The 255,916-nt window shown below is 44.6% G+C and overlaps 4 protein-coding genes and 3 non-coding genes across 8 annotated transcripts; 6 read left to right on the plus strand and 1 right to left on the minus strand.

Moving 5' to 3' along the window:
• The first annotated feature begins 7,116 nt into the window (after positions 1 to 7,116).
• FZD7 (frizzled class receptor 7) lies at positions 7,117 to 9,026 on the plus strand. The gene has a single exon (XM_084829977.1). The coding sequence runs from the start codon at positions 7,287 to 7,289 to the stop codon at positions 9,024 to 9,026; it is 1,740 nt and encodes a 579-aa protein (XP_084686103.1). The 5' UTR covers positions 7,117 to 7,286.
• A 48,450-nt stretch (positions 9,027 to 57,476) lies between these two features.
• KIAA2012 (KIAA2012 ortholog) lies at positions 57,477 to 163,872 on the plus strand. The gene is made up of 22 exons (XM_084818035.1): positions 57,477 to 57,563; positions 66,124 to 66,408; positions 76,381 to 76,549; positions 77,535 to 77,696; positions 81,139 to 81,335; positions 93,895 to 94,087; positions 95,909 to 96,039; positions 97,165 to 97,321; positions 98,487 to 98,633; positions 100,759 to 100,890; positions 117,495 to 117,583; positions 119,729 to 119,797; positions 128,049 to 128,112; positions 131,300 to 131,452; positions 140,952 to 141,045; positions 142,835 to 143,012; positions 145,230 to 145,365; positions 147,495 to 147,919; positions 153,665 to 153,867; positions 155,632 to 155,804; positions 159,205 to 159,424; positions 162,515 to 163,872. Exons 1-22 carry the CDS (start codon positions 57,477 to 57,479, stop codon positions 162,660 to 162,662), a joined length of 3,612 nt encoding a protein of 1,203 aa, XP_084674161.1. The 3' UTR covers positions 162,663 to 163,872.
• Positions 163,873 to 165,901: 2,029 nt separating this feature from the next.
• Positions 165,902 to 182,832, minus strand: SUMO1 (small ubiquitin like modifier 1). Its single transcript, XM_084818048.1, has 5 exons — positions 182,613 to 182,832; positions 177,182 to 177,256; positions 174,263 to 174,340; positions 171,887 to 171,958; positions 165,902 to 168,135 (listed from the first exon to the last, which is right to left on the minus strand). The coding sequence occupies exons 1-5, from the start codon at positions 182,622 to 182,624 to the stop codon at positions 168,067 to 168,069; spliced, it is 306 nt and encodes a 101-aa protein (XP_084674174.1). The 5' UTR covers positions 182,625 to 182,832; the 3' UTR covers positions 165,902 to 168,066.
• A 7,173-nt stretch (positions 182,833 to 190,005) lies between these two features.
• Positions 190,006 to 220,753, plus strand: NOP58 (NOP58 ribonucleoprotein). 2 transcript variants are annotated; one of them, XM_084818062.1, is made up of 15 exons: positions 190,006 to 190,154; positions 190,980 to 191,056; positions 192,455 to 192,507; positions 196,254 to 196,378; positions 197,802 to 197,938; positions 199,506 to 199,570; positions 204,270 to 204,404; positions 205,363 to 205,508; positions 208,305 to 208,431; positions 209,269 to 209,432; positions 210,885 to 211,019; positions 213,259 to 213,320; positions 215,342 to 215,472; positions 219,168 to 219,313; positions 220,367 to 220,753. In XM_084818062.1, the coding sequence occupies exons 1-15, from the start codon at positions 190,110 to 190,112 to the stop codon at positions 220,430 to 220,432; spliced, it is 1,614 nt and encodes a 537-aa protein (XP_084674188.1). In that variant the 5' UTR covers positions 190,006 to 190,109; the 3' UTR covers positions 220,433 to 220,753. The 2 variants fall into 2 exon arrangements, with proteins under 2 accessions (XP_084674188.1, XP_084674198.1); XM_084818072.1 differs by having other exon boundaries at positions 219,171 to 219,313.
• LOC146358702 (small nucleolar RNA SNORD70) lies at positions 196,050 to 196,136 on the plus strand. The gene has a single exon (XR_014787076.1). It is a non-coding gene; the product is annotated as a small nucleolar RNA SNORD70 (small nucleolar RNA).
• LOC146358703 (small nucleolar RNA SNORD11B) lies at positions 206,422 to 206,508 on the plus strand. Its single transcript, XR_014787079.1, has one exon. It is a non-coding gene; the product is annotated as a small nucleolar RNA SNORD11B (small nucleolar RNA).
• On the plus strand, positions 208,753 to 208,839 carry LOC146358704 (small nucleolar RNA SNORD11). The gene has a single exon (XR_014787091.1). It is a non-coding gene; the product is annotated as a small nucleolar RNA SNORD11 (small nucleolar RNA).
• Positions 220,754 to 255,916: the final 35,163 nt, after the last annotated feature.

The raw sequence follows: 255,916 nt of genomic DNA on the forward strand, positions 1-255,916 counted from the left end.
AAAGTTTTGTTGTTCTTTAACACTGTTTGAGAGAGAGAGAGAGAGAGAGATGTACCACTTTGTGTAATCTGGCTTGAGGGGTGCTTCAGGGACCACAACCCACGAATTATTTCTTGATGCCCCAAACACTCAGCTGGGACTTATAAATCTGTTGCTGAGTGGGGTATGTCCATGTAGCTGCTGTTTTCCCTCTTGATCATGTCAGTCACAGACACAGGTAAGGAAAACAAATTAGTTGGATGGAGCAGGAATGGTTCTCCCATCTCACACCCTCTCCAATTAATGAAGGATTTGCCATTGCCAAGGATATCAGTCGTGTTTATTAAAAGGTACCAAACTGGAAGGAAGGCTAAGTGCCGAAGAACTGATGCTTTTGAACTGTGGTGCTGGAGAAGACTCTTACGAGTCCCCTGGACTGCAAGGAGGTCAAATCAGTCCATCCTAAAGGAAATCAACCCTGAGTGCTCATTGGAAGGACAGATACTGAAGCTGAAGCTCAAATATTTTGGCCACCTAATGCGAAGAGAAAACTCTCTGGAAAAGACCCTGTTGCTGGGAAAGACTGAAGGCAAAAGGAGAAGGGGACGGCAGAGGATGAGATGGCTAGATAGCATCACTGATGCAATGAATATGGACTTGAGCACGCTCCGGGAGAGAGTGCAGGACAGGAAGGCCTGGTGTGCTATGGTCCATGGGGTCACGAAGAGTCGGACATGACTGAACGACTGAACAACAAAAACCAAACTGGAAGAGGAGGCCATTCAAAAACATGAAGATTTAACTGGAGGCCAAGGAAAGCCTACCCAAGATAGCTCAAACTGTGCCACAAACAAGTTATGTGACAAAGTAACTGGAAGGAAAGATAGAAGGTGAAAACTCTCCAGAATCAACAGCCTGTCTGACACAGGACATTCTTTTCTGACCAGTACCTAATATGATGGCCAACTGGAGCATCCAGAATACAAACCAGCTCTGTCTTTCAAGCAGAAGTCCCTAGTGAGAAAAAAAAGTGAGCTTTCCTGGGGAGAAAAACATCCTGTGTTCCCCATCAATGGTGAACTTTTACAACTTTTCTTGAACTCATCAAGATTCGCAATTTCTTCTTTTCTTCTCGGAGTTTCAAAGTAACCTTATTCTCTCAGCCTCACATCAAACACGTGGGTAATGCATCAGTTAATGCCAGGAATTATAATGCCCTGCTTAACAAGATTGTTGCAACAATTGCTGAGAACATTATATGAAGCACTTTGAACACTTAGGACAAGCATTGTATAAATACACAAACAGCAATCTTATGCACACTTACATGAATACCACTAATCCATTGGGACTTACTTCCAAGAATACATGCTAAAGATCGTGCTATAAAACTGAAGTCCTATGCACACTATCTCAGAGGTAAAGCCAAAACATCACAAGGTTTACTTCTGTGTAAATATGTATAGGATAATACATACAAGACTTGTATATATTAGACTTATATTTTTCTTGTTGCAGCCAACATAAACAGCATCAGAACAATGATAAAATATAAAAATAAAGCACACAATACAAAATTAATCAGCGGTAAAACAGTATAGTCTCCTGTGTGCAGTTCAGTGAAGCTTACACCTAGATAAGTGTGTATAAGACTGCAGCCTACATAAAGTTGTAAGAATGTTCTAATCAAACCATCTGTTTTCTCTTACTTGTCAAGCTAGCTGAAAATCTTTTAAGAATTCTGCTAAAACTCATTTAAAAGCCAGTGTGGTGTAGTGGCTAAAGTGTTGGACTGGGAGTCAGGAGATCCGGGTTCTAGTCCCCACTCAGCCGTGAAGCTCACTGGGTGACTTTGGACCAGTCACAGACTCTCAGCCCAACCTACCTCACAGGGTTGTTGTTGTGAGGATAGAGAAGAGGAGGATTATGTACTCTGCCTTGGGTTCCTTCAAGAGGAAAAAAGGTGGGATATAAATGTAGTAAATAAAATAAATAAAATTAAAATTAAAAGGAGTGTAATTGCTGAAGCCCTGAAAAAACAAAGGGATCTGACCCTCAGGGCGTTGTTTAAAAATCATCCCTTTCCAAACAAATATTACAGCATTAAGAAAGCATTTGAATATTTTAAGAGAAATGCAAAGCTGCAGTAAAGATAAGGAGTCTATGCAGGCATGGATGACAAACATTCTGTGTTAAACCCAACCCTTCTTAAGCTGAAGCAAACACTAACATGGATTTAATGAAGTTAAACACAATGGTTCCCGTTCAAGACCTCACCACTGATATGTCACTGGCGGTAACACTTGTAAAATATCTGCACATGACTAAGCTCTACGTGGCTACAAGAAAAAAAATGTTTTGAGAAAGGAAAATAACCCTGCTCAACCACAGACAAAGGTTCAGTCTCAGAGTTTTGCAATTCCAAATGAAGGACAAGACTGATTTCTCTCCAAAATCAACCCAGAAACAAGTCAAATCCTGCCATATTAAAAAATACATTGCGACATGTCAGCTGGGCACATGCAAAAATAGAACTGTGTGGGTGGTAAGACTGCAACACTTTTGTAACTCTTTTGTTACTCTTTCCATGAAAATCTCCTGCATTGATGCTACCCCTTACCCCAGACTTAAAAATAATAATATTGAAGCATATGTTCTCAGCTAGTGCAACATACTGATTTATGTATTTATTCCATCGACTTACAGTATATGCTGCCTTTTAGAAAGTGTGAAAGGTAGTATGTGTGCAAAAACAGCATCGTGAAAATGATTTCTAAATGCCAATCAATATTTTCAGATTAGAATAGTAACCATAAAAAGCATTCCTGAATCAAAATGTTTTCATAGCACACTTAAGAGATGGAGGTTGCAGAATTACTCTAGGGAGGGAATTCCACAGTCTGGGTGGTGCTGCAAAAAGGCCCTGTCTCTGGTAATCATCAAACAAGTCTGATGTAAAGGGAGACCAGAAATTAGAATCTGAGATGTCCATCTTAAACATTAGGTAGGTTCATATGCACATATAATGACAGAATTTCTCAAAGCCTTATGAACACTGATACAGGTGTAAGGTGTGGTATCCAGATGGTTGAGTTTGTTTCTGCTATGAAGTTTGCTGAGCACCCACAGGCGAGTCACAATTTTTTAGCCTAGCTTACTTCACAGCGTTGTTGTGAAGCTAAAAAACATTGCTTTGGGGTTCTTGGACAAAGAACCATCAAACTGAAAACATGGCAGAGTGTCTGAGACCACTTCTTAACAATACCATGCCGTTAAGATATCCTGGACCGCTTGGTACCTAGCACAGAGGTATCCTGAGACATAACGTCCTTTTCCAGAAGGCTTATGAAAGCCCAAGACTGATCATTTCATAGAAACCCTTTCTGTTGCTATTGCGGAGGGTAGTTTTAGTGGCCCAGGTTAAGCTGGTATCTATTTGAATATACAGCATATTGTCTTCTGGTTGTATATGTTACTTTAAATCAGCATTCCCCAAGCTGGAGCTCTACAGATGTTTTGGACTTCAACTCCCATCAGCCCCAGCCAGCACAGTCAATGGTCAGGAATGCTGGCAGTTGTGATCCAAAACATCTGGAGAAAGAAGGCTGTTCTAAATGCTGATTCTTTCCCTGCTCTTTTGACCAAGAAACTACACTGTGACTGAAGCCACTTTGCTGGGTACAAAGTGGTGGTGGTGAGGATGTGAGCACATAAAAATGAAGTTCCCAAAGCACACTCACGTTGGCACCAACAAGCATATTTTGCTTACATCCACACTCCATAACCAGAGTGCCTCTAGCCAGAGTGGCAGTGTGGTGTAGTGGTTAGACAGTTCGACTGGGACTTGGGAGACCAGGGTACTAGTCCCCACTCAGCCATGAAGCTCACTAGGTGACTTTGGACCAGTCCCTGACTCTCAGCCTAACCTACCTCACAGGGTTGTTGTGTGGATAAAATGGAGAAGAGGAGGAACTATGTAAGCCACCTTGGGTCCCTTGGATGAGGGGATAAAGGTGGGATATAAATGTGATAAAAAAAATAACAACAGAGTTGTTGAGAGGATAAAATGGAGAGGAGGAGGATCATATTTGCACTGGGATAAATAAAGTAGCCATGTGCAGACTGTAAAAGGGCAAACCTATGAAGATCTTTAGATCTCCAAAATTACCCTGTCTTAAACATGCCGGCTCATAAGCTCTACTGAATTCAAGGGGAGTTGTTCCTTAACTCTGCCTCAGGAAATATAGTTAGGGCTGCAGCTTTAAAACCAAACCCAACCCAACCCATGTACACTTTTCAAGGGCTGTTGCTATTTTGCTTCCTGGGTGATTTGTTCCCTGCATTTTGTTATATATGATAGACATATTCCAACCCTTGGAAACCCTCCAAGGGTTTTCCTGATGGCAGTCCTTTCCAATAGAAGTGAATGCAGTATAGGGAATGTCCCACTTGTATGGGACAAGGGAAAAGATGCTGCATTGCTCTGGAGTCCTTAAAATTCTGTCATCCTAGTCCACTGCCTGTTTGGCTGCGCTGGGCCAGACAGGCCTATTTGAGATTAACAAAATAATCCCTATCTACTCAAAAGTAAGTCCCATTGAGTTCAATGGGGCTTACTCCCAGGTAAGTGAGTAAAGGATTGCAGCCTAAATTTATTCCTGTTGTGGAATAAATCCCTGGGATTTATTTCTGAGTAAATGTGCTTAGGTTTATGGTTTGTTGTTGTTTATTCGGTCAGTTGCTTTCGACTCTTCGTGACTTCATGGATCAGCCCACGCCAGAGCTTCCTGTCGGTTGTCGCCACCCCCAGCTCCCCCAAGGTCGAGTCCATCACCTCCAGAATATCATCCATCCACCTTGCCCTTGGTTGGCCCCTCTTCCTTTTGCCTTCCACTTTCCCTAGCATCAGCATCTTCTCCAGGGTATCCTGTCTTCTCATTATATGGCCAAAGTACTTCAGTTTTGCCTTTAATATCCTTCCCTCAAGTGAGCAGTCTGGCTTTATTTCCTGGAGGATGGACTGGTTTGATCTTCTTGCAGTCCAAGGCACTCTCAGAATTTTCCTCCAGCACCACAGTTCAAAGGCATCTATCTTCCTTCACTCAGCCTTCCTTATGGTCCAGCTCTCGCAGCCATAGGTACTTGTTCTAATTCCGTCTGCTTCAACCTTAAGTGGGCTCTACTCCCCCCTCCCCCAAGGCTTAGATGTCAGGAGAAAGTTTCCCCACAGTTCTTTACTCCCTGTTTAAGGTGAAATTAAGAGGAGAAATGGCCTCAGCACAAAATGTATTAAAAACAACAACAAAACTACCCCCTTCCAAATAATTCTGGCTACATTCTGCAAATCATGTATTCCTACTGAAAACTATGAGCCCAGGCCAGAAACCAGAGCATTTTGATTTAAACCTTCTGTACTATTCTGAAGCTACTAAATCAAATTCCCATATACAGAGAGAGTGGCTTGGGCTTTAGTGGTTTGTATAGTCCACAGTCTGTAAAATATTTATTTATTTCTATACCACCCAATAGCTGAAGATCTCTGGGCAGGTCACAAAAATTAAAACTATAAATAACATTTCTAGTATGTAAAACATCTAACAAAAGAATGAGACTTTTCACATCAGTATTTTCACAACTGTTTTTCCACTTATTTGAATGGGGCTACTCGAAAATAGGTGGTTATGAGATTGGAGCACAGGTCTATACCACACATTAATTTATTTTCAAAGAATAATCGCTCTCCAGGCAGTTATGAAAGGATTAAAATCCAATTTGTAAAAATAAAACAACTTCAAGCCTTAATCTATTTACTCTGCAGTGTACTCCTTTTTATTGACATGCTCAAAGTGTATACTATTATTTTTAACACCCCAGTCTTAAACATATTTACTTGGGGGAGGGGATCTCATTCATTTAACCGGGAGGAGTTAAATAGGAATCACAGAATGCTGTTTTAGACCACCCTGAATGTATCCCTCCGATCTTACAAGGCGTTATGCCAGGGGAATGTGGCACTGGTTGGTGTTTGTGGAAAATTCATTTCGGGAAGAAAGAGGATAACTTCGAGCATGGGTAAATCCGATCTGATCCAACCTTGTCCTGGGTGCTCGCTCGCTCTCGGCCTGCCCTCCCCTCCGTTCAACAGTCGGAGAGAAAGTTTCTTTCAACTTTTCAGCAGAAGGAATCCCACCATTTACAGACCCCGCCCACATTCCTCCCTTCCCCTTAGAGTCTTTTATCATTCCATCCAATCCCACACAGAGTTGTGGAGACAACAGACCGTGCAATTGGCAGGAGCTGGGATTCTAGGGCCCGCCCACTGTTTGGTTTGTGAATGAGGAAGGGGCAAAGGGGCGGAGCCCAGTGGAATACTCAAGACATATATGTGTCCTTTTTCGCCTTGGTCTTTTCGCTTTCCCCCCTTGATAGCGCGCGTTCTTTCGGGTCCCTTGCATAGCCGCCGGAAAGGAGACGGGCTGTACCTGCCAAGTGTAGGGGCGCCAGCGGGATATTTTGGCTGCCTTTTAAATCGGGTCTGGAGCGTAAAGGACGGGTGGAATCAGCGCGGACGAAGGAGAGGAGAATACGCAGTGAACTGGATGGGGGGAATACATTTAAAGCCCCTCGATTAAAACACACAGGATCCAGTGGGAGAATTCCTAACAGTCCCTGTAACTCTTCGCCTCAATCCCAGGCTGCAAGGAGCTGAGCAGCCAGGCGGGGAAGTGGAGCCGGTGAAGTTACCACGAAGGGACTCGGCGAAGGATTTCGTTTGGCTGCTGATTCTCCGCCCCCAGGAAACTTTTTTTCCCACCCCCAACCTCCTCCGATCCCGCGGCCGCCAGAAGAGAGGCTCGCCCGGCTGCGATTGGACGGACTCCGGATCAAGCAGGGTGCGTGTGTGTGTGTGAGAGAGAGAGAGAGGGAAGAAGCGGGTCACGCTCGGGGGAGCCCTGCGGTCGCAGTTGGGCTCGCCACTCGGGAGGAGGATTATTCCCCAGCCCTCGGAGAGCGACCAACGCGCGAGAGAGAGCCGGCTGAGCGAGCGATCCGCCCCCTTTCGCCTCCCCCACCCGAGAGCAGGCGGCCGGGAGAGCAGAGGCAGCCGTGCCGCTGCCGTGTGTGACCCCTTCCGCGGCTCGCCCTTCAGCGCCCCTCCGCCCCCGTCGCTCCCGCCTTCCTCGCTCCCGATGCCTTTGGAGGAACGCGCCTCCGGGCTGTGAAGACCTCCCTCGCCCGCCGTCCCCTCGGCCGTCGTCGTGTGTGCGCGCCCGTTTCGTTTCCCTAGCCGCCTGCTGCGCCGGATCATGGGCCGGGGAGCGGCGGCGGCGAGGAGGAGGAGGCGGCGCGCCCCGGCTTGCTCGGGCCTGCTGGCGGTCTTGCTGGGCGTGCTGTGGGGGCTGCCGTCGGGCGGCGCGGCCCAGCCCTACCACGGCGAGAAGGGCATCTCGGTGCCGGACCACGGCTTCTGCCAGCCCATCTCCATCCCGCTGTGCACGGACATCGCCTACAACCAGACCATCCTGCCCAACCTGCTGGGCCACACCAACCAGGAGGACGCCGGGCTGGAGGTGCACCAGTTCTACCCGCTGGTGAAGGTGCAGTGCTCGCCCGAGCTGCGCTTCTTCCTGTGCTCCATGTACGCGCCCGTCTGCACGGTCCTGGAGCAGGCCATCCCGCCCTGCCGCTCCCTGTGCGAGCGCGCGCGCCAGGGCTGCGAGGCCCTCATGAACAAGTTCGGCTTCCAGTGGCCCGAGCGCCTCCGCTGCGAGAACTTCCCCGTGCACGGCGCGGGCGAGATCTGCGTGGGCCAGAACACCTCGGACACCTCCGGGGGAGGGGCGGCGGGGGCAGGGGGCACCGGGCGGCCCGGCGGTGCCACGGCCTACCCCACCGCCCGCCTGCCCGAGCCCCCCTCGCACCCGCTGCCTCCCGCCAGCTATGCTTTCTCTTGCCCCCGCCAGCTCAAAGTGCCCCCCTACCTGGGCTACCGCTTCCTGGGCGAGCGGGACTGTGGGGCCCCGTGCGAGCCGGACTTGCCCAACGGGCTGATGTACTTCAAGGAGGCCGAGGTCCGCTTTGCCCGCCTCCTGGTGGGCATCTGGTCGGTGCTCTGCTGCGCCTCCACTCTCTTCACTGTCCTGACCTACCTGGTGGACATGAGGCGCTTCAGCTACCCGGAGCGGCCCATCATCTTCCTCTCAGGCTGCTACTTCATGGTGGCCGTGGCCTATGTGGCGGGCTTCTTGCTGGAGGACAAGGTGGTGTGCGTGGAGCGCTTCTCTGAGGACGGCTACCGCACCGTGGTGCAGGGCACCAAGAAAGAAGGCTGCACCATCCTCTTCATGATCCTCTACTTCTTTGGCATGGCCAGCTCCATATGGTGGGTCATCCTCTCGCTCACCTGGTTCCTGGCAGCCGGCATGAAGTGGGGCCATGAGGCCATTGAGGCCAACTCCCAGTACTTCCACCTGGCTGCCTGGGCTGTGCCCGCCATCAAGACCATCACCATCCTGGCCATGGGGCAGGTGGACGGCGACGTCCTCAGCGGCGTCTGCTATGTAGGCATCTACAATGTGGATGCCCTGCGTGGCTTTGTCCTGGCCCCACTCTTCGTCTACCTCTTCATTGGCACCTCCTTCCTCCTGGCCGGCTTCGTGTCGCTCTTCCGCATTCGGACCATCATGAAACACGACGGCACCAAGACCGAGAAGCTGGAGAAGCTCATGGTGCGGATCGGGGTCTTCAGCGTCCTCTACACGGTGCCAGCCACCATTGTCCTGGCATGCTACTTCTACGAGCAGGCCTTCCGGGACACGTGGGAGAAAACCTGGCTCCTGCAGAGCTGCAAGAGCTACGCCATCGCTTGCCCCACCAACTTTGCCCCCATGAGCCCTGACTTCACCGTATTCCTGATCAAGTACCTCATGACCATGATTGTGGGCATCACCACCGGCTTCTGGATCTGGACTGGCAAAACCCTCCAGTCCTGGCGGCGCTTTTACCACAGACTTAGCACAGGGAGCAAAGGGGAGACTGCAGTATGAGGGTCATCCCCCCAAGGGCGCCCTTGGCTTTTTGTGGGGAAGACTATCTCTGACAGAAAGTGTATGTGGGGAAGGAAGATGGCTGTTCCTTCAAGCTCTGCCTTTTCTTCTTACCAAGAGAGAACCATTGACACGCAGTGAACCTTCTGAACATGGTTCTCCTTGCTAGCCAAGTTGAAGAGCGTAGAATAAGTGCCCTTCTTAAGATTGCTCTTCAGGACAGTAAATGTCTTCCCCTTGTGAGAATTTATTTACTTTTCTCCCCACCCCCCTTTTAATAAGTGCTGCAGTATCTGTTCAAAGGGAAATGCTAGAATTGTGCCAAGGATGGAAGTTCGGGGGGGGGGGGGAGAAAGGGGAGAAAAGCAAATGTATCATTTTTTAACAAAATGGTGGTCACATTCATGTAGTTCAGTGGTGTCAAATTGAAACTCTATTAGGTCTCACACACACACACTCTCTCACTCTCTCTCTCACACACACACACACACACACACACACGCACGGAAATATCCAGACTCCTAATTCATTGTTTTTCTAATCACAGCCAGGCAGGTACTAAGTATGTGTGTGTGGGGGGGTCTTTCCCCCCCTAAGACGATGATGCCATGTAAATTCTTCCTATAAGTTTTGATACTCTGTCAGTGCAATCCTATTCATGTCTGCTCAGAGGTAAGCTCTATTGAGTTCAGTGGGACATAATGCCTAGGGAAGTCTGTATAGGATCACAGCCTATGCATGCTTATCTTGGGGAGTAAGACACGTTGAACGCGATGGGGCTTAAACCTCTCAGTATACATGGACAGGCTCTGGCTGTAGTGGAGGGAAAAAGTTTCCTCCACTTTGGTTTTTATTTCCGGCTAAATCCTGTTTTGGCAAAAGTGTCTTGCTGGGGGTTCGGGGTGGGGAGGGGAGTGGAGTGGATCAGAGGAGCTGCTGTATGGGACCCTGAAGCGACATGTTGATTTTCAGTAGAATGCTTTTTACTCTCTTCCCTTTTGTTGCAGGAGACAAAAGAGAAACAAAAGTGTGTTTCTCTGCAGCCAAGCATAAGCATGGGATCAGTTTTTATGGGGAAAGTTAACAAAGAATTTGTCGAGGTTGCTAGCTCATGCAGCTCCACATTCCTTTTATGAAAAAGGAGGGAAAGGAAGTCTCAGTAAGGTCTCCTGTTTAACTCAGGAAATCTGAGACTCCCACTCACCCCCCCCTTAGCCTGTCTCTCTCTCTCTCTCTTTAAATGGAGTTTTAATTCAGAACACCTGACAAAACAGCCAGCAATGAAATATGTAAAACAGGCATATATAATATCTCCTTTCTTTCCACAAGGTTGTAGTTTCCCCTGCTGATGATTTATATATAGCCATGCTGGCTAGGGATGATAGGGGTTGTAGTCCAACATAACTGGAGGGTATCAGGTCGGGGAAAGCTGATTTATGTTTTGATACTGTAAAAAGGGGGAAATAAATATTTCTGACAACCCAAAAATAATACATTTTAGCTATCCAGCCCTACATTGGTGATAATCCAATGCTGTTTTCCTGCTTTTAAATCCCATTGAAATCAATGGCTTTCTGAAGTGCATTTGTGCTGGACTGTGGTCATCATTCTAGTGGAAACAACCAGGTTTGCAGCATAATCCTGTCCATATTTACTCAGATGTAAGTGCTGTTGTGTTCAGTGGGGGCTTATTCCGTAGTAAGTGGTTTAAGTTTGGCACACCTAACTGCAGACTTAATTTTACATACTTGACACAATCCACTGAAAGGTTATCATGACTGAGGCTGCAATTCTGTGCAGATGTACTGGGAAGTAAGACCCGCTTGGTGGTACTTCCGAATGCATATCAGGCTACATGTCTCAGTCCGTGGGATGGCATTATTCAGTGGAAATCTACACTGACTTTTTTCTGGATTGTGCCAAAGGTCTATTTGGGGGTGAGCCTCATTGAGTTCATTGGAACTTAACTCCCAGATGAGTATACAGTGGCAGCCTGCAGCAGCAGGTTTGCTTTGTTCTTAAGCTGTGCACGCCTTTAAAAACAACAACAGTGTTCTGCATCTCTTTCTTGAACAGTCACCTTATTAAATATAAGTCTTGTACTTCTAAAATAAAAGTGCAAACGTGTTCTGCATCATCATATATGAGCACAAAGAGGGCTACTGATTAAAGGAAATTAAGTTTCACTTCAGAAGCATTTCATATTAATTTCTGAAATGTTAAAAGAGATTCCATTTCCCTCAGTCTCTTAAAATCGTGTTAAAATTTCTTTTTACTTTGGGGAGGAAAATGTTAGCTTTCTGTAAACCTTAAGGGGGTTGACATTGTTTTTGCCTAAAAGACTAAATGGAGAGCTGTGGCCTTTAACAAGCCTCACTTCTATTTTCCCTTCCTGAGACTGTAATCATTTCCCTTTTTTAATGGACATCAAGTTCTTTTTTTCTTTTTTTTTTAAACCTACCACCTCTTCACAGAGGAGCATTGGTGAGGAGAAGGAATGCCATGAAAGGGGCATGCCAGGTGTTGTGTTTAGGGATGAAGCAGTGAGAGAAACATCCCACCAGTTCTGCAGTATATTTGATCTCTCTAGTTCTGAGATTTGGGAGTTTTTAAAATGTGCCCAAGACAAACTGAAAGTGCAGTATGTATATTTTGTAAATCTGACATTTTGTAAGAATATATATATATATATATATATGTATTTATGTTTTTACTTACTTTTTTGTTTGATTTTCAAAAGGTCTGTGTAAGACTCATTTCTTATGTACAGAACACAAAAATAAATGGATTTTTAATACAATACATGATGTTAACGCTATAATAACTTTTTAACCTCATTTTGTTCAATCTTCGGATTTCTTAAACATTTCATAAATCTAAGTAGCCTCAAGCAAAGCATCATTGTGAAGGCTGTACTGTTGAACTATGTGGAACTTTGGAATAAATATGCATCGGATTGGGCTGTGCAATGCAGCGTGTTCAGGCCTGATCCCCAGTATCTACTCAGAAGGAAGTCTGATTGATTTCCAGGATGGCCTGGTTCCATGAGGGCATGGTTAGAGCAGCCTTCCCCTCTGGCTGAAGGTAACTGGACTTGTAATCCAGTCACATTTGGAAGGCTGGATTAGAGCACAGCAGTCCTAGGCTGCTTCCTGGAATTAGGTTGTGCTGAAATTAGTAAGGACTTCCTTCACGCTTGGATTTCATGGCTGCCTTTCTATTTATGTTTGTATTTATTTAGTACATTTATATCCCGCCTTTCCTCCAGAAGAACAACCATGCTGGATCAGTCTTTCTAAGGCCTTCCTAGTCCAGCATTCTGGGCAGCGTCCAATACTGCTGCTGTGTGCCCACCGTTTCTGTTGCATTAGCGGGACCCACCATTTGTGCAACAGGAACTAGCGCTTGCGACAGTAATCCCAGAAACAGGTGGCAATGTTCATTTTCGGAATGGGACAGGTCAGTGAAGCTCCCTTCTGAAAGCTCCACTGCCCTTCCCCGTTGCAGAAACGAGTGTTTCACCTGTTTCCGATCACTATAGGATCCCCGTTGTGCTAATGGTGGGTCCTGCTAGTGTGCAAGCAGCATCAGATATTGCTCTCCATTCCCACAGTGGCCAGCCACCTGTGGGAAGCCCACAAGTGGGACATGAGCACAGCAGCACCCACTCACGTTCCCCAGCAACTGGTGTACATAGGCATGCTGCCTCCGCTACTGGAGGTAATCTATAACAATCATGACAACTAGCCATTGATAGCCTTATCCTCCATGAATTTGTCTTCTCCTTTTCCATGGAGCTCAAGGAAGTGTCTCCCCTTCCTTTATCCTCAAAACAATTCTGTGAGGCTGGTTGGGCTGAGAGAGCAACTGGCCCAAAGTGAGCTTCACGGCTCCATGGAAATTTCTGTCTTGGCGGAGGGTGCAAAACACGGCACACTTTTGTAGCAACAAATGTCATTCATTTTAATCATTGGCTTCTGAATGGTCTCCCTTCAGTGAATCCTTTCTGCACCAACTTGTTTGCTGAAGAACCCAATTCTGTCTGCTGCTAGAATCTTGCAAGTTGCAGAGGATTCTGGGACACACGCTAGTTTCATGCAAGGTCTGGTCTGTTGGGCCTTATGTCACCCTGCCTGAACTGAGAGTGTGGCCTAAACACTTCCAACACAATTGTGCAATTCAGGCTAAATTGTGGGCTAGTCACCTTTTGGAGAAGCTTGTCTGCCATTACAGAGGTCTTTATAAAGGAAGCAATTCTCCATAAACAATTTCAGGATACTGTGGTCTGTCTTTCATCACTTGTTCCTTGCTTTATTCTCTTGTCTTTACGGAAGTTGCTGAATGCACAGTTCCTTCCCACCACTTTCTCTGTGAAATGCAGAGATGAAGTTATTACATCCTGGCTGAGCGTGGAAGTAACAGCGCATAGGATTAAAATGTGGCTATTTGCAGGAGCTTCTCAGTAAAAGCTGAAGAACGAGCAATTGTGATCACCTCTGTAACTGCTTGTATCTATTTCACTCTGGATTTGCTTTCGCAAAGGCTGCATTTATGAATGCCGCGCAATCTGAAGCGTGTTTACCCTGAATTAATTCCCACTGAGTTCAATGGGACATTCCCCATTAAGAGTGAAATCCTATACCTGCTTCCCTGGGAGAAGGGCCCCATTACAAACAATGGAACATACCTTGGCATAGATCTACATATATGATTGCACTGTTAATCCTACTGAACTCGATAAGCCTAGTTTCTCAGCAAGCAGGCATTGGTTTAGGCTGCATACCTAATTAAAGCTGACATTTCGAATAATTATTTTTTGTGATAATAGAGGTCCTGTGACAGTGGCCCTTCCTGTAAAGTGCCACACACAGAATCCTTGTCATCTAATGCTATCTTGATGTAATAAAATCCTGTTTTATTGGAACTCCACTCAGTTTTATACACTAGCCTAATTTTATCAAAGAAGTGATAAAACTATTCTTGCTCAGTAACAGACAACATGGAAACATGATATTTCTGCTCCTGTTACTGACTGGTTGTTCAGTGCAGGTCTTTACAAGCAAGGCAGAAATATTGGCAAGAGTTGTACCTTTATCTAATTCAGCCTTCCCCAACCTGATGTCCTCCACATGTATTGGGCTACAACTCCCATGCTGGCTGGGGATGATGAAGTTGTCCATCTTATCTGAAGGGCCCAAGGTTGGGGAAGGCCAATCTAATTGTACCTACCAGCAATCTCCTTCCCTCTGGTATCCATGTATATTACATTTGCATGCTTCCGTTCCTCCTGTGAGCTCAGGGTAGTGCAGGGCGTTCTTAGGTGTGTGTTACATTTGTTAGATTTATACCCTCCACTTCAAATGCATTATCAGGATAGCCTACCATAAAATATTGAAAAGGCCATAAAATAAGGATTATGTTCAAGTAAGCCAAAAACAGCCATTCTGTAAAAGCAACATCCAAATATTTTTTTTAAAGCCTGAAGAAGGCCTTTGCCTGGTGCTGGAAAGACATCAGAGTGAGCACCGGGCACCGGCATGCCTCTCTGGGGAGAGCATTTTTGCTTGAGGGCACAGCTGTTTGAAGTAAAATATCCCACAGGGCTCGCTTCTCTTGCTTCAATCTAAGTAGCTTGTGGGGCACAGCCCACGTCATCACACATGTGTCTATGTGTTCTGGATTATGGACTGCCTTGCACCACCAGGAATTCCTGCCTCACAGGAATCCTTGGTGGTGCAAAACAGTCTCCTGACAAATTTTATTTATTTATTACATTTATATCCCGCCTCTTTTCCTCTTTAAGGAACCCAAGGCGGCATATATACTCTTCTTCCTCTCCATTTTATCCCCACAACAACCCCGTGAGGTAGGTTGGGCTGAGAGTCTGTGACTGGCCCAAAGTCACCCAGTGAGCTTCACGGCTGAGCAGGGACTAGAACCCGGATCTCCCAACTCCCAGTCCAACACTCTCACCGCTACACCATACTGGCTGTCAAATAGAAGATGCTGCATTTGTAGTAGACTCGATGGACTGTACAGATTCTTTCGGCCTGCGGTGAGGGCCAAATTCAATTTCAGAGGCACTCTCGGCAGCCAGTTTCCGGTGGTGGGCAGGGCCAAAACATCAAAAATACAAGTATATTTTATCTTAAAGCTCTTATTGGAGACGCTAAGGACAGGCATCTCAACTTTTCAGAATGGGGAAAAAACTATGTAAATTTTGGGAAACCTCCAAATAATAGGCATTTGGGAAAAAGGGATTAGGCCAGGGAAAGGGAGCGTGGCCCTCTGTTGTTGGGACCTCAGGTGGGCCTGAGGTGACCCAGAGGCCTGAGGTTCGACACCCCTGCTAAAAAATCAGGCGACAGACTGGCTTTTAATCCCTGAAGCCCACTGTCTGCATAACAGCTCCTAATTCATCCTGCACAAGCCAAATCTGCTGCAGAAATCCAGCTTGTTTCCCTTCCTCCAGTTCAAATCCTATCAGATAAGTGATTCTATTAATTTACACAGAGAGAAACCTGAAGTAGGAAGAGATGAGAGCTTGACTTTGGACAAGCATAAACCAAGTCCTCTTGATATTAGGAAACTTCTGACTTGCAACAACTTGTCCATGCAGAGTGCCTAAGCCATGTCACAACTTGGTTTGATTACAAGTAAGTTTTTATTGGTATAAGTATTGCTTTAAAAAGAAAATCTGAGAATGCAATAAAGAACGTAGAATGTAACAGTATGGCTTGCCAAAATAAATGTCAGTTTAGCTTATTTGTGTGTCAACAATGGGCTTCACACCTCATTCTGTGGAATTTGCTGGATTTGCTGAACCTAAACAAGAAACTTAGAGATAGGTAAGATGATCTCTCTTTTTTCTTGGACCAGTTTCTGGTGGTCTAAAAGTGTACAAATGTCTGAGTGACACAGGATTCTTCATCAGGCAGATATGAATGGTCACTTCTGTCCTACAAAGTGCAAGGTGCCCTATATAAAAGGAAACATTTTTCAAATAGACAGTGGCACAATTACATTTTTTCCATTTTTCAAATTTCCATTTTCCATTTTAAAATTGTCATGGCTCCGGATTTCTGTTATACCCATTGGACCCAAAGTAGTGGAAATCTTCTCTGTGCAGACTGTGTTGAACTCAATGAGGACTGTGCATAGAGCAGCACCAGGCCCTTTCAGAAGCCCTACTAGTTTCCATAAAGCATGTACAGGAGACAGTCCAAGAACCCTGGGCCCAGTGTCATTCAGATGGTAATAAAAGGAATCATGTCAGCATGCCGTATGTAGCCTCAGATACAAGAGTGATACAACTCCACCCCACTCAAGTAGCCATGTTGACTTTAAGTAAAATTCCAATATCCACATCATGTAAGACTTTTATTAGGTCAACCAAAAGATCGCCAAAGAACGTGCAAGCTTTTGAGATTTCGAGATTTCTTCATCAGGCAATATGTTACAAAAAAAGGAAGGAATAGGGAAGAAAAAAATCTGATGGTGGTAAGATAAAGCAGAATAATTCACAAAAATACACTAAACGGTATCACATGGTGGCAGAGGTGGGGAATGCCAAACCCAAAATTGACAATGGTAATAGATTATACTTTGGTGAAATACTGTATGTGGTATGTTAACATTATACACAGATTCGTATACTGAAATATATTTACCGTATACAGGGCATTGATCATAGGCCATGTTAGTCCATTTTGTAGTAAAACACAACAGGGAGTTTTGTAGAACCTTGAAGATTAACCACTTTATTATAGCATAAATTTGCATCAAATGAAGTGGACTCTATGAAAGAACCTGCCACCATCAACATCATCGTCATCATCATCATGTGTTAATCTTTTAGGATCATAATGCCATGCTAGTTCCTCTGAAAAGTGTGAAATGAAGCAAACCGAGCAATTCACCCATTGTCCTTATGATTTAGATTGGGTTTGTAGCAGGCCTTCTCACAGCGCTGCATCTCTTATAAAGCATTAAGCATAGTCATGCTTTGTCCACAGTGCCATGCTAGAGATCCACACCTACCAATATGAATCTTTAGGCTGATTCTCATGACATGATTTATGGCTCCTCCTAGAAGCGATACAGATGACTGGATGATATGCACATGCGTTGTGGGCAGGGCTCACAGCCACAAATCGCTCCCTTCAGAAAGCCAGAGAGCAAGTGGTGAGCCACATAAAATATTTGCCCATTTATTGAGTTACAAAACCATCTCTTGACACCATGACTGCAATCCAGAATCACATGAGTGGACTCCTGCTCAAGCAACAGGACTTCTCCTCTTCTCCTTCCTACTGCAGCCCCCCAATTCTCTCCAGAATGTCCTCCCAACACTCCAGAGCAGGTTTTGAGGGCACACAGCCCGCTGCGAGGCAAGCTTCCTTCCCAAGAAGGCAGGATGAGATCTTCCTTTGCCCTTGCACTGGATTCCTCCTTCAAGGCATTTAAAGTAGTGCCTTGCCAAGCACATCAAAAGGTGAAAAAAGTTACAACTGTGAGTCATGGCAATGGGAGCAAAAAGACCATCAGCAGTGAAACCCGATTGCCTTATTAAAGTACTCTTTATATTGCACCCAGGTTGCCATAAGAAGATATGGTAACATAAAGTCAGTGTATGTTTTATGTATATTTAAGGGCAGCCCCCCCCCTTCATGGATCACTGCCTTGTTGTGGCGAAGGAGCTTGCATAACTCAGTGAAGCCATAAACTATGCCATGCAGGGCCACCCTAGATGTACAGGTCATGGCAGAGAGTTCTGACAAAATGTGGTCCACTGGAGAAGGAAATGGCAACCCACTCCAGGATTCTTGCCAAGAAAACCCCATGGAACGTATCACAAGGCTAAAAGATATGACGCCAGAAGATGAGCCCCTCAGGTCGGAAGGTGTCGAGAAGAGAAAATTCCCTGGAAAAGACCCTGATGCTGGGAAAGATTGAAGGCAAAAGGAGAAGGGGTCGGCAGAGGATGAGATGGCTAGATAGCATCACCGATGCAATGAACATGAACTTGAGTACACTCCGGGAGAGAGCGGAGGACAGGAAGGCCTGGCGTGCTATGGTCCATGGGGTCATGAAGAGTCGGACACGACTGAACGACTGAAGAACAGCAACGAGGGCAGCCCCCAGCAAGAGAGCTGTCTGTGGAGAGGTGAGCCTAGAAAGCCAGGGGGAGTGTTCTGGAAGATGGTGTGTGTGTGTGTGTGTGTCTGTGTGTGTGTGTAATTTTCTTGAGAGAAGAATTAGGGAGTGGGAGAGAGAGAGAAAGAGAAGCCTAGTTTGTGTATCTAGTAGAAGCACAAATAGTGTCTGTTGTGTTCCCAAACTCGAGCACTGTCTTCTCTGAAAAAAAACTGGAGTAGGTCAAACAGCTACATAACAATGCATTTAAAATCAAAACAAACACATTCAGAGCAAACTCCAGCTCTCTGGGTTGGTTCTGAACTCAGTCATGCTTAGAATAAATCTATTGAAATCAATGGGACTTTAGTTGTGACTACATTTGGTGTCATTAATTTCAATGGGTCTACTCTAAACATGACTGACTTCAATTCTTGGTCTCCAACTGTTTGATAACCATCAGATTTTCTACATCAGATTTCTACATCATCTAGTATAACAGATTAAGTGGGTCCACTTAGGACCCACTTAAAGTGTACCACAAAGTTGCAGGGCCATGATTCCTTCCCCACTTGTTTTTGTTTTTTTTAATCTACAAATGTGCATGCGACGATCTAGGCCACGAGTCTTCATATTGCCTCTTTGGGGGTTCAAAGAATTATCTTCTTTATTTAGGAAGGCCTACCATGAGAATGCCTGCTTAACACATTTTTTAACTCTGAGGTTATTCTCTGCCTATATTCAACTCTGTTAGAATGAGGCCAAGAAACTTGAAGCGTGCGACATCTCATAATAAAACAAATATGACTAGGCTGTCCGTGGTAGAAATGTGCACATTCTTTTTGAAGTTTATGCCACCCACATTTCTCTAGACTTCTAACTGTCAATAGTTCCCCCCCCCCCGTTTTCTTTTTCCATACACATCAAAGCATGTTCCTGGCCCCAAATCATCTTCTTGTTTTTAATAGAGTCTGTACTGGAGACAGTCAAATTGAACGGCTTCCCAAATGTTTATCTAAACTTTGAACCAGATCGAGTGTCTTCCATGGGCCCCTTTCCAAGAATTTCTTGCACACCCTATTTTTCCCCCTGCAAACATAGCAGTTGCCAAGGTTCCAGCACAGGTAAAAAAAAAAAAAAAAATTAATAATCAAGAACTCAGCAAAAGGATGGAATTAAAATGCCCCCTTAGTGAAGGTGATTGCTAATTAAGCATTGATGCTAATTGCCAGAGTTTTCTGCATCTTGCTCTGTTTTGAGACCCTGATGAGCACATTGCTTTCCTCAGAACTTTTCACATTCTCACAAAAAAAGAAACTCTCTGAAAGGAATGAAAGGCAGTGATATATGTATGTGTGTGTGTGTGTGTGTGTGTGTATAGGGCTATTTTTAAAAAGAAAAAGTGTGTGTGTGCACGCATACAAGTTCAAAGCTCACTTTGATTATCTGAAGCAAAAGTCAGACTCTAGAAAGGCAAACGCTCCTAAATGTAAAGTAAGAAGTGTGTGTGTGTGTGTGTGTGTGTGTAAACCATGAAAAAGGATTTCTTAATTTTAATGTTTTTAAAAGGTCTGGTTATGCTATACTTGATTATTTCCTTTTTTAAAATGTAGAAGTTTCAACCAGCATTTCCTGTCCTTGTTTTATGAGCTGTGCATAGCAGTGTTCCATCGGGGCTGGCAGCTAGTAAAGTGCATGTCATTTGACACCCTTCAGCATATCCACAGAGCAGTCTGGAACTGAGCAACATTATGTGGGTGGGTGGATGGGGAAACAAAACCCTTTGGAGTGCTCATTTTTTCTTCGTGGTGCTTCTCATTTTACCATACAGCCAGAATTCTCCCTAAGGTTAGTAAATAAAATATATTCCTCCATTTTCATATGGGGACATAGCCAGAACACAAGTACAGAACAAGTAGAGAACATTGGTTATTGGGTGGATTTAAAATATAATGAAGATAGAAATAAAGAGTATAATAATATAATATAATATAATTAATATAATATAATATAATTTATAATATAATACTGAGACCTACTTAGCACTGGGATGGGGCAAGGCATCTCTAGATTCCACACAATTACTTTACATCTTTGTTAGGATAATTCCTGGTTGTATTTCAAGAGGACTAACATTCAGATGAGCACATACCATTTCCTTCTCAAAGCCTTGCTGCATTTGGAGGGCCATGTGTTTGAAAGGATGGATTTTACTAGCCTTTGAAAACTGTATCTTGTCTCAGGTCCCAGGGCTGATCCATGGGACTGAAACAAACAAATGAGTTTACATATTTGTTTATGTCACCTTCATCCAAGGAGCACAGACCAACACACTACAATAAGTCTCTTTTATCGTCACAGCAACCCTGTGAAGTAGGTTAGGCTGAGAGTGTGTGTGTATAGTTGCGTCATAAAACTCAGTCCAGACGAGACTGAGATGCTGCAAGTGGGTGGTTCTTCTGACTGGATGGAGGGTGTTCAGCCTGTTCTGGGTGGGGTTGCACCCAGAGCCATCATTGTCACTTGAGCCTCAGGTGGCCTCCGTGGCATGGAGTGCCTTCTACCAGTTTTGGCTGGTGGCCCAGATATAATCCCTATCTAGACAGGAAGAACCTGGCTTCAGTACAGTAGTCTATGCTCTGGTAGCCTCCAAGTTAGATTACCGCAGTGCACTGTATATGGTGCTGCCCTTGAAGACGGTTGCACAAGCTGTAGCATGTGCAAAATGCAGTGGCCAGATTGATAGCGGGGACCAGAATTTGGAGAAGTGGAAGTTGGAGTCCAACAACGTCTAGAGAGCCACAGGACCCCCACTCCTGCCATTCTGGGTATGACTTCACTGATACATAAGTCTCTTGTCAAACAGCTTGCAGACGCAGAGCCGCCCACTGGAACAACAACGTTGGCAACCTCACAGAAGAACAGCTGGGCTCACCCTGTCACTACTGCTGCTGGTCTTGCCGTAGGCCTCACTTGTGGCCTGCAAAGCACTGGGAGTACTGAACATCCTCGCCTCCACACCTGCTGCTGCCTGTGGAGAACTAGCTGAGACCCTGGGATGGTGATGAGTCACAGTCAGTAGCCGCAACACAGTCTCTGGACAAATGATAGCTGGCAACACCCTTTTCCTTTCCTTAAAAAACCCAACCCTTTTCAGAGCTGGCACAGTGAAGAGTGAACCTCCAGTCGCGCCTGCCATCTTCATCGGCCCAGACTAACTGTGGGCCAATAAAGATGGCAGGGGCAACCAGGGCATCACTCCCCAGCATGACTGCTGTGAAAAGTTTTCTTTTTTAAAAAAGGACAGGAAAGAGGTGTCACTGTTGTGGTTGTTGCTGCCCAGCTGTAGATGGAAAAGCAAGCGGAGGGCGTGAGCAAGCAGATGGTGGGAAAGAAATGGGTCAGTTTAATTTTCTTTCATATCATCATCATCTTCATCATCACTTCTATACTGCCGAAAAGCCAAGGCTCTCTGGTTGGTTCACAAAAAGCCAGACAGAGGTCACTGGGATGCTCAGCATGCCAGATAACCTCCATAAAAAGTGTTTTTTAAAGAAAGAAAAGGGGGTTGGCCCATTTGTTCCCTCCTTGCTGCCTGCCACGGGGAAGAGAGTGAGCAAGCAGGCCGGGGGTGGTGGTAGGGAGGGGGCAGAAAGTGGGATAGCAGAGCACTCCGGACAGCGCAGCGGGGGCCTGGGGAGCATCCAGCCCAGGGCTCCCTCAACCCCAGCAGTGCCACTGCTTCCCCCCGTCTCACATTTGCTTACCTGTGTGGGGTGAACTGTCTGTGCATCCCCAATTGGAGGAGCAGAGTAAAAGTTCCTGTTGGGCATTTGTGTGTGTGGAGTCCGGAGTAAGGGTATCTGTCGGGGTTCTGAGAAGAGAAATGTTAGCCATGTGCTCTTCCTATATGTATTCTGGAAAAGGAAAAGGAAAGATTCCCCTGTGCAAGCACAGGGTCATTACTGACCCCTAGAGGGATGCTGCTTGCGCTGGTGTTTTCATGGCAGACTATAGCGGGGTGGTTTGGCATTGCCTTCCACAGTTGTGACTACCTTTCCCCCAGCAAGCTGGGTACTCATTTTACCGACCTCGGAAGGATGGAAGGCTGAGTTGACCTGAGACGGCTACCTGGCTGGGATTGAACTTGGGTCATGGGGAGAGTTTCAGTTGCAATACTGCCGCCTACCACTCTGCGCCACACGAGGCTCATATGTATTCTGAGGTCAGGCTTTTTGTGTCAAGTGCACTTTCCCCCCATCACCAAGGTTTCCTCTTTGCCTGCCCTAAGTGTGGAAAGCCAGCATGATATAGCCCCATGCTACGTGCCCCATGATCTGAGATATCAGCTCCCCGGAAGGGGTTTGCATATGGGGGTGCTGTGATGGGGTGCAGACCTAATCTGAATTCTATGTGTCATGGTGGCTGTGTGGACAAGGTGGAAAGGGGCTGGGGGCTGGGGGCAGGCAGTGTTTTCTTTGTTTTAATCCCCATTGAGTTTAATTACAATATTTTAACTTACACCACCTCCTTCAGTGGTGGTGTAAGGGGATGCTGGCTCCTCTGCTGGTACGGGAGACATGCTGGCGGAATGTTCTGCTGTCATATCCCTGATGATGTGCTGGCAGCTGGTCTGGAGTCTCCGGTGGCAGCATAATTCCAAGATGCACCAGCGCAGGGGATCCAGCCCAAATCCTCAAGCACTCCAGCCAGGGCAATTGGAGCCTAACATTGTGATAATAAGGCCTGGTTCACATGGCCATGTTTGCTGCTGTTTTTTCTCCACATTTTATTATTTAATATTTCTAAATAATAATAAATATTGATATACTGCCCGTCATTTTTTAAAAAAAACCTGATTCCAAGGCGGCTGCAAGAACGAAAAATAAACACAAAGTTAAAATTCAGCACACTAAAACAAACCAACAACATGAGAACACCTTTGTCAGCCGTCCCCCAGGCTGGTACCCTCCAGATGTGTTGGACTTCAATTCCCATCATCCCCAGGCAGCATGGTCAGGAATGCTGAGAGTTCTCGCCCATAACATCTGGAAGGCACCAGGTTGGGGACAGCTGCCTTAGAGCCATGCTACTTTCCCCAGTATGACTGCACACGTCAGAGCTCATGCAGAAAGGTCTAAATATGAGCACTTGTGGAACTCAGCTGATCAGCTTCTGGGATTTCCCACCTTGGTCACAAAACCAACAAAGCGTCGTGTTGCATTGTGGCACCTTAAAGACTAACACATTTGGGGTGCAATACTATGCATGTTTAGCCAGAAAAAAGTCCATGCTGGCAGAGGCATGCTGGGAGTTGTAGGGCTTTTTTCTGCCTAATGCATAGGATTGCGCCCTTATTCTGACATAAGCTTTCGTGGACACTGTCCATGCCTTCATCACATGATGGAAGTGAACAGTGTCCATGAAAGCGGATGCCAGAATAAATGTCTTTAAGGTGCCACAAGAAGATTCTTTGCTGTTTTTGCTGCAGCAGACTAACGTGGCCACCCCTTCTGGCCTTTGCTCACAGAAGTGGATCTGTTTATTTCATTCCATTCATTTATACATCCATTCATTTTATCTCATTTCAGTCCTTCTATCCTGCCTATTTTAATAAAATGCCCACTACAGCCTTTCCCCCACTGTTTTGTGGGTGGAACAGGGCAGCTACCCTTGACTGCCCCATCAGTCAGATGCTCATCAGCAGACAGATTCTGGACTAGGAACTCTTGAACTTTATCCTATTGAGCCTCCTCAGTAAGGAAATAAAGGTCTGTGCCTTCCCGAATACAGCTGAGAGATGTTTCACGAAACGTGTCTGTCTGTTTGCTTGTTTGTTTGTTCAGTGTGGTGAAGCAACTACAAAGTGGTCCATTTTCCTCCCTTTCGGGGGCATGGGAATCAGCCTATTAGACGTTTCGCCATTTATCAAGGTAATGACTCGTCCTTCCCCGGCTCACAGCAGACATTTCCAAGATACGGTGAGCCACAATTGCATCATGGATTGGAGCAATCACTACTCCAGTCCCTGGAAGCAGCTTCTCACAGTGTGAGCAAGGACATGCAATGTAAAAACCAAGCAAGCAGCTAGATGCCAGAGTTCCAGACTGGACCCAGGTCCTTGGAAGGGCTCCTGCTTGTTTTAAGTGTTGCATAGAAGGGGTGGGTGGGAGATCTCCCAGTTGTGGCTTTTCTCATCGCTGTGCTGTAATAATGGGGAAATTGTGGGCTTTCCGAAATGTTCCCTTCCATGCAACCTTTAAAGAAGCCTGCAGCCTTCCCCAACTGGGTGCGTTCCAGATGTTTTGGATTTGCGAATCCCATCAGCGCCAGTCAACATGGCAATGGGCAGGAATGCTGGGAGCTGTTGTCCAAAACATCTGGAAGGCACCAGGTTGGGGAAGGCTGCCTTCAATCCATGTTACTTTCCCCAACATGGCTGCACATTTAACAGCTCATGCAGAATGGTGGAACTCAGCGATCAGCCTCTTGGATTTCCCACCCTGGAATACACTTCGTTCACAGGAGCTGATCTGACTTAGGTTTTATGTTGCAGATGCTTGCTGAAGCTAGCAGGCCAGCTTACAACACCCATCAGCCCCTCTCAGTGTGGCCAATTGTCAGCATGATGTGAATTGTAGTCTAAGACATCAGGAGGGCACCAGATTGGGGTATCATAGAATCATAGAATAGTAGGGTTGGAAGGGGCCTACAAGACCACTGAGTCCAGCCCCAGGGTAGGCTGTCGGGGGCGTTTTATTAAACCAGGCAGAATAGAAGGAGCGCAATAATGGTGACTAAGATAAGGCAGCTAACAAACATATTGTAAACATAATCAGATTTAGGGGGAAAACAGTTTTAAGAACGTGCAGAAAAGAAAATTAAAACAACAGTGAGATAGCCAGGCACAGCCAAACTTCAGTCAGGTTCCTGCTGGAACAAAAATGCCTTCAGACATTCCAGAGTCTCTCAGTCTGGAATCTCTCTCTGAGCCTCGGCATTCTCCATTTTTGCTCAGAACTCTGGTGGGGGCAGAAGAAACTCCAATCTTAGCCTCTTGTTTCAGCTCGTTCTCCTTCGTCTCACAGCCCCAGGAAGGGGCTGAGAGCAGAACATCCTCCTCCGCAATTTCCCCTCCTTACCTCAGGCCCCAGTGACCCCCAGACACACCCAACCGAGTTTAAAGAGGGGGTAAGTATTGTTTTTAATGTTTTACTATGTTTTAATTTGACCAAGTTTTTTTTAATGTTCTGAACTTTTTGTAAACCACCTTGGTTGGTCCCAGAAAGGCAGTATAGAAATTCATTCCTTCACTCAGCCCATCACACAGTTCCTCCCTTGTCTGTTCTCTTGTTCTTCTGTCTACTCTCTTGCACCAAAACCCTTACCCTTTTCCTCTCCACTTCCCCACAACCAAACTTAGGGCATAATCCTATGCATGTTTAGACCAAAAAAAGGTCCTACAATTCCCAGCATTCCCCAGCCATAGCTGGCTGGGGAATGCTGGGAGTTGTAGAACTTCTTTCGGTCTAAACATGTATAGGATTGCACCCTTAGAGGTGAAAGGATAGGAACCTCCTCCCCCTCCCAACTCTGCTGCTCTAAGGCTTTCTTCACACAGAGCTTTTATCCTGTGATTGAGATGGCCCCTTCACGGACGTTTGCAGGCTCTTTACATGACACCGTGACCCTCCGAGGTGTCTCCTGCACTAAATGCCCTTTGTTCCATTTTTAAATAGATCGCAGATAATGAGCTATCAAATTACCCCCCTGTGTTCCGCTTGAGTTTCCTCAGTGAAAAGAGGAAAAGCGGCAAGAAGAGGAGTGAGATCAAAGAAAGATAATGGAAGACTCAGGGCTCCATCACATGGGCAGAAAATTCCACATGCCGGTTCTTTCCACATCTGGTATCATTTCAGGACTGGGTTTTTCTTCTTAGAAGCTGTGCCCTGTCGCGTTATTTTTTGTTTCTTTCCTCCTTCCTGGGGTAGTGATGCCGCTTGGGGTGTAGTGACAGCTCCTCCCTGGTTCCTGCCCCTTTCCCTCCCCTTGCACATTACTGGTGGATGGGGACTGACACGCCGTTTAAGTCTGCATCCCTCAACACACTTACTTGGGCATAAGCCCCATTGAACTTAATGGGGTGCTCTGAATCAACAGAGGACGTTGATTCTGAGCTTGGTGGGTTGGGGGATCAGATCTTCGTTGCAGGGAGGCATTTTACCCTCTTCTCCCTTCAATTGAGAAATGTGCTCAAGCATTTACATGGCAGACACGAGTTTGAGAGCAATGCACTTCTTTGGCGCCATCTGGTGCTGCTGTTGCCAAGCGGGCAGCGTGCTGCGCTGCGGCCAGGATTGGGGAGTTTGGCAGGGGGGTCACCTTGAAGCAAAGGGGAAAACCGTAGGCGGGGGGGAAGGGTCAGGCGCAGATCTTTCTTTCCTCAGCAAGACTTGAGCGGAGGCAGGAGTTGTCCTCAAACTGTGCGCCCTTCCCTCCTTGCAAGGAAGGGAGAGAGCGCAACCCCTTGTGCCTGTCAAATCTGCTTGGTCTCCTGAGTGCGACAGGCCCTGCAGCCCCACAGCCCATTCTCAATGCCTTGAGAATCCTGACCGCGCCCCCAACAACTGAATACAAACACCCACAGCTGGTTTCTCCTGCTATTGGAGAATTTCACCGGGAGGTCATGACGCTCCTGTTCCATGGGCTAGAAAAAATACCACATTTTTTGTATTTGGGGAAAACATGGGATAGGCTGGGGGAAATGGCAGGAGACACCCTGGAGGGAGCGGCATCATCTAAAGAACCTGCAAAGTTCCGTGACAGAGCCATCTCAATAGCAGGATAAAAGCTCCGTGTGATGAAGCCCTCAGATACGGGGAGAAGGAGGGGGAGGGGGGAAAGGAAGCATGGGGGGAAAAGGGAGTTGTGATCCTGCATTTAAAACGGAAGCAGAAAGCCCCATTTTAAATGCAGGATTTTAGGCTGGTGTAGAGATGCACAAAGTGATGCTCTTTGGCACTGGGGTGGGTGGGGAATGGATATGCAACCCCAACTCTCCTTTGTATTGTGGAAATGATCAGCATTAGCAGCAGGGCCCTGTCTCCAGGTATTTTGGCGCCCTAGGCAAAGTGCAATCACACCCCCCCCCCCCGCATGCTATTCATTCCTGGACAGCATGAAATGGGTTCACAGGGCTTCTTACTCCTCCAATGGCCTCATTGGCAGCACTCCCCCTCAGAGTTAAAAACCTGGCTGTTCAGGAGGGCATTTGGGGTGGGTTAGGGTTTTTTTAGTGTAGTGTTGTTTTGTTATGTTGTTTTGTTCAGGTGATTATGTAAATTTGTAATTAGTATTGTACACCGCCTAGAGTGGCCAGCCAGCCGGCCAGATAGGCGGCTAATAAATCAAATAAATAAATAAATAAAGTTAGCAAGCTGATTGGTTCAGCTTGCTGCCTCTCACACTAGGGAAAATACTGTGATTTAAAATGGCAGACAGCTGCAGCCTGGACTAGCTGGTCTTCTGGACACCCTAGGAGACTGCCCACTTTGCCTCCCCCTAGAAACGGCCCTGATTAGCAGCAGTAAAGTGGAGAAAAGCCGCCCTCTCTCCAGCCATTCGGCCCTTTCTTCCACTCATGAGTTTACTAGCCACAATAGGAATTGCTACCATGTGAGTTAGTGCTGAATTCCCATATGTTTGGGTATGAGAGTGCAAAAGGACTCAGTGTCACACGGAGGCCCCTATTGGCCCCATTCAGTAGTTCATTCTAGTCAGAAATGAGTGTGAAGAGCAAGAGGGCTGGGATCACACTCCCCTCTGTCCACAAGATGTCCTTAGCACAGAAATCTGTGTGTGCACGCTGTACACCAGATATGCTGGACTTCAGCTCATGGGCCAAAACCAGCCTGCTTGGGATCGTAATCTGACCTTCTGGGCTTCCCCAGATGGCCATGCCCCTTCCCCTGGCTCCACCTCTTCTCCACCCACGGATCTTTTGGTGGTTTCCCAGCTTTCGTGCAGTTCCCCCACCCCCCATCCCGCATTCAAGGAGCTTGAGGAGCTTGAAACGCCTCTCCTTAAGTCTTAGTTAATGGCAGGATGAGGTCTAAGTGACAATATGCTGGTATGCTCTGCATTTTGGTCCTGCCCCTTTTTCCTCTGGCCCCACCCACCCCTAGAATGCACCCCCCCCATGAGCTTTTCTGAAATGGAATTCAGCCCTCGGGGTGAAAGAGGTTCCACACCCCTGCTGAACACACACACACATAGAGGGTCCCTCCCTACATACAAACCACAGCCTGGAAAAATTGAGGGTATGGATCATCCTTATACAAAAGACAGCTTTCATGCATGGAGATGCGGAATGGGACTCCAACTCCTCCACACATCCATTTCTGCCCAGAATCCATAACTAAACAGGGTTGCTGTTTTTCCTAGATATCTAGAACAGCTTCTTGCAAATGCTGGCCTTTTTTTAATCAACTCAAGAAAAATTGAATTTCTAGCGATTATTAACAGATTTATACTTGAAAACATGGCTTTATTGCCCTTGCAGTGGAAAACGTACTCAAAAGATCACCCCTTAATTATTCTAAACATACCTACTAGGTTGGAAGCTCCAATGAACACAGTCTGGGACTTAGTTCTGAGTAAACATGTATACGATTGCGCTGTAAAGGTGCAATCTTATGCACAAGCCCCTTGCTTCCAAGTGAACATGCAAAGGATCGTACTGCACACGTATATATTTTGTATCCTGCTTATCGAATCATGTTTCTCAACATGTCCTGTGATTCTGTAATTACTTTTTCAGATTTTATTTTGCTTTGGTACGGTAGGTTTCTTATGGCTTATGACCAAACGAACGAAACTTATTTTCTGACTTGTTATCTCATATAAATGTGAATTCTTCCACAACCGGCAACAGTGAGCTGTCCTGCAAGGTTCTACCGCATAATTTTAGGGCTGCCAATAGGCTGAGGACCACACAAAATTTGTACTCAAAGCCTCCTCCATTTTTTCAAGAGATGTGGGAGTTTCTAGGTGGGCCCCCTACAAACTGTGGGCTCACCACTGAGTTCCTTTTGTATACAACTGCAGGCCTGCATATACGGCTGGTTGTTTCCATACGCCGCCCTGAACTATCCACACATTAAACAAATAATGATCAGGGCACGCTGTGCACAAGGCTTATGGCGGCCACTTCCGCATCATCCAAAACGATGAAATACATCATCAAAATGAGGACAAGATTTGCAGAAAACGTTCTGATGCTAATTCATGTGTATAGATACAAATTTGAGAATAATAACTAAATTATTATTCCATTAGACGAGAGCCTCTGAACCCGGAGGCTTCCGAGTCTCCAATGCCCTGCCAGGCTGCTCCCAGCAGGGCGGGAGGAGCAATGGAGACCATTTCCGCCTTTCCTCCTGCTGTTTCTCTTTCCTCTAGGCAGGACACTGAGCTTGTCTAGAGGAGGCATGCTGGCGGTGGTGGGGCGGGAGCTGGAAAGACCATAGGATTCTTCATACTCTGGCCTCTCCCCACCCCACCCGCCAGAATTCCCCCTTTCAGAACTCTACGAGGTCTTCTGAAGCCACTTTTGTAACCCTGAAAAGCAGGCGTTACCATTCTTTCCACGGCTGTGAGGGAGGGATCAGATTTTGGAGTCCCCCTCCTGAAGTCGTAGCGGTATCTATGGCTCCAGGAGGGGGACTCCAAAACATCCTACAATCCCTGGGATGCTCTCCAGAGTCCCTGGGATTGTTCTCTTAAATAGAAATACAGTCCATTTCCCCATAGTGGGAACAACTGTGTCCAGGTGACCTGTGTGGTGCTCTGTCTGCTGTCCAGGTTGTCACTGTTGATGGGCACCTTCAAGGCCAGTGTGGTATAGTGATTAGAGTGTTAAACTGGGGCTGGGGAGACTTGGGTCCATGAAGCTCACTAGGTAATTTTGGGCCAGCCAGGGCTGTTGTGAGGATAAAATGGAAAGGAGGGGGATCATGTACACTGCCTTGGGCTCCTTGGAGGAAGAGCAGGATATAACAAACGAACAAGGCCCCTGCTCTCCCTTCTGATGGTTCCCTATCTTTAAATCTGTCTTGGTGCTTCCCTTCAAATATGATGTCCTCTGTCCTCTGACAACCCTTTAAATAAAGGAATTTCCTCTGTAAAATAGGACACTTGACCACTCCAGCACAGGTGCTGATGGGCTTGTAAATCTGGAGTTTGCTGAATGAGCACACATAAGCCCAAATAAAATCTCTATATGCAAAACCCTGAAACCACATGCTATATCTTTCCAGAACAAAAAGAAACCAACAAAAAAGGAAATCCAGCAGCCTGAAAGAAATCATGCTCAGTCTACCAGGAGTTCTCCAAAGCAGGGCCCCATTAAAATGAACCGAACCATCATAAGAGCACTGGAACTTGTGTGTCTACCTTGGAAAGACAGGAAGTCCCTTTTGGCTGTGGGGACTTCTTTAAAAGGTAGTTCTGTCAAATGGCCTCTCCCGGGTGTTTGTTTTCCTTGCTACACAAGTTCTATCACCCACTGGGGGGGGTTAAGCAAATTACTTCCAAGCTCCCAGAACACCTAAGTGGTGACTCTCCCTCAAGACTTCTGGTTATCTCGCCATATCTCGCCATACCCTAACTAATCTTGGGGAGGGGAACAATAAGTCAGTCAAGATATCCACAGAAGCATATGACAGGCAAGTCATGCGCAGTAGGAAACATTATACAATGAAATGGCCAGTTGAGTTATAAAAACACAATAAATTACATTTAGCATGTAATGTTTCCTTAACTGTTGCAAGACAGTAACTCTGCACTACGCTATTCCAAGCTGTTGCTTGGAACATCATGTCATTCATAGCACATACTATTTTTGTGAGGTTTCTACCATTATATTTTCAGGGTGCAACCCTATTCCTACAATAGTAAACCCTACATTGATTGCAGTCTCAGTAGTTTTCTTTCCTCTTTTGTTACTGAGCATCTGCCAGCCATTTCAGACCTCTCTTGAACATGGAAATATGAGTTTTTTTCATTTAAAAAACAAAAAGGTTAGTGCTGCAACCTTTGGAACGTCTTCAACACCAAAAAAGGAAGAAGAACAACATAAGGGCCAGAGGTTCCCCATGTGTGTTGTAAAGACTCTTACATCTGCTGAGAGAACAAAAGAAAGAGAGACTGAAGGATTTTAAAAATAAATAAAATCAGTTGGCATTTACTAAAAGTAGCTATGATTTCAGGAGAGAATTAAGTCTGATAAAAAAAACATTCTTAATAGGATTTACACTATCAGATCACTTAATTAGTTCTGGCTTTTAGTTACTAGTAATGAGCTTCTGTGAGGGGAGGCAAAGAAATTATTGTTTATTCAAATGGTAATAATTTGGGTTTCTTTAATTGACAAGGGGGAGAGAAAAATTATTACTGCTGTTTTCTAAAAAGCAGGATGGAAAAGTTCCAACATCCATTCAGATAACAGGGCCAAAGTCCATCTCCCACTGTGGCCAGCCTGCCTTTGGGGTGGGAAGAAGGTTTCACTTCTGTGTCAGTTTTCAAGGCCCAGCTGTGTATGGGGGGGGGGTGTCATGTGCATGTGTGTAATGTGTGTGGATGTGCAACAATGCCACATGTGCTCAGCCAGAGGTTTATTAAGTATTCCATTGCAGTGTTGATTATATTCTCATAATCTGGCTGGGTTTTGAGATATATATGTTGTTCCACAGTACAGGGAGACCGAACTAATTGGACCTGGGGACTGGAGCTATTTTTAAACAAGATAAACAGAGGCAGCTGAATGATCTCTGGGGATGGTGGATCTGCAACACACAGAATGTTTGGAGGAGTGGGGAAAAGCCAACTTTTAAAGTACCAGAAATTACTTCTCAGTTTTATTTTGCCCAGGGTGAGCTATGGAAATTAAATTCCTTTCTCCACAAGGGCCATGCAAAAGCTGAGAAGTAGAACTCGCTCTCCTACGGATTGCTGATTGGTGCAGTACATGAAGCCCAAGCAAACTAATTCAGCAAAAACACGATGCAGTATCTAGAAAGGGGAAGTTAATGAGCACTTAAAAAAAGAAAAGAACAGGGAATCTTACCTCTGAATTTTCTATCTCATGGAAACAAGTTATAGTGCCTGTTCATATCGGAGTACCACCAGAGTTTCTGTGGCATGGAGGTCAAACAACATCCATGAGAAGGTATGTAAGTAGAACTATCATGGGTTCTGCTTAACAGTTTTGTGGCTAGCATGTGCGGTGGGACCTCTTACCTCCCTCTGAAGCAAACCCCAGTCATAAAGAGAGGGGCAAATGTCTAGGGCCCCACTCACCAGAATGGGCAGGAGGGCCCCAAACATGACAGAGCTGACTTACCACATTTTTTAAGTAAGTGAAATAATACCCATTACCCTCTAAAGAGACCCCTCCTCCTGCTAAGACCATTAAATCCAGAGTCTAAAGGTACCTAATTGCAGCACTGTCTAAAGTAAAGGATGAGTGGGAGAGGTTTGAACCCTGATTTGGGATTGCAGCAGCTAGAGAGAGGACTGGACCACACAGCAGAAGCAAGGGAAAACCAGTGGATGCAAAACTGGTTTAATATTTTCCGACAGTTCCCCACATAAATGTTGTTCCTCAGAGGAAACTGAAAAGTAGTAAAAAACAACAACAACAACAACAACACATCAAAAAACATGCAGCATCTATTCATCTGAAATTAGAACCCTTACATTATTTTCATTTCAATATATTGCCAACATTTAATGTCATAACATAAAAAACAAAAGTTACAGTTAAGAAATGTTTTACACACACAAAAATGGAAAAGCAATGGCAGTGCAACACAGGACGTTTAAACAGTCTAAATTATTATCAAAGTATCATTGATACTGAATGTGCATGAATCTCCTCAAAAGTGAAAAAAAAGGTTAAAAGGTACAAATCCTGCTCCCAATCCTCATGTTCATGCTTTCACTTATGGGGGGGGGGGATGTGTATTTTTGGTCTCTCGTTCCCCCGTCCCCCAACTAAATGTGCATACAATTCTGGAAAAGAAAACTAAACAAAAAAGTTGCCTAGCAATCTGTGGAACACAAATGGAATGGATTTAACAAAGTTTTACTTTGTGCCACAAAGCACCCTGGGATATGTGCCAGAAGTGGACCAGAGGACCACGAGGTAAAGAAACAATGGCAAACTGAGGAGCCCCTGATCATCTTTTTCACATGTCAGTGTGGGTTAGAGATGGATTAAACAAGGTTTGTTTTCAGGTTTGTTAACTCACCCATTGTGTGTGGGTATACTGTATATGTGTGCACGCACACTTTGTACATGGTCCTACTCTACAGTATCCCAACAGATTTCACTTTTGTAAACGAGGGGATAACAAGCAATGGCTCTCCTGCTAACAGAAGAGAGAGGGTGGGGAGGTATACATGGCTTTGCACACTGCAGTGAAGAGAAGCCATGGTGTGACTTATGCATTAGCTGTGTAATGTCTGAAGAGGTCAGTTGCACATCATAAGAACATAAGAAGAACCATGTTGGCTCAAACCAAGGTTCCGTCTAGTCCAGCAGTCCGTTCACACAGTAGACAATCAGCTCTTGACCAGGAACCCACAAGCAGGGCATGAGCGCAACAGCACCCTGCCACCCATGTTCCCCAGCAACTGGTGTACATAGGCTAACTGCCTCTGATACTGGAGGTAGCACATAGCCAACAGGACTAGTAGCCATGGGTAGCCATCTCCTCCAGGAATTTGCCTAGTCCCCTTTTAAAGCCATCCAAATTGGTGGCCATCACGACATCTTATGGTAGCGAATTCCACAGTTTAACTATGTGCTGTGTGAAGAAGTACTTCCTTTTATCTGTCCTGAATCTCCCACCAATCAGCTTCATGGGATGACCCCATTGGGTTCCAGTATTATAAGAGAGGGAGAAAAATGTCTCCCTATCCACTTTCTCCACACCATGCTTAATTTTGTACACCTCTGTCATGTCTCCCCTTACCCGCCTTTTTTCCAAGCCAAACAATCCCAGCTGTTGTAACCTTCCCTCAAAGGGGAGATGCTGCTGCCCCTTGATCATTTTAGTTGCCCTTTTCTGCACCTTTTCCAACTCCACAATATCCTTTTTTAGGTGTGGTGACCAGAACTGTACACAGGATTCTAAGTGTGGTCACACCGTAGATTTGTATAAAGGCAGTATGATATTGGCAGTTTTATTCTCAGTTCCTTTTCTAATTATCTCTAACATGGAGTTTGCCTTTTTTTTTCAGCAGCTGCACACTGGCTCAACTTTTTCATCAAGTTGTACACCACAACCCCAAGATCTCTTTCTTGGGTGGCCACAGCTAGCTCAGATCCCATCAGGTTATACTTGAAGTCTGGACTTTTTTCCCCAATGTGCATCACTTTACACTTCCTTACATTGAACTGTATTCACCATTTGGATGCCTGTTCTCACAGTTTGGAGAGATCCTTTTGGAGCTCCTCACAATCCCTTTTTGTTTTAACCACCCTAAATAATTTGGTGTCATCAGCATCTTCCCTGCAGTGGTGCAAAACCTTGATGGGTGTCACTCATTCACCCTCTGCTCACAGCTAAACCCATTGAAATATATGAAGCTGCTCTAAAATAAGCTATATAGCTGCTTTCGCCAACCTGGTGCCCTCCAGATTTGGAGCGCAACTCGCTTCAGCCCCAGTCAGCATGGCCAATGGTCAGGGATGATGGGAGTTGTGTTTTTTAATTTTTATTTATTTAAAAAAATTCTAGGCCACCTTTCAGGGCAGAAGCCCTCTCAAGGTGGCTCACAGCAATAAAATGCATAAAAACAGTTGTAGGCCAAAACATCTGGAGGGCAACAAGTTGCCCACCTCTGAGGTAGGGGAGGTGCTCCAAAAGAAGTTCCAGTGTCCAGATTTTCTTTAATGCTTGCCAAATAAGTAAAATATGATGGAATTTCCATGAAAGAACATGAAGTTGCCATTATTCTTATGCAGATGATTCTGAAGACTCTCCAGCTACTTTACATGGAGTCTAAATGGGGTACCCATATAGCAGCAAGGTTCTTGGGGTGTTGTCACTGGTAGAAAAGGAAGGGTTCCCAGAGCACATTTGCCCCCAAAGTGCACTGTCTGATCATGGCAGAGTTTCTGATAGTGTTTGAAAGGGGTGAGCAACCTTTTTAGCCCCAAGGGTTTATTCCGTCAGGGATCATCTCTCGAGGGTTACATTGGCGGGTCCAATGGTGGACAAAGCTGGGATCCCCCTGTCTGTCCTCCCACTCACACACACTCAGAGACCTGGTCCACACTATCAACATGGCCCACTGTGGCTTATTAGCCGTGGTGGATTGCAGTGCCTCTGGGTGCCAGGTTGGCAACCCAAGCCCCCACTACCGCAGCTTCTTGTTACGTGTGACCCTGGCAAGGGTGGGTGGTTGGGGTGCTTGACAAGCCACCCAGACCCCATGGGCTGTTTTAGGGTTGCAGGTGGCTTGTCAACCACCCTAACCACCCACCATCATCGGGTTCACATGTAACAAGCTAAGGTGTGTCCCCATCGTGCCCCGAATATTCAAAAATGGTGGCCACTGCTGCAACAAGAAGCCCCACGGGAACATTCTCCCAAGGTGGCTTCCTGAACTGGGCCAGAGATTTAATACTCACTCCACCTTGCACTGCTATTAAGCTTTTTTTCAGCATTCCTCTCTTATTGCTTAGGTGAGGTTGGGGATACCTCTGCCCCACCCAGACAGGGATGCCCTTTGAAACAGTGAATCTGCAGGAAATTTGCACTTTAAAAGCACTCTGTCTTCTAGGCCTGCTCAGACAGGGAGGGGAGCTCTGCCCCACCAGGCAGGGAAAGTGAGGGCATGCATAGCCTTAGGGCAGAGCCTACCAAAGGCACAGTGGACTGCAGGTTGCAGTTGAAAGACCAAACCTTGGAGCTTTAGGGGCTTCTTTTTCCTTAAGTGAAATCTGAAAAACAAAATTTATTTCACACAGGTTCTACACTTTTTGTGCCTCCCTTTTCCACGACACTCCTACAAAATATTTCTGCACCTTTTGCAGATCTCTTCCAGTCATTGTGAACCTTCTGAGGCCCAAATTGCCCAAAAAGTGAAAAGGGTATAGCCACAAACTCTTACACCAACCAGGTACAACATTTGATTTTAGGGCTGTTCCTTTATATGTGTCCTAACCAAAAACTACAGGAAATTTTTGCAGAGAGCTTTAACTCAAGGATTGGAGGTTATTGCCTACAGAGTTTACATAGTCCAGGGGTGGAGGCCTTGCCAGGAAATGACACAATAATGCCCCTCAACTCACAGCCTGTAAGTGGTAGCTTTCTTTTTATTAAACTGTAAATGATCTTACAGTTCCTTTGATATCTATATTTTGGGTTTTGTAACAGATGTGTTTAACGAAGTACAGTGGAATACTATCCATGTTTACTGAGAAGTAAGTCCCATTACGTTTGAAGAGTCTTATTCCTTAGCGAGTGTGTTTAGGATCACAGCCAGACAGTGCAATCCTATTGAATGTCTACTCGGAAGTAATTTCTGCCACATAACTGAGCATAGGATTACAGCCTTAGGATGCAATCCTATGCATGTTTAGACAGAAAAAAATCCTACAACTCCCAGCATCCCCCAGCCAGCATGGGAATTGTAGACTTTTTTCTGTCTAAACATGCATAGGTTTGCGCCCCTAACCACTTCAAAGGCAGATGAAAATTCTTTCATCAGTTGACAGAGAATAATAATTACAAATGGCCAAAGCATATACAAACAGCACGTGAAGTTTCTATGGCTTTAGCCATAATTCCCTTTATCGCAAATCCAATCTGTCAATAATACTGTACACACGGAGAGGCAAAAGCTACTTTTCACAGTTTTAGTGGAAAGTTTTGGGTTTCTCCTCCCCACACAGCCTGGTTGTGAAAGACTGTAAGGTGCCCCCTTGCTAAATGGGATCAAACTAGGCCTAAGGTTGGGGAGTCACATCCTGTGCAGTTTCTTTCCTCACCCTCCTAGGCCCCCTAAGCCCACCCTTCCCCCAGGCCGGCTGCTTGCCCCTCAAACGGTTTCACCTCCCCAGTTCCCTCATGCTTCTGGAATGCACACACTTTCAAATGTCACGTAGGAAGCAGGGACAATCTCTCTCTTGGTCTGCTCCCCTCTCAGTGGAAAAATAAAACATGAAATCAGAAGGGCCTCTAACACTTTGGAAGTCAGGCAGACGGATGGAATAAGTCTACCAAGGGCAGTGCACCGGGAGGTCTCGATTACCATGTTTATTATTAATCGGGGCTCTCTACTGGACACAATGCAGGAAGGAGGGATTTATCTTTTTTGGAGACCTGAGGCAGATCTTTCTTTCTTTCTTTCTTTCTTTCTCTCTCTCTCTCTCCCCCCCCCTCCCTCCGCAGCTTTGCAACCTGCAAAGGCCCAACATTCCTTTTGTAAGGATGCCCTTGAAGTGGTTTCCCGGGACCCCTTTGCTCCTGTTCTTTTCCAATTCAGATGTTGTTGGGAGAGATTTCCCTCTCACCCCGCCCCCTTCTCCCCTCTTGTCAGGGGACAAGCCTTCGGCAATATGGATTTCGTTGTACAGCCCCCCCCGCCCCCCCCGCCCCCGGCCCTTGTCAAAACGAGAGAGGCCCTCCTCCTCGCCACCCCGGCTCGAAACAGGAAATTACCATTCATGAAAACACAAAGGCGCATGGATTTGAGCCCCACAAAAGATCATTTCTGAAGGGAGTCATTTTTCTCCCCTCTCCCCTTTCTCGGCCGGCTCCAAACATCTGTACCACTAAACAAACAGCAGCAGCAGCATTTCCCAACATGTTCACTGTGAACCATTACCAGGTCAGTTTTTTCTCTCTCTCTCTCCACCCCCCCCCTTTTATTGTAACATCTTGCCTGATGAAAAGATCTGGAGATCCTGGAAGCTTGTGCATTTGGGGGCGATCTTTTGGTTGGCCTAATCAAAGGTACTTACACCAGCCTTCCTCGACCTGGTGCCCTCCAAATGTGTTGGACTGCGTGGCCATGGTGGCTGGGGATGATGGGAATTGCAGCCCAACACATCTGGAGGCACCAGGCTGGGGAAGGCTGTATTGCACTCACATGGATTTTGGAATTCTCCTGCCGATCGACACGGCCACCTCCCTCCCCGCTCCCTTTCGCCGGCGGGCTTGAGTAGCCTAGGGCAGGTGGAGGTCCTACAGTAGCCGCGGCCGCCCCCACCCTTCGCTGGCATTACTTTTCATACCAGCTGCATCTTAAACACCCCGTTAAGATGGTGATTAGTGGTGGTGGCGGGGCGGCGCCGCAGGGGCCTCGTGAAGAAGAAAGGCTCCGAACGAGCCAATGAAAGCTGTTGCCAGGACACCAGATGCTATGAGCGCGCTGCTCCGGGAGCGTAAGAATGCAAACCATGGGAGCGCGGCTGGGCGGAGGGGCGTTATGTGCGGGGGGCGGGCAAGGCCAGCCTCGAAACATTAACTCCTTCAGCGCCCGAGAGAATTCCAAAACGCCGCCTCGCATTTCATCAGGACAAAGGGGCTCTCATTTCCCGGAGGAGAAGGCTATCGCTGGCTACTAGTCCTGATGGCTGTGCGCTGCCTCCATCAGAGGCAGTGAGCCTAGGTACACCAGTTGCTGGGGAACATGGGCAGCAGGGTGCTGTGGCACTCGTGTCCTGCTTGAGGGCTTCCCGTGGGCAGCTGCTTGGCCACTGTGAACAGAATGCTGGACTGGATGGACCCTTGGTCTGATCCAGCAGGGCTCTACTTATGTTCTGATGTTCATTCATTTTCTTATGCTATTTCTTGAAGCTGCTTCTATACCGCTTGGCATCCCAGGATTTCCAAGCACTTTATATGAAAAACACATACAATATAAAAACCAGCGTTAAAACAAGAACGTGAAAGCAAGCAGAGAGGTGAAGGCTGCAATCCTGTGCTCATTTACCTGAGAGTAAGTTCTCCACCGAACGCAGTGGATTGGACTGTAAAGCAAACAGCACTTCACCATGTTCGACACCAGCCTCCCCCAACTCGGCGCCCTCCCAATGTGGTCGACTACAAGTCCCATCATCCACAGCTAGCATTGCCATGCTGGCTGGGGGTTGTGGGAGTTGTAGTCTGATGCATTGGGAGGGCAGCAGGTTAAGGAAGACTGCTCTATGCCTTGCTAGGAAGGCCAGATGCAAAAGGAGAATGGGGCCCCTGCACCTTTAATAGCTGTCTAGAAGAGGACATTTCTACAGCTTGGATGACAAGCTACATACCTGCTGAAATTACTTCTGTGCAACTGTTAAAGGTGCAGGAGCTCTGAACTCTTTTACATCTGGCCACTCTACACCTTCTTGCAGGGGTGGGCAACTTGTGCCTTTCCAGATGTTTTGGCCTACAGCTCCTATCATCCCTCACCATTGGCTATGCAGCTAGCTAGGGCTGATGGGAGTTGGTCAAAACATCTGGACAGCCACAAGTTGCCCACCCCTGATGTATAGAATTTACTGTCGGGCTCCTACATGTACAGTGCTAAACACACAAGTGAATAAATCCTGTATAATACAGCAGGATTTACTTGTAAGTAAAATGCATAGGGCCGTGCTGTTAGATGCTCTTGAAAAATCAAACAGAATTGTGTCTATTTCAAGAATGCTTCTTGCAAAAATAAATAAGGCTGCCCAAGGTAGGAGAAACAATTTCATTGATTATTTATTTAAAGCATTTTTATCCCACCTTTATTCCTCCAAGAGATGTTACAGTGGGTAGGAACAATAAGTTGTAGCGATGGCATTTGCACTGGTTGCATGTCTTCAATTTTTTTTCTTATTAATGTTTTATTGTGAGTTTCAACAAAACAAAACATCATAAAAAAGAAAAAAAGGAGAAAAAAGGATATAGTATAACTGCATGCATTAAAAGTATCAATTCATATATGAAAATACAACATTCTAGAATGAGTAGATTATGCATAAACTTCAACAAAAGCAGACCAAATATCCATATATGTAGCCATTCCCGAGTGGTGCCTGTATACCACCCATTCAAATGTTGATTGCTTTGTTAGGTCCTCAGTCCATTGAATTATAGGAGGTGGGTGTTTCTCCTTCCAATGTTGTAATATTAGTCTTTTAGCTGTCAAAAGGGCGCAGAGAATCCATTTATGCTGACCATGTGTTAACTTCCAGGAAGCAGGTAAATAATTTAAGAGGACATGTACATCAGTAAATATTAAAGATACAATACAAAGTTTATCCATATAATAACCTCTTCCCCAAAGGAGGCAACTATTGGGCATTGCCAAATCATGTAGTTAAAAGAAGCATTAGCCGTATTATACTCCAGCAATTAGCTGACTGAGATAAAACCTACTCCAGGTGAAAGACAGGGGGAGTGCTACCCTGTTGATCTTCCTGATCTCTCTTTTGACACCATTGATCATGGTGTCTTACTGGATCGGCTCTGTGGGATGGGAGTTGGGGGCACTGTGCTATAGTGGTTCTGCTCCTACCTGCAGGGCCAATTCCAGAGAGTGGTATTGGGGGATTCCTGTTCTACCCCATGGCTATTAACCTGTGGGTGCCACGGGGTTCTGTTCTATCCCCCATGCTGTTCAACATCTATATGAAGCCATTGGGTGAGGTCATTAGGAGTTTGGGGGGTGGGGTGTCACCAGTTCGCTGATGATGCTCAGCTCTATTTCTCCTTGTCATTGGAGTTGGCTGAGGCAGTGAAGGTCCTGGACCAGTGCCTGGAGGCTGTAATGGGCTGGATGAGGGCCAATAAACTGAAGCTAAATCCTGACAAGATGGAAGCTCAGTGTATTGGTGGTTCCTGAGTCCGGGAATTGGGTAAGCGACCAGTCCTGGATGGGGTTTCACTTCCCCCTGAAGGAGCAGGTGTGTAGCTTGGGAGTACTCCTAGACCCATCCCTATCATTGGAGCTCCAGGTGGACTCTGTGGCCTGGAGTATTTGAGGCCGGCTTCAGCTGATCTGCCAGCTATGGCCTTTCCTGGACATGGATAACCTAGCCACAGCATTACATGCACTGGTAACTTCCTGATTAGACTACTGCAATGCACTTTACATGGGGCTGACCTTGAAGATGACTCAGAAGCTGCAGCTAGTGCAGCAGCTAGACTGCTGACTGGAACATCACATAAAGATCACATAACACCAGTCTTAAAGGAATTGCACTGACTGCCAATACGCTTCTGGTCGGAATTCAAGGTGCTAGTGATGACATTTAAAGCCTTAAGTGGCTTGGGACCTCAATATTTGAGGGAGCACCTCCCCCTATATATGCCTGCCCGAGGACTGAGATCTGTTGGAGGAGCCCTCCTCTGCGTCCCACCAGTGCGAGACATACACTATGGTGGGAGATGGGAGAGGGCCTTCTCTGCTGTGGCACCCCAGTTGTGGAATGGCCTCCCCTTGGACGCCCGACTGGTGCAGACATTGGTCTCATTTCGGCACCAAGTAAAAACACGGCTTTTTACCAAAGCCTTTGAAGGCTAAATGCATTCCCTAAAGTAGCACACTGTTTTAACTGTTTCATTGTTTTAGATTTTAATTGGTATTAGCTTGTCCATGGTTTAATATGTTTTTGCTGTTTAAATTATTTATTGTTTTATACTGTTTAAATTGGTTTTATCTGTGCACCGTCCTGAGATCTTAATGATATAGAGCAGGATACAAATGTTTTAAATAAATAAATACCTTATTAAAGAGACATTGTGGCATCCAACAGACATGGAAGAAGAGTTTTTGCTGAATAAGTTTTAACCTGAGATCCATAGATGCTTCAGATACAGTTGCTAAAGCAGATATCCATCTGTTAGGCAAATGGGACAATCCAATTCCCTATTCCATTCCTGCTTAAGACCCAGTATACCATATTTGTTCACTGATAATAAGTATTTATAAACACGGGTCGTCAGTCAATATAACTGATCAGCCTCAGTATGGTTGTGTTTTTAATGTATTTGTTCGATGGTTCTTTTAATTTATGTTTTTATTTTAAATGTTGATTTTTATTGTTTGGCTGCCTTGAGTCCCATTTCCTGGTAGAAAGGTGGGATGCAAATTAAATAAATAAATATGCTGGCTGAGGCTGATGGGGGTTGTAGTCCCAAAACATCTGGAGGGCACCAGGTTACCTATCATGGTCATGTGGACAATACGTTGCCCATTCATATGTAAAGGTTCAGGACTGCTGCCCTATGACCATACCATTCACTTAACAGTAATGATGGATGCCACAAAATATCCCCACCTATGAAAATATCTGAAGCCTAGCTAGGATAACAGCTAGTAAGATACACATATCTTCACAGATCAATTCATGGATAACTGTTTCCACACTCCCTCCACTCTCATTTAAAATATATGAATAAGTTGTACATTGACTCCATTGGAGGCTGGTGGCTCCGATCTTGGGGGCTGTAAATCTATGCTGGGTTTCAGCCAGAACCAGCCAGAACTCTAAAGGAGCTCTCCAAGGTGCTACCAATGTAGTATTCAGAATGCTTTATATCAGACTAGGCAACTCGATGCCATCCAGAAGTCTTGGACTATGACTCACATCACCCCTGACCAGACCGCCCAGAGAGCTTTGGCTGTGGGGTGGTATAGAAATGTAATAAATAATAATAACTTTCTGTATCTTATTGCAGTGGAACATGTCAAGCCATAAATTATAACCATGCCTACTCATAAGTAATTCCCAGCAAGGACACCAACTTAAAAATTATTTAGCTGCACAGTCTAAAGCTGTAACGTGTTATCTACCATCTATGAAATTATGAACAAGAATCCTATTCTTCACCATCTCAGTAACACCAGTTTACTCTCCAAAATGCTTCATGGTCCTTATCCCATCCCTGACTAATCTAATTATGCTTTTTAGAGGCTTGTTTTTCTGTCAAGACAAAGGGGCTTAATGGTTTCTCTTTAAATCAGTTCACAGCAGTGAGGGCGAAGCTGTCTAAATATACCCAATGCTTTCATCAACACATGAATTTTACTGAACTCAGTTTCAAGGCCAAACTACACCTTATGTTAAATGTGTTACTTGCCTTTAATATGCACAGTTTAAAAAACTGAAATAGCTGCAATGGGGGCTGAGCAGCATTGGGAGCATGGTAGGAGGGGAAAGGAAATTTAACCCTTCCCCCTGCTGTGATCCCAGTGAAGATCACTCTCACCCCTGGCTATTTGCACTGGGAGGAAAACTCCCCTTGGTGCCGTTGCTCTGAGATGTGCTCAGAGGAAGCAGAGCACATGCTCTGTAGTATACAGAAAGCTGCGGCACTGTAGTCAGGGCCAGGCCAAGACTTTTACTGCCTGAGGCAAAGGACAAGATGGCGCCCCACCCATTCCATGTTCAAAAGCTGACTGGACTGGCAGCTGAATTTTTCTTCAACACTGGCAACGGGACAGCATCCTCCACCACACCTGAAGGCAGCAGGCTAGCGTAGGAGACATAGGGCAGGCTGCGTGCCCCACAGTGCTCTCCTCCAGCACCTGCCGCCTGAGATGACCGCCTCACTCTTCCTGATGGTAGCGCCAGTCCTGCCTGTAGCAGAGCTGTGTCAGACCTTTGCCTGAGTCCTTAGAAAGCTGTTGCCAGTCACAATAAACGGTTTTGGATAAGATGGACCAATCCGACTCTGTATAAAGCAGGATTATATAAGGAGACATATGAAGATGTTACTCAGAAGCACAAAATTGGGCGTAGAAGTCACTCATGCATCCTCTTTTTTATATTTATGAGACACATTCAAAACGTGGCAAAAAATATCAGTGATTTTTTTTTTACTACTAATAAGATCTTTTACTAGATAGTAGTAGATATTATTCATATAATAATGGGATATAATTAGTTTAATAAATCAGCATAATAATTAGTATAATTATGGGATCTCATATGGGTGAAGGCTACCTGAAAGACCACATTCTCCCATATGAGCTTGCCATGGGTTTTAAGTTCTTCATGGGAGGACCTTCTCTCAGTCCTGCCACCATCAGAGGCACATTTGGTGGGGACTTGACACAGGGCCTTCTCAGTAGTCGCTCCCAGGCTCTGGAATTCGATGCTGAGGGAGACTAGGTTGGTCCTTCTGCTATTGTCCTTCTGCTGGCGACAAAGGCATTTTTATTCAGGCAGCCGTTTGGCATATAAGCTGATCTGTTGCTGGAGGTTTTTTTTTAAATTGCTGGTGCTGCTTATTTCTTTTAGCACTATGTTTTAAACTGTGTTTTTAATTTATTTGTTTTTGTGTTATGTCTTAAGATTTTATTTTTAATTTTGATGTTATTGCTGGCTGCCTTGACCACCATTCTTTGGCAGGAAGGTGGGATGGAAATTAAATATATAAGATATTATAAATGTGCATTTAATAAATGCAGTTGCTGCATGTAATTGGAAGGTGTTTTTAAAGGCCATTAAAAGAGATTAGCTTGTTAAAATCAAATAAGAAATGGACAGTGTATCCTGGGCAAATGCATAACAATTATACTATCTTATATGAGATCATCTTTGTATGAGTTTTATTTATCCTTAGTAGATTGTCCTGGTCTGCTCCAGCAGTATGTTTGTGAATCTATGAAGTTTTTGATCTTAAAGCAAAGCTTGCAAAATTTTGATGCATGTCCATCCTACTCCACTTTTCTCCTACACCCCAATTACTGGGGGATTTGATAAGAAAAATGCACTTGTATAGTACTTATGTTCTAGATCCCGAAAACCAAATTCTGATTGTGGTAATCCAAATGGACATTAAAATAGTCTGAGAGCCACATTCTCAGCTTTTCCATGTGTCAAATAATCATATTTTCACAAATCCATCTGTTTTTATTCAATTATGTTGCGATTCTTTCCTTAATTAATTTCCCCTGCCCCCCCATTGGTTTCCATTATTTTTATGAACAATTACGGCTTTCACATGACTTGATTCAATTATTGTATCAGCCAATAAGAATGTTTGGAATTTTGATCTAGTATTCATCAGTTATTTTGAACCAAAATTCAGCATTCTCCTTTGGCAAAGGCCAATAGCAACAATGGCTTGGAAAGCCAGAGGACTTGTAAATTCAGGCTTTTCAAATTCAACAGATATTAATCCAGCATTACAAGTATAAACCAGCATAGCTCTCAAGGCAATTTTGCCAGAATTTAGTTGGGAATTTTCACAGAGGAACCTACAAATCCTCAGATTTTATTCAAAATCCTTGCACATCCTTATTTAAGCAACCCAGTTATGCCAAGGATCGCATTCCAAATATCCTGAGATAATAGGTTCTGCCTGCAATCTCAATATGGGCAACCCAAACGTTTTAGTTCTAAGTGTCTTCCTCTGAATTCGGCTTTATATTCATTTATAATGAGCACTGAAGTAAGTAGCCCCTGGTTCAAATCTCATGTCAGCTTACTTAGACAAGGCATTGTTCTATCAGCCTTAGACCCAACTAAACTCCCATCTATAAAATGGGTATAATACCTGCCTACCTTACAGGATGTGTGTGTGTGTGTGTGAGAGAGAGAGAGAGAGGGAGGGAGGGAGGGAGGGAGGGACACCAAGATAATGTATGTGAAATGTTCTGAACACTTTGGAAAAGTGAGTCAACTGCATAGAAGAGGGAAGTTCAACTTCAGAACATGCCTGTGTCAGTCACCATCTGCAGCAGTGTTTGAGGCTGCTGTTGGAATGGCTGCCATGAACATGCCTTATGAGGAGTGAATGTGCTGAGTTCCAGTTTTCCAGGCCAGAAAGAATTATCATGCTGCCACACCTCTATTTTGTTGTAAACAAACTCCTGGCATCTTTTCTTCTTCTCTCATGAATTTGGGAGAGAGACCCTCCCTTCTGTGAATGCTGCAAGTGTGGACTCAGGAATCTGGAAAGCAAGCAAGCAAGCAAGCAAGCAAGCAAGCAAGCAAGCAAAGAAACGGAGTTTCCTACTATGAGATAGCCAGGCTAATCCACTAGTTTAGATGACTTTAAAGGGGGATAAAACAAATTCATGGAGGATAAGGCTAACATTGGCTATCTATTAGCTCCATTATCAGAGGCAGTATGCTTCTCAATACCAGTTGTTGGGGAACATGAGCGGGATGATGTTTCTGCAATCATGTCCTGTTTGTGGGCTTTTCATAGGCATCTGGTTGGCCACTGTGAGAAACACCATGCTGGACTAGATAGGCCTTTGGTGTGGTCCACCATGACTGCTCTTGTGTAGGGTCAAATTTAAGAGGTCTTGTACCATCCACAGCCGCTTAAGAGGTCTCATACCAGCCACAGAGACCCAGGATTATCATATGTATAAAAGCATTCTTGCATGTCCGGTAAGGGATCCTGAGGTTTCTGTCATCATCAGCTACTCAGAAGACAACAGTTCCCAGAGTTCCTTCTCAGCAGAAGCCATGCCAATTAAACTGGTACAGAGCGAACTTTAAGTTCATAGCGTAGATATCGATATTTGGTTCTAATGTAAGTTATGAACACTGTTTTTCCCCTCCTTTTGCATGGCTGGCAGGGAACAGGGTGGCCACGTATGAATCGCCCAAAAGGAGGAAATGCATCTCCAAAAAAAGGACAAAAGAAGACAGTGATTTGCATGTGCTAATTTATATGTATAAATGAAAATTTAGATATAACTGTTATAATTTAAATAGAAATACAGTACATCTCACCATAGTCTGCAAAGTTGTGACCAAGTGACCTGTTCAGCCTACTGTCTAGGTACTAACCATTGATGGGCAGCAGTTCTTATGGTTCTTTATCTTTAAATTGGAATTGGACAGGAGAGCCCTTCAGAGGACACCCTCAACAGAAGAAGCCCTCTGGTAGCCCTTCAAATAGAGGGCTGTCCCTTGTGAAAGAAGACACATGGCCACCCTAAAAATGGTTTAAAACCCACCACCCATGCCTGCTTAACCGGAAAAGTGGGAATGGAGTATTAGGGACCTTGTGTCCACACAGCATTAAAAAAACAGCAACAATCCCATACTGCCATAACTGGCGCTAATTGGCTTCTGCATTGACAGCCTCAGAAGAAGTCGTTTGACATGAGCAAAGCGATTCATCTACCTTCTCTGTCTCCCTGGCCCCGCCACTCCTTTGTCTAACGTGGTTCAGACACATTGGCTGGAAACTGCACGGTGACTGCGTTTTGCTAAACCTAATTTGTGCACAGAGCCAGAGCCATCGGCTGCAAGGATATCGGCTCAGCAACTTTCACAAGAACTCATATTCACTCGAAAGACGAAAACTGTTGAAAGAGAAGCCATTTACACGGCAGCATCTTAAGGTGCCAAGTGCAGAAGTTCAGAGGTGGTGCGCAGAGGCGCATTTGCGGTATTTATTTTGTCACCACGTGGGATTTTTAATTTTCACTATTTGCATAAGTCACTGCAGAGAAGCCCTGCATTATCCTGCAGCCACTGCCAAGGGGAACAGAGCAGCTGTTGAATATCTTCTCAGAATTGTGTGTTCATTGTTCATACACAATGCAAATGGAAGTTTTAAAATATACTAGGTGAACTTTTTTTAATAGTAAAGACAGAGAAGCATCAATACCAGTGTACCAGGCACCACTCAAGTCTTATTTGGAATAATTATTTCCATCTTGGTCATCCATGTTTGGAGGGAGGTGAATTCAAAATGAAAGGAATGCAAACCGTGGCCCAAAGGTGCATTTTATTTATTAACATTAAAATGTATATGCTGCTTTCTGAAAAGAAAGGCTCTCAAAGTGGGTTACAAAATAATAACATACGAGCAAGCAAATTCAGTGACAATGTACCATCACAAAAGAGCAGCAGTGAAAACTAAAATGACGGTACGCATCAATAATATAATCAGATTGAGTGTAAAAAATCACTCCATATTTAAAGCCCATCAGAAAAAGGTGGTCTTCACTTGCTTTCTAAAAGCCAAGAGAGAAGACATGCTGTTTGAAAGTGCTGCTGAGTGATTTAGTCCTGCTTATGTCTAAGCAGACATGCAGAGGTTTGTTCTACTAACTTGTGAGTAGACATGCTTGGGCCGGTGCCGGACTTCTGGGTGCCCTCGGGTGTGGTGCCGCCAAAGGCCCCCGCCCACTCCTTCTCTCTGTTTTCGCTGCCCGCCCCCCCCCACCGCTGCCGAAGGCTTCCACGGGCTGCCGCACTGCTCCTCCTGCCACTGACCCGCTCCACTCACTCGCCTCTCCTGCTCACCTTGCCTGGCCCCTCCGCTTGATCTCCTGGGATACTCTCCAGTCTCCACAGTGCCTGGCTCTCAGGAAGGACCCCATCAGAGCCAGCCGTTTGGGTCTGGCCAGCATTCTGAAGAGCCACACCGGCCACTTTCTCTTGCCGACATGGCTCTCCAGGGGATGGGTGGTGGGAGTGGTGGTGAGTGGACGGTCTTCGGGGCCAGCAGGGACTGTGGGCCCTCGGTTGCTGCCCACCCCTGCTAACCCCCTGATGCAGTGTCTGGACTTGATGCTCATGCTTACTTCTGAGTAGACCAATAGAGGCTTTGGCATTTGGGATGCTATTTGAAAGTAGTGCTGAGTGAGTCAATTCTGCTTATTTCTAAGCAAATGTGCAGAGAAGGCTTGTTAAGCCTTCTGTATAGGCTTAACATCGGTAAAAAAACAACCACCATCGCATTTGGCCACACCCACTCTGCCTTTGGCCCCACTCACAGAGGGAATGTGGCCCCCAGGACCTTTCCCAGAATTCAGTTCAGCCCTTGGCCTGATCCCCAGCAAGATACTGACATAGGGGGTATGCGTATTGATGGAAGAAATGTGTTATAATGAGATAGCAATAGAGCGGGGTAGAGGTGGTGCTGGAGAACTGGGGCTTTTTTCACTGTCGAGTGATAGTGATGCCTTCTAAATGCACAACAGAGGATTCTGCAGTAACTACCTCTAGAACTACAATCTGGCCAGAAACATAAATATGTACACCTCACCCCACTTAAGTGTAAGCCTTAGCCCCTGATAGAATAACGGCTTTAAATGTCCAACATCGATACAGTTGGTGGCTGGGGAATGGGGAGTGCTTACTTCTGGTTTGTAACATATGGCTAAAGCGCTGTTTCCATTTAATCCTATACTTAAAAAAAAAAAAACTCTGGTGGCCAGTGGGGAAATGGCGGAAACTTCAGGGAACTGCAGGCAGGGCAAACATTGAGGAAACACCCCTTGACCAGGGTCACAGTGAAAGACACACCTCTGGGCACACTAGAGTAAATGTGGAAGGGTTGGTGTACACCTCAACAGATGCGCAGACAAGCTGAAATAAGGAAAAGAATCGGACTATAAGCAGTCTCAGGAAATCCGGTTTTTCCGCAATAAGCCCCAGGGTGGATGGCCATGATGTCATGTATACCTAACAACCTCCACACACAGCCAGTTCGGAGTAAATCTCTTGTGGAAACAGGCTGCTGCTCACCCACCAGCCTACCCTCAGACAGCAGTGAGACCCAGAACAGAGCCTCCCCTGTTGATCTCAGTGAGCGGGCAGGATAGTGCAAGAGCAAGCAGTCCCTTAGATAACCTGGGCCCAAACCAGTCAGGGTTACAAAAGTGATAGCCAGCACTTTGAGCTGGATCAGTGCAGATGGAAGCCAGCAAAACGAACAAAATGAGTCACGTGCTCTAAAAACAGGGCCCCCAACAGCATCTGGCACCAGCCCTCTGCCCCAGCTGAAGGCAGTTTCCGCGTATTCTTTGAGGCAGGCTAAGGTAGAGCACAATGCAACCCTCTGGTCTCGCTGTGACCAAAGCACATGTGACAGTGGCCAGAACTGCTTTCTCCAGTAAACGCCACAGCAGAAACCCCAGCTTAAGTTATGAAAAAAACTCTCCTGGCCACAAGGGCAACCTGCAGCAAAGCTGGGTCCCGAAGTCCTTCCACATTGCCTGGACCTTCAGAGGGTGCCTTATCCTGTCCAGAACTGGTAGAACTAGGGCAGCCACTTCCACATCACCCTAAATGAGGAAATGAATTCCCGAAAAAGAGGACAAAAGAGAGCACCAATTTGCATAATATTTGCATATGCAAATCTATGTGTATAGGTTCAAATGTAAAAATGACTATTTCAATATAAAAACAATTCATCTCGCCATCATGAGGAAGACTGGCTAGGTGAGCTGTGTACCCTCCCTGGCTCTCCCTCCTTCTGGTTCTTGAAACCAGACTTGGACTGGGCAGCCCATCAAACAGAGGACACCTTCAAATAGAGGACTGTCCTCGGCGAGCTCTCCAAAATACATGACTTATCTTCTGTAAAGCAGAACACCTGGCCACCTTAGATTGAACACCCACTCCCAGATCAACTTTCCTAATGACAAAAAGCATTGCTGCCTTGCCTGGGTTAAGATTAAAATCCAGTATACAATAAGCACAACAAACATCCTGGGCAAATTTTTGTAAAAGTTTCCACGTGGCACTGAAAAGAAAATGAATGCTGCACCAGATGAACCTCTCTGGAAATAAAGTGCCACAAACAGGGGGCTACAGGCGAGAAGGCCCTGTCTCCGGTCACCACCAGACACTTCACTTCAGTTGGCAGGAGAACACAAAGGAAGGCCTCCCAATCCAGGCATGCAGTATTAGCGTGGCCAGGCAACTTATGCATTTGCAAAAAAGGGGAAATGAACACACACACACCCAAAAGGGGTGAAAGAGGATACAGATGTGCATAAAAATTGCATATGCTAATTGATGTGTATAGATGCCAATTTAGAAACAAATACTATATTTTAAATAGAACTACAATATGTCTCACCATTGTGGGTAAGACTTTGACCAGGTGACTTGTGTACCTGCTCAGTCTGCTGTTCTCCAAGTACTAATTGTAGATGGGCCCCTTCAAGTCTCTCCATTCTTAAGGTTCTGTATCTTTGAACCAGACATGAAGGAACAGCCTTTCAAATAGAAGATGTCTTTAAATAGAGAACTGTCCTCTGACAGCCCTTCAAATCGAGGAGCGCCCTCTGTAAAGTAGGACGTTTGAGTTAGAAAAGTGTGAAAAGGCCTAATTATGTCTTTAGTGAATATGAACACTGCAGAATTGTCCCTGGGTAATATTGGATTTTGCTGATCCACATTTGTGATTTTTCACAATATATAAGAAACCAGATCCATTTTTACTTTTTCCAGCTTTGAGTGCATCAAACTTGGGCGTTCTAAAAGCCTGGCTTTAAAAGCTGTTTCTCTCTTGCTTGGGAAACCAGATCTCCTATTTGAAGGCTTATTTGTTTTGTATGTTTCCTATTGCTGTTTGTATTTTGTAAAGCACTTTGAGGACATGTTGCGTGAAAGGCACTCTACAAAATCCAGCTGAAAATAGCCTGCTGCACAACTTTGTACATGGCAGCAGGGGGGCACTTTCAGAAGATTGATCCTCAAGCGCACTTAGCATAAGCAGCACACTTTTCCCCCGGAAAGCGAGATGAATACTCCTCCTCGCTCTGCCTGTTGAACTGAATTCCCAAGACAAAACAGCTTTAAAATCAAGTTCAGGAGGAAAGGGTCTTATCTGAGCCCATCCTACAATGAGGATTTTCAACACCGCTGCTTTTGTGAAGGGAAGAAAAAAGGGGGGGGTGAAAAAATGAAAACTTAAAAACGTGCAGATTCTCTTACCTAGAAAGTCTGAAGAAGGGGCTTAACAGCAGTTCCAAATCTAGCCTCACTCTGGACTGCTAGCACCTCCAGGGGCCCTTCGTATGATGGGGAAGCTTTAGGGCAGCGGTGTTGAACCTCAGGCCTGCAGGCCAGATCTGTCTTGCCTGGGGTCCAAAGAGGGCCCTTCCATGGCTGTGCCACTTCCATCTAATGGTTTGGTGGTTTCCTGGCTTTTGTGCAGGTTTTACTGGCAGGAAGAGCTTTAAGCTAAAATACACTGCTACTTGGGGTATGTTGGGCCCTGCCCCTTTTGCCTTTGGCTCCGCCCACCACTGGAATGCAGTCTCCTAGAGTTTCTCCAAACTGGAATGTGTCAGCCTGAAAGAGGTTCTCCACCCCTGCTATAGGGAGTTAGACAGCCCAGTCCCTTGACCCAGATAAAGTGACTACATTTCAGTCTCTGTATGTATCATTGCAACCCATTCAGTGTCCTGTTCTTTGCCAGAAGCATGGTATGTGCTGGTGCTAACCCTGTAAATTAAACGAACATTAAGACCTCATTTGGACAATCACATCTTAGCTTAATAAGCCAAGATATGTACAAGGCTTGTGCATACACATGCAACCTATTCCCTCCTCCTTTCCTGGCACACTGCACTTAACCCTGGAAGACTTCAGTTAACCAAAGTCTCTTGTCCAAACCAGGACTTTTTTTTTGTCTAAACATGCGTAGGATTGAGCCCTTAGTTTGTTAGCAGTTAAACATTTCATAGGCAAAGTAAACAGGCATCTGTGCCATCTGCCCTGGTACAATTGGTCAGTGACTGAGAGCACCACATGTTCTTTTAAAATGTTTAAATTGTTTTAATTATGGGGTTTTATTCTTTTATCTTGTTGTTCATCACGCCGAAATCTTTGACGTGGAGAGGTATATAAATGTTGTAAATAAAAAAAATAAAAATGGAAGAACTGAGACCTGAGTTCAAATTCTGCTCGTGGCAGTGATGCTAATTGATTTCAGTGGATTCCGCCATACAATTCAAAATATAGTTATTGTTATCCTTTATATATTTACTTAAAATGGGAAACTGTGAAGGGAGTACAACAGCAGACTTGCCCAGGAGACAGGAGCTGTGCATTTGGCTCTGGCACACCTTGCCCGGAAAATGTTGATCACTCCTTTTGCTGGCTTACTTATTCAGGAAGGTATTCCATGCAAATTCCCCTACTTTATTGGGCATGAATCCCATTGTGAATATTATAATGGTAGCTCTTCATTGCAGTGGAGGTGCATCAGTTAAGGCTTTTATTGCTTGGTGGAAAGCTATGGCAATTTTCCATGCAAGTTATAGCTTTTGGTGCAAGATCATTTGTAATCTAGCTGATGATGCACCTCCTCTAGTACTGCTTTGCAGAGTTCTGAGCAGAAGGCCTATTAATTGCTGGAAACGTTTCATACCTACTTCTTTAGCTGCTGAGAGAGAATAGGTGCATATAATTGTTTGCAGCTGGAATGGGTAACTGCTGTGGTCTACACAGAGATGCTTTCTGAGGCGATTCCGTTTTAATCCGAATGTTCATGAATCCAGGTTTGCGCCTCCAGTGGCACATGTGGCCAGTAAAGCCGTGTATACATAAAAAAGAAATATCGCTTTCACAGGGCAAACGGCACCTGAGACCATATTAGTTGAGGGTTGGGTGGGCGGAGTCCCGCAAGTAGAACTGAACGTCGTCATCTGCGTAGGTGCGGGTCAGCGAATGAGCGGAGGCTTGCTCCCCACCCTCCTCCCATGCTTGGCGAAGTGCCATGGAAGAACGAGTTATTCCCAAGCAGACATGTGTAGCCAACACCTCTCCTCATGTCCACCCTTTCTCAGCAGGAATAAGGGTAATTTGTGGGTGACCAGCTTTTAAAATCGTTACAGTCCTGCATACCTTCGCTGTTATGGAAGAGCAGATATTTAAAACAGCAGGCTTGCTCTTCACCCTCTCCCTACTCACGGTGAAGTGCAATGGAATACAATGACTTATGTCTGAGTAGACATGTTTAGCCAACACCTCTCCTCGTGTCTACTCTTTCGTGATGCAACTTTCCCTACTGCCTACCAGTGCTGCTCCCCCCAGCCTGCGCCAAAGCCAGCTGAGGTCACACAGACTCCCAAACCACATGGAGGCCACCGCAGCAGGAAAATCTGGTGCAGAAATGACTTTGCAAAGAAGCGGCTTTTCAGGCAGACAAACATGTGGTTGATGTGGAGTGGAGGCTACATCATCTGCCATGATGGTCTGTGAGGCACATTAGAACTGAAGTAAATCCCCCAAGTAAGCGGGGCCTGAGACTGCGTGGTTGTACAGTATCTGTGTTAGCAACTGCAGGCACCTCCACCTATGTGCCTTTGTCTCCCTATAATCATTCAATCGATTCAATTCCCCCTACCTTCACCTCTGTCTCGATCACCTGTTGATCAAGGTAAAGGGAGTGCCTGGACTCTACTCTTTCTTTCCAAAAGCAGGGTTTCCCCCCCTATTTTTTAATTTGAAATTATAAAAGAAACAAAAAAGAAAAAAGGGGGTGGAAACAACAAACAACAAAAACATAGCAAACCCCCTTGTATCTATTCACAGTAACCATCCATAACATTCTAATTCCCTCTTCCATTCCTCTCTAACATTCTGAACATCCACTTTATTACATTCCAAAAAACATTTATAAACAGCTATTGCAGGCTTAGCTTTCTCTAAAGAATCAGTTAATTCCTCCAACAATATAGGAGATGCTGACGCCCTCATTGCTCATGGGCCATATATAGACACCAAAAGGTGCTGTAGTTGAATATATTGCCACCCAACACTAGATGGTAAGTGATGTCTAAGCCACAATACTGAAAATGTATTCAATCCTATTAACTGATCTAAAGTATAAATTCCACTATCAACCTAATTCTTCCACAAAAAAGGTTGCCTCTCTAGTTTCAAACCAGGATTCCCCCGTACAGTTGATTTAGTATAAGAATATGGATCAAACTGCAGCTGATGAGACAGTATGTGCTATGTCTCTCTAGCTGCTGAAACTGCAGGCAGAATCATTCCTTTCTTTTTACTATACCTAGATCCTAATGCCAGAAAGACATGTCATATAAGTTGACTCCAGAACAACCCATGGTGTATTAAAGGAAAAAGATATCTTCCAATCATTTGGATGAGCTAACAGCTAAGCCAAAAGCACAGATTATAAGTAGGTGTGTGGGGTGGCAGACGGTGGGGTCATATGCATAAAAGCATAAAAGCAGCATGCATGAAGCATAAGACTGTACATGTGGATCCCTGAGCTTCCCTTTAATAAGGCTTGCCAACATGGTATCTGGATTTTCCATTCCCCATCACAGCTTCTTGAGCTTATGGGCCAAGATTTGTGGGCAGGAACCTATTTCCAGACATACATTCCTTGTATTTAACTGCTGCCTCCTCCCAGAAAAGTGTGTTTGTGTTTAATTCCTCTTTTGCCTCACTGCACCTCCAAAAAAATTGGAGCCAGTTTGCTGGGGAGGAGGAGGGAGGAGACAGGAACATTCAGATGGGATTGTGAAGTAGCTGGTCCCCAGAAACATGAAGGAGTTGACTTTAGCATCTGCTTTTACAAATTAGTAGGGGAAAAAACTGAGACCCAGGCCTGGTTTGCTAACCCATGGTTTGGGTTGTTGAATTCTGGATCGTTGTGATGTATGAATACAGATGCGCTAACAAACCAAAGTGTGTTCACAAATAACCCAGAAACAGAACCCATGGATTGTTTAAACCTGGGTTGCTATTATGTGTGAACCCAGAATCATGGGTTGCTCATAGATTGTTTCACCAGGCTACAGAGGCATCAGGCAAGAGTGATAAAAACAATAACAGCCACTCTACTTGCCAGTACTACAGTGCTACAAAGGCATTTGGGATACAGGAAGGGAATGGGCAAAGGAGGAGGGAAATAAACAACCCAGGGAATGAGAAAACAAACCACAGTTTGTTTAGTCGTCTTCCAGACAAACCCTGGGTGGGACAACACACCATAGGTTAACCATGGGTTAAATAAACCATAGGTTAGCATTATGTGTGAACCAAGTGTGATCCTACTCAGATGTAAGAGCAAAGCTATTTAAAATATCTATTCCTCACCTTTCCATTTCTTGTCAAATGCTCAAGGTGACTCACAACGTATTTAAAAACAAAAACATCACAAATTTTTAAACTGTTTTAAACAGTGCCCTTTTTAAACAGAAGGGCACTGCAGATAAAGTAAACAGAACAGTGAGTGGATCAACAGAGTAACTTCAGTTCAGTGGGACAAAGGCTTGTTGTAAAAGAAAGGTCTTTACAAAACAGTGGAAGGTCATAAGAGAGGGAGCAAGGCAGTTCCGAGGTGGTGGCAAATGGGGGGGGGGCTCCTGGCGGTGGGGAGCACACGATCTGCTGCCTCTCCTGATGAGCTGCCTGAGGCAGAGGGCTCACTCCACCTCATGGGAAGGCCAGCCCTGCGGAAGCCAATGCAGCTGTTGTAATAAGGAAGTCTTGTGGACTGGCTCCAGTCAACAATCTGGTTGCTGCATTCAGGCCCACCTAAAGTTTCCAGACACTCTTCAAAGGCAAATGACACAAACAAGGGGAGAATCTGTGAGAGGGGAAGGCTCAATTCTTTCCCCATGCCACATACTGATTGTCCAGCTCGCCATTTTTACTCCAAAAATGGAAGTTAGCTTGGCGGGGGGGGGGGGGGGGAGTCTGCAGGAGAGGATCAGAAGACCTTCCTGGCAAATGCTGGTTGGGGAATATTAAAAAGGCTCCAAAATTAAGGAAGAAGGGTTGGACAATGATCAGGAAGAGGAATAGCAAAACACTTCAGTCCAGGGTAATCACAAAAAAACCTGAAGTTCTTTCATGAGGCAAAATATTTTGCACAATTTGAAAAAAAAAAAAAAAAATCCCAGTAGGAACTAGAGCCTGGGATTCAGGGTGAAATGAACCTCTTCTTCAAACAAGTATCAGCTACAGATTATATAAAATACTACTCTATGCTCTTTTTAATAGAATAATAATAGTAGCAATAATAACAATAATAATCCTCGAATGTTGAAAGTTGCTGGCTACATGAAGGATAATGTCACTCTTCCACTTAGGGGGCGTTTGCAGGATAACCCATTCTTGATATCTGATCCTGGTCCTTTCAAAATCTCCTTTCTCTCTCTCTTTCTTCCGGACCTTCCCTCTTGCTGGTTTAAACAACTTAATTTCCTTTTGCTGCCATAGCAACACAGAAACAACCTCAGAGCACAATAAAGAGGATGGCCGCGTTTCACAAGTCTTTGGACCAACCAGAACAGAAGGAACAACAACAACACGACTGATGGTAGAAAAAGTAACATCCAGGAGAGAACACAACAGTGGACTAGCTTCCTATATAGGGTTTTCTATTATTTCGATCCATACTTTTAATACAGAGCAGTATATGGATCAGTGTCTGCTATTAAACAGAGCCATACCTCACGGTATTGTCTAGCTTTATGGTCAGATGAGTATGTCCTAAAATGGAGTAAAGTTACACTTTTAGAAGCAAAGGCCACTGGAATTGTATGTGCACTATTGTTAAAATGTCCAATCTGTCTCTATTAAGTCGTGGTACTGGGCAGGTGGTCAGAAAGAAACAGGAGAAGTTGGAAGTGCATTTCAATCCAGAGGTGAGTTCTAGTTTAAAGGTTATAAATTAATGTAGAAGCTTAGCTGCTAATGCAAAGGTTGTGGCATAGTTATTTTCTGTCCGTCTGTCCTAACAAATGTTAAAGTAGCTATTAAGCGATCTCTCTCTTTCCCCAATATATGCAGTATATGCAGAATGTGTTACAGTTCTAAGGTAATATTGCATAAGACTCTTAAAGATGCCTGTTTTAAGATATATAATGGGAAAATCCTAAACAAGAGTATGGTTTAGAAAATAATTCCAAAATTAAGGAAAGGTTCCTTAACTATTGATGCCTCTTTTGTGTGTGTGTGCGTGTGTGCCTGTTTTAACACTTGACAAATGAGGTTCATGTACATATCAATCCTGGAATTTGTATCCGAATTCTTGTGAACCCAATCCATTCTGCTCCTTCTTAAAACCACCTTTAACATTTTATCGAGATTACAGATTAGCACATTCCAATAGTCCTGTGATTTTAGTCATTTTTTAAAGTTCACAGGAGGTTGTCTGATTTTACTGACATTGGGTGAGCTCTGCTTAAGCTCTACATTTTTTGTACAGGCAAATAAATGTTTTAGCATGCAACATCTGCAGCACTGAGACAATGATGCAAAATATATTTTATCATAAAGCTGTGGGGATGCTAGGCTGCTTTAGCAGGCTGGTAAATCTGTGCAAATGTTGGGAAGAGGATGCCGGAATAGTGTAGATGCTGTAGATTTATAGTATACCAGACTGGATCAAGCTCTGGAGAAATGGACTTGATTTTATTTGTTCCATGGAGCTACATACCTGGAGCAGCAGACTTTGCCATTGCAACCACAGCTGTAGTAATATGCATGGGCATCAGGAATCTATACTTCTCAACATTTCCTATGTTCAGGAAGACATTTCATGAGCTTGTCATTCCCTACTCACAGTTGTTTATGGGTTCTTTAGATCAGGGGTCCCTAACCCCCGGGCCGCAGACCGGTCCCGGTCCATGGCCTGTTAGCAACCGGGCTGCAGGGGTGTGCGAAACCCCCTCACCTTGGGTCTGCGGGGGTCCACGGGGGGGAGGTGATCCCTCCCCCCCCCGGAATCCTCGCTGGCCCCGGCTGGCTCTGCTCCGTGGCGAGTCCACAGAGCTGCCAGCCGGCTCCGGCTACTGGGACGCAAATGGCGTCCGCGTAGCGGATGCCATTTGTGTCCCCGTTCTTCAAGTAATAGGCTACATAAATCTTTATGTAACCGATTACTGCAAAGAATAGGGACGCAAATGGCATCCCAGCAGCCGGAAGTCTGCCAGCGAATGCCCCCCCCCAAGTCCGTGGAAAAATTGTCTTCCACGAGACCGGTCCCTGGCACCAAAAAGGTTGGGGACCGCTGCTTTAGATGATGTTATGACCCTCCAGTTTCACTTCTGTGTTTAACCAGCACTTTTGGCGAGTTTTTTTTAGAGCAGGGAAAATGTGGCATTTAATTGTGAAAGCGAAAGAAAGCGTGATTTCCTTTTAAGTATTTGCGCTATTCCGCTATACCACAGTGCCACCTAGAAATTATGTAGTGGAAAAGCAGGAAATGAAATGCCCCTTGTGTAGTGCTCATATCTCAGTTCTGCAATTGAACCCAAAGTAGATACAGTGGATTAACAGCTTGTGTAGAAAAACTCTAAATGTGCTGATACAGGGCCACCAACTGAGGTATAAAGTTTAATATCTTTAGGAACCATGAGATTCCTCTGTGATTATTAGGGGGCACACTGCAGCATGGTGGCAAAGTACAACATAAAGTACAACTCCTTTGTACAACATAACCTCTGATAGGGTGGCCAGATATCCTACTTTACAGAGGATACTTTATTTTGGAGAGCTGGCAGAGGACACCTCTATCTGATGGGCTGCTCAGTCCAAGTCTGGTTTAAAGTCAGAGAACCATAAGGAGGGGAAGCAGGCAGGGGCCTTGAAAAAATTGCCCATCAACAGTGAACACCTGGACAGCAGCCTGAGCAGGAACACAGCTCACCTGGTCAGTCTTCTCCACTATGGTGAGATGTATTGTATTTTTATTTAAATTAGAGTTATTATTTCTATATTTGCACCTAGACATATAAATGTGCATATGCAAATGTTATGCAAATTGTTAACCTCTATTGTCCTCTTCCTTGGTGATGTGATTCCTGTTTTTTGGCAATGCATAAGTGTCCACCCAGCTTCTGGCCTCTTTTGCTTCTGATTTCTCTCAGATTCCTCCAACTTCTGCATCAAGTGAAATAAACCACTGAATGTTTGAAAATGCAAAACACAAAGAATAAACAAACATATAGAAAGAGTTGAAAAGCTTGATGCAATTTAAGCAAATCTTTAATTTTCTGAAATTTCCGTTTCTATCCACACTAGCTTCCTTTGCTCTAGAATGGGGAATGCATACATTCCTGTTCTCAAAACATTGCATTCCAGTGTTTCCTTTGTAATTTTTCAGACTTGACTTGTGGCTTTTTTTTGTTGGTGGTGGTACTAAGAAATGCAATTGCAAGACTTATATGGACAAAGTCCTATTCAGGCTTTTCAGAGCCACTATTCCTTTAATTGAAAGCTTCCAGTTTTGTTTCCCTGTTTTTAGAGTGGGGGTGGTAGAATTTCTGGATTCTTTCTGGATTCTTTCAGTTTCCCCTTTTCTTTCCACTACAGTGAAATAGTGCTATTTGGCTCTAAAGGAAAGAAACGAGGGTAAAAATAATGGAAACAAATCAGTTATATAACACACACATACAAATCAACCCTCAGTGCTCATTGGAAGGACAGATACTGAAGCTGAAGCTCAAATATTTTGGCCACCTAATGCGAAAACTCTCTGGAAAAGACCCTGATGCTGGGAAAGACTGAAGGCAAAAGGAGAAGGGGATGGCAGAGGATGAGATGGCTAGATAGCATCACTGATGCAATGAATATGGACTTGAGTACGCTCCGGGAGAGAGCGCAGGACAGGAAGGCTTGGCGTGCTATGGTCCATGGGGTCACGAAGAGTCGGACACGACTGAACGACTGAACAACAACAACCTCAGGGCGGGGTTAAACCAATTCAATAAGGGGCACCCAAGAGGCAATTAATCACTAACCCCTCAGCCATGCTGAGCAGAAAAGCAATGCAATGTGCCGAATCTGCCAACAGAAAGCTTTCAATTAACAGTGGAAGGGGCCTTTGCCTATAATGTGAGTAGACATTTTAGAAAGATTGTGGCCACTGGGAAGATTATTGCTGGATAGATAATATAGTGCTATATTAACTGCTTGTGTGGAACCCCCAATTTAATTCTCTTTCCAGTTGATTGTGGAAACTCAGTGGCACAGCAGGACAAAAAAGCCCTAGGAGAAGCAACCCATGATGCTCAGTTTAATATCAGAAGCTTTGGATCTTTGAGACACTGATTCTGGTTAGATAAATTAATTTGAATTGGGCTAGTATTTTCAGTGATATATTATTTACTGGGGTGGATACAAATAAACTTCCGGACCCATCCTATGCACGTTTACTCAGTAGCAAATCTCACTGAATTCAGTGATGCTTACTCCCAGGAAAGTGCATACGGTCGCAGTTTCATGATAGTATACATGAAATTTCATTGAACATGAAAAGTTCAACGTTGTTATAAAGCAGGGGTGGGCAACCTGTGGCTTTCCAGGTGTTTTGGCCTACAACTCCCATCCACTCTAGCCAGCATAGTCAATGGTGAAGGATCATGGGAGCAATAGGCCAAAACATCTGGAAGGCTACAAGTTGTCCACCTCTGGTATAAAATTTAACCAAATAGCCGAATTTATTTGCTTCTCCTTAATTAGGCTATATGAATGTTTCTGCTTGGTAATGCTAGTCCACATACTGTTTCCAAGTCCATACAATGAAGCTTTCCTTTCGCTTACTACAGTGGTTTGCATTCTCAACATTTATTTATTTATTTTCCTAAATGGCGAAATGTAAGATACCACAGGATGCAGCAGCTTGCAGTTCTATCTTTTTTTGTGCTCTTAAAATTGTCAAACGTTTGATAAGAAAGTTAGCATATTTCAATTTTCCCTCAACATTCTCCCCACCACTACCACCTATCACCACCACCACAAATGGAAGGAAAACCCAGATCCGCCTCCCCACAGACTCACCATGTGCTGAAATCTTACATCTCTATCAGTGCCAAGTCTGATTGGCTTCTGAATCTCAAGGACTTTGATTACAAACCTTGGTCATTCCAGGGAGTCATTCATCTAGGATGGGGAGAACTGGATGTAATGGAAATAAGAAAAAGCCAGGAGGAGGAAAACCAGTGTAAATCTATAGCAGCAAATGACTGTAGTTCTTGTAGCCTCTTGAATGCCACTGCCCTGTACACTTTCATGCTTCCCTCTGCTGTCACCAAGGAGTCCACAGAATAGACGCTCCCATTCTGAAAAGCCACTCACAGGCTTGTTGGAGGGATGGTGTCAGGCTTGGCCATGGGTGGCGTTGAACCATGCTAACGTATGTCTGAGGCAGGATGACATGGGAAACGTGAGATAGAACATGTCAGATCAATCTGAGGGTCAAGCTAGAAAACCAGAAGCTGTGACTGAACAGAATTGCCAAGCAAGAGTATAGATCAAAGTTCATCCAAGGGTGAAGAAATCAGAGAGGGAGGGCTGATCTGTATACCAGGAGCAACAGAGGAGAACTGCCATTGATCCAGCAAAGTTCCCCAATGTCTTTGGGCCTCTTATGTGGTTTCCTGCAAGAGCTGGCTGATGGGATCAAACTTGGGACTTGCTGCAGACCACTGTGTTTCAGGCAGGGTGGCCATGTGTCCTACTTTACAGAGTCCTCTATTTGATGGGCTGCCAGAAGACTGTCCTCTGTTTGGAGGTGTCCTCTATTTGACCTGCTGTCTAGTCCAAGTCTGGTTTAAAGATAAAGAACCCCAAGAAAGGAAAGCAAGAAGCTTGACATTGCCCATCAGCAGTGCCCGGACAGCAGACTGAGCATGGCGTGCAGGTCATGTCATGTGGTGACAGTCCCCCTTACTATAGTTAGATGTATTGTATTTCTGTCTAAATTACAGTAATAATTTCTAAATTTGCATCTCTCTACCTAAATTAGCATATGCAAATGTTATGCAAATGTGTGTCTTTTTTGACGATGCACCATAGTTTCAGGCATTTTCCCCTGGCTCTTCACCAGAGGGCCAAAGGGCCAAAATCTAGAGGCCAGGAGGTCAGAACCACGATGAGCTGACAAGTAGCCTCAGCTGAGGCAAATGTGACACATCCTGGGTAAGGGCAGTGAAGGTTGGTGGATCCAATGTCAGTGGGGCATTCAATCCCCTCTGGGTTTCAGTCAGAACCAGTCAGAACTCTAAAGGAGCTATCCCACATGCAGAACCACCCTGGATAGCTCCTTTAGAGTTCTGACTGAAACCCGGAGTAGATTCAATGCCCCACTGACATCAGAGCCACCAGCCTCCACTGGTTCACATTCTACACAACACTTTCAATAACATACCAGTTAGAGAAAGGCTCATATTTGACCATGTGGAAAAAATATTGCAGCCTGAGTGCAGGGTGAAGACAATAACCCTGCAACAAAAGAGCAACTACCTGGAGGAAAAACTAGAGTCCCACACATAACAGGGGCATATTCATAACACCCATGTGCACGACCTGGAAAAGTCTTCAGAAGCCATAGCCTTTGCTGGCAATTCATCACATGGCTGTTCGTGTGCCTCAAGACTTTCTCTGCAGTCCGTGTCAGTTTGCACTGGAGGACTACAGTAGCCTCCTGTCGATGCTGAAATCTAAGCCGTATTTCTGAAGCGTTGGTCTTATGACTGGTTCATCATGTAGAAGTCACAGGGAAGGCCCTTGCTGACTTCCAGGTGCCCCCAAGGTGTGCTGAGACACTTGCGGGAATCCCCTGTCACTCTTCCACAGGTTTGTGGCGGCCTGCCAAAAGCGAAATTCAGTATGTAGGAGTGTGTGAAACCAGCTTAGTGCATTCTGGGAGCTGCCCGAAGTCAGCACAACGTAGACTGCCTCATGCCCCCTTGCAGCAGTATCCATCCCATTTGGGCGCCCTGAGAGGCCTGCCTCCTCACAGTCCAGGGAACCTGAGTGAGCATTAAGCTCCCTACCCACCCACCTATCCCTTCCAGCAGGGGTGGGCAACTTGTTGCCCTCCAGATCTTTTGACCTACAACTCCCATCAGCCCCAGACAGCATTGCCCATGGTGAGGGAGAGACTGCTGTTCCATCAAGGGTGAGCTTTTCCATGAGCTCTGCCCCACCTCCCTGCCTGGGAAACCTTATAAGGAAGCAGGGGTTACTCCAACTCTCCTTTGAGATTTCTTCTGGTTGGTTTTTGCTTTTGGTCATGAGGAAGGGTGTGCTCGGGCTTTAGGTGTTTTTTTTTAGTTTTAAATAGTCATTTGGATATTGTTGCTTTAAACTTGCATTTTATTATATTGTTTGTTGTATTCATATACTTTTGTGAGCTCATTACGTGCAAACTTGGCCACGGTAATCCAGGCCTTTGGAGGCCTTTTTGGTGGAAAGGTGGCATAGAAATAAGCTGTAACATAACATGACAGGAGTTGTGGGCCAAAGCCTCTGAAGGGCCACAAGTTGCCCACTCCTGGATTACCGTGGCCAAGTTTGCACGTAATGAGTCTCCACTGTGGGTGAATTTCCTTGTGGGGATTCTTGTTGTGGCAGCCGCTGCCATTTTCAATATTCCAGGTGCAGCAGGGGCAAGCCGTAACTTCTCATTACATGCGAACCCAGTGAGGTTGGATTGTTGGGGTGGCTGACAAGCCACTTGCAACCCTAAAATAGCCCATGGGTTCTGGGTGGCTTGTCAAGCACCCCAACAACCCACCGTTGCCAGGTAACGAGAAGCTATGGTATACCCTCACTACAGTCCACATATTCAAAATGGCCACCGCCGCTGTAATGACAGTCCCCACAGGGAAATTCACCCATGGTGGCTTCTCATCATGTGTGAACCAGGACAGTCTCATCCTGAGGCTAACTGAAGCCAGATCCTACTAGGGCACACCCCACCCTAGCAACAAAGAAACACCACATGTGGCAATGTCAAAGCCTTCATTGATCAGCACCTAAGATGAAAGAGATCCTGAAAGAGAAGGACACATGTGTGGAGTTGCCAACCAGCGACCCAGCAGGGCTCCTGTGCCTCAGAGATAACAGTTCAACCGACAGCAAGGTAGGAGCTGTGATGTCCCTCACGGCAGCCACTCCATGCTGAAAACACCTTCTCCTGTTGCATAACTGTCATGGAACTTGCAAGGGTAGGGGAAGCTGTTTGGAGCAAGTAGGGTAATGACCCCACAGAGGAACGGCCGGGAGCATTCATCCTGGTTACTGCTTCTGGTCATCATGTGGGCCCCTCCTTGTCAGCCCGTAATGGGCTGTGGGATGGATCCCGTAATCCCACAGTAGCTGGGAGAGCATCTTATAGAATGCAAGGAGAAAAATGAGATCTATCCAAACCATCCATGATACTGAAAGGATGCAGGAAGTCCCAGCAAAGACTTAGAAACAAAAGCTCATAGAACTTCACACCTTCCAGGATTTTGCCTGAGCTGTCTTAGCATATGGAGGCAAACAGGTGAGAGATCACAGCCCATTCATATTCAGGAAGGAATAGTTTACACCAGGGGTGGGCAGAAGGTAGATCTCCAGATGTTTTAGGATTTCAATTCCCAGAAGCCCCTGCCAGCATGGCTAATGCTCCAGAATGCTGGAAGCTGAAGTCTAAAACATCTGGAGATCTACTTCCTGCCCACTCTTGGTTTACACCAGCCTTCCCCAACCTGATGCCTTCCAGATGTGTTAGACTGCAACTCCCATGACCCCCCTTGCTCTCTGTGACTGAATAATGAGCAATAAGCAGAAAGCAGGTGGAGTGCATAGTCCCTGAACCTGGATGCACCATAGGTGTGGGAGAGAAGAGGGAGTGGTGCTTAGCTAGTATTCATGCCTCAGTCAACCTCTCCCGAGAAGGAGACTGTAGTGACTATGTGTATACTTTTCCACTTGGGGCTGCAGTGGAACTCTGTGCATGCAGCAGCTGTTTCTTGAGCTTCATGAGTGTTTGGCCAGCAGTGGGAATGGTTGGAGTGCAGTGCCTGGCCTTTGCCAATAGAGAACTTACCTCTGTGTGGGGATAAGGGCTTCACCTCTGTGTAGGAGACACTAATCCCTGCTTTTGTGTGGGAAGAGTGTTAGAGCCATACAGTTGAGACTAGACCCAAATCCTGTGGTGCCTCAGCTGGCAGATCTCAAGTATTTATTCATTCATTCATTCATTTCATTTCTATACCGCCCAATAGCTGAAGCTCTCTGGGCAGTTCACAAAAATTGAAACCAAAGAGCACACAATAAAGCAATACAAAATATATAAAACATTAAAACCACAGTAAACAATACTGTGGGTTTGCTCTGCAAGGTATATGTACAAGTGTGCAAGTTTACTGAGTTTTCCTTCCTAAAATCCATCCCATTACTGCTTTTTAATATATTTTTTTATCATGTTAGGATTACTTGGACTGGAAGTCTCCTGAAACCCGATGCCATGTCAGCAGACTACCGGACAACAGTCAGGTCATAGAGGGATACTGGGGACTATGTCTCCCTAAAACCTACAGCACAAGAACAGGTGCACTTGTTCTCTATTCAGAAGATTTAGCCAAACCATCCACAAAACTGAAAGGATGCGGGAAGTCCCAGCGAAGACTTAGAAACAAATGCCGGAAGCTTCACATAGAACTTCACACCCTCCAGGATTTGGCCCGAGCCATCTTGGCATATGGAGGCAAACAGGTGAGAGATCGGAGCCCATTCGTATTCAGGAAGGAATAGTTTACCCTGACCTTCTCCAACTTAATGCCCAACTTGATTATATCAGCCTTCTCCAACTTGATGTGTAGGACTGCAACTCCCATGATTCCCAGCCAACATGGCCATTGGCTGGGAATGATGGGAACTATCAGCCAACTACCAGGGCCAGCATCAAGTATAAGCATGGCGGGCACCTGCCGGGGCCTCACACCCCAGCAGGGGCCCACTGACAAGAGCCACCTGGAGTTGCTTCTCCTCTTCACCATTGAAACCTGCTTGTTCACCCGCCGCTCGCTCTGGCCCAAGCAACGTAAGTGGTGAGAAGGAGGAGCAGGAGATGTCACTGCCTACCTGCTCACTGGTTCTCTGCTTCTCAATGATGAGAAAGAGGAGCAGGAGTGATAGCAGCTGGTGACAATGAGAAGGTAGTCTCGCTAAGGAAGGGGGTCCACTGAGGGTGTCCTGCCCAAGGGCCTTCAGAAACCTGGCAACGGCATGGTGTCCAACACATCTGGAGGACACCAGCTTGGAGGAGGCTGGTTTACACATTTCTAATTACATAATTTCTTTTTTTTTAAGGTTTTTCAATAACAAGCAATACCTGTATCTGGGGGGCAAGGAGAACAGTCCCCTTCACATCTAACTAAACAAGGATCACTTTGTGGGGTAACATGTGGGCACTTTGGCCTTGTCTATGCTACAGATGTGTATATAACTTTTATATCACTTTAAGTGTCATGGCTTTCCCGTAAAGAATCCTGGGAAGTGTAGTTTGGCAAGGTGCTTTTGAGTTTTCTCTGTGAGGGATCCCTAGTTCCCCTGCACAGATCCTTAGTTATTTGGTACAGAACTACAATTCTCAGGGTTCCTTGAGAAGAGATAATGAAGTTAAGCCAAGTCAAACCTTTTACTGTTTTATCTTTTGTGTTCACCACTCCAAAATCTGTTTTAGATATGGAGTGGTATACAAATATTGTAAATAAATAAATAAACCTGTAATGCGGATTTGCTAATTTTAAAGAAATTAAAATGTCCTTCAAGAAGTATTCTAAAGGAGAATTTTGGCTAGTGAGGGATACCTCTGTACACGTAAGGTAGCGGTTGCCAGAAGCATCTGGCATCTCTGAATAGATTAAACTAGCCATTACAGTCAACAACAAAATTCCCTGTTTAACATCCCTGGGAAGGGAATCCATTAATAAATACTGTCCGACCCAATAAGGACTCCATGCCTCAAGAACGAAGACAAAAGGCGCCTCTGAAATCACCGCCTGTGGTATGAGCCACATCAATGTATCCAAGCACGACATCCATCAAAGATTAAAGGAGCAGAAAAAGGGTACTGCTGTGACCAAACACATGAAATCATGTGCCGACTGCCACAAACAATTAGAATCCAGCAGGGATATTTTCAGGCACTTGCAAATCATGCTGCCGTAAGAGATGGCAGAAAATGAAGATGGAGTTACCCATCAAACCATCCAATCAGGCACACTGATGTTTTCTTAGTGGAAGAGTGGCAAATAGTGTGTGTGTTTATACACACAAACACGCACACCTATTTATTTATTTATTTATTTATTTATTTATTTATGCGCCTCTACTAGACAGATTCCGGAGCGGTGAACAATAAAAGATAAAAGAATAAGAAGATAAAGGAATAAAACTCCAAATATTTTTTAAATTATTATTTTTTAAAACAGAATACCGATCAAAACCATGGCTGGTTAGTCAAGGAAGGCTTCCTGGAATAAGGGCACAATCCTATGGGTTGCGCCCTGGGTACTCGGAAGCCCCTGAACTCGGGGGCTTATGCGTATCCTATGCAGAGAGGGAGGCGCTTCCTGCCTCCCGCACTGCATTTTAGACTCCCGTCTAGGACGGGCGATTTTGCCTGTCTAGCAGAGACTTTTGGGTGGGGGAGGGTGGAGGCTGGGGCGGCCATAGGAAAAGGTGTAAGCCAGCCACCCTGGCCTCTTCCCTTCCCTTCCCCTCCCCGCCCCGAGGAATGCCTCCTTTCCCCTGTCTCCACGCTGTGTTTATGGAGCGTGGAGAGGCAGCCGGCGCAGTTCTCTCCATGCTGGCTTGGAGGGGGAGGGGGGAAAGCGTGGTTTGTAGCTGCTAGGAAGCATAGAACCTTGGCCTGAGCCTCTGATGGGCAGCTTGGCAAGATGCTAATGGCATCCTTTCCTCACCTGCTATGGTGTCCCACCAGTGCCTTATACAAAACACACTACAGGAGGGCAGGCAGCTGGGAAGAATGAATACTACCAGAGCAAACACTATAAAACCCTTCCCTTCACAAACTCCTTAAAATGGACTTCTTTTGACAAGCATAGGGACTAAGCACTATGTTAAGGAACGGTGGACAAGCAGAGCTTTTGTGACTTTCACAATCAGTGCTCCTTTAGAGGTGGCCTGTTTATTAACTGTTTGATCTAGTTCCTGACCCTACAAGAGGCAGGGTTAGATGAAAAGTGCTTCCAGATGGACACCTCCTAGCACTACCAATCAGTGTGGTGGAGTGCAGTGATTAGATGGGGGGGGGGGGCGCTTCTCCATGAGGCTTTTAACCTGCTTACTTTACCAAGGCTTCTGTTTCTGGATTCTTTGTGGGATTAAGATCGACTTGTTTACACATGTATTTTTCTACGGCTTTTCTTTCTCTGCCTTTCTATATGTTCTACTACACAACCACTAGGTGATGCTGTGGAATAGTGGAATTGCGCAAATACACGAGGGTTTTGTGCCGCCATTCACAAAAATACCAGACTTTCCTCATTAGGACCCCCCCCCCCCATAATGGTTACAAAGCATGGGAGAGGCCCTGGAAAATGATGTCGTGTAAAGCACCTGCAAATTACCATGAGCAAGGAATCACGAGCGCACAATAAATGCCTTGTGTAGAAAGGCTTTGGGACTCCAGAGTCCCGGTTTCTAGTCCCCACTTATTCACGAAGCTCACTGGGTGACTTTGGACCATTCAATGATTCTCAGCCTAACCTACCTCACAGGACTGTTGTGAGGATAAAATGAAGAGGAGGAGGATCATGTACACTGCCTTGGGCTCCTTGCAAGAGGAAAAAAAGGTGGGATATAAATGTAATATAAATAAATAAATAATATTAAAGGCGTTGTGCAGCTATTCCATCTTTCCCACCTTAATGGACTTTTTGTGGTAAGAAAAAAGTAGCAGAGGTGGGAATCCATGGGAGGGTTACAGATGGAAGACGATGACGTCTGGACCCTCCATAACATTCTGTGAATGTGGCAGGGCACTTGCACAATACAAGCCTAGTCTGGAAGCTCCCGAAGTCTGGTGTACATACTCAGTAGTAGCTGGTAGAGGAATGAGCCCATAGTTGATAGGAGAGTGTACATGTATCTGGAGCTGATTAGACTACACACAATGCCAAGGTCCCCTCTACAGTAAGTCAACACCCACTGTGCTTATTGAATATTTACTGGTGAAGAAAAATTACTGAAACCAGAAATGCCCACACAAATAGCCTTGAGCAGAAATGTGTAAATTGGAACCTGGGAACAGAGGGAATATGCAGAGAAGCTAGCTGTGGTTCCAAAGAAAATGGACAGGTCTCAGCATGCTTGCTGTTAGTCAAAGCTCTTCAGTAGTTTTCATAACAAGGCATCAGTACATGCCAATAATACAATACAATGTCATTCAGCTCAGTTAGAAACCAAGACCAATTTAGATTTTGTCAGTTCCCCTAAATTTCAAGTCTTGCTTCAGCTGAAAGAAAGGGGGGGGACCACAAAATTGTAGAGAGGAGAACAAACCTCCTTGCCACCGATAAGTCACTAATGAGGCACATGAATTGGAGTCCTCATATAACATTTTTCACCTTTCCAGCTGTGTTTTAAAGCTATTTGTTCAATTTGTATTCCCTATATCCTACGCCTCAGATAGGTGACGCATGTCAGTACACTGACATATTGTTAAATGAGCAAAACAGAAGTACAAAAAATATTGTAAATTATAACCAATGGCTGTTTTCTCAAATGTTTGCTCCAGCAATTGGTTTGATGAAACTATTTCAAACGTAGAGTTTTAACTATAGTGTTACACTGCAACTTAGGTGTGTATACTCCGATAGAGGGCAGCTTGCTTAGTAATGTCCTTTTTCCTTGTTCATTCTAATCTATATCCTAATAATGGACTTGCTGGGTTGTGTGCTGACAAAAGAGCCTAGCTCTCACAAATGGGATGTGTGTATTTTGAGGGTGGGGGAATGGCAGTCACCATGGGGTAGTGGGGTCACCATGTTTTTATAGCATCCATCATTTTGCTTTTCCCACAAGGCCCCAGACGGTTGCAACTTTTAGGATATTATGGGAAAAATAAAATGAGGCTTCGTCACATGGAGCTTTTATCCTGCTATTGAGATTGGTTACTCATGGAAGTCTGCGGGTCCTTTGCATGGCATCGTCAGCCTCCAGGGCATCTCCAGTGGTAAATTACCTTTATTCCATTTGTAAAAAGATTGGAGATAATGAGCTATCCAATTACAGTGCTTGACTTCTGCTTGAGTTGCCTCCTGAAGAGGAAAACCTGCAATAAGAGGCGCTAAACCACAGCGCCATCTAGTGGCTGTATAATGAAACATATCAAAGACTCAGATAAGGGGAAAAAGGAGGGGGGAAAGGGAAAAGTCCATTGCACTACCATGCTGCAAAGCAGGGGTGGGCAACTTATGGTTCTCCAGATGTTTTGGCCTATGACTCCCATTATCTGTCATCATTGACCATACTGGCTAGGGCTGATGGGAGTCGTAGAACAAAACATATGGAGGGCCACAAGCTACCCACCCCTGCTGTAAGGTAAGCCCCCCTCCCCAACTTAAGGAGAACCCATCCATATAGGATAAGGCCCCCAGTTCGCCCTGGAACTGGTCTTTTAAAAATGTTCTTTTTAAAATAAACTGTATAAGGTTATCCACTCTCTCCTTCAGCATTGTTCCAGGACTGAAAGAAGATGTTCTTTAAGCATTTACTCAGGGAGCAGAATTATTTCTGCCACTGCACATGCCGTTTGCATGCTGGGAGGGTTTGCATAATTATACTCGCTGGCACGGCTTGCTGTGTCATGCGAACCCAGCAAGGGTGGCTTGTTGCCGTGGTTAGCAAGTCACCCAGAAACCCACGGGTTGTTTTAGGGTTCTGGGGTGGCTTGTTAACCATGGCAACAAGCTGCCTTCAGCAAGTTTGCATGATGCAGCAAGCTGTGTCAGCGATGTTAATGATGCAACTCCCGCCTCCCCCAGCACATGTACACATGCACAGCACATGTACACCAGCACAGTAGGAAATATGCCACCGTGACTTATTTTCCCCAAACCGGGTATTCCTCCCTCTCAAGCACTACAGTTAATCTTTCCTTGTCTTGAAATCCTTTTATGGTAATATTCACCCTCCAAGAAAAGCTTTCTCTCAAATTCAATAAGAGCGCAATCCTATGGCGGCTAGTCAGCAGCTAGACAGCGATAGGATAGGTCAGTTCCGTGAGAACCAATCTCCACCCCCTCCTGTGCTGCCTAATTCACAATTCAAACATTTAAATAAGTGGTGATTGTATTAAAAGGAAGACACACGCAGACACAAGCAGGTTCACAATTAATTCTGGGTGACTTATGAAAACTAATTGAAAAGATGACCTGGATAGTACCCGAAGAAATGGAGAGCTGGCTTATAAAGCCCTATCACTTGGGTCAAAGAATTATTTGAGTCATGAAAAGGTATAAGCCTCTATTATTCAAGGTCAAAAGTGTACTTTCACTTATCAACTAATGAGCAAGAAATATTGCATGAGGTGCAAACACCAAAAAGCTTGGTATATCTTTGTCTAGAAGTATTTGTCTATTTAGGTTTAATTAGCAAATGTTAAGTGATGAGTTGTTTTCTCAAAGATATAATTCACAATTAATTATATTTAGCCTTAAAGGTGTATGTATACACCTTGTGTGTGTGTGTGTGTGTTAATGTTAAGGGAATTTTTTAGAAGTGAAGTCTGTGAGCCTTAATTTATGGTACAGCAGATACTATAAGCTATGAAATAATCTCTACACAAACTGTGTAAATTTGTTCTGATTTTGTCATGAGGCAGCATCTTCCCATCTCGAAGCTCACCAGGCTTCAACAGGTAGCTGTCAGCTAAACAACCTATTCGGAGCTGAATAGAAAACTTGGTACTTAGACGAATGCTTTCCTTTTAGACGATTAGGCCTGAAAATCTTTGATAGAAATGTTCAAAAAATATTATTTCCCATTAAACTATTAAGATCTTAAAACCTGTAACAATACTCTCCTTTATAATAAGTAGGAAAGTGTCTTGTGTAATACGTTATATTGTGATGTGATGTTAAAAGAAGTATATTTTATAATGAAAATGAAAACTGGATCAAAAGATCCCTTACTAATTCCTGTTAGTATAAAACCGCAGATGGAACTCACCTAAAACAATTTTTGGTGTATCCTCTTTTTGAAGGGTATCAATCAGCCAAAGCTTCTTAAATACTAAAACTATAAATTGAAGGTGCTCCAAAATTTATAACAACGGGGAGGAACCAGACTCATGGCGCCTCAGCACCCATTAATGTGCCCTGCTCCTAATTCAGCTAGGGACACATGTGGAGAAGCCTGTGTGTGTGTGTGTGTGTGCGCGTGCACGCATGGCACGCTCCCTCCTGAATCAGGGCTTGCCAGGAAGCTTAATGGATTCCTGTAGAAGCTCACACTTCACCTCACCCCACTCCACGCTACCAGCTAGGGTGGGAGCAGGAGCAACTTTAACAGGAACTCCAACAATCTAGTGATCTTCCTCACTCATCTTTAAAAAAGCAAACCTAATTTTTTCATTATTCTTTTGGATGAGCTCTCCAGGTTGTCTTTTGGGTTTTTGTTCTTTGCAGTAGGTACAACCATCACTGTATTAATGTAAAACTGGAAAGACTATAAGGGTCTTCAGGCATAAAGTCCCTCAACAGTGCATTTGTATATTATTATCTAGCTATCACAGTACATATAACATGCTACTTCAGTCCCCAAACTGGGTTCTACTAATGATGAAGCAATCTCATAAATAGGAGGGTGCTAGAAATCGACAAGTTTTTTTTTTTTCTCAGTATGATAAGAGCCATTTTGTCTGCATTATTAGGGCCTTTGGTATTTTTCTAATCATAGATTAAACTCAACCTGGAGTGCCCCCCCAGCAAGATTTAAAAAACTCAGTGAAGCACAGTACTTCACAGAATACTTTAAGAGTGGATCTACACTTATGGGTTTTTTCGCTTCCATTGAGGGTTCACTGCCCGTCTTTCACACTACGCAGTAGCCGCCTCGAATTGGAACCGGAATTTCCCACTTCTGTACTCCCGCTTTCAATACCCTGATATCCTGGTATTTCCCCTTAATGTGCTTTGATTGTCCGCCTTCTCTACTGTATCTGGTCGTAGTCCCCTCCCCTGCCTGTCCATATATGGAGGTGTTTGTATTTCCCTCCTGTCCAATCACAGCTCTAGACGGCCCGATGTCATCTTCCGGCTATTGATTGCATAGCTTCCTCAGCACTCAGTGTTTCCTCAGCAACAAGCAAAGGGCTGGATGTGCGCGTGCTTGTCTGATCTCGGAAGCTAAGCAGGGTCGGCCCTGGTCAGTAGTTGAATGGGCGACTGCCTGGGAATCAGGCTTCCTGCACTGAGCAGGGGGTTGTTCCATCCCTTTCAGTGAGACTACGTTTTACCCCCTCCTATCCCCTTGGATTTTTTTAAAAAATTAAGGTGTTATCTTCGAAGAATCATGGCTTCTCCGCCATGTTTTTTTTTCTAATTCAGGCATGATCTTTGAAGATTCGAAGCTGTGAAGCTTCACAGCTTTGAATTTTCGAAGATCATGCCTGAATTAGGAAAAAAAACATCGCGGAGAAGCCACGATTCTTCGATTCTTCGAAGATCATGCCTGAGCTAGAAAAAAAAAATCGCAGAGAAGCTATGGTTCTTCAAAGGTAACGCCTTAATTTTTAAAAAAATCTGGAGCGGGGGATAGGAGGGGGTAAAACGTAGCAGGAAGCCTGATTCCCAGGCAGTCGCCCATCCAACTACTGACTGGGGCCAACCCTGCTTAGCTTCCAAGATCAGACAAGCGTGAACACATCCAGCCCTTTGCTTGTTGCTGAGGAAACATTGAGTGCTGAGGAAGCTATGCAATCAGTAGCTGGAAGACGACATCGGGCCATTGAGAGCTGTGAGCATGGTGGGTGTGGAATCAGCAAAAACAGGAAGAGTTCCTGATCCTCCAATGGGAGCCTCCGTCTTTAAGAGCAGGAAAACAGCACAGCGCTCGAGTGTGAACCGAGCTTGAGAATTCAATGAAGCATCGCAACAGGGAAAATGGGTGTTTTTATCACGTTTTAATGCGAGAGTGTTTATCCTGACGGGACACCAAATTCATTGCGATGGTGGGTGCAATGTAGATCGGCCCTAAGAAGTTGATTCAGGATCTGTTTTAAGTTTAAATTCATTTTTATTTAATAGAATCTCGTTTGCCATCAAAAAGTTTTTAAGATAGTCATCAGCTTCCAAATAAGAAAAATTAAGTCTTAGACCTCCATCGTCAGGAAACTTCTCATCTTTTTTCATGTCTCAGTTGGAGAGAATATAGATGTAATATTTTAAAAGTGATCGCAATGATTCACCTGAAGTGTGATCCCAGCTTCCTCCCCCAACCTGGTGCTCTCCAGATGTGTTGGACTACAACCATAATTCCCAGCCATCATAGCCATGCTGACTTGGAATTATGGGAGCTGTAGTCCAACACTTCTCAAGGATTGAGGAAGGTTGACTTACACATTTCCGTCCCAATCCAGCTAAGGAGATTAGTGTGTGTTAACTGATTTATGCCCTTGCAATGGAGTTTGTGTCAAAAGCTCTTTTCCACATATATGACAGATTGCTTTAATGATTAACTGTGTATATCTTGAAAACCTGTATGGTTCTTATTACCATGGTTCATGTCATTACCTTATGTGAATACTATGCTTGGATTGCATTTTGTATTGGCATTTCAGTTTTGTTGTGGTTTATGGCCAAAACAAATAAAACTTACTTAGTTGTGCCCCAACACAGGAAATGAGATCTCTGTGTGTCAACTGGTTTATGTACACACATCATTTGCTGGATCGGGCACTGTGGACATAAACTGGATACACATTAAGATTTCATACAAGTGAGGATGCAGTCCAACTGGGCTGGGATGTGCATTCTGGTGTGCAAAAATACATCAAAATTCTCCTGCAATTAGTTGATGGTTAACTCATATCTTATGGTCAACTAGAACTAGAATGGGCCCCCTAATACAATAAATTCAAATGATGTTTTGCCATCAGTCCTACACCACCGCATTTTTCAGGGAGGTGTCCACTTAAAAAAAAGAAACATAAATGTTTATATTATGTATGTTCATCCTTCACCTTATTAAAAAATTGCACACATTTAAAAAACAGTTGCAAAATTGCTCACGGGATTTGATAGGGTATGTTGGTGATTTTGCAGGTGCTAGCCCTTTAGAATTGGTTTTTACCTTTTCAAACTTAATTACACTGAAAACATTCAGAACTGGCTTTTTAGAGCTTGCCCTGGGCCAGAAAAATATATACTCATATTAAATGATATCAGGTTGCTTTCTAAATGCCCTACTGCTCTTAATATGCTCTGTCTGTCATCACCCTCATTGTTCAAATGAGTTTGGGGAATATTTAGGTACTTTGTGAGCCCCAAAACACTTATTTGTCTGCATAAGCCATCATGTTGTCCCCTTCTTCAACTCTTTGGGTTGGAGATACCTTCAAACATCGTTAGGGGAAATTTGACTAAAATCTGTCAATCATCCATTTTATGGGGATGTATGTTTTAAGATGTTGACATCTTGCTGTCCATATTATAGCTATGGAAGGATAAGAAAAGGATGGCTTGGCAGCCATATCTTCACTTCCTAAGCGATCCAGACATCCAGACCGAGAGACAGATGAGACCAGGCTATTCAGCCAAGAGGTACCTCCTCAAACTCTCTCAGACCTGGGATCCAAGCATTTTACGAAAGCTTCAGTGTGCAGGTCAGTTTGACTAAAAACAATAAGCCAAGATCAGTGCAGATATATTTCAAGGTAGCCCTTTATGACATGTCGAAACAAAACCATTGTAAACTGATGGGACAGAAAATACAATTGTAGGAAACATGTTTTCAAAATAAATAATGGTCTTTCCAAAGTCCTGTTGCAGTATTGATTAAAATACATGGGGAACAGTCCCACTGATTTCAAGCATAACTAGATAGGACACAAATTGCTACATTTCTGGATGATGTGCAACAAGTTAGAAAGATCTGCCTGAAAGCCTGGAGAGCCTCTACCAGTCAGTGTACTGTAGACCAGGGGAGTTGAGCCTCAGGCCCACAGGCCAACTCCTCCAGGGCTTTCCTCTGGGATTCTGCAGATGGTGATGCCCTTTTACCCTAACCACATGGTGGTTTCCTAGCTTTTGTGCAGGTTTTTTTCCATTCTAGAAGGTTGAAATAAGAACCTAAGACCCTAAGCAGCTAGATCAGGCCAAGGATCCATCTAGTCCAGCATTCTGTTCACACAGTGGCCAACCAACTGCCCACAGGAAACCCACAAGCAGGACAGGAGTGCAACAGCACCCTCCCGCCCATGTTCCCTAGCAACTGGTGTATGTAGGCATACCTCTCCCAATGGCTTAGCTACCTTTAGGAAGTAACTTTAGGAGGTGACTTTCGGAGGTTGCCTTTCGGAGGTAGTTGACTCTCCTAGGGTTTAGTTATTGACAGTAAGAGCTTTAAGCTAAACTCTACTGGTAATTTTGGTGTTTTGGCTCTGCCTCTTTTGCCTTTGGCCCTGCCCACTACTGCAGCCCTGGGAGCTTCTCTGAAATTGAATTTGGCCCTTGAGCTAAAAGAGGTTTGGCACCCTGACTGTAGACAATACTGAACTAGATGGACCAATGATCTGGCTCAGTATAAGGCCACTTCTTGCATTACTTCTTCTTTCAAATCACATATGTATGTTGTTATATACATTTCAGGATACATCAAGGACCCTTTTTTGCTTGAGGGAAACTCACCAGATCGCAGAAAGAAACTACAGGATCTGTCAGCTGTCCCACCAAAATATAATCTTCTGCATATTTTGTGCTCACCTTGTCCATACTTACAGACTGAGTTAGATGAACAAGAGGCTAATCCAGGTACAGTAGAAAATGAATATATTTTAACATGACACACAGAAATTTATGATTTGATTTTAATGTCTGTACAGGGAGCTTCAGCTAAAATGACAACTGTATCTGTTCCTGGTACAGTCAGTCATAACTAATGTATGTCAGACCATTGCCATATCTTGTTTGGACTACTGTAACATGTTCTATGTGGGGCTGCCCTCAAAAAACGCTTGAAAATGTTTAGCTGCTAAACTTTTGGCTGGGAATGTGCTGGGATTATGTGACCCCTTTATTGCATCAGCTGTGCTGGCTGCCAGTTAGTTTCTGACGGGGCCGGCCCTACCATTAGGCAGAGTGAAGCAGTCGCCTCAGGCAATAGATGATGGGAGGTGGCAGCAAGGTGTTGTAGGAGAGAGCTTTGGGTCACGTGGCCTACCCTGCACCCCCTAAGATATCCTGCTGCCTTCAGGTGTGGAAGAGGATGCCCTCCATGGAGGAGGTGGCGGAAGTGTGGCGGAGGAAGATTCAACTACCAGTCCATTTGGTTTTTGTACATGGAATGGGAGGGGTCACCATCTTGTCCTTGCCTCAGGCAGCAAAATGTCTTCAGCCAGCCCTGGTTTCTGAGTGCAGTTCAAGATGCTGGTTATTGGCTTTAGAGCTCTAAACAGCTTGAGGCAGGACTACTTGAAAGACTGTCTCCTAAGCTGCATGCCCATTAAGATCAGCTGTTGTGTCCTCTTGCATGCATACCTTCTGAGGTATGGTCAGAGGCAACTCGCAAGAGGGCTTTCTCTGTGGCATTCACCCATTTCATGGAACTCCCAGCCCCAAGATCTTCCTTCCGCACCTTCCTCTCTATCTAGATTATTGCTCTGTGCCATGGCAATCATGCCATGGGGTTCCACAGGGCTCTATTTTATCCCCCATGCTGTTTAACATCTACATGAAACTGCTGGGGGAGGTTATCCGGAGGTGTGGGCTGAGGTGCCATCAATATGCGGATGACACCCAGCTCTACCTCTCTTTCTCATCAAAACCAGGTGAGGCAGTGGCTGTTCTGAATCAGTGCCTGGACACGGTAATGGACTGGATGAGGGCCAACAAACTGAAACTCAATCCAGACAAGACAGAGGTACTGTTAGTGGGTGGTTCGTCTGCCCGGCTAGGTGATATTCAACCTGTTCTGGAGGGGGTTGCACTCCCCCTAAAGGATCAGGTTCGTAGTTTGGGGGTGCTCTTGGATCCAGAACTTTCACTTGAGGCACAGGTGAACTCAGTGGCACGGAGCACTTTTTATCAGCTTAGGCTGGTATACCAACTACACCCTTATCTGGACAGAGATAGCCTAGCTACAGTTATCCATGCTCTGATAACTTCTCGTCTGGATTACTGCAATGCGTTATACGTGGGCCTGCCTTTGAAAACGGTCCGGAAACTTCAGCTGGTCCAAAATAGGGCAGCAAGATTGTTAACAGGGACTGGCCTGCGAGCTCATATTACGCCAGTACTTTTCCAGCTGCACTGGCTGCCAGTCCATTTCCGGGCCCAATTCAAAGTGCTGATGTTAACATTCAAAGCCCTTAATGGCTTGGGGCCAAGTTACCTGAAGGATCGCCTCCTCCCATATGTGCCTGCCCAGACCTTAAGATCATTGTCAGCGGCCCTTCTTCGTGAGCCCCTGCCAAAGGAAGTGAGGCGGGTGGCTACTAGGAGGAGGGCTTTTTCTGCTGTGGCACCCCGGCTCTGGAATGAGCTCCCTAGTGAGGTTCGCCTGGCACCTACATTGTATTCCTTTCGGCGCCAGGTGAAGACCTTTTTATTTTCCCAGGCATTTTAGCATTTTAGCTTTCTAAATTTTTAGCTTTGCTGTTTTAAATCTGTATTTTAAACTCCTGCACTGCTGCTAGGTTTTATTGTGGTTGTATTGTTATATTGTGGTTTTAATGTTCTGTATATTTTAAATTGTTTTATTGTGTGCTGTTTGGTTTTAATTTTTGTGAACCGCCCAGAGAGCTTCGGCTATTGGGCGGTATAGAAATGAAATGAATGAATGAATGAATGAATGAATAAATAAATAAATAAAAATTCCACTGGCAGTTGAAGACATTTCTCTTTCAACAGGCAATTGATTCTGCTGCCTAATTTAGGGCGCAATCCTATTGATTGTGCCCTCACCACTTGGAAACCCCCAAGCTTAGAGGCTTCTGAGTTTCCTGTGCCCTGCCATGCAGAAACTGGCAGATCACTTCCCCATTCTCTGATCTCCTGCATTTTCGCCAAATGGGCTTTTCAGCCCATCTAGCAAGGGCGCTTTGGAGGGGGAGTAGCCTCAAGATAAATCATATCCTGGCCTCTCCAGTCTCTTCCCCCCCCTGCCCACCAGAATGCCCCCTTTCCCCCCTCAGATTTTCTGACCTCAGAGAGGCAGCCAGCGTGGTTCTCTCCATGCTGACTGCAAGGGGGAGGGGTCTGGAGTCAGATCTCCAACCCCCACTTCTGAGGTCAGAGAGCTGTCTCCAACCTTGGAGGGGCTTTATGAGCCATCCTGTGGTCTCTGGGATGCTCTCCCAGGAACCATAGGATTGCTTTCTTAGGGTGCAATCCTATGGCTGCTAGACAGCAGCTAGATGGCCATAGGATTGGTTGGTTCCTGGAGAGCCGCCTCCCCACCCCCTCCCCCACCACCTTGTAGGTGGTGTGGATCGTCCCCGGACTCCGGGCTTGTAAGAACAGCACGGAGCGGGGCAAAAGGGGGCATTCCCGGGGGCAGGGAGTGCGGAAGTGCTGGTATGATGCTTCCTATGCATTGTCTGGCCTCCCCACTGTGCACTCTGATGTCCCACAGCTAGACAGCCAAAATCAGCCATCTAGCTGCGAATGCTGGGTGGCTGCAATGCAGAGGAGATGATCCTGTCTGCATGCCTCCAGCCATGCATTGGATAGGCGGTCACCTCCGAGTTCAGAGGCAGCCACCTATCCCAATAGGATTGCTCCCTCCATGTACTGAATATTAGTTTGGGCTCTTTGTGTTTTTGTGTTGATGCTGCTTTGAGTTTGGTAATAATGATGGATTATTGTTACTTTCATGTCATTCATATATATATATATATATATATATATATATAGTAAACTGCTTTGAGTGACTCCTTTTTGGAGTGGAAAATCAGGATATACATTATTGCATAAATAAATAATACTAATTATTAGAACAATGCCATCCAGTGCTGTGTTAACAATACAGTTTTCACAGATCATTATACATGATATGTGAAAACTGCCCGACCATGCCAGCATATACACACTCAGGAATAAGCCCCGTTAAGCACAGTGGGGTTTACATCTGAGTAAACATATATAGGCTTGTGCTGTAAATATCGTACTTTTTCCCTAAGCGAGGACGTATTTTCTGTGTTACGTGACCACTTCATCTTGTGCTGCGATACTGACATCCTCACCTATCCTGCAGTCCTTGGCCCTTCATTTCACAAGCAATCTGAGAATAAAGCCAGGCTGGTAGAAGACTATGAAGAAGGGGGAAATGCCAGAGAAAGAGCTCGAATTCCTTTAAGGATTTCAGTAAGAAGACTGAGCTTTCACCTGAGACCGCAGCATACAAAAGAGAACACCTGGAGTCAGAATACAGCATGTAGAGGAATCCCAGAGGTATTACAAGTTTTTTCCTAGCATTCTACTACCGTCTGCCAGTTAGTGATTTCCTGATTCCCTTCAATACAGATACAAGACTAGCCAAAATATTCTTCTTGGGAGTGGCTTGAACGCCTCAGAGTTCCAACAACACTAGCTAAATTGTATTTTAGTTATTCAACAGAAAAAGGGAAGCAGAGATGTACTTGGTGCAGTTGTGACTGAATTTTACATCTGTTTGGTGGGCTAACATGTTCGTAGTTTTGCTCAAAGGTGTAAGAATGGAACCACATTAGTAGCACTTCTGGGGACTATGTTGTAAGGACAAAGATGAGAAGGTTATCCATTCCCTCAGGGTTTGCAGGTTTATATTTAATGAGCAGGGCCGAAAGAAACCAACTTCTGGGGCTTAGCATTGCAAGCTTTGAAACTTCCCTCACACTGCAGATAGAAGGTGACGTCACTATCATTAGTCCAGGGTCATTAACAGTAGCTCATTCAACAGTACCTCACTGAACGTAACTATAAGAGCATTCTGAAGTTTAGCAAGCAATGGAGCCGCTTGGTAATTTCAGAGCCTTGATTTAACAGTCTTCTGGAGTGGGGTGGGGGCTTTAGACAGCCATGTATATTACTTCAGTTGTGAAGCACACAAGAAACATTTCTCATCTCTCCTCCCTGCCGTTCCATGCATCACAACTATCTCTACATTCCTGGTATGTTAAAGCAACAACAATAAAACTTTGGCAACCCTGATGAAAAAATCATAATGCTCTGAGGATATGCAGTTTTGCATTTTAAACTCACATCAGCCATAGCACCATCATAACTACAGGTATAAAGTGGAGTTTGTGTGATGCCGTTGTCACTTGCCACTCTCTGAATGGTCATTCCCCCCCACACACACACACAGGCTGTGGGGTCCTGGCCTTTGACCCCAAGGTTCAGCCCTCATTTCAGTGCTGTAGTAGCAAGGGGGCTCTGGATGTGTTAAGTAATTTAGACAGGACTAGCATTGTAGTTTTTGAGGCTTCCTAATCATGTGATGACCAAGTGCTCTAGAGGGTACGGCTCTTGTACCTTTCATAGCTGAATGGAAAAAGTCTATATCTGTCATGGCATAGCTAGGGATGTTGGAGAAATCCACAATGGAATCAAATGAGTTTGGATTTCTATGAATCTGACCCACGAATCCCGAAGCAGACTGGCTTTTCCCAGGTTGCATGGATTCCACGGACTTGCAGACCTTTTTTTTTTTTTTTAACTTTCTGGAATTTTATGCAAATTTAGTCGTAGAAGAATGAGTAAAATAAAAAAAAAAAAACACCAGTGGAAAATGTGTATTTTCCCCATAGGCAAAGCATGAAAATCATGTGCATTTGGGGGTGGATTTGTACATTTTCACGAGAGCAAATTTTTGCAAATGTGATATTTGCACAAATTTGGGAAATGACAAGAATCATAGATATAGAGTAGCAGTACTGGTATGTGAAGAAATTAAAAAATCGATTTTGAATGCTGTAAGGTACTTGGAGAGATTAATAATGATACAGCTGAAGTCCCAAGTTGGTAAAATTAATATACAAATATATACCTCTACAGCAGATAAAAGTGATTACAAAATTGATGACTTTTATGATCAAATAAATTAGGCTCTTAAAATAACTAAGAAATATGACATCGATATAATTTTTGGAGATTTGAATGCAAAAGTAGGGGAAGGAAAAGTCGGTGAGTATGTTGGAGTTTAGGTAACAGAAATGATAGAGGTGAAAAGCTGATAGAGTTTTGTCAAATGAAGGATCTGGTTATAACAAATACATGGCTTAAACTTCTGAAAAGAAGACTATATACAAGGACATCTCCTAGACATACAAAAGAGAATATCATCAGAAATCAAACTGATTTTATCAACATTAATAAAAGATATAGAAATGCCATCAAATCAGTAAAAACATATCCAGGTACTGATGTAAAATCAATCACAATTCAGTTGTTGCAGTTTTTAATATAAGATTAAAGAAATTAAGAAAGAAAATAACAACACAAAGCTTAAATATCGACATGCTTAGAAATACCGAAATAAAAGAAGAGGTGAAGAGAAAAATAAAGGAGAATTTACAAAATATTAAAAACAACAATGAAACCCACTTAAATGTCAATGAAAGGTGGAATAAAATAAAATAAGCTATATTGAAAGCAAGTAAGACCAATTTTAAAAAGAATAGATTTAAAGGAAAGCAAAAATGGATGACCTCTGAGATCCTGGCTTTGATGGAAGAAAGAAGAAAATATAAGGGATGTGACACAATAAAATATAATGATATACATAAGATCATAGAAGCAAAAGAGAAATGTATAGTAGGCAGATGTAAAGAAATTGAAGAACTAGAAAGCAAGTATGACACATTTGGGTTACATAAAAAAGTGAAGGAGGTGACAGCTGCAGGGAAAAAGAAACAGTCCGATTTACTAAAAGATAGACATGGAACAATCATAGCAGAATTACCACAAAAACTTAAGAGATAGGAAAACTATATTAAGGAATTATTTGATGATATAAGACCAGAGTTGAATAAAGAGGATGGAGTTAAGAGATGGACCTGATATAATGTGTGAGAAGGTAGAATATGTTATAAGGAATGTAACGGAAAAGAAGGCTGTCAGTCCTGATGGGATACCAATTGAATTACTCAAGTTTATTGAAGGGGATGAAATACAACTCTTGGTACATTTATATAATACTATCTATACAACTGGTATCTGTCAGGAGTGCTTCTGAGTGCAGGGAGTGGGAGAGCAGTTCAGATTCTGAACAGGAACAGCCAGACATGGGGGAGGTATGTTCCCTGGCTAGTCCAGATATGGATAGGCAGGGTCCTCAGGTTTCAAAGGTCCAGCTGGAGGAAGGTCCCTCGTCACCCCCCCCCCCATGAGAGACAGCGAAGAGGGAGAGGCGGTGTTTGGTGAGTCTGAATTAATAGATGCAAGGCGCAGACGCAGAGCCAAGAGGGAGATGGCCGGGGCAGAACTTAGAAGCAGCACTAAGAAGCCTCATGAGAGAGGGAGAGAGCTTCCCCCACCCTTTAAGTTAGGCTAGTGAGCCCACCTTTTCTTTCAAACCGTGGACAACTTTCGCAGCTACCTTTTGAACCTCCTGAAGGCATTTTACTTGCAGACTGAGAGTCACTGAGAATTTGCATCTGTATGACCCTTTGTGGTAATGGAATTAAAAGCTGTAGATTGAAGCCTCTTGTCTGTGTTTGATTGGCATTTGAAGATCAGTGGAGGCAAAGGGAAACCTGACAGTATCATACCAAGAGAATGGCTTAAATCACCATTCGTAGTATTGCCCAAAAAAGACAATGCTAAAGAAATGCTCTAAATACAGAACAATCAGCCTTATGTGCCATGCATTAAAAATATTTCTTAAAATTATTCACAATTGAATGTATAAGAAATTAGAATGATATATAAGTGAAACGCAGTTTGGATTTACAAGTGGGATGAGAACAAGAGAAGCAGTATTTGGAGTTAACATCTTAATTCAAAGATGTCTTGATATGAATAAAGACATATACTTGGCATTTATTGATTACGAGAAAGCATTTGATAAAGTTCGTCACGAGCGATTGATTGACATACTGAGAAAAACTGATATCGATAGTCAAGAGATTCGGATTATAGAAAATTTGTATTGGAATCAAACAGCCTCAGTTCGTACAGATGGAGAGTTATCTGAAGAAATTCAAATCCAAAGAGGAGTAAGAAAAGGCTGTGTTCTATCACCTGTGCTGTTCAATTTATATTCTATATATGTTATATTCTGAAGCTATATTTAATGAAGCACTTGCCGAACAAATGGCTGGCATAAACATCGATGGAAAAATAATTAACACAGTTCGAAACACTGATGACATCGTAGTAATGACAGATAATATATCCAATTTACAAAAATTATTACATCGGATTAATAAAGTAACTAATGAGTATGGCCTTAAAATAAATACCAAGAAAACAAAATATATGGTGATAAGCAAAAAGCCTTTTACTGCATTTAATGCTATGATAAATAATATGCCAGTTGAGTGAGTCACAAAATACAAATACCTAGGAACTTGGCTCAATGAAAGAAATGAACAAACACAAGAGATAAATGCAAGAGTGGACATGGCAAGAACAGCATTTGTTAAAATGAAACAATTATTATGTAATCGGGACCTAAATCTTGCAGTAAGGATTCAGATGGTAAGATGCTATATGTTTTCAACATTATTTTACGGAGTGGAGGTTTGGGCACCTAAAAAGAACAATCTGAGGAAGATCGAATCCTTTGAAATGTGGATATACCAACGCAAGCTGAAAATACTGTGGATTGATCGAGTAACACATGAGAACGTACTATGCAGGACCATCAAGAGAAGAAAGTTAAAATACTTTGGTCATATTATCCAAGGTGAAAATTACACCATACTCCAACTTATTATGCAAGGGAAAATGGAAGGAAAAAGATCAGCTGGAAGAAGACCAACATCATGGTTAAAGTATCTGAGGGAATGGTTCAGCTGCATTTCTATGCAACTATTCAGAGCAGTGGCATCAAAACCAAAAATAGCTGTAATGATAGCTACCCTCTGATAGGAGATGGCACCTTAAGAAGAAGATGGGAAATTGGAAAAAAGTCTGATTCCACCAATGAGCTGACAACGAAACAAAAGGCACCTGACAGTCCGTTAAATGCAGATGGAACTGGTTTTACAAAATCTGTACATCCCTGGGTATAGCACAGCAGAGGCATGGCCTGGTACAAGTGAGGACCTGATAATTTATGGTGAGATGGGGCTAAGGGAGGGTGGAAATAGTGGGTTGCAAGCCAACGCCTCCCTCCTCTGCTTTAGTGTGACTGTTCCAACTGAGTTTTATGACGTACATTTATGTACAGGTTGATGTAAGTGGTTCTGAATACAAAAGAAGAGTGGGATATCATCATCATCTTCTGCAAAACATGACCCCTCCAGGAAATTGTGTGGCGGATAACTTCCTCCTACAGAAAGTAGAGGAAGGAACTAGAGGATCGGCTATCCTTGACTTGATCCTAACCCACAGAGATGACTTAGTGGATAAAGTAGCAGTTATAGGAACTCTGGGGAAAAGCGACCATGTTGCACTTGAGTTCTTGGTTCTAAGGGAAGCAAAAGCCGAGTGTAGTCAAAAGCATACCCTGGATTTTAGGAAAGCTGATTTTAATAAACTCAGAACAATGATCAGTAAGGTCCCTTGGCAAGCGACTCTAATGAGAAAAGGAGTCCAAGATGGATGGGAGCTTTTAAAAAAGGAAATTCTCAAGGCACAATCACAAACAATTCCAACAAGAAGAAAAGGTGGAAGACAACAGAAGAAGCCAATGTGGCTTCACAAAAAGCTTAGGGATGACCTGAAAACAAAAAAGGACACATATAGGAAGTGGAAAGAAGGCCAAGTAACAAAGGAAGAGTACAGGCAGGTAGCACAGAATTGCAGGGATGGCGTCAGGAAGGCTAAAGCTGAGAACGAGCTGAGGTTAGCGAGGGATGCTAAAAACAACAAAAAGGCTTTCTTCAGCTATGTGCATAGTAAAAGGCAGAGGAAAGAAATGGTTGTTCAGCTATTAAATAAGGATGGCAAAACGATAACAGATGACAAAGAAAAGGCAGAGGTGCTCAATTCCTACTTTGGCTCAGTCTTCTCCCAAAAGAGGGTCTATGAGCCCCCTGGCAAAGGCGAAGTGCAGGCTGAAGGGGCAGAATTGCAGCTTGAGATCGATGGGCATATGGTCAAGGAACACCTAATTCCTTTGAATGAGTTCAGATCTCCAGGGCCAGATTAACTGCATCCTAGAGTAATAAAGGAACTGGCAAAAGAACTCTCAGAACTGCTATCTATTCTCTTTGAGAAATCATGGAGGACGGGGGAAGTGCCAGATGACTAGAGGAGGGCTAACGTTGTCCCTATCTTCAAAAAGGGTAAAAAGGAGGAACCTGGGAACTACAGACCAGTCAGTCTGACATCAATCCCTGGGAAAATTCTGGAGCAGATGAGAAAGCAATCCATCTGGAAGCACCTTGAAAACAATGCCGTGATCACTCGAAGCCAACATGGATTTGTCAAAAACAAGTCCTGCCAGACAAATCTGATCTCATTTTTTGATCAAGTAACCTCCCTTGTAGACCGTGGGAATGCTGTAGACATCATATACCTCGACTTCAGCAAGCTTTCGACAAAGTGCCCCATGATATCCTGATGAGCAAACTAGCTCAAAGTGCGCTTGATGAAACAACGATCCGGTGGATCCACAGTTGGCTACAGAATCGGACTCAAAAAGTGCTTATCAATGGGACCTTCTCAAACTGGGGAGAGGTAACAAGCGGGGTACCGCAGGGCTCAGTCCTGGGCCCAGTGCTCTTCCACATTTTTATTCATGACTTGGAGGAGGAGGTGCAGGGAATGCTGATCAGATTTGCAGATGACACAGAATTGGGCGGGATAGCTAATACTTTGGAAGACAGAAACAAAATTCAAAGTGATCTGGATAGGCTGGAGCGCTGGGCAGAAAACAACAGAATGACATTTAATAGGGATAAATGCCAAGTTCTGCACCTAGGAAAAAGAAACCAAATGCACAGTTACAAGATGGGGGATACGTGGCTCAACAACACTACAAGTGAGAAAGATCTTGGAATTGTTGTCGATCACAAGCTGAATATGAGCCAACAATGTGATGTGGCTGCAAAAAAGGCAAATGCTATTTTGGGCTGCATTAATAGAAGCATAGCTTCCAAATCCCAGGAAGTACTAGTTCCCCTCTACTCAGCACTGGTTAGGCCTCATCTGGAGGACTGTGTCCAGTTCTGGGCACCACACTTTAAGAAGGATGCAGACAAACTGGAGAGGGTTCAGAGGAGGGCAAGAAAGATGATCAGAGGACTGGAAACAAAGCCCTATGAAGAGAGGCTGAAAGAACTGGGCATGTTTAGCCTTGAGAAGAGAAGACTGAGGGGAGATATGATAGCACTCTTCAAGTACTTGAAAGGTTGTCTCAGAGAAGAAGGCCAGGATCTCTTCTTGATCATCCCACAGTGCAGGACACGGAATAATGGGCTCAAGTTACAGGAAGCCAGATTCCGGCTGAACATCAGGAACAACTTCCTGACTGTTAGAGCAATACGACAATGGAACCAATTACCTAGGGAGGTGGTGGGCTCTCCCACACTGGAGGCGTTCAAGACGAGGCTGGACAGCCATCTGTCAGGGATGCTCTGACTTGGATTCCTGCATTGAGCAGGGGGTTGGACTCAATGGCCTTGTAGGCCCCTTCCAACCCTACTATTCCATGGTTCTATGATTCACCCCTTAGTTTGATACATGTACACTAGACACATGACACATGTACACTTGGAACAAAACAGTTCCAGTGGCTTGGGGCTGAAAATGGGGTGATTTACTGGCTAATGGGGAATCATTTGCCCCCGCTCTTCCAATAGCTTTAGCAAGGCTGGAAGACCTCTACCATCCTCAGCTATCCTTGCCAAGGTCATCTGAATGCTGGGGAGGGGTCAGAGGAGGTTCAACACAGAATATAGATAATTTAGCTATTTTATCCTTTTCTTAGGGATGGTTCTCGCATGGCCTCAGCATAGAGGTATTACACACAGTGGAGCAGGACATGGAAATGAGTGACCTGTAGTCTTGAAAACTCCTCGCCATCCACCATATATAGTGCATTTAATGTGAGCCAGCCTTCTGTGTATGCATTTGTATACAGCACAGGTGCAGAACCTCAGGCTCGGGGGCCAAATCCGGCCGGCCTAGGATGCCAATCCAGCCCTCCAGGTTTCCCAGATGGCTATGCCCCCTTCCCCATGCCCCACCCCCTTTCCCCCAACCACCAATCGTTTTGGTGGTTTCCCAGCTTTTGTGCAGCTTTCCCCCCAATTCTGAAAGGTTGAGATGCATCTCCTAAGGCTGGCAGTACGAACTTTAAGTGTAGGTATGGCTGGCATTTTATCTATGCTCCTTTTGCCTTTGGCCTCATTCTCCACTGGAATACAGCCCACAAGGCCTTTTCCGAAATGGAATTTGTCCCTTGGGCTGAAAGAGGTTCCCCACCCCTACTGTACGGTACACCTCAATATGTCCACTTTTTTGTGGTAAGAAAGGGGGGCCTACACAATCATAAGAGGGGGGGCTACCCAATTATGAGCGTATACCTCCCTCATACTCTCCCCAAAGGCTCCCACAAGTGTAAGAAGATGGGTGCATCCTCCTGCATTTAGGTCTTTTGCCCCAAAGCCATGTGTAAACTAGACCAAAGTTTTAGGCCATAACTGTTGCTGCAGAGGAGAGAAAAGCCGCACTTGCAGAAATTCCCTCATCTTCACAATTTACAAAGCTACGCAAGATTAGTTTTCTGCTGTCTCTTCAGCCAGATTCCTGGTGCTTTTCAAATATTGCCATCACTGCTTCTTGACACCTCTTCCTTTTCACATAAAGGTAATAGCTTCTCCCTCACAGGGGAATGGGTAAAGTGAAGCCACACACACTGCAGTGTGTGTATGTGAAGGAATTGGCAGAATTTTAGAATGTAGCTCCAAACTGCCTTAAATTAGGAGCCCCTCCTTTATCCTCTCTTGTCCTCTCTGTTAACTAGGACAAAGCAGACATCATTTTAACCAACTACTACAGTCTTTAATTCAGTTTGATCCCTTTAGCCTTTGAGTTTAACACCACTTGGCTCCCCCTGCTGACTTAAAACAGAAATGTTGGTGGTACAACAGTTGTTTTTTCACCCAAAGTGCTAGCCCCCAGTGACTCAAAGTAAAATTGACACTTGAGGTAGAACATCCAAATGGTGGCGCATATATATATATATATCTATAGTGTGTGTGTGTGTGTATACACACACACATACACAGTTAGGACCAGAAATATTGGAACAAGGATAAGTCTTTTGGTAGTTGGCCTCTGTATACCACCACATTGAAGTTGGAAGGAAACACACCCAGATGGGAGCGAAGTCAGGACTTTCAGCTGTAATTGAAGGGGTTTGACAAAAGTGGGGCACTACCCATTCAGGAAATACAGCCAGTGGCATACACCCCCCTACCATCATTGGTGGCTCATAAGTAATGGAACAAACCAACATCATTTCAAACTTAAGGATCGCCTTTAATACCTGGATGAAAATCCTTTGCAGTCAAGGACTGCCTGAAGTCTGGAACCCATGGACATGAACAAATGCTGAGTTTCCTCCATCAAGATGCTTTGCCAGGCCTTTACTGCAGCTGCCTTCAGCCACTGCTTGTTTGTGGGTCTTTCTGCCCTCAGTCTTGTCTTCAGTAAGTGAAAAGCATGTTCTATTGGGTTGAGATCAGGTGACTGACTTGGCCAGTGAAGAACATCCCACTTCTTTGCCTTGAGAAACTCTTGGGTAGCTTTTGCTGTATGTTTTGGGTCATTATCCATATGCAATATGAAGCAGCGTCCTATCAGTTTGGCAGCATTCAGCTGAATCTGAGCAGAAAGTATAGCCCTATACACTTCAGAATTCATCCTGCTGCTTTTATCAGCAGTCAGGTCATCAGTAAACACCAGTGACCCAGTTCCATTGGCAGCCATACATGCCCATGCCATAACACGGCCTCCACCATGTTTGACAGATGATGTGGTATGCTTTGGATCATGAGCTGTTCCTTTCCTTTCCATACTTTTCTCTTCCCATCATTCTGGCACAAGTTAGTCTTGGTTTCATCAGTCCAAAGAATCTTATTCCAGAACTGGGCAGGCTTTTTTAGGTGTTTGCTGGCAAAGGCTAATCTGGCCTTTCTGTTCTTGAGTGTTACCAGTGGTTTGCACCTTGTTGTGAAGCCTCTGTATTTACATCCATAAAGCCGTCTCTTGACTGTAGATGTTGACAATGACATGCCTTCCTCCTCAAGAGCGTTCTTGACCTGGCTAGATGTTGTGAAAGGGTTGCTCTTCACCATGAGCAGAATTCTGTGGTCATCCACTTTAGTTGTCTTCCGTGGTCTGCCAGGCCTTTTGCTGTTGCTGAGCTTGCCAGTTAAGTCCTTCTTTTTCAGGATGTTCCAAACTGTTGTATTGGCCACTCCCAATGTTTTTGCTATCTCTCTGATGAGTTTATGTTGTTTCCTCAGCCTAATGATGGCCTCCTTCACTTGCATGGACACCTCTTTGGACCTTTGGGAGTTCCAGTGAACAGCTACCAAATGCAAATGTAACACTCAGAACCACCTCCAGGCCTTTTCTTTACTTGATTGGTCATGGGGCACCCAGGAAACAGGCCCCACCTGGCCATGCAGCTGCTTGTCAGCCATTCGTTCCATTACTTATGAGTCACCAACGATGGGTGTGTGTGTGTATGCCACTGGCTGTACTTCCTGAATGGTTAGTGCCCCACTTTTGTCCAACCCCTTGAAAGTCCTGACTTCGCTCCCATCTGGGTGTGTTTCCTTTCAACTTCAATGTGGTGGTGTACAGAGGCCAACTGCCAAAACAGTTATCCTTGCTCCAATATTTCTGGTCCTGACTGTGTGTGTGTGTGTGTGTGTGTATATATATATGTATGTATGTATGTATGTATGTGTATATATATATATATATATATATTTCATTAAATTACTAATAATGTCCTGCCTTTGAATGGTGACCAAAACCTGACCTTTGAACTGACCCACCTCACTTTTCCTCATGACAATATTGGCTGTGGCGGTCTCTTGATAGGCCTCTTCATGAAACAGTTGACTTGGAGTCACCCAGTCACCAAAGCCACCCATGAGTCGAACTACAGGAGGATCTACATTATGTCTGCTAGCGCATTTAATTCGGTAGACTGGCAAGTTAAATGCCATTGCATTAAAACATGATTATTCACACCCACCCTGTTTCCCCGTTCCAGTACTTCATCGAATGCGCAAGCACGGTTCACACTCGAGCACTGTGCTGTTCTCCTGCTCTTAAAGGCGGCTCTCATTGGAGGAGCAGAAACTCTTCCTGTTTCTGCTGATTCCACACCCACCATCCCTCTCTTCCTCTATCCTTGTGTGTGTGTGTAGGGATGGCACGAGCATCCTGTTGGGGCTCAAAGCCCAGTGAGAAGTTGCCACTCTGCCCCCCCCCGCTCGGACACCAGTTCCCTCAGGAAGAACAGGGGAAGAAGGCAGTACTTCTTGTCCTCCCCCCATCATTGCTACAGTGGCAGTGGTGTGGGAGAGGCTGGTCATTTTCTGTAAATTCCCTGGCCTTAGGGAAAACGACCCGCTTGTCCCTTGCCGCAGTCGCTGTAGCAGGTGGGGGTGGAGGGAAGAAGGAGGGACCTATCCTCTTCCCCCCGCACCCGCTGGAGGCCAGGGTGAGAGGCTGGGGGGGTGACTTCCCTGTGCCAGCCCTTGACAGCTGGCATGAGGAAGAGGGGCAGTGGTGGTGGCATCCAGAGCTCGGGTTGGGGGGGGGCCTGCTAGCGTCTTCAAAGCTTCAAAGACGGCCCTGTTTTTGTCCACTGCTGGAGAAGCTGCGATTCTTCGAAGATTTGAAGATAATTCCCTAATTTTAAAAAAAGCTAAAGCGGGGGATAGAAGGAGGTAAAACTTAGTGTCATTTTAAGGGATAGAACAACCCCCTGCTCAGTGCAGGAAGCCTGATTCCCAGGTGGTCGCCCATCCAACTACTGACCGGGCCGACCCTGCTGAGCTTCCAAGATCAGACAAGCACGCGCACATCCAGCCCTTTGCTTGTTGGTGATGAAACTTTGAGTGCTGAGGAAGCTATGCAATCAGTAGCCGGAATACTGCACAGGGGCATTGAGAGCTGTGATTGGCCAGGAGGGAAATACAAACACTGCCATATATGGGCAGGCGTGGGAGGGGACTACGACCTTATACGGTGACAAACGTGGAAGAGCAGAGCACATGGGTGGGAAATAACGGAATAGCAGGGAAGTGGGAGATTGCGGTTCCAATACAAAGCGGGGACAGTGTAATGTGAAATACGGGGGACGAAAACTCATTGGAAGCATGAAAAACCGTAAGTGTAGATCGGCCCTACAAGGTAGCCACTTATGAATAGCTAAAAAAGAGGACAGAAGAGGGCAGCTATTTGTATAAAGTCTGCATATGCTAATTTATACGTGTGGATGCAAAGTTATAAATTATTATAATTTAAATAAAAATACAGTAGATCTCACCATAGTGCAGAAGACTGTGACCAGGTGACCTGTGTGCCTGCCTGTCCAGTCTGCTCTTCAGCTGCTAACTGTGGATGGGTAACACTTCCTAAGGCTCTTGATCTTTAAACTGGAATTGTACAGGACAGGCCTTCAAATAGAGGACACCTTCAAATAACGGACAGTCCTCTGGCTACCCTTCAAATAGAGGATTGTCCTTTGTAAAAGAGGGCACATGGCCACCCTATGCACATCTATGCTACATAGGAAGTGGCTGGAGGAAAGGGGTGTGTCTCTTCACTGAAAGCTGAAACATTCATAAATGCAGGTTTTCCAGTAAACTCTTCTGCTATCTTCTAGGACAGATGGGTGGGCGTTCACCAAGATGGAAGGACTACAAAGGAGGATCCAGAACACAGTGAAATGTCAAAACAATCTGTAGATTATCCACCTCTGGGAAATATCAGCATTGAGACTTCTGAGCTTTGGTGTGAGAAATCCCATGCGACTTTCTATGGAGGTTTCTTCCCTGGAAGGAAGATCTCCTACAGTGGTAAGGCCGATGTGAGCCAAATAAAAGGCATCAGTGGATTATTTTAATACAGTGGATATTCTGAGACTTCCTAATGAAGGCTGCAGTTTCTACATGTGAAACGGGGGCATACAATTTGTCGTTCAGAACAGTCTCAGAATGGAGGGTGAAATGCAGTGCTGGGGAGGTTACAGGGCAAAGACAGAAAATTCTGCCAGTATGTCTCTCTCTCTCTGCTGGATTTTGATACCCCTGGATTATCGGAACATAGAGAGAAGGGCAGCAAATCCTGGCAGGATGTCTACCTCCTTCCAGATTATGCTTAGCCTTATGCTAGGTCAGCCTTCCCTAACCTGGAGCCCTCCAGACATTTTGGGCTTCAACTCCCATCAGCCCCAGCCAACGTAGCCAGTAGTCAAGAATCCAAAACATCTGGAGGGCACAAGGTTGGGGAAAGCTGTGCTAGATAGTATCTCTGAACTTGAGACAACTGTTGAAAAATCTGGTGGGGAGACAAACAAGCATATCCGCAGGGTCCGAGTTTGCTACCCAGAGCAAATTCTGGCAGGGAGGCATGTTCTAGCCAACCCAACACTATGCTGCCCAAAGCAGCTGAATTGCATGATTTGAGAGATGGGATTCTTTGTAGAGGATTGCCTTGTTCTTACTGAGCTGGTCAACCTGTATCTGGGCTGTACCACCTCAGAGTGCAGGTAGTGGCCGCATGGTTGAATGGTCTTCTATACCAAAGCAAAGTTCCCTCCAAATAGAAAATGTGCATGTCAGAAAAGAGGATTTTAGCCTGAGACTTCTGCCTGACATGCTAGCTTTCTAGGTGCAAGGTTGTGGAGGAGCACTCCATTAAGTGGGCTCCACTGTCAATGTAAAGCAGTACAGCCTTGTTTCAGGCTGTGGGTTCTGCCAATGCCCTGCACTGTTGCCTGGGTTGCAGGGATCTGCTATGGATCAGATCTTGAGCAGGGTTCAGGTTAGGTCAGGTTTCTTAGGTCAGGGCTGGACAGAAAGTAGATGTCCAGAAGATAGATCTCCAGAAGTTTTGGACTTCAACTCCCAGTATTTCTAACAATTGGCTGTGCTGGCAGGGGCTTCTGGGAGTTGAAATCCTAAACATCTGGAGATCTACCTTCTGCCCACCCTTGTCTTAGGCAAGCAAGACAGGAAGTTAATGGGTCTGTGACCATACAATAAATGGTAGTGGTGGTGGTGGTGATGATGAAGGCAGGAAGAGATCAGCATCACAGAAGTTTCTGAGTGATTCTGAGGCTGGAAGCCAGACGGGGTTGTCTGTAAGTTGCTCCAACGAGGAGCAGAGCAAGACTGAGATTTAAATAATTAAATAAATGCCTTTAGAGTGGTTAGCTCCACTTCTATACTGACTGAGGCTTGGTTTCTTAAAGGGGCCTGGCTTATTTTAGCAATCTCAAGCTGCAACGACATGGAAGTAGGCCGGCGCACGCTAGTGTCCCCATGGCCCAAGTCTGAGCATGGTAGTGTGACCTCCTCTGGGCACAGGGGAGCTGACTCCTGGGTCTTTCTGTGAACTGCATCCTTGGGAGGTGGAATCCTCGAGACGCCTTTCCATGTCCGAGTCCTCTCCCTAAACTCTGGACTCTCTCCTTCTGAGGACAAGGGGTCAGGACCCTCTGAGGATGAGGGTTCAGGGTGCTGGTCCATGACTCCCATCACAAGCTATCCAGCTATTTACTACCAGCCCAGAAACCAGGTCTACCACTCTTAGTTTCAATAGAACTTAATCACAACTAACTTCATATGGATCAGGACAACAGTGATTGCTCTCTGTTCTCCTCTGGGCTTTCCCAGTTAACCGAAGGCACCTGAAGAATGCTGAAGGCAGAGAAGAAGGACCTTCAGTAGCTACAGGGTTGTTTCCTCCTATCCAACCAGGAACAAGCTCAGAGCGAGGTGGAGTCACAAAGGAGCACAGAGAGCAGGTCAGTGGTTGTTTTTTCTTCCCAACAGAAGAAATGGCCTCACAATAAAACAATAAATAACAATAAAACCACCCAAACATTGGGGGGTGCTAGCTTTTTAAAGATTAATTCTTGAACAAAAAACACATGTCTAGGGAATGGTCTGAGGGCACATGGTGCAGCCAACTTGCTGAAACTAAGACCATGAAACTAATGGTCATGGCCTGGATGGGAGACCACCTTGGAAGCCCATGTAGGCCGTCTTGAGTTTCCCTGGAAACATCCTGGAACAGGCAAGAAGGGGAGGCTATCTATGTAGCCATTTTTAATCATAAAGAACAATGGTCTGGTTTTCATAATCTTACTTGATGCCCTATTGTAGCACCAGTTAGAAGGCATTTTGGTCAGACTTCATAGGAGTTCTTGAAAAGTCATTCTGCCAAATGGTAAAGAGTGACATCTTTCCTCCCCAGCTTCCTGCTTCCGATACTCTGGCAGCTAACAGTTACAAAACAATACACTTGAATAAGGGTGAAATGGGGGGAAACACCCTTGGGTGTAGCTCAATGTAGTTAAGTATGCCTAAGGCTGCAATCGTATGCTATTTTACCTGAAAGGAAGTCCTATTAAACTCAGTGGGATTCACCTCTGAGTAATTATGCATAGAATCAGGCTGCATGTCCCATTGAAATCAAAGGGAATTAAGTATGATTAACTGTTCATGAGAATGTATCCCTGAAATTCTCTTTCAGGATGAGTTCCACCCTTAAAGGCAGCCTAAAAATAATTTTAAATGCATAAATGAGTGAATGAATGAATGAATGAATGAATGAATGAATGAATGGATTTATGCTGGAAGTACAAACCACAGATTCTCCTGAACATTATTGCAACACGGTTAAAACTGGTAGCATGGTCAAAAGCCTGATAGTTCTGAAACCAGAACGTTATTGGGCATTCTGCCCATCTATAAAGCCCATCCCTGGCAGGTCAGGATAAGACTTTTTAGGAACTGATCTATGGAGTATAAGGCCTGCTTTAATCCAGCTGAAGTGATTTGAAATGGGTGGTGGCATACATGTCAAAGATGTGTGGTGCCAAATATGTCACACACACAAAAAGTCTTGACGTTTTGTTTTCCTCCAGGTGCCAGAGATTGTCAAGTTACCTCAGATATCCAGAGACTTGCCCAGAGCTCATAGGAAAATACTTGAATCTGGTGAGCTCTCAAAAGAGCTTGTGATCCTTCCATTGCTTGTCCGGTTGGAGAGGGAGCCACTGACCAAGGCAAAAAGGCCGAGAGGTACAGCCACAGCCCCTGGACAGAGGGAGGGTACATGGCATGTGGTTTACAGTGATTCAGTAAAAAGGAACTCCCCCATACTGGACAGTACCAGTTCACCATCTGCTCTGGTTATCTGCTTGAAATAACTTGCATTGGATAGGCTTGTTTTTATTGGCCTCTTCCCAGCTAAGTTAGAACAGTGTCCTCGCATCAAAGGGAGTATCTGTGCTCACTTCAAAGCATTCTGCCCCCCCCCCGCTCCCAATCAAGCTACAAACAGTGTTCTACTTGAGGTAAAACAAAAGTAGACTTAATATTCTGCTGTAAGGTGGGGACACACTTACCACAGTCTTAAGACGTGTCCTTTCTCTCTTTATTTTTGGGGTCTAATTTGACTATTTTCTCCAGTTTTTCCCACAGCCGTAAAAATGGCCCTATGCAATTTAAATTCCCCCCCCCCCATCCCATTATTCCTTTTGTTTCTGATATACAGGCTGAGTGCTGTTACATATGTAGCCAAAACTACACCATCCATTCACAAAAAGAAGTTATCAGGAGGCTCAGGGAAGCCCTGAGGTTTGCAGAAATCCCCCCACCCTCCCTCAGGGGGGAAACAAGACCACTAAAGGGAAATCCCAAAGCAGCCCAGTGAGGACTTAGCATGCTCAGAGGCCATAAAATGCTGACAGTTGGGGTTAAAAATGGGAAAACCAGGTGGGAGGGGGAACAGAATGGAATAACGTGGAGGGGAGCATGGATGACTGACCAGAAGAGTAAACAGGAACATTTTGTTGCCAGTGCCACTTGTTCATTGTGCATCCCTGTTTCATTCCTGGTTTTCATTTTTGTGTGAAAAGTTGCACTTTTTTTTTAGGCTGAAAAACATTTAAAGAAAATGTGATATGATATGAATATTGCTGTTGCCACTGTCATCATTTTTATTAACAATCGAGGCAGAACTGGGAGCATCTGTTGGCCATTATTTATCAAACATATTCCTAGCGGGAATTTATGCAGCATTTGTTGAGGTTTCCTGTTCCTTCTTCAAAATCTACTACAGCTATGTGCTACAGAGTGCTGCTTGTAGGCATTTTTACTTTGAGTATGAGAGGAAAATGTTTTCAGCTGGGCAAAAAATGTTCATTAGTTAATAACTCCTGTGATTTTCTCTCTTACCTTTCAGGAGCTTGTTGCAATGTACCCAATGAGGTTGACATCCGTGATGATCAGTTGGCCCCTTTGCTGAATGATCTCATTTTGGAGCCAGAACATAGAAGAAATGAGGAGCAGCATCAGATGATCAGTGGTGGGATCTCAGAGGCTTCCCAAGGTAGCCTGCCTCCAATAAATAATGGGCAGTTTGCTCTCAATGGAAGGAAGAGAGAGGTGTGTGCTGAAAAGGACAGCAAGTCTCAAAGAGGTCAGTCACTCCGAAGAGGTAGACAAAGGGCTTTTCTACATGAGGCATTTATCGTGCACTCGTCATTCCCTATTCATGGTTGTTTATGGGTTCTTAAGATGACATTGTGACCCTCTAGTTTAACTTTTGTGTCTAAAGAGTGCTTTCGGCGAGTTTTTTTAGAGCAGAGGAAATGTGGCATTTAATGGTGAAAGTGAAAGAAAGCGCAATGTCCTCTTGTCTATTTGTGCTATTCCACTATGCCACAGTGCCACCTAGAGGTTATGTAGCAGAAAAGCAGGAAAGGAAACACTCTTCATGTTGCGCTCAGATCTCAATTCTGTGATGAAACTGACAGTAGATACAGCAGCTTAACAGCCGATTAACAGCCTCATATAATCAGTCCCACTGGGGCTCACTTTGGGGAAGGGCCATAGCTCAGTGGCAGAGGACATGCTTTGCATGCAAAATGTCCCAGGTTCAATCTCTAGGGCTAGGAAAGATGCCTGTCTGAAATACAGTCATAAGATTAAAGATGGCTTCCATGGAGCAGGTGTAGTATGAAGATCACGCTGGACTTTAGGGTAGGGGAGAAATGTTGGAACAGTGATGGCAGGAGATCACACCAAGAAAAAGGTTCACCAAAGGGTTAATTTGTTGTGAGAACTTCAAAAGTATAATAGGAAGGGGCACCCAGGGTGCAGAGCTAATTAACTCCCTTGGGTGCATGCAGAGAGCCCAAACAGGGTAGGGGACGCTGCCTAACCACCAAGTGGAGTTGAAGAAGTTTGTTTCTTAACCTGGGCTTGCTGTACATAAAAAAATTCAGTTCTGTATTGCATTCTTGTGTGCCTTTTACACAACCAAATAATGTTTGCTTTGCCATGTCTTTGTGGACTCAGCCACTCATGCTAACAGGAAAGAGTCCTGTTTATAGAAAGTAGTGGTGGCAGGAATGTAACACCATTTACTTGGATTTTTTAGGAACTAAAAAGGAAGTTGTAGATTTTGCTATTAACTGGAGAATTAGTGATTAACTTGGGTTCATTATTGGGATGTAGTCAGTTGCCCTGTACAACACTGTGAACATTGCAAAACCAGGAAATGCTTTCTATATGTACACAGGTGTTACCAAGGTGTTTGATAACACAGTTGTATTTGCCAAACTGCAACTATACTACAAACGTAAAACTGGTTTCACAATAATGGCTCCCTTTTACCCAAGGATCCATGGGAAATATAATTTTGTCACAGGCCGAGACTCTCTAGTATCGGCATGCTAAAAAGCCCTACAATTCCCAGAATTACCTAGAGGATGCCGTGACAATTAAAACGACCTTAAGTTTATAGTGTAGATTGTGTCCTATGATCTCTCAATCCACATTTTTTATTTCATATCTGAAAATGCCAGACACCGAAATGCAGGAATCAGCTAGTGCCACCTCCGTCACTTGTTACCACTGGCAACCAATTTACAGTGACTGTGAGACGAAGAGAGAGGAGGTATTAGTCACTTGTTTTGTGTTACCTTTTATTTTGTACAATATTCTGGAAAACCATCTTCAGAATTGTGCAAATATGCTGTCTAATAAAATGAAGAGGCAGAAATGGGTGAATGCTTTACCTTGGACATCACCAAGGCTGTACGTTATTTCAACAGCAAAAATCAATAGCAGCCCAAGCACGTTTCTTGACGATCACAAGAGCTAGAAACTTGCCTTACAAACAGCAACTAACTCATACAGAGATACTTAAAACCTTGAGTTCCACTCCAGATGGATTCTTGAATAGCACATCAAACCCACATGGGTGTGCAGAATGCAACTAGCCCTGAACATAAACTCTAAATGAAAGCAAACGATTTAAGCAGGGACGGAGCAGTTGAAGGTAGGGAAACATTTTGGAGTTAAGAAAAGCTGCAGCCTGCAGCCCCAGACTTGTTGGTTAAATCTGACATGGTATCCTAGTCACACAAAAGTGCAAGGAGTTTGCTTCCCAGAAGTACATTTTAATAACATTGCTCACCCCCCCTTCCTTTCCCACTCTTGTTCTCAAGAATGTCATAACAGCATTTCACTCAGCAGTCTCCTCCTGGGTCCTGATAGAGAAATCATCTGTCCATCATTCTTGGGATCCATCCAAACTACTGATGATCCCGAGCAATTTGGATCCATTCCAGACGAAGAAGGTAAGGACACAAAACCTACTGTAGTCTCTTGTCCAAAAAGAACAGATTGCGTGTATAACGCAAATGCCAGGCAACCCGAATAAATAGGTTACCCAGATCAGTGTGTCTTCCTCAAACAATACTACTTGTGTTAGCTCAGACACAACAGCTAATCTCTCTCTCTCTCTCTCTCTCCCTCTGTGTGTGTGTGTGTGTGTGTGTATGTTGTTGGAACTTGCCCAATACAGCAATATATTTCTCTTCTTTATAGCAAGTCCCTAAAGGAGAAGACAGCTCATTTATAAACTGGTCAGATATTTGTACTGTGTTTCAGCCAGGCAGTATGCGTCACCCAGCCCTAAAAGGCACTTTGATGCAATCTCCAGAATTTGACTGAAATGTTGTTGGCTTATAAGGAAGGAGAACATGCGTTGGGTCATGGATCTCTCTCTTCCCCTCCAATATACCGATGAGCATGCGCACGCACAGATGCACACAATGGGCAGAGCATTCCTGTGGTCCTGCTGACAATGACAGCCACTAATGCCGGTATAATGTTGGCGTAATGTAGTTGGGATCCTGTACATGGCCAGCAGTGACAGCAGCAGTGAACAGCAAAATAATGCAGTTTCAGAGATGACATAGCAACAGCCACAGACGCTCCCACGGCACCTCATGAGAGCATCACCCCCACCCACTGATCATGGCATTGCATATTGAAAATGAGCCCCACATTTTCCATCCTCACAAGGAACCAATCAGTGCACAGCTGTGGCAGAATGAGCCACAGTGTCACTCTGCCCAGCACCCATACAGAACACAACCTGACAGACATGACATCACGTTGCCCTCCCCTGTGCACACCCGGGCACATCGCAGAGGTGTCTGCAACCAGTGCTACACCCTCCAAAGCGTCCTGCAGAAGAAGGTGAAAGTGCCATTGTAGCACAGACAGTTGTGCCACCAACAACCACGCTTTAAGGGCCGAACAGATAAGCCACACAGATAAGGGTGAACTTTCCCATTACAACACCCAGTCAGTTCCACAGCGTTGTTGGAAGGCAATGTGTATGGAGAACCAGGGACTCCTCATAAGAATTGCTCAAATCCCACACAGACAATGCAAAAGCACAGTTTATGAGAGGAGCAGCTGGCAAGGGAGCGGACCAGAAGCACAGGGAACAGCAGGAACTGCAAGAGGTGGCTCAGCAGGAAAGAGGTGGCTCAGCAGGAAAGAGGTGGCTCAGCAGGAAAGAGGTGGCTCAGCAGGAAAGAGGTGGCTCAGCAGGAAAGAGGTGGCTCAGCAGGAAAGAGGTAGCTCAGGAAAGAGGTGGCTCAGGAAAGAGGTGGCTCAGCAGGAAAGAGCACTAAAGCAGAAAACAGGGGACTCTTCTCGCCACCATAGGGCAAAATGGATGGTTTGGCTCCTGGCCAACAGCAATGATGTCAAAGGCAAAAAGCCATGGAGAAGGAAAGGCGAGAGCCCATGTCTCCCCGCTTCTCAGAGCAGCTCCCTAAGCCAACGGCCACAGGAACAAACAGGAGATGCAGACACGATGGGGCTTGTGTCATCCCCTAGGGCAGCCTTTCCCAACTGGGTGCCTTCCAGATGTGCTGGACTGCAATTGGCCATGCTAGCTGGGCATGATCAGTGGGCACCAGCTTGGGGGGCTGCTCCAGGGTCAGGGCTGGCTCCAGGTTTTCGAGGCCCCCTGGGCAATGCACCCTCAAAGGGCCCCCCTTCCTGAGCGAGGCTGCCTTCTCACTGGCATTGCCACCAGTTGCTATTGCTCCTCATCCTTCTTACAGCGCTTGCTTGCTTGCCAGGCAGAGAGCAATTAGGCAGTGGCATCTCCTGCTCCTCCTTCTCGCCCCCAGAGTTGCCTGGGCCAGAACGAGAGGCAGGAAAACAAGCAGGTTACAGTGTTCAAGAGGAGGAGCAACTCCAGAGGGGTCTTATCAGTGGGCCCCTCCTGGAGTGTAGGCCCTTGGCAGGTGCCTGGCTATGCCTACTCTTGATGCCAGCCCTGCACAGGCTCACAGCTTACTGGACCAGCCCTATCAGCCAGGACAGAAGTGGCATTGTATAGAGCTGTGGTCCTATGGAACCTCACAGGAATGGCACATATGAGGGAGGGAGTTCTGAAAGCCACAGATCAGTGACTTCTGAAAGCAGTGGAGGTAAAGAGAGTTGCCAGCATTTCCGTTGTAGCAGGGCTCCTCTGCCTTTCAATGCTGAAACAGATGCAGTGTTCTCCATCTCTACATCCTTCAGCAGTTACATAACTGTCTCAAGGGTCTTTCAGAGGTGCTAGAGAGCCCTGATAGAACAAAAATGCAAACGCCCCCACACAGGGACAGCTCCCCATTTGTAAGTGTGGAGTTAAGTTTTCTGTTGGGTGTTTGTATCTGGAGTCCTGAAGCTAGGAATGACTGCACCTGACCTGTTATATAGCTATTTCTAGAATCTTTCCAAGGAACTAGACGTAATACTTTGAGGCGTGGGTTCGCCTTTTGTTGTTCGTGTGACTGGGGTGCCTAGTCTTCAGATGCCCAGTTATAGGAATGGAGTTGAAGTTTCTGTTTGTTTATTTTATTTTTTATGTATTTATTTATTTCTGTACCGCCCAATAGCCGAAGCTCTCTGGGCAATTCACAAAAATTGGAATCCAGAGGCAGAGTAAAATATTTTAGCAAGCTGCTCTTCCTGTTTTGTAAGTGGGCCATGCTGTTTGTTGTTTATGCCAATTGGTCCAATTTTTTGTGCAAAATGTACACTCGTATGCACCAAGACTCCATGGCATCACCAGAATTTCCACTTATATGCTGTAAGGCATGAGGACAGGGTGACGGAGCTTCATGCCATGTACTTGTGGCCTGTGTTCCTTGGCTGGGGTTTATGTACTTCTGGAGTACATGACTTGGCTGCCGAGTTAATCAGAATCCTCTGCTCTGTAGTGGTTGTGGGGGTGGAGAAAGAGGCCCTCTATTGAGTTCACGGGGAATGGTTTAGCCCCTATTTGTCAGCATAATGTTAGACCATCATCAGGGATGGGTCCTGGGTCTGAGCAAGCATAGGTTTCCAGGGGATTCCCACGACTTCCCTGCCACAACTCCATTGTGGCCATTGTGCTGTAGATCCCTGACATGGGCATATCTTTAGGATCTGTCGGCATCCTATTCTTGTCCAGCCAGGTTAATTGGGGGTAGGATTGACCTGTAAATGACTGCTTCCACCTAATAGCCAATTAGCAGCAAGATTTATTTCCCTGGGGATGAGCAGCTATGTTGAAGAGATGAAAAGCTATGTAAGAGCTGTGACTGACAGTGGTGCTAACAAGGTCAATATAAATTGTATCAGGGGGCTAAAATTAACTGTTATTGCAGAGAAGGGGTATAACTGAAGGGGACACAGCTGCCTCCCGAGGGAGTAGGGACCGTTATATCCCAAAAATGTCACTGCCCCTTTTCTCTGCCATTCCCAACTGCCAAAAATAATCCACAGGGCAGTATCCAGTGCGGCAGGAGTGCTACTTTAATTCACACTGCACTAGTGTAAGGGACCTCTAGCAGAACGCCAATAGGATTAGCATTATAAGTTTTCAGGCGAATTCCATTATGCCAGATAATGCTATTGGCGCTAGAGGCCCCTTTAGCCAACGCAACATAATTCATGTTAGCACTCGTGCCACATTGGGTATGGCCCACAGCCTCTAGGCCCACTGAGAGCCCTGTCATCTAGGCTTGCCTCCCTTTTTCCTGATAGGGCTGCTGTGCCCAACACTTATGTCACAAGCGGGAAGTTGACAGATGAAGTCTTCCTCACCGATTCATCTCCAGGCCAGGCAAAGCTTCATCTGTTGAATTTCTTCCAGTCGTGCACATTAGAGCCCTACGTCATGCCCTCAGCACAGCAGAATTGTGCAGCAATCGTAAGCCATGGGCCTTGCTTAGGTTAGAACTAGGAGGCTGCTTCAGATTTTTAATATTGGATCTTATCGAAAGAAGGCCTCTGTGCTAGTCTTGAGGGAAAGTGGTGTGGACCAGACTCTGAATGGCATGGAGGGTGTTAAAAAAAAATCCTGGATTTGGGGTTGAGTTTAGTGGGGTCATAGGGCAGAGCTTTGGCTACTCCCCTCCCCAACCCTTTAGCTTGAGCTGTTAAGCCCCTGCTCAAGAAGCACTTAGCCACAGTCATTAGAGGATGGACAGGCTAGGTGCTTTGATCAGGGCCCGTAATGCCGCAGTCTTGGATCTGTGAGACTTGGATCTGTGAGACTGCACAGCTTGAGCAATTAATTCTCAAGACTTTTGCTGTGTTTGATGGATCACAGTAATGGCCTTACTCATTAATGTTTGCCTTTGCCTTTGCAGTGCTCTTCTTAGACAAAGTGCTTTTATACAGCTATCTTACCCACTAGCCCAATACAGAAATGTCATGGTACCCCAGTGTAGTGTAGTGGTGAGAGTGTTGGACTGGGGCTCAGGAGGCCGGGTTCCAGTCCCCACTCAGCTGTGAAGCTCACTGGGTGACTTTGGGCCAGTCACTGGGACTGTTTGCATGATCACACAGGTTTGTTGTTGTTGTTGTTGTTCAGTCGTTCAGTTGTGTTCGACTCTTCGTGACCCCATGGACCCATGGCTTATTTAAGCCATGGTCAGATGTAGCATGTGCTGGTGGCCATTTTGAACATTCAAGCCATGACTGCAGTTTGTTGTGTCATCCAAACCCAGTAGGGGAGGTTTGAGCGAGGGTTAAACAAACCTTGCAGAACCCATCGTCTATTTTAGGGTTATGCACGGGTTGTTGGCCGACATTACAAGGTGCAGTCAAGGCTTGAATTTTCAGGATGGCACCCATGGGCACTGCAGCTTGTCATGGCTTAAATAAGCCATGACGAGCCATGACAATCGTGCAGACCTGGTCACTGACTCTCAGCCTAACCTACCTCACAAGGTTCTTGTGAGGATAAAATTGAGAGGAGGAACTATGTAAGCTGGCTTGGGCTCCTTGCAAGAGGAAAAAAGGAGGGATATAAATGTCATAATAAATAATAAAAAATAAAAATAAAAATAGTTGCTTGGTGTTCTGCCAAACTGAGTACAAACTGATGCAACCTTCTGGTTGTGTGGGTAAGATGGGAGCTGTGTGGCCCATGAAGTTTCCAGTTCAAATGTTTCTTCTGCCATGATCTCACTCAGAGGCCTTAGGGAAAACTGTATGCTTTAAGTCCCCATCTGCTATATGAGGATAATAATACTGACCAACCTTACTGGGTTGTTGAAAGGATGACTAAGATAATATAAAACTGCTCAGGAGAGAGGCTATATAAAACAAAATCTAATCTCTTGCACTGTCCAGCTATAGTACAGGAAAGCACTGGACCCACATATGGTCTTAATTAACCAGGGACAATGTCATCCTCTGGACAAGTAGTGTTTGATTTTATAAGAAGGGAATACTCATGTTATCCACTTGTGTGGTATCTGCTCTTATTTGTCTAACATTCCAGTAAGTGCAAGCTGTCATCTGCCTACATTTCTGACCCATTAGAGTTTTAATCACTCATAACATAACGAGGTGAAATGTTTTCACTGACTTCGCTAAAGAAATATCCTAGTCTATTACTGCCTACAGGGCACATGTCCTTGAGTGTCCTGCTTCTTCTTTACTAGGATCTGCTGTGTTCTCTGGCAAATTTACAGGGATGTCTGCTCCTGTTCAATTTCTGGGCTGACACCACCTTGGGCTTCTACACATGGGGCTTTTATCCTGCAATTGAGATTGGTTACTCACAAAAGTTTGTGGGTCCTTTACATGATGTCGTCAGCCTCCAGAGCCTCTCCTGTGTCTTCTGACCTTTATCCTGCTTTTGTAAAGATCAGAGATAATGAGCCATTAAATACAGCGTGTGGAATTTCCCCATGAAAAGAGGAAGTCATGCAATAATAGGAGCTATACCACAGCACAATCTAATGGCTGTATAATGAAACATATAGAACTTGCAGATAAATGGGGAGGAGGGGAGGGAACTGCATGTAAAGGGCCAATCTTAATCCTGAAAAGAATTCAGAAGCAGAAGCCCCGGTAAAACTGTGGGATGGAAAGACTATGTGTGGAGAAGCCCCTTTTACATAATAACTTTTATTCGGCCTTCAAGTACTACTTTTGCAACAGTGTGAAGTGAACTCTATTGCCCCCTCTGGTAAAATCACAGAATAGTAGGGTTGGAAGGGGCCTATAAGAACATCGAGTCCAATCCCCTGCTCAGTGCAGGAATCCAAGTCAGAGCATCCCTGACAGGTGGCTGTCCAGCCTCATCTTGAATGCCCCCAGTGTGGGAGAGCCCGCCACCTCCCTAGGTCATTGGTTCCATCATAGTATTGCTCTAACAGTCAGGAAGTTTTTCCTGATGTTCAGCCAGAATCTGGCTTCCTGTAACTTGAGCCCATTATTCTGTGTCCTGCACTCTGGGATGATCGAGAAGAGATCCTGGCCTTCCTCTCTGTGACAACCTTTCAAGTACTTGAAGAGCGCTACCATATCTTCCCCTCAGTCTTCTCTTTTCAAGGCTAAACATGCCCAGTTCTTTCAGTCTCTCCTCATAGGGCTTTGTTTCCAGTCTCCTGATCATGTTCATTGTCCTCCTCTGAACCCTCTCGAGTTTGTCTGCATCCTTCTTAAAGTGCTGTCTTCCACCTTTTTTTCTTGTTGGAGTTGTTTATAATTGTGCCTTCAGAATTTCCCTTTTTAAAAACTCCCACACATCTTGGACTCCTTTTCTCATTAGAGTCAGTTGCCATGGGACCTTACTTATACTTGTTCTGAGTTTATTAAAATTCGCTTTCCTAAAATCCAGGGTACGTGTAGCCTGAGAGAATGCATCCTTGGCTATTTCTATATATGACACCCCCTTCTTTTTAAAAACACTACCCTTTATTTCTTATCTGAAAATAAGTAATACAGTTTAACTGCCTCTCCCATATTAGTACATAATCCTTCCAAATTATTGGCTTTAATTGTTAACTATATCTGGAATACTGTCTCTGATCTGCTTGCTTCTCATTCAAGATAAATTCTGCTTCTGATCCTTGAGCATTTTTCTCAGCCATAATTTTGTTGTTATTTCTTGTATCTTCCCCTCTGTCTTCTGAATTGTTTGGTACACTCGTCAGTTCAGATTGTGGCTCCTGGATTTTTTCTTGGAATCTGTCTCCAAAACTGCCTGAATATTCCCTTTGCTGTTCTCTTCCCACATACCTCAGTTGTTTTCTGTTTCTCCTGTGCTCCTTTTCTTTTTGTCTGTACACTATATATGAATGTGGTGTTCCTGTGATGCCTGTTACTACTGCTGCTGGTTCCCAAAGTACATCTTGTTGTTGAACCCTTACAGAATTTCCTATCTTCAGCACTTTGAGTAAATTTGCACCCCAATTATGATTTTTTTTTGTTTATGCCTGTGTTTGTTATGGGGTTTTTTTTTTGTTATGTTTTTATCTGATCTCATCTCCCTTTTGGATGTTTGCTGAAATTTGTCTACTTGTGCTTGGAAGATTAGGTTTCAGTTGTCTGCTTATTAAAAGCTCTGATGGATATGCATTTCCCACTATTGGTGCATTTTGGTAGCTTGGCAAGTGTAAGTATATATCCTGATTGGTTTGGTTTGCTTTTTCATCTTGGTTTTCAGTCTGTACATACTTCTCTACTAGTCCATTTGACTGTGAGTAGTATGGGCTTGTGAGTATGTGTTTAAAATCCCACTCTTTAGCAAATATTGCAAATTTAGCTGATGTATATTGAGGCCCACTGTCAGATATAATTTCATCACATATTCCACATCTTGCTAGAATTCATTTGGTAACATTGACTACTGTGCTTGCCCTGGTAACTGTACAATCTCTGGATACCGGCTATAATAGTCCACAATGGACAGATAGTACTTTTGTTCTCTTGTGAACAGATCAGTCCCAATTTGCAGCCATGCCCTGTTAGGTGTGTCTCTAAGGGCTCCTTCACACTGAGCTTTTATCCTGCGATTGAGATTGCTCCTTCACGGAAGTTTGCAGGCTCTTTACATGACACCATGATCATTCAAGGCATCTCCTGCACTAAATGCCCTTTGTTCCATTTTTAAATAGATCACTGATGAGCTATCAAATTACCCCTTTGTGTTCCGCTTCAGTTTCCTCCATGAAAAGAGTAAAAGCGGCAAGAAGAGGAGCAAGATCAAGGACAGATAATGGAAGACTCAGATACGGGGGAAGGTGTGGGGGGAAAGGAAGCATGTGAAAAAGGGAGTCGTGATCCTGCATTTAAAACGGAAGCAGAAAGTCCTGTATTGAAATCCAGGATTTCAGGCTGGTGTATATGCCCTAGGTGTTATTGGTTCTTTGGCATTTTCCTTTTGACAACCCAAATATGTGGAGCACTCGGATGTCTTCTATCTGAACACTCATCCCTGGCCAATATAATATGTCTCATACCAATCTTTTGCGGTAACACTGTGCCAAAATGTTCTGTGTGAATCTTCTCTAGCATGCTTGATCTTAATGATTTTGATTTTAATGATCTTAATGAACTATTTGTTCTCCTCAAAGTATATGTCCCTTTTCTCTTGTTAATTCTTCTTTGACAAGCAAAGGGCTGGATGCACCTGATGTCGTAAGCTAAGCAGGGTCAGCCCTGGTTAGTACTTGGATGGGAGACTACCTGGGAATCAGGCTTCCTGCACTGAGCAGGGGGTTGGACTGGATGGTCTTGTAGGCCCCTTCCAACCCTGTGATTCTATGATATGATAATCTATGACATTCCAGAAGTCTTTAATTTCCCATGGTTCTTGAAATTTGGCTTTGGGCCAACCACCTTCTATCATTCTAAGTAACTTTTGCATAGCTTCATCTTGCTCTGTTTCATGTCCTATTTCCTTCATTTTCTCCTCTGTTGCTTGAAAGTTCCTGAGCATCTTATGTACTTGCTCCTCCAGATCTTCTTCCTCTTTTCCATTCCTTCCTGGTAGAAATGTTCTGGATAGTGTGTCTGCTACAGGTATTTCGTTCCCTAGTTTGTAAGTAATTCTCAGGTCATATTTCTGTAGACATAAAATAATTCTTTGCAATCTGGTGGGTGTCTCAGCTACAGCCCCTTTCATTATATGTTCAAGAGGCCTGTCTTCACTGTTACTGTTCTATGATACATTTGTGCTGGTATGCAGCTGACGTCAGCTCCTGAGTCTAGTTTGAAAGTAATCATTTTCTTATCTCTGCCTACTTTTATATCCACATAGGCTTCGTTTTGTTCGTTGTCTCCCTTGTTACTGATGCAAGAAAAAGTGAATTTGTGCTGCCTATTACTTCTGGAGGTTCCTCTCTCTCCTGTATCTCATTCGCTTGTCTCAGACTTTTCCCCCTGCAATGCATACTTGTGTGAAATTATTTCTCTTTTCTAGGTATGGCAAATCTTACCCCATGCTGGGCTTTCCTCCATTTTGCTGTGTAATTCTGTGACCCACTCATCTACTGCCTGCCTTGTCCCTTGCTGCCTTTCATAAAAGAGTTCGTATTGAATAGAGACATTTTTTCTGGGTGTGCAGTATGCTTCAGACAATGCAAACAGTACTGTAGTCTTCTTTCTATCCTTTGCAGATAGTTTGCTGCTGGGCCCCCAGGCCCTACAGATATCTCTGCCTTTCTGCCCAGGGCTGATCTGGAACTGTACAGTCTTTTGTTCTTCAGACCACTTGTCTGCTTCTGGTTAGGGATGTCAGAGAATTCCAGTGCATTCGGCCCCTCGTAATCCATCGCGGAACGGCCTGCCCCCCCTGCACCCCACGGATCCCCCCCGGGACGAGACTTACCTGGGGCGGATGTTCCGGACGGCGGTGGCTCCAGCGGCGGCTTCGGCAGCAGTGGCTGGTCTTCCGAACGGCCGCCGCCGCCATTTGCATTCTGTGTATCTTCCCCCCCCATAGACGTGATAGGCTACGTAAGTCTTTGCGTTCCCCTTTGTTTTCTTCGTCTTAGTCTGCGTAAATATTGACGTAGGCTAAGACGGCGAAAAATAAGGAACACAAATGGCGGCGGCCATAGCCATCGCCATTTGCGTACGCGTTTTTTTGTTGTTGTTGTTACCCAGAGCCCTCCGCGGCTCGAAATCCGGCTGCGGACGGCCCTGGCCTCGGCCTGGCCAGCTGCTCTGCGGAGCTGCCGTGGAGCACAGCCAGCCATTGAGGATTCCAGGGGGGAGGACCGGATCGCCTCCCCCCCCCGTCGAGGATTCCGGGGGGAGGGATGGAACACCTCCCCCCCCACCATGAACAGAATCGGCAAAAAGGTAAGTCACTGTCGTACATCCCTACTTCTGGTCCTGCAAAGATTAGTTCCATGAGCTCCCTCCACTGGGCCCAATTTTTAGCAATATTCACATTATCGAAGTAGGAGGTACTTAGGAGGTACTTAATCTCATGCTAGAGGCTATCTCTATTCTCTGCTGTGGTATTTTCAGCTTTTAGTTCGGTTTTACTTCTGACACCCTGTTCTATCTTTCATCTCTCACAAACCAGCTGATCCCATCTTGTTGTAAGGACAACTTTTCTACAGCCTTCCAGTATTTTCTTTACAACAGTGTGGACTGAACTCTATTGCCCCCTCTGGTAGCCTGAGAGAATACACCCTTGGCTATTTCTGTATAATTACAGCTCCCTCCATCATGTTTCAACTCTTGGGCGAAGACAAACATAACAACTTAAGAGCAGTGGTAGAAGTTTGAATTATCATTTTCTTCAATACAAATTTAACTTTTCTATCCTGTGTTGAGGTCTGAAAATCCAGTTCTGTAAGTTTTCAGGGTGGTTCTGTTTGACTGGGGGTGGGGGTCTATAGAAAGTGGCTATTGGCTAGCAGTTGTGACACCCTCGACATACTTCCCCTTCCTCCCAATCCTTGGATCAGTTTTCCAATGTTTTTGAAATGAATGTGAAAGATGAACATATATGTAGATGAACATATATGTAGATAGATAGATAGAGATATATACACCTGTGTGTGTGTTGCGTTAAAATACTTTTTAAAGGCAGATAGCTAAAATGAAGCATATGAGGCAATCAAGACTGATGACTGAACCAGCATTTGATTTGCTGGTATGTATGTGGGTAAGGCAGAGGACAGCAACTAGTGGCCCTCCAGATGTTTTGGCCTACAGCTCCCATCACCCCTAGCATAACCAATGGTGATGGATCATGGGAGCTTTAGGCCAAAACATTTGGAGGACCACAAGTTGCTCACCCCTGGAAGGCAAGTTGTGAAGTTCTAACTACTAGTAAATTTTATTTATTTAAGGACTTCTAAACTGTTCTTACCATACCAGAGTGGTTTACAAAAGGCCTGTCTTCTGTCTGAGAGTGAAACTGCATGTTACACTGGCAAACATACCTTTATGAAGTCATTTTCTGGTTAGCAGCGTAATGTTCAAAATGTTTAACAAAATGTTCAAACAGTTCAAAATGTTTAAGTATTTACAAGGTGGTCCGAGTGCTACCCTTTCTTTTTCTTTTACAGTTTTGAGATGCTTGGATCAGCTAGAAAGCATGGCACCTGTTGTGCAGGTTGAAAATGGTTCTGAAAATGCCTGGGAAGCAGCAGTGACCTGCTATCCCTTCGTGGGTAATCACACAGGGGAAAAGATGGCTGCTTCTATCTACCAATGAGAGAAGCCATCATTTTTCCATACAATTACCCAGGAAGGCACGTCATGACATACCACCACATCTGGTTCATTTTTAGGAGCATTTTCAACCCATGAAGCAAGTACTATACTCCAAACAGGTGGGCAGTGTAAAAAAAAAAAAAGGGGAGAGAGAAAATTAAAGGCAACCCTTGGATCACCTCATACAATTTCAGAGAAGTCCTCGGATCACCTCATACAATTTCAGAGAAGTGCAAATTCTGAAGTGGACCATGTTCCAGTCTGCAACTGTATTTAAGAGCTGCAGTTCAACTAGGTTAATTCGAGAACTCAGGTGCCCCAAATTTCTCAAGCATCCCTACATCCCACACTTTCTCTGTACCCCTCACCTCTAATCTTCATAGCTGCAAACGTGACTGAATGTGCCCTACATCCCAGTTTTTAAAATGTTTTATTTTAAATACAATTTTATGCAGCTACGTTGGGACTTCTCCCTTTCCATTACCAGGATCTCTATGGAAGGCTTGCTCTGCAAACTGTCAGAGTAAAAATAAAACTCATTATGCTTTTCCCCTTCTCCATTTTTCAGCCAGAATATACTTCAAGCTCAGTATTAATTAATGAATGTCTTCTAATTTTTCATGCTCCAGAGCATCTACCCTTGAACCCATGGCAAACAATTAACATTTAATTAAGACTTCACAGCATGGTGTTAGTTCCCTCAAATCCAGCAGTAACATGTTTACACAAAAACCTTCTTTTGCTGCTTCTTTCTATTTAATCATCGTTATCTTTATCCACACTCCTGGGGTTGGAAATATTTCCACTGAGATAAACAGGAGCTGGCTGAAGAATATAATCCCGAGACTGATAAAGAAGTCACCATCGGTATTTAAACACTTTTTCCCCCAGATAACTTATTTACCAACTTTGAAGACAGCAGTACCACTTTACAAAGTGTTTGTATGTCACTTTATTCATAATGAGGTTTCAGATACGCTATCTTTCCTTTTTGCAACGATGTGTTCATAGATTCCTTGCCCCATTCTACGACTTGATTTGCACATAACAACCGACCGTAGGGTAATTAAGGGCCACAAGTTACCCACCCCTCCTTTAATTAACCCATGGTTGGTTCAGGCCACGTGGGACTGAGCATGGTGCCTCCCCCCACCTCCCACTCACCACTTCTGCTTTACATCCGGTTTAGAAAAACCACCCAGAAGCACCCCGTTCCAGACTTGTTCGGTGTGACATGTGAAGTTGGAGCTCTGGGTTGTTGAGGGGGAAACAACCCAGAATTTTAACCCATGGTTTGTTGTTGGGTTAAACTCTGGGCAGTTTCCCCTCAGCAAACCAGAGTTCTGGGCTCACACATCATGTTGAACAACCTAGGGGGTTGCTGGGTTGTTTTCTAAAGTGAATGCAAAGCAGAAGGGTTGGGCGGGTGGGATGCAGCATGCTTGCTTGCTTGCTTGCTCCCACGCGGCCCCAACAACCCATGGGTTGTGATTACATGAGAACTGGGTTTATATTCTGAAGTCACATCTGAGTAATTTAAATTGTTTTGAGATACAGAACACAATCTTCTGCTTTGCTGCACTGCAGCATTGAGCACAGGATCAAGTATAGTCCCGTGCTACAAACACAAAGAGCTAAGCGGGATCCTCTCATCTCCTGATGCTGTGAGCTGGCCCTGACCCCAGGAGATACTGTCTACCCTGAATAGCTGTGGCAAGCCAAGCTCTTTCCCAACTCCATTATCTGAAAGCCTTTTAACTGGAGATGCTATGAATTGAAGCTGGGACCTTTTGATCCAAATGCAAAGCACATGCCGTACCAGTAGACAGCAGGTACTCTATTTAGGGCAGGAGTGGGCAACTTGTGGTCCTCCAGAACTTTTGGCCTACAGTTCCCATCATCCCTTACCACTGGCTATGCAGGTTAGGGCTGATGGGAGTTGTAGGCCAAAACATTTGGAGGACTACAAGTTGACCACCCCTGCTTTAAGTCAACAAAAACAGCCACAACTGAATTTGGGTTGCAGTGGCAGGTTGTCAGAATGCCAGGAACATGAACAGAGCCTTATTTTATTTATTTATTTCATTTCTATACCCAATAGCCGAAGCTCTCTGATGGCCTTGATGCCTTGATGGATGGGGCCAGGGTTTGATTTGTGCTGGGGCCTACATACTCCGGGCCAGATGGCTCTATAACAGCTTTCCCCAGCCTGGTGCCTTCTAGATGCTTTGGATTACAATTCCCAGCATTCCTGACAATTGGACATGCTGGCTGCGGGCTGATCTATAGAGTGTCGGGAAGACGTTTTTTCTCTGGTCAGACTAGGGTGGCCTAATTTACAGAGGATAGTCCTCTATTTTGGCGAGCTGCCAAAGAACAGCCCTCTGTTTGAAGAGTTGTCAGAGAGCTGTCCTCCATTTTGAAAGTGTCCTCTATTTGATGGGCTGCCCACTCCAAGTGTGGTTTATACTAGTCAAAGAACCATAAGGAAGGAGAGAAGGCAGGGGACTTGAAAAAATTGCCCATCAACAGTGAGCCCCTGGACAGCAGCCTGAGCAGGCACACAATTCACCTGGCCAGTCTTCACTATGGTGAGATGTCTTGTATTTCTGTTTAAATTATAGTTATTATTTCTAAATTTGTCTGCATACATAAATGTTTATATGCAAATGTTATGCAAATTGGTGTCCTTTTTTTGTCCTCTTTTTGGGTGATGTATTTCCCTTTTTTTGGCGGTGTGTAAGTGGCCGCTGTAGGCCAGACTGACTAGTTCACCTGAAGGCAGTTTGCCTTCCCCTGTAGCATTTGGCTTAGCTCATTTGCTTAAATTATCTGGCTCATCATCATCATCATCATCAATTGTGAGAGCTCTACTGGAGTTGGACATTTTGCTCCCTCCTATGCTTGTGCAATGCTATAATCTATCATTCTTCAACAGAATAATTTTCCATTTTGATTCCTTCTGTAATTAATATTTCCAGGGTTACTTTCTTAAGACACATGTTATTGAAGAGGGTCCCCTTTTTCCTCCCTTCTCTGTAAGGAGGGGGCAATTAGAGACATTGGATAGAGCAGCAGAGGCCATCGCATGTTGACAAGTATGGTCCAAAATGGTTCTTAAGTGTCCTTCTTGAACCTACGATCACCATTCCTGTAATCTATTCCATCAGAACAAACGCAGGTTAAAAACAAAAGAACAAAACCCACAATCCTAAATGCATGGCGTGCTTACACTACTTAAGGTAGAATCTGATATTTTCAGGGTGCTTTAGATGGAGGGGTCTTAGAGATAACCACTAGAAGGTATTATGCAGTATTCTGTCTTCTTCTTTTCCTTAACAGATTATCTGCAGGAAAGAAAAATATGGAAGCAGTGCTGGGAAAACACATGAGGGTTAGAAGTAAAAAATATTGTCATCTGGACAGACACACACACACCCAAAAATTCCGTGAATGAGGCAGGGTGAGGGTGCAATAAAAGCCTAATCTGGAAGCACCCTCAGAGTGCTGTCAGATGAATCTGGAGCCACTGCTGATCTTGTTTAAACAGTTGCATGCTAAACATGCAGCAGTTACTCAATTGTTGAAGGGAATCCAGACTTCTCCGCTTCTGTTATGAGAAACTACATTTTCTCAGCACTCATGTTTTGCAACTGGGAATCTGCCCAAGAAAGCAATGTTTCTCCCCCCACACTCTCCTACTAGTATGCTTATTGTAAGAGTTTGTGCTACACAACTGCATTGCACAAGCATTGTGGGCCTTATTGGCTAACTCTGTGCTTGTGTAATCTCATTTTTAAAGTGTGCATATATATGTGTAGAGCAGGGGTGCAGAACCTCTTTCAGCCTGAGGGCTGAATTCAATTTCAGAGAAGCATTCCTGTGGTTGGAGGGGCGAAAGGCAAGCTCTTCCTGCCTGTAGCTAAGCCTCAGGAGGGGCATTTCAACCTTTTAGAATGGGGGAAACTGCATAAAAGCAGGGAACCCACCAAATGATAGGTGGTTGGGGGAAGGGGTGGGGCCAGAGGAAGGGGGTGGCTTTCTAGTGAAACCTGGCTGGATTGTGACCCCCCAGTGAGCCAGATTTGGCCCCTGGGCAGAAGCCTCTGCGTCTAGAGGCTTAGCACTCCGCTTTGGAGCATTGATGAAGCCATTTGAAAACAAAGATAAAAGTAACAAATGCCAGCACTCCCCCTCCCTGCAGCAGCGTTGTGCCATATTTGTGGAGCTGTGCTTTTCCTTTTATTTCTTTATTCTATTTTTGTCTCCAGTTCTTTCACAGCAGGGCATTTCTCTTCTCCAGCTCATGAGCATGACTCTGCCTCTTATAAATAGGCAGAAGGGCTTGTGCCCTCATAAGTTAGGCAGGGATGGGATATCAGGAAGAGTGCACTAGTATAGTGCCAAGAATCAAATGCGCCCTCCCCCACCATGTCCACCTGCCATTTTGAAAAGGCCCACCTCATTACTCTTCACAGCTATTTATTAAACCATTTCGCTATTGTCCATGGGGTCAGGAAGAGTCGGACACGACTTAACAACTGAACAACAACAACAGTTAAATACACCTGCCCTGATTAAATACACTTCATACGCTAAAACAAATTTGTACATTTGGTTAATTCATGAAACAAGGAAAATGTTGCTTCATGCGTGAACTCATCAATGCATCTGCCTAATTCATGAGAATTTACTGCAATCCAATGTCTTTGCCTAACACGTCACAGGCTTTGCTGATTTGATAATTTAGGTGTTGTCAGTTTTTAGAATTAAGTAGAGACTTTCCAGTTTGTGGTACTTAGCGGAGAATTTACTTGTCTCGTGGCTTCATTAAGCAAAGGGCTTTGGGATTTCTGAAATTAAGCAATTGTTTAACATTATGAATTCCGCAGTTTTAATTATTTTGATATGGTGCTCATTACAGGGGATGGTGAAGTATCCCTTGAAACAAGAAGAATGGTTTCCATAAGTCCACCTGAGATCTCCTCGAAGCTTCAAGAATGGGACAAGAAGGTGCCACTGAAGACACTGTTTCATAGGTTTCATGAAAATATGTGGTGGAGCTCTCATATATCAATATGAATACTGTTATTAATTCATTGCATTTTTATTTCCTGGAGCTATTACTTTTGGCTAGACACTAATGGTTACAGCCCTAAACCCACTTTCTAGGGACTAAGTCCCACACTTAGGAGTAGACTGCACAACACCCAGTCAGGAAGTCCACACTTGATGGAAAGGGACCATGAGCCCTACAAATGAGCAGTGAAGGCTGGTGTCTCCAATGTCAGTGGGGCAGTGAATCTGCTCCAGGTTTCAGTCAGAACCAGTTAGAACTCTAAAGGAGCTATCCTGGGTGCAGAAGTTCTGACTGGTTCTGACTGTTTAAATTAGGAACTAGAAGTTCTGACTGGTTCTGACTGACATCAGAGCCACCACCCTCCATTGCAAATGAGCAAAGTACCCTGTGAGGGGGTCTCTCACCCAGGTGGGGAGGGGGCAGCTTGGTCATCAGGATCATCCCGCCACGTGGTAAAGAGAATTTGATGTGTGGTAAAATATGTGGCAGAAAGAACATGTGATGAAATGGTCGTATGTATGGGGTCATTCTTCGGAAGTGCTTGGGGGATGCTTGACAGGAATAGGAGAAGGAAAGAGTACATTTTGCACTGGAGTTCACTTTCCTACCCACCCAGTCTGGAAAGAAAAGAACCTTTAACATGCCAAGAGAGAAGCAAACCCATACTTTTCATATCTACAGATGTTAAAGTGCTTCCCTGTATACTTTTGACATATCTCTGTTGCTATGCTAGAGGTTCCCCCTGAGCAATACTTTTTCATCTCGGCATGAGGGAGAGCAGTTTTGCTAACTCCTGCTGCCAGAGATACACAAAGACATTCAAGCAACACACTGTAGTCAGCAGTGATGTAGACATGTTAATATCATACCGTTCACTGTCGTACCTCACGTTCTCCTTTTGAGTGTTCATTACATCATTTGCAGTGGAGAAGGAAACTGCATTCCTATCATGCTGAAGGCAAATGTAAACATTTTTGATCAGTGTGGGTGGTCTGGAAATACCTTTACTGCAGGGGTGCTCTGAGGACTGGATTCCATTTTGGGGAAGTTTTCAGGGGCCACACCTCCTCCCCAATTTTGTGTTTGTTTGTTTGTTACTGTGTTCTAAAAGTTTCCTGTTTAAAAATATTAAGGCAAAGGAAGAACGTATAAATGGATTTAAAGCATATGCAGTGCTTTAAATACATAAATAGGGCAGTATCCAGTTCTGTCACAGTGCTAGTGTGAGCCAACAAGCGCAATGTCATTAGCACTTGCTAGGTGAAAGGAAAAAGCGGAGATTTGCCACTGAATGTTGGCGTTGAATCGCTGCTTTTTCTCTTTGCCTAGCAAGTGCTAATGGTATTGTGCTAGCATTAGTCATTAGCGCTTATACTGCGACAGCATTGGATACTACCCACAAAAGCCAGTTAACCCACCTGAACCATCAAGAAAGGCTGAAGGCTGATCCAGCATTTTTTAGTACTTCTAGCATGCAAATTTCAAAGCTGGGGTAAAGCCAGGCTCACACTGTGGGCAGAGAGCCAACACTGGCTACTGTTGTACAGCGTGATCCTATGCACGTTTACTCAGAAGTAAATCCTACAGAATACAGTGAGGTTTACTTCCAGGTAAATGTAATGCAGAACTTTAAAAAAAAAATGAAAACAGCGATTCTAAAAAGAACAATTAATCCTATGTATATTTAGACAGAAAAAAGTCCTACACTTCCCAGCATGCCCAGCCAGCATGCTAAAGGGATGATAGGAATTGTATGTCTTTTTCTATCAAAACATACATAGGATTGTGCCCTAAAAGCAGGAAATGGTGTGATGTTATATGAATATGATTAGTGTTTAAGCCTAATTTCCTTTCTAGCATTGTAGTGGCTAGATACAAAGGAATCCAGGGCTGCTGTATGACCTTCAGTAGTTATCCAAAAGAGGACATTTTAGTTTCTCTCACTCCTCTATGGTGAACTGCATCTGCCAGAATTATATTTGTATATAGTTTTGAATGGCACAAGAGCCCTGTTCTCATCTGGTCACCCACCCTGTTGTATTAATAGTATGAATAGTGCTATTGTATTCATTTTACAGGAAAGTCCTGCAATACAAAGAGCAAAGCTGTCATGTCCAAGTGATGAAAGACAAATAGCTGTGAAAAAGGTAATTTAATTGCTGACATCCAGATGTGATTTCCCACTATCATTAATATTTACAAATGCATTTTGCATGTAATTAAAGCACAGAGGATATGCCATTCAGGACAGCTATTCTGATAGTTTCAATGGTATAGTATAACTGGGAGTAAGTTCCACTAAACTCAGTGGGGCTTACTTCTGAATAGATATGTACAAGATTGTACTGTAAGAGTGTAAGCTATGAGCCAGGAAGTCCCCTGTTCAGATCTTACCCCAGGCAGAAAACCATTATGGCTTTAGTCAAGCTACTATTCTCTCTCTGTGTTCATTCTTATTATCAATGTATCTTCAGAGAATCACAGAATAGTAGGGTTGGAAGGGGCCTATAAGACCATCGAGTCCAACCCCCTGCTCAATGAAGGAATCCAAGTCAAAGCATCCCTGACAGGTGGCTGTCCAGCCTCGTCTTGAACGCCTCCAGTGTGGGAGAGCCCACTACCTCACTAGGTAATTGGTTCCATTGTCATATAGCTCTAACAGTCAGGAAGTTTTTCCTGATGTTCAGCCAGAATCTGGCTTCCTGTAACTTGAGCCCATTATTCCGTGCCCGTCTCTGGGATGATCGAGAAGAGATCCTGGCCTTCCTCTCTGTGACAACCTTTCAAATACTTGAAGAGTGCTATCATATCTCCCCTCCCGTCAGAAAAGGTTCCCCTTTTCAGAAATGTTTGGTCAGCTTTATTTCCAAATAAAATGCCTGCACTCTTAAAACCAAAACCAGTGATCACTTCTAAAAACTTTTGGGCAGATTCATTCATCTAGGGCAGTATCCAAGGTGTGTGCTTCTGCTGATTATCTTGTGCCTGCAGGACCCACCACTGGTGCAACAGGAAGCTCGTGCTTCCAAGAGCAACCCCTGAAATGAGCTAAAATGCTTGTTTCTGGAATGGGACAGGTCAGCAAAGCTCTTTTCTGTGAGCTTCATTGACCTGTTCCAATTTGGACATGGGTGTTTCATATTGTTTCCAGTTGCTTTCAGTTACATTAGCTTCCCTGGAACAAAAGATATCAGTCTATAACACTAAAAGATCCATAAAATTAAACTTCTTTAAAAATTGCCTGTTCCGTGGACAGCACTGGATACTGCCCATGGAATAGGCAATTTTTAAAAACTTTTTTTTTTATTTTATGGATTTTTTTAGTGTTATAGACTGATATTTATTGTTTCAAGGTAAGCAGAATAGATGTTTTTCATATCTAGGGTAATGCATGACCTCTCAATCATGACTAAAAGGCATTGGTGCAGTAAAAGCTTCCAAGCCCTTCCTAACACTCAAGAGCAGACAAAATTTGAAAGATGTAAATGTGGCTGTCTGACAGGGTCAGAAAGTAGACAGAGCGAGAGACTATAAAAAATATATGGGATGAATAAGCAGTCTATGCAGTGGTACCTTGGGTTATCTCAGCAGCAATGATGGGTCAGATCCAGAGATTCCCTTCCAAGAACGGAAGGCCTCTTCTGTGTGTAGAAGGGCTTTTTTAATGATGGAAGATCCTTGTGTGAGAAAAGAGAACTGAAATCCAGAGGTGTGAATCTGCTTGCTCAAGGCATTGCCTAATTTCTTACACAAGGCCTCCAGATATGTGCTAGCACAAGCCTTTGCACAACATCACACAACTGGCTCATACACAACATGGAGCAGCACCACTGCCAGAATTTGTTTTGTTTGTGCATCTCTGGAGCCAATCAAAATGAAAAATTTCCCCTCTGGCAGGGAAACTCCCATTGAACTTCTGACAGTGAGAGTGAATGCGTTTTGTACATATATTGGTGAATCCAGCTCACGATGAATCCAGCAGGCCTGAGTTACACCTGGCTATAGTCCAGGCCAGCACAATGTAAGGCCTATGGGCAATTGTAACCCTCTCCCTGAAGATTTGGCGCTAATACATTTGCAGGCTGGATGGGAGTTGTAACAGCTCCATAGTTACCTTTGTGCCGTAGAAGCTGGTGGTTCTGCTGTTAAATTGAGTCCAGGCCACAGGCCTTTGGGTAGGGCCCTTCTTGCCCACAGCACTCAGCTGGCCCAAGGCAGAAGAAAGCTACACAGCTTCAGAAGCCTTGTGGCCTCCACTTCTGACACCGTCTAATAAGTTTGGGTCCATCTCTTAAGAAGATAACATGGTGGTTTTTGCAGTTCTTTGCTAGAGCTCTCTCAGCCAGTCTAGGCTCCACCCCCTCACCAGGGATCATCGTCTACAAATTCCCATCCCTATGTTTATTGTAAGAAAATGTCTCTAAATTACTACAATCACTACAGGTATCAAGGTATCAGAGGTAGTATGCCTATGTGCACGAGTTGCTGGGGAATGCTACTGGGAGGGTGCTGTGGCACTCGTGTCCTGCTTGTGGGTTCCCAGTCAACAGCTGGTTGGCCAGCGTGTGAACAGAATGCTGGACTAGATGGGCCCTTGGTCTGATCCAGCAGGGCTCTTCTTATGTTCTTAATAGTAGCTTCTTTCTTTCTTTCTTTCTTTCCTGTACTGCCCAATAACCAAAGTTCTCTGAGTGGTTCACAACAATTAAAATAATAAATTACAACAAGATAAAATTTATTTATTTATTTATTTATTAGATTTATTAGCTGCCCATCTGGCCGGCTAATAAATGCAATATAAAAGTTTAAAAGTGTAAAAACTACAGTATAAAATAAAGATCAGGGGTGGCAATTTTCATTGAGACCACAGTGTGGGTAGAAAGGCTTCACCCCTGCACACCCCAGGTCCCAATCCTGGTCAGGTCCCCTTGTGGCTGCTGCTTAACCAAAACAGCAACTATACTCAGGCGCAATACATCCAGTCATGCATTTAGCACATAGAATACCTCAGCCCTCAATAAAGAGGATTACACATAAGGCAGAGAGATGTAGAGGGGCCATAAACCCCAAAAGAGGCTGAAATAAGACAAAGGGAGGGGTACTGAAATATGCTGAAAGAGGAGTTTGTGGGGTAGAGAAACAGAGGAGTTGTAACACAGAGATAGAGATGAAGAGAGACCTGTAGCATTGCAGAAGAGGATACAATGCTGTGGGGTAGAGTGGGATCCCCAATCCTTTGGAGCTGGCAGGAACATTTGTTCTGGGTGTTCTCACAAAATGGCTGCTGTGGGAGAGGGGTTCAGACACAAATCATCCATTTCCGTAAAGGAGGGAGGCCAGAAGAAAAGTAACTTGCTCAGGAACCTAAGTACAAGGCAGAGGCCGGGGCTGAGACCCCAAACACACAACCGCTCTTTGCAACCCACAGGTTTTTTACTTCAATACCTATTTTACAAGAGGCAGACTGATGAGGTTCAGAGTCAAGTAACTGGGTACAAGGCAGTGGTGGGGTTGGAGCCCCAAATGCCAATCATATATTTGCCCCCACAAAGTACAGCAAAGCACACATTTCACAGAAGGCAAACTGGTGAAGGTCACAGGAAACATGCGCGCGCGCACACACACACACACACACACACACTGCCAAAATGTTGGGGACCCCAGGGGTAAGGGGCAGAAAAGTGTTATGTGTGCCTTGAGCTGCTTGGAGCAATAACAGGGTAGTAGTAATGTGACTGATTGATTAAGTAAGCAAACAAATAAGATGCAGTCATTGATGTGTATAGAACATTTTCAGGCATGCTGAAATACATATAGAGAAGTGATTTACATCTCAAAGAGCAATGAGTATGTCTGCAATCATATTTATCATTCTAGGAAGCCATCCAATTCTTTGCTGCGCCAAAGATTGGAGGTTCTGCCCCATGTGCAGATAAAAGGCTGGTATGTTCAAACAAGAGATAATTATACAGCAATTTAAATGTACGGGCAGATAAAGAGAAACGGATATGAAATAATAAACTCTGCAAAACATTATTAAACTGGCCAGAGATGTTTATGTGGGGACATGACCCCAGATGTGCATGGTGCATTCAAGCCTCAGTTTATGGCCAAAATCCTAAAGCTATCGGAGAGTATAAATTATTTGGTTTTTACAAATGGACTTTGATTGAATCAACAATGACTGAAGCTTTAAGTCAAGGGTGGGGAAACCTCCACCCTGCTCCCGAGAGGGCTACATTCCCTTGGGGGAAAAGTGGTTGGGCATAGCATAGCACTGATGGGCGGAGCCAGAGGCAGTGATGGACAGGGCCAGATCCAAAAGTGGGCAGGGCCAAGGCCAACAGTACACACGCAGGCACATTTACATATACATCAAAACAGCAGAGCGGTGCCAGAAAGGTGACCTGCCCCCCTTTTCTTGGTTCCTCAATTGTTTTCCTGCTGCTACAGGGGGAGGGGCCAAGAAGTGGGGTGTGGTCCTTTTGAAATGCTGGTCAGCTGGACTAGGAGGCCTGGCAGGCCAGATTCAGCCAGTGGGTTGGAGGTTCCCCATCCCTGCCTGAAGGTTCGTCCACATTTTAGAAAATGATTCTTCTGTGTGGTGCTTTTTGCAACCTCAAGAAACATATAAAACCAAAGTAGGCTTTGCCTGCACTACAACATAATCCCAAATTAAGTATCTTCAAGACTGTAGAATAGAAATGGATCCCAGCCAGGAGATCTCACAGTTCAGTGTAGGAGCCAGTGATCTCTACTACAAAATCCACAGGGGCCTTCTCAGAACTGAAGTTCCAGTAGTCTTTATGGGAAAGCTATGACAATTAAGCCACTTGACTATTTAATTCCTTGTCCTGATCTGTAATTTCACTTAATTCTATCAAAGGTACATATGTATTGCCTTGTATACTTACCGCTACAGTGAGTGAATGCTCTTACGTGTTGATTTATTTCAGGCATTTTCCTCCTCCTTTCATAAGTTTTATTAACATTTAATAAATATAGGATCAGAGTCAGGATCTCTGGATTAGTAAAGTTAGATTCCAGGTCTTACATTCCTAGCACAGATTTCCTCTTAGGGTGCAATCCTATGCATGTTTAGACAGAAAGAAGTCTGACAACTCCCAGCATTCCCTATTCCTCACTGTTGATGGGCAACTTCAAGGCCCCTCCCAGCTCTCCCTCCTTATGGTTCTTTCATTTTAAACCAGCCTTGGCTGGACAGCTCTTCAAATAGAGGACTCTACAAAACAGGGGGCTGTCCTCTGTAAAGTAGGTCACCTGGCCACCCTAGACCTTTTGCATTCCAAGTGCTGAGCCTCTTTGGATGATCATGTAAGAGTCTGTTCCTTCTTAGCCCAATAAAATCCAGCCAGCAAAGCGAGAGCTGAAAGACAAGTCTGCAGGACCTTACAAGATTGAATGAAGCCTGCTTTAGGGAAGCTCGCACTCACCTGCCAATTGTTTTTCCCCCCTTCAGGTCTCTTTTTAGGAGGACTCTGCTCTGGAGTGGTGAATATGGGAGCATCACCGCAGTGGCCGCTGGCCCCAGATGTTTCTTTCATCACTTTTCAATCTGTCTTCCCCTCCCTAATCTATCACTACCTCATTTGCTCATTTTCTTTTCACTGCAGCTTATTACCCGAGGGAGAAAGTGTTATGCAATCCTGAGAGAGCAGGAATTGAAAGAGGGAGACAGTCTAGGGGCTTGGGCTCCAGATTTGGAGCTGACAACTCCTAAGATCTAATCAGAGGCAGATCTCCCTGGAGCCATACCTTCTTCCATTGCAATGCCCAACTAGATAAGCTTGTTCTACAGAAAGTTCTGGATGGGATGGTTTTTCCCAGTCCCCTGAACAATCACTCACTGCAGCAAGCAATACTGTGAAAATGGGTGCTACAAGGGTATCTTTGATAGAGCATCTTTACACCCACCTAAAACCTGCATTTAAAACGGGGCTTTCTGCTTCTGTTTTACATGCAGAATCACAACTGACTCCCTTTACATGTGCTTCCTTTCCCCTCTCCCCTTTCCCCCGCCTTCTCCCCCTTATCTGAGTCTTCTAGCTCCTCTTCTTGCTGCTTTTCCTCTTTTCATGGAGGGAACTCAAGCAGAACACAACCAGGGTAATTTGATGGCTCATTATCTCCGATCCTTTTAAAAATGGAATAAAGGTCATTTAGTGCAGGAGACAGCCTGGAGGTTCGCGACATCATCTAAAGGGCCCACAAACTTCTGTGAGTGAGCAATCTCAATAGCAGGATAAAAGCTCCGTGTGAAGGAGCCCATAGGAAAACCCCACCGAGTTAGAATTAGCATTTCTTTAATCAGGTGTCATCCTATCTGACATATGTTAAGGTAAGGGTTAATTGGTACAGTGAAAAGGGAACAGCCTGTTGTATGGGAAGAGAATGGGAAGACGTTCATGAAATTAACATGCAGCAGGATGAAAATAAAATTAAACATTTGCTTGACCTGTGGAACTCTTTTCAACAAGAAGTTGTTGTTGTTTTTCAGTCATTCAGTCGTGTCCGACTCTTCATGACCCCATGGACCATAGCACACCAGGCCTTCCTGTCCTCTGCTCTCTCCCAGAGTATGCTCAAGTCCATATTCATTGCATCAGTGATGCTATCTAGCCATCTCATCCTCTGCCGTCCCCTTCTCCTTTTGCCCTCAGTCTTTCCCAGCATCAGGGTCTTTTCCAGAGAGTTTTCTCTTCACATTAGGTGGCCAAAATATTTGAGCTTCAGTTTCAGTATCTGTCCTTCCAATGAGCACTCAGGGTTGATTTCCTTTAGGATGGACTGATGTGATCTCCTTGCAGTCCAGGGGACTCGTAAGAGTCTTCTCCAGCACCACAGTTTGAAAGCATCAGTTCTTTGGCGCTCAGCCTTCCTTAGAGTCCAGATCTCACAGCCATACGTTACTACTGGGAAAACCATAGCTTTGATTAGACGGACCTTTGTCGGCAAGGTGATGTCTCTGCTTCTCACTATGCTGTCTAGGTTTGCCATAGCTTTCCTCCCAAGGAGCAAGCGTCTATTAATCTCATGGCTACAGTCACCGTCTGCGGTGATCTTGGAGCCCAAGAAAATAAAATGTCACTGCTTCCATTTCTTCCCCTTCTATATGCCAGGAAGTGATGGGGCCAGATGCCATGATCTTCGTTTTTTAAATGTTGAGTTTCAAACCAGCTTTTGCACTCTCCTCTTTCACCCTCAACAAGAGGCTCTTTAGATCCTCTTCACTTTCTCCCATTAGGGTGGTATCATCTGCGTATCTGAGGTTGTTGATAATTCTCCCGGCAATCTTAATTCCGACCTGTGATTCATCCAGCCCAGAGTTTCTCATGATGTACTCTTCATATAAGTTAAATAAGCAGGGCGACAATATGCAGCAGCCTTGTCGTACTCCTTTCCCAATTTTGAACCAGTCGGTTGTTCCATGTGTGGTTCTTACTGTTGCTTCTTGGCCCTCATACAGGTTTCTCAAGAGACAGGTAAGGTGGTCTGGTACCCCCATCTCTTTCAGAATTTGCCAGAGTTTGTTGTGATCCACACAATCAAAGGCTTTAGCGTAGTCAATGAAGCAGAAATAGACGTTTTTCTGGAATTCTCTCGCCTTCTCCATGATCCAGCGAAAGTTGGCGATTTAAGGCCAATGGTATGAATGGAAAGGGTCTGGAATGATAGAGTGAAATAGCAACACGTATTTGATAGGATCTTCAGTTCCTCCATTCCAGTGCTCAAGGTGATCAAAACATCTTAGGGCGCAATCCTATGCATGTTGAGACAGAAAAAAAGCCCTACAACTCCCAGCATGCCCCAGCCAGCCATACTGACTGAGGCATGCTGGGAGTTGTAGGACTTTTTTCTGTCTAAACCCCCATAGGATTGCACCCGTATACTCTTACAGCATGCTGGCTATGCTGTCTTGGGCTGATGGGAGTTGTAGGCCAAAACATCTGGAGGGCCACAAGTTGCCCACCCCTGCCCTATGGCCTGGAGGTGACGCCATGGGATGAGTCATTCCATTAATATCTATGCATTTAATATTGTGAACTGCTGAGAGATGTTATTATATTTAGCAGTATGTAAATGCCACAAGTAAACAATATGTCAGGGTAGACCACCTAGTGCCCTCCAGATGTTTTGGACTTCCACTCCCATAATCTCTGACCATTGTTCTTGCTGGCAGGGAGCTGTAGTCTAAAGCATTTGGAAGGCACCCGGTTGCCTGCAGCAGCTTCATGTACTTCAAGCTCCCAGATATTGGCACGGTTGGCTATGCAGTCACTCGCTATGCAGGCTATGCAGAGACTGAAGGCTGCCATAATCCAGCCTTGTAAAAACGGACAAATCTTGAAACTAAAAGCCACTTCTCTTTTTTAAAAGGAACGCCCCGAAGTGCAACAAGCTGGAAAACTACACGGCTTCGAAACCATACAAAACACTGCAGGTAACTTTACTTTTTTTCCTTTTTTCCCCCTTCCCTGGGGAAGGAAACAGCAACCCACTCCAGTGTTCTTGCCATGAAAACTAAATGGATCAGTACAACCAGAGATATGTCGGTATACCATCGGAAGATGGGACTCCCAGGTCAGAAGGTGGTCAAAATGCTACTGGGGAGGAACAGAGGATAAGTTCAACTAGCCCCAGATGTGATGATGCAGCTAGCTCAAAGCCGAAAGGACGGCTAGCAGCCGATGGTGCTGGTGGTGAATGACGAATCCAATGTTCTAAAGATCAACACACTATAGGAACCTGGAATGTAAGATCTATGAGCCAGGGCAAATTGGATGTGGTTATTGGGGAAATGTCAAGATGAAATATAGACATTTTGGGTGTCAGTGAACTGAAATGGACTGGAATGGGCCACTTCACATCAAATGACCACCAGATCTACTACTGTGGACAAGAGGACCACAGAAGAAATGGAGTAGCCTTCATAATTAATTATAAAGTGGCTAAAGCAGTGCTTAGATACAATCCAAAAAATGACAGAATGATCTCAATTCGAATTCAGGATAAGCCATTTAACATCACAGTGATCCAAATATACGCCCCAACCACAGATGCTGAAGAAGCAGAAGTAGATCAGTTCTATGAGGATCTGCAGCACCTACTGGATAGTACACCAGAAAAAGATGTTATTTTCATTATAGGAGACTGGAATGCTAAGGTGGGTAGTCAAACGACACCTGGAATTACAGGCAAGCATGGTCTGGGAGAACAAAATGAAGCAGGACATAGGCTGATAGAATTTTGCCAAGACAACTCACTGTGCGTAACAAACACTCTCTTCCAACAACCTAAGAGACGACTTTATACATGGACTTCACCAGACGATCGACACCGAAATCAGATTGACTACATCCTTTGTAGCCAAAGGTGGCGGACATCTATGCAGTTGGTAAAAACAAGACCTGGAGCTGATTGTAGTTCAGATCACGAACTTCTTATTGCACAATTTAGAATCAGACTAAAGAGAATAGGGAAGACCCAGAGATCAGTTAGATATGAGCTCACTAATATTCCTCATGAATATGCAGTGGAGGTGAGGAATAGATTTAAGGGACTAAATTTAGTAGATAGGGTCCCGGAAGAACTATGGACAGAAGTTCGCAACATTGTTCAGGAGGCGGCAACAAAAAACGTCCCAAAGAAAAAGAAAACCAAGAAGGCAAGATGCCTGTCTGCTGAGACACTGGAAGCAGCCCAAGAAAGAAGGAAAGCAAAAGCCAACAGTGATAGGGGGAGATATGCCCAATTAAATGCAAAATTCCAGAGGTTAGCCAGAAGAGATAAAGAATTATTTTTAAACAAGCAATGCGCGGAAGCGGAAGAAGATAGTAGAATAGGAAGGACAAGAGACCTCTTCCAGAAAAGTAGAAACATCGGAGGTAAATTCCAGGCAAAATTGGGTATGATCAAAAACAAAGATGGCAAGGACCTAACAGCAGAAGAGATCAAGAAAAGGTGGCAAGAATATACGGAAGATCTGTATAGGAAGGATAATAATATCGGGGATAGATTTGACGGTGTGGTCAGTGAGCTAGAGCCAGACATCCTGAAGAGTGAGGTTGGGCCTTAAGAAGCATTGCTAATAACAAGGCAGCAGGAGATGACAGTATCCCAGCTGAACTGTTTAAAATCTTGCAAGATGATGCCATCAAGGTGATGCATGCCATATGCCAGCAAATTTGGAAAACACAAGAATGGCCAAGATTGGAAAAAATAAATTTATATCCCCATACCAAAAAAGGGAAGCATCAAAGAATGTTCAAACTATCGAACAGTGGCACATTTCACATGCCAGTAAGGTAATGCTCAAGATCTTGCAAGGTAGACTCCAGCAATTCATGGAACGAGAATTACCAGATGTACAAGCTGGGTTTAGAAAAGGCAGAGGAACTAGAGAGAAAATTGCCAATATCCGCTGGATAATGGAGAAAGCCAAGGAGTTTCAGAAAAATATCTATTTCTGTTTTATTGACTATTCTAAAGCCTTTGACTGTGTGGATCATAACAAATCGTGGCAAGTTCTTGGTGGTATGGGGATACCAAGTCATCTTGTCTGCCTCCTGAGGAACCTGTATAACGACCAAGTAGCAATGGATCAACGGACTGGTTTAAGATTGGGAAAGGAGTACGGCAGGGTTGTATACTCTCACCCTACCTATTCAACCTGTACGCAGAACACATCATGCGACGTGCTGAGCTTGATGAATCCAAGGCTGGAGTTAAAATTGCTGGAAGAAACATTAACAATCTCAGATATTCAGATGATACCACTTTGATGGCTGAAAGCGAGGAGGAGCTGAGGAACCTCATGACAAAGGTGAAAGAAGAAAGTGCAAAAGCTGGGTTGCAGTTAAACCTCAAAAAAACCAAGATTATGGCAACCAGCTTGATTGATAACTGGCAAATAGAGGGAGAAAACGTGGAGGCAGTGACAGACTTTGTCTTTCTAGGTGCAAAGATTACTGCAGATGCTGACTGCAGCCAGGAAATCAGAAGATGTTTACTTCTTGGGAGGACAGCAATGACAAATCTTGATAAAATAGTGAAGAGCAGAGACATCACACTGACAACAAAGGTCTGCATAGTTCAAGCAATGGTATTCCCCGTAGTAACCTATGGCTACGAGAGCTGGACCATAAGGAAGGCTGAGCGAAGGAAGATAGATGCTTTTGAACTGTGGTGCTGGAGGAAAATTCTGAGAGTGCCTTGGACTGCAAGAAGATCAAACCAGTCCATACTCCAGGAAATAAAGCCAGACTGCTCACTTGAGGGAAGGATATTAAAGGCAAAACTGAAGTATTTTGGCCACATCATGAGAAGACAAGATACCCTGGAGAAGATGCTGATGCTAGGGAAAGTGGAAGGCAAAAGGAAGAGGGATCGACCAAGGGCAAGATGGATGGATGATATTCTGGAGGTGACGGACTCGACCTTGGGGGAGCTGGGGATGGTGACGGCCGACAGGAAGCTCTGGCGTGGGCTGGTCCATGAAGTCACGAAGAGTCGGAAGCGACTGAACGAATAAACAACAACAAATTTTACCTGGTTTTATCTGTGAGTGTTAATGCTTTCTCTGTGTACAGAAACTGTAACTAATGTACCTTTCATCTTTTATATACCAGGAAGTGACTGCATATCTGCTGAATCCAGAAAAGAGAATCAGCAAAATCAGGATGGGTTTTGCAGAAACAGCCATCTGCAGCAGAGTAAGGAGGAAAAGGAGCACTCCAGCTTGCCGCAAACACAAAGTGCAAAGCAGAAGAACTTTATACAAGGTATTAACCACTCCCATGCTAAGAGCATACCTGTACCAGCTGCTTTTGTATGACTGCACACCCCAAAACCGGCTCCAGAATGACATGGTTGGGCATTTGCCAAGGTTCCCAGGTCAGCAGAGGGCCCACCTCCCTAACAGTACTGCCATTCTCATTTCGTGAAAAGTACCCAAGAAGATGAGATGCAGCATAAGAGAATTGACCCCACAGTTTTTTAAACATACATCATTGCACTCTGAGAGATTCAACTCCAGCTGCTCTGGAAACCAGTAACATCTACTGCCTGCTATAATTTCCCAGAGTTTTGAGGGAAGCGCAGAGGGCGAACCTGGAGCCCGAAGGGCGCCCTTTGCTCCCTCTGCTCATTGTCGGCTGCAGGTGTTGTTCCGCAGTTCATAATGCACATGGGCAGCGGACTTTGGTGGCAGTGTTGAGAAGCAGTCATTATGAAAGGTAGCTGATGTAGACGTGTGAGAGCTGGGAGTACATTTTCTATGAAACTGATTAAACAAGCAGGGTATGTCTTTAAAAAGCCTGGGAGCTTCTTACTTAGGAAGGGTAAAGACGCATGCGAACAGCACCCCAGTTGTGAATGGTGCCCACATGTTCAAATGGTTTTTCCTCCGCAATATATGTAGAACTGGCTCTTTCCCACTCACCACTTCCCCATTTATTGTGGAGAAGAGCAGCCCGTTAAAGGCACATGCACCATTCACAGAAGATATACTGCACATGCACATGCTGTAGACATTCTGATATGAACTAACCTGTTTTTCTGTCCCTCCTGGTGCAGATCAGCCCTTAATTATCCACAATTTCTGAATGTTCAGATGAAGTTTGCGGCTCAAAAAATGTATCCACATACATTTAAAAATACTTATTTGACTGCAAATCATAAATAACAAGAATCATAGATTAATACAGAAATTGGACAGTATGGACTTCTGGATGAACACGTGTTAAAGTGCCATAGATCACAAATAGATTGATTCTCACATCCCTGATTTGTACTAAGTCAGCATCCCCCAACCTGATGCCCTCCAGATGTGTTGGGCTACAACTCCCATCATCCCAAACCAGCATGGTCACTAATGTAAAGAGTGAATTGGCTCTGAGAGTCCTGGAGTAAAGAAAACGGGAATCACTCATTGGAATGTCACATTAAGATGTCCAGTAAAATATGAATGAATGATCTTTTATTACTGTCCTATGAGCAGTTTGAACAAAATAAGACAAATAACCAGAAGAAAAACAGAAATCCCACTCAGTTTTTCCAAATTGACTAGTACAATCAACCAACTGAGCTCTTATATGCATCGCAGTTAAAAATAAATTAGCCACCAGCTTGGTTATGTATGGGACCTTATCTGATAAACAGTGCATAACCAGCTTCTTGTCTGGGTTCCCCAGTGAATGAATCAAAAGAGGGTAAATTATATGATGGCTACATTTGGATGCAATGGTAAACCAGAATTCCGGAGAATCCTGGCTTGCTGTTACTGAGCTGCATTCTGGTGCACTCAGCCTATTTGCTTCCTGCTGGATCCTTCGGCCAGCAGGAGCAGCTAAACTTACCTGGAATTGAAAGCTTACCATGTCATCCAAACTGGGGTTCCTAGCTTGTTGCGCCTCTTACAAGTTAGGATTGGAAACCAGGATTTGTTCTTGGTTTATGATTCCTGGCTTGTTTGGGAACAACAAGCTAGGAGCCCTCATCTGGACAACACACTCAGCTTTGGATTCCTGGTTAGTGTAGCTGCTCCCACTGGTGGAAGGAGCCAAGTGGGAGCAAACAGGCTGGGTTTATTTATGATAAGTCAGGATTCACCATAATTCTAGCTTTCTGTTGCATCCAAATGTGGCCAATGTCTCAACTCAGGAAGAAGTCACAATATAAAAGTACATGTATTAAGATTTTAGAGAATTTTCCTGAAAATATCTATCTATCTATCTATCTATCTATCTATCTATCTATCTACCTACCTACCTACCTATCTATCTATCTATCTATCTAATCTATCTATAGTTTCAGCTTTATTAAGGCAAGACCTCTGTATATACATCAGACCATAGCCAAGCAATGACAACTTTCCTCTACTTCTGGCAGTGCTAAAGAAATGGTGCAATGCATTAGCAAGGGAGTTCCATTCTCTTAATCTGTGATTCTCTGGCATTTGTTAGCTAAGCCGCTTAACTCCCCCTCCTACCCATTGCTCACACCAGGGAAGCTCCTAAAGCACACCTTTTCGCACAGCATGGGTTTTATCTTCCAGTTGATTTCTACTTCTGAACTCCACACACATAGAAATTCTTGTGAGTAAGCCCGTAACAAGTAGGCAATTTCACTTCTGAAAACTCCCTCCAGAGTTGTATCCAAAGAACTCATTTCATGTTAGTATTTTTCCCCCTTTCCTTTTCTTCTTCTTACAACAGTTCACCAAAAGAAGCACAGGGGGAAAAAAATCCTAAAGATCTTAACACGGTAAATTGACTTTCCTAGTGCTATAGATGTGAAGGCAAGGGCTGTCTTTGCTAGAGGTTTAAAAATGCACACAGGTCCCATAGCACGATATACACTGCTGTTTTCTAAGGCTGTGGCCAATCTTGCTGTGTTACATTTTGGCCTGAGGGTAACATAGTTGAGATTGAGCCAGTTCACATAACACAACAGCCCACCGCAGGTTACCAATGGTGAAGCTGTGGCGCATGCACATTTGGGGTTGTTGTGTTGTGCAAACCCTGTAAGCATGGATTATGCGACAGTTAAACAACCCTAGAACAGACCATAGGTTATGCTAGACTTGTTTATCCTTCACATAACCCATGCTTGCTGGGTTTGCATGATGACACGACAACCCCAAGCGGGGGTTGGATATGCAAAGTGGTGCTTGAAGGTACCGTGGCTTGTCGTGGGTTAAATAACCCACGATAAGTCACACTATGTCATGTAAACCTGGTCATTGAGTGGGTACTGGGTAGCCTTTTGGCCAGCCAGGCCCAGAACAAACTGGGTCAGCAATGGCTATAGAGTACTATGGAGGCCAGGGAGATGAGGTGCTCAGCAGGAAGCCCTAAGTAAATGTCTCCTTAGTTATTCACTATGTTAAAATGCAGCCAGCTCTGGCAGCTCTTGCTTCAAAGTCTCTGTGAAAATGCTCTTTGGGTGGAGACAGATGCCCCATTTATAGAGCAATGAGAGTAGTTCAGGGTTGCGCTCACCCCCATGTTCAGTCCAAATGTACCTTCTTCTCCAGGGCCTACAGAAAAATCACTCTGGGAGTTTCATAATGGTTCAGTTTGAATGGGAAAAAGCCAGGGCTGGCCCTACCATTAGGCATTGTGAGGCAACTGCCCCAAGCAGCAGATGCCAGGGGCGGCAGCAGCCCCCCTCCCATAGTTTCCCCTGAGTCGCCAAAGCTAGCCTGCTTTGTGCCCACTAAGCTACCCAGCTGCCCTCAGGTATGCTGTTGGACATTGTTCCATCACTATTGTTGAAGTGAGTTTCAGTCAGCTGTCATTTTGGTCAAATTCTGCACATGGAATGGGGAGGGTGCCATCATGTCCTTTGCCTCAGGCAGCAAAATGTCTTGGGCCTGCTCTGGGAAATGCTAATAGTGTAGAGTGCTAACTAGTTAGCACCTAGGCTCGGTTTAAATGGGAGAAATCCCATGTACACCAAGTTCCTCAAAGGCAGGGCATGATATAAATGTAATAAATTAAACTGAAGTCACCTACACACTCACATACTGCCTGAATCCTGGATTTGGAGCAGTTTTGCAAGTTTGTCCAAATGTTTGTGGGTTTAAAAAAAATGTGGTGAAGGATGAAGGTATGGATGAGTACATGTATAATGAATAAGTGTACATGTGCTGCTTGGATTTTTAAATAATAATAATAATAATAATAATAATAATAATTATTATTATTATTACAATCAGTGCTTCTAAAGCATGGGGCAAAGCTGGGGTCAGCCATAAGCACCGAACCTGATGTGGCCACAGTTTTAATTATCATGTCTGTCTTATCCACAACCGTTAGTAATTCAGGGCCTTATAGCAAGCTAGTACTTATCAGTTAAGAGTAGCTATCTTTAACAACTGTTGTAAATAAAAGAGTGTGGATTTATTATATAAGTGTTATAGCAGAGTGGTCTTTTTTCACATGTGTTTACATCACATAAATTGAATCCAGGCTAAAGCACAACACTTTGGGTTGGATCCAGATTTAAACATACTTAGGATAGACCTATTGAAATCAATGGGACATATGTTAGTCATAACTAACTTAAACTCCCATTGATTTCAATAGGTCTACTCTAAATATGAGTACATCTGGATCGAACCCTGTGTCTGTTGGACCCCACTGGCTTCTGATATGGAACAAAGTGTAGTAGTGTGTTTTTATTTCTATATATTGCTTTACTGAAGTATTTTTGACTGGCCTACTGCTTGAAACTCCAGAGTATCCTTCTTCCCAGCATAACAATCCTGTTTCTTACCATTCTAAAGACAGTGGCAAATTATATAAGGCCTGCCTTCCGTTTCTTCTGTAACTGCTAAAATGCTTCATGCATCATTTCCAAGATACAGAAGGTGTGAGAACTGACTTAGCAGTGTAAAAAGAACACAGATATGACAGATAATACCTAACACATCTCAGATTGAGTGGATGAAACTCCCACAGAACTCTGTCTCAAAACAGTGACAAGTCATGTGGTAGCAGGCTAGACTTTGGGTGCAAATTGAATCTCAGACTGATGTAATAAGTTGCCAACAACAAAAAAAGAGTGTAACTAGCAGTGATTTGGTACTTAGTGGGTGGGCAAAATGGGTCACCACCATGCTGAGAAGGTGCAAGGAGACGTGTGAAGGAAAGCCAAGTGTCAGGATGTTATAAAGAGGCCAACTTCCTTGCTTTGATTTATGATGGTCTCAGCTCCAGCATTCCTGGTAATAATCAGCAATAGAATCGTATTTGTTTGTGTAAAACACATGTATGGCATATACAATGGAATAGTCTCTTTAGAGGATTCCCTTTTAATATGAATTACATAAATTGCGAACCCTTGGCATACTGGGAAGGGCTGTGCTGCTGTCAGCATGAACCTCAGTCTCATAAAACTAGAGTGCATAGGTTTTATCGAGTTAGTTATCATTCACAAAATTCCTCCAGCATGCTGAGATGTATGGTGTCTCAAGGCCAGTTCTTATATTACCTCAGCCCTGTGATTACCACTTCCTTGTAGCAGCTTTCTTCACTGTGCCAGTGATTCAGGACATAGGGAGACCTCATGACATTGTTTCACCCCACACCAATGCTGGTGTGAGCAGTAGCCACATCATGCACTCTCCCTATGTGCTCTCTCCATTTCCAGTGTGGCATGTGAAACAGCCATGCAGAGATGTAAACCATACAATGAAGGTGACGTAGAACCACCACACAGTGATGTTTCAATTAGGCAAATGCAGGATTAGCTCTCTTGTTATTTCACTGCCATGCAGGGCAAGTCTGCAACAGGGCCCTGTTGTCCCATTTCTAATAGTGATCTGGGCACCTGGCAAAGCAATCAACGCACCTTCTTCACCATGGACTCAACCGCAATATGGGCTGCTGCAGCTATAATGCCCAGTTGTGTCCAGTGTCTCCATGCTTGTGCTCCTGTACCCCTGATGGAAACTAGCAATGACCAGGAGACACGGCATATGAGGGACCCAATGTATGAGGTAAGGGACTGTCAAGGGTTATAACTGCCACATGAAGCGCTTAGGGTGTCTTTACATTAACAGAAAATCCCACAGCCCTACCAGAGCATTTTGCTTCTGCTCCTGTGGATTGGCTCCTTTAGACAACGAACATGATGTGGAATGGAAAATGCCCTTTCTCAGCAGCCTAACTGGGGCTTTTTATATTTTTCAATGAAACAGCACCATCTAGTGGCAGAATTATCGCAATATGTCGGCACTACACACTGTGAAAATGGTGTTTGTGCGGGGGCTATATTCCAGTTTATCTCCAGTCTTTTTTAAGGTGGGATAACCAGGAAAAACCTCGGGAGACGACCTGGAGGTTGACGACGTCATGTGAAGGACCCACAAACTTCTTTGAGTGCCCAGTCACAAGCGCACGATAAATGCTTTGTGTGTGTCGGCCCAGTTTGGAGTTAGGGTGCATAGAATCATAGAATAGTAGGGTTGGAAGGGGCCTACAAGGCCATCAAGTCCAACCCCCTGCTCAATGCAGGATTCCAGGTCAGAGCATCCCTGACAGATGGCAGTCCAGCCTCGCCTTGAATGCCTGCAGTGTGGGACAGCCCACTACCTCCCTAGGTAGTTGGTTCCATTGTCGTATTGCTCTAACAGTCAGGAAGTTTTTCCTGATGTTCAGCTGGAATCTGGCTTCCTGTCACTTGAGCCCATTATTCCGTGTCCTGCACTTTGGGATGATCAAGAAGAGATCCTGGCCTTCCTCTCTGTGGCAGCCATTCAAGTATGCTATCATATCTCCCCTCAGTCTTCTCTTCTCAAGGCTAAACATGCCCAGTTCCTTCAGTCTCTCTTCATAGGGCTTTGTTTCCAGTCCCCTGATCATCTTTGTTGCCCTCCTCTGAACCCCCTCCAGTTTGTCTGCATCCTTCTTAAAGTGTGGTGCCCAGAACTGGACACAGTACTCCAGATGAGGCCTAACCAGTGCTGAGTAGAGGGGAACTAGTACTTCCTGGGATTTGGAAGCTATGCTTCTATTAATGCAGCCCAAAACAGCATTTGCCTTTTTTGTAGCCACATCACATTGTTGGCTCATATTCAGCTTGTGATCTACAACAATTCCAAGATCATTGCACCTATAACTGCATCCAATGGGTTATATCTAGCGTTAGTCTAACTTAAGCCCCATTGATTTCATTAGGTCTACTTTAAGTAGGACCAATAATGAATGCAACCCTTAGAGTGGCCCCAAAGCAAGTGCATCCTTTGTTAGAGCTTTTTCAGGAGGTGGCCACCTGTTGAGGGTGTCGTAGTAGTGGCTTTCTTGCCTCAGCAAGGGGTTGGATTAGAGAGTCTTTGAGGTCCCTTTCAGCTCTCTGATTCTATGCAAAGACAGCATTTGTGAGTATCCCCCTGCCTGTTTGTAAATGAAGGGGTTTGGGGGCATTGGGGTTGGCAGTCTCTTGTCTTCTCAGGAGTTGTTGTTGTTTTCTAATGAATTATTTGAAAGCCGCATATGGCAAAAATAAAAGGACACGACTGCAATCTTATACAAGCTTACTGGGGAGGAAGCCTCATTGAACTGATTAGGACCTACTTCTGAGCAAGCATGTATAGGATTGCACAATAAAGGTCTCAGGTTAGTACATTCAGAGAGCGATCCTATCGGCATCTAGCCCACAGGGCGCAGTGCTCCAATGTCAGAGTGCTCCAAGAATCCAGCACCCCGCCGGCAAGAACCTAGCAGGGTGGGAGGAACAGCAGAGTCCATCTAGCTCAGGGCAGGGACAGGAGCAGAAGGGCCTTTCACTTTCGCAGATCTATGGCCTGTCTCCTCCCTGCGCGCTGGCCCGCACCCAAAACACCCATTTCCATCAAGGTCATGATGCTGACTTCAGGAGAGGAAGTTGCTGCAGACTTGTCTGTGGCGGCTGGGGGATGGGGTAGAAGAGAGATCCACAGTTGGATCTCCTCCAAGGTTGGGTCACTGTCTCTGGCCTTGGAGAGGGATACCCACTGCATTTTATGGCCTCTCAGATACTGTCTAGGGGCCATAGGATTGCTCTCTCAGTCTGCAACCCCATACAGACATACCCCTGGAGTAAAGACCAGTGAGCTGAATAGGAGTTACTTCTGAGCAGAAAGGTATAGGGTTATGCTATCGGTAGTCACAGTTAGGGATGGACAAATGTGTTAATTTGGGCTTCTCTCAGTGCCTCATGTTTCCAGTCTTAGATCTGGTTCGTCCCAAACACTGACTTTTTAAAAGTTTGCGCAAATGTTTGTGTGCATTTTTACATGCGTTTCTCCAAAAACATGTCTTTTCGTACACAATTTTGCCTAATGTGCACATTTTTTACAAGCAATCTAATGCATTTTTGAAATTTATTTTCACTGTGACACCCACTTTTGTGTGCACTGCACACCCCCCCCCCCCCCGTATATGCATTTTTTAAAAAATTGGCGAACTCCAGTGTAAAATTTGGAGAAGTGTGAATTTCAACAAATAGATGAGCTTCAGTTCTCATATTGGTTTGAAAGACAAGTTTGGATTAAAATGTGAATCAAATGGATTTCACCACCCCTGCATCACTAGTCGCAGTCTAGAATAGAGTTAGGAGTCCATTGAAATCTATATGTTGAACTGTTGCCGATATCTGTTTGTTTTGCACTCATGAAATTTTGTCCAGCCTTTTTTCCGCATAAGATTCGTGGAAGAAGAGGTAGGGAGAGGAACGATAAGGAATGTATTGCCTCAGAACAGATTTCTTAGTGTTTGCCTAATACAAAACTAAAAGCCAAGGCTTTTGTATCTGCTTCTTCCTTCCTTCCTTCCTTCCTTCCTTCCTTCCTTCCTTCCTTTCTTTTACTGGCATGCATCCAGGGGAGGAGGACACTTTGCAAGGCTGGTTTCTCCCACGTTCTTGGAGCAAGGGCCCCCTCTGTTGGCAGTAAGGAGCTGTTAATGTTTCAAACTAAAATGATGTTCATTATTTTCACCAGCTTGATGCCCTCCAGATGGGTTGGTCTACAACTCATGTAATTCCCCAACCAGCATTGCTATGCTGGCTGGAGGATTATGGGAGCTGTAGTCCAACACACCTGGAGAGCCCCAGATTGGGGAAGTCTGATGTAGACTATTGGTCTAATTTGGAAGTTGCAGGGGGAGATGATGGTATATTGGGGGGGGAAACAGACACAAAAATACACTCTAAAAAGATGTGGTTTTCAAAAACAGAGTATCCCAACAAGGTTATTTTTGGTGATAGCGGGTTGGGTCCAGATTTATGCTGGATCAACTCCACTGATGGAAGGGACTTCCCTGCCCCCTCCTTCCCACGGCAGCTTCTCCAGCCCCCTGAATGTGCTACCTAATGAGTCAGGAGACCCTGCTGAATAAGGTGAGCTGTGAGGTGTGTGTGGGCAGGGGGGGGGGTGGTTCCAAAATTGGCAGATCCTGGATCCAGCCCAGTGGATGTTGTTGTGGGCAGGATCCATGAATTCCCAGCTCACACATTAGCGACATTGCTCATGTAGATGTAAAAAGAGTGTGACCTTATTCTAGCTCAGGCCTATGCAAGGTGTGGTCCACCAATCCAAACACAGCCCACTAGCCATGCGGTAGCAAATTATGCCTCTCCCCTCCCTCAGTGTTGGAAGTTCGCAGCAGGCAGCAAAAAAACAGGAGCTTTATCCACTGTATATGGATAGTAGTTGTCATTCTACTTGGTGGATTGCAAAGGCCTGTTCTAGCCTAACCTGCCAAGATGTATTTCTCTGCTCTGCCCCCTTTGCAGATACAGCGAAACAGTTGGATAACTTGCCTCCATCCGCTAGCCTCTCGCACTTGGAACCGCACCTTGCCCATTCGATGATTGCTGCATCAGACATGTAAGCATATAAAATGAACAGCCGCTGATTTTTCCAAGGGCTGTGTCATATTGCATGTTTTGCAGGTGCAAGAAATTAAGGATTTTTTTGTTAGTTAGGCACATGGAGCTGGTGCATCAGCAGAGCCGTGAAAACATTTTCCAGTTCTGGAGAGCTTATTTTGTGTAAAAGAGATGTATGGGAAGTGCCTCGTGGGAACGGGCTATAGAAAGAACACATCGTCTACTCTAAATGACTAGACAAATGCTTCCTTGTGGATATGTTTGCCATATGGCAGCCTTGTTTACCTTAGCAGAATTCAGCGTTCTGTTCTATTAGAGAGTAACTAAGAATGGTCAGCCTTGTATAGCCCAGCTCAGCAGATTTATTTCTAAAATAAGAGATTAGCTTAGAGCAGCCTTCCCCAGCCTGGTGCTGTCCAGATGTGTTGGACTGCATCTCCCATCATTCCCAGACAAACTCTGATTAAAATCTGGGATTTGACAACAGAATTTTAAGGTTCCTTTCATGCAGGGGTGCAGAACCTCAGGCGTGGGGGCAAAGTCCAGCCCTTCTGAGGTCCCAATCCTGCTCTTTTGCATTCCCCAGATGGCCACATCCCTCCCACTGGCCTCATCCCCTTTCCACCAACCACTGATCATTTGGTGGCTTCCTAGCTTTTGTGTGTTTCCCCCCCACTTCCTAAACGGTTGAAATACCTCTCCTGAGGCTCAGTTATTGCCAGTCAGAGCTCTAAGCTTAAATGAGTTGGTATTTTTAGCCTGCCCCTTTTGCCTTTGGTCCCACCCCCTTTTGACTTCAGCCCTGCCCACCACTGGAATGCAGCCTCTGAAATGGAATTCGGTGCTTGGCTGAAAGAGGTTCTGTACCCCTGATTTAACAGCTGTGAAAGGTCCTGATGCTGTGTGCTACCTCCAGTATCAGAGGCATATGCCTGTGTACACCAGTTGCTGGGGAAAGTGGTGTGAGAGGGTGCTGTTGCACCCATGTCCTGCTTGCGGGCTTCCTGTGGGCAGCTGGTTGGCCTCTGTGTGAACAGAACACTGGACTAGATGGACCCTTGGTCTGATCCAGCAGGGCTCTTCTTTTGTTCTGAGACCCCTGCCTGGCAGGTTATGGGTGAGAATGAGCCCTTGGTATTTCTGAAGACAGGCACAGAGAGAGAGAGAGAGAGCGCTTTGTCTCAGCTGAAGGTGAACCACTTTGGGGTGCAGGATCTCTCCTCTCTCTGGCAAACTGATGTGGGCACAGCCTTGCCTTCACTTCTGCTCTGCTTGCATATTGTTAAATAAAGCAAAGATTAGAAAGATACCATCAGTCTCCAGCACTGTCTCACCCAAGAGATCCTTAAAACCAGTAGTTCTGGCCCTGGAACTTCTTACCGCTCTGGGAATTGGGGAAGGAGCACACAACAGGACGTTTCAGCTCTTGAGATGAAAGGTGCAGAGAGTATTTTGGGAGCTAGATGCTTTTATTATTAACCACGGAGAAGAGTCTTGGGAATGCCATTAATGCTACAGGAGGATATTTCTTCCTCTTCTTGGTAACAAGAGGAGGAAAAAGGCAGCTACCTGCCGGGGCCATTACAATTACATGAGTTGTACATCAAAGGCGTTCATAGCTTGCAGTAAACAAAAACAAACGTAATGGGAGTGGGAGGTGGGGAGGGAAAAGCTTCCATTTTGTTATTGCTGTTGCTTCTTTTCCAAGGGGGAAAAAGTATAATGTGCTTGAAAACTTTCTAAGACTTTGTCTCATGTGTGGCTACTTCATAATTGCTTGTTCAAAGGGAGATTGGCTCGGAGTCAGATAGCACCACCATAGATCCTCTTGACCATGGCGAGGAAACTGAGGAGAGCACAAGGATGGGCATGCATTCTTCTGCACAGCAGCTTGGGACTGAAGAAGAAATGACCACTTCATCGGAGAAAATCAGCAAGCAAGCTAAGGCCACCAGTCTCAATAGAGTAAGTGTTATACATCTGTGGCCTGGTGGCAAAATTTATGTTGAAACTCATGCAAGACTGATGTAGGCCCAGATTACGGGACCAGATTATTGGGGTGAGGGGAGCAGAGCTAGCCCTGCCATGAGGCAAGGTGAGATGGACCGCTTCTGGTGGTACGTTACAGGGCACCATTAACCTTCTTCCATCATTAGAAAAATTGGCAGTAACTGTATGTATGTTTTATATGTTTGTAACGTGTATTATTTATTGTGATTTTCTGTTCATTGTAGAAAAGAAAAAAGAACAAAACTGACTATGAATCTGGTACTGGGGTCAAATGTACCCCAAGAAAGCCATAAAAATAAAATACCTGGTGGAAACTATCAAGATAACACTGTTTTCAAGTAAAACAAAAGTCATGCCTTTATTGAGATCTTCTCCTTTCCAGTAAAAGCATATTGTTGCACTTAAGTCACTGGAGTCAGTAATACTGCATGATGGAATGCACGCAACCCTACATGAATGGTATGTGGGGTCTAATTGACCCCACAGTTTTTTAGACATACATTATTGCACCATCAGTACAGTATAACATAGTCTGTGTATGCTTTATGTATCTTTAAGGGCAGTCCCCAAATGGAGACATGTCTCTGAAGAGGTGAGCCCTGAAAGCCTTTGGGAGTTCTGGAAATAAGATGGCCTGTGTGTGGATGGGTGGAATTTCCAGAAACGAGGCCTGAGAGAAGAATGAGAGTGAGAGAGTGGCCAGGAATTGACAAATAAAGCATCTGTTGTTTAGGGAGAGCCAATGTGGTGTAGTGGTTGGAGTGTTGGACTGGGATCCGGGAGATCCAGGTTCTAGTCCCCACTCGCCATGGAACCTCACTGGGTGACTTTGGGCCAGTCACAGACTCTCAGCCCAACCTACCTTACAGGGTTGTTGTTGTGAGGATAAAATAGAGAGGAGGAGGATAATGTAAGCTGCGTTGGGTTCCTTGCAAGAGGAAAAGAGGCAGGATAGAAATGCAATAAATAAATAAATAAATAAATAGGGAGGCATGAGAAATTAATCAGGTCTGAATGTTGTATAAAATGTACCAAATTCAGACCTGCTGAACCTGTAAGCAAACTGGAATGCATCTGCACACCAAAATCCACACTTTTCAGAATTTTTTGATCTAGTCTGCAATTAAAAAAATGCACACAGAAATGGATATATTGTGGAAAATCACACACAAAATGTATTATATTAGTGAAAACGGCTTGCAAAAACTGCTCACACTAGGAAAAGTGTGTGCAAAAGTGTGTATACATGTACAAAACTGAGCACGAATGTTCATGCGGGCTTTATTCCAACTTATTTCGGTGCATTCGCAGACTGATGCAAATGTGGGCAGAAACAAGCTTGCAGTTAGGGAAATGAGAAGCTGCCATTTTCTGTCACTGCGTCAGCCCCAGAGATGGCACCTTCCATCTTCCTGGTCTGAGGCTGTCTGTCTCCATGGCCTAGGCCAGCTGGCTGTGCATCTGGACTCAGCCAGGTTTGCTCAACTCTCAGCCTAGGCCTACTAGGAAGAGATGTTTGGGATGCTCACACCGCTGTGGGTTGTTCAGCTTCCAAAGACTAAGCACATTGTAGCCACAGTTTTCAGAGCTTGTCCCAGGAAAGGAATAGGGGCATTTGGCTGAATCTGGTACTTCCAGATTGACCCCACTATTCTTTGCATGTGACATCGCATGTCCACCTTCTCCCTCAACTCTTTGGAGTGCCTGTTTTGTCTGTTCTGTTTTGTCAGGCTTGTAATGCTATATATAATTTTTATTGGTCTTCAGTGTTCTTGCTGCTCTCAAACTAGGGTGGACTGTCCAAGACATCAGCTCTGCTTTCACTCGCACACACCTTCCCCACCCTAATCAATGAATGGGCAAGGGCCGGCTCTACCATTAGACGGAGTGAGGCAGCTGCCTAAGGCAGCAGATTTTAAGTGTCATGAGATGACGGCAAAATGCTATTTAATTTACTGTGATTGTATTTTTACTGCCAGAAAGGGGGAGAGGCACTTGTGAAATTTTCTGCCTCAGCTGCCAAAATAACTTGATGGGTGTGTGGGGAGACCCACATGCTGTTCCACCTCAGGCTGCAAAATACCTTGGGCTAGCCCTATAGAGGGCTATGCTAACATGTATTTAGTTGAGCACAAACTTTGCTTCTTTTTCCTTTTTTTCTTTTCCTTCCAGGCTGGAGGTATTTTAGAGAACAAACCAATGACAAGACAGAAGAAACATGAATTGGTGAAAACTGGAGCTGTGTCCAAAATGCAGAAAAAGAGCCCCAAGAAAGATAAACGCCAAAGTCAGACAGACTTTGTTGTAGGTATGAGTTCAGGAATACATTTATACCAATTTCTGTCTGTAATACCCTGCCTACAACAGGAAAAAGCCACTTGGGTTTTAAAAACTGAGTTTCATATGCTTGTGAGACATATATATTGAATAAATGGTAGGCTCTTCTAATTTAGTATCCCAATAGCCAGGCATTACACCAAGGAAAGGAAGATTTTCCTTTGTCCAAGGTAGCATCAGCACCTCTCCCACCCAGCTTTTATAGAGCACCAATACCTCACTTACTCTGGTAGCAGCTATTCTCCTTTTACTATCAGGCAAATGCAGCTACTGCCAGAGTAAGCAATGTAATACAGTTTTAAAAAGCTACCAGGACAAAGATGGGCCATTATGAGGCCCATCCTCTTCTCTGGGAGCACAGAGAAAGACAAATGGGTAAGCCAGCTTTGAAGCCTCTCCAGCTTTCTCTGCCTGTCCTGGCCATGAGCGTAAGAAACGTCTGTGGGATTTAAAACACGTGGAAAAGGGACTCAAATACATGCACCCCACCACCATTAGGAAGATAATGTGTAAATCTGTGCTGCATGTTGGTAAAACAGCAAGAGAGGCTCAATCTGAGGGGAAAATTTCTACCATCTGCTAACATAGGGCATTTCTACACCAGCCTAAAATCCTGCATTTAAAATGGAGCTTTCTGCTTTCATTTTAAATGCAGGATCAAAATGACTCCCTTTTTCACCCGCTTCCTTCTCCTTCTCCCCCTCCCCTGTCCCCCTCCTTCTCCCCCATATCTGAGTCTTCCATATTTCTCATTGATCTTGCTCCTCTTCTTGCTGCTTTTCCTCTTTTCACAGAGGAAATTCAACTGGGTAATTTGATAGCTCATTATCTGCGATCTATTTAAAAAATGGAAGGAAGGGCATTTAGTGCAGGAAATGCCCTGGAGGATCACAGCATCATGTAAAGAGCCTGCAAACTTCAGTGATTGAGCAATCTCAATTGCAGGATAAAAGGATTGCAGGATAAAAGTGTGTGAAAAAGCCCATAGTGTTGTGGAAATGCTGTCATTCTGCATAAAAAAAGAATAATCTGTCCACAGCTTCACAACACTCATTTTTGTGACATAGTTGTTCACTATTATACGAACACCCACTTATTTGTGCGTTTACACACCTTCATGATACAGCAGTGCTTCCCAGACTTTGGAGAGCCAAAACACACTTCTTTCCATAATTAAAATAGGAGATGCAGCTCATCCTTGCATCCAAAAGAAGGTATGCTTTTAGTGTGCATATGGATTGTCACCCCCTGAAGGCAGGTAATTCCGCTGTCTCTTGGCAATGAGAGTGACTCAGAGTGGGAAGTAAGTTTCAGTATGTTCAATGGGACTTACTCACTAGTAAGTATGTTCAGGATTCCAACCTGAATGTGCCAATCACACCCAGCAGAGAGAAGTTAAGCATTCCTTCAACTGCTTGTCTGCTCTTTAACCTCTCAAAGTGGCTTTTAATAATGTAAAAATGGGCCACTGGGCTACCATTATGTGTGTGTGTGTGTGTGTGTGTGTGCGCGCGCACGCGCAATGTTTAGATTGGCCCTTACAATAATTCCCAAACTGTGTGGCACGAGTAAATTTCTAGTGTGCCACAAGACATACGTAACCCAGTATATCCATACACACAGGTCTCTTGCCTGCCTGCTGGGTCTCCTTACAGTCTGCTTGGTGAGAATAATTCTGCTGTTTTTCCCCCACCCATCATTTCTCCCTCCCTACCATTTCCCCACACCCATAGGGTTCCAAACAGAAGTTTGCAGGGACAAACATAGGTTTGCAAAACATGTCTCTCTTGTTGGGAGAAAATTGCTGGGGGGAGGGAATTTGGAGCATGTAATTATTAGAGCATGGATTTCAGGCAGAGAAAGGGTTAATACTTTTTTCCTACTGCTTCTTTGCTCTCAGTTGCATCCTCCCAAAGGTGCTTTTCATTTTTAAAGGTCTGTCAGACTACCATTACATGTGTTTGTAGTTTGGGCCTAACATAAAAAAGACAACATATTTGTGACACCCAGAAGACTTTGTGCAAGAATTGCACAACATAATCTCAGACGCAGCTCAAGGTTTGCTTGTGGTATAACTGCACAAAATGCATCTTTTTACAGGGAAACTAAGACTGAAAAAAACTGTTGGAAAAACAGTTATTTATTCCAAGGAGAAGCCAACAAGTGTCATGAGATCAGAAACTGCCAAGGAACCAAATCAAGAAGAAGAAAAGGAAGGAGGAGGTATTGAATTGAAACAGCCTAGTTCTCTTGTAGAAGAAGGAAGTGCAGGAGGAGGAGGAGAAGAAGATGAAAAAGAAGAAGAGTTGAGACGCACTTCTGACCAAAGCCTCCCTCCTTCCAGCCCTCTTAAGGAAGATCAGCCACTGCTGCTTGAGGAGAGCTATTCTTTTGCTGAAGATGTTGGCCAGACTTCTGGGTCTCATGCAGGTCCTGCTAATGAGACACCTCTTGTTACCCATCCAGTTGTTTCCACTGCAACTGGCTCCCAGACTGCTGCAGTTCAGAGCAGTGGGCTTCCAGAGGTAAGACTTCTCATTTTCAGACAGAGCAATACTTAATGCATCATTCTTGAACAATGTATGTACAGTAGAGCTTATGAAGTGGTTCATGCCTGCTTTAAAAAAAAATAAATCAGACTTTGTACTTGTAGACTTTACCTATGAAGTGTAAAGTATACACCAAGGACACCTCTACACCTGCAATTTATCACACATTCATGACTCATGGAAGTTTGCGGGTCCATTACACTACGCCGTAATCCTCCAGTGATTTTCCCATCATTTCCCCCGCCTATCCTGTGTTATCCCTGTTTCCCGCCACCCAGCTGAGCAGAGCAGAGCAGAGCAAGCTGCTCCAGCTTGTCCAGGGACTACAGAAGCAAGCAAGCGACCAGAGAGCGAGCGACCAGAGCGAGCGGACAGGGGGAGCAAACAGGAGTTGGCCAGGGGAGTTCGGCAGGGGAGGTCAAGGGGGAGGCCCCTAACATTTTTTTTAATTTTTTAACTAACTTTTTTTATTATTTGTCTTGTAACACACACTTCCTGACCAGTGGGACTCTGCTTTTAACCTCTACTGAGTAGAGGAGCAGGCACAGGCTAGTCTAGAACAATCACAAAGCTAGACACAAAAAGGGAAAGAGGCTATGGAAGGACAAGACTCTCCAGTGGTGGTGACCTGCAAGGTGTGTGCAATGTTTGTTTTCTTGCCTGAGAACAACATGGCCTACACCTGCAACAAGTGCAAGCTGATCACGCTGCTGGAAGAAAGAGTAAGTGGACTGGAGCAGTGAATGTCGACCCTCTGGGGAATAAGAGAATATGAAGAGTTCTTGGACAGAATGGGGGAACTACAGCAGCAAAGGGAAGACCAGAAGCTTGAAGAGCAACAGCAAGCTGAGGCAGAAGTGGGAAATGCTGAGGTGAAAGAAAATGGAGTAGAGGATACGCCTTGGAAAAGGGTGACAGTTAGGAGGAGAAGAACTAGACGCCACTCTGCACCAGTGGAAGCAGTGGAGCTGTGGAACCGATTCCAGGTACTTGCGGATGAGACTGGAGGACAGCCTGCAGAGGAAGAATCACAGGGGAACCTACATGAGAGTGAGCAAGAGGCTGAAGGTCAGTCAAACAGAGGCGATGAAACCCGGGCCTACAACAACAAGAAGAGTGGTAGTAGTGGGAGACTCCTTGCTGCGTGGGATCGAGACCCAAGTATGTCGTGAAGACCTGTGGACTCACCAGGTATGTTGTCTTCCAGGAGGACAGATTAGAGACGTGACTGAAAGGTTGCCTGCACTCATAAAGCCCACTGACAGGTATCCCTTTCTTCTCATCCATGTGGGAACAAATGATACCGCCAAGCGGAGCTACGAAGAAATCATGTCAGACTTTGAAGCTTTGGGAAGGAAACTCAAGAACTTTGGGGCCCAGATAGTTTTCTCATCCAACCTTCCAGTAGTTAGAAGAGGGAAAGAAAGGGAAAGAAAAATACTCCGGGTGAATGACTGGCTACGAAGGTTGTGCCAACGAGAGAGATTTGGATTCTGGGACCACGGGCTATACTTCCTGGAAGATGGGCTGTTGGCAAGGGATGGGTTGCACCTCACAAAGGCTGGGAAGAATGTGTTTGGCCACAGCATGAAGAACTTCATCAGGAGGGCTTTAAACTGAATCCTACGGGGAAGGGAGATGTAAAGTTGGGGGTAACAATGGACGTAGCCTCATGCACTGCAACAGAGAGAACAGCTCTAATAGCGCCCAATAATAGTCTTCAGACACATGTAGGAAGAAAGCCAGACCATGAAGCACATGGTCTTCAATGTCTATATCCTAATGCCCCGAGTATGGGAAACAAACAGAACAAACTTGAACTCTTAATACGGGAGGGAAATTATGACTTGATAGGTGTAACTGAAACGTGGTGGGATGACTCTCATGACTGGAATACAGCAATTGAAGGATATAACTTGTTCCAAAAGAACAGGAGGAACAGAAAGGGAGGTGGGGTTGCACTGTATGTGAAAAATACATATCTCTGCACAGAAATACAGGAGGATGAGCTTGGTAGCCCCATCGAGAGCATCTGGATCAAAATAAATGCAGCAAAGAATAAAAGGAACCTGATGGTCGGAGTCTACTATTGGCCACCCAATCAAGGAGAAGATGAGGATGAAACTTTTGAAAAGCAAATAGCCAATGTTTCAAAGAAGCATGATGTAGTAGTAATGGGGGACTTCAATTTCCCCAATATTTGTTGGGAGACAAATTCTGCAAAACATGGCCCCTCCAGGAAATTCCTGACTTGTGTGGCAGATAACTTCCTCCTACAGAAAGTAGAGGATTGGCTATCCTTGACTTGATCCTAACCAACAGAGATGACTTAGTGGATAAAGTAGCAGTTATAGGAACTCTGGGGAAAAGCGACCATGTTGTACTTGAGTTCTTGGTTCTAAGGGAAGCAAAAGCCGAGTGTAGTCAAACGTGTACCCTGGATTTTAGGAAAGCTGATTTTAATAAACTCAGAACAATGATCAGTAAGGTCCCATGGCAATCGACGCTAACGAGAAAAGGAGTCCAAGATGGATGGGAGCTTTTAAAAAAGGAAATTCTCAAGGCACAATTACAAACAATTCCAACAAGAAGAAAAGGTGGAAGACAACAGAAGAAGCCAATGTGGCTTCACAAAAAGCTGAGAGATGACCTGAAAACAAAAAAGCACACATATAGAAGTGGAAAGAAGGCCAAGTAACAAAGGAAGAGTACAGGCAGGTAGCACAGAATTGCAGGGATGGTGTCAAGAAGGCTAAAGCTGAGAATGAGCTGAGGTTAGCGAGGGATGCTAAAAACAACAAAAAGGCTTTCTTCAGCTACATGCCTAGTAAAAGACAGAGGAAAGAAATGGTGGTTCAGCTATTAAATAAGGATGGCAAAAAGATAACAGATGACAAGGAAAAGGCAGAGGTGCTCAATTCCTACTTTGGCTCAGTCTTCTCCCAAAAGAGGGTCTATGACCCCCCTGGCAAAGGCGAAGTACAGGCTGAAGGGGCAGGATTGCAGCTTGAGATCGATAGGCATATGGTCAAGGAACACCTAATTCCTTTGAATGAGTTCAGATCTCCAGGGCCAGATGAACTGCATCCTAGAGTAATAAAGGAACTGGGAGAAGAACTCTCAGAACCGCTGCTTATTCTCTTTGAGAAATCATGGAAGACTGGTGAAGTGCCAGATGACTGGAGGAGGGCTAATGTTGTCCCTATCTTCAAAAAGGGTAAAAGGGAGGAACCTGGTAACTACAGACCAGTCAGTCTGACATCAATCCCTGGGAAAATTCTGGAGCGGATGAGAAAGCAATCCATCTGTAAGCACCTTGAAAACAACGCAGTGATTACTCGAGGCCAACATGGATTTGTCAAGAACAAGTCCTGCCAGACAAATCTGATCTCATTTTTTGATCAAGTAACCTCCCTTGTGGACCGTGGGAATGCTGTAGACATAATATACCTCAACTTCAGCAAAGCTTTCGACAAAGTGCCCCATGATATCCTGATGAGCAAACTAGCTCAAAGTGGGCTAGATGAAACAACGATCCAGTGGATGCACAGTTGGCTACAGAATCGGACTCAAAGACTGCTTATCAGTGGGAACTTCTGAAACTGGGGAGAGGTAACGAGTGGGGTACCGCAGGGCTCAGTCCTGGGCCCAGTGCTCTTCCACATTTTTATTCATGACTTGGAGGAGGAGGTGCAGGGAAAGCTGATTAAATTTGCAGATGACACAAAACTGGGCGGGATAGCTAATACTTTGGAAGACAGAAACAAAATTCAAAGTGATCTTGATAGACTGGCGCGCTGGGCAGAAAACAACAGAATGACATATAATAGGGATAAATGCTAAGTTCTGCACCTAGGAAAAAGAAACCAAATGCACAGTTACAAGATGGGGGATATGTGGCTCAACAACACTACAAGCGAGAAGGATCTTGGAATTGTTGTCGATCACAAGCTGAATATGTGCCAACAATGTGATGTGGCTGCAAAAAAGGCCAATGCTCTTTTGGGCTGCATTAATAGAAGCATAGCTTCCAAATCCCAGGAAGTACTAGTTTCCCTCTACTCAGCACTGGTTAGGCCTCATCCGGAGGACTGTGTCCAGTTCTGGGCACCACACTTTAAGAAGGATGCAGACAAACTGGAGAAGGTTCAGAGGAGGGCAACAAAGATGATCAGGGGATTGGAAACAAAGCCCTATGAAGAGAGGCTGAAAGAACTGGGCATGTTTAGCCTTGAGAAGAGAAGACTGAGGGGAGATACGATAGCGCTCTTCAAGTACTTGAAAGGTTGTCTCAGAGAGGAAGGCCAGGATCTCTTCTCTATCATCCCGGAGTGCAGGACACGGAATAATGGGCTCAGGTTACAGGAAGCCAGATTCTGGCTGAACATCAGGAAAAACTTCCTGGCTGTTAGAGCAATACGACAATGGAACCAATTACCGAGGGAGGTGGTGGGCTCTCCCACACTGGAGGCATTCAAGACGAGGCTGGACAGCCATCTGTCAGGGATGCTCTGACCTGGATTCCTGCATTGAGCAGGGGGTTGGACTTGATGGCCTTGTAGGCCCCTTTCAGCCATACTATTCTATGATGCTATGATCCCCAAATGGAAAAAATGCAATATTTTTTAGCCCACGCAACAGGAGCGCCATAACCTCCCTGTGTATTTCTCCCATAGTGCGAAGAAACCACTGTGTGTGCGGCTGTGGGCAGTTGTTTTGGTTTGTTGGGGGTGCGGTCATGATGACGGCGGCAGAGACATTGGGGTGGCGGGCGTGTCAGTATACTGACCTGCTGGTTTGCCAGCAGGTCGGTGACTCAATGCAACGTGCCGACTTTGGCTCCCGACTTCGGCTGCTCGCTCCACAGCACAGAAGGGCCGGAATGCCGGCATGCCAGCATGCCAGCCGTTTGCTGGGAAGCCGGTGCCTGCGGGGGCGGGGTTCGGGCAGTTCAGTGGAGGTTGCTGTCCACCTGAATTGCATGTCGATCACAACCAACCCACCAGTAACCTGCGAGGGGAGGGAAAGGGGCAGGAACCAGGGAGGAAATTTCGCGATGCCCTCAGTGCAGGTAGTGGCTTTTTGCGGAAAAGTGGCCACCCCATGAAAAGGTAAGGAACGGAATATAATGGGACTGACAAAACTGTGTAAAGGAACCTGATCTAAACCCACGATGGAACCAGATGGAGAAAGCCCCAGTACTGATGCAGATTTCTCTGCCCGTGTGATGGAGCCCCAAGTATACCTCTTATTCCATGGGGGACAAGAAAGAAACATTGGACTAGGGCAGAGATGGGTTACCTTTTGGGGGGGTGCAGGGATGCACTGGTGCCTGAGGAATCCTTTGGGGGCTGCATGGGTGGGTGGGGCCCAGATAGGCAGGGACACGCACGCACGGACACACTCTTCCTGCCTGTGGGGATGCCTTTTTGCCACATGCTAGCTCACTGTTGTGTAAATACAGTATGCACTTTTCATTCAGCAACAGCTCTACTACTTTGGCATAGGGAGGGACTTGCACCAAAGGCAAACCCCACATTTCTTTTCTACGACAGTCGGCCATTTCGAGAAATGCACACATTCCATCAGTTAACACCACCAGGGTCGAGTGTGCTGCTGTGTTTGGTACGGATGTTTGGTGCTGGGGGTTGGACTTGATGGTCTTATAGGACCCTTCCAACCCTACTATTCTATGATCCTCTTTCCCTTTTAACCGCCCAGGATCTCCCTGTGAACAAAGAAGAGGAGAAGCTATCACGGGACAGGATGATAGCAGAGAGGGCAGAGAAAAGACGGCTGGCGGTAGAGAGAAAACGTAGGGAGCATGGGGAGCTAAAGCGGGAGGAGCACGAGCAGCAGGAGCGCATGGAGAGAATGAAGGAAGAAATGGAGCAGGAGCAACAGAGGAGAATGGAGGAGATGCGGTTAGTAAAAATAAATAACTGTCCAGCTTGCTTGACAAGGGAGAGAACTGACACGGAAGTATTTCTTCAAGTGACACTTTCACAACCTTCTCTTTCTCACCAAGCTTATGTCACGAGATCTCCATGATTAAAGTGGGGGAAGTCATTGTACAGTTTGCAAGGAGCAGAAGTGGGCAGAAAGTAGACGTTTTGGATTTCAGTCCAGATATTTTGGACTTCACTTCCCAGAAGCCTGTGCTAGCATAGTCGATGGTCAGGAATGCTGGGAGCTGAAGTCCAAGACATCAGGAAATCTACTTTCTTCCCCACCCCACCCCCGGCATAAACTTCTACCTATCATCAATATCAGTGTAACTATAGCAGAAAACCAGAAGTGATCATGTATACTTCTTTAAAAACTTTAAGAGAGGATCTACACTGGAGCCCCTTTTGCGGGGCACTGCTATGCTGGGATTTTTCTCAGTTGTATCACTTTGTGCCGCCTGTCATTTCATGGTGCTTGTATTGTGTTGTATTGAAGTTGGAGGGATGGTTGTAAGATGAGCCCTGCTGTCTCATGCCTTAAAAAAAATTAATGCATGCACAGCTGCAAAGGTCTGTATTACTTTAATCAGAGAAAAGAGGGTTTTTAACACAGCAATGCCCAGCTTATGCTCCCCTGTTCCTCTCCACCAAGAAACATTCCCCAAATCCCTCGGTAAATAAAAGCCTCTTGTTACAGTTTCCCCTTGCCCTGTTTCAACACCTTGGAAGACAATGTGATTTAATTCTGAGTACACATGTATATAATGTTGTCAGCTTGTAATTTTTTGAGGAAAGGAAATGAAAAGAAAAGGGGGGATAATACTGAAGGCTTGAAAAGATATTCCAAACTTTAATTTTTTTTTTCAGAGGAGGCAGGGAGTGAGAGGAAGCAGCATTGATCTCACTCACTGTTTCACTGGGCAAGGTGAAGAAAAGAGAGAGAGAGAGAGAGAGAGAGAGAAAGAAAGAAAGAAAGAAAGAAAGAAAGAAAGAAAGAAAGAGATTGAGAGAGAGAGAGAGAGAGAGAGAGAGAGAGAGAGAGAGAAGGTAGAGGGTGAGAAGCCCTTCAGGGGAAGGGAGGCGGGAAAGCTGTCAAGAAAGGCTGATAGCTGCCCTTCTCCTCCTCAGAGCTGCTTTTGGGACCACAAAGGTGTATCCATTTACTTTTTTTTAACAATATTTTCAATGTACATCTATAAAGCTTGTATCTGTGCAGGGACAATTTCATAAGAAAAAATGTGTTATTTACAGGTGCGGACCTCTGTAGGTGCACATTGTTTAAAAAAATAAAATAAATTGTTTTAAAAAATAAATAAATGGATGATGATGTTCCCCTGATGATGATGGTCATTAAACGGAGGGCAGACCGTGACTTCCTCCCCACAGAGCCACTCCCCCCTCCCCAGATGAAATGTAAAGGCAGGAAGAAAGGTTGCCGAACCAGTTCTGTAGACGGAAACCACTCCCATTAGGATAAGCTACAATACTGTGAGGTTAGCATGCGCCAGAATTTATACCACATGGAAATGGCATGACATTTTTAAAATGTGATAAAAGTAGTCTGATTTCAATGGGTCTACTCTAAATCTGCTCTTTGATCTTGCTGTTTTATTAGAGCATAGATGCAGGTTATATGCACACACACACACACACTCCGTCACGTCTTCTGTGTCCTCCTGCTTCTACTTCGCTTGTGAATCATCTGCTTGGACCTTTCCAACAAGCGCCTCTTTCTTTTAGTTTAAGAAAACAGCAACTAGAAGAAGAGCGCCAGCGCCAGGAGGAGGAGGCAGCAAGGAAGCAACAAGCTGAAAAGGCAGCCCAAGAACATGCACGGCAGCAGCAGGAGGAACTCCGCAGGAGACGACTAGAAATGCAGAAGAAAAAGCAGCAGGAGGAACAAGAACGTGCAGGTGCTTTGAGGCAGGCCTTGGTATAGGGCCAGGCCCGGATCTGAGGGGGCTCTTGGCAAAGTGCCCTGCCATGGGCTTTTCTGGCAGCCATTTTAAATTTCCCACAATGCCATCAAGGGCGCAACATAGTGTCATTCTGGTGCATTAAAATGGCAGCCTCCACTTCTTCTTCTGGAGGTTCTATGGTGAAGCAAGGCCTAAAGGCCCTTATTACCACCACCTACTGATGTCAAATTTGCTCAGGCAGTTAACTCACAAACTGCTGGCTAAGTTACTATCAAGCATAACTTGATAGTAACTCTGCCAGATGGCAGAGATCACAGAAGACTGAATCATGGATCGTAAGGAGCACACCCAAATCCCCAACTGGAGCTCCCCTATCCCTCAACATAAGGAGAATGGGTTTCCATTGTCTTAGATATTTTATACAATCCCATAGAATGTGATCAATAGTCTCTGATACTCTACAGGTTGCACAAATATCTGAATCCACCTGCCCAATTCTAAATAGATTGCTTTGAACTGCACAGTGTCCAGTTAATAGTCACCAAGCTCAACCAGGCTGATTAAATATTTTGAAGTCTCGCAAATTAGGGCTAGAGGAGAAAACCCTGCAACCGGTACTGCTCTCTTCCCAATTGTTTTGCCATCTTTGAATATACTTCCGTAGCAGGCAACGCTTAATTTCTCTATGAGATAAAGGTACTTGAACATCAATAAAGGCCCTATTTAAAGCCTGCTTTGCTGTACAATCCGCCATTTCATTCCCTGTAATGCCAACATGAGCTGGTATCCAACAAAAGCCATCCTATATGCCCATTACGTGCAATTCTGAGCATAAGGCCCCTATTTCATTTACGATGTTGTTCTTGCAATCTACACCACCAGACTGAATGGCTACCAACCCAGAAAGGGAATCAGACAAAACATGGGCATGGGTTGGGTGAACCTCCATAATCCATTCTAGTGCCAAAACAATGGCCACCAATTCGGCTGACATAATCAAGATCCAGTTGGAAAGGCGATATCCTTTATGGATCCCAAAACTAGGTATACAAAATGCCATGCTAGCATAACCATTCATAGGATCCCTAGAGCCATCCATATAGATCATACAGCACAAGCTCCACCGAAATATGTTCCAAGGACATTGTTTTAGCACCCACAGTGCCAATTTGATGAATTCCCATCTCACTAACGTCAACCATAGGGGAGACCACATCCAACCATTAGGACTACAATTCCCCATTCTTGGACTAAAACTATTAATCTCTTGATATTTACTTAACAGATTAAGGACTCTGGCTACATATGGGCTTTTATTTTTTTATTTTTTTGGATCTCCAAACTCCCAACAGTCATCAAAAAGGTTACACAAAGGGCCCTCTTCTGGGATACGTAACTTATCCCATAACATAAGATCCAGGAATTCACGACGAAGGTCATTTGGCCATTCTCCACTAGCTCCTTGTAGGACAGTACAAAGAATAGTAATAAAAGCACCATTATTCATTCTTAATGCCTTTGATTGTACCTCATCTAATTGATGTAACAAAGTGGAAGAACCAGAGCCATAAGCCTGGCAACCATAATCCAATCATAGTCAAATAGAGGCTTGATAAAACATTAATAAAGTTTTCTTATCTGCTCTCCAGGTACTTCCAGATACTGTTTTCAGCATATTTTTCCTAAGGCTACACTTTTTAAGTGTTATGTCTACGTGTGCTTTCCAAGTTAACTTTCGGTCAAAAATTACTCCTAGAAACTTAAAAGAAGGTACCACTTGAATCTGAGTATTATATAACTTCAAGATGACTGGAGAGGCAACCACCCAATGGGAAAAGACCATCCCGACAGTTTTACTAAGGGAAAACCGAAATCCCCAGGAATTTCCCCATTCTTCAACTTTACTACAAGCCAAATTACTCTAGAAACAGCAACTTGCAAAGACCTGTTATGAGCCCAGATCTCACAATCATCTGCATACATACAAATATCAACACCACAAGGGAGGCGCAGAGGAAGATTGTTAATCATGACATTAAAAAGGGAAGGACTAATAACACTTCCCTGGGGGACAGCGTCCACTGGTGTGGAGCTGCCATTTTCAATTTCCCACAGTGCTCTGGGCTGCCATTTTTTAAAATTTAAAATGTATTGGTTTTTTTAATATAGATATGTGACACCAATCAATATCCCCAACCCTCCACATTATCCCCTCTTCCACCCTCAACAAGTAACCTACTGGTTTATCAGCAACCAGCATCTATGAGCATTTTTGCCTGTCCCAACCAGGGGATTTATTTTGCTCTCCATCGTTGCCTTTTAAAGACCTCCACATGGAATTTCTGTTACACACTTCAGCAACCTTCTCTAAGGTATTTCCAAAGACATTTCTTCTTAACATCCAGCTAAAACCTTTCTGGTTGCAGTTTGAGCCTGGTGTTGTCTTCTCCATGACTGATCTCTATCCTCTTTAAGGCAAACCTTCATGTATTTGAACGCAGTTATTAGATCCCCTCTTTTCCAACCTGAACAAACCCATCCTTGCCTCCTATGTCTAATTTTTCAGCAGCTCAATCCTATGCAGAGATAGTTGTGCCTACGCCCATTGAAATCAATGGACTTATTCATATCTCTGCACATCTGGCTGCTGATGTTCAATAAGGTTTCCTGAAATTCTATCTAGTCTTTTGGGCTTATCTGTGGGGTTTCCTCATTTTAATTTACTTTTTACATCTATATCTCACTCTTCCAAGGAGCGCAGGACAGTATAAAAGGTTCTACCCCCTCCCTCATTTCATCCTCGCAACAACCCTGTGAGGTAGGCTGAGAGAGAGTGACTGGTCTGAAGTCATCCAGTGAGCTTTTGCACCTGAATGGAGATTTGAACCTGGGTCTCCACACTCCCAAGCACCACCCCACCCTCATTCTTCACCAGTCTTTATTAATTTGCACATCTTTTCCCTTATGCCCCCCACATTTTATTACATAAGACAATTTGCAAAAATGTCAAATAAAGTTTACAATAAATTTGCACCCAGTTAACTGTGCTCATTGGGTATCCGTGGAATATCGTATTTTAATAATCTCTAAACGTTAAATAAGTCATTTTAAGTCGATATAATTTTAAATAGACAGGGAATTAAATAGATAGAACTTTAATAGGTAGGCAAGAGGCTGTCGCTCAGGGGTAGAGCACCTGTTTTGTATGCAGAAGGTCCCAGATTCGATCCCCAGCATCTCCAGGCAGGGCAGGAAAAACTCCTGCCTGAAACCCTGCAGAACTGCTGCTGCCAGTCAGTGCTGACAATATTAAGCGATGGGCTGACTTGGTATAAGGCAGCTTGCTATGTCCCTATCACAATAGCTAACAACTATCTAACAATCTGTTCCTTAGAAGTGGAAAAACGCAGACAGAAAGAAAGGGAAATCTGGCTAGAGGAAGAACAACGCCGCTTAGCTGAGATGGCAGAAGAGCAACGGTTGGAATATGAGAAAAGGAAACAGGAAGAAGAGGAGAAAGTGAAACATGAGGCTGAGGAGAGAAGGAAGAGAGACGAGGAAGAGGCTAGAATTGCTTTAGCGGAAGCAAGGAAGCAAGCATTATTACTGGCAAGGTACACAGCTTCAGGAGAGAAAATAATGGTTGAGACTGAATTATGGCATGTTAGTGGGTATTTGATATCTGTAATATCCTTGCATAGGTCTCCTGTGCAATTACTCCCATGATTGCACACCTCTTTGTTGACCATTCGCCACAGCAGACTTGTGGAGAACAGTTGAACAGCTTTCTTAAGGGTAAAAAATACACCTGGCTTTGAGGCCCACAAACACAGGACTCACTGAGTGGAGGAGAAGAACACAGAATATAAAGTCAGGGCCAGAAATATTGGAACAAGGATAACTGTTTTGGCAGTTGGCCTCTGTACACCACCACATCGAAGTTGAAAGGAAACACACCCAGATGGGAGCGAAGTCAGGACTTCCAGCTGTAATTCAAGGGGTTTGACAAAAGTGGGGAACTAACCATTCAGGAAGTACAGCCAGTGGCATACACACACCCCCATCGTTGGTGGCTCATAAGTAATGGAACAAAACAACATCATTTCAAACTTAAGGATTGCCTTCAATACCTGGATGAAAATCCTTTGCAGTCAAGGACTGCCTGAAGTCTGGAACCCATGGACATGACCAAATTCGGAGTTTTCTCCCTCGAGATGCTTTTGCCTTCAGCTGCTGCTTGTTTGTGGGTCTTTCTACCTTCAGTCTTGTCTTCCATAGTGAAAAGCATGCTCTATTGGGTTGAGATCAGGTGACTGACTTGGCCGTTGAAGAACATCCCACTTCTTTCCCTTGAGAAACTCTTGGGTAGCTTTTGCTGTATGTTTTGTGTCATTATCCATCTGCAATATGAAGCGGCGTCCTATCAGTGTGGCAGCATTCAGCTGAATCTGAGCAGAAAGTATAGCCCTATACACTTCAGAATTCATCCTGCTGCTTTTATCAGCAGTCAGGTCATCAGTAAACACCAGTGATCCAGTTCCATTGGCTGCCATGCACGCCCATGCCATAACACGGCCTCCACCATGTTTGACAGATGATGTGGTATGCTTTGGTTCATGAGCTGTTCCTTTCCTTCTCCATACTTTTCTCTTCCCATCATTCTGGTACAAGTTAATCTTGGTTTCATCAGTCCAAAGAATCTTATTCCAGAACTGGGCAGGCTTTTTTAGGTGTTTGCTGACAAAGACTAATCTGGCCTGTCTGTTCTTGAGCGTTACCAGTGGTTTGCACCTTGTTGTGAAGCCTCTGTATTTACATCCATAAAGCCATCTCTTGATTGTAGATGTTGACAATGACATGCCTGCCTCCTCAAGAGCGTTCTTGACCTGGCTAGATGTTGTGAAAGGGTTGCTCTTCACCATGAGCAGAATTCTGTGGTCATCCACTTTAGTTGTCTTCCGTGGTCTGCCAGGCCTTTTGCTGTTGCTGAGCTTGCCAGTTAAGTCCTTCTTTTTCAGGATGTTCCAAACTGTTGTATTGGCCACTCCCACTGTTTTTGCGATCTCTCTGATGGGTTTATATTGTTTCCTCAGCCTAATGATGGCCTCCTTCACTCGCATGGACACCTCTTTGGACCTCATGTTGGGGGTTCCGGTGAATAGCTACCAAATGCTAATGTAACACTCAGAACCACCTCCAGGCCTTTCATCTGCTTGCTTGGTCATGGGGTGCCCAGGAAACAGGCCACACCTGGCCATGCAGCTGCTTGTCAGCCATTCGTTCTTCCTGAATAGTTGTCCTTCCTGAATGGTTAGCGCCCCACTTCTGTCATATCCCTTGAATTACAGCTGAAAGTCCTGACTTCGCTCCCATCTGGGTGCGTTTCCTTTCAACTTCAATGTGGTGGTGTACAGAGACCAACTGCTAAAACAGTTATCCTTGCTCCAATATTTCTGGCCCTGACTGTAAGTCCCACCCACTGAGTTATGGGAGGAGGAGGAGTGGCTACAGCCAATCGCCTTTTAACCCTTCACGGACCATACACCACAATATCAGATGCTAGTCTGATAAAGAATTACTGCAGCTCAGGGGTAGAACAGGTAGGGCTGGGAAACACTCCTGTCTGAAACGCTGGGGAACTGCTGCCAGTCAGTGGAGATAATACTGAGCTAGATGGAGCGGTGGTCTGGCTTGGGATAAGGCGGCTTCCTGTGTCGCCTGAACAAGCCACATTTCTATGTATGACACTCTTGCTGCATACAGCAAACGTCATTCTACTTGGCCCAGTTTCTACATTACAAAGTGACAGCTGCATGCATCACTCCATAAAGGTCTGTCTTGGAAAAAAGATGCAAACTGTGAAACTATTTTGGGGGTCTCACCTAGTGCCAAAATAAAAAAGGAACAGCTGCATATACCTTTCAAGGCACATCAGAATACCTTTCAGTCTTCTTTGGAAGAAGTAAGGGAAAGGGAATCCTCCAGAAAAGTCTCGAAGAGAGCAATCCTATGGCCGCTAAACACTGCCTAGCAGCCCATAGGATATGCTCTATTCCGGGAACCAACCTCGGAGCCCACGCTTCGAGGTCAGTTCCCGGAAATCTGACCTCCCCCCTCGTCCATGCTGCCTCATAGGCAGCGTGGAGAAGCCCCATCCTCCGCACTCAGAAGACGAGTGCGGAGTGACTGAAAAGGGGTGGGGCTGGGGGCGTTCCAGGGCGGGGAGAGCAGAGCTGCACGTACGACACATCCTATGTACCGTACAGCAGCTTCCTCTCCTGGTCAGCCCCCCCCCCCCCCGCTGCTAGACAGCCGAAAACGGCTGTCTAGCGAAAAAGAGCAAGGCAAGAGAGGCACGGAGGGAACGTTCCCCCCCATGCCTCTCCTGCCTTGCTTTGGATAGGCAGTCGCCTCCGAGGTCCGAAGTTTTCCCTTGATAAAGACCTGTGTGGAAACACATTGGGAATGCAATTGGTGCAGCATCTCTTAAACCCCAGGGGGCTGGATTTGACCCCCTGCGCTTTAATATCCTTGAAACAGCATAAAATATCCCTTCCACAGTGTAAAATACAGCAGACCTTTATATACAGCGGACCTTTATATATATAAAACAAACTGTTTTACTACACAAAGTAAAGGCCTAACTTCCAATTAACAGACAGGATTACTTATTTGCTGATATTAATCAACCTCTCTGTTTTCAGGCAAAGGGCAGAGTTGGAGAAGCAGCATCAATTCCAATTTAAGCTGCTTGCAGAAGCCTGTGGACTGGAACGAGGGCAGGAAATTTCGCGTCCATGGGTTTATTCGTATTTCCAGCATCCTTTTTTACAAGTGGGAGATGATGATTAAAGAACACAGCAATGGGTACTTTTTCTGAGAACCTGCAACCAGCAGGCTGCAGTCTTCTCATCCTTCCCCAGTAAGTCAGGATCTTATGACTGGTCAATTCTTTTACTTCATTTGATAGAGTCTACTCATTTAAATCCATGCATCAGTAGAGAACAGCTATGTCTTGTCAACTTAGAGACTAAACATGAAAACATAAAACTACTTCCAAGCCCTGTTCTAGCAACAAGCAATGGAAGAAATGGCCTCATCGGGGGTCTTGCACTGTTTTAGACATTCAGGATTATTTGTTAGAAAGAAGAACTGAAACTTTCACACACTTGGAAATTCTCCATCAGTGAAAAAGGCAAAGTCCTTTTTATTCAAGCAGGCTTTTGGCATGTAAGCAAGTCTGTCTGGTTGGGTGTTTTTCTTCTGTTACTGTTGTGTTTTTATGTATTTGTTTTATTATTGTAAGCCACCTTGAGTGCCATTTTTCTTGGTAGAAAGGTGGGGTTCAAATCAATCAATCAACCAATCAACTTACGAGAAGTGAGTTATTCAAGAAGCCTAATGAAGATGAAAGTCAACTGAACTCCTTTATTCTGATGGCAAACTAGTGGCCCATAGCCAACATCTGTCCTGCAAGTCAATTTTGTCTCCCCCCGCTCTCCCGTGGCTTGGTGGTGTCACTGTCTAGGCAATGCAAAGCCAAACAGAGATGCCCCACACACCTTATGATCCCTTATGCATACTGCAGAGTGGTGATGTCACAGCTAGGATAGTGCTGGAAACATGTGGGGATTCATGTAATATTGGCCAAACTGCAGCTGAACTATAGGGAGGCAGGAAGAAAAGAGGGCTTGGGTCTTTTTATCGGTTCCTTCCGTGTGCAGTCTCACTCCATTAGTGAAGTGGTAGATAGTTCCTTTGACTGCAAGCTATTATCTTCTGTTGTCGAGTCCTAGGCTTTTAAAAGGAAATACATTTAAGCCTCCTGCAAACAATGACAGTCCTCCCTTCAGAATGCATGAATGAATTCAACCTAAAAGCAAGGGGATGCATTAATTCCTTTCCCTTTTTCTTTTTAAAGTGACATCCCAGCTCTAGGCCATGCTGTGGCTCTTCCAAGTGACTAAGAGTGAGGTAGACAATAGAGGTCAACAGCACTCTTCAAGGATCTACTCTTGGATGTAGTTTAAATTGCAATAAAGAAATGCATTTAAAGTGTTATATAACTTTTTAATATTTCATAAACATCAGAAATTTAGATGCTGTTGAAAAATGATCACATGGTTTGAAACCGGGGGGGAGGGGGAGGGATACCCCCTTCCCTCCTTAAATGGTGCCCTGCTTCAGCTTTTCCTGGAGCAGGTGTGCCAGGTCTTTTAAATTTAAGAGAAAATCTAAGAGTGGATATCGATTGGGTTCAGACAACATGATAACCCATGAGGGATTAAATAAGCCACCATGGCTTATTTAACCCATCATTTCTTATTGTGTCCTCTGTTGGGAATTTTTAAATCCACAATAGCTTATTTGGCCAAAATATGCCAACCTGTGGTCTGCAGTAAGGGTTATTTTACCCACCATGGGTTATCGTGTTGTCTGGCGCACAGTGTGGCTTATTCTGATCACCAACAGAGTCACCTGGCAAGAGCAGTCTAAACGGCTGTGGACGCTCTATTCCAGCCTGCAGAACTCTTTTTCCAAGATCTGACAAGCAGCCAAGGGACAACCGCAGCCAAACAAACACAGCCTTCCCTGATACCGCGCTAGCAACAAAATGACTGCTTTCCCCAGTACAGCTACTTGGCGCTATTGTGCTACCCTGCTACAGCGAAGTTACACAATGACAGGCTTCCCTGATCGCTACTTTGAAATTGCGCAACTTGGGAAATAGGGGAAGAACTGCTCACTTTTCCACGAAGAAGCAAAATTCTGCAATTATGCAGTACAGCATGTGAACACTCCCCATGAAGGCACCCCACCTGTGCAGTTTGCCCCATTCCAACAAACTGTCAGGGAGCTATAGCTCCCACCCCTTTTTTCCTTCTCTGGTCACTTTTCCATGAAGCAAAATGGCCTGGGGGGAATTGTGCTTCTGCACAATTTTGCTTTAGTGTTTAAGCAACAGAAGCAGCTCTGCCAGCAATGTCTGGGGGTGGGTGAAATGTGCAACTCCAATTTATTGTGGTCAATTTTGAATAAAGGCATCTATTCCAGCAATGGCTACATGGGAAACACACAATGGAGGGCTTTGTCCTGATTCTGCAAACCCTCAAAAGTTTATTTGTGCCACCCCCTTTTAGTTGCACCCAGGATTTTCCCTCCTCTGGGGTAATTGTGCAGGGTTTTGATGGTGGATCCGGTGCCTCCCAACTAGGAGAGGCTGTGTGCGAAGTTTGGTCCTGATCCTGCAAACCTCTAGCACTTTAGCTCTACCCCACCGCTTGCCAGGGTGATGCTGGAAGCACTGAATTAAGCCCCGATACCACACCCCATACCAATCCCCTCATTGGGATATTGTGGAAGGTTAAAACTGGGTGCTGCAGTTGTCAGTGGGTGAAACAGCACCACTGTTTGGGCAGGAGGACTGCAGGACAGGGGAATGACTCAGATTACACACAGCAGCTTAATAAGATATGCACAGTAGTTTATTAGCCTACTTGTGTGATGGGGGATTGTGGACTATTTTTTAAAAAACTACTGTGAGTTTATTTAGCCACCATGGTGTAGTGATACTTAATGTGGCCATCATGTTCTCAAGACCTCAATTTCTGTGCTGAACTTTCACTAGAGTGAACTTTCACTCATATAGGCCTTAGTCATTTAAGGTTTTCTTTGTGGCCCTCTAGTTGACTTAAGTACTTACTATATAGCACAGAAGTACTGGCAAGTTTTCTAGCAGCAATGGGAATGTGGTAGTTAAGATGCTTGAATGTATACATGAGGTTGTAGATGTATACATGAAGGTTGTGATGTAAGAGTTACCCACCTGCATCCCAAACTCCAATATGATTTACCAAATTGTGGAAGCTCAATAGTGACAAGATACAAAAAGCTGGCTACCTCATCCCCATGCGAATACCCTGATCCACACCAGTTCAAAGAGTTATGAATCCAAGTGGATGTTTCATTGTAGACTGATGAAGAGGCAAAAATGATGTGAAAAAGCAAATGCCAGGCTAAACATATTTCCACTCACTTTTCACTCAGGTTGTTTATTCTTGTAGGCACAGATAACACTTAATCCCATATGCTGATTTTTGAAAACAAATTTTAATTTTTAAAAAAAGTTTAGCATGTGTACAAAAAGGCATCAGAAGTGGGACATGGAAACTACAAGCATTGGAGAAGATCCATTTAACACTTTACTATAAGTGCCAGCTTTAAAAAAAAGTTAAACTCACAATTAAATGGTTTGTTAAAACATGCTTAAGAACATTGCAGTCTCAGTTTCTGTTCTTTTCCCACTCCCCTTGCAAGGAAAAAAAAGCAGAGGTAGAGCAATGTGTTTCTAATCCTGCCATCATCATACTGTAAACCTGAGCTAAAGACTCCTTCTAGCATGACAGGTTTTCTGTGACACAGTTCTGCAATTTACTAAAAAATAAGTATGAAGGGTGAAAGTGTTGAATTAGACAACCAATTAGGAAACAAGGTTTTCTTTAAAAAGGGAACAGCCCTCATTTCAGAATACTACTTCACAAAACAAACTCTACAAAAACCAATGAATAGCTTTTTAGAAAGTTTCTCTAACCATTTGCTATTAACTTTGGGACAGCATCAGATTGGTAAGTATTTTCAGAAGTATCTACAACCTAAGAACACTTACATAGACATGAGCTCTCTGGAAATCAGTTAGGCTTTTTTCTACATACATAGAAACAGGGTTTGGTGCAAGGTTTCCAATCCTGATCCTGCTGAAGTCAAGTGGCAAAAAAACCCTTTGTTTGTCAAACGATGAGGAACTTGATCTTAGGTCTGTGCTTTTTCAAGTGTCTCTGGCCCTAGTCACACTGACTTTTAATAAGCATCAAGCACAGCTCATGCACACAACTTATTTTTGTTTCCATGGAATAAAGCATCTGATAAACTGAGCCCCAAGATTATCAAAGACTTCCAAAGCAAGACTAGGCACTTGGGCCCCAATAGAGAGAAATTTAGTTATGCAAAAGTTGCATTTAAATCAATGGGAAAAGTTTGCTATAACTAAGCTGAGTCCCATCAATGAGCCTTTTCTACAACTAACTTCCACTGAATTTGAGACCCTGGGGTGCTGTGACAGTTTTTACACCTCAAGAAAATGTGCTTAAGTGATATTCACAAGAGGTTAACAAATTCCTTGGGTGTTTTTGTATCCAATTTTTACAAACTTTATTTTTCAACATTATGCTAACATGAATATTCAGAATTCAGGAGGCACACATTGCATGTACAACATACAACTGTTAATTGCTTGAAAATAAACACTGACTGCTACTTAAAATTTGAGAGCAAGCAGGAAAGAGGGTGCTAGTTCTTAAGATGCATCAAACTTTTCAAAAGCTAATTTTACATTATAATATTGTCAAGTATTAATGAGTGAAACCAATGTTTTTTAAAAATATTCTTCACTGCTTTTGCCCAATAGTCTCCCAGCTTCAGAGATATCAAAAGAAAATGCAAAGGTTTATACATTTGTTTCCTCTCATTTATTTCAGGGGAAGTCAGTACAGTCTATGTCCATTCAAAAACCACATCCTGGGCCAAAAGGTACAGCAATGTAAAAATCGTTACCAACTCTTGGTACATGACGGTGTGTATTAAGTACTTAAAATCAGAACTTCCTAGGATCGCCGAAAAATCAGTAGAATTCTCCACGTTATCTTCTTTGAAGCCATTTCAAATATATTACCAGAAAAAGATGACTTTTTCCCATCAAGTTCTGGATATTTTTTGTCCTAGGCCATCAGCAAAAGCTACAGAAAACAGTTCTTTGAGGACACAATTCTTCTGCTGTTTAGATTTCAGAAAAACTTCATCTCCTTTGTATCTTAAAATCCACAAGTAAAAGTCATACATCATAACATGGGGGCCAATACGGAAGTTATTAAGAACCTTTGCCCACCTGGCAGATCTGTTAACGTGTGTGAATACATGAGCCTTGTCAACTCACAAATGTATGTGTGGGTAGGTCTATTTCTAAAGAGGAAACAGGAAAAATTGGGAAGTACAACTGCAGTGGGATCACAAGAGTTCGGCACAATGAAAACAAATGATAGTGTATAATGAGCACAAGAATTAAGAACAGACATTTGGAAATAATACTCCAGATATGGGAGTGGGGGGCCAGTTTCAATTCAGTGTTATATACCACATTACAAAAGAACTATTATTTAAAAATAAAAAAGGATAAAAAGGAAAGGGGGGGAAAGCAAACAATCTAAATTGTTGAATGACCTCCTGTCTGTTCCTGATAAACCTCAATCACATCTTCCTCTTCCATCCCAAGCTGTAAAATAGGAAATACAACTTTGTAAACACATACACACATCATTAGAAGCTCTCCATTCACAGGAGTGCATCTGACTTTCTGTTGTGGCCATAAGCCATAACAGATAGCAGAAATGTTTACCAATAAGTAAATACTAGTTATACAATAAGCCATCTCAGCAGGTGTCAGAGTAGATTGATTTAGATCAAGATGAAACTGCTGGGAGACATTTCCAGAGTTTTCGGGTTCAGTGCCACTAGTATGCTGATGACACCCAACTCTCTCTCTCCTCTCCATCTGAAACCAAGGAAGCTGTTCTAGTTCTAAACCACTGTCTGATGTTGGTAGTGGACTGGATGAGAGCAAACAAATTGAAGCTTAATCCAGACAAGGCAGAAGTGCTCCCCATTCGTTGAAAGGCAGGGAATAGGGGCTCAACCTGAGTTGGATGGGGTTAAACTCCCCGTGAAGACTCAGGCTTGCAGTTTGGGTGTACTTCTGGACTTGTCTCTGAATCTGAATGCCCAGGTTTCAGTGGTAGCCAGGAGTGCACCCATTCCTAGAGATGTCTGACCTGGCCCAGTCATGCATTCTTAGTTACATCCCATTTGGACTATGTGGGGCTGCCTTCGAAGACTATTCTGAAACTTCAGCTGGTCCAGAATGCAGACAGACTATTCACCTGGGTCAGTTACAGGGAGCATGTGTCTCCCTTGTTACAGCAGCTTCACCAGCTACCAGTCTGTTTCCAGGCAGAAACAGACCCTATATGTCTTGGAACTAGGCTACCTGAAAGACTGCCTTCTCTCAAATAAGCCTGGCCAGATCTTAAGATCTTCTGGAGAGGCCCTTCTTTTGAGACTGCTGCTTTCAGAGGCACGTTTGGTGGCAACCTGAGACAGGGACTTCTTAGTGGCTGCTCCCAGGCAGTGGAACTCTCTTCCAAGGGAGGCTATGTTAGCTCCCTCTCTGCTGTCCTTCTGCTGGCAGGCAAAGACTGCTTCATTCAAGAAGGCCTTTGGCCTGTATGTAGGTCTGTTGGATTCGGTGTTGTTTTTATTCTGTTATTTTTTGTTGTTTAATGTATTGTTTTAACCTATTTTAATTGACTATGTAAGCCACCTTGAGTATCATGTTTTGGTAGAAAGATGCAGTACCATCAAATGAATAAAGATGACTTAAATCAGTAATTTTATCAGAAAAAATCAATTTCATCATTAGTTGAAGTCACGTTTCCCCAATTTCCCTTTAGGTATTTCCTAAATTAAAACACCCAATTTTCAAACAGTATTTAAAAATAACTGATTTTTATCCCCCCCAAAGCAATTGTCTAGTCATCCTTTAAAAATTAATAGATGTAGTACAAGCAGCAGATGAAAGGGTATGTTGCGGCCAGAGCACACTAAAACTGCTGTCAGTACAAACTGACCCCACTGCAGTTGAGTTTTTGTTGACAAAATCTCTGTGCAAATATTTGATGCTGCAACTTTCCCGGTTAGGCACTAACTAGTGCTGGTTTTCGGTTCCCATGGCAGAGCCAGTCCCATAGGTGTGTTGGATCCAATCTCTTCTGGAGCTTTTTATTGCCTTTTGAACATAATTCAGATTGCTACAATTATGCTCAAAGGACAATAAAAAGCCTATGCAGAACTTTCCTTCTTCATGGAGTAGTGGCTGCTCCCAGGCAGTCACTACTGACTGCCTGGGAGTCAGGCACTACTGACTGCCTGGGAGTACTAATACCTGAACACAGCAAGGGGTTCTCAATAACACCTTTCTACCACTAGAAGCCCTTTCCAGCAGAGACTGAGTTGGACACTGCTCTATTGAAAGCCAGATATTACTGTAAGGCTTCTCCTTATGACCTGGACCCTCTGAGCAACTCTTTAAGGATCTCTTGCCTCCTTAAGAGTCCCATCTTCCTTCTTTTAAAGTTCCCCTTCCCAATAATGTGGGGTTTAGGCTGAAGATATAGGGTGATTGACACACCAGACACTTGGGGTTTAACCACAATACTTCACTGGTAATTTTAAAGCAAACAATCACAACTAAAGGTATTTACACAACAGAGCTGAGTGAAACAAAAGGGCTTAAAAGAAAATTGCAAAGCACAAATTCCTTTACCCTAGCTGTACTTGGACTGCTCTAGGCTGCTCCTACCTGCTCTGATCTTCTGACTCTGCTCTCAAACTCTCTCTTTTTATACTCTCCTCCCTCAAAACCGAAAGTAGTGCTTCAAACCTGAGGAAATGAAACTTAACTGGGGAAATGAACCTGAAACTTAACCAGAGAAATGGAACTACCCTTCAGGGTCCGTCCATCCCGCCCCCCAGCCGAACAGAAAACTCCAGGCCTCTAAGCTTGACCTCCCGCCCCCATGCCTCTGTAGGCCTCAATCCTTCACATTTACATTTTTGTTTAATCAGGCATTTAACTAACACACCTAAGTGTGTAGTTGTTTTATAGACTAAGTTTCAGGCAAATTGTAGGGAGATGTTTTAATTTACATTCAGGATACAAACTTATGCACACTTACTTAATAAACTTTAACCAAACCTAATCTGCTTGGAAGCAAGTTCAACAGAATCAATGCAACTTAATTCTGAGTAAATATGCATGCAATTGAGCTGTGTGTACTTTTATATATTCAGAATTCACCCAGCCAGGCAACTTTAGCATCACTATTATCATATACACAAACTTAGCGTTTTAGTGCCACCGGGATAATAACTATAACAACTCTTATTTTAATTACCCTTGTATTATTTGAATCATGCCTGTATACCACCCTAGTATCTGTAAGGATGAAGGGTGGATTAAAATGTTTTAAAAATTAAAATAATAAATATACATCAGAGGAAAAACCATGTTCACGACATCCAATGTTTGAGTAGTACTCAAAAGCAACTTTTAAAAGTTGCAAGCCCCAATGCATTTCTAGCAAATGTCTTCTCTCAGAGGACAATTAAAATTTTAAATCTAATTCTTCTGTTAGATATAATGGCTGGGTTCACACAACACACTAACCCACATTCACTGGTTGAGTGGGGGTTGTGGTTGAACTGTGGATTGTTTGTTGAACCATGGGTTAGCATGTTGTCTGAACCCAGGACATTTTCTGCAGGGTGGCTTGTTAACTAGGCAGCATGGCTTATTTTTCTTGAACATGCCACCTTGAGAACTCATGGTGTGTTGTTGGGTTGTTCAGAGTGGTTAACAAGCCACTGCATGGTTAACAAGCCACCCTGTGGAAAATGTTCAGACAACACTAACCCCACAGTTCAACAACAACCCACAGTTCAACCAATGAGTGTGGATTAGCACGTTGTATGAACAGCCCCATAGTGTTGAGTGACCAAGGGGGCGGGGGCATGTATCAAAAATGCTGCTATGCACACAGAGCTTGCTGCAATATACCACAATCCAGAGAACTGCACAACTTATTCCACATACCCAAGGAGGGGTTTTGAGTTTATTCCTGAACAGCATCCTCCCACACTACATGGCAAGCCCATTTCTGAAACTTGGGGGAGTTTAAAAAGCAGTTTACAACTTGGCATGCGGGAGGGAGAGGACTGCTGTTCAAGAAAACATGTTTTGAAATTTGCTGGGAAGTACAAGCCCTTGAGTGTGCTTACATGAGCTTCTCTGGATCATGACCAAAGCTGCCCTGATCTTCATTTCAGAATCCAACCAACACAGAAGTCGTCACATTCTGCTTACGAATAGTTTGGCCTGAACTTGGAATGGTTCAATATGAGAAACTTACCTCCTTTGGAGTATGATTATCAGTAATTCTCTGACCCTCAAAGAGGAACCTGAGTGAATTCATTGGAACTCCCTAAAAAACAAACAAAAACAGGAGGAGGGGAGAATTCAATGTATTTCAACTTGTAAAACTAAAAACAAATGAACAAAAAACCCCAAAGCACTGAAGAAAAAACTGTAGGTGTCAATTACTGTCTACTATCCAATTACACACAGACACATAGTTTGCACGTAATGGGTAAACTCTTGAGTTGTTTAGCCCCTAAACAACCCAGTGATCCAGGTTTGCACATCATGCTCCACAACCTACGAAGGAGCCAATCATGGGTTGTAGAGTAAAAATAGAAGACGCCGGTATGCTGCACGCAGCGCGTCTGCTCGTGCACAACATCCACTGATTTTTAAACTGATGGACTGTCATTACATGCGAAAAGGTGCGCGTGCGCACACACAGACACACGCACTCTTTAAAACCCTTTGAATTAAGAGACAAGTTAAAGCACTGAGAAATCCACTCATGTGCCAAAAAGCATGGAAATTGTAAGGCGTCCAACCTTAATTTTTGAGCCATGTAATCAATGAACACGTTCTACAGTCTCATATACTGTGCTTGCTTACAACTCCATGCACCCATACTTTCCCTTGGTATCTCAACCCCAAACTTCTTCTGCACTTTGAGGGCAACTTTTACTTCTGCTGTTTTAAATATGTTACTGTTTTTGCTCTTCAAATGTTTTTCACCAGCTACCATGAGAGCGTTTTTCTGAAGGCCTGGTATAACTTAAAGAAAACTCTTGCAAAGCACAGACATCTTTAAATCTTCAAACCACTTTTTTAGGATACTCCTAGTGCCTCCATTTACTGAAAATGTGTTTTTACACCTAGAAAATGTATTTTGGTTCTTGAGTTCATTTCATCCAAATCACTAAAACTAAGAAAAATTCAATTTTTTTATGGGGACCTGACAAAATATACCCAAAGAATTCGATAGAATGGGTGACAAACAAGGAAAGCAACCAGAATCTGAAATACGAAATGACTATCAGAAGTGGTTTCACTAGGATCTGATATTAAAATGTAATCCTCTGTTAATAAGCAATGGCTTGTACCCAGGGATGTCTCTGTGTGAGTGTCAAGGCACTTCTGCTTGCGCAAGGAAGCCCTGCCAAATTTTCCTGGCTTCCCCTATCTCACTGCAGCCCTTTGTGCCCCTGCAATTCCAGAGGATCCAAAGACCTTCAGAAGTGGCTTTGGGGGGAGGGAGGAAGCCAGAGAGCTGTAGTGGGTGGTGGGGAGCCACATGGGTGAGGGGCATAATGTTGCTAGGTTCTCAAGGCTTGTTATACCACTTAAAATTGTATGGGAAAATTCAACTAGATTTGACTTCTCCTGTCACTTCAGTGCAGTAATGGGAAAAACCACATTTGATTATTTTTTTCCTTCTACACAAGTATTAAAAGGTTCAAGGGTTCCATCAACGTCTATACCTAGAAACCGTAAGGGGCACTGGGGACCCTCGTGTTGCCTCTCTCAGGGCTCTAACCTACAGATCCCATTATCCTAATGCAGAATGGTCTTAAGAAATCCGCAGCAGTTACTTGTCCAACCTCCTTTTGAAAATGTATATGGGAGGGGATTCTATCCCTCCCTCAGCAGTATGCACATTTGAAAATATTGCTATCAGCAAGGGAACCCACCCACACCTACAGTTTTGGCTCCCTGGCCTACAGATTTCCAGCTTCCACAGCTTTATCTGCATTTTTTTTTTTTTTTGCAGGACACTATTTATGCCCACCCTATCCTCAGGCCCTATGTGAAAGTTGTCCGAAGCCTCACTTGACTCTGCATTTCTCTTTTCCAACTCCATGCCTCCAGCACTCATTCTTGCTTTTGACTCTACTGGCCGTTCTGACATCTTATTTCAGCCAACCTAATTTTCAACCTTGCTCTTAACTTTCCTACCTCCTCTTCTTCAGCTTTCCAGCCCTTAAACTTCCTACCTGATTAAACAGTTCACACAGTCCCTAGGACAGGAGGAAGTTTTAATGTCAGCCACTCTTTTAAACATTATTTTGCATAGTTTTTTTTTATTGTAAGCCTCCTTGAATACTTTACAGAAAGGCAGAGTACACATGTTGAAAATTAGTATTTCACTTCTCTGGACTGTTTGTAAAAATGCTATTGTTGAGAGTTCAATTCCTTAAGCAGTCAGAATGTATGTGAAGATTCCATGGCATTATAAGAGCGCAATGGGATCATCACCACCACAAAATCTCACAGCATATAAATAATACATATTCTTATTTTATCTATCCCACTTCAGTTCCTCTTACTTCCATTTTAAGGAGAAAGGTCAAGTTCCCACAATTTCACAAACCTGTCTCTGACAGTATGATTCTTTAAGTTTTTTTAGATGTGTTGTCATTTTCACCTTGAAGTGGATTTCACTGCTGTCCTACAAACAGAACACAAAATATATAATATGCATATTATAACAAAGGCACGCTTTCTTCAAAACCGTTATTTCACAATGGAAAATTATCCTCACAGGTTTGTCCTACATTTACCTGGCTGCTTGTTCATTCAATGTGCATATATCAGAGGCTAACAAATAGTCTAATTTGACGTAGAAATACTATTTAATTTAGTTCTGTTTAAAATAGTTTGCTTTGTTAAATATTTATTTTAAATTTGTATTTATATCTTTATTGAAAAATGGCCTATGTTCACCACCTCTGGATAATGCAAATAAAATAATACAGCCAACAACTTATGCCAGACAAAAGTATGATCTCTGAATTCCAACATAATAACCAGACTTTACATATTTATATATTAAGCAAACTTATATTGTCAGACCATCTAGTCCAGCTGTCTACGCAGAATGGCAGTGACTATGTTTTATTTACTTACAACATTCCTAAACTGCCCATCCTCAAAAAGTTATCTGCGCAGTTCACAAGTAAACCATTAAGAATAAAAACAAAACAGACAAACTTTAGACTCTTAAAAACAGCCTCAGAATAAAACCAACAACAGAAAATAATAGTGCAAAAATTTTTTAAAGCACTAAAACTAAAAAGCCTGGGAAAATAAAAAGGCCTTCACTTGTCACCAAAAAGACTACAACACCTCAGGGATTGAACCTGGGACCTTCTGCATGCAAAGCATGTGCTCTACCACTGAGCTGTGGCCCCTCTTGCTCATTTTGAAATTAACAAAAATTAGAAGACTTTGACTGCAATTCTATACCCACTTATGTGAAACAAGCCCCACAGAACTCAATGGATCTTACTTCTGAGTAGACAGGTATAGGAAACCAATAGCAGGAATGACCTATGTAACACAGAACGCAGACTTCTGCATCTTACCCGAGGCAAGATCCGGGAGCTCCAGGGTTCATCACATCACAGAGGAAATGCAGAAGTACCCACTTCACACGTTAAAAGCAGAAGCAGGAAAAAACCAAAGCCTGAGCCACACTTCTGCTTTCCCTGCTTCTCTATTACATATGAACTCCTTGGCAGCTTTATACAAGAAATCAAGTTCTGGAGCACTTTATGTTTCTCATTCATTCCATCCCAGCAATTTGTGAGTTATCAGCTAAGAGAAAAAGATGCTCCCCAATTGACTTTGCCTCTAACTGACTGTGGGCTGGATCCAGAGTTCCCATGAACACAGCTCTGCTCATGAGATGCACTTGCAAAAGGAAGAGGGGATTTCGATTCCTTAACTCCCCTGCTGCCCCCTCTGGAGGCCCGAGGGACCCTCTGGAACAGTGTGAGAAGTGGTATAAAAGACTACAGGGAAAAATACGCCAAAAAAAAAACCCCTTCTCCAACCGGGGCCTCCGCTGGATCTCAGTCCTTCCATTTGCAGATGCAACCCACTGCATAAGTTATTATATTTTTGTACTTTCAGTGAATTGGGACATTACAGACATGGTGCTTTGATTTAAATCAGTGTGACACTTGAGCCTCATTAATCAGGTGGGGTATACAAATTCCTTACCAGTGGTTTTATTTTTTATTCCTACTCCTCCTCTGCTCTCACCATTCAAACTATTACCACTTTTCTCCCACAAGCTTAACTCCTTAACCTTCATTGCCAACTGTAACCACATGTAACTGCGTTTGCTGGCATTCATCCCCTCCTCCACCCCCCGGCCCCCGCCCTTTTCTTATCCTGCCCAATGTCTATTTTACATTGTAAGCTCCTTAGGAGAAAGGACCGATCAATTTTTTGCTTACAAAGCTGTATAAATTGCCTTGTACACTGATGGTGCTATATAAATAACAACATGATAGTACTTCTACACCACCTGGAATGCTGAAATTTCATACAAATCTAAGACACCTCACTTATTATAAAAAAGTCTATAAAATAGAACATTTATTTGCACACTTCTCTCCCAAACAGACAACATGGATTTATTTACTTACTGTATTTTTATATGAGTTTGCAGACAATTATGATCTCCCAAAATGGTTCACATCAATTAAAAAAAAGGAAAAGGGGGCTCTGCTATCAGGCTTACATACTATGAGGTTACCTCAAGGAACATTTTCCTCCTATACCAATCACCCAAGCCACTATGTGCCATGGTCTGCGGATTTCCATTTGTTGGTGACAAGAGACCAACAACCTGTTGCAATGGTGCCCGCCCTGTGGAATGATCTTGGAGGTATTGTTCCTTCTCCAGCCGATAGATGGGGCCAGGCATGTCCTCCCCCTTGGCTTGATGTCATTCCTGGGAAGCAGGGGGTGCAGCCTCCCAGTGGCTCTTGGTCCCCTGGCTGATAGCAGAAGCCAGAGTGTGCTTCCCTCCTGCTCTCCAGTCCCAGGTCAACATCCCCCACATGGTTAAGATATGGTGAAATTAGGTACACATGAGCCAAGAAGTGCTGGTTATTGGTAAAGATTGAAAACTGGATATTTTTATTTTGAATGCTCAAGACTTAAGATACTGCTTTTACCTCATAATAAAGGCCATCCCTCCACCACAGACCAAGACAAGTCAAATGTGGCATGGCATATTGGGTTGCAACAAATTCACATACTTAATTCTGGCTTTGATTTGGTGAGACAGACACTTTCAGTAGAAGCCGAGAATATCCACTAATGCTTGCAAAATACAAACTTCATTTACTACTGTAGATGCATACTCTGAGTGTGGGCATGCAACTAGCAGACATCACTTATACATGTGTGAAACTGAAGGAAGTTGATCCAATTGTAGAGTTATAACTGGGAAATGATGAAGTACCCATATTAAATGGAATACAGAAGAGCTCACCTGCCCAATGACCTTGAGTTTGATGTATTCTCCCTCTTTCTTATCTCCCAAGTCCTCTGCTGAAGGTTTGGCTTCCTGCAGCAAAAAAGAAAAAACCCAAAGAGTTAAAATTGTGATAAACTATTTTCATTGGTCAGTTCTACAGGGCTTTTTGCATATTTACAGTAAACACCACAGTAATCTCCTTGCTCTTTCCTCTACATGTATAATTCATCAGAGAGAACATCATGAAAGATTGGGAGATGAGGAATTAAACATTATGCTGAATGTATGGAAACCATAGAACTCTTTGTATTCATTACTAATTGTTAAGATTAAAAAGAATAGCAAATCACCCAGATCAAATCACAATTTAGTACCAATTGGCACTGTGCCACAAAATATTGGAAGAACCCAAAATCGGCAAATAAATTCCAATACTTTTATTACTTTCTGGTTGAAGAGACCACACAGTTTGACCAAGCTGATATTTAGACAGTTTCAAAATAAGCTCTAACAAGTTCAATCCTTATCCCTGATGAGATGAACCATCTGTGAGCTGAGAAAAGCAATAATCATTAAAAAGGAAAACCAATACAGATCTTCCCAAGATAAATAACCCTACTCTGTGGAGCAAAATAGAAATATATATTTGGATGCCTGGATTACATGCCACATTATGCAAAACTAGGTAACGATGAACATTCCAGGTATGTGTGCTTTTCACTTGGAAAGAGATTTTGACATGGGCGCTTTCAAACAAACCCATATATGCATTCTCAAGTGATACAACCCTATGTGCAGATTTTACCACGACAGGTAATGCACGTTTGGAAGAAACCTGGTTATTGCAAGCTACTGAAAAGGATAATACTGCCACCCCCACAGTGTGGAGGTACAGTTTGGTCAAATCTAAAATAATGTTTCGCCATTGTGTTACATACAGGGGCTCTTCCAACTAATCATCAAGATATACTTTAAAAAATATTGGCTGCATATATAAAGTGCAGGTTGTTGTAATGTAACTGCTTATTGTAAGAAAAAAGCATCCTTTATTCTGAAAGACTTATCAGTTTGTTATAATAATGCCTTAATGAAAAATCTGGTTACATGTATCTTTTGTAGCACTGAATATTATCTCAACTACTTCTCCACATGGGGAGAATTTTTATTTTTAATAACATAAAATTTTATTTTATTATAAAATAATTTTTTTATTTTATTTTTTGCCATACTTCTAAGCAGTGTGCAAGTTCAGTGAACAAAGTTAAACTATATACTATGTACATTCCAGCCAATTCTCTCACAGGGCAAATTAAATCTCAGACCAAGTAAGCATGTTTCCAGCTTGGAGTTCAAAGTCGGCAAGAGAAGAGCCCCCCCCCCCCCCCTTTCTATCTTTTACACTATCCTCATTTTAATGAATTCATGTTTCAACATACACATTCTAGTGTATGCTTTCAAACTGTCAGTGGTTTTCGAACTTTCTATCTAAAGGGAATGCCTTCTGTACTGACTTATTTGTTGAAGAGAGAACTCACGCACAACTGCCATGGAACCTCTGGGCATGACAGAATGCTGGGGCACCTTCTAGGGTAGGCAATCAATTCATGTGGGGCACTGGGCCTCAAGATCATCCCACATGAAAAAACTGTGCAACCTAGAACACACCCAATGCTTGCCCATGACAGTACATGGCAGGCAAAGATCAGCAGCAGTGATCAAGCCTGCCTTTTATTATTTATTTAAAGTATTTTTATCCTGCTCCTCAGCCAAAAAGGCTCCCAGAGTGGCTTACATGCAGAATGGCTTATATACAGTCCCTGCCCACAGGCTTACAATCTAAAAGGACACAACACACAACAAAAAGGGGATGGGAAGGGAAGAGGAAAAAAATGAAGTACTTTTTCAGCATGGCTGGTGGAACGGTCCTGCTTCCCCTCTCATTTCCCTATGTACAGCCTGCTGGAATAGCTGCTGGGGATGACAACTGAGGAAGCAGGAAGCTTCATGGGTTGGTTTTTCAGAAACCTTTTACAGAAACCTGCCTGCAATTGCAGATTTTCTCAAAGAGTAACCCTCAATAAGTTTCCATTTGAAAACTTTGAAAACCACTGCAGCTCTGTTCTATTAATGTGCTATACTGAAAGATGAGAGAAATAATAACTTGCTCTCAACATGCCTGCGTATTTACACTTGGTCTAAAAACACCTAAAATAATACAGGCATTTTCACAAGATTCAGACAAAGTAATTGTCATCTAATATATCATTCTCTAAAGATAGCAAGCAGGGAGAGAGCCTTTCCTGTGCTGACTCCCCAAGGAGACTGGCCTGGACCAATGGAAGGAGAAATCCTATGCGGATGGACGGCCGCCTCCAAACTCGGAGGCGCTTGCCTATCCAATGCATGGTGGGAGGAGCGCGGAGGGGATCCTCTCCGCCGTGCTCCAGCCACCCTACATTCGTGGCTACATGGCCGATTTCAGCTGTCCAGCCATGGGACATCAGAGTGCAGAGGACGGACAGCACATAGGAAGTGTCGTACTGGCACTTCCGCACTCCCCCCCCCCGGGAATGCCCCCTTTTGCCCCACTCCGCAATGCTCTTACGAGGATGGAGACGATCCACGCAGCCTACTAGGCGGCGGAGGGAGTGGGGAGGCAGTTCTCTGGGACCCAACCTCGGAGCATGGTCTCTAAGGTCAGCTCCCGGAAACCAATCAATCCTATGGCTTAGCGGCTATAGGATTGTGACCTTAGCTTTTTGGTGCTAGACAAATACCTCCCCCCCCCCGCCTGTTTTAAACAATTGAACCTGATTTTATTCTCTTCCATTCCAAGGGTGCTGCTTTAATTAAGTTAGTGTTTTTATGACCTTTTTGTGTTTACTTTGGGGGGGGTGTTGTCAGCCACCCCAAAAGTAAACACTTCTTAAAAAATACAGAAGCAGTTTGCATAAAGGACAGGCATTCCAGCCTTTAGTAAAGCATTACATTTCTTGCTAATCAAGCATTTTGCTTGATTTGCATTTTAACCCTAAAATTCATCAGTATTTCTTCATAACTTGGGAAAAGCTTTAACATGTTTGTACGCACTTCTTATTTAATTGACCCCACAGAGGGCCTGACAACCAGAGGCTTATGGTAAAACTGTTGGTACCGGCAGTGAACATAATCAAGCTTATGCTCTTTTTTCGTAAGTAGAGGTTGTTTTGCCCACAAATAGCAATGTTAATAAGGTAAAGTTTCTATCCTTTATGAGAACCTGAAAACATGTCAAGGAAATGTAAGATCAGAGGAAGCAGAAACAATAAAATGGGCTTGTTTAAAAAGTTAAAACATCTGTTAACTACTGTTGCCACAAAGAGAAATGGAGGAAGTAGAATTTGAATTACTTGAAATGTAGCAAATCAATGAAAATAGAAATGTGGCATTACCTTGGTTGTTTAGCTGTGAGAAAAGCTGCTTATTGGTATTTCCTATTTTGATTTATGTTCCCATCTAATACTGAACCTTAACATTTCATCCATGGTAAATGAGCCAATCATGAAAACATCAAACACAAAATAAGAATTTATAGATTTGTATACATTAGCCTACAGCTCATTCCAATATACCTACGCTACTTCTAAAGGAGCCGAGAAGTGCCAGGAAGTTAATGCAACTGCTACTCAGAAGCAAACAGCATCAGTGTGGTTGTTTCCTAATTGTTTCCATAATGTTAACTATATGTAATGCATATTTTGTAACATCTAAGTTGTAATTGCAGAAGCTGTTCTGTGCAGTACTACAACAGTCTTTAAATTAACAATCCACGTTATATAAAACAGCCGTAATAATATTAAAAAACATTAATGATCAACCATTGCAATGTTAATATAGTCAGATGAATACCAGTGAGAAGTTGCTGAAAGGCTGAAGTGCAGAATTATGGGAAATAAGGGGAAAGCATGGGGTTAAATAATTATTACTGGTTATAGTAAAAGAGAACATTCCCTAGTATTTGGAAAAACTGGTTTTATTTAACTTTAATTATTTGCCCACCTTAACAGGAAAGAATTCCTATATTCATGAAACAATGCAGTGGCTGTGCCTAGACATAATGCTACCATTTAGCATTTATGTGAACAAGTGCTGCCCCCTACCCTACCCTCCTCCAGCATAGCTGTGAAAAGACTGGAAGCTTTTGCTGCTGTTTTTAACTAACCACAGTTTACTGTTATGTCCAAATCTGGACAAACTGTGGTTAGTCTTAACTATGGTTAATAAAACAAGCCACCTTCAAACTGTGAATAATGAACTCCACTTTTTCAAGAATTCATAGTTAAACCCACAGTTTAGGATTCAAACATAATGCTGAACTGTGGTTAGCTGAAAACCAAAACAAAAGCTTACAATCTACTTCTCATGGCTGCACCAGAGAAGAGAGGAGGGAGCAGTGCATGAACCTCAGGCTCCTATGCATAATGATAAACCACAGTTCAGCATTATGACCAAACCAAGCACATATGAAAAATTCTGTGCCATTATAATTAAGTTTGCTGAACATTTTCTTTTAGGTTTAATGGTTCAAAGTAAAGAAATTCACCATTCTTATTCCATCACAGCAATGCATGGATTTTCCCCTCATACAGCATATTCCATATGCATTCAAAAGGTATGAATATTTAACAAGATAGAAAATGCTACCTACTCTTTCTCACAACACAAATAGGAAACATCATCTTGCAGGAACAAGCCTTTACGTTCCCACCCCAGCGCACCACCATTACAAAATAACCCATGGGCTTATTTGTGGGTATTTATAGATAGGAGTGGTTATTTGTACATAGAACGGGCGTGTCTGGGTTTTTAAAAACATTCGTTTCCAGCCCACAGGTAGGAAATAAAAGCGAAAGCAGCCTCCAGAGAGGAAACAGGCAGGGGGAAGGAGACCAAGCACAAGCCAGAAACTTCGGTCTTTGTTATTTCTCCAGGCGAGCTTCCTCCGTCAGTGGCTTGCAAATGCACACTCCAGGCTACGTCTCTGCCTCTCATCCCACGGAGGGATTCCATACGGAAAGAGAGAAACAAGGTGAACGCGCTGCCTCCATTACATGAAACAGGGGCAAGGGCAGGAGGCGGCGAGACCGAAGGCCGGGCGCCAAGCCGACACAGCCGCAGGAAACGCAAGGGGCCATTCGGGCCGGGGGCCGCTTGCCTTCGCGCCCCGCCCGGGCCCCTCCTGACTGGGGGGAGGGGGCGCCCGGGAAAGAGGCGGCTTGCCGTCGGGAAACGGGGCTGCCCCCGTTTTAACTCCCCCAGCCCGAAGGGGGTGATCCCTCCAACCTCTTCCAGCTCGACCGGCTGGAAGAGGCGGCGGCCCGGCTTGTTTGGCCGGCCGCTGCGCTGCCTCCGGGCCTCCCGAGAAGCCGGGGAGGAGACCTGGGCGAAGCGAGCGGGGGCCTCTCACCTGGTCCGACATGTCTCCCCTCACAGGCTCAGCTGGCCCCCTCCGCCGCCGCCCGGTGAAGCGCCAAGGAGCCCCTCCGCAAGCTCGCCGTCGCCAACACGGAGCCGAAGACGGAGAGCACAACACACAGGCCGGCCGCGGGCGGGATTTCCTCTGCGCCTGAGCTCACTTCCCGCTCCCCGGTCGCAGCCCACCAGAAGCGGCAGCGCCTCCCTCGTCTGCCTCTGGCTCTCCTCCTGGCCCTCGCCTCTCCCCGCGCCGCTTTCCGCGCGCGCGCTGTCGGCCGAGCTGCCCGGGGGCGGCGAGAAGGCCGCTCGAACGGGGCGACGGCGCTCTTGCTGCTTCCAGAGCGTCCGGCCTTGCCAGTACGCACCCGCAGACGCGTGTGCGAGTTGACGCATACATAAATTGGCTTAATTAATTAATTGCTAAGGCGCTTGTCAAAGGCCTCCCGGCAACGTTTGTATATAGCGCTTTCAAAGCGGGAGCAGGAGGGTGCTGTCGCGCTCACGTCCTGTTTGCGGGCGCCCCTTTTAACGGCTGGTCGGCCTCCGTGCGTGCGCAGATGCTGGGTGAGACGCGCCCTTGGTCTGCCAGGGCATCTCTGCACTAGCCTGAAGTCCTGCATTTAAAAGGGGGCTTTCTGCTTCCCTTCCAAATGCAGGATCAGCACGGACTCCCTTTGCTTGCGCTTCCTCCCACGCCCCTTCTTCGCCCCGTGTCTGAGTCTTCCATTGATCTCGCTTCTCTTCTTGCCACCTTTCCTCGTTTCACGGAGGAAGCTGAAGCGCAACACAACGGGGTAATTTGATGGCTCATTATCTGCGATCTATTTGAAAACGGAACAAAGGGCATTTAGTGCAGGAAGGTCACGGCGTCATGTAAAGAGACCACAAACTTCCGTGAAGGAGCAATCTCAATCGCAGGATAAAAGCTCATGAAAAGCTCGGTGTGATGAAGCCCCCCCCCCCCCGCGTCCCCGCAGCAGGGCGCTGCTTAGGTTCAAATGCTGAAGGTGCTTCACGTGCATTATCCAACTGTAAGCCTGAAAGACAAGTCTGTATTATTACCCCCCCCCCCCATACTGCAGATGGAGAGGAAGACTGAGTGAGTGGCTAAGGCTGGCTGATGAGTGAGTTCAGGGCAGAAGCAAGATTCAAAACGACCTTCTTGGTGCCTAGCTCAAGTCTTTTAAGGTGCAATCCTATGCAAGTTTAGACAGAAAAAAGTCCTACAACTCTCAGCTTGCCCCAGCCAGCATGACTGGCTGGGGCATGCTGGGAGTTGTAGGACTTTTTTCTGTATAAACATGAATAGGATTGCACTCTTAATCACCGGGCTGCACCAACTCTTCCACTGTTTTCAGGGCCAAAGCTGGAGTTGGATAGAGACAAAAGCAGGTGGGGCCATCCCTTTTCTCTCTTTCTGCCATCCCCTCCCTCTCCCCTGGCTTCCTTCTTGCCCAGCAGTGGGCATGGGGGCATATTTCTCTTGCCAGAGGACTGAACTTTGCAGAGGGCTTTTGAAATTAGGCTGAGGCTCTAGGGCTATGGTTACCTATCCCTGGCTTAAAGGGGCAGAGAATGTGGCTTCAATTCTGGCTCCTCTTTGGTCAGAAACTACCCAATGATTGGATTAAAAGTGGTGTCTTTGCCATTTTAAGAGAGAATGTAGACTGGGGAAGAACCCACCCCTGTGTTTTTGGATGGCTGGCATACCCCACTTGAAATACAAGTGTTTGGTGTGTTTAAGTCTGCACTAGATGCCTTTGTATAATCAGAGCGTGTGTGGATGTTAATCTGTTGGAGCAAAATCAATAAAGGGTCCTGGTGCTTTAGAGACTAACAAAATTATTGTGGCATAATTTTTATTAGACCTATTTTGTAGTTATTAAAGAAATGGGTCCCCCTGCCTGCTCAGTATGTGTTTATGGGTCTAAGAAGCCATTCTGTCTACACTAGTGATTGCAGATAGCAAATCTAGAGGGATTCCTTATCACAAGTTAATCCATCCAGCGTCGGGGTGGAAGTTTATTTGGTATCCATTTTACATCCGTTCTATGAGACAAGCATGGCAACAACACTGATTCTCCCCAAATATCAGCCATAGGTTCTCTTTATCAATTTTTGGTGGGAAATTTATATAAACATATAATTATAGAAATATGTAAAGGTTGTAAAGGATCGCAGCTGTAGCTAGGTTTAAGTACTGCTGAAAAAAAAAATGCAGTACACTCAGCCAAGACGCTAACGTCCAAGAAGATAGTTTGGCCACTTCAGACACTTGCACTTGTGGCAGCTTACTTGATTTCAATCCAGGCAACAACAATGAGCTTGCTGTGGTGCACTAAGTTGTGGTCTGTCCTCAAGACAAGCCATTCACATTGCTATTTTTGTATTGCAAAATATTACTTAAACCAGCACGTATTGAGCCTTGTCTACTTCTAGTCTCGCCCGCTCCAGGCAACCTTCCCCAAGCTGTTGCCTTCCAGATGTGTTGATCTACAACTCCCATCATCCCCAGCTGGGGAAGGCTATACTAGTGCATCCAGCCAGTTCAACAGGGCCTAGATGTGCAATACTTATGTAGATGTACAAACAGGTACACATTATTTATATATTTAAAAGATATACCGCCCTTCATTATCAAATCACAGGGCAGTGTTAAAAATACATTAAAACAGCAATTTAAAGAAAATACAAAGCTAAGAACAACAACAAAATCTGCCAAGCTAGCTATTAAACCTAGCAAATGCCTGGGCATACAAATACGTTTTCAACAGGTACCTAAACATCATCAAGGATGGTGCCTGTTGTATTGCAGGGGGAAGAGAATTCCAAAGGTGAGGTGCCAAACCAGACAGGCCCCACCCACAATACACAGAGGACCCATGCATCCGCCATTAATGATGTACCTGTGCAGGTAATGGGACAACCAGGAGGCCCTGATCTCAGTGAATGGACAGGTTGACATGGGAGATGTGTGCATGCGCATCAACTGCAACCAGGGTTGCAGTTGATGTGCATCTTCCTTGCTGAATCAGGGCAAATACAGCGCTAAAGTTTTTGTAAGTGAAGACACGGTATATTCTGCAATCTTGTTTGGTATTCCAGCTCCAACATGTACCAAAGAGAGAATTGCATTGTTTAAACACATTCCTTTCCAGAGTAAAGCGTGCACTAAAATGGCTACTGCAACAGGGCTGTGCTTTGCCACTGTAAACTCACTCTTGCATTAAAGCAGCATAGTTAATTATAAGCGTCTCATGTTACCTTGATCACACGCAGGGCTATATTCTTTAATTCTGCCACTGCCCTTTTCTTTATCATTTCATATTGAGCCTAGCCATGTCTACTCAGAAATAAAACTCATTGAGTTCAATGGACCCTACCTCCAGTAAATGTGTATGCTGCAATCCTATACATACTTACTGGACAGCAAGTCCCATTGAGCTCAGTGGAGCTTGGATCTGAGTAGACATGTATAAGATTCCACTGTTCATTATTCATATTTGAAAGTTGGTTTCAGACATAGTGGGGGATGCATTTTCACATATAACCAGCAGATGGTGCGGATAAATTCTTATGTTCCCTGACCGTCTGCCTCTCCTTGGGGAAAAACACAAAAACTCTTTCACATTTTAGCAATTACCAGCCTAAAGTTTTTCAGTGGAAAGTCTTTGATTTAAGATTATTTACATCTCACAATCCTATGCATGTTTACTCAGTTGGAAGCCCCACTGTGTTCAGTGGGGTTTACTCCCTGGTAAACATGTGCATAGGACTGCAGCCTTAGCCCTATCGTAGTCAATGAAACTAATCTGGTTTCGGTTTTAGTACTTTGGTTATATTTATATTTCTATTCACTGGGTTATTGGAAGCCGCTTTGTGAAGATTTGCCTTAAAAAGTGAGATATACATATGCAATCTTCCGTCGCTCAGCCTTCCTTATGGTCCAGCTCTCGTAACCTATGGCTGCGAGAGCTGGACCATAAGGGAGGCTGAGTGAAGGAAGATAGATGCTTTTGAACTGTGGTGCTGGAGGAAAATTCTGAGAGTGCCTTGGACTGCAAGAAGATCAAACCAGTCCATACTCCAGGAAATAAAGCCAGACTGCTCACTTGAGGGAAGGATATTAAAGGCAAAACTGAAGTACTTTGGCCACATCATGAGAAGACAGGATACCCTGGAGAAGATGCTGATGCTAGGGAAAGTGGAAGGCAAAAGGAAGAGGGGCCGACCAAGGGCAAGATGGATGGATGATATTCTGGAGGTGACGGACTCGACCTTGGGGGAGCTGGGGGTGGCGACGGCCGACAGGAAGCTCTGGCGTGGGCTGGTCCATGAAGTCACGAAGAGTCGGAAGCGACTGACCAAATAAACAACAAAATACATATGCAAATAAATATAAATAAGACTTTGTTTCCATGATTTCCAAATAATTTTAAATTCAGGCCCCAGCCCTAAACACATCTGTGTGCACCAATAGCAATTTTATTTTTAATGCATATGTTATATGAAACAATTTACTATTTACGGTCTCCCAAAGGATGAAATAAACATTAGCTCTTTGTCAGACAGAAAGGTAGTCCAAAAGAGGTGCTTTCCCCCTGAAGTGTATGCCATAGCAGCTTCCAGAGCCAAAACTGTAAAAATGAAAACATCTGTTTGGCACTGGGAACTATAACCGAACTGGAAAGAAAGGCCTGCTTGTATGTACAGGTCCCTTGTGTCCGCATACTCAGCTCTTTTGGATTAACAGCCATGGACTGGAGAGACTTGCTTCACCTTTTGCTTATAAATCAGGATTCATTCTACTGAAATATAAAGTGGAACAGAAGGCGTCCACAAACTGCACCATTTGCATCATAATTCACAATTCAGTCTCTGTTCAGCTTCTTTTGAACTGTGTTCAGACTAGAGGATATTTGCATAGTCACGTGCGTCTACCAGGAATTCTGTAGACGTCCCATCATCACTGGCTAACACGGAGTGTGTAACCTTGCACTGGTGAATTTCTCCTTCACTTTCTGTGTGGACTCGCTTGCACTCGTGACTGCACTGCTGCATTTGTTCCAAACCCTTTGTTCTACCCATGTAGTCTGTGTGTCAGGGATGGACAACTTGTGGCCCTCCAGATGTTTTAGCCTACAGCTCCCATGATCCCTCACCATTTGCCATGCTGGCTACAGCTAATAGGAATTGTAGACCACAACGTCAGGAAGGCCACGAGTTGCCCGCCCCTGCTCTGGTCTATGAGGTACAAAAGTTCCACATCTTGCCACTAACTGAGATTTGTGGTTTGTGTGTACATGGATCATATGGGTTCTGTATTTCGGGTCTGTCTAAGGAATTGGTATCAGGCAAAGGGGACTTTATCAAGCAGGATAAATTCGGTCTTATCAGAATACAGCTGGAGGCTGTGGATGTGTTGCTTTTCTCAGTGCTGGCGCTTGTGTGTGCGGCTGTGGAGTGTATATGAGATTTGTCCTATGGGATTGCACACTGGCTATGATAAGGTGTTTTGAGTTAATACTCATGTTGTTGGAATACAATGTTGAACAAACATAAGGAGAGGGACTGATCCTGGCATGTTGAATAGTATGCAAATTAACATTCCCCTCCTGTAGCCAGGTGTCCTCCAGATGTGTTGTTCTGCTACCCCTAGAATCCCCCAGCCAGCTCTGGGAGCTGTAGTCCAACACATCTGGAAGGGCACAGATTGGGGAAGACTGCTCTACTGAGTCAGCTTGTAAACTTTGCAAGGCCTTGTAAGCCATGACTGTGATGTCTGGTGCAATGAATGAAAACAGGTGACTATAATGTTGTTCTGGCAAAAGTACATGTGGCTTAGATGTTTACATTAGATGTTTACATCTATTGTAAACATTAGAATGCCTCAGATGTTTATTCAAAAGCTAAACTCACTGAGTAATATGGGACTCAATCCTGAGAAAGTATGAATAGTATTCCTTGGTCATATCTCACCCATGCACTGCTTGACAGATAGGATTGAGCTGTTAATATTGCAATGGGAACAGGGGGAGACAAATAAGGGCACAATCCTACACATGCTGACATAGAAAAAAGTCCTACAATTCCCATGATACCCCAGCAAGCATGGACGGATGCTGGGAGCTGTAGGACTTTTTTCTGTCTGTACATGCATGGGATTGCACCCTAAGTGTATGTTGTATAATATCCAACTACAAATTACAGTCCATATAGTTCCAAACAGTTAACGTTCTTGATCATCTTATCAAACTTACAGTGGGGCTTTTGAATAAACATGTATAGAATTGGCCTGCAGCTTTGTGTAGGGTTATAGCCAGGCATCTGATTGTATGCATGTTTACATAGAAGAAAGGCCCACTGCATTTAATGGGACTTACTCCCAAATCAGTCTGCGTATGACTGCATGACTTGGATAACCATGAGTGTGGATTTCAGATGGATTTGTTTGCGCTATACCTAATTAATGCAATTTTAAATGTTTAATATTTTGTAATTGAAGTTAAAGATTTAGACCCAAATTATAAAGGGGCTTATAACAAATTAGTAGGATGCAACGCATAAGAAAAGCTTTGCTGGATAGAGTCAAAGCCCTACCTAGTCCAGCACTCTGATTCCAGAAGTGGCCAACCAGACGCTTATGGGAAGCCCACAACCGGGACATGAAAGCAAGGGCACGCTCCTCTCTCATTGGTGGGACATTCCACGAAGTCCGCGGCACCAACATCAAAATGGACACATGTCCTACTCAGTATCTTGCTTTGGTGGCACATTCAGGCGGTAGTCACACCTCCACTACTGCGCCAGCTCCTCCCTAGGCATTGCCGTGCCGAATAATTCCATTCACTCTCCTTTCCCAAAGAGATTTCACATAAATAAAAAGCCTGTAACGTTCCACACAGCTCTCGCTTCCGGCTCTGATTTGCAAATGTCACCATGCACCATGTGCGTGGGAAAAAGTGATGGCAGTACCGAAGAATGAATGTTGAAAGATAAAATAAGCCAGCCTAGTAGAGGGTCTCTTCCGTTTTAGTGTTCGAAGCAACCATGCTCTCTATCCCCCCACCTTCCAAAAGTTCATTTGCTCACTGCATGAGCCCGATCCCTCCCTATGCCTGTAATTTTTTCCCCCTCTAAAGAGGAGGGAGCTGTTTTTAATTTAATTTAATTTTTTTTTTTTTACTGAAAACACCAGAAAGTCATTGTTAGGGGGCAGGCGAGGATTCATTTCCACCGCTCTCGCCCCGCGCATGGAGGAGTTTAAGCGTCGCAATGGGAAACCTAACGTGCACGTGCAAAGCCTGCCCGCCCCCACTTCCGCTTTCCCAGAAGGCCCTGGGAATCGCTTCCGCCGCGATGGGCAGAGTCCCGCTTCCGCCCTCGTGGTGCGTGTGCGCGGAGATCGGGCGCCGTCTTGCCCGTTGTTCGCGCGCTCGCCTCCTCCCGTCCCCGCTGCGGGGAGCGCCGGCCTCGTCCCGCCGCCGCGATGCTCGTTTTGTTCGAGACCGCGGCTGGTTACGCCATCTTCAAGGTGAGGACGACACGTGTGGAGCGGGGTAGACCTGTGCTCCTCCCGTGGGCTGGGTTGCGCCCCGATCGGTGGGAGCGCGTGGATGGGGGGCGGCCAGAATGGGGGTGCTGATAGGCGGGCAGATAGATGGTGGCAAGGAGCCCCCCGCCCCCGCTAGAGGCAGTTATACCTGGCAAAACTACGCCCGGACTGTATCATTTCTGGGCGGGGGAATCTCCGTTTTCAACGGAGAAAATGGAGGAAGAATTAACTCCCCCCCCTCCAGCAAGCCCGATTTCCCCCCCCCCCAAGGGGGCTGTTAGCAATTTTTAAGAAACCATAGTCAGTCGTGGTGGTGATGATGGTATTTCTGTATAACACTTTCAAGTCTTGAGCATTTCAGTCTGCAATCCTTACAGCAATCCGTGTTTATTAATTTTAGAATTTATAACTTGCTTGAAGAATAGAGGAAGGCGGAGCCGGTGACAAGAATTTTTGGCCGGGAAGGCTGTTTGCAAACTCTTGATCCCGGCATATCAGACTATAAAACACCACAGGCTTTTTTGCTCATCAAAAAAGGTGCAATCCTATGCCTGTTTAGACTGAAACGTCTTACAACTCCCAGCATTCTCCAGCCAGCATGCACAGGATTAGAGACTTAAGTATAAATAATATGGCAGCTCATACTTCCTTCCCATCTGGACTTATGACTGTGTGTACAACCTAGTCCTGAAGAGTTGGAGCGGTTCTGCACATTTAATCTTGTTTACATAGTGAGAAATCAATCAAATCTTTGCTGCCCAATTTAATGTGTGTTCAATTAGTCTTACTGTCTCTCTGCCACAGGTTCTGGATGAGAAGAAGCTCCAAGAAATTGATAGTTTATGGAAGGAGTTTGCAACGCCTGAAAAAGCAAATAAAATGTAAGTACTTTTTCCTGGAAGTAGGAACTTCTTTCTGTAAGAATGTGTTTTATAACACATTGAGATTGAGGGACGGGCCTAGTTTTCTTTCATTCAAGCATATATTACATCTCCTTTCCTCTTAGACCTACACATGTGCGAGGTTAGATCCTGGAGTGCAGGCATGACAGCTATTAAAAGACAGTAGGGATATCAAAAGCCTTTCCCCTCTAGGGGAAAGGGCTTGCAAAGTACTTGGTTACTCAGAAATGGAAATAGCTGTCAAACCGTAAATTAGCATTTGTCCAAAGGATTCCTTAGCTTATAATACTATACTTGGTTGTTTGATACAGGTTGAGTATGAATAGATGGCATAAGAAATAGTCTTAGGGAGCAATCCTATGTCCCCTAGATAGTATCTGGAGGACATAGGATTTCTCAGCTTCCTGGCTTCGAGCCCGTAGACAGGGCTTCGACCTTGGAGCCAGGAAAACGTGCTCCCCACCTGCTCCGCCTTGTAGCTGGTGTGGGGAGAACCATGCCAGCTGCTTCTCCGCACTTGTAAAACAGAGTGCAGGTACGGGGAAAAGGGGGCATTCCCAAGGGAAGGGAGGGGGCCAGGGCGGCAGTCCTATGATCTTTCCTATGGCCCCCCAGCCTCCTTCCCTCCCCCTCCCCGAAGCCTCTGCTAGATGGGCAAAATTGCCCATCTAGCTCAAATGCAGAGAGGCAGGTGCCAGGCATCTCCCTCTCTGCGTAGGATACGCGTAAGCCTCCATGTTTGGGGCCTTACGAGTACCCAGGGTGCAACCCAGAGGATTGCGTCCTTAAATAAGCTGGATCTTGTCGCTGGAAACTATCAGGTAAGTCTAGGTATTTAATTTGTGTCAATAACTGTTACAGAAAAATGACAATAATGCCCAGTATTTATATAGCACTCTTCCTATATTTGTAGTGTATTTTGTTATCTTTGCAATTGTTACATAGAAGCCTGAAAGGTAGGTAATTATTATTATCTCCGTATTACAGATGGGTGGCTGGAGCTGAGACAGAGAACTTGCCTGAGGCCACCCATTTGAGCCCTTTGCTGAACTGGCACATGAACCAAAGACTTCCACGAACACGCAGTTCATTGCTTGTGTTTCTAACCACGAAACTGAACCCGACTATTTCAAGTGCTGAATTTCTGTGGTTTGGTGGTAGGGGGTTATTTCTCTGCCAGACTTAATAGCCACTATTTTTCTTTTTTGGGGTGCATTGACCTGATGGGCCACTTTTTAAAAATTAAACCGCTCCTCATTTTTCTAAAAGCCAAACATTGCAGGCATGTCATTTGTCTAGCATCTTGCATTTTTGTAGCTGGTAGTAGATGCTCAGTTCTCGTGATCTTCCAAAAACGGCTTGATGTTTTTTCTTTAGCGTGAAACTGAAACACTTTGAGAAGTTTCAAGACACAACAGAAGCTCTTGCAGGTAACTTGTGGAATAAAATGTACAGTTATTATTTTCTTAATTTTGTAGCCTGCCTTTAAGGCAGTGGTGGGGGACCTCTTTCAGCCCAAGAGCCAAATGAAATTTCAGAGAAGTTTGGGAGGGGCACATTCCAGTAGTGGCTGGGGCCAAAGACAAAGCCCCCCCCCCCCCCGCATATTATATTTTAAAGCTCTTGCTGCCAGTAGCCTTAGGAGAGGCATTTCATCTGTTTAGAATGGGGAAAAAATAGTGCAGAAGCCAAAATATCACTTAAAGATCAGCAGTTAAGGGGAAGAGGGTGGAGCCGCGGAAGTGGGGGTGGCCATCTGGGAACCAGAGGGCTGGATTGGGACTGCCAGAAGTCTGGTTTTGGCCCCCTGGCCTGTGTCCTCACACCTGCTTTAAGGGAAAACCCCAATTGTGGTGGGTTCCAGTAGTCCATAAAGTATTAAACACACATCATTTCAAAACACAGATAAGAAATAATAAGAGCTTCGGCTATTGGACAGTATAGAAATGTGTTTGTTTGTTTTTTAAAAAAGAACCAGCAGATTAACCTAAAATACAAGTATTCACATTCCTTAGTGGTTACAGCTAAGAACATTTTCACTCAACAGCCCAGTCAACTAGCTTTGAAGAACGCCACTGAGAACAGATAGCTTTTTCTGGGGCTCCCAAAGGTTGGTGATGGAGGGGCCTGGCACACCCCAAGAGGGACTGTGTTCCACAGATGGGGGCCACTGCCAAAGAAGCCCCCTCCCTTGTAGACGCCAGCCTAGTTCTTTGGGACAGATATGCAAGTGGGGCTTCAGAAGAGGAGCTTAGAGTGCAGGCAGGCTAATGGGGTGAAGGCAGTAACTTGGCCTTTAAAAGTTAAAAACAACAACTGCACTTTAAATTGGGCTCAGAAATGCACTGGAAACCAGTGCAGCTGGTGCAGTACAGGGTTGTATCCAGTGGTGGTGTTTTCCTGCAGGAGGAACCACTAACAAAATGGATTTCCCTCTTGCTGCTGTGTGCCCCCCCAAATTGCTCCAGAGGGTTGGGGGGCCCTTTGGCGCAGATTCAGGGTGCATGTGGGGGGGTTGCAGGAGAGTGGAGACGACGGGAAAGTCCTGTTGTGCAAACAGACTTACACTTGCACAAGGGTTAGAGCCAACCTTTTGTGTCAACCTTCCTTGAGTTCCTTGAGTTTGTTCGGTGACTGCGCTGCAAGTTCTTTGAGTCTGGCAGTGTTTTGTAATAGCATCTTTGATGCCCTTGGAAGCTTTCAGCTATAGAAATAAATCCCTGAACAACAAAAAGCTATTATACTCTACCCGCTCATGTAAGTTATTTGTGGCCTTTCGACAGCTGGGTGGGTTGGAGGGAGAAGAAAAACTCATTTTCATCTAGTTTACGCAAATGTCCTCACCTAGAAACAGTCTTTACCCTCAACAGGTGAGCAGCTCTTTGCGAACCTGGGCATACTGATGTAATGAATATTATTGTGAGCCTTGGTGCTAGCCATCCAGGCAATGCATGAGCTATTGATGTTGGTTTAGCCTCAAATCCTGCATGTGTGTGAATGTGTATGCTCATAGACATTGGTGAGATTTCATAGCAGATTGCAACCTTAGACCTTAATAGAGCAGCCTTCCCCAGCCTAGCACCCTCTAGGTGTGTTGGACTACAACTCCCAGCACCCCCACCCAGTCATGGTGGCTGGGGGATGCTGGGAGTTATAGTCCTATAAATAGCACGAGGGGAAGGCGCACGACCCAAAAAAGAAAAGAAAATATTCACAGGTGCCTGAAAAAAAACTATTATACCCAGCACTGTTCATAAAGGACTTTCCTTTCGCAGGGGCTGTAATTAAAATATTATTGCAAAACATTATGTATGGTTTAAAACATTCCTAAAGTCTGGAAACATGTCTAAAATGTTAGACAAATGCTGTACTAAAATGTATCCACAATTTACAACATTTATAAGACATAACCATTAAAATATTAACTCCCTGCCCCCCCCCCCAATGGGTTATATTAGATAAAAGTTCTAATTTATTTTCTTCACCTACCGATATGTTAAAAGACATCTACATGTTGAAATGAAAAAACATCCCTTTCATGAGACCTCTTACATCCACCTAAGGTGAATCTGACACAGACTCTCTTGGCTGATAAAACAAGGTGTTCCATTAACGCTGAAGCTTTATGGCTGTATTAGCTCATTCCTCTACAGAAACCTTGGCTCCCTGTATTTAAGTTTTCCTGCTCACCTGCTTATCTTTCTCCAAACATGTTACAAAGAATCCTTCCGATGCATTTTCTGTCTTAAGATGCTCGGAAAGCATGGAGGATTCGCCCTGATTTTATACTCCTAATTGGCAGCAGGTGAAAGAAAAGCAATACCTTTCAGTGCAGGGGAGAGTTCTTGTTGCATCTTTCCCCTCTATTCATGAGTAAACTAGTGAGATTCTTTCCAAACTTAGAGTAATGCTAAGTATTCTCATTCAGACCCCTTGGAGCAGGACTGTCCAGCTGCAGAATCCAGAACATCTCTCTTCTAAGAAGATGTTTGGAATTAGGTTCATGTCATTTTTCAATCGCCCCAGAAGTTAATTCTTCAACAGGATGGTTTTGTAGTAAAGAAAATAGTTTAATAAAGGGAAACCAGATCTTGTGTTGTATTTATTACTGAAGTGTTCGCTCATGTGTTCCTTGAGTGGGGTTTGAGTCTACCAATGTATGTTTTCTCATACGTACATTTGATCGCGTAAACAGCATGTGCACTGCTACAAGTGGGAAAACATTGAATATAAATTCTATTTACTGTATTAATGAAAGTGTGACATTTTCTTGGGTATATTACAATATATCCAGTGTCCACATGGGTGATGCCCTCTGGGTACTGATGCCCCTTGAGGGACGGGCTGAGCTGTCTTCAGTCTATTGTTAGTATTGCTATTTTGAATAAACATCTGAGGCCAGCTGTACTTTTGCCAGGGCAGCATTACAGTCACCAGTTTTCATTCATTGCACCAGACATGTGGATGCATTTTAACCGATCAGTAGTTCAAGGCAGTAAATTAGAACTTTTACCTATATAACCCAAAGGGGGGAAGGGGGAATATTTTTATGGTTAGGTCTTATAAATGTTGTAAATTGTGGATGTATTTTAGTACGGTATTTGTTGTAACTTTTTAGACATGTTGTAAATTGCGGATGCATTTTTGTTGTAACCTTTTAGACATGTTTCCAGATTTTAGGAGTGTTTTAAACCATACATAATGGTTTGCAATGATCTTTTAGTTACAGGCCCTGAGGAAGGAAAGCTATTCTGAAACTTGCTGGGCATAATTAAAAAAAAAACAGGCACCTGAAAATATTTTCTGTTTTGGGACACAGAAGTGCCTTCCCCTCTTGCTGTTTCCTGGACTACAGCTCCCAGCATCCCCAGCCCCCATGGCTGTGTTGGGAGTGCTGGGAGTTTTAGTTCAACACACCTGGAGGGTGCTAGTCTGGGGAAGGCTGGAAAAGAGTGAAAGCTTTATACCAGGGCTCTGTTGTCAGTGATGCATCGTTTGTGAAACTGAATCTCCGTGATTGCATGCAACTTTTCGTCACTACCACTGAGACAACAGATGGAAATAAATGTCCAGCAACCACTGTTCAGTACATTTTTTTTTTCATGTTAAACTTTCCTGGCAAGACTCATTAAGAGAATCTACAGCCCCTTTGCCACATTCTGTTTTCTCCTTGAAGCGTCCACAGCCCTGGTGGAAGGCAAGATCAGCAAGAATTTGAAGAAAATCTTAAAGAAGATAGTAGCCAAAGATGCCCATGAACAGTTGGCTGTAGCAGATGCTAAGCTGGGCGGTGTAATAAAGGTAAACCCTGATTTTTATGTGCCCCATTGGTGCTGTTACTCTGATGAGGTCATATACTGAAGGCATTTGGTGATCTTTACAGCTTGGTAACAATGACTGGTGCTGCAAAAAAAAAAAAAAATTCCCAAAGGTGAGCCTCTCACTACATCCAGAAAGGAATGATGCTTAATGTCAGTTCTTAGCCAGTGATGGATATTGGGTGCTGCTTTGCTGGTGCTGATATGCTAGGACCCTGCTACCTGATTGTTACTATCATTGGGTAGAATCCAGATGTAGTCATACTTAAGAGTATGACTAAATCAGTGGGACTTAGGGCACAATCCTGTGCAGGTAGGCGGCCGCCTCCAAACTCAGAGAAGCACGGAGGGGATCATTCCCTCCACCCTCCTCCTGCCCTGCATTTTTGGATAGACAGCTGCTTTCAGCTGTCTAGCCGTGGGAGGGTAGAGCGTGGGAGGAGGCTGCCGTACAACACGTTGGGTGTATCATACCGGCATTTCCACCTTCCCCGCCCCAGAATGCCCTGTTTCGGCCGCTCCACACTCCTCTTGTGAGCGCAGAGCACGGGGCTTCGCGCAGAAGTGAGGGAAGGTCGGTTCTGCAGGAACAGACCTCAGAGTGCAGGCTCCACGGTCGGTTCCCAGAAAACAGGATATCCTATGGCCATCTAGCCGCTGACTAGTGGCCATAGGATTGCTCCCTCCATTTAGTTAAGGAATGTCTTGACTTAAGTCCCATTGATTTCAGTGGGCCTACTTGAAAAATGACTGACTGGATCTGGATCCAAACCGGTATTATTTATCACTTCTACACTGTCTATATTTTACTAAGTTCTGTACAAGGTTAAGAACCAAGTCTTTGCCTGCAGGTTTATAATGTAATGAATGCTGTATCAAAGGAAAAAAAGGATTGGGGGGGGGGGTAGAGGAAAACAAGCAAATTCAGGTACCATGTCTTGATCCTAAATAAGCATCTGTGATAATGCTTTATGCTGTGATAACGCTGTGATAATTATAAGTATGGAGTGTTGCTGCATATTTTTTTCGGATTTCTTTATTTGAATCTCCTGCTTCTTGTGTCATCTTTGCTCTTTGATTTGTGTAGAAGTATAGGAATATACAAAAACATTTTCAGGGAGGGCTTTGTATTTAATGTCAATATGAGTTGTGAGAAATACTATACTATTTTTATCTAAATTTCTATGGCAGAACTGGAGATGCTCTGCTTAAATAATGGGGTTGCCAAAGTACTTAGATGAGGTGCTTGCTTAGGTATTTCCCTGGTGGGACTTGCAGATGGGCCTGCAGGAGTGGTTGCCCTTGGACAACTTACATTTGTTTGGTGTGGAACACAAAATGTTGCAACAATATGGTATGGTTTTTTAAAAATCAAAAATGGGTGTTGCCAATTTCACCCTCTGCAGGACAAGCTGAACTTAAGTTGCATCCACAGTCCGATGGTTACTGAACTGATGAGAGGCATCCGTTCCCAAATGGAAGGACTTCTCACCGGCCTCCCATCACGGGAGATGGCAGCTATGTGTTTAGGACTGGCACACAGGTAGCATTAATGTTTTTTCAGCTCTGGTCTGTATATGCCTCTGTTGTACATTGGCCTCCCCCAACCTGGTGCCCTCCAGGTGTGTTCGACTACAACTCCCAGCATCCCCCAGCCAGCATGGGTTGCACACAGCTGGAGTGCACCAGATTGGGGATGCTGTTGTATGTCTTTCCCCTTGGGATGGGAATGATCAGAGTTATAGTCCAACACATCTAGGGGGCACCAGGTTGAGGAAGGCGAGGTGGTTGTGTATTTTTACTCATGGGGATGCCATTTTATGTGAAACAGGATGCAAGCTTAGGCACCAGCGCCTGCTCACATGGCATGTATACTCAGAAGAGAACCTTACGGAATTCTGTGGGATTCCTTCCCAGGTAAGCGTGCGTAGGATTGAAGCAGTTGTGCCTACAGGGAGCAATATGAGCAACAGACACTGAGTAAAACCCAACATAACTCCTTCTTAAAGGAAACCCATTGAAATGAATGGGGCTTAAGTTACTCATGACTAACTTAAATCCTGTTCATTTCAGTGGTCTACTCTAAGAAGGCCTTATGTTGGATTTTACTCACTGTGAGGCCCAAATTTTGCTGCACCGTAATTCAGTGGCTTTTCTCTGGTGAAAGGGAAAGGATTAATGTTGTAAAAGCACTTCAAAGGTAAGTCTCCTCCATTAAGTGTTCTCCTATAGTATTAGCTCAAAAACTTTTGAGCTTGTGATCTAGGCTTGGATTCATCTGGAAAATGCTGGGCATGTACAGTCAGGGCTATGGTGAATAAGTTGATGGTCGGTAAGAGTTGGATCAGAGACGCTGGGGTTCAAGTCCTTTCTCATCCCATGTTCCAGTCCAATGCTCTGTCTGCTCACTTGCCTGGGTTTCCCATTTGTAACAAAGGCAGAAATAGTATCCACATTATAGGGCTATGTTGCGAGTTTGTAAACCCTATTGTACGTTCCAAGTGTGATTGAGAATATGGTCAGTTAGTAGTAACTGATGCTGGAAGAGGTAGTATATTTTGGCCGTATTGAACAGTGTGCCTGCACTTTATTAGAGAATGTGATTGTGTGTGTTTTAGAATGCTACATTTACACTCTTCTGAGGCAGGTATTTTCAGTACAAGTGTTCTACCTTTTTGTGGTTGGACCTGGCATTTTGAAATGAAACACACAGACCTGGTTTGCCCGATCATAGCGCGGCTCATGCCGGGCAGCTTTTGAATATTCAAGCCACAACCGCCGCTTGATGTGTTATCCGAACCCAGTAGGGGTAGGTTGTGTGAGGGTTAAACAACCCTTGCATGACCCTAACACAGGCCATGGGTTATGGGAGGTTTAAATAAGCCACAAGGGGCTGTTTGATCATGCAAACCGGCCCTCACAGATGTTCAGCCTAGCTCACTGATATGCAGAACACAGTTGGCAAAGATGTCCTCCCTATTGCAGTAAATGGCGATGTCTTTGTTGATTGGAGGGAAGGGAAGAAGTGAGTGTGTCAGCTGGGGAGGGGAGAAGTGAGTGTGTCAGCTGACTGTATATCAAATTGTTTATTTTTATGTATCTGTTTTCAGCCTTTCTCGATACAAGCTGAAGTTCAGCCCAGACAAAGTCGATACAATGATTGTCCAAGCAATCTGTGAGTACAGCCAGAAGTTAAATACCTTAAGGAATCTGCCATTAGTCCCCCCATCCCCACCCCAATTCTTAATATTGGGATTCATAGTCATGCTCTCCAGCTGGCAAGGGCATTTTTAGTTCTGTCAGTCATTGTAAAGGCTCAGAGGCCTACCCAAATTAGAGGTGGGGAGAAGGGCTGGGGCTTCCCCCTATTGCCATGATGGGACTCAAATTTATTTATTTATTTATTAAATTTATTAATCGCCCATCTGACTGGTCACCCAGCCACTCTGGGCGATGTACAACCCACCATAAAATAATTTAAAACAATAAAATTTTACCATAAATTTTTTTTTTTTAAATACCCTAACCCACCCCAAATGCCTGCCTGAACAACCACGTTTTTAATGCATGACGGAAGCTCATTAAAGAGGGGGCATGACGGAGCTCCCTAGGGAGGGAGTTCCACAGAGTGGGGGCCACCACAGAGAAGGCCCTCTCCCTCGTCCCCACCAGTCTAGCTGTCCTGGCTGATGGGACAGAGAGAAGGCCATCCGAGGCTGATCTTGTTAAGCGGCCTGTCTGGTGTTGCTGGAGGCGCTCCTTAAGATAGGCTGAGCCGGAACCATATAGGGTTTTAAAGGTCAAAACCAACACCTTGAATTTGGCCCGGAAAACAACTGGTAACCAGTGCAACTCCTTCAGCACTGGAGTGATGTGATCTCGCCGGCGGCTGCCTTTAATCAGGCGAGCTGCCGCGTTCTGTACCAGCTGCAGCTTCCGAACCGTCTTCAAGGGTAACCCCACGTAGAGCGCATTACAGTAGTCTAAACGAGAGGAGACCAGGGCATGTAGTACCGATGGGAGCAGATGGTCGGGAAGGAAGGGGCGCAGCCGCCGTATCAGATGGAGTTGATACAGCGCTGTCCGGCTCACAGCTGACACCTGAGCCTCCATGGACAGCTGGGAGTCCAAAATGACCCCCAGGCTGCGGACCTGGTCTTTCAAGGGTAGCCGTACCCCATTCAACACCAGGTCAACATCCCCCAGCCTCCTCTTGTCTCCCACCAAAAGTACCTCGGTCTTGTCAGGGTTGAGCTTCAGCTTATTCCTCCCCATCCAGCCACTCACCATCTCCAGACATTTGGACAGGGATTCTATGGCCAACCTTGGTGAAGATCTGAACGAGAGGTAGAGCTGCGTCTCATCCGTATATTGATGACACTGCACCCCAAACCTCCTGATGATAGCCCCCAGCGGCTTCACATAGATGTTAAATAGCATCGGGGAGAGGATGGAACCCTGTGGCACCCCACAAGTAAGTGGCCACGGGTCCGAAACCTCCTCTCCCAGTGCTACCCTCTGGTACCTGCCGGAGAGGAAGGACCGGAACCACCGCAATACAGTGTCTCCAATGCCCAACCCCTCCAGGCGGTCCAGGAGGATACCGTGGTCAACGGTATCAAAAGCCGCTGAGAGGTCGAGGAGAACAAGGAAGGAGCATTCACCCCTATCCAGAGCCCTCCTCATATCATCCACCAAGGCGACCAAGGCCGTTTCTGTCCCATGCCCAGGCCTGAAGCCCGACTGAAATGGGTCTAGATAATCAGTTTCTTCCAAGTGTGCCTTCAACTGCACTGCCACCACCCGCTCAATCACCTTGCCCAAAAATGGCAGATTTGAGACTGGGCGAAAGTTGTTCAGAACTTGAGGATCCAAGGAGGGCTTCTTTAAGAGCGGTCTTATCACTGCCTCCTTGAGGGCTGATGGCATCACTCCCTCCTCAAGGGAGGCGTTCACCACCGCCTTGATCCCCTCACCCAGTCTCTCTCTGCAGCTCATAATGAGCCAAGATGGGCAAGGATCAAGTAAGCAGGTGGTCGGCCTTACAGATGAAAGCACCTTGTCTACTTCATCAGGAGGAGGAAGCTGGAACCGATCCCACAAAACCGGTTTGCCACAGGCCGCCTCTTGCTCACTAACTGTATCCACAGTGTGCAGAGTAACACACCTAATCTGATCAATTTTATCTGCAAAGTGCCTTGCCAAAGCCTCACAGGAGGCCTTAGAATGCTCCAGTGGTTCCGGAGCCACAGGACCGACCAGGCTCCGGACCACTTGGAACAGCCTCCTGGGACAGCACTCTGCAGACGCGATGGAGGCAGCATAATATTCCTTTTTTGCTGCCTTCACCGCCACGTGATAGGCTGAAGATACAGCTCTAGCCCGTGTCTGATTGTCTTCGGAGCGAGACTTCCGCCACCGGCGCTCTAGCCGTCTCACCTCCTGTTTCAGAGCTCGTAACCGCGGGTTGAAACATGGTGCAGTCCGAACCCTGTTCAGGGGGAGAGGGTGTTTCGGAGCCACCCGATCTAATGCCCCAGTGATTGCGGCATTCCAGCCACCCACCAGGGTCTCGACCGAGTGGCCGTTGGCATGCCCCAGAGAATCCCCAAGTGCGTTCAGGAATCCATTTGGATCCATAAGACGCCTGGGGCGGACCATTTTAATGGGTCCTCCACCCCTGCGGAGGGGTTGTGGAACCGAGAAGTCCAACGTCACCAGATAGTGATCTGACCATGACAAGGGGGTGGTGGATATACCCCCGACTTCCAGATCACTCCCCGCTTCTCCAGAAACCAACACAAGGTCTAGTGCATGACCGGCTACATGGGTGGGCCCAGTTAGAATATGGTGCAGCTCCCAGGAGGCCATGGTCTCCATGAAGTCCCGAGGTGCTCCTGTGAGGATGGCCTCCGAATGTACGTTGAAGTCCCCCAACACCAGTAAGTTAGGGGACTGTACACGCACATCAGAGACCACCTCATGTAAAAAATGTAAAAAGAAACAAAAGACAAAGAAAAGAAAAATCACTGTGTTAAAAATAGGGCAACAATTAATTAAATTTTTAACTCTGTTAAAAATAGGGCAAAAATTAATTAAAACTGTGCCCCAAAATCAAGCCAAGCAACCAAACAAGCAGGGGGCATTAGATGGCCCATGTGTTAAAATGGGGTCCCCAAACATTTTGGTTCAGAGGGTACATTTCGGGGTGGTGCTTGCCCATTCAGAAATGGCGGGCATAGCCAATCACAAAACACTCCTTTCCCAGAAGGCAAACTGGTGAGGCTTTAAAAAAAAAGGTAACTTACGTAAGGACAAGGCAGAGATGGGGTCTGAGCTTCAAAATACCAATCCTTTGAACTTAACTAAAGGGATGGTGCTGAAGCGCAGCACTTTGTTTTGCAACATGCCAGCGTCCCAGTTAAACACTTTTAATTTTGAGGAAGTATTAAGGAATCAAATAAAAATCAGGTGGGACACAGGGCCTGGCAGGTGCCAAGAGTGGTGTCCACGTTGGAGACCCCGGTTTTAAAATGTATTCCAATGTGCCTTCAGACAGGTAACGTTGTTGCAATAAATTTTGTTCTTGGTTTAAAAAATATATATATATATATATATATGTATATATATACACACACACACACACACACACACACACATACACATATATATATATATGACAGAACTCAGATGCTTCAAATGCCTCAAAATCTCAAGGTGATATCTCTGACAAGATGAGCAGGAGGTGATGAGCCTAAATTTTGGCTAGCTACTCACAGTTCTTTTGATATTGAATTGGTGTTAGTGGAGTGCAGTGTGAGTTGCTTGTGCAAGTTACAATAATAATTCTAACGCTACTGTGCTAACACTACTATAATTGGATAGTAGCAAAATTCAAGAGGTTCCATGATGAGTGTAATATGTGACCTCCAGGCAGAAAATATCATTGCTAGTTGCAGTGATTTGACAGACACTGTCACCAAAGTAGAGCACTTCCAAAATGCACAAAGGTAATTGACGTGCATGGTGCAATTCAGGATGTACAAATCAGCAAAACTCGAGCTCGCCAAAGTGCTCCAAATTCCATCTCGAAGCTTGTTCCAACTCAAGTCCGTATCAAGATTGTGAGCCTCATTTTGTTCTTTGTGCATGAAAGTCCCTGCATCTTTCCATGCGTATATTTCCAAATGCATGCATTTTTAAAATGTGAGCATTTTCAAAATGCGCATGCTGTCAAACGCATTTTGGGGGGTGGGTTGCAAATCAAATTGCAAGCTTGGAAATGTACAGACTTCTACTGCAGATTGCATTTGAGTCCGTGTTTGGTCCAGAAGGTGGAAACTGGGCAGAATCCTGATCGAACTGAAACAAATTTCTCATACATCCCTAGGTACAATGCTGATTACTTGGATCAGTCAAAGGGTGTTTTTTTTAAAGGAGCAGACAAATGCGTATTTGCTAGCAATAATATGAAGTCTGGAGAGTGAAGAATGCTGTTGGCAAAGTTTTGCCCATCGTAACCCAATATTTTGGGGCAACTTGTATAATAGGCTGCTACCTATTACTAGGTGCAGCTAAACAGAGGTGTTCTAACACCGCTATTTATTTATTTATTTATTTATTTATTTATTTATTTATTAAATTTATTAATCGCCCATCTGACTGGTCACCCAGTCACTGCTAGAGCTCTTTTAAGGTCTAGTTCTTCTCTAAAATACTTTGCTAACTTTAATTGCCTAGTTTAACAGCACAGTGTTTCAAGTTAAGGTAAATATTGTGGGCGCAGTTCTAAGATCTTTCTCTCAGATACTTTTTTCAACAAGATTCTAAAGAGAACCTGAAGTTAAGCATCTTATGTATTTTGTCTCCTCCAGCCCTTCTTGATGACTTGGACAAAGAACTGAATAACTATATCATGCGCTGTAGAGAATGGTATGGTTGGCACTTTCCTGAACTGGGCAAAATTATCACAGATAATCTAACGTACTGTAAATGTGTACGGAAAATTGGTGAGTAATGCTGGGCTCCTGTAGATAAATTATTAAGTGCTGCGTGCACCGCCAGTGAAATTGTGCCGCCTGTTGTTTTCCTACCAGATCCACACTGCCAAGTGGTATAAATATTGCCTCCTCATTCACACAAGTGCTGCTCTTGTCTGTCTTCTGTTGAATTCTTCAGCAAATGGGCAGTGAAAAATATTAAATGTACATGGCTTTGTTTCTTTCGTGATGCCGTTGTAAGCTGGTAGAAATGAAGAAGGCCTGGTGGTGAGCAAGTAGTTCTCATCAAACCACCTGCAAATTCTGTGTAAATTCTCATTCTTTTAGTAAATTTTATTAATTTTTAATAATATAACAATTTGTCGACAGTTCGTTAACAATTCAGTAATAAAAGAAGTATCTCATTTAGGGTACTCATGGGTGGATTCTAACACATTAAGTACAATTCATAAAATAAACAGTAAGTGTAAACATATATATAGGTTCATCTAACAGTAAATCACCATAGTTTACCATGGGTTCCTGGTGGTTCTCTTACAGTACTGGAGTTTATAAAACTAAATTATATTACCATGAAATTATCTGTTTCCTGTTGGCCTCTTGTAGCCTTAAGCTATTTAGTAAGTTTCTCTGCCAGTATAATGCATAATAGTTGAGATATTATTATACCACATGTTCAGTGTCAGTCCTTTCCCATTTTTTGGAATGGCTTGTTTTGGAGCAACAAGCAAAAACGCAAGCATTTCTTCGAATAAATATAATGAGGGAAAGTTGGCTATGGCTATTCTTAAAGGAACATCAGTGGGTTTTAAATTGGTGAAACTTGTCCATCTGCTTCTATATTTACTGTTTGTGTTTGACTTTATATCTGATATCCATGGGGTCACAGAGAGAAGTTTGTGGCTTGTTTAAAACTTCATTTCTGTTGCTGCTTGTCCTTACTCCTACTTTGTATTTGTCTCCCCAGGAGACAGAAAAAACTTCTCCTGTTCTGATCTGTCTGAGGTCCTTCCTGAGGAAGTTGAGGAGGAGGTGAAAGCAGCTGCTGAGATCTCCATGGGGACCGAAGTGTCAGAAGAAGATATAAGCAACATACAGCACCTCTGTGACCAGGTGATGATGTAGGGATGGAGAGAACTTGGAACTGTCAATCAATAGCTGCTTTTTAAAAATCAGTGTTTGGTAAAAGCCCATGTTGTTACATCCTGTGTCATTTATGGCCTGTCTACAATCCATTTAAAACACCTTAATGCCACTTCCTTCAGTGAGATTAAATGCACTTTAAATCTAAAGCACTCTAGTCTGACTGGATGGAGCTGATTGGGGCAATCATATTCAGTTTAATGAGCTGGGATACAAACCAGCCTTTTGTACATAATTCAGCCCCTTTTGTATTGCTTCACATGAGCTGTGATAAAACTTCTAATTAACCATAGTTTCCTGTTTCCTCCGAGCAGGGCAACCATGGTTACCAGCTTTAGAACAAGCTAAGATGCTTCCAAATGGAGGGGTCCTAATGCTAATGGTCAGAAGGCATTGTGTGGCTATTCCTTCTTCTCTTTTTCCTTAATGTATTTTCCACTGTAAGAGGAAAAGACAGACAAAGCAGGGGGGAAGCATGGGAGGGCTACGAGTGGAAGACAGTGCCATCTGGACGCCCCAGAAAATTCTGTGAATGAGGCAAGGCAGTGGTGCAATAAAAAGCCTCGTGTGGAAGCGCCCTTAAACCATGGAATGACATTGGTTTAATATCATGGCTTGTTCTGACGCTGATAACCGTCATCTCCCAGTTCAGAGGAAACAGAAAACTAGAGTTCATTCAGAGGTTTCCTGGTTTGATTGCTTGTGCTATGAAAGGAGGCGCTAAGAGGCCGCGTGGGTGGGCAAAAGGCTAGTTCATGTAGTGGCTTATTGAGCCAAGATATAATTGTCTGAACACAGCAATTAGACAATCCAGTGCTCAGCTGACTGTTCTGTGACCATTTCTAAAGAAGCCATTTTAGAAAGGTTTTCAGGGAGATGTTCTCGATGGCGGTGATGATTCTTGTGAAGATGCTTTCCTGATGTATGAACCATGAGGGTTGCACAGTCACTACCTCTTCTGATGCCATCGCAAATAGCTGACTGAGAGGAACTGGGGAAATATTCAGAGTGAGAACTTGGCTGGATGGGATGCTTCTCCTCTTTCTGTTCTGAGATCTACAGAAGCATCGCTAGAATATACATTAAGATGTCAGAATGGGATGTTCGCTGCTGCTAGGGTGGCCACCCCTTTCAACTTGCCAAAGTTCCACTGTTTACCCCCATCTCTAAGTCCAAGTTGAAAGGCCAGTGGCAAGAGCTGTGGGAAATTTAGACCAGCGCTACAGTTCTTGAGTTGAAACCAGTTGTGGTCAAATGGGTCACTTAAGAACTGGAGGAAGTTGTCCTGGTGGCTCAGTTATGGGTTGGGCGTGGAGTCCGTACTCCTCAGTATCCATAGTGCCGGGGGGGGGGGGGGGGCTATTGTCGAAAGCACATGATTGTTGGTGCCTGACATCGCAGAAGAGGGGATGCCACCACAGAGAAAGCCCATTGCCGTGTTGCTGTCAGATGGGACTCTGCAGGGTGTGGCACAAACAAGGCCTGCCCGGAAGATCATAGTGGTCTAACATTTTTATATGGGGGAGACGATCTTTCATGTAACCTGGTCTTAAGTTGTTTAGGGTTTTATATGTCAATAATAGTACCTGAACCTGGCTTGGTAGCTGCTTGCTGCAGTGTCAAACGTCCAGCAGGCCTTTCAGCATAGCCAATTGCCTGTCCCAACCTTAGCCTCAATTCTGGGTGACTCTGTGGAACTGTAAACTTTATCCGGATTCCTGAGATTTATTGGCTGGCTGTTCTCTTTTTTTTTAAGGCCATTTGGATTATTGGGAACACGTTTTTGATGAAAGAGCTCTCCTGCATTTGTAACAAGACTGATCTGTGGCGCAGTATTGCCAGTGTGCTGTAAACAGCAATATATTTATCTACACCTCTAAGCTTTCCAGAAGAGAGTGATACACTGATTTTTAGATGTCAGGGAAGAATTTGGAGCTATTAAAAGGCCCCAGTTTTGCCACTGTTCAGGTTGTTAATTCTGTGAGGGACACCAATTTAAAAAAATCAACTTAAGAGTGCAATCCCATGCATGTTTAGACAGTAAAAGTTAGCATTCTGGGAGTTGTAGGACTTTTCTGTATCTATATATGCATAGGATTGTGCCTTTAATTAACGTTTAGCCCGACCTAGCCTATCTCACACCCAGGCTGCTTTCTACCACATTGCAACTTTGCTTTGTATATAATATCTGAAAAGGGAAACTTGTCCCTTACCTGAACAGTATGTGTGAGCTGAGATTATTTTCTCCCCTTGATTGCTGTGTTCCATTATCTGCCTTCGTATCTGAGTGTTTTGTTTTAAATGGTGTGCCCTGTGAAACTTGAGAAGCAAGCTTTATAAAAATAACAATAAGGTAAAAAGACTTCCATTTGGCACCAGCTATTCCATTCAAAATTTGTACATAATATTCTCCCAGTGCCCAAACATTCTGGGTCCACGTTACCCTAGGGACTCCCATATGAACCTGCCCAACAATTAAGAACAGGTTCACACTCTTCACCATCTGTAGGTGAAGAGTGTGAGAGACATGGCCTTCTCAGTGGTGATGCCAAACATGTATAGAAAGAGCTCCTTTTGGAGGTCTGCCTGCTCCCTCATGATTTTAAAGACATCTTTAGATGTCTTTAAAAGACCTTTCTGTTTCAATGGGCTTTTAGAGTGTGAATACACCACTTTGAAATAACTATAACTCAGTCAACTTCCTTCCTTGCATTCTTGTGGCAACTTTCCGTTACGGGGCTTGACTGGGCTTGTTCTGTCTTTCAGGTGATCGAGATCTCGGACTATCGTGCACAACTCTATGATTATTTAAAAAACAGAATGATGGCCATTGCACCGAACCTCACAGTCATGGTGGGAGAGCTGGTAGGAGCGAGGCTTATCGCTCACGCAGGTATGCTCAGCTGCTGAGCTGGGCGTGTTGTGGTTCAGCTGTGTACTGCTACCCTGCTCTGTCCTCCATTTTACAGTGTCAAAAGGACCTTCATCAGCGGACTGGTCCAGCCTTCCCCAACCTGGCGCCCTCCAGATGTGTTGGGCTGCAACTCTCGTAATTCCCAGCCAGCATGGCCAGTGATAGGATTTGCAGCCTCACAGATCTGTGGGGCACCAGGCTGGGGGGGACTGGGCTACTCTACTCCATTGATGGAGAGCTTTTTGGTGTCTATAGCGTGTAATGTACAAGCTCGTTGTCGACACTGGCAGGAGCCTAGAAGCAGTCGGTGATGATTTTGCTATGAAGTTTGCCTGATTTTGTCTTGGAAGGTGAAGGCAATTCTAGTCACTACCTCTTCTGAGACACTTTCTAAGCCCTGCTCACTCCTACTGCATTGAAGGCTGCCTTCCCCAACTTGAGGCCCGCCAGATGCTTTGGACCACAACTCCCATCCTCCCTGACCATTGGCCATGCAAGCTGGGGCTGATGGAGTTGAAGTCCACAACATCTGGAGAGCACCAGGTTGAGGAAGGCTGATTTAAGGGGTCGTGTGATCACAGATGCACCTAGGATCTGTCATTTTTTGAACTCCCGATTCCCAGAAGTTGGATCAGCTACTTTACAGTATGGTCTTTCCCTCAGGTTTCTTTCTCCAGAACTCTCCAGTCAATTCACGTTGTGGTTTTGATATATTAAGTTTGAACCTTGACCAGCTTGGAACTTGGTTCCTTGTCAGAGGTGCATTTCGGAGGCTGCTCATGCTTGCCAATTCCTGTTGCATCTCTTCTACTGCAGGCTCCCTGTTGAATCTGGCGAAGCATCCTGCGTCCACTGTTCAAATTTTGGGTGCTGAAAAAGCCCTCTTTAGAGCACTGAAGACTAAACGCGACACGCCCAAGTTTGGTCTGATTTATCACGCTTCCCTTGTGGGGCAGACGACCGCGAAAAACAAAGGAAAGGTGAGATCTTCTAAAACGTTGTCAGTGTGCTTTTCCTCAAACAGCAGTGGCTTGAGATCTCTTGCAAGAAAGTGTGTGGCTGGTCTACTTGCCATGAGATCAGAAGAACAGGTAACTGAGGAACCAAAATATTAAAGCTGGGGTGGGGCAACTTCAGGAGTTTAGGGTTAGGCCACACCTCTCCACCCCACCCCCACAGTGCCAAAAAAAGTAAAATAAAAAATGGCATCCGGAGTGGCTATGGAGTACCAAAAGGGGCCAAATTAGCTTGTTCGCAAGCTGATTTTGACCATGGTAGCTGGTCACTCCATAGCCAGCACAAAAGCACAAAAAGGGGCCAAATGGCCACTCAGAATTGCCTAAAGAACTTTTTTTTTTAACAATTCTGGGGGGACAGTAAACCGCACATTGCCCACACCTGCTTTAAAGCTTGGCTTGGTTTTCAGTAAGGGTTGGTCTGTTTGTCGAATGTAGCATTTCTCAAACGGCTTGAGCGGCGCACCACCTCCCACTTAACACTGCCTTGTGGCACTCCTGATTTGTCAGCCATAATCTGTTCCACACGTGGGGGATTCCCAGATGCAGCCTGCTGGTGCATGCAAGGATCTGTGAATTGCTGAACAAAGCTAACACTAGCGCAAGAAGGGAACTAGGCCAGGGCCTCTGATCCTTGGGTCTGAAGCAGTCCACACACAGGGAATGACCATGCCTGAGCGACACCTTCCTTCCCAAGTCTGGTTGTGTTGATGGGGGCAGCGGTGATTTGGCTGCCCCCATTTTGGCAGGCCCCACATGGATCAGTGAAAGCTTGCTGTCAGGAGGCATTCAACCCACCCAGGTCCTTGCTGATGCCCTTTGCACACACACACACACCCCTTTCAGGCGTCTTGTGCCCCAAGGGGGCCCTCCCTACAATCAACAGAGAACTCAACTTCTGCCCACCTATACTGATCAGACAATAACAAGAAAATCTGGCTTTATTTGTTTTTGTTTTCTGTGGCATCAAAGCGACATCAATACTGTATGGAAATCCATGTAGTAGACTACTGCAAGGACAACTGAGAATTTTATTGTGCATCTTCCTCATTTTTTTTTGTAAAGACTAGCTGTAAAGACTATTTTAAATATAATTCAGTTGTGTAGTTTGTTACCTCTGTGTGTGATAAATGTATTCCTATTAAGACCTGTGGTCAAGACAATCAATATTTGAATGAATGAAAGAATGGAGTAGAAGTTAAGACATATTTGCCTAGAAGTACTAGGCTTAAACTGTTCAATGAAGCTGGCTTTTTCAAAAAAAGGAACTTGAGCATTTTCCTCTCGTCTGCCTCCTTTGTTGCCTAAATTATGGCCAGACGTTCCATTTGTACTTCCTTGCACTTGCACCACCGTGTGCAGAGTGAGTTGCCACCTTGGTTTCACTGGGGTCATCTTAACTTTGATGTCTTCCAGATCTCACGGATGCTAGCAGCTAAGACAGCCCTGACAATTCGTTATGATGCCCTCGGAGAGAACACGAGTGCAGAGATGGGAGCTGAGAACAGATTGAAAGTGGAAACAAGGCTACGGCACTTGGAGGAGAAAGGGGTGAGCTTGTAAAAAAACACACAACTAAATGGAACCAATTCCCTAGTGAGGTGGTGGGCTCTCCCACACTGGAGGCATTCAAGATGAGGCTGGACAGCCATCTGTCAGGGATGCTCTGACCTGGATTCCTGCATTGAGCAGGGGGTTGGACCCGATGGCCTTGTAGGCCCCTTCCAACCCTACTATTCTATGATTCTATGAAATCTGCACAATAGCAAGTCGTCACAGTCTAGTGACAAAACACCAATTGGTACATTTGCAGTGTCAGACTTTTAGTGTAGATGCAGAACAGAGCCAGAGGGAATGTTCACGTGCATTCCCATTCAGGGCCACCTTTCCATCCTGGGATAGCTGTGGATGTGGTTAGAGATGACAGAGGTACAGTCCACTTGTGTCAGGTGACCATCTCTCATTTGCCACTAGCTGGTGGAGGGAATAACTGAGGCAGTTACCTCTTGGTCATCTTCCAGTAAAGTTGGCTAAAGACTTGCAGTTGATAGCAAGATGTGGTCTGTTCTTTGTTTTTTAAACAACTAAGATGTTCCAGAAACAAATTTTTTAAAAATCCATTTTCTATACTGAGTTGATCTCTGTATTGGAAACAGGGCAGCTAGTGTGGGGGGTTTTGGCCCATGTTGCCAATCAGGCCACTGAGAGGTGACTGTAATTGTGGATTGGAAGGTTATGGAGCCGTGATGTGGCCTCACCCCAGAATTCCCTGAATCCTGTAACTAGCCCAGAATATAGAGATGTACTGAATATCTGCAATCCTGACCACAGCATTAGTTGGGGTGGGGTGGCTACAAGGCAGCACCCTCGCTGGCTAGTTTAAACAGAGCTGTGGTCATGTCATAGGCTGATGTTGATGCATCGCCCTCCCACTCGCCACGATGAGCTGTGGAATGGCCTCTGGTAGGATGAGGTGCAAGAGAAACTTCGGGGTACTGAGAGTGTATGGGAAAGATTGCTATGTGGAGGAGGAAGCGAAGAGGGACTTAGTACACCTTGAAGAGGTGGTCCAAGGTGTACTTTAACGTGGTAATTAAGAACATAAGAGCCATGCTGGATCAGACCAAGATTCCATCCAGTCCAGCATTCTGTTTACACAGTGGCCAACCAGCTGCCGACTGGGAGCCCACAAGCAGGGCACGAGCGCAATGGCACCCTCCTGCCCATGTTCCCAGCAACTGGTGTACATAAGTATACTACCTCTGATACTGGAGGTAGCACATAGCCATTAGTACTAGCAGCCATTGGTAGTCTTCTCCAGGAATTTCCATAGTTTAACTATGCGCTACTTGAAGAAGGACTTCCTTTTATCTGTCCTGAATCTCCCACCAGTCAGCTTCATGGGATGACCCCACTGGATTCTAGTATTTTGAGGGAGGGAGAAAAAGGTCTCCCTATTCACATTCTCCACACCATGCATAATTTTGTAGGCCTCTATCGTGTCTCCCCTTACCCTCCTTTTTTCCAAGCTAAACAAGCCCAGCTGTTGTAACCTTCCCTCATAGGGGAGATGCTCCAACCCCTTGATCATTTTAGTTGCCCCTTTCTGCCCTTTTTCCAGCTCTACAGTATCCCTTTTTAGGTCTGGTGACTTTGGTTGTGGCTTTACAGCTTTAAAGGGAGGGGGTGCTGAACCGTTGAAACATCAAACAGGAAGCTGGTGAACTTTGGTTCATATTGTATAATATGGAAGTATTCATATACCAGGCAGCTGCTGTTGCCTGGTTGAATTCCAGCTTGCTCAATCCTCAGCCACGCTGTCTCTAGAGCCTAGTGGCCTTATTATTTTTCTTCTGGGATACAGAACTGGCCTCCCATAGCAATTGCTGCGAAAGGCCAAACAATCTGAAAGGCGTTGCCATCATGACTTCAAGATAAGTGAACCTGAATAGTTTAACCCAGTCAGTGCCCTCCAGATGGTTTGGACTTCAGCTCCCCTCAGCCCCAGGTCTGGAATGCTGGAACTTGTGGTCCAAACCATCTGGAAGCCACCAGGTTGGGGAAGGCTGGTTTAACCAGCATTTATTTCCTCATCCCTGCAAGTGGAGAGCACATTATTACCCTGTCATTAGGAGGAGATCCTTCAAGTTTATTTGTGTGTATTTTTTTTCTTCCCAGTACCCCATATTCAGTTTGAATCCTTTTCAAGGGCTGTGTTGCTTGTGACCATTTTTATTGTAACTATTGTGAGTCATTTGTTTTTCATAACTGTGACTTTTTCTCCCCTCAGATAAGACGAGTAAGTGGCACAGGAAAAGCCATGGCCAGGGCAGACAAATATCAGCATAAGAGGTGGGTAACTGTGTGTTCACTTGGCCTATGTATAGTTCTTGTTGTTTTTAATTTTTCCTGCTCAAGTGCTTAGGTTTTACGTTTGCTGTACTCAAATGTCTGTCATTTGGACCAGTAGAAATATTCTGAGTGCCACTTAGCATGCTTGCTTTTAATGTATTTGTGGAACTGACTGGCTGGATGTAGATAAGACAATATTTTGTGTCAAAGGTTGTTGATATCCTGCTAGAACAATTGTGCCATGGTGTTCCTGTGTTTTATATGGTAGACTGAGGACTTCAGTGATGTTTCACTCAGTGCCAGTCAAAATGAGTTTAAGTCTATTGCCCTCCAGCACCATCTTTATTTGGGTTCAAAAGGACGGCTTTGCGTTTTGGAACTCAGGCCCCCTCTGTTTTGTACTTAGGTTCTTTGGCAAGTTACTTTTCTTTTAGTCTCACCATTTTGTCTTTTGGGAAATGAGCATTTGTGATTGGCCATGCCCACCATGGCAGCCATTTTATGAATTGGGCAAGCCCCCATGGCAGCCATTTTGTGAGAGTGTCCACAACACCAGATTCCAAACATGCCCACTTGTGTTTGGTCCTGCATGTTTTCTTGTTATACGTTTAACTTTGGATTCCAGACCACAGCCCATGGATCTACCATTCTTCCCTAATAACATTTAGGGGGAAGTTCACCCAGGACAATTCCCTCTATGTCTGAGCTGCTACCACACTCTGATCCCATGAGGAAATGCTGGCGTGAACCAGGGTGCACGCAGATATAGCCAGCAACCCATTCGCACAATTGCAGCAGCACTTTTCCTACCCACTGTGATCCCTGGGATCTTAGTGGATACTGCCATTCATGCTAGTCGTTCCCTAGTTAATTGTGGCACAGCAGCTGCTCACACAGAGAGGAAACCACCTGTGTGAACTGACTGCTGGTCTGGAATAGTTTTGCACGAGCTCTGTGAAACTATTGGAGATCTGTCTTCAGAGGCAGTACCTCTTTGACTGCCAGATGCTGAGGACAAACAGAGGAGGTACAGTTGGCCTCCTGTTCAGTTTATGGCCTTCCCAAAAGCATCTGGCTGATGTGGCAAATGGAACGGTAGACTAGATTGAGTGTTTGGTCCAATCCAGCTGTGGGCTGCCCTTCTGTTCTTAATATGAAACAATGAGGCTTGGCGAAAGTTAGTAAATTTTAAAAAGGATGAATTTGGAAATGGATTTGCAAGCCAATGAGCTTTAAGTGAAAATGAGCTCGGAAGCTCTCCTGGGGTATATATTACTCCTGAATTGGGGCATCAGTCCTTGGCATCTTCTTCTCTCCATCCTTCTACCAAGCTTTCCGCAACCTGGGGCCCTCCAGATGTGTTGGACTACAACTCCCGGAATCCCCCAGCTGGGGATTCTGGGAGTTGTAGTCCAACACATCTGGAGGGCCCCAGGTTGCAGAAGGCTGTTGCTACCTGTCTCATGTAGTGTAAGAGCACCCTTGGGAGAGACTGCATTGCTTCTGTGCTAAGCTGTCAGCGTTCTAGAAATGTTGAAGGAGAGTATCTTTAAGGACATTTGGGGTGGGAAATCAGTGTGAACTTCAGTGCCCACCCGTCTAAAACAGGGGTGGGGAACCTTAGGCCTGGGGGCCAGATCCAGCCCATTGTTGTTCCCCAGGTGATCACACCACCTCTCCCTGGCCCCACCCGCTTTCTCCCAGCCAACTAGTCGTTTGGTGGCTTCCTGGCTTTTGTGCAGTTCCCCCCCCCCTTCTAAAAGTTGAAGTGCCTCTCCGAAGGCGGAGTAACTGGTAGGCTACAATATGCTGGTGTGTTGTCTATATTTGGCCCCGCCCCTTTCGTCTTTAGCCCTTCCCCCTTTGCCTTCAGCCCCACCCTTCACTGGGATGTGGCCCCTGAGAGCGTCACTGAAATGGGATTCAGCCCTTGGGCTGGAAGAGGTTCCGCACCCTGATTCAAAACAGTGCTCTTGCCTGACACGTTTACAACTTCTAAGAACTCGTTTTTGCCATTCCAGTGAAGTGAAGACATATGACCCTTCTGGGGAGTCTACACTGCCTCTGATCCCAAGAAAGCGAAAAATACTGGAAGAACAAGAGACGGTGCTTCCGATAAAAGCAAAGAAGGCTAAAGTAGTAGAAATCAAAGGTTAGTTGCTGGTGCATCTGGGAGCTGAAGTTGTATGATTGGCTTCCAGAGTCCTTGTGGTCCAACTAATCTAAAATTATTCTACTCTCTTCTATCGGACAAGCTTGAGCGCTTTCCACTACACTTTCCTTATATTGCGGGTGACAGGATAAATCTCCCAGGTGCTTTCAGTGAGTATTTAGGTTCCCCATTCCTCTTTAAAACCTCAATAACAGAAACTCATTACCCTGTTTTCCTGCTAAACATCCAGTACTTACTGCTGCATCCTGGGTTGTATCTAGTGCTGTCCCTCTGCTGACGGAATACCCCTTGATTGGGCAGAGGCTTCTGTCAGCAAAATGGGGAGGGAGTCTCTTTTTACCAATCCCCCCTTACCTATGCAGCAACCACCACCTCCACTCATGCCTAAATCTGCTCCAGAAGATTGGAGAACTCTTGTGATAGTGTGGGAAGTGGCTTGGCGGCTGAAGGGGGGGATTGGTGAAAATCACTGCCTTCTCCATCCCAGTGACAGAAGCCTTGGCTGCATCAAAGACTCTTCTGTCAACCGGATGGGGGGACCGTTGGATACAACCCTGTTTTTTTTTTCCTGGTTTGCATCAGGATAAAATTCACAGTAGTTGGTCTTCTGCATCTTTATTTCTAGCTGAGCTTGCCAGATAGGTTTCACTCTGCAGTCCAGCAAACATATCCATGTTGCGGATATACATTGTCAGTTTATTTTAAAATCTTGGTTAGGTTCTACATCATAAAAAGTGATGAGAAATTTTGATCTCTTAAGAGAAACACAAAGCTCACCATGGCTTGCGTTAGCCTATGCTAAAAAAAAGAAAGAAATTGTGAGCCCAGGCTATCTACATTCTGCACTAGTGAAATCTGAATTTTACCACCTTTTCAAGTGTGCACGTTTTGGTTGTTTTGCTTATTTTTTTCCCTTTGCATAACGTGCTGGTGATGTTAGTCATGAGGAGGAGGGTAAAGGAGCCCTGAAGCACACCTAACCCCCTGCCCCCCAGACACTAGATATCTTATCCAGCCACTGGTTTGACTTCTGAGACTTCCCCAGATGTTGCATGTAAACTTCCAAGTACATTTGTGCAGCCATGAGGGCTAGAAACATGATTTCTTTATCAAAAGCTGGGATTTGGGGAGGGGGAGCTTAATCGTGTGGCCAGTACCACATCCTGTGCTGCTTCCACAGAATTGTTCTGTGTGCACAACCCTAGCATTAAGTAAGTATACATGGTTTGCTTCTATTGCAAATTTGTGGTTTTCGAGTGGAACTCTGAAATCTCTGTTGAGGAATGTTTGGGGGGGGTTGGCTTATGGTGCTGAAAGAAACAGAGGCACATTCAGTTTAGTTGTTCTTGGTGGTTGAAATACAGGGCTTGGCTTGGTACTGAATATGAAATGGCAAGAGACCCCTTTGAGTCCTGCACTGCATGCAGTAAAGATGCTATTGGTTTCATTTGTCAATGACAATAATTTGGAAATAAGTCCTTCCACACCGTCATGTTTGCTGGCTCCAGATGTAGGCAAACGAGATGGCTTCCCTGAAGCCTCCATCCTCATTTTGTCCTAGCCATGAAAGTGTTGTGACAAACTCTGCTGGGAACAAGCGCTTTCCAGGCTTCGTGAAGGCCCCCCTACTGCCAGCTCTGAAGCGTCAGGGGCCATGAAATGTAGCTGAAATGTTGTCCCATCATAACTTGTGATAGGCTCCCATGCAGGGGAACACAGCTAGCTTGTGTTGCAACAGCAGGACTGTTTCCTCAGGATAACAAACTCTTCTTGCCTGTTTGCTGAAATCATGTTCTGTTACAAGGGGCAGGGGGGGGGACCTCTTTCAACCCAGGGCTGAATTCCATTTTGGAGAAGCTCTCTGGGGCTGCATTCCAGTGGTGGGCAGGGCTGAAGGCAAAGGAGGGCGGGGCCTAAATACCAGCCATATTTTAGCTTACACTTCTTCCTGCCAATAACTAGGCCTCAGGAGGGGCATTTCAACCATTTAGAATGGGTGGAAAAACCTGCACAAAAGCCGGGGAATCACCAAACGACTGAGGGATACAGGGAAAGCGAGAACCACCTGGTAACATGGGGAATGGGCTGTGGCCATCTGGAGAACCCCAGAGGGCCAGATTGGGGGGGGGGCAGATTTGGCACCCTGAGGTTATTCTCTTAGATAGCACAGCTTATTGGGGATGGAATGAGATTGATGTGACTATTGCAGATGTGTACTTGAAGACTGCAGATATGTTCCTTGTAGGAAGCCTGGCGGTTCCCAAGGCTTGGGGCAGCGAAGGTTCCCTGTAGCAACACCACAGGGGACTGTGTTGATTTGTGGTTGGCTTCTAGGTATGATGTATTTGCTGGTTTTAACCTTTTACAGCCCTAAAGGGATTGAGGCCAGGTGATCTGAAGGAACGTCTCCTCCCATGTTTATCTACTCAGACATTAAGTTCATCATCTGAGGCTCTCATATAAGGTACCCCCTCCAAATGAGGCAAAGTGGGTGATTACCAAGCAGAGGGCCTTTTCATTGGTGGCATGCAGTCTGTGGAATGCCTTCCCCAGAGAGGCTCACCTGGCACCTACATTATAGTCTTTTGGACACCAGGTGAAGACCCTTTTATTCTCTCATGCATTCTAGGAATTGTTTTTAGTGCTTGTAGATCACTGTACTTCTATTGCTGTTAGTTTTACTTTGGTTTTCTGTGTTGGGAGTGTTTTTAGTCTTCGCTGCTGATTTTATCTTGGTTTGATTATGTGCTGTTTTTGTTCATTGTTTTGTTTGTATTTTAAGTTTTTAACATATTGTAAAGTTGACCGCCCAGAGAACATGACTTATTGGCTGGTTTTAAAGTATAAGAAGTCAAATAAATGAAATAAATAAAACATGTAGCTCAGAACCAGTATGTGTTACTAGAGGAGAAGGAGGTCAGGGCTCCTGGCACTTAACTGTGGAGAAGAAAATTCAGCAGCTGCTGCTGCCTTCCTCACTCTTGCTGCAGCTGCCATATCCCCTCTTTTAAAGAACTCTTAAGATACAGGAACTTCGTCTTGCTTTGCATGGGGTCACTCCAGATATCCACATATCTAGAATGGACATGCCAAGGAAGACCCTGAGCTCCTACACCTTAAAAATGCCTAATGTCTGAATGAGCAGTGAATACCCCTGTCACTGTACTCCTCACCTCCACAGCAACAGTCTATACAATAAACATAGAAGCGTTCACAATTCTCTCTTCTTTGGTGAGCTGCCGAAGTCCAGACCTTGGCCATAACGCTTTCTTATTTGGATGTAGCTCTTGCTGGCTAGTCCTAACATCCTTTTTAGCTGGGTTTTGTAGTTTGTTATTCTTGGTATTAAAAGTACCATTCTTTGCCCAGACTCCTCAGGGTGGGTGCAGTGGGCCAAAAGAGCTGAGGTTGTGTCTTTTTCATCCAAAGCACAAGGATATCATCTACAAAAACGACAGGTGGGTGAATGTATGCCATAGGATGGTGCAGTATAGCCCAAAAGATTGCAGGAGAACTCCACATTATACTTGAAATGTTCCTCATAGACTTCTTCAGTTTGAAGAACTGGCATTTTTTTCTTGCTTTGTAGCTTGTATGGCACTGCGGTTCAAAAGCTTTTCCTGGGTGCTTTTGAGGGATAACAACCATAGTCTTCATATTGTTTTTCTCCATAGAAGAAGAGGAGGAGGAGGAGGAGCAAGAAGACGGTGAACATGTCAAGAAGAAGAAGAAGAAAAAGGAGAAAAAACAGAAAGCCCAAGAAGAGGCTGTTTGGGTAGAAGAAGAGGAAGAAGACCCCTCAACTAGCTCAGCAGTGGAGGTAAGACACCACAGAATTAGTCCCTTTCAGCAGGTAACCCCCCTTTCAGGCTTAGTCTTTCAGGGGGGTCACCTTCGCTGTTTATGTACACACCAGTTTGGGAGCGTAAAAATTATCCATGCCTTTGTATCCATTTTCTGCCCTAAATCGTTTTGTCTGTTGAAATGTCAAGTGCAGCTGGAGATCTGGATAAATGTAGATGGACTAGAAATCCATGCATTTTGAATCACAGGAGTGGGCAGACTAGCAGCCCCCCAGACAAAACAAAGGCCCTGCAGAATCTGGGATGGCAGAGAGAGAGAGAGAGAGAGAGAGAGGAAAGAGTACTCTTTTAAAATAGGTATTTGATGGCATTCGATTGATTCCATCCTCACCAGAAAACAACTACCTCCATATGTATTTTAGCCATGTCTCTTTCACAACCCTCAGCTTTCCATTTCTTAGAATCCTTTCAGGGTCATGATGAATTGAAAGCGGCAGCCAGGGGAGAAATTATCTCCTCAGTCCCTTGTGAGTCATGAGCCAAACAGAATGGCTTGCGTGCACTCTCAGAGTAGGGTAGCAATGGTCCAGCTGCACAGTTCAGAGGAGGCCATGTTCTAATTTATGAAAAGGAAACTCTGACGGCTTGCACGAATGAGTACAGTTCATGCTGAAGTGTTTGATGCGTAAGCTGTTTGTCTCCATTTAAACTCCCCCTCAAAAATGCCAGAGTAGCCTGCCTTTCTTAAGGCTGATAGCCTCTGCATAAATTGAGGAAGAATGACTTTGTTCCGTTGGGATGCTTAAGAGATGAAAGCTTTCTGTTGCTGAGTTCTGTTGACTCATTTCATTAGGGTTATATTGATGGTAACCATGGATTTCTGCCATTCTCAGAGCTTCTCTGTCGAAAGAGATTAGCAAATAGAAGTAGAATAGGACCATGCATTCTCCTTCGTATCTCCCCTAAAGGGAAGAACCCTTTGATTTGCTTTAAAGAAAAATGTTAATGACTAACTCTGTGTATTTCATGTACCATTATGAGTTCAGTGTAGCAATACTTATTATTTTCAGAGTACAGAGAAGAAGAAGAAGAAAAAGAAGAAGAAAATTAAAGTGGAGCCAGAAGATGAAGATTAAGAAGAGGAAAGCACTGTCTCCTTGGATGGCTTGCATGACATTTGTGTTTCCTGAGACATTTCCTCTGAGGAATTCCATATACTTTCCTTGGGACCTTTTTTAAAATGTTCAGTTCTTTAGTTTAGCCACTGCCCTGTTAGTAACTTTTTTTTTTTAGTTGAAAGTTTTGTGTTAATATTACTATAAGCTCCTTTTGGATCCTGACTTATACCTGAAAAGCAGTATATAAAAGTTTTGAAATCAGTAAATAACTTTTCAGTGGCAGGGTTTCCTTCCTGCAAGGCTTTACATCTGAATAAAAATACTACTTTTATGTGTGTGTGTGTGTGTGTGTGTGTGTGTATCCATTTCTTTCAGATTACCTGTAATTATGTTGATTTAATTTTGTGAATGTGAGGGGCATTCAAAAAAAGCTTCCTTGTGAAGTTATTTAGCAATCCAGCTGGAGGAAAAGTATATGCAGGTGGAGAGAGAAGCAAGGTGCTCACCATTGGAGTTTGAGGATCATGTCAAACAGGCCGCTGGAGGAAAGGTATATGCAGCTTGGAGGCTCAGCATCAATGTGAGGCTGAGCAATTAAGGAGCAAAAATGTCTTGAAGAAAGGTGGCTACAGCTCGAAAAGTGCTTGAGCTTGGAGTTGGAGCAGCAAGGTAGCCCACTTCAGCAGCAGCCCAGCAGAGTAACCCCAAAGGACTTCACATCCTTCGTACCAGGACAGGATCTGCAGCAGCGCTTGTCAGCCTTTGAGAAGGCAGCCAAGAATGGGAATTCAGGAGGGGGACTTCATGACATATCTTCATAGTTTAATCAGAGGGGAATTGGCTGAAGTTTTTAACAGCATGCCTGATGATGGTGATGGGTCTTATACTGCATTTAAGGAAATGGTTTATAAAAGTTATCAGTTGGGACCTGAATACTTTAGGAAAGATTTTAAACAGGTTCACCTGGAAAATCTGTTGTAAAAATGGCTTAAGGGGTCCAAGGCAGATACTTTGCAGAAATGGTTCTGGATCAATTTTACTTTCTGATCCCTATGGAAATAAAGGTCAAAGTAAAAGACAGGGCACCAAAAACCCTGATGCAGACCACAGGCATTGCAGTCCAGCTGATTCTCAATTATGAAGGGTATGGTGGTAGAACTTCATGATTTGAGAGCAGTAAGAAATTTGGTTACAGGGTAAAGGAAGACGGGCGGGCTGTTCGTTTTTATCCTGGTGAAAAACTAGCACCTCACTTACCTCACCACAAAGCTTGAAACCTCTTACTGGAGGGAAATGAATTGCCTGTGGTTGTGGCCAAAAAGTTCATTTTAAAGCAGAGTGTCCAGAACAAAAAGGGACCTCTGGAAGTAAAGAGGTACAGAGTGTAATCATGGTAAGCACGAGGCGGTGCAGAAGGTGCTAGGTTATTTAATAAAATGCAGTTATCCCCTTGTTTCCCAGAATGACATGTGCCTGGTTAGCATGACCTTTCCTGCTAGGTTAGCAATTTCCATACATTTTAATACGTCACATCTAGCACATCCATGTGCTGAATTAACCACTATGTGAAGTACTCTATGGAGCAGAGCATCTGGTATACTATAATTATCCAATCTCCCCTTCAAACCCTACTTCGTTGTTGTTCAGTCGTTCAGTCGTGTCCGACTCTTCGTGACCCCATGGACCATAGCACGCCAGGCCTTCCTGTCCTCTGCTCTCTCCCAGAGTGTGCTCAAGTCCATGTTCATTGCATCGGTGATGCTATCTAGCTATCTCATCCTCTGCCGTCCCCTTCTCCTTTTGCCTTCAATCTTTCCCAGCATCAGGGTCTTTTCCAGTGACTTTTCACGTTAGGTGGCCAAAGTATTTGAGCTTCAGCTTCAGTATCTGTCCTTCCAATGAGCACTCAGGGTTGATTTCCTTTAGGATGGACTGATTTGACCTCCTTGCAGTCCAGGGGACTCGTAAGAGTCTTCTCCAGCACCACAGTTCGAAAGCATTGATTCTTCAGCGCTCAGCCTTCCTTACAGTCCAGCTCTCACAGCCATACGTTGCTACTGGGAAAACCATAGCTTTGATTATACGAACCTTTGTTGGCAAGGTAACTATTCTATGACTATTCTATGATTCCTCTCAGCACAGCGGGGCAGTGACTATATTCTAGTTCTAGGGATGTTTCTACTATAGATCACTTGATTAGCAAAAAGAATGGGATCCATTCTGTAAAAGATTTTAAGGCTGCATGTGTGAGTGAGAGCCTTAGCTACTGATGCATCGTCAGAAAAGAGGGCATGCATCAGCAAGAATAAGATGGCATTGTTTTGCATAAAAATTGCATGTGCTGATTTATATGTATGGATGCAAGTTTAGAAATAATTAAGTAGACTTACAATGCATCTGACCATGGTGGGAGATTATGACCAGGTGACTTGTGCGCCTGCTCAGTCTGCTGTTCAGGTACTAACTGCTGATGGGCAACTTCAAGGCCCATCTCTCCCTTCAGAGGGTTCTTTATCTTTAAACTGGATGGACTGGACCACCCTTCAAATAGAGGACTGTCTAAAGTAGGACACATGCCCATGCTAGCTCAGGATAGACATACCTGTGTTCCTGCTTGGCTTTTAATTTCTAAATTGCTGTGTGGTAGCAACTGAGTGGGGAGCACACAGCCATCACAAAAACTAGATCAAAAGCTTGCAGAAGAAAAGGGTAACTACATGTCCAATCCTGCCATGAAGCTGGGTAAAGCGACCTGCTTCAGGCAGCACCGTGACGGGATGCGAGATGAGGGGAGGCAATGGCGTCTGAATGGTGCAGCAAGTCTTTCTAAAGTGTTGGCCTTGCATATCCTTGCATATCCAAAGCCAAATGAAGGCTTGATACTTAGAAAACCAGCTGGATCCAAGGTAGCTATCTTCAGGTGCAATCCTATACATGTTTAGACAGAAAAAAGGCCTACAATTCCCAGCATGCTCCAGCCAACCATGCTTGCTGGGGCATGCTGGGAGTTGTCAGACATTTTTCTGTCTAGACATGCATAGGATTGCGCCCTTGGATTTCTTGTACGATTGCCGTCTTAGTTAAGTTAAAGTGCTGCTACGTATTATGCTACGCTGGGCATGTTACAGACAAACCTAAGCAGGTTTAGGTCTTGCTGACTTCAGTGTGAGATTTAGACTGAAATCCTATGCACATTTAGCTGGGAGAAAGTCTCACTGAAAGCAGGATTACACTGATAAGCAAATATTTGGGTGCTGTTATGCTCGTGCCCTGCTTGTGGGTTCCTGGTCAACAGCTGGTTGGCCACTGTGTGAACAGAATGCTGGAGTAGATAGACCCTTGTCTGATCCATCAGGGCTCTTCGTATGTTCTTATTTAACTCTGCCATTGAAATTAGTGGGACATAATAGCCCTTCACTTCAGTTGGATTGTGCCAGCTAGATTTTGCTCCAAATATTATTTGTTACATTTATGTATATCCTGCCTTTTGTCCTCTTGCAAGGAACTCAAGGTGTCTTACATGGTTCCTTCTCCTCTCCAGTTTATCCTCACAACAATCCTGTGTGGTAGGTTGGGTTGAGAGTCAGTGACTGGCCCAAAGTCACCCAGTGAGCTTCATGGGAGAACAGGAGCTAGAACCCAGGTCTCCCCAGTCCCTGTCTAGCACTCTAACCACTACACCACACCACACCACACTGGCTCTCATGATTTTCAGTTAAAAAAAACTTCTTGGTCTACACGCTGCTTTTTTATTATCAAGAAGTACACCTCTTTGTACTAAATCTGCTTACATCTGGTAGAACTGGATGATTGCAGAATGGTTTTATGAGATTGCCAAGCTGACAACAAAATGAAGCCTTGAAGTCTGGGAGATAAACTGCTATTTATACAGCTCTGAGTACATCACCATAACACAGTAGCGATAAGAGGGTGGGGGAAAATAGTTACCTTTTGCTCAGTAAGTGCATTGCAACACATTGTGAAGCAATAACAGACAGCTGTGTGACAACCAGGTATGATTTCCTGCCTGGTCCAGCCTCTCTGTGTGGGGACATATTAATGGAAAGAGGGGAAATATCCTTTGGGATAATGCTTTTTTGTATTCTTATTAGACTGACAGAGGCAATGAAGTCGAGCCGAACAGCCTACATGCCCAAAGGAGATGAGATAAATGCTACTAATTCTCAACATACAAACTTCCTGCTGCATTGCCAGTTAAGAGCCTCTCCGTATGTCAGGCTGCATTTTAGTTTCTCCCACAAAATGTCCTCCTCCTCTCCTCATTGACCTCTCTCCTCTGTGCCTGCCCCACTTTTCTTGATGCTATTGGCCGGCCTGATTTGATGTCATAGTGCCCCTTTGCATGCAAGAAGTGTGACCCATCCCTCTATATGTCATTGGCTTAGCTGCTCTGATGCCATAGAAAACCAAGGCAGACTTGGGCGAAGCAGCTGAACATGAGGGGAGGCCTGTGAGAGCCACAATTCTAGTGGAATGAAACTCCTATATGTATCTCCCCCCGACACCATCTTCTTTTCAAATGACATTTCGCAAACTGGTTCAGCATTAGAGCCTGTTGGCAAAAAGAGGCAGAACGATACATACAGTGTTACAGGGAAGCCAAAGCTCACAGAGTCGAAGCACCGGGACTTTTTGACTAGCAGGGACAATGACATCATCTACCCGCCCCTTCCCTGTTCCCTCTGAACTTAGCTGCACTCTTCAGAGTAGCTGTGGGAAAATAGATTTTTCCCAGCAACCACTACTGGCAAGAGGGTTGCATGCACACATGTACACGTGGGCAGATGGATAGATACGGATCACAAAGCTGCCTACATTTTTGGACTCTCCTTGGGGGGCGCGGCTACAGGGACCATCGTGATGAGCACCAGCGCTTCAAAATCTACCACTGGGTGGATGGCCCTAGTGGTTTGTCGAAAGAGAGGAGACCGGGAGCAAGACCTGCTGCGGTGGTGCAGCATTCGCAGCTTCACGGTGTTGTGCTGATGCCGCCCCATGAACTGAGCTTGCAGCAGCCGCTCGCCCCAGATGTTGCCTAGTGGGCGCAGATGGGCTGAAGATGCTTTACCAATGCACCATGCTAGAGAGGTCTTTTTCAGCACAGGATCAGCTGTGGAGGCAGAACATGGCCCCGGAAATATTGCAGTAACTTAAAATGAATTATGGCTCACAAACGACCCAGCAAAGAAGAATATGCCTCGATCTGTCTAATGGCAAGTCAGGCCCAGTGAGCTCCCAAGCCAGCAAGGGAAACACTGTATTGGACTTTGTACCTCTATCCAGCTAGAGAGGGCCAGTGTGGTGTAGTGGGTAGACTGTTGGACTGGGACTCAGGAGATCTGGGTTCTAGTCCTCACTCAGCCATGAGGATCACTGGGTGACTTTGGGCCAGTCACTGACTCGCAGTCTAACCTACCCCACAGGGTTGTTGTGAGGATAAAGTGGAGAGGAGGAGGAACCATGTAAGCCACTTTGGGTTCCTTGCAAGAGGATATAAATGTAGTACTAAATAAATAAATCTATCTTCACACACACATACCTTGATATATCTGAAATGCCCAACTACATGTTCATGTGGTAGAAAGTAGCATTTTTATTCTACCCGGGAAAAGCAAATGGAACAAAACAAAATTACCACAGTTATTCCCAATGGTTAAATTGTCAGCTAACCAAGGGTTAATGAAGGGAAGGTTTAAAACAAATGTTGTGCTTGAAGCCATTTGACAATAACAAATGCATGGGTGATTAAGTGAGCTGACTAAGCTCTAGGTATTGGCAGCCCTAACAAACGTATCAGGAGAGCCAAAGAAATGTGAACGCCTATAATAAAATCAATATAGCTTCCTGACTTTCCATGTCACCCCTTGTAAACTTCATTACTGGCCTGAGACCTATTCATGAGGGCCTGCCCGTTTAAGTCACTGCAGAGGTCAAGAGTTCAGTGGCTTTTAAAGCCTAATGTAGCCATGCCCATGTCTTTCTTTATAACTTAGCAGTATCACACACTCTAGAGAAGCCTTCCTCAAACTGGTTCCTTCCAGATGTTTTGAACTACAACACCCAGCATTCTTGATCATTGACCATGGTGGCTGAGGCTGATGGGAGTTGAAGTCCAATGACATCTGGATGGAACCAGGTTTGGGGCGGCTACACTAGGGGCTTCTTCAAATGGAGCTTTTATCCTGCTATTGAGATTGGTTACTCACAGACGTTTGCGGGTCCTTTAGACAACGACGTCAACCCCCAGGGCGTCTCCCGCACTAAATAATCTTTATTCCGTTTTTTAAAAGATTGGAGATAATGAGCTATCAAATTACAGCGTCTGAGTTCCACTTAAGTTCCCTCCTGAAAAGAGGAAAACCTACTATTAGAGGAGCTAGACCACAGCACCATCTAGCAGCTGTATAATGAAACATATGGAAGACTCAGATAAGGGGGGAAAGCGGGGGAGGAAGCACATGTAAAGGGAGTCCATCGTGATCCTGCATTTAAAACAGAAGCAGATACGGGATTTTAGGCTGGTGTAGAGATGCTCTAGAGTTAGATCCTACAGCAAAACCCACCACCATGGATTTTGCATATGGCGGCAACCCAGCTCTGGGTACTTCCAGATGATGCTGAGGATCTGAACCTGATTCATTCTAGACTGGTGGGTTTGGTTGTACACAATGGAGTACAGTGTGTGTGTTTGTTGGTTCTGCAGGACTTCTTTGGTTTTGGATGGCTGATCAGCAAAGATAATCAACAGGATTTCCAACCAACCAACCAACCAGGAAAAGTTCAGCCTGGCTTTGTTTTGATTTTTGCTTTTCCACTGGTTAGATGAAAAGCAAGGGACAAAGCTGTTGTTGTTTTTAACTGCACACCTGGACTTACTCCACCTTAATGCAGCCTTCCCCAGCCTGGTGCCCTCCAAATGTTTTGGACCCAAGTTACAGCATTCCTGACCACTGGCTGTCCTGGCTGGGTCTGATGGGAGTTGAAGTCTGTGGAGAACCTGCCCTCTACCCTAGGGCAATCCCACCACCTACACCAAATGTGGAGGATCGCCCCTCATCACTGGGCAATCCCTCCCCTCACTTCTGCTACCACCATTTATTTAAAATATGCATTTTCTCCTAAGGTAGCTGGTCAGTAGCCGTGAGACAAACAGACCAGAGAGCAAACAAAGATATATTGTATTTTAATAAAAAGAAGTAAAACAAGAAAGGTTATTGTGTAAGATTGCTGTTACTACTTTAAAACAGGGTTTCTGTACGGTTACTTTTACGGTTACTTTTTACCACCAATCAGGTATTGGAAGCCCCAGTTCCTATCCCTAAGCAAACTTAAACCAATTCCCCCACCAACTCACAGGCCTGACAAGGAGGGACTGAAAGGCAGTCTTCTCTCTGGAAGAGTTTGCAGTCTTTAAGGCTGTTCACCAGGCTTCCCCTGAAGTCTTCCGTTTGGTCCAGCAGCTGATCAGTCTTCAGGCCACCACCCCAGCTGCCACCCAGGCTTCAGCTCCTTCCTCTGAAGGCCACTCCAGGAGTCTTCCTCTCCTCCCTTGCAGACCTTCTCCAGCTTCGGCCTCACATGCTCTCAGACTAGCTCGCTGGTCCTGTGGCTGCCCTTCCTCGTGGGCTGTCTTCCTCAGGCTCCCAGCTTCTCACGAAAACACCTCCCGACAGCTCTTCCTCAGGCAAAAGTCCTCAGACAGTCTCTCCTGACAGACTTCCCCAGATGCCTCTCAACAGCTGCTCATATTTTTGAATGTTAAAGGTTTTATATTCTGCCTTATCATGCTTTGAACTGCACAGAGAGCTTTAGCTATTGGGCAGTATAGACATGTAGTGAGTGACTGGGCGGGTAAATGAATGCTTTCTTTCACCAATCCAGACTTTTGCCAAAGCAGACTCCAAGTCAGTTTCTTAAACCCCTTATCTTCAACCCTCACTAACATATCTCTAGGTTTCTTGGCAGATCCACCAAGTCTAGATTTAAAGCTAAAAAGGGTTTTAATCCTAGCCTGGTCTTTAAGCGTACCATGAATGACAAGGTTATTATGCCAAGTTTTGTTGTCCAAATTCTCCAAGTGTTTCATTATTTTTAGGAGCACAATTTTCAGACGGATTGTGCTCATGGTACCATGGGAAATGGGTGTGCAGGTTCAATGCTGCAGTTAACAGCAATGGCATGAAAAAGCCACTGGTCTATATGTAGTATTATATCCACTGAAGATATTAAGGTAAACCTGGGTTCAACTTTTAAACCAGGTACATCTGGAGAATAAGGCTCGCTTCACACTTGGCATATTATCCCACTAAAAACCGGTCCTTTTGATTTCGAATCCTTTCCGGGATTTAGACTGGCCCTGTATACAGGCATCTCTCATGGAGGTTCCCTCCACTTTATACCTTTTCATGGCTGGGCGGAGCTGTATGGAAAAATCAGGACAGGAGGGGGCTGCTGGCCTCTTGCCCCCTCCCCTCCCCTCCCCTCTCTTGATCAGAAGCCCTTCTAGTGACCAGGATAGTAGGCTATGGGAACTGGTCCCCTGCCCCTCTCTTTCCTCCAACTTTGTGGAGAGGGAGAGAGAGTCTTCTCGGTGGCTTACCCCAAGGTTGCTGGCGCTGCTAGTCCTTCTCTGCTAAATATGTCAGTGTGTGATGGAATTAAATGCAGTACATTGCTTGCACTACTGAGTTCAAAGGGTATACCAATTTCCAGGTTCCCAACTACAGAAGTAAGAAATCCACAAACGGACTTGTATACACTCAGTGCACCAAGCCATTCCCTAGCAGCCACCCCCCCCAGCAACCGCTTCACCTTAATTAGACCCACCTTTCTTCCCCACCCCCATGCTGTTGTTGCTCTTCTCCTTATTCTGGCTTCCCAATGACCCTGCAAGGTGGGCTAGGAGAAGATATAGTGGCTGGCTTCCCCCCCTCCCTGGTGCTGTTGTTGCTCTTCCCCCTTATTCTGGCTTTCCAACGACCCTGCAGGGTGGACTAGAAGAAGAGATAGTGGCTGGCTGGCTTCCCAATTGTATGGATGTTTTCACAAACATGAGTGCAAGTCCATTCAATGGCTGTATGAAAAAAGCCCATCACACTGGTGAGCAAAAGGGAGAAGAAGCTGTCAGTGAAGTCAATGGGAGGGGGAAGTTCCAAGTAAATGCACTGAAGGGGATGGGAGACCTTAAGACTGCTACTCTAAGTAGACTTACAATACACTCCTGTGCATGCCTACTCAGAAGCAAGCCACACAGATTTCAGTGGCACTTACCCCCAGGAAAGGAAAGCCTTACAGCCAATGAGTTTACTCAGAAGTAAGCATTGCTGTGTTCAGGGGGATCTCAGAGGAGCATTTGGGATGGTTAACCACTTTACAATTCAAGTGCCCGTAGTGGAATGGGAGAGAGGCAGAAACGGTCACTGGAAGTGCAGTCAGTGACCCTCCCCCCCACCGATTTGTTGTCATGACAATGTTATTCAACTCCGCCCAGCAACACCCCCTAGCACACGCCCACACAAAGTGGGACAAAGTGCTAAAGGGGAAATACACAGGGGGGAAATGGTGATTTCAATCGCAAGCACAGAAAATACTGGGTTTTCCCCATTCTCAGACAACATGGAAAGAGACAGGGGAAGTTTTGAGATAGCAGCAAGGGAGCAGCAGCATCGTTTAAAACTCCCATGGAAAACCAGTGATTAAAGAATAACCAACCTGCTAAAAAAAACAATGTGTGAAGGTGGCTAAGAATCAACCTCTGGGACCAAATGTCCTGTGTCAGCATTAAGCCAACTGAACTTCATAAAAAAAAAAATGTATGATGCACAATAGAACCATGAGTTGCTATTTAATAAGATGGGCAGGGGTTGTATACTTGCATTCAGACTAACTCACAACCTTCATTTGGTGAAATCAAAACATAACCAAGGGCTTGCAAGCTGCTGCTGCTGTCTGGAAATCTTCAGTTTGCACATTTTCTGGGCCTGCGGTTTTCTTTTTCAGTATTTTTAAAGCCTGCGGACCTTAATATTTATAACACAAATCAATCCCATTTCGTCTAAAAGAAAAACCAGAGGGATAGTCCTCTATCCTTTGATTAGAAGACTGATTTTCACAATCTGTCAGTTATCAAAATCTTTTAATAAACTAATACAACACAACACAACAAAATGAATATCTGATTTCTCCCTCTGTTGTGGTTGCTCTAACACAGGGGAGGGCAAACTCTGGCACACAAGCCTGATGCAGCCCAAGGAGGGGACCAATCTGGCCCGTGGAGGGTTGTGCACCTTCCACTGGGCCTGCCTGCTCCCCTTCCCAAGCCCCACCCCCCTGTCCTGGAAGCTTGGGGAGGAGGCGGGGGAGAGGATATTATCCGCTTGGGTTTGGGATGAGCAATCTGACCCCCAGACTGAAAGAGGTTGCCCGGCCCTGCTCTAACAGCACAGTCTTCCGCATCTTTATTCAGCAGTAAGTCCCGCTGTCTCCAGTGGGGCTTACTCCCTAGAATATGTGTTTAGGATTTTAGCCTTAGGCTGTAATCCTAGACACACTTTCCTGGGAGTAAGTCCCAATGAATTCAGTGGAACTTACTTCTGAGTAGACATGCCTAGGATTGTGCTGGGAATCAGGAACAGTATCTCCAATTAAATTGCACCCTTTAAAAAATTAATCGAGCATAACTTTAGATCAAAGAATATTAGGGAATCCATGCTCTGCAGTCTCCAGTTACTCACATTCCATTCCATTTGTCATAATCTTATTGGTCCTTCAGTAATCTTGGCAATGCCTTCTAAACATAACAAAGACAAGAACATAATCTAAATGCACAGATGCCTATTTTTTAACATTTCCAGTATATACCAAATAGAATAAAACAAAACAAAACAAAAGCATAGCTTTTATTTTCTGCTCACACATCCTGGGAAGATTTGTTAAACTTGGATTTTCATTGTAAAATATACTTTTAAATAGTAATTGTGTGGATAGATATTTACAGCCTGAAATACCTGGCTGGTAAATGCTGCTCTCCATGTCTAGTCCAGGAGCTGCCATAGCTCCCTGCAGGGGAAAAAAAGATGTGTAGATAATCCTGATGTTTGTACGTCTTTCAGGCCCACGTAGGAACATGTTTAACTTGAGTAGACATGGTTCAAGATTCTCTGCACATCTTTTTATGGGGGTTTATGGCAGATCCAGGACTAGTACTGGAGTTGCTAAGGGAATAGAGCAGAAAGGGGCCATGGCTGGGACAATATGGTTTCTTTTACCCTGTTTTCAGTTATCAGGGCAGCTTGTAGAGAAGTGGAGACGTGCTACATACAGCAGATTGCTGGCTCCCTGTAAGCCAGGGGTGGGCAACTTGTTTTGGGCTACAATTCCCGTCAGACCTAGACAGCATCACCAATGGTGAGGGATGATGGGAGTTGTAGGCCAAAACATCTGGAGGGCCACACAATCTAAGCCAGGGGTAGGCAACCTTTTTGAGCCATGGGCACATTTGGCAACTGTGTCCTGGGTGCTAGCACAAAATGGCTTCCATGGGAGGCATGACAAAGGACAAGTAACCTGCCCAAAATTAATGAGTACAAGGCAGAGGTGGGGTCTGAGCCCACTAAATAACTCCTTTGAACCCACAGTTTTCCGCACTATCAGAATCCTATTTCTCAGCAATCCCAGCTGCTGGTAAGAAAATGTGTTAATTTTTTTTCTTAGGTGGGAGAGGTAGGTAGGGCACCTTGGTGGGTGGCAAGAAAGGTATCCATGGGCACCATGTTGCCTACCCCTGCTCTGAGCAATGATCTTTGAACACAAAAGTGTCATAGGATCCAACTGCCTCTTCCGCACCTTCCTTTTGCTATCCCAGTTGCAAATATTGATGAAAGAAAGTGGAATCTCTGGTTTGTATGTGGATGTGTGCTGGTGTGGTCATGCAACATGGTTCACCTGCAGTTCTAGAGGTTCCAGGGGAGGAGCTTGCAGAATCTGGAAGACGGGTACTAGTGGCTGTGAATTCCTGTGCTCCTGTTGTGCTAGCAGAGGCATTGCTACAAAGACACTTGACTGTAATTGTACGGCATGGGTCTAAGCAGTAAGTCAATATGATGATTAAGACAGCTCACTAGCTCATGTATATATATATGAAAATATAAAACAGATAGGAGTCTGTGTATGATCCAGTGTTTAGCATAACATATAATTAATGCATTTTGTGGTCAATTTCACATGTAGTCTTGAATCCTGCGAAAACCTGTGTGTGTGAAACAATGCATATGACTCCAATATTTTCTCTGAGCTAAAGCAATTGCTTGTCATGGAAAATATATCAATACAGCTGACCAAATTCTGTCCAAAGGCCCCTAACAATTCCTATGGTTATGACTGGAAATACACTTTTGGCTTTGCTGTGCTTAAACTGCAATCCCATATCCAGCCGTGCCCAACTGGCGCCCCTCCAGATGTTTTGGACTTCAACTCCCATCAGCCCCAGCCAGTACAGCAAATAGTCGGGAACCCTGGGGGTTGTAGTCCAAAACATCTGGAGGGCACCACGTTGGGAGAGGTCGCTATCCCTACTTACCTGGGAGTAAGTCCCACTGAACTCATTGGGACCTACTTCTGAGTAGGCATGAATAGGACTGTGTTCTCAGACGTGTAAGGGCCAAATGGGACAAGAAATTCCTCTTTAGCCACTACAGCAGGGTTTTAAAAACAACAATAATAGCAAGTGAAGAGGTGATCTTCACTGGGACTGCAGCACATGAGGAGGAGAGGTTTAACCCTTTTCTCCCACACTGCAAAGATCACCCCCACAGCTATTCTTATGGTGCAAATGGGTGCTTTCCTTCTTGGGCCCACATCAGGTGTGGGGAGAAGATTTTTCTCACGATTGCAGTGAGGGAGGATAGGTTTCAACCTCCCCTCCCATGTGCAGTGGCCCCAATTAAAATTGGGAAGGGGCTGACCTGCTATGTATTTTCCCCTTATGTGGCTAGTAAGAACACGTTCAGCATCATGTGCAGGTCATCTCTAAGCTAGGGCACTCCCTTCTCAGGACTATTTGGCAGCTCAATAGGCAACAGAACAATCAGCATTGCAGAGGTATGCTCAGAACTGAATTCGCTCTTGAACACTTCACCTGTGGAGAACCTGTGGCCCTCCAGATGTTCTTGCACTACAACTCCCATCATCCCAGGGCATTGGCCAAGCTGATGGGAGCTGGGAGTCCAACAATATCTGGAAGGCCACATCCTCCCCACACTTGCTTAACTTCTTCCTTGTAGAGTCACTGAACATTAGTCACATCTTGCTCATAATGTGAAAACAACTGCTTGTGAAGGCCCAACGATGTGAAGGCCCATGAAAAACCCAGAAAAAATGGGGTGCAGGGGGATGGAAAACACACACACACACACGCACATATTCTGGGGGGGTTGAAATTTGGGGGGGAAATATTTCCCCCCCAATTTTTTCTGTCTTTTCCCATTCCCCTCCCCTCCACCCTGCCTTCACATCTCTAGATCTGCCTCTGACCTGCTAACCAAATACAGGGAAGCAGCTTGATGCGCTGCAATGTGAATTGTTGGTTGTATACCAGCGGCAGTGGCAGCTGATACATAGAATGGGGCTGCCTCCTGCCACAATAACGCAACTGATATTTCTAAAGGAAAAGAGATTCATTCGGGTCCCTTCCATTTACACTTTTTTCTGTAATCTGTTTAAGATGCAAATCAGTGAGACGGAACATGCTATGGCCCAGGAATCATTCGTAATTTCTCTAATCATGTTGCCCAAGCAAGGCATTTTTTCTGTTAACCGCAGCACTGCTATGATTGCGTCCTCATCCCTACCAAATGCTCTTCAACATAAAATAAGCATGATGCACAGTGGAGTCGTACAGTTCAATCAAGAATGGTATAAAGGGTTCGAAGTAAGAGGCATTCAAAACTGTGTGGGCCGTTGCTTGCCAACTCTGTTTAAATTAATCAGCAGAGGGAGCTATTTCAGATGGCTATTTCCAGAAACTCAGCATTTTGACCAAGCTAGAAGGTGGGGACAAGAAAAGCACACCTCTGGCAAACTATTTCCCTCGTTTGTCATGCTGTTGTATATGTTGAGTGTAAACAAGATCTATTGAGGTGGTTGATTGTTTTTGTCTTTTGCTAGCTTGTTTGTGCCTGTTATCAAATGCTCCAAAGCAGCCTTCCCTAACTTGATGGGGTGGATACAACTCCCATCATATCCATTGGCTGTGATGGCTAGGGATGATGGGAGCTGTAGTTGAACACATCTGTTAGGGAAGGCTGCTCCAAAGGATGGATGAAGAAGAGTGATAAGAGATTCAGTATGGTGCACTGCATTGCTGGAACTTGAACCACAGAGACTGGGGTTCAAATCCTCACTCCTATATCCCTGCTTAACACACCTTGTAGAGTTGAGGAGGAGACTAAAATGGGATAACCCTCATGTCTGCCACTCTGACTTCCTTGAGGGAAAGTCGGTTTGTGGTAATTATTTTATACTTAAATTGCTTTTCTCAACCTCTTTTTGTGACTTCCATAAACCAAAGGGGACTGAGCAAGGAATAACAAAGACAGCTGATGATCCAAAGTTTAAAGCCAGTTTGGACAATCAGACTAGAACTTGTAGGCCAGTTCTTGGTGCTTTCCAGAACTTGGTGAAAGAACTTGGTGCTTTCCAGATGTGTTTAGACTGCAATTCCCATAATTCCCAGCCAGGATGGCCAGTGGCCATGCTGGTGAGGAATTATGGGAGTTGTAGTCCAACATATCTGGAGAGCACCAAGTTGGGGAAGGCTGAGGGTAAAACACATTAAAAACCAGCAGCAGTAGAACCAAAACCAACATTATCTGAAAGATTTCTAAGTACAGGGTTCCTGGAAATTGTTCGCTGGGCTGGAGAATGTGGGAAGGAGTAGTTTGAGGTATATGATACTGATGTAAGGAGCTGCCTGGCACCCAAGTCAGTCCAACTGACAGTAGCTGAAAAGTCCTTTTCCAGCGGAACTATGTTGAAATCTTCCTTAAGTACAAATGTCAGGGACTAAACCTGGACCATGCAACCACAGGCTTTACCAGTGAGCTTGAGAAACAGAGACTAGCAGGAAAAAAGCTTGAGGTCTATTAGAAATAGTGATGGTACTGGGCAGATTGAAGAGGCTTTGGGACATGAGGAGACACTGGGGGCTGGGAAGAGTTCTGTGATGATGAGACGCAGTGGTCACAGAACAGGATCTAGGTGTCCTCTTGTTCTTGGCTGTATGAAGACTATGATAAGAAGCTCTTGGGTTTAGGAAATCTAGCCATCTCATCTTGGAAATCACAATGGGTTCGCATACAATGCTAAACCATGGTATGGGTGGTTCAATTCTGGGTTTTCGTGTCATATGAATCCAAAATACCACAAGCCAAAGGCTGCTTCTGCAGTGGACCTTTCGCATCCCCTCTTCCCTCTTGCGGTCTTCTGCACACACACACCCTGAAAGCCTCACTGAAAGGTCAGGAGATCATTCCTGAATGACATGGACTATGGTGCAGAGAGCTGCAACGGGAGGAGGAAAACCCACTCCCAATTGGACAGACGCACCTTGAGGGAATGGAGTGAAAAAGCTCCACTTCCACCACAGAGCCAAACTAGTATGTAGCTGAGGCTTATCTCTTTTCCCCCCACACTCTTGTGTAAGCACGCATGGCCCCAATTCAGATTGGGACTACCAAACTCTGGGAGAGGAGGAAAAACCCACCACCCCCATTTTTCTCCAACCCCCAAAATTCCACCACCAGCCCGGACATAGGCATTGCTGCCACCAGAGATGAGTATAAGGCAGGGGTGAGCAAACTCTGGCCCTACAGATGTTGTTGGACAACAACTCCCATCAACCCCAGCTAATATGGCCAATTGTTGTGGTGATGGGAGTTGTAGTTCAACAACATCTGAAGGGCCACAGGTTCCCCACTTCTGGTACAGAGACACAGATACATAGAACCTGCTTTAAGCTTTCAAATGCAGGATGGTGTCTTTTATAAACTGCTGAAAAATTCATATTTACCTTCAGGGCTGTCTATTTGCAGCTCATTCCCTAATGGTTATCCCCAATGTTCTAATTTTTATACCAGTTGACAGATTTTGCAAGGAGTTCCTTTGGTATTAGGCTGGTCATTAGAGAATGGATTATATTCCATATACTCTGTGTCATGCTACTTTAGATTCACTCATCCCTTTGAAAATTGTCGATGGACAGTATATTGCTTATAAAGCACTAGTTGAGAACATTAATGGGTGCGAGAGCCATCAAAGCGGGAAAAAGCACTCTCCTTGTAAAGAAAGCCATGTCAAAGCACGCTGGTATGTGAATTTTATTTTCAGTCCAAATGCTAAATCTGTCTCAGACAAAGTTGTTCCTGTAAATGTAGAGACTCTTAATTGGAATGGCACGTCTATTTCACAAGCCTGCTTTTTGGAAATTGGGTATTAGATAGAAATGCAAGATAATAGGATTAGGGATGTCAGAGAATTCCGCCATGGACTCCAGTGAGGCCAGATTCTTTAAAATCCAGCCCCCCGGAATCCGTGGCGGAACAGCCTCCCCCACCCTGCCACCCCACGGAATCCCCCCAGGACAGAACGTACCTGGTGGCAGATCCTGTGTCTCCGGCGGCTCTGGCAGCGGCGGTGGATGCGGTGGATGTGGCGGCGGCTCCGGCTGGTCTCCCAGCCGCTGCCAGGCTGCTGCGGCTGCAAATGGCGGCTGCTGTAGCGTCTGCCATTTGAGTCCTTGCAGTAAGCTGTGATAGGCTACATAAATACTTAAGTAGCCTATCACGGCAAAGAGCAGGGGCACAAATGGCAGCTGCTACGCCATTTGCGTCCTTGCAGTAAGCCGTGATAGGCTACGTAAGTATTTACGTAGCCTATCATAGCAAAAGGCAGCCACACAAATGCCATTTGTGTGGCTGCCTTTTGCCGTGATAGGCTATGTAAATACTTATGTAGCCTATCATGGCTTACTGCAAGGACGCAAATGGCGGCCGCCATGACGGTTGCCATTTGCGGCTGCAGCAGCCCAGCAGCAGCCGGAACCACCGCGGAGCAGAGCCGACCAGGGAGGATTCCATGGGGAGGGACGGAGCGCCTCCCCTGCACCGCGGATTGACTGGCACAGAGCCAGATAGGGATTTCGTACATCCCTAAATAGGATGAAAATCGCTGGGAAGAAGCACTCCAATTCCACTCTTTTGGATTCCTAGGCAGTGAGCTGGTATAAATGGGTAAAAATGAACAAACAAGGTTTTTAGAAAAACATCCAAGAGTCTTGTGGCGCCTTAAAAGACTAATAAATTTATTACAGCATAAGCAATTTGTTAGCTTTAAAGTACCATAAGGCTCTGGGTTTTTTTTACAGCAACAGACTAGGTACTGGAACAAGGATAACTGGAACAAGGATAACTGTTTTGGCAGTTGGCCTCTGCACACCACCACATTGAAGTTGAAAGGAAACACACCCAGATGGGAGCGAAGTCAGGACTTAGCTGTAATTCAAGGGGTTGGACAAAAGTGGGGCACTAACCATTCGGGAAGGACAGCCAGTGGCATACACCACCCCCCCCATCGTTGGTGGCTCATAAGTAATGGAACAAACCAACATCATTTCAAAAAGGATCGCCTTTAATACCTGGATGAAAATCCTTTGCAGTCAACGACTGCCTGAAGTCTGGAACCCATGGGCATGACCAAATGCTGAGTTTCCTCCCTCGAGATGCTTTGCCAGGCCTTTACTGCAGCTGCCTTCAGCCGCTGCTTGTTTGTGGGTCTTTCTGCCCTCAGTAAGTGAAAAGCATGCTCTATTGGGTTGAGATCAGGTGACTGACTTGGCCATTGACGAACATCCCACTTCTTTGCCTTGAGAAACTCTAGGGTAGCTTTTGCTGTATGTTTTGGGCCATTACCCATCTGCAATATGAAGCAGCGTCCTATCAGTTTGGCAGCATTCGGCTGAATCTGAGCAGAAAGTATAGCCCTATACACTTCAGAATTCATCCTGCTGCCTTTATCAGCAGTCAGGTCATCAGTAAGCACCAGTGACCCAGTTCCATTGGCAGCCAGACATGCCCATGCCATAACACGGCCTCCACCATGTTTGACAGATGATGTGGTATGCTTTGGTTCATGAGCTGTTCCTTTCCTTCTCCATACTTTTCTCTTCCCATCATTCTGGTACAAGTTAATCTTGGTTTCATCAGTCCGAAGAATCTTATTCCAGAACTGGGCAGGCTTTTTAGGTGTTTGCTGGCAAAGGCTAATCTGGCCTGTCTGTTCTTGAGCGTTACCAGTGGTTTGCACCTTGTTGTAAAGCCTCTGTATTTACATCCATAAACCGTCTCTTGACTGTAGATGTTGACAATGACATGCCTACCTCCTCAAGAGCATTCTTGACCTGGCTAGATGTTGTGAAAGGGTTGCTCTTCACCATGAGCAGAATTCTGCTGTCATCCACTTTAGTTGTTGTCCGTGGTCTGCCAGGCCTTTTGCTGTTGCTGAGCTTGCCAGTTAATTCCTTCTTTTTCAGGATGTTCCAAACTGTTGTATTGGCCACTCCCAATGTTCTTGCTATCTCTCTGATGGGTTTATATTGTTTCCTCAGCCTAATGATGGCCTCCTTCACTCGCATGGACACCTCTTTGGACCTCATGTTGGAAGTTCCAGTGAACAGCTACCAAATGCAAATGTAACACTCAGAACCACCTCCAGGCCTTTTATCTGCTTGATTGGTCACAGGGTACCCAGGAAACAGGCCACACCTGGCCATGCAGCTGCTTGTCAGCCATTAGTTCCATTATGTATGAGCCACCAACGATGGGATGTGTGTATGCCACTGGCTGTCCTTCCCAAATGGTTAGTGCCCCACTTTTGTCCAACCCCTTGAATTACAGCTGAAAGTCCTGACTTCGCTCCCATCTGGGTGTGTTTCCTTTCAACTTCAATGTGGTGGTGTACAGAGGCCAACTGCTAAAACAGTTATCCTTGCTCCAATATTTCTGGCCCTGACTGTATTTCCTCAAAACACCTGGATACACCCAACAGCCAAGGAGCAATTTCACACATCTGCTTGGATCACTCTTCTGGTAGTGCAAGGGGAGGTAATTTCTCCTGACTTCCCCCTCCATCTGTAGCCTCCTTTACCATGTCTCACACCATTCCCAAGCATCCCCCAACTATCAGGAGGAACTTTCCAGGGGCTGCAGGGAGAAGAGGAGGAAGGAAAGTCCCTCTTTGCAACTGGGACTCTGTTCCATTCATGACAGAGAAGCTAGGACCCAAGCCATCATCTTAAATGCCACCACATGTCCATGCAGAAAGATGCTGCTCACATCAGTGCCTTCCCATTACAGAAGCTGAAGGCTGCACGTCAGTAACACTGGGACACATCTGTAAGCTGGATGACTCCAGAAGCCATGTATTAGGCACTCTCCGTTTCCAGGTTCACGGATTCTTTTTTTTCTTTTTTTTTTAAAGGAGTCACTACAAAAGAATGTTCCCCTATTGAAATATGTGAAACATCCTGCAGTTTCTTAATCTTGATTTTGCAACCCTTTCCAGATAGTGTAATAATCACTGAGCTTTGATGAGCAGGGATGTGGTGTTAAATTTTACCTAACTCTGTGATAATCTATGCAAAAGGAAGGGAGGGAGGGAGGGAAGAAGGAAGGAAGGAAGGAAGGAAATGTGTCCACAGCTACTGTCAGTATTTTCCTTGAGTCTTCCTTGTCATTCTAAAGTCTGGTGTGTGTGTTTTCTTCTCCATGCAGGGAGCTGCCTTTTCCTGGCACAGCATCTGTTTTCAATAGTGTGTGCACCAAGACTGCTGACAACAAAGAGTCTGATTGCATGCTCCTTGACCCAAGTTCCAGCCTGTGTGTTTTTGTTTCTGGCAGCTCTTTAGATTCTCTTCAACTTTGCCTGTACTAGAGGGACAAGCAGTGCTACTAACCTTGAAGAATGGCTGATAGCATTCTCTACTCTCCCGCCACATCAGGTCCATTATGTGTGGGGCGAGGCGCAAATGGCATCTCGCAGCAGCCAGCCTGCCAGTAACTTGGCAATGCTTCGCAGTCATCTTAACATCCTTTAGCCTTCCCATTTCACCCTGCAATGAGGGAATTGCAACTACATTACTAGAGCACCAGTGTGCGTCGTGGATTGAGTGTTGCATGTGGAGCGCAGAAGAGATCTGGATTCATACCCAGCTATGAACTCTTAAACTAACCATGACTAAAATAACGTTCCCAGTACAATCAGGTAGCAGAACAGCCAGTCTATATACAGTGGCGAGAAAAAGCTTGTGAACCCCTTAGGACTGTTATGTATTTCCAACCTAAAATGTTAATAGATCTTAATCTAACCCCCATAATCCTAGATTAAGAACAATAGATAACCGGATAAAACAAAGATGCTTTTTCAACATTTATTTATCCACAACTGATTCAACATTCAATGTCCATGTGTGGAAAAGTATGTGAACCTTTAGATTCAGTCCCTGGTGGCACCCCCTTGAGCAGCGGTGACTTCAAGTAAGCATTTCCTGTAACTGTTGGTCAGTCTCTCACATCGGTTTTGAGGAATTTTGGCCCATTCCTCCTTACAGAACTGCTTCAACTCAGTGACATTTGAGGGTTTCCTTGCATGAACAGCTCACTTCAAGTCCTGCCACGACATTTCAATAGGGTTTAGGTCCAGACTTCAGACAGGCAGCAATGTTCTTTTTAGAGAGCAATGGTTTCCTCCTGGCTATCTATTCTTGTTCATTCTTTTTCTGATTGCTGAGCCATAAACACTCACATTAGCCAAGGCAAGAGCGGCCTGCAGATCCTTGGATGTTACTCTGCAGTTCTTTTTGACTTACTGGATGATGTGCCAGTTTGTTCTTGGAGAGGTTTTGGTAGGACAACTGTTCCTGGGTAGAGTGATTGTGATCTTGAACCTTCTCCATTCATAGACTATCTGTCTGACAGTGGATTGGTGGAACCCCAAATCCTTAGAAATTGTTTTGTAACCCGTTCTAGACTGATGAGCAGCAATAACTGCTTTTCTGAGGTCCTCAGAGATGTTTTTTTTTATCATAGCATGAACATATGGTAAAGACCAAATTCACAAAGTTTCTGATCCTTTTATAAGGTGGGGCCTCCCAAACTCACCCCTAAAGATCTACCTAATTACTTAAACACCTGATTCTAATTATTCCATTTAATGGAGCTGATGCAACCAGGGGTTCACTTACTTGTGCACATACCCTGACTCTTAAGTACTCATTGTTTGCCTAATTTATACTTTTTTTTTCACAAGACATGGAATAATTTAATATAAGCTCTATTGGATATTTAGAAAAGGACTGGTTTTGATTCACGAAGGCTATCATGGTAAAACTATGGAATTGCCATAATTACCATTAGGGTGCACAAACTTTTTATCACCACTGTAGTCTCTTTTTCACCATCAGTTTTCTTTCTCCATGTATTAACTAGAAAGTGAAACCCAACTACATTATCAAAGAGGGCTGATTTTAATTAATACATTGGTTTTCATTAGATGGTCCATGACAGCCTTTCCCAAGCTGGCACCCTCCATATGTGTTGGACTACTGTTCCCATCACCCACAGCCAGCATGCTGGCTGTGGGTGATGGGAGCAGTAGTCCAACACATATGGAGGGTGCCAGCTTGGGAAAGGCTGGTCCATGCCATAATCCTAAATATCCAAAACATGGGATATGGAACTCCTCTTCCCATGGTGCGGGGGAGTTTGTTCACATGTCCCCTGCATTTTCCTCCCAGATCACATTTTGCTTGGATGTTCTGCAGGATGATCATTCTGTTCTTTAAAATGACATCTGATGGTTGTTGACCAAAAGACAGAGGTTCAGATATGGCTTACACCCAAAGAAGGCTTGGAAGAGTGTATCCACAAGTACTTAAAACAGCAACCAGTGAGATGTTGTTTTTTTAACCAGAACCCGGATTTCTCCCACCTTTGCTTTACTTATTATTATAATTATTCATATCCCACTTTTCAGGATAGAATCCTATCACGGCAGCTTAAAAGTAAAACAACAGTACACTAATAGAAACCATTATAAAACAATATTAAAAATAACAACTCATAGGAATCCATCCCACAGGGCAGTTGATGATAGAAAGCCCTGTGGGGGAAGGAAGGAACAGTCTCAGCTGGAGCAGGGGCCTGAGGTGATCTTCACCCACTTCTCTGACTGACCACCTCTGTCTTTAACAGCCTTTTCTCGTTTAAGAAAGACATACCAGTGATGCCAATGGGGATAAGGTTGTCAGTCTTGCCCTTTGCAGCATGTTTCAGATGAGCTGTTGCAGGACAACAGCCAGGGCCAACCCTACCATTAGATGAGGGAGGCAGGTTGCCTCAGGCAGCAGATGCTAAGATGCAGGGAGTACTGGTGAGAAGTTGGAGAATAGAGCTGTGTGTGCCACACACACCCTGCCCTGTTCCCTCTAAGCTAGCCTGCTGCCCACAGGAGCAGTGGAGGGTGCTGTCCTATCGCTAGTGTTGAAGTAAAGATTCATCTGCCAGTCCTGTCAGCTTGTGTGTGTAGGATGAGGGTAGGTGCCATCATGTCCTTTGCCTCAAGCAGCAACATATCTTGGGCTGGCCTTGGCAACAGCCCACCAGAAGTATGAGCTATATTTTATTCAACATTCCATTGGCACCTTTTAATATGAAAATATGAAATCCACTAAAATAAATATTCCATAATAAATCAACTACTTATATTATGCTGAATTAAAAACAGAAACAAAAAATGCATTGTACTTTAAATGAGTATTACCGAATGTGCTCTCTAGATATGTGTACAAACATGCACATGTTCTGAGGGACATTGTAGGCTTGGAGCTCAGGGTTCTTATACAATTTTCACAAAGGCTTCAGAAGGACAAAAGGTGCCAAGCCCAAACATGACAATAACACAAAGGGTGAGAGGAAGACTCTCAGGTAGAGTCACTAGCAGTTTCAGGCTATCAACAAAATGTGGGGATGACTCATTATGAAAGAATCCCCAAAGGGTGTAGCACAGACTGAACATGCTATCCATCTGTTCAGATGTCTGTATGTTTTTATAAGATTAAAAATCAATAAAAATATTTTTTGCAGAAAGAATCCCAAAAGGGTGAGTGAGAATGGGCAGAGCTAATTAAGGCAGTGTTGTGCCCAAAGTTAATCAGAGTCATGACCTTTTCCAAAAAGTTGGGAAATTCCTGGTCCACACTTGCACCTTTAGATCACACCTGGGGGAATCACTCTGGGGTTTGAACATGCTTTCATATCTGGTAGTCCAATTATTGCCCAACTCAAGTCGGGGGCCCTTGACTGCACGCACCTTGATTTGAATGATTTTGCTAAATGTAGCCTTCCATGCGTGTCCTTTAGCAATGCTAGGCTTTTGTAAGATTGCTTGGCTAATAGCATTTCCTGCCTCTGCCTTGCTCTGGCTGAGATTCTTAACGTGACATATCAGCAGTTGCCAAATACTGCAGGAGCTGGCTGTGCTTGCTCTGCTACTGGGCAGTTAGCTATTCTTGAGGGGCAGATTTTTAAATTTTTGTTCAATGGGAAAATTGGGTGATGATTCAGTAAAAGAAGGATATTTTCCTTTCTTCAGAAATACAACTGTCTTGGCTTGTCCCCAAGTCTTTAGTATTATAACATTTTCAAAAGCATATGTAATAGTCCATCAATTCTTTAGCAACATTCTCGCAATCCCTTGTTATAACTAGTGATGCTGCCGAATTTCATAATTGATCAACTCACTGGTCAAAACTTGTCTGTTCATAATGCTCACCTTTGTAGCGAGCCTGGACTGATGTAGTACAAAGTCATGATTGTGTTCAGAACTAATTATGAGCTTCGAAGCACGTGCACTAAAGTAATACACAGATCTCCTGTTCAGTCATGCTACCACCTAGACCCCCCAGAAACTTACTGAAGCAGTCTTCTTAGCTGCTTCCCTCATAGTTCTCACCACCACCACCACCACAGCTCTGACTTGGAGGAAGACTCTTCAGGTCCTTCTTCATACCGGCAACCAGCATCAGTGAGCAAACATCACATGACATCACCATGCAGACAGGCCATGTGAAAATAACCAATCAGAAAGGGGGCACATAATGTGCTAATGCACGACGTCATGCCACATGACACAATTTCAAATGACAGCTCCCAAAATGCACCTTGGTACTGTGCATGTGCAAAAAGTCATATACATGATACAAGATTTCATATTAAAGAAAAACTCATCCAAGCTGACATGGACAAATGCATTACTTTCTGAGTAAATAATAAATTCATTTGAGGTAAGTTCACCCATCATTAATTGTAACCCAGGGCTTCGCTATTTTAAAAATCTTAATAGCTAACCCAACCTTCCCCAATTTCCGGATGCAGAGTTGGATCCAGAATCTGCCTTCCATGAGAGGAAGGGACCTTTTGTGACAGGAAGGGCTCCACTCATGGAAGTTCCCTTCGTCTGATTTGGGGGGATCGTCCCTCCCACACAATGCCACACCACACCACACTCCATTCATCAGGGTCTCCTGACGCTCTGACCTGTCTCATACATAATGACAAACTATTGGTTTAAAAACCAGTGGGTTGTCATGCATTAGCAGGAGAGAGTGGGTGTTGTGTGCCTGCCTCTTCCGCTTTTACTCAGCAACCCACAATCATCTCCATTATAGATTGCTGAGTGTGACGTCCAAACCTAGATAGCTGGGTTGTTAAGGGGCTAAATAACCCAGAGGTTAATCTATGGTTTGTTGTTTGTGGTAGCATTTTCAGGGGGCTAAAGGGGGGAAGGAGGTGGTGAGGACGTCCGCTTCTGACAGTGCAGCTGATCCATCTTAAATCTGGACCCAGCCAGTGTTTTAAAAAGGTAAAGGTGTCCCCAACCAGTCGTGTCCAACTCTAGGGTGCGGTGCTCATCCCCGTTTCTAAGCCGAAGAGCCAGCGCTGTCCGAAGATCCTTCCATGGTCATGTGGCTGGCATGACTGGACACCGAGGTGCACGGAACGCTGTTACCTTTCCCGCCGAGGCGGTACCTATTTATCTACTTGCAATTTCTTGCTTTCGAACTGCTAGGTTGGCAGAAGCTGGGACTGTACCTCACCTTTAAATAGGCTCCTTTTGAAGAGAGTTTGGAAACTTCTGTTGCTGCAGACTTTCCCATCCCCTCTCCCTTCCTGCAGCTACTTGTGCTCATAAAAAGCCTCTCTGGAACATCAAAGACCCTCCAGAATGACATGTGATGGGGACTAGACAGCTGCAGCTGGAAGAAGGAACTGGCCAAAATGGGGTTCAGGAGCTCCATGGAGTTAAAGGGAGCTCCACTCTGCAAGGTCCTCCACCTGATATGTGGTGATTTCCCCTCCTCCAGTAGCCCCAGAGCCCCATCCCATGCCTTTCTGGAGTGTCCTCTAATCCTCCAGAAAGGCTTTTTGGGTGGCACAGGGGTAGGAGGAGAGAGGAGGGGGGAGGGGAAGTTCCCTTCAATGAGCTTCCTTTTGCTTGTGTTTCTCAGTATACAAGCCAATGTCTCTAGGGTTAGGCTTATTCAAATGTTTGTTTTTTAATTTCGTTTTTGTTTAGCAGCTCTAGACTGAAGTCTAAATGTTGCTTCAATGCCAACTGCACAATTTTGTTGCATACACCACTGGTCCAAATAATCTACTAATTGTGTCTGTTCAGTAGACTCAGGAATCACTCTTAATTTAAAATAGTATCATGTGATCTCATATTCTGCCTTTCCCAGTCTATTCTGACACCTATTAGTTTCCTCCTTTTCTATATCATGTTCTACTTTCCATTCATTGAGTGCTATTTATATACTATTTCCCCTTGGACTTAGAATTACCTTTATAAATGGATATATTTCAGTGATAGTTGAAGTGATCCATATAGAGGTTGCCCCCAAATTTCTCACAAAAAGAAACACTGGTCCATCCTACCAATACCACCTGGTTCACATTTGCATCATGTACATCACATGTTGTTTCTGTGCTTTATTATGGTACATTTGATAATGCAAAGATGAATGTGTGAACTGACTCCACTGAAAAGCATTGCCTTCTGAGAGAATGTAAGAAAAAATGAAGGTTCTACCTGTGACAGACCATTCACACATACAAATGGTTACTTCTTGTTGCAGTAATCAAGTGATGAAGGTGCATGTGTAAAGTAGCCCTGACCCTTACTCAGAAATCAATCCTATCTGTTAGGATTACATTTCTTTCTGACTTTCCTTCACACAGCAGTATTCATAATTCCTGCCTTTTATTCTCATAACAGGTCTGTAAGCTAAATCAGATTTAAAGATAGTAACTGGCTTTGCATAGCACGTTAACTCACACTCAGTGGTTGAGTGTGGGTTATTGTTGAACCATGAGTTAGAGTGTTGTCTGAACCCAGGACATTTTCCATAGGGTGGCTTGTTAACCCTGCAGCGCGGCTCATTTCTCTCAAACAAGCCACCTTGAGAACCCATGGTTTGTTGTTGGGTTGTTCAGCGTGGTTAACAAGCCACACTGCAGAAAATGTCCTGGGTTCGGAAAACATGTTAAGCCACAATTCAACAAACATCCCACGGTTCAACAACCCTTACTCAGTGTTATGTGAACAGCCCCAGCGACTGGCTCAAGGCCAACCAGTGAAAGTCATGGCTGAACGGACATTTGGACCTGGGACTAAGTCCAACGATCTGTCACTACACCATGAGAGAAGGGGCAGAAATGCTCTCTTGTCTGAAGCAAGGCTGAATCAAGTCTCTCCTGCACATTCACTACATTTGTATAATTATCAAGCTACTGGAACCGGATCGAGGCTAGTGTCATCGTAGCAGTGGGAGGGCAGCTGCCTCCATTCCTCCTCAGAAATCACCAGCTGTACACAGCCAAAGAGTCAGCCTCTAACTGCTGATATCTGTGGAAAAATACAGTAGCTGATTATTTGGACACATTTGACTTCTGAGATTCCACTGCAGCTGACTGGAGGTCATGAAGACCTGATAAGAATACCATGTATCAAGAGAACAAGATTGCAAGGCTTTCTGGCAGAATACCCGGCCTTTTTCAGCTGTCTAGCCAGTTGTACTTTCCTATTTTGCAATTTTGCCAATTATATGCAATGCAGATCCTACAAATAAAAGTTGTAGTAGGTTTTTTTTCTGTATTACTTGGCCCAGATTGAAGGGAAAGTGGCCCTAATTGTCCACTCCAGAATCAAGGCTGGTTTTGGATTCCTTCTGATGTTTCGGAATAAATATCAAATTCCTGTACACTCTTGTTATCTGTGAGATACAGAAATCGGTGTTTGACTTTTTAAAATAATTAAGTGAATTTTCTTCACTTGGAAGAAACTGATTATCTAGACCCATTTCAGTCGGGCTTCAGGCCTGGGCATGGGACAGAAACGGCCTTGGTCGCCTTGGTGGATGATATGAGGAGGGCTCTGGATAGGGGTGAATGCTCCTTCCTTGTTCTCCTCGACCTCTCAGCGGCTTTTGATACCGTTGACCACGGTATCCTCCTGGACCGCCTGGAGGGGTTGGGCATTGGAGACACTGTATTGCGGTGGTTCCAGTCCTTCCTCTCCGGCAGGTACCAGAGGGTAGCACTGGGAGAGGAGGTTTTGGACCCGTGGCCACTTACTTGTGGGGTGCCACAGGGTTCCATCCTCTCCCTGATGCTATTTAACATCTATGTGAAGCCACTGGGGGCTATCATCAGGAGGTTTGGGGTGCAGTATCATCAATATGCGGATGACACGCAGCTCTACCTCTCGTTCAAATCTTCACCAAGGTTGGCCGTAGAATCCCTGTCCAAATGTCTGGAGATGGTGAGTGGCTGGATGGGGAGGAATAAGCTGAAGCTGAACCCTGACAAGACCAAGGTACTTTTGGTGGGAGACAAGAGGAGGCTGGGGGATGCTGACCTGGTGTTGAATGGGGTACGGCTACCCTTGAAAGACCAAGTCTGCAGCCTGGGGGTCATTTTGGACTCCCAGCTGTCCATGGAGGCTCAGGTGTCAGCTGTGAGCCGGACAGCGCTGTATCAACTCCATCTGATACGGCGGCTGCGCCCCTTCCTTCCCGACCATCTGCTCCCATCGGTACTACATGCCCTGGTCTCCTCTCGTTTAGACTACTGTAATGCGCTCTACGTGGGGTTACCCTTGAAGACGGTTCGGAAGCTGCAGCTGGTACAGAACGCGGCAGCTCGCCTGATTAAAGGCAGCCGCCGGCGAGATCACATCACTCCAGTGCTGAAGGAGTTGCACTGGTTACCAGTTGTTTTCCGGGCCAAATTCAAGGTGTTGGTTTTGACCTTTAAAACCCTATATGGTTCCAGCTCAGCCTATCTTAAGGAGCGCCTCCAGCAACACCAGACAGGCCGCTTAACAAGATCAGCCTCGGATGGCCTTCTCTCTGTCCCATCAGCCAGGACAGCTAGACTGGTGGGGACGAGGGAGAGGGCCTTTTCTGTGGTGGCCCCCACTCTGTGGAACTCCCTCCCTAGGGAACTCTGTCATGCCCCCTCTTTAATGAGCTTCCGTAGTGCATTAAAAACGTGGTTGTTCAGGCAGGCATTTGGGGTGGGTTAGGGTATTTTTAAAAAAATGTTTATGGTAAAATTTTGTTTTAAATTGTTTTATGGTGGGTTGTACATCGCCCAGAGTGGCTGGGTGACCAGTCAGATGGGCGATTAATAAATTAAATAAATACATTAAATTAATTAATTAATTAAAAGCAACTGTCTGTAGTAAGTATATGGTCTGGTTCACATGTAACAGCAATTCATGGGTTGTTTAACCCATGAATTGTTGGGGCCCGATAGGAGTGCTCACCACTTCCGCTTTGCATCTGGTTTCTCAAAAAACCAGGAATGCTTGCTATGGCTTCGAACTCTGGGTTGTTTGTCCCTTAACAACCCAGAGTTCCAGGCTTGGCCGTCACTTCAAACAGCCCAGGAATGGGGTGTTCCTGAGTTGTTTCAGAAAACAGTTGCAAAACAGAAGCAGCGAGTGGGTGGGAGGCAGCCCACTCCCTCCCTCCTGCACAGCCCCGACAACCCATGGTTTAAACAACTCATGGATTGTTGTCATATGCGAGCCAGGCTTATATGAGGAATTAGCTTTTTGTTCTTTTTTTTTAAAGTAGAATTCTTACATCACTACTCTTTCCAACATGTTTGGAGACACTGAACAGGATAAGGTATATACCGTCTTATGTAAAATCTATTCAAAACCTGTCAGTGTCATCTGGTTTAAGTATCAAATCAAACATTTTCTCTTTGAGCCTTTCTACACGAGGCTTTTATTGTGTGATTGCTCACTCATCATAGTTTGCAGGTCTTTTACATGACGTCATCCTCCTCCAGGGCCTCTCCCATGGTTTGCAGGCATTATCGCAGGGTTTTTTAGATCAAAGAAAGTGCAGTTATTTTTTGAATGGCATTATATTTATAGTGTGTAATTGTGCAATTCCATTATACCACAGTGTCATCTAGTGGCTGTATAATGAAACGTATAGAAAGGCAGAAATAGAAACTTGCTGAAAAAAAGTACATGTAAAGGAACCAATCTTAATCCTGCAAAGAATCCGGAAGCAGAAGCCCTGATAGAGGTGCGGGATAAAAGCCTCATGTAGAAATGCTCTTTTTCTCATACCTACAGACTAGCTGGGGGCATGGATTCATTCATCTTTCATTTTTAGGAAGCTAGAGTGGCATTAGCAGCTCAGATAGAACACACGTTCACAGAACACAGTGCATGGTAAGAAGGGTGTTTGGTGTCAGCCACTGATGCTATACCTTCAGCAGCAGCACCAAAAAGAGACCCAGAGAAAGGTCTGAGGGCACATGATGCTACCCTGGAAGTAAAGCTAGACTGATCCTATATGTTGCTTGTATGAGATAATGCCTAGGGTGGGAACCATATGGAAGCCACTCAGACCTTTCCAGGATATATGAGTAAATTAAATTAAATTAAATTATTAAATTTCTTAATCGCCCATCTGGCTGGTCACCCAGCTACTCTGGGTGATGTACAATGGTACAATTTAAAACAGTAAAATTATACATTAAAACATTATTTAAAAATACCCTAACCCACCCCAAATGCCTACCTGAATAACCAAGTTTTCAGAGTGTGGCAGAAGCTCATTAAAGAGGGGGCATGGCAGAGTTCCCTAGGATGGGATTTCCACAGAGTGGGGGCCACCACAGAGAAGGCCCTCTCCCTCGTCCTCACCAGCCTAGCTGTCCTGGCTGATGGGACAGAGAGAAGGCCATCCGAGGCTGATCTTGCTAAGCGGCCTGTCTGGTGTTGCTGGAGGCGCTCCTTGAGATAGGCTGGGCTGGAACTGCATAGGGTTTTAAAGGTCAAAACCAACACCTTGAATTTGGCGTGGAAAACAACTGGTAACCAGTGCAACTCCTTCAGCACCGGAGTGATGTGAGCATGCCGGCAGCTGCCTAAATAAATATTTCTTAATATTTACATTTGGGACAGGACTCGGATATGGCGTAAAAACTTATTCTGTTGCTTTTCAGATCATGGCTCTTCAGTGCCAAGGGTATTTTTTTAGTAGCTTTTGGTTTGAAGAAGAAGGATAAAACATTTCATTGGTTAAACAGGCTCCATTGTGGCTTGCCATGGTCATTTTGTAAAAGAGGCCTAGCGATGAAGGAAAAGAGAGAAAGCACTTCTCAGGCAGGGAAAGGTTTGGCCACAGTTTGGTCAGACTGGGTGGTCTGAATATTTTGGGCCCAACAGTGCAGTAGGAGATGGTGAGGCAGGCAGGATCAGTGATTTAAGGGCACCATCTTTGCCACCAACGTCAGGCCTGGAAGCAACAAACTAAACACTGGTCACCGAAAAGACCCTGTTATGTAGAACCAATGCATAGCAAAGGAGAGAGATACACAGGCGCTTTTAAAACATAATCACATATGGTCTGAAAGATCCCTTCCTCCAAATAGCATCTTTATATAGCCTTTGTGACAGGGAAGCTTTTTAATTATTTATTTTAAGCTAAGGACATTTAGAAACTTTTGTAGAACTGAGCGGACGTGACAATACTCTTGCAGAGGCAGCTAAATTTAACTTCCACCCATATGGCAGTCATCAATCTTACAATGGGCCCATTTGCACATAATGGTGGCAAATTGTGGGTTAATTAATTAAGCCACGATTTGCTGCAGCGCATGCCGCTGCCATTTTAAATATGCAACCTCCAATCATCCAGATCAGAGGTTATTCCATGACGTGCAAACCTGAACTCTATGGCTTAATCGTGAGTTAAAAAACCCAAAGTTAACCTAAAAACTAATTGTAAGTTGACTTTGGGTTGTTTAACTCACGATTAACCCATATTGTCTGTGTTCACACACTACAGAGCAATTGGGCCAATCAGAGGTTGCATATTCAGAATGGTGGTAGCACCTGGCCCTGGAAAATTATGGGTTACTTAACTCATTACTTGCTGCTGTTATATATGAACCGGGTCAATGACATTCAGGAAAATGGGTATTAAGTACCTTTTGGGACTGGGATCTCCAACATGGTGCCCGTGGGCTACGATGTGCCCACAGAAACCTCTTTTGGCACCTGCCATGCCTCCTGATTTTTATTTTATTAAGATTTGAGGGGAATTTTTCAAAAGATTTGGTTTGTGTTTTAAAACTCAGAACCCACCTCTGTCTGGTACTTAGGTTCTTGGGCAGTGTACTTTTTTTTCATCTCACCAGTTTGCCTTCTGGGAAATGAGTGTTTGGTAATCAGCCTTGCCTAACATGGCAACTATTTTACAACCTGGCAAGCATTTATAAATGGGCAGCCATTTTGTGAGAGCACCCATGACACTCTCAAAATTCTAAATGTGTCCACTAACCCAATTTTGGGGAGGATATTACATATTATCAGACAGTGGGGATAGGAAACATCTACCAGATTGAATGGAACATTCCTTGGCACTAGTGTAACTAGGATGGAGAAGCATGGGTGCCTTCTTCAAGTGCAAAGTAGTCAACACTACTTTGTTGACTACTTTGTTTCCTGCCTCCCAGCTGAGCAGAGCAGAGCAGAGCAGAGCAGAGGAAGCTGCTCCAGCTGGTCCAGGGACTACAGAAGCAAGCAAGCGACCAGAGAGCGAGCGACCAGAGCGAGCGGACAGGGGGAACAAACAGGAGTTGGCCAGGGGAGTCTGGCATGGGAGGTCCCTAACATTTTTTTTTATTTTTTTATTTTTTGTAAAAAAACACAAAAATTCTTGTAACACACACTTCCACACCAGTGGGACTCTGCTTTTAACCTCTAGTGAGTAGAGGAGCAGGCACAGGCTAGTCTAGAACAATCACAAAGCTAGACACAAAAAAGGGAAAAGAGGCTATGGAAGGACAAGACTCTCCAGTGGTGGTGACTTGCAAGGTTTTTGCAATGCCTGTTTTCTTGCCTGAGAACAACACGGCCTACACCTGCAACAAGTGCAAGTTGATCACGCTGCTGGAAGAAAAAGTAAGAGGACTGGAGCGGCGACTGTCGACCCTCTGAGGAATAAGAGAACACAAAGAGTTCTTGGACAGAACAGTGGAACTACAGCAGCAAAGTGAAGACCAGAAGCTTGAAGAGCAACAGCAAGATGAGGCAGAAGTGGGAAATGCTGAGGTGAGGAAAAATGCAGTAGAGGATACTCCTTGGGAAAGGGTGATGGTTAGGAGAAGAAGAACTAGACGCCACTCTGCACCAGTGGAAGCAGTGGAGCTGTGGAACCGATTCCAGGTACTTGCGGATGAGACTGGAGGACAGCCTGCAGAGGAAGAATTACAGGGGAACCTTCATGAGAGTGAGGAAAAGGCTGAAGGTCAGTCAAGCAGAGGCAATGAAACCCAGGCCTACAACAACAAGAAGAGAAGAGTAGTAGTAGTGGGAGACTCCTTGCTGCGTGGGATCATGTATGTCGCGAAGACCCGTGGACTCGCCAGGTATGTTGTCTCCCGGGAGGACGGATTAGAGACGTGACTGAAAGGTTGCCTGCACTCATAAAGCCCACTGTCAGGTATCCCTTTCTTCTCATCCATGTGGAACAAATGATACTGCCAAGCGGAACTATGAAGAAATCACGTCAGACTTTGAAGCTTTGGGAAGGAAACTCAAGAACTTTGGGGCCCAGATAGTTTTCTCATCCATCCTTCCAATAGTTAGAAGAGGGATAGAAAGGGAAAGAAAAATACTCCGGGTGAATGACTGGCTACAAAGGTGGTGCCAGCGCGAGAGATTTGGATTCTGGGACCACGGGCTATACTTCCTGGAAGATGGGCTGTTGGCAAGGGATGGGTTGCACCTCACAAAGGCTGGGAAGAATGTGTTTGGCCACAGCATGAAGAACTTCATCAGGAGGCTTGAAACTGAATCCTTCGGGGAAGGGAGATGTAAAGTTGGGAGTAGCAATGGACAAAGGCTCATGCACTGCAACGGAGAGAACAGCTCTAATAGCATCCAATAATAGTCTTTAGAAACATGTAGGAAGAAAGCCAGACTATGAAGCACATGGTCTTTGATGTCTATATACTAATGCCCAGAGTATGGGAAACAAACAGAACAAACTTGAACTCTTAATACGGGAGGGAAATTATGACTTGATAGGTGTAACTGAAACATGGTGGGATGACTCTCATGACTGGAATACAGCAATTGAAGGATATAACTTGTTCCAAAAGAACAGGAGGAACAGAAAGGGAGGTGGGATTGCACTGTATGTGAAAAATAAATATCTCTGCATAGAAATACAGGAGGAGGAGCTTGATAGCCCCATCGAGAGCATCTGGATCAAAATAAATGGAGCAAATAATAAAAGGAACATGGTGGTCAGAGTCTACTATTGGCCACCCAATCAAGGAGAAGTTGAGGATGAAACTTTTGAAAAGCAAATAGCCAATGTTTCAAGGAAGCATGATGTAGTAGTAATGGGGGACTTCAATTTCCCCAATATTTGTTGGGAGACAAATTCTGCAAAACATGGCCCCTCCAGGAAATTCCTGACTTGTGTCTCAGATAACTTCCTCCTACAGAAAGTAGAAGAAGGAACTAGAGGATTGGCTGTCCTTGACTTGATCCTAACCCACAGGTATGACTTAGTGAATAAAGTAGCAGTTACAGAAACTCTGGGGGAAAGCGACCATGTTATGCTTGAGTTCTTGTTTCTAAGGGAAGCAAAAGCCGAGTGTAGTCAAACATGTACCCTGGATTTTAGGAAAGCTGATTTTAATAAACTCAGAACAATGATCAGTAAGGTCCCATGGCAAGCGACTTTAAGAAGAAAAGGAGTCCAAAATGGGTGGGAGCTTTTTAAAAAGGAAATTTTCAAGGACCAATTACAAACAATTCCAACAAGAAGAAAAGGTGGAAGACAACAGAAGAAGCCAATGTGGCTTCACAAAAAGCTTAGAGATTACCTGAAAACAAAAAAGCACACATATAGGAAGTGGAAAGATGGCCAAGCAACAAAGGATGAGTACAGGCAGGTAGCACAGAATTGCAGGGATGGTGTCAAGAAGGCTAGAGCTGAGAACAAACTGAGGTTAGCGAGGGATGCTAAAAACAACAAAAAGGCTTTCTTCAGCTATGTGCATAGTAAAAGACAGAGGAAAGAAATGGTGGTTCAGCGATTAAATAAGGATGGCAAAAAGATAACAGATGACAAGGAAAAGGCAGAGGTGCTCAATTCCTACTTTGGCTCAGTCTTCTCCCAAAAGAGGGTCTATGACCCCCCTGGCAAAGGCAAAGTGCAAGCTGAAGGGGCAGGATTGCAGCTTGAGATCGATGGGCATATGGTCAAGGAACACCTAATTACTTTGAATGAGTTCAAATCTCCAGGGCCAGATGTACTGCATCCTAGAGTAATAAAGGAACTGGCAGAAGAACTCTCAGAACCAGTGTCTATTCTCTTTGAGAAATCATGGAGGACGGGGGAAGTGCCAGATGACTGGAGGAGGGCTAATGTTGTCCCTATCTTCAAAAAGGGTAAAAAGGAGGAACCTGCTAACTACAGACCAGTCCCTGGGAAAGTTCTGCAGCAGATGAGAAAGCAATCCATCTGTAAGCACCTTGAAAACAACGCAGTGATTACTCGAGGCCAACATGGATTTATCAAGAACAAGTCCTGCCAGACAAATCTGATCTCATTTTTTGATCAAGTAACCTCCCTTGTGGACTGTGGGAATGCTGTAGACATAATATACCTCGACTTCAGCAAAGCTTTCAACAAAGTGCCCCGTGATATCCTGATGAGCAAACTAGCTCAAAGTGGGCTAGATGAAACAACGATCCAGTGGCTCCACAGTTGGCTACAGAATCGGACTCAAAAAGTGCTTATCAATGGGATCGTCTCAAACT

This window comes from Heloderma suspectum, chromosome 1 (genome assembly GCF_057233095.1).
Source record: "Heloderma suspectum isolate Gila_16-S chromosome 1, 16-S_ref, whole genome shotgun sequence".
Classification (NCBI taxonomy): domain Eukaryota; kingdom Metazoa; phylum Chordata; class Lepidosauria; order Squamata; family Helodermatidae; genus Heloderma; species Heloderma suspectum.

Coding starts and splice junctions, on each gene's coding strand:
- FZD7 (XM_084829977.1), top strand. CDS start 7,287: ATGGGCCGGGGAGCGGCGGCGGCGAGGAGGAGGAGGCGGCGCGCCCCG.
- KIAA2012 (XM_084818035.1), top strand. CDS start 57,477: ATGTCCAATCTGTCTCTATTAAGTCGTGGTACTGGGCAGGTGGTCAGA. Junction 66,409..76,380: donor TGGCATATGGAGGCAAACAG/GTGAGAGATCGG, acceptor TCCATATTATAG/CTATGGAAGGATAAGAAAAG. Junction 97,322..98,486: donor CAAGGCAAAAAGGCCGAGAG/GTACAGCCACAG, acceptor CTTACCTTTCAG/GAGCTTGTTGCAATGTACCC.
- SUMO1 (XM_084818048.1), bottom strand. Junction 174,341..177,181: donor AACTCAAGGTCATTGGGCAG/GTGAGCTCTTCT, acceptor TTCTGTTTGTAG/GACAGCAGTGAAATCCACTT. Junction 171,959..174,262: donor AATCATACTGTCAGAGACAG/GTTTGTGAAATT, acceptor TTTGTTTTTTAG/GGAGTTCCAATGAATTCACT.
- NOP58 (XM_084818062.1), top strand. CDS start 190,110: ATGCTCGTTTTGTTCGAGACCGCGGCTGGTTACGCCATCTTCAAG. Junction 199,571..204,269: donor AATGATTGTCCAAGCAATCT/GTGAGTACAGCC, acceptor TGTCTCCTCCAG/CCCTTCTTGATGACTTGGAC. Junction 208,432..209,268: donor GAGGCTTATCGCTCACGCAG/GTATGCTCAGCT, acceptor CTTCTACTGCAG/GCTCCCTGTTGAATCTGGCG.